This window comes from Vulpes vulpes, chromosome 16 (assembly GCF_048418805.1).
Source record: "Vulpes vulpes isolate BD-2025 chromosome 16, VulVul3, whole genome shotgun sequence".
Taxonomy (NCBI): Eukaryota; Metazoa; Chordata; class Mammalia; order Carnivora; family Canidae; genus Vulpes; species Vulpes vulpes.
Window position 1 is genome coordinate 20,912,737 of NC_132795.1, and position 283,479 is coordinate 21,196,215.

Here is a 283,479-nt window from a genome sequence, read left to right on the forward strand (position 1 = left end):
AGGTACCCCATAATAGTACATTTTAAATGACAACCTTCAATATATATCATAGTCCAGCTTTTTTTTAGTTCTTTTGCCATTGAAGATGGTTCTATGGATACTCAGTTGTCGTAATTAATAGCCTAAGTTGTGAGAGAAATGCACTGGTTACATGTTTGAAAGATGTATTAGATTGAACAATATAAACCTTGACGGCTTGGATTTTAAAGCAAAGAGGAAAAAAAAAGAAAGAAAGCAAAGAGGGATGGTGGGAAAAACAAGGCAGTTCAGGCTTTGAGGCTTACCCTGCCCCCTCAGGAATGGTGTCCTACAGTGAATATGCTAATAACATCCTGTTGGTTAAAGAAAGCCACATGGCTAGGTTAGCATCTATGTGGGAGGGCATTACAAGGTTACATGGCAAAAGGTATGGATAAAAGGCAGTGTTAGAGATCTCTATTTGGACCATCAGTGGAATCAGTCACCACCCCTCACTCCCAGCTGTCCTCCATCTACAAACCAAAGCCAAAGTGAGCCTGTTAAAACATAAATCATTCATCTTTAAAATCCAAAGGCGGGGCGCCTGGGTGGCTCAGGTGGTTAAGCATCTGCCTTCAGCTCAGGTCATGATCCCAGGGTCCTGGGATCAAGCCCCGCATCAGCTCCCTGCTCAGAGGGAAGTCTGCTTCTCCCTCTCCCCTCTGCCCTTCTCCCCAACCTTGTTCATGCTTGCTCTGTCACTCTCTCAAATAAATAAAATCTTAAAATCCAAAGGCTTTGATGTCAGTTTACTAAATAAAGTCCTTATCATCACCTTTATAATGTAACTTCTGTACCACACTCCCATCTTTCTGACCACAAAGCCAGCTACCTTTACAGTGCTCTGGCCTCACTGGCTGCCTTATTCCCCAAACCTACCAAATACAGTCCTTTGCTCCTAGATGTGCACATTTCACTCCTTCAGGTGTTTATTTCCATGAGTCCTCCCCTGACTACTTAAAATTGCCCTAGCCTCCCTTGTTAACATCCATACTCCCCTTTCTGCCTTGTTTTCCTGCAAGGGGTTTACTTTTACACTGCTGAAAGGAACCTCCGTGAGATCAGAGATGTTTTCATTTGTTCACTGTGTATCCCAAGGAGCTATAACAATGAGGTAGATTGAAGGTGCTCAAATATTTGTTGAATGATGGCTGAGGACCTTCTTTTTGGAGAATTCTTAGGAAGTTTAGAGAGAGGGTTGCATGGATGCAGATAACCCAAGGAAGATTGTGCAGGGAGAGGAAATAGTAACTGCCACTGAGGCAGAAGCATTCTTAGTGTGTTCACTGTACAGGAAGACCAGTATAGTTGAAACTGAATAGGTGTTGGAGTGTTAGGAAATGAAGTTAGAGATCAATCCAGAGGCCAGATTGTGTAGGGGTTTGTAGATCATTGTGTTTTTTGTTTCACTTATTTTTAAGACTTAAGATTTTTAAAATTTATTTATTCATGAGAGACAGAGAGAGAGAGAGGCAGAGACACAGGCAGAGGGAGAAGCAGGCTCCACTCAGGGAGCCCGATGTGGGACTCGATCCTGGGTCCCCAGGATCATGCCCTGGGCCAAAGGTGGCACCAAACCACTGAGCCACCTGGGCTGCCCTATTTTTAAGACTTTCTAAATTTTTATTTTAAGTTCTCTCTACCCAACATGGAGCTCGAATTTACAACCCTGAGTTTAAGAGTCACATGCTCTACTGACTGAACCAGCCAGCACCCCTGCTTTGTAGATTATTGTAAAGACTAGATTTTGTTCTGTATGAGATAGGAAGTCACTAGAAAGTTGTGAATGGTTGGAAGAATGGTTGCCTGCATCCCCTGGCTTCTATTCTCCCGGTGGAAGATAGAAAATTGCCTCCCTTTCAACAGTCACAGAAAAAGAATCCTGCTTGGTTTTGCTTCAAATAATCAAAAGAGGGCAGCCCCGGGTGGCTCAGCAGTTTAACGCCACCTTCAGCCCAGGGCATGATCCTGGAGACCCAGGATCAAGGCCCACGTCAGGCTCCCTGTGTGGAGCCTACTTCTCCCTCTGCCTGTATCTCTGCCTCTCTCTCTCTCTCTCTCTCTCTCTCTCTCTCTTTGCCTCTCAGGAATAAATAAATAAAATCTTAAAAAAAAAAAAAAGAATACATAATCAAAGGGGTTGGAAGAACAGGAGGACTGGGGGAATATAGATAAAAATAAGATTGGCCGTGAGTTAATAATAGTTGAACGTGGGTGATGGATCAGTGAGGATTCATGATATTTTTTTCTTGTAATGTTTTAAGTGTATATGTTCTCTTTGGTAGTGAGAAAGCAGCTGTAGGTAACATGTAAATGAATGGGTGTCACTGCATTCCAGTAAACTTTACAAAAATAGTGGGTAGCTGGATTTTCAAAAGATGTTTGATGTGCCTTGGTGTGCATTCTTTACATTTATCCAATTTACAGGTGCACTCAGCTTCTCAAATCTGAATGTTTCTATTTTTTGCCAAATTTGGGAGTTTTCGGCCATATTTCTTTGAATACTTTTTCAGCCCTACCCACTGTCTTCTTTCTTTCTGGGACTGTAGTGACATGAATACTAGATCTTTCACTACAGTTCCACAGGCCCGATTCTCTGGTCATTTTTTTTTTTTTAAGATTTTATTTATTCATGAGAGACCCAGAGAGAGAGGCAGAGACACAGGCAGAGGGAGAAACAGGCTCCATGCAGGGAGCCCGATGTGGGACTCGATCCCAGGTCTCCAGGATCACGCCCTAGGCTGAAGGCAGGCGCTAAACCACTGAGCCACCCAGGGATCCCCTGGCCATTTTTTAAAATCTATTTTCTCTGTTACTCATAGTGGATAATTTTTTATTATTTAAGAATACCAGTTTTTTTCCTCAGTTCTTTCTGCTCTTTAGCCCATCTGTTGGGGGTGGGTCCCTCAATTATGTTTTTCAGTTAGAAAATTTCCATCCGGACTTTATAGTTTTCCGTTTGTTTCAAGTGTTTTTGTAATTGTTCATTGTAGCATTTTTGTGATGAGTGCTTTAAAATTATTGGGTAATTCCAAGTTCTGTGTTATCTTGGCATCTGTTGATATTTTTAAATCCAGGTTGGTATTTTCTTGGTATGACAAGTGGTTTTTTTTTTTAATTGAAACCTGGACATTTTCTGGCATATATAAGACTGTGGGTCTTACTTTTAAATATCTTTTTTTTAATTTTTTTACTTAAATATTATATTTCACTAGTCTTCTGACATATACCCTGATGGGAAAACACAGTATTGTCTCATTACTACCAGGTTAATGGGGAGTCCAGGTTCTCCATTCAGCTTAGTTAACACTCAGGGTTAGGGAGCAGCTCCTCCTCCCTGCTGGACAGAGTTGGGAGTTCTGACCCTCTGTGAGGCCTCTGCTATCACGCTGGCTAGGAGGGGCAGGTTGCTTCATTACCTGTTACCTCATGGCCTCCACTGACACAAGGTAGAGTGGCCTTAATACATGTTCTCTCTGGACAGCATGAAAGTTCTGAGTCTCTCTCACCTGGGCTCATCAAATGCCATACCAGCAACACAAGGGAGGGGAAGTCCAGGCCCTCCAGACAGACACAGCAGGAGGTTGGAAGGAGCATTATTATCACCCAGCAGGGATGAGAGGCCCAGCTCCCTACTCAGCCTTCTATGGCCGACCTAGTCAGGGCTTGAGGAATGTTTTTTTTTTTTTTAAGATGTTATTTATTTATTCAAGAGAGACACAGAGAGAGAGGCAGAGACACAGGCAGAGGGAGAAGCAGGCTCCGTGCAGGGAGCCCGATGTGGGACTCGATCCTGGGAATCCAGGACCATGCCCTGGACTGAAGGCGCTAAACTGCGGAGCCACCCAGGCTTGAGGAATCTTGTTAGAGCCTGGTAAGGGTGGAAATCTGGGGTCCTCACTTAAGTTTTTGCTGTCAGGAATGGAAGTGGGGCCGTGTATTTTTCTGTGGTACTTGCCTAGAGTAGAGCAATCATAGTCTTTGAAAGTTTTCTGTCTTGGGGCACCTGGGTGGCTCAGTCTGTCTTAGGTTCAGTTAAGTATCTGCCTTCAACTCAGGTCATGATCCCAGGTTCCTGGTATCGGGCTCCCTACTCAGGGAAGTCTGCCCCTCCCCCTCCTCATTTTCTATCTCTCTCTCAAATAAAATTTTTTAAAAAGTTTTCTTTCTAGAATTGAACACCAATAAAAATTAATTAAAAAAAAAATAAAAAAAATAAAAGTTTTCTTTCTAGGATGCCCTTTTTGTGGTTCTTTGGCTAGAGAGAACACACTTTATTGATGATCTTTTTTTCTACACCTTTTGGTGTTTCCAGGTTGCCTACTTCTGCATCAAGTCTAGGGCAGAGGGCAGCCCGGGTGGCTCAGTGGTTTAGCGCTGCCTTCAGTCCAGGATGTGACCTTGGAGTCCCACATCGGGCTCCCTGCATGAAGCCTGCTTCTTCTCCCTCTGCCTGTGTCTCTGCCTCTCTCTGTCTCATGAATACTAAAAAAAAAAAATCTTTAAAAAAAAAAAAGTCTAGGGCAGATAAAAAATCAATCAATCCATCTATCAATCAAGCAAGCCAGGAGAAACTCACAACCATGTCATTCCTCAGATCCAGCTAAGGTCCCCAGCTCCTTTCAGTCTCTTCTTACTTTTGTCTTATTTAGAATGCTTGGGGATTTTAGTTGTACTTAGTTGAAGGAGGAGGGAAAAGTCAACCTGTCCTTCTGGAAGTGTCCCTCCTGTTCTTTTTATATTTCCCATCTTCTCCATGTTTCAATTTGGGGGTTTTCTTCTGGTCTGTTTTCCAGTTTACTAATATTCTTTAGTTTGTTCAGTCTTCTGTTAATTTCATCTATCAAAGTCTTAATTTCAGATATATTTTGGCTGTAGGAATTTTATAATAATTCTAGTTCATAGTTCCCAGTTTTCTGCTAAAGTCCTCCATTGTTATCTTGAACATATGGTCATAATTATTCGAAAATAATTTAATCATGTCTGATACGAAGATCTGGAATCTCCTGTGGATCTATTTCTCTTGTCTACTTTCCCTCTTGTCTTTCAGTCATTTTTGTCTTTTTGTTTGCCTGGCTGCTTTTATTTGAATGCCAGGCATTGTGTATGAAATTACAGAGATAATTTGGAGCCCAGGACGGTATCTTTCTCCAGGGAGGATTTACATTGACTTACTTCTGGCATGTAAATAGAGGAAAGAGAAATCATTCTAATCTAATCAAGTATTGTGCTGATTTGAAACTAGGTTTCAGGGACGCCTGGGTGGCTCAGTGGTTGAGCGTCTGTCCCTGAGTCCCGGATCAAGTCTCACATCAGGCTCCCCGAGGAGCCTGCCTCTCCCTCTGCTTATGTCTCCGCCTCTGCCTGTCTCTCTCATGAATAAAATTAAAAAAAAGAAAAGAAAAGAAAAGAAAAACAAACCAGGTTTCAGTCTTCTTAGGACTAATCTATTTCCAGGCTACTTTTACTCCTGAGGTATATATTCAGGTAGTCTCAGTCATTTTGGGTTCCCCTATAGTAAGACCCTTAGGCACGAGTTTGAGTGCAAGTAGATTACTGGGGAGGTAATCCCATAGAATACCAATTGTGGAATGGGGAAATGAGACAGGGAAGGAAACAAAACCTAACATAGGGTACATGATCAAGCAAGTTACTACTTGCAGATAGTTGGAGTTTAATACCACCGAGGAACTCTGGGAAGTACAGGTATCTTAAAGTTACTCCACCTGAGGGACCAAAGATAGATTTATACACCCAACTCCTGTTAGTCACGGACTCAGGCTGATCTGAATAAACACCAGGGGGTTGTTAATCCTTGGCACTTCTGGACTCTGCTTTTGGGCTCTGGCTCAGGCAAAAAGATGCAAGTATTGATAGGAGGAGTGGAACCTGTATATACTGTTTTGGTTAAGCCCTGAGGGGATAAGGAGGACACAACGTCTACCTACAGTTCACTCTTTGCATTGTTGAGATCCACTCAGGACCTACATTAAGTTTACTCTTTCCTGTCACTGCTTTCTCCAGGGGGTGGCTGGTCATAATTTTAAAAAAGAGAGAGGGGCCCCTGGGTGGATCAGTCAGTTAATATACTGATTCTTTTTTTTTTTTTTTTTTTTTGAGATCTTAAAGGACTTTTTTTTTTTTTAATTTTTTAAATTTATTTATGATAGTCACAGAGAGAGAGAGAGGCAGAGACACAGGCAGAGGGAGAAACAGGCTCCATGCACCGGGAGCCTGACGTGGGATTCGATCCCGGTCTCCAGGATCGCGCCCTGGTCCAAAGGCAGGCGCCAAACCGCTGCACCACCCAGGGATCCCTAATATACTGATTCTTAATTTCAGCTCAGGTCATGATCTCAGGGGCATGGGACCAGCCCCCCCCCCCACTTGGGCTCTGTGCTCAACACAGAGTCTGCTTGTCTCTCTCCCTCTGCTCCTCCCCCTGCTCTAATAAATAATTTTTTTTTTTTTTAAAAAGGGGGAAAAAGGAACTTCCAATAGAGGGTTCATTAGAGTAAGCTGTAAAGTCTGCCGTGGTATAATTGGCCTTGAGGCCAATACTGATATTTATCACCTCTCTCTTCTACCACGCATTCTAGATTTGTACTCCACTGGTCTAGAACTCTTGCTCCTGATGGGAAATCCATACCTTCATCCCTTCTGAGGCAACTGAGTCCCTGTTTACCTTGCCCTTGTAAGGCTGTGGTTGTCACAATTGCCCACTTATAATTATCGAGTCATAGATGTACCGAGAGAGCCTGCCCAGCCCCTGTGGCAGCAACTATGTCTTTCATAATAATCAGTCCAATTTCCCTGCCAGTATGCTAACATCTTTATTTGGCTGATGGTCAACTAGCATAAAGAGCCCCAAATATTCAGGCAGCAGTCATAGCAGCAAGTTTAACTCACTAATTTGTTTGCCCTTAATGCTCAGGAGTCCATCAGGCCACCTTTGTCCCTAAATCATGTTAATGGCCAGGTATACTGCTCAAAGCTCTCCCCACTGAGAGGTCTTGCCCTCACCATTATCTGTCAGAGTCACTCCTGAGCAGGACTTAACTACAAAAGCAGTCCATTTTCAGCTTTACCAACCTATTGAGCTGTCCCATCCACAACAGTCTACCCACTCGCCCCTTCCCTCCACTGCCTCAAGGCCCAAGGTATCAGATAAGGGAGAAAAGCTGGTGCAATGTAAGCACGTGGTGTGACCTACTTGTGACCTATTCCAGACATGCTTGAAATGCATCTCATCAATAGATTGTGTTGGAAGACAATGCTCCATGAATACTGGCATGTTTCTCTCTTTTTTTTTTTTTTTCAATTTATTTATTCATGAGAGACACAGAGAGGGAGGCAGAGACACAGGCAGACAGAGAAGCAGGCTCTATGCAGGGAGCACGATGTGGGACTCGATCCCCGGACTCCAGGATCATGCCCTGGGCTGAAGGCGGTACTAAACCACTGAACCACCCAGGCGTCCCATTTGCATGTTTCTACACAGTTAGGGCTTCATGCACAAAATGATTTGTCATTCTGGGTTAAAGAACGACTGAATGACAAACACATCTTGAAAATTAAAGATAAAAAAAAAAAATTAAAGATAATCTATTACTCCAGAAATTTGAAAGGTTCATTTCCCCTGGGGCCATTTGCTTATATTCTGAGGGTAAAAAGAACCTAGGGACTCTTGGGGCACCTGGCTGGCTCAGTTAGTAGAACATGAGACTCTTGATCTTGGGCTCATGAGCTCAAGCCCCACATTCACTGTAGAGCCTACTTAAAACAAACAAACAAATAACAACAAAAAAAAAAACCTAGAGACTCCCCCTCCTTCCTCCCAAAGAGATAGAGAAGGCGCAGATGTGCCAGTCACCGTGTATCAGATCTGAGTCTCACAGCTTCAACGCTCCGCTCAGAAACAAGCCTTGTGCTGCAGACACATCTGACCCTCATCCCATTTCTCCATGTGTGTGTGAGATAGCATTGTGACAGGGTGGCATGCTGCCTGGGTCATCCGGGATGGGTAGTGGCTCAGACCCTTCATGATTTGGGACTTGACAGATGGCTGCTGCCCGCCTGACCCCATGACTCTGTGTGTGTGTGTGTGTGTGTGTGTGTGTGTGTGTGTGTGTCTGGTGGGTGGGTAGGGATGTCTGAGAATACTCAGCTGAGAGTGGGCAGCTCTAGTCACAAATTCACTTGGTGTCTCATAGTCAGGTTAGCTGCATGCCAGAAGCCACTTTTCAAATGATGAATAGTCTCTGCTACAGACAGTCTAGCCTTGCTGCAGAATCTGAGAGATCTATGGTGTGACACTTCTGTGGAAGGCTTTCCCACATCCTTCTCTACATGGAAACTTCCAGTACCACACCATATGTCCTCACCCAAGAGGCAGGGCTGTTTCTACCACAGCCTGACTTGCCACATAGCTCTGTTTTGTTCTGGACCTCACTCAAAACTGAGCCTTCTCAGTTACCTAGGTAAGAGCAGTATTTTTTTTTTTTAAGATTTTATTTATTTATTCATGAGAGACACACAGAGAGAGAGAGAGACAGAGACACAGGCAAAGGGAGAAGCAGGTTCCATGCAGGGAGCCCAACGTGGAACTCGATCCCGGGTTTCCAGGATCACACACCCCGGGCTGAAGGCAGCGCTAAATCACTGAGCCACCAGGGCTGCCCAAGAGCAGTATTTCTAAGTGGGATATGTGCTATGTCCAAAAGCATAAAGAAGTCTACCCAGCACTGCTCCTCTCTTTTAGTCGTAGAAGGTACAGTGGGTCCATTACTTTGCAGAGAATGTGCTGGTAGGTCCTCTTCCTGAAAGTGTCCTAATGTGGCGGACTCAATCTTTGTACAGTTTACTTCCCACCCTCTGACTCACAGGCGTGTTTCCAGAGCATCAAGCGTACTTGCCACTTCCTCAGGTTTGATTTAAATGATGTCATTGTGGAAGTGGGCTGGTGCGATGTTCTGTGCAATGTGCAGATTCTGTGGCAGAGTAGGAGAGCTAATATGGCACTGGGACAAGACCACAGATAGGAATTGCTGCTGTTCCACATCAGTGTGACTTCCTTCCATCCTCCTCTACGTGATGAGTAAGGCTGCACCTGCCAAATCACTAGCTCCATACTGTTTCATAGGCTGTGTTGACCTAACAGATACTAAACCGGATATGTAGCAGCTAAAACTGGGGCTACCTCTTGGTTATATTTAGGGTAATCCAGTTATCCACCATGATCCATCTTATTTTTGCAGATGCCAAATGGATGAATTAAGTGGGAAATAAAACTATCCCCACATTTTTAAAGACTTTGAGGGTGTCATTCATTGATCTTTGATATTCTACTTAGGATGCAGAATTGCTTCTGATCTACTATCTTGGCTGGCGTGGGGAAGCAGTTTAAGAGGCTTCCACTTGGCCTTTCCTACTTCAGTGTCTCTCATACTGCAGCTGAGTGATCAATGTGAAGATTTCATCAACTGCTAAATGTGTCCATCCTTACTTCAAAGAATGGGGACATGACTGCAGTGTAAGACTTTGGGACCCATTGGACTCACTGTGAAATGGACTTGGGCCAGGACTCCATTCACCATCTGGACTCTATGTGCTCTAACAGGAAGGCCATGATGGGTATTTGGGTTTCCCTAGGATAAACACCAGTTCAGACCCTGTTTTATTTTGGGATGTTATAATAAAAATGCCATTGACTGGGTGGCTTAACTAATAGAAATTAATCCCTTGCAATTTTGAAGGCTGGAAAGTCCAAAATTAGGGTGCTGATCAGTTTAGTTCCTGGTAAAAGCCCTTTTCCTGGTTTGCAGACACCTTGCTGTATCCTCACTTGGCAGAGAGAAAGACTGAGAGAGAGGACGCTCTCTGATATCTTCTTATTAGGGCACTGATCCCATCATGAAGGCTCCTAATCACCTCCTACAAGGCCCTATCTCTAAAACACCACCACACTGGGAATTAGAATTTCAACATACACATTTTGAGACACAAACATTCAGTCTTATAGCAGATCCACACTCAAAAGGCCCTCAAAAATACTAGGTACATAAATAAATAAATAAATAAATAAATAAATAAATAAATAAATAAATAAATAAATAAAATTGGCACTGTATACACTCTGAGAACAACTCAAATTTGACAACTGGAGAGGCATTGTGACTTTTTACTGTGGTAGCTGACATTAGCCTCTGCTAATTTATTCTTGAACTCTTTTGGTTCTTACAGACATCAGGCAGCACTCTTAAATGCTATCTCAACACTAGGAGGGGTGACACACTTGTCACAGATCCCTGCAGGTCAGGGCTCCCCTACCCCTAACTGCCAAATTGAATTTCCTGATAAATTATGTTCACTTTGCTTCTGATGGTGAAATATTGCACCCCGACCTCTGCTCTTCTGGAATCCATTTATTCCAACTGATGCTAAAAACTCAGTTCTGTGATAATATCCCCTACTGATGATCCTGACCTGTAGAGATAGGTCATAATAAAGACCATATATGAAAAACCCACAGCTAACATCATACCCAACGGTGAAAAACAGCTTTTCCTTTAAGATCAGGTACAAGACAAGGATGTCCATTCTCACCACTTTTATTCAACATAGTACTGGAGGTCATAGCCAGAGCAATCAGACAAGAAAAAGAAATGAAAGGCATCCAAATTGGTAATGACAAAGTGAAACTCTATTTGCAGATGACATGATAATAAATGTAGAAAACCCTAAAGACTCCATCAAAAAAAAAAAAATACCAGAACTGATAAATGAATTCAGTAGTCTCAAGATACAAAATCAATATACAGAAATCTGCACTTATAATGAAGTAGCAAACACAGAAAATAAGAAAACGATCTCAGGGCACCTAGCTGGCTCAGTCAGTGGAGCATGCAACTTCTTAAAAAAAAAAAAAAAAGATTTATTTATTTTTAGAGAGAGAAAGAGGGAGCATGAGCACAGGAGGGTGGGGCAGGAGAGAGAGAGAGAGAATTTCAAGCAGACACCCATCCCTGCCACCCCGTGAGCTCAATACAACAACCCCGAGATCATAACCTGAACCAAAGCAAGTGTCAGATGCTTAACTGAGTCACCCAGGTGCCCCTGAACCCTGCTACTCTTGATTTTGGGGTCATGAATTTGAGTCCCATATTAGGTGTAGAGGTTTCTTAAAATCTTAAAAAAAAAAATCCCAATAACCAATCTCATTTACAATTATATCAAAAATAATAAAATACCTAGGCATAAACTTAAAGAAGTAAAATACCTGAAAACTATAAAATATCAATGAAATTTAAAAAATATTGATGAAAGAAGTTTAAGATGACACAAAAAAAGTGGAAAGATATTCCATGCTCATGGATTGGGAGAACAAATATTGATAAAATGTCCATACTACCCAAAGCAGTAATCAAAACAGTATAGTACTGACACAAAAATAGACACATAGATCAACAGAATAGAGAGCTCAGAAATAAACCTACAATTATATGGTCAATCAACAAAGGGGGCAAGAATATACAACAGGAGAGAGACTGTTTCTTTAGTAAAAGGTATTGGGAAAACTGGACAGCTACAGCAAAAGAATGAAACTGGATCACTTTCTTACCACCATACACAAAAATAACCTCAAAATGAATAAAGACCTAAAGACCTGAAACCATAAAATTCCTAGAATAAAACATAGCCAGTAATCTCTTTGATATCAGCCATAGGAATATTTTTCTAGGGACACCTGGGTGGATCAGTGGTTGAACCTCTGTCTGCCTTTGGCTCAGGACATGATTTTGGATTCCTGGGTTCGAGTCACCTTGTATGGAGCCCGCTTCTCCCTCTGCCTGTGTCTCTGTCTCTCTCTCTGTATCTCTCGTGAATAAATAAATAAAATCTTTTTAAAAATATTTTTCTAGATATGTGGTCTCCTTTGGCAAGGGAAATAAAAGCAAAATTAAACTACTGGGACTATACCAAAATAAAAAGCTTTTGCAAGGTGAAAGAAACCACTAACAAAACAGAAAGAGAACTGACTGAATGAGAGAAGCTATTTGCAAATGATATATCTAATAAGGGGTTGATACCCAAATTGTATAAAGAACTTCAACAACTCAACACCAAAAAACCCCCAAATAACCCAATTAAAAATGGGCAGAGGCCATGAACAGACATTCCTCCAAGAAGACATACAGATGGCCAACAGACACATGAAAAGATGCTCAACATCACTCATCATCAGGGAAATGCAAGTCAAAACCACAATGACATATTGCCTCACACCTGTCAGAATGGCTAAAAGCAAAAACACAAGAAGAAACAGGTACTGATGAGGATGTAGAGAATAAAGAATCCTTGTGCACTATTAGTGGGAATGCAAACTAGTGCAGCCACTGTGGAAAACAATATGGAGGTCCCTCAAAAAATTAAAAATAGAATTGCCATATAGTCCAGTAATTACAGTACTGGGTATTTACCCAAAGAAAACAAAACACTAATTCAAAAAGATGAATGCACCTTATTTTTATTGCAACATTATTTACAAGAGCCAAGATATGAAAACACCCCCAGTGTCTATCGATAAAGACGACATGGTGTATATATACAATGAAATATTACTCAGCTATTAAAAAGAATGAAAGCTTGACATTTGCAACAAGATGGATGGATCTAGAGGGTACTAGGGTAAGTGAAATAAGTCAAAGAAAGACAAATACCATATGATTTCACTCATGTATAATTTAAGAAACAAAGAAAAAGAAGAGACAAACAACAACCCCCCCAGATTCTTAAATATAGGGAACTGGGGGTTACCAGTGTGGGGGGAGGAAATGTGTGAAACAGGTGAAGGAGTGAAGAGGATAAAGGGTACACTTATCATGAGCACTGTGTGGATGTGTTGAATATTGTACACCTGAAATTAATATAACACTGTTGATTAACCATACTGGAATTAAATAAATACATAAATGAATGAATGAATGAAACCTTAGTCTCCAGTGAAAACTAAGTAGGTAAGCAATTGTAAACTCTCTTACACCAGAATTCCTTAGATTGGAATTTTATGAATACATTTCATAATTCCAGAAATGTGTATTTTTTCCTTCAGTAAAGCACAGAGATTTACCAACAGACCCAAGCATCCTCAGTTTCTCTGTAATAAGAAGCAAAAAGCAAATTTATGTTCAGTAATCAATGCTTCGTTAGCCTATCTTATTTGAAAAATTAGATATCTAATGAATTCAACCCAATTCATTTAACTTAGCAAAACTTCAAAGTTTCAAGTTACCAAAGATTTTGAAAGCTTTAAACCTTTTTATTTACTCGACCTACTTGTTCTTAACAGTTGTCCATGAAAACTTTGAGACAAAATTAACTATCATATTAAGTCATGTTTTTGCTGACAAATTGCAATAGAAATAACATGAGCCTATTTGACCTTTAGTAAACCTTGGTGGAATAAAAGTTTTAGGGGCTGGCTCTGCTTAGGGTTTTCAGGAAACATGGAAGCGACGGTGACAGTTGGAATTTAAGCATCTTTGTGATGGTCTCCAGATTCCCTGTGAGAGGAAAGGGGAGGATGCCGCTGGAATCATCTTCCTCTTCATTTTTAAAAAAAAAAAAATTTTTTTTTTAATCTTTATTTATGATAGTCACAGAGAGAGAGAGAGAGGCAGAGACACAGGCAGAGGGAGAAGCAGGCTCCATGCCCCGGGACCCCGACCTGGGATTTGATCCCGGGTCTCCAGGATCGCGCCCTGGGCCAAAGGCAGGCGCCAAACCGCTGCGCCACCCAGGGATCCCCATCTTCCTCTTCAATGCCACTATCCTTCCCTCCTCCTTTACCCTCAGTACCAGATAGTATTACTAACTCTTCCCCACCCCCAATGCCTTACATCACTTCCCAGGAGATGAAGTGTATTCTTCACTGGTTTGCCAGTTGGTCAGGTCCCCAGCGTGAACGTTTCCTACAGGACCTGGTAGCTAAGGCAGTGCCAGGAAAATTACAGCCACTGCTGGAAGGGCTGGAGCAGCTTAGTGTGTCTAGAGCAAACCGACCACCTTGTATCTTTGAGTGCCAGCTACGTCTTTGGGATCAGTGGTTTCGAGGTTGGGCTGAGCAGGAGCACAATGAATTTGTCAGGCAGCTGGAGGTCAGTGAGCCAGACTTCGTGGCAAAGTTTTACCAAGCAGGGGCTGCTACAGCTGGTAAAGACTGACGGACATTAAAATCAAAGAAGATAATCACAGCTGATGGAGCCACAACTTTACTGTGAGAACTTCAAATGTGTCGCTTAAAGGTCTAGGGATGGTATTCCAACCAGCTGATTGAACTTGTTGACCTGTACAGGCTTGATTATATCTTTGGAGGAGGGGAAGGGCAGAGGGAGAGAGAGAATCTTAAGCGGGATCCATGCCCCGCACCGAGCCTGATTTAAGCGGGCTTGATTTCACAATCCTGAGATCATGACCTGAGCCAAAATCAAGAGTTGGATGCTTAACCGACGGAGCCACCCACGTGCCCCAAGCCTTGGTTATTTCAATGTTAACAGCCTATCAACTGGACTGCTCACATAATTGTTTCCGTCCAAGTAAATCCAGTCTGCCTCCTAGCTTGCTCCTTTCAACATATCAGACTCTGGAGAATTCCGTGGCTTCTTTTGCAAGTATGAGAGGGAACCTACACATTATAACTCAAGCATAAAAAAAAATAACTCAAGCATATTGCTGGCCCGTGGGGGCTTTTTTTTTTTATTTTTATTTTTTTATTTATTCATGATAGTCACAGAGAGAGAGAGAGAGAGGCAGAGACATAGGCAGAGGGAGAAGCAGGCTCCCTGCAGAGAGCCCGACGTGGGATTCGATCCCGGGTCTCCAGGATCGCGCCCTGGGCCAAAGGCAGGCGCCAAACCGCTGCACCACCCAGGGATCCCCCGTGGGGGCTTCTAAGTAAAGCTTTCCTCCTCCAGAAGCAGGAGAGAAGGACAATAAAAGGTCATGTTTTTATAGTTTAACTGGATTCACATGGTTGGTTTCACTGCCCTTTCCAGATTCTGGCATAATTGTGTGACATGCCAACGATTAGCTTTCCTAGTGATGATTTTGTAAAATTATGAAAAAATCAGGAGAGGGAAACAATTAGTTACTCCTTCCACACTGATGTTTGTTTGAATCCAAATAGCAATGACTTCTAAAGTATATATGATATTCTTGGAGCTGGTAACAGATTCCTATTCTGTAAGTTTGCTCTGTGATATAAAAACAAGTGACACTCTATAGGTTAAAGGGTTTATTTTTTGTATCAAAATAAAGAATCCGGGTAGCCCCGGTGGCACAGCGGTTTGGTGCCGCCTGCAGCCTGGGGTGTGATCCTGAGGACCTGGGGTCGAGTCCCACATCGGGCTCCCTGCATGGAGCCTGCTTCTCCCTCTGCCTCTCTCTCTCTGTCTCTATGAATAAATAAATAAAACATTTTTAAAAAAATAAAGAATCCTCAGGAAAAAATAATAAAAAATAAAAGTTTTACATTTCAACGCTGACAGCTCTAAAGACGTTTCTATTTTAATTAAATCAACAAACTTAAAATTACTTTTAATACTGAAAATATTGCACCTGTGTCCACTGAAAGTCATCCTCCATCAATTTTACTTGGGGGTCCTGTGGGGAAATCTGAAGTGGGTGGTTTAAGCCCAGGGGAGCTCCTGGGCCCCTTCGTGTTGACTTGGGAGATGCTGCAGTTGAAACCTCTTAAGGAAGTGGCCCAACAGCTTGGGGTGTGTTTTGCTCCTCAACGGTGAGGGTCAGGAGCAGGAGCTGATGGCATTACAGGCACCGAGGGTGATGTGGGAGCTGGTGTTGGTACAGCAACAGGAGGAGGGAGAGGCAGGGCTGAGGGCAGCAGGGGTGCCACCAGCGAGGCCCAAGGTCAAGTCTAAGTTTGGACTAATGTTCCTTTATCTCCATTTCCTGTCTCTCCCTCTTGAAAAACAGGAGGTTCTCTCCGGTGGTTTTGCCCCCCTCTGACCCATGTATTCAAAATAGGTCCTAATGGACTTTACTTGGGGCAGGAGTATTCTCTATCTTTGTAGTCAAAAGCTCAGAAAGAACACAGAAGGCACAGCCTATAGCCAAGCCCAGTGCTTCTGCTGGTAGCATTTGTTCTTCCCCAGAAGCTGGGGGGCCTTCACTGACTGCACCAAACAGCTTCCTAGGCAAGCCAAGAGAGCCAGAGCCAAAACCAAACCTGCTGTTTGGAGCCAACCAAACTGAAGGAAGAAATCCACGAGAGCCATTCAGTGACCTTCTTTCCTCTGAGCTTATCATATACATAGACCAGGCAATAAAGATCATTTTCTTCTTAGTCATAGATTTATAATGAAAAGTAGACCTGTCAGCCAGTATTCTCCGGCGGGGTCTTTGGGAAAGGATAGAGCGAGCCTTCCCTAGCTTGTGTACACACACACTCACACACACACATCAGTGCCAACAGAGATCTTGCCCAATGAGGACCCTGACTTCTTGTTTACTCACATCCTTCCTCTTTCCAATGGTACTTTTATGGATGACAAGGGCCCTTGCCACAACTCAGGCTAGGTGTCAGAAGCATGCTATGCAGGTGCACACACAAGTTGTGTCTTTCCGTGATGTTGGCTCTACTCAGTCATAAAGCAAAGTTAATCCAATTTTATCAAGCAGGTTCAGGACTCCAAACTAAATGACATTTTACCATGTGATTAAACTCGGCTTCTTACACAGCACACAGAGCAGGACATCAAGCCACACAAGGTAACACAAGGTAACAGAAGGGTGTAAGAAGTGAACGAACCAAATGGGGAGTCAGTCTGTGGGCGCACAGCTGAGATAAGGCCTCGGTCAGGTCCAGGTCAAGGCTCAGTGCTTACTGCTTCTTATCTTCGAGCTGTGAAGGATCTCGGTTCTGTTTGGAGATCAGTAGGAGAGAGCCTTCCATGGCAGTTGCCTTTTTTAAGTGGTCAGACATAGAGTAGTCATGTCTGCAGAGTCAGATAGTTTGGTGCAAAATCCTCCCTTTTTAAAGGGCTTTAATGGTCTTGGGCCCTGCACACCTCCTCTGGTTCTGCTTGTTATCAGTTCTGGGGTGTCCACCGACACTGCAGTGCCTTTAACTACTTGTGTCATTGCTTGACACAGGCTCCTGCTTGACATGAGGGACTCTATTTTGTTCTCTACACTATGAAAACCTGAACAAATGTGTTATGAAAACCTAGAACGGGGTGCCTGGGTGGCTCAGTGGGTTAAGTGTCTGACTCTTCAGTTCGGCTCAGGTCATGATCTCAGGGTTGTGGGATTGAGCCCCATGAGGGCTTTGTGCTCAGCTCAGAGTCTGCTTGTCTCTCTCCCTCTGCTCCTCTCTTCCCCCACTCACTCTCACTCTCTCAAATAAATAAAATCTTAAGAAAAAAAAAAAAACCAACAGAATGAATGGTTAAAAAAAACTGAACAGCCAGGAACCAAGGAGGGATGAGATCTCATGTGCAATTATCAGGGGAACTTACCAAACGCCGAATCTCTAAGGTCCACTACCTTTAATTTGTTTCTCTGCTTCACCAAGTACGTTTAAGGCAGTCCGGGCCAGCTCAGGGCAAGGGAGAAAGAAAATCCTCCAAACGAAACAGGTTTTGGCTGCTTCCAGGGACTTCCTGTCCTCCTCGTGTGGGGTCTGGGGTCTGGGATCGAGTAGCCAAGAGCAGCTGACTCTGATCTACCGCGACCACTGCTCAAGAAGCAAATGATGAGCAAATGGTGAGCAAATGGTGAGCCTTGGTGCGCAGCTGAGGCCAAGTGCTCCATCCGGGGAATTCTGAGTAGCTGGACAAATTGAAAGCATCGCTCCTACATGGCTCACCAAGGTTATAACCAGGCCCACCTGTGGCACTTGACAACAAAACAAGCTTCAGTCCTTATAATTATCGTCGCCATCTAGCAAATGCCCAGGGATGTTATATAAGCCAGCACATCCCCTGCCGCCGGCATCCTCTCTCAGTTCACAAGCGAGTCCTAGACGTGGTGCTACAGCATTCCAGGGGTGGCAGCACCCCGCCCATGGTCCTTGATAACCATCCAGTTAGTGAGTGACCCAATCAAGAGTCCCATCTTGGGAACCCCCTCTTGTAGGACCATTGCAAAAGCTTTATTTTGTGGCTTCCCAGAAGCAGAAACTCTGCAAGGTGATTTCAAATGCAAGTGGTTTATTTGGGAGGTGATTCCAGGAAATACCGGTAGGAGAATAAAAAAGTGAGACGGGAAAGGGATGACAACACGGAATGTATTATGGAGGAAATTCCTATTAAGAGGAACTTAATGCCTCTGTGGAACTCTGGGCACCAGGGGAAAAGAGCCTCAGAATATGCTACTGAAGGGGCAATGTTGAGGACTGCGAGGTTGGAGAGAATAAATTCTTGGCACTCCAGCCTGCCAACACAGAGTGGGCTCTGACAGCCAAAGGAGACTTCAGACCAAGAAATGCACAGGAGATACAGTTGGAAGTTAATCTCCATTGACTGTAATGGGGAGGCTTGCAGAGGAAATGCCGGGCGTCAATGGTCTGCTGCAGGATCCCAGGTGAAAAATCTGGGGTCCTCCTTGGCAGGCTTCCAACACCCATTTTCCCCTCAGCCCCAAGCAGCTACCTAAAATTCTGCTCAGTCTTTCAGCTACTATTGGTAAATCCCCCAACACTTTGAAGGTATTGGCTTCTCTTTTCATCTCTCAAGGATATTGCCCCCTCAAGTCCTTACTGCCTCCGGAACTCCCCAGTGTTTGCAAACTTAAGCATTTTACATTTTGTTCAGATTTTCTAGTTATTGTTAGTAAGATAATTTATTTGGAATAATTTATGCCATTGCCAGAAGCAAAAATCACAACCCCAAAATATTGAAGGAGAGAAAAGAGAGCATGGGAAGGATCCCTCAGACTATGTTGAAACCGACTAACAGATAAAAACCTTAGTACTTTCTTCTCCCCACCCCCTTTTTTAAAGATTTTATTTATTTATTAGATGCAGAGAGAAGCAGAGACCCAGACAGAGGGAGAAGCAGGCTCCATGCAGGGAGCCCGACATGGGACTCGATCCTGGGTCTACAGGATCAGGCCCTGGGCTGAAGGCGGCGCTAAACCGCTGAGCCACCCCGGCTGCCCAGGGGCTGTTCTTAAAGAGGGAGGGTGAGGAGGTTATGGGACCGGTTGGAAAGTGTGCCTGAGTCTAACCCACTGGTTGGTTAGGGCCTATGGAGACTTTGAGGTAGATCACCTGAGGGGCCTGTCTGTATTGTCAGGTGGCTGCTGTGGGCCCTATCGCCTTGGGCAGGTTAAAAGCAGCCTCTACGATATGCATGTTGTCTTAAATTATTCCTGTGTCTGGTAAATTGAAGGCATCCACGTATTATGTCACTTATTCAAAACTTGTATTTTCTTTTTTTAACTGATAATTTCAACATTGATATTTAATTATGCAAAAAATAGATTGATAATTCTCATTGTAAAAGGCTCAAATAATATAAAATAACGTGGGCAGCCCGGGTGGCTCAGTGGTTTAGCGCCACCTTCAGCCCAGGGTGTGATCCTGGAGTCTCAGGATCGAGTCCCTCATCGGGCTCTCTGCGTGGAGCCTGCTTCTCGCTCTGCCTCTTTCTGTGTATCTCATGAATAAAAAATAAAATCTTTAAAAAATATATAAAATAATGTAGATCAAAATATATGGAAGCCCAGCTTTGCCCATCGTCCTCGTCCCTATCACAGAGATAACTGGTACAGAGATCCCAGTCCCTTCCAGTTCTTTCTCTTTGCATTTGTATTGGCACATAGGTACACACATTTTTTGACTTTACAAATAAGATTGTGCCTGCATTTTCAATGGACGAATACAAGTTTTCTGTAAGATAGGTGTGGCAGATTTTTTTTTTCTAAAATGTCTGCTACAGGGACGCCTGGGTGGCTCAGCGGTTGAGCGTCTGCCTTCAGCCCAGGATGTGACCCTGGAGACCCAGGATCGAGTCCCACGTCAGGCTCCCTGCATGGAGCTTGTTTCTGTCTCTGCCCCTCTCTCTCTCTCTCTCTCTCTGTGTCTCTCATAAATAAATAAAATCTTTTAAAAAAGTAAATAAAAATAAAATAAAATGTCTGCTACAATATGTCCAACTTCACATGGTCTTTGGAACTGCTAGCTGCTTCAAATAATAGACAATAGCAGAAGTCACAGTAGATCATTTCTTTTTTTCAGTAGTGACTTCAAACTGGGAATGAGGGAGATACAAATAATAATTTCCCCTTTTGCTTGCTTAGTCTTTTTTTTTTAAACAAAAGATTTCACTAATTTCACTATATCCCTCAAGGCCTTTGTGTCCTCCAAAGACCGAAGCTGTAGATGAGCATCTCCCGGGTCCTATTAATCAGGAGTCCTTTGCCTGTCCAGGGGGAAGCAAATCCTTCCAAGGCTCCCATCCCATCTCAGAGGTGGGTTCTAGCAGCCAGAGAACCCCCCACCCCATTGCCGGAGGGTGGCTGACCCTCACTCAGAGCTCCCCCTGGGCATGCCAGGGGGGCGCAGGCCGGGCAGTGGTGGGTGCAACTGGTGTGGGGGGGCCTGGCCACTGGCCTGGGGCTGCGCTGCTGGCCCATCAGGACCTTAGGGGAGGGGAAGGAGTGGGTGAGGGTCTAGCAGATGAAGAAGGCCCCCCGAAGCTTCTGGGCCTGGAAATCTGCTGGGCGCTCCTGCTTCATGTGACGCTCCCGGAAAGGTGTCACCTCTTGGCCTCAAGGACTCCTCTCCTTGGGTGAATCCTGCTGCTCCATGGTCTCTGCAGGATGGAAGTCCTCCATAATGACTGGGGTCCCTCTGGGTGGGACCTGGGCTCCCTACATCAAACTAAGTCCCCGAACTCAGGGCATGGAACACTTGATCTTTTTTTTTTTTTTTTTTAAGATTTTATTTATTTATTCATGAGAGACAGAGAGAGAGAGAGGCAGAGACAGAGGCAGAGGGAGAAGCAGGCTCCATGCAGGGAACCTGACATGGGACTCGATCCTGGGACTCCAGGATCACTCCCTGGGCCGAAGGCAGATGCTCAACTGCTGAGGCCTCCAGGTGTCCCGGAACTCTTGATGTTTGACACCAGCCTCACCCCGGTCTCCCAGTGTCTTGAGGCGGGTAGTGGTATCCAGGCTTTAGCCCACCTCTCCCTGTGAGGCATCTTTTTCTGATCCTGTAGCCCGCGTTCCACCCAGGGCCCCCGCTGCCCCAAGCACTGCCTGCTGTTACCTCCTCCCTGTCACACTAGATCAGAATAGGTTCATGCAGGTTCCTTCTGGTTTTCATGGAACACTTGCCCTCCACAGCTCCCTCCTGAGGGACTGACTACCTTTTGGAATCCAGCCCTCATGCTCTGAGAAGCCCAAGTCACTGGGAGGGGCGCATGTAAGTGCTCCAGTCAACCTCCAGTCTCTAAGTCATCCTAGATCAGCTTCCAGGTGTTTCCAGACCTCTGTCACTTGAGTTACTTCCTTCTCCCAACTGTCCGAATTTTCTTGCATTAGGCCCTAGACCTTACGGGACAGAGGCAATCAGTCTCCACTGTGCCCTACCCAAATTCCTGAACCTCAGAATCTATGAACATAATTAAAGTTATTTTATGCCACCAAATTTCGGGATGATCTGTTATATAGCAATATATAATGGAAATGAATTACTGGGATTGGAACAGCTAAATAAAAATATATGCTTATTTATGTTTTTTCTAAAGATTTTATTTATTTAGTCATGACAGACACATAGAGAGGCAGACGTAGGCAGAGGAGAAGCAGGCTCCTCACAGGGAACCTGATGTGGGACTCGATCCCAGATTCTGGGAACATGCCCTGAGACAAAGGCAGATGATCAACGGCTGAGCCACCCAGGCATCCCAAAATATAGGCTTATTTAAAATTAAATTGCCAGATTTCCTTTCACCAATAACTGACTTAAGATGAAATAGAAGAAATAGAATAGGAGTGCCTGGCTGGCCCAGTTGGTAGAGCATGCAACTCTTGATCTCAGGGTTGTGGGTTCAAGTCCCAAGTTGAGTGTAAGGATTCCTTAAAAGTAAAATTTTCTTTACATTTTTAAATAAAATAAGATCTTAAAAAGTAGAAGACTTATAACAAGAGATTGAATTAGTGATTGAAAACTTTTGCACATGGGGAGCCTGGGTGGCTCAGTGGTTGAGTGTCTGCCTTCGTCTCAGGTCATGATCCTGGCATCCTGGAATTGAGTCCTGCATGGGGCACCATGCTCAGTGGGGAGTCTGCTTCTCCCTACTCTTGCTCTCCTTCTCTCTCTCTCTCTCAAATAAATAGATAAAAACTTTTGCACAAAAGAGGGGCACCTGGTTGGCTCAGTCAGAAGGGAATGGGACTCTTGATCTCAGGGTTGTGAGTTTGACCCCATGTGGGGTATAGAGATTTACTTAAAATAAAACTTAAAAAAAAAAATCTAAAAAAAAAAAATCTTTGCACAAAGCCCAGGCATAGATGGCTTCACTGATGAATTCTACCAATGTTTAAAAAATTAACATCAATTCTTTGTAAATCTTAGCAAACAGAGAAAAGGAACACTTCCCAACTCATTCTATGAGGCCAACCTTAACCAGATACCAAAAATAGATAACGATATCACAAGAAAACTTCAGCCCAGGGCACCGGCTTGCTCAGTTGGTAGAGTATATGACTCTTGATCTCAGGGTAATAAGTTCAAGCCCCACATTGGGTATAGAGATTACTCAAAAATAATATCTTTAAAAACAAAATACTAAAGACTAATATGCTTTATGACTATAAGTGCAAAAATTCTCTATGAAATATTAGAAAACCAAATACAGAAACATACGAAAGGATTGTATTGTGACCAAATGGGATTAATCCCAAGAATGCAAAAATATGGTTCAATATATGAAAAATCAGTGTAATGCACCAAATCAATACAAAAGACAAAAAACAAATTTTTTAAAAAAGATTTTATTTATATATCCATGAGAGACAGAGATAGAGGCAGACACAGGCAAAGGGAGAAGCAGGCTCCATGCAGGGAACCTAATGCGGGGCTCGATCCCAGGACTCTGGGATCATTACCTGACCCAGAGGTAGACAGTGAGCCACCCAGGTAACCCAGAAAAGACACTTGATAATTTCAACAGATGTGGGAAAGTCTTTGACAAAGCCAACATTCTTTCATGGTAGAAACACTCAACAAGGGCACCTGTGTGGCTTGGTCAGTTAAGTGACTTCCTATGGCTCAGGTCCTGATCCCAGGGTCCTGGGATAAAGCCCCAGGTTGGGCTCCCTGCTTCGTGGGAAGCCTACTTCTCTGTCTCCCTCTGCCCCTCCTGCTGCTTGTGCTTGATCTCTGTCAAATAAATAAATAAAACCTTTAAAAAAATAAAAAATGGGGACACCTGGGTGGCTCAGTGGTTGAGCGTCTGCCTTCGGCTCAGGGTGTGAGTGATCCTGGGATCCAAGATCAAGTCCCGCATTGGGCTCCCTGCAGGGAGCCTGCTTCTTCCTCTGCCTGTGTCTCTGCCTCTCTCTCTGTCTCTTATGAATAAGTAAATGAATCTTAAAAAAAAAATTTAGAAAGAAACACCCAACAAACTTGGCATAGAAGGGCAATTTCAGTCATATAAAATAGGAAAATCCTGCCATTTGCAGCAACATGGAGGAACTTGGAGGACATTATGTTAAGCGACATAAGCCAGACACAGAAAGACACATACTATACATTGATTTATATGTGGAATCTAAAAACCAGAAAACTAGAGAGTAGAGTGATAGTTGTCAGGGAAGGAGGAATAGCAGATGGGAGAGATGGTGGTCAAAGGATAAAAACTTTCAGCCATAAGATGAATAAATTTGGGTGGGCAATCTAATATGCAGCATGAAGACTAGAGTTAATATTGAATACTTGAAATTTGCCAAGGGAATAGATATTAAGTATTCTTACTACACACGCACAGCACACACGCACACACACACACACACAGTAATTATGTGAGGTGATGGATGTGTTAATTAATCTGATTGTAGTAATCATTTAACATACATGTATATTAAATAATCACTTTGTACCCCCTTAACACATACATTTTTGTCAATTCTACCTCAATAAAGCTGAAAGAAGAGAATTACTCAATTTGATAAAGGATATCTATGAGAAACCCACAGTTAACATTGTATTTAATGGTAAACAGATTGAAAACTTTCCCCTGAAGATCAGCTACAAGAAAAGGATGTTTGATCTTGGCACTTCTATTCAATAATGCACTGGAGATTATATCCAAGGCAAATAGGCAAGAATTCTTCAGAGAGGAAAAAGTAAAATTCCCTATTTGCAAATGACATAAACTTGATATATGACAAAAACAATCCGAAGGAATCTACTGAAAAAATGTTTAGAATAAATGAGTTCAGGAAGATGAAGGATACAAGACCAATAAATATATAAAAATCACTTGTAGCTCTATGCACTAGCAGTGAATAACTTGAAAATGAAATTCAGAAAATTCCATTTACAATAGCACCAAGGAGAATGAAATATTTAAAGATAAAGTTAACCAAGAGTGCAAGGCTTGTACACTGAAAACTACTAAAACTTCGTTGAAAGAAATTTTATTTTATTTTATTTTATTTTATTTTATTTTTTATGATAGTCACACACAGAGAGAGAGGCACAGACATAGGCAGAGGTAGAAGCAGGCTCCATGCACCAGGAGCCCGATGTGGGATTCGATCCGGGGTCTCCAGGATCGCGCCCTGGGCCATAGGCAGGCGCCAAACTGCTGCGCCACCCAGGGATCCCTGAAAGAAATTTTAAAAACCCAAATAAGTGGAAAGACATTTCATACCCATGGGTTGGAAGACTTAATGTTGCTAGGATGGCAATACTCATAAATTGATCTAACAATTCTTTACTTATTTGAGAGAGGGAGAGAGAGAGGGAGCACGAGGAGGGGGATGAGCAGAGGCAGAAGCAGACTCCTCACTGAGCAGGGAGCCCGACGTGAGGCTGGATCCCAGGACCCTGGGATCATGACCCGAGCAAAAGGCAGATGCTTAACCCACTGAGCCACCCAGGCACCTCTAATCATTCTTATCAAAATCTCGGCTTCCGGGACGCCTGGGCGTGATCCCGTGGTCCAGGGATCGAGTCCAACATCAGGCTCCCTGTGAGGATCCTGCTTCTCTCTCTGCCTATGTCTCTGCCTGTGTCTCAAATAAATAAAATCTTAAAAACTCAGCTTCCTTCTTTGCAGAAATGGATATGCTAATTCTGAAATGTATATGGAAATATAAGGAACCCAAAATAGCCAAGAAAACTTTATTTTAGATTTTTATTTATTTGGGAGAGCGAGCCAGCGAGCAAGAAGGAGCACAAGTGGGGAGAGGGGCAGAGGAAGAAGCAGGCTCTCCACTGAGCAGGGAGCCCAACGTGGGGCTTTGATCCCACGACCTGAGCCAAAGGCAACCACTTAAATTGACTGAGCCACCCAGGCACCACTATTTAATATTTTTAATAAATATTTTTATTTATTCATTTATTTGAGAAAGACTGCAGGCAAGTGAGGGGAAGAGCAGAAGGACAGGGACAAGCAGACTCCATGCTGAACGTGGAACCTGACATGGGGCTTGATCTCATTACCCTGAGATCATGACCTGAGCTGAAATCAAGAATCAGTTGCTTAACCAATGAGCCACCCAGGTGACCCCAAGATAATTTTAAAAGAGAACAAAGTTGGAGGATTCACACTTCTCAGTTCCAAAAATTACCACAAAGCTACAGTGAGAATCAAAACTGTAAGGTACAATCATAAGGATAGACATATAGATCAATGGAGTTGACATGAGAATCCAGAAATTGGGCAAGTGATTTTTGAAAAAGATGCCAAAACAACTCAAAGGGGAAAGAATAATATTTTCAGGAGATGTTGCTAAGACAACTGGATTTCTATATGCAAGAGAGTGGGTTGGATCCTCACCTCGCATCACATATAAAAATTAACTAAAGCATAGGAATGTGTCTTTATGAACTTGGATTAGGTAGTGGTTACTTTGATATGACAACAGCACAAGGAATAAAAGACAAAAATAGATAAATGAGATTTCATACAGATTCAAAAGTTTTTTTGCTTCAAATGATGGCATCAAAAAAATGAAAGACAACCTGCAGACAAAATATTTGCAAACCATATAAGAAATTATGCCCTTATATGGAGAAAAAAGCTTTACAACTCATAATTAAAGGTAACCCCACTTAAAAACAGGCAACAGATTAGCATAGACATATCCCTAAGGAATGTATACAAACAGCCAAGAAGATACACAACATTATTACTCACCAGGGAAATGCAGATAAAGACCAAAATGAGATAACATTTTGGGATGGTAATAATCAAGGAGCCCAATGATAATGTGTTGAGGATGTAGAGAAATTTGCTAGTGGGAATGGAAAAATTGTGCATCCATTCTGGAAAACATCTAGGTTCTTTTCAAAATGTGGAGTTGCCATGTGGCCCAGCAATTCCATTCTAGGTATACGCTCCAGAGAAATGACATTTATCCACACAAAACGTTGTACACAAATATTCATAGCATCATTATTCAAATAGTCCAAAAAGTAGAACCATCCCAAATATCCATCAACTGAATAATGGATAAATGAAATGTGGTATATCCATACAATGGAATATTTGGCCTTTTAGGAAAAGGAATGAAATACTGATGTGTGGTACGATTAGATGAACCTTGAAACCAGTATGCTAAGTGAAAGAAACTAGATATAAAAAGCCACATATTGTATGATTTTATGTGAAATGTCCAGAATAGGCCAAATTATAGAAAGTAGGTTCATGGTTGACAAAGGCTGATGAGATGAGAAGGGGAAATGGGGAGTGACTGCAAAAATGATTATGGAGTTTCTTCTGAGGATGAGAAAATGTTCTGAAACTAAGTAGTTGTGATGGTTGCACAATTTTGTGAATAAATTAAAAAACAACGAATTGTACACTTAATACATTAGGTCTAAAAAACATCTGAATCAAATTCTTTTTCCAGCCTTTTGCACATGTTCTTTCCTCTTTCAGGAACACTCTTCTCCATACCTTTCCCTACCTCCAATAGTATGTACAAAACGTAGCCTGCAGAGTTCCAGCCCCAGCATCCCATAGAACAAGAGTGTTTGAAGCTGAGAGAGAACAGCTTAATGGCACATTACCACTTGATTTTTTTCTTCTAAGATGATTGATCTATTCAGATTTTCATCTTGTCTATTTTGAGTCTTTCTTTCGCTATTTCTTTCTATTTCTAAACAGCTATTCAGGATTACATTTGGCTGCATGTAACAGGAGACCTACCTAGAATAAAAATAAGTTATTTTATCACTTGAGAGAAGTCCTGATGTCAGTTGTCCAGGGATGGAACACCGAATAAATTCATGTCATGACCTCAATCTATTTTGTTGCTCTGTAATGCTCAGCCAAGTCATTCACTTTCATGGTCCAAAAGCCGTTTGAACCCTAGTCACCATGCCCATTGCCCAGCTACAGGAAGGAAAAAGGGAACACATGGTCTCTCCAAGGGCACTTGAAATAGCCAGTCCCGTCGTCCGGAACTTAATCATGTGGCCACACTTACAAGGGAGGCTAGGAGATATTTTTTTGAGCAGTCATGTGTCCAGCTAAAAGTCGGAGATTCTGAGAATCAGGGAATAAACATCAGGGAGCACGATTAGTCTCTGCAACATAGGTGCACAGTGCTAGGGATCTATCTATTGTATTGATTTTTAAAAAAGAGAGAGATGAGAGAGGCGAGCATGAGCACAAGTAGGGATGAGGGTAGGAGAGGCAGACTCCCTGCCAAGTAGGGAGCCCGATGTGGGACTTGATTCCGGGACACTGGGATCATGACCTGAGCCGAAAGCAGATGCTTAACCGACTGAGCCACCCAGTTGCCCTCCTGTTGTTTTTTGAATCTTAACACGGTGCCCTCACGCTTACCTGGGTCTGGTATCCACGTCGATATCCCCCAGGCTCTTTTCTGTAACTTTCTTCTGCAGATGGTGAACCTTGTTTTCTGCTGAATTTAAGGGCAGTCAACTGGCAGTGTAAGTTAAGGGGAGCAGAGAAGGTGGCTACTCCTTTTAGACTCCAATAAAGTCATGTTTTCAGCCTTGCCCCTTACCTTAAAAGAAACCAGTGCCCCCAACCTCTGAGCCTTCCTTGGCCCTGTGATACTGACCTAGGTTAGCTCTCCGCTGCACCACAGGCGCTTAGCCGAACAGAGAAAGCTAAAAATCACACCCACCTGTTGGTCACCTGCCTTCCTTCAACATATTTATCACATACCATTAATTCTTTGTGGATTTATAACTTCTGTGTTATTAGAATGGACTTTTGGAAGACCTTGACTAGGTACCTGACCACCCTCACAAAACGTGGCTTCCGTTCTTACTACTGAGCCCCGGGGATGTTAATTTTGTGTCTTTCTACAGTGCTAAAGCAAGCATGATGGCTTGGGGGACTTTTATTACCTTCTTTTAGCTTAAATCAAGCAAGAAACCTGTATTCAGGGCTTTAGCAGTTTTTCGTTCTTCCACAACACATCCTTGGCAAACAAAAACAGCCACAGTTCACAGGTAATTATTAGGACAGGTGCTGTTTTTAAGTACCTTCCTTTTATTGAGGTAGATTATTTTATTGTAAACTTCTCAATCATTCCATGAGATAGGCATCATTTAAGCATTGTAATTCTTACAGATGCAGTAAACAAGGCTCAGAGGTTGAATTACCTGCCCACACAGCTAATAGATGGTAGCTTTCCCCAGTCGCTTCAGGTAGGCATGCAGTCTATTTTGTTCAATGTTAGGGATTGCAAGCCACAGGTGAGTGTAATTGGCCTCCCATGGTGGTTCTAATGATTTACAGATTACCTAACCCTTGAAACCTGACCCTCCAATTTGCCAGTACCTACCATGTCCTTGGTTTTGCCTTCACCTCACTCTTGATTACCTACCTCCTCCTGTAAGCCTGAATTTTGGTATCCAATCCTGCCTGTCACTGTAGTGCTAAATAAAGCTCAGCAGAGTATCTGACAACATGCACTTACAATTTGTTGACTGACAGGTTCTTAACCTAATTTTGGTCACTTGTCATAGCAATCCTAACCATGGAACAGAAATACCTTGGATTTAACCTTAAATTGCTTTTAAATATCTCTAATTCACAGAACTGTCATGGTTTGCAACACTTCCTCACTTTTCATATCAATTTCAGTATCCCAAATCCACAAGTATTACCATGTTCTCATTTCTTCACTTACCTAATATTTAATGCTTGCTACCTAACAAGCACTATTCGATGCTGGGCATATAGGGGTAAGAAAAAAAGGCAGATCAAGCTAAAGAATTAATCATGCAGGTCCAATCAGGCAAAAAGGTCTTAAACTGTTTTATTTGCATTCAGACTAAGTCTAGCTGTTGAGAGATGCTGGTGGCCTGAATTAGAGTGGTGGCATTCAAGTTGGGAGTTGAAATGGACAGAACTTAATCCACAAGATGTGAGGGCTGAGGAAGTGAGCTGACACTTTCCAGGGAGGGTAGATGGCACTAGTATTTTATGAAGTGAAACTTGAACAGTTTTTGACTGGATGATTCTGAGGTATGCGACCCAAAAAAAGCAAGTGGCCTGAAGAAGAAAAAGTCTCTGGAGGAACAGGCCTTTGGATGGTATTTAAAACACCAAGGTAAAACTGAAAAGACCAGGAGCCATAACCAACTCCAGCACTTAAAGGTTATTATTGTACAACGACCAATGCAACAACAGTCATTGCTTCTCTCTTTACGTTAACAAGGAGTCTCATGAAATTTTATTCAATTTCAAGGGTACAGACAAGAAGCAGATTTCACAGTTAACACAGAAATAATGCAGCAATGTAATTATTGGTTTGGATGGCTGTACTTGAGGTGGTTCTGAGTGCCAACAACTATTTGATATATCAGCTATCCAGTTTTCTCCGTTCTTCAACTGTTTGCCAGGGCGGGTCCATTACTCCTAACTAGAATGGAAATGAGGTGTATTTACAGAGAAAATATTCTTAAGATGCCAGAGAACACAGAACATCTTTTTGAATAGAGGCTTCAGTCTATAAATGGGTCACTTATTCCCCCAATAAGTTTACCTCTAAGTCAGCCGCTAAAGCCGCTAAAGCAGTCTTCGGGGTTTCTGCTTTAAAAAATGGTCTAAAACTCTTTCTGTCCTTAGAGATTGTAAAATAGTTACACTGACTGGAAACTCTTGAAATAGAACAACTCAATTGTATTTGATAACTTTGTAACACCCCAAAGTCATTATATACATTTAATGCAGTTCCCAAGCCTGCACTAAACCACCACCAACATTGTCATAGTTTGGACAACGTACTGGTCCCTCCAGATAGTCTAGGAAATAAGACTCCAGTGTTTCTCTATGGCACTACAGTGGGCACCACAAGCGGCTGAGCTTTTCATTTAAATAAGGTTATTAAAAATACTCAGTTGACAGTGATTGAGTGCATTTGTAAAGTATCCTCAATCCTTTTTTCAATTCATTGAGGTGAGATTACACTCCCAGAATAAGAAAAAAATATTTTAAATGCATGGAAAATCAAGACTGGATTTGATATGGCTGCTCACTGCCCAGTTAAAAAGGGGGAAAAAAGTTGGTAAGGAAAGGGTAGTTGGGAAGCCTTTCTAATCCACACCAAGTGTCATACAATTATGCATGCATGATTGGGTTTAGACACAAATCCAATGCAATTCATTTTTAAACAGAAGCCAATTATAGATTCATTATTTTGAAGTCAAAAGTACTTATATCTTCTAGTCCACTTATATAAAGCCTACTGAAAATTTTAATTATATTTTAAACCTTTAGGCCTCAGTAGGCTGAATAAAAACAACTTCTATCAATACTAAAGGACGAATACTTCACATAAAAAAAAAAATCAGAGCATGGCAATTTTAACCAGAATTCTCACAGAAATGCTTAACCTATTTTACATGCTACCTGTAAATAGCATCTCAGGAAATTTTTCAAAGATTAATTCAGTAGTCCAAGTAATAAAGCACACTAAAATTTTGACCATGTATTATACTTAAAGCCAACCAATATTTCTGTCAGATCCTGAATCTCCTGTAGTTTCCTTGGTAAAATTTCAAAACCATTATCCACGTGTTATGCCTAACAACTTTAATTAAACCATCACCTAAGATTTTAATTGATTTTTATAGATTAGGATTCCAAATGATTCTATTTATGATAACATTTACAGTCAAGAATCTGTTAATACCTTTAAAGCCAACAGGAAATGATTTGTCTGTGGTCTATGGTGGGCTGGAGTGTGAAGCCCAACTGTTAAGATTGGCAGAAAAAAATACTGCCTCAGGATATGGATACACAAAAGATAATGTCGGCCGGTGAAATATCATTAGGTCCTTTAAAAAGATAATTATTAGGTCATGCATTTGCAATTGGGGTGATGTTATTGCCAAGTGGGGCCAAAAGAAAAATCACCCTTCCTCTTTTTCATATATAAAGCAGATACATCTCTTAGGCACCACCATCACTATGCTATGTCAAAATATCCTGTGGCATTTTTGGTGTTTGGAGTTTTCAATAAGAACAGAAAAAATATCTCTAGGACAATACTCCCAAAATAATTAAGATTAAAAAACCTATAATCAACTCTAAATGCACATTTAATTATGACTAAAGAGACTTATCCTTAGAAACTAACACCAAGTTAGGAAAATCAACTAGCATTTATCCAATCATAATTACAAGTACAATTTTAACATCTGGATTAAGCATTACATATGAGGCCATAGGTGGGCACTGGCAGCTGAGTTCCAAAATTACCACTGAAATTCAAAATGAAAATCTGCTGTCTTTAGGAAGCATTCCCTTTCCTTCTACTATACTGTCCCAGGTGACTTATCCATTTACTGTAATACCATAATAAGTAAATACTACTTTGTTGTTATTAAGAAAAAAAATTATGATCAAAGATCATAATGTAGTTCTGGAAGACTACACACTCTTTCACTATACACAGTATATGATAAAATAGGGTACACTTTGGACGACAGTAACATGCAATGGTTTGGCTGTGGAAGTATTAATGTAGTTTTCACTACATCAGAATTCTGTATGGGTGTTTACAGTTTGGGAATTGGAAGCATGAGAAGGACAATTATTCAACATTTACATAATAGAGACGTCTGAACACATAACATACAGCTACTCCTAAGTATTAACATGGAATATATATATAAAAATTAAAGAACACTGACCTATAACCTAAGTGTAAGGATGGACTTTATTTTTTAAAAAAAGTCTTTTGAGGACTACAAATTACAAAGTAAAAGCAGATCACTATGTAGAAACCTAGTGAATACATTTTGCCTGTGCATGAAAACTTTATCAAAATTATTCATTTAACAACTTCAACCCATTCACAATGGTATCAGTTATAATGTTCTTCTTTATAAGGTTATATATTACACGTTATTCCCTCAAGATGAACTTTTAAACACCAAATTCTTGGTGCATAAGAATGGCACCTTTGAAAGGGGCATTATTCCAAGTTAGTTTCTTTTATCAAGGAAAAAAAAAACTTTCGAAACGTTCACTTTTAACATGAAGTATCTCCACCAAAGTGGTCATATCTTCTTTTCTAATGACTACATATATATATGTGTGTGTATATATATATATAAAATACATATGTGGGTAGCAGCAAGAAAAGAAAAAAGGAAATTAAAAGGCAGCCATTAAAATAAATGGATCAATTATATAGAAGAGATATTTGGCTCATGACAATTTAAAAAGATGGCACCTAGGGTATGTTAATAATAGCCAGATGCTGGAGCTATAAGTATGTTGAGAGAATGAAGCTGATCCAGTATGATCAAGTGGGAATATATTACCATAGCACTTCATTCTTTACAACAAATACTCTTAAGCCAAGAGGAAATGTGTTACATTGAGTCTCAATTAGAACATGCTGACCACTTAAATATTTAATAACTGTGGGTTTTTAGGATAGTCATTGCCTTAATGCACATTACTTTAACTTATTTTTCAAATAGCAATCTCTATACCCATTGTGGGGCTTGAACTCATAACTCTGAAATCAAGAACTGCATGCTCCAACTGACTGAGTCAGCTGAGCGCCCCTAACTCATACTATTTTGAACCTTTCCTTTCAATCCAAGTGCATGACAAGTGTAAAATACTTTAAATGACAAGATTTCTAAGGTACATTTGAAAATGGTTGTCATGAAAAGAATATCCATCTGTTTTGCTGGGAAAGATACAAACCGAATGCAGAAGTTTCTCAAAGGGAAAAAGCTCAACTTTCTTCTTCCTACCTCTGCCACATATAATTTCCCAAAGAACTCACTTTCAAGCTTGTTCTCCATGGCTTTACTAAAGAATGAAAACCAGAGAGCAAACAATTGAGCTCAAGGACATCCAGGGTTAAAAATGCAAGAAAATATCAACATGCAAGCAATGGTGCAAATATTCAAGATTCATGTTAATGAATTCAATTACTGTATATGAGATTTTCATTGATGAGCAGGGCTTTGGGCATACCAAATTATCACACAAATCATTGCCTTTTGAGACTTTGGATACTTTTACAGTTTAATTTGCAAACAGAATTTTTGTAACAAATTATTTTTAACCAAATCATATCTTGAAAACTGTTTATATAGAAAACCCAGGGAATAAAGTGAACTGTTCATTGTGGAAGGCCTTAAATTACATTATTACAGTAGAAAATACAGGAGGTAGAAGATAACTGAAAAGACTAATGCAACATTAGATTCAAATCTATAGCTCCTGTAGCTACTTAAAACATGGTTTTAGAAACTAAACCCAACATTTCCAGTAACCATAGAAACAGTTAAAATAAAATTTGCCATGAAAGCCCTTATATCATGCTTGATATAGGGAGGTAGGAAGATGTAAGAACCAGGACACATGAGACATGACATTTTATCTACAACTCCTGTTTGCTTTACTGAGGGTGTAGTTTCAAAATTCAGTCACCTTCTTCAGCTTCAGACTCAGATTCTAGAAAAGGGGAAAAATGCAGCCAAGCATTATATATCAGAAAGCAAAAGTTTCCATTTATAACTTTGAAGCTTTTTATTACAATTAAGAAATTTTATTAATAATTCCCTACTTATGAGGGGAATATTCAAAAGCCTTCATTTGTAAATCTCAAATGTTTATTTAATTAAATGATCTCAAACTTTCCAATCCCCCTAAGAATGTTAGCATATCGGCTAAGCCATCAAAATAATATTTAAAGTCAAATTCTCCCCCCGACTTAAAGTAAATGAGTATTTGCAGGTCTACCACAAATGAACAAAAATGTGTACTCGAGGTACAAAATAGTATCTGAATGAAAAAAGGCCACATTAAAATTAGTTCTCAGACTTTACCAAACAAACTGCACCAAGGAAAAGACTTACCTTCTTCAGCATTTTTGAGCCACTCTACAAACTTTTTCATTTGCTCAAGGAAGACACTTTTCCCCTTGGCAACATGTGCATCTTTATACCACTTCAGAATGGGCTCTTCACTCAGGACTTCAGCTATAAAGAGAGCAATCATTACATCTGGAAGTTTTCAGGCAGTCAGAAACCATCTAAAGTGCAGATGCCTGCACGGCAGAAAAGAGCCCACTGAAAAGTTAAGTAAAAACTATTGTATTCAAAATGGCCCAACTGGTTTCTTCAATTTTTAAAAAAAAATAGGAAAGATAAAATTAAGAGCCTTATAATAAGAAATGTTTTATCAACTTGTTGCCCATATATGAACCTACAACTAGGAAAAACTTACTAAACCACCAGTGATTCTCTCAACTTACAGTGATTCTCTCTCAATTCACACCCTCCTCCACTGGGACATTAGACAATGTTCAGAGACATTCTTGGTTGTTACGCTGGGGAGGGATGCTACTGAATACTCTATAGTAATAGGATTGTTACCAACCAGAGTTAAATGGCCCAAAATATTAGTAGTGCCAAGACTGAGAAACCTTCTGACAAATGATCAGGGATATTTGACTGATTAAATTTTTTAGGTGTGAAAATGGTACTATGGTTTTACTAAAAACAAAAAAATAGCCCATGTACTTTACAAACCTATACTGAAAAATTAGTTAAATAAAGGTTTCTATGGGACACCTAGGTGGATCTGTGGTTGAGCATCTGCCTTTGGCTCAGGGGCCTGATCCTGGGATCTGGGATCTGGTTCTGCATCGGGCTCCCTGTGGGGAAGGCTGCTTCTCCCTCTGCCTGTGTCTGTGTCTCTGCCTCTGTGTCTCATGAACATTAAAAAAAAAAATTGGGGGGCGGGGGGGGGGGGAATGGGGATATAGGCTTTTTCCACCCAGGTGCCCTGGGGATATAGGCTTCTGTTCTAAGTTTAGAATATAGGAACTAACAAAATCATTTATGAAAACTAGGTCATGGAAATACATGTGCACACAAACTGTACTTACTGGGACCAAAGCTGGTCTGATTTACGTAGAACTGAAGAACACATTATCAACAACCATAGTAAACTAAATATTGCAAAGGACTCTCTCCCAACAAAGTTCTTATCTTTATTAACCACTTTAGACCAGTTGCTGAAAAAGGGAATAACGTTTTGAACTGATCTTCCAAGACAAGTAAAAGTCTATAGTGGATAATGGGGTAGGGTGAAGGGAAGTCAATCTGTCATGGGCCAAAGACTAGAGAGATGTGGAGTGTGTCTGAGGAAGAGAACTGGTAGAGAAGGGAAGGTGAAGTTTGAGGCTGCATCAAGGTTTTAGGTTTTAACTTATTAAAGAGGTTTAGCGATGTTATGCTATTAATGCACTAAAAAAGTACCCAATTTCATACTATGATTACAGGAAAATATTTTATGGAGCTGATATTCAGACAACTACTCATTGGAATTAAAAGGAGTATTCTAGGATCTTTTAAAAAATATTTTATTTAGCTGCAAGAGAAAAAGAGAGCTCACACGAAAGCATGGGGTAGGGGAGAGGGAGATGGAGAAGTGGACTCCCTGCTGAGCATGGAGCCCCATGGGGGGCTTAATCCCAGAACTCTGAGCTCATGACTGGAGCCAAAGTCAGACACTTAACTGACTACGCCACCCAGGCACCCCTAGAATTTTTAATCACAAAATTCGAAATTTAAATTACCTTTATAAAAAAGCACCACTATTTTCTGGAAGGCTTTCATGAAATGAATGTTGTCATAGCAATACTCCTGAATCTTCAATAACAGAGTCAGCTCAGACTGACCTTGAGTAGTAAAGGCAGCAAGTAGAGGGCTGTATTGCTTTTAAAGGGAAAGGAGAAAAAAACTTCATCATTTTTTATAATAACCCTTCATTTCAAAATTCCTAAAATATAGAAAATAACATCTTTTAAAATCACTATGAATTATGTGTAGTGGAAACTTAATAAATAAATAAATAAAGTTATTAAATAAATGAGAAGAATCTACAAAGCATCTAAGTCAAATAAATAATACGGCACCAGGGAATCCAGACAACTGTCAATACAATGTTAATAATTTAGAAGATAAAAAAGGAGTGCTCTTATTTTCCAATATTCCCTTCAAAAGCAAACACCAAATTGCAGGCTTATGCTAATTTTAAACATGTATTTGTTTTTCACCTGTGAACCAAAGAAAAGTCAGACTTTTTAAAAGATTACCCAGTTCTTAGAGGAAATTATGCTAAGAGAAATAAGTTAATCAGAGAAAGACAATCACCATATGACCTCAATCATACGTGAAGAAAGGGAAAAATAAAGAAGAAATCAGAGAGGGAGTCATCCATAAGACACTTAATCAGAGAAAACACACTGAGGATTGCTAGAGGGGAGGGGGTGGGGGGTAACTGGGTGATGGGCACTGAGGAGGGCACACAATGTAATGAGCATTGGGTGTTATTACTGACCTCTACCTCTGAAACCAGCAATATATTACATGTTAATTAACTGAATTTAAATAAATTTTAAAAAGTTGAGAACTGCCATAAATAGTTCTGTCAACTCACTAGTGGTTATTCCCAGGAACCACAGGATATGATACATCCTCTAAGTACAGCAACAGCTCACTTATCCCCACTTAAAAGCAGACTCATGTTTTGCAAAGGCATAATTCTAATACCTTCAAGTGCTTGATGGCTTGCTCTGCTACAAGCTCTTCCTTTTTGTTCCATTCCACGGTGCTCATTACACTGGACCAGACTATTCCAATGACAACGGGTTCCGGGATGTTGTTTTTTTTCATTTCTTCCTTGACATACAAAATTATCTGCAAAAAGAATCCAAATTTAGTAAAAGAAATCAATTTTGATATGTACACTCTACACACCAAACTCACACCTTTTATGAATACATAAAAACATCTTTCCACACAACTGGCATCGACCACACGTGTACCACATGTAGTCAGAGAACTTTTAAAACTGGAAAAGATGGAACTCAAGTCCAAACCTTAATTTACACATAGACAAACTGCCTAGGAAAGAAGGGAGATGGAAACAGATGATCTACCTATTGGCTTGCACCCTACAAAATCCCCAAGTATTGAAATTTCTGGGCACTAGTAAAGCACTAAATATAAAAATATGAAAAAGACTGATGAAAGGCCCCAACATAACATTCTATAGCTAGTAATTAAAAAAACACTCTGGTGAAATACTTTAAAGCCTCAAGAAAATGTTTATTTTCTTCACCAGAAAGAAACCATAAAGATGGTCTAAACAGAAGTATCTTACATCCTTAAATGGATCACCACGGGACATCTGTTCTTGAAGTTCTTTCTGGAGTTCCTTTCGAGCTCCTATGGTTTGTTGATTCCGAACATATTCTGAAAGTTCTTTCAAGCCTGCCTCAGTAAAATACTTTGTGAAGTGTTCAACGCTTTGTTTATTGGCAGGAAAAAGTTCCTGAAAGGAGAACTTAATCTGGTTAAATGGTCTTTAATCGTATCAAGAAAAACACTTCCTCTTTTCACAGACTAGAAATGAGAAAATTCCCTTATTACACTTTAAGTGTTGGCAAGAATAAAACAAGTTACAAACCATCAGTCTGTTATCCATGCTGACTTTCCGAAGACTTGCAGCTACTGCATTGATATCTTTTTCATTTATCCATGATTTAAAGAGCTTTACAGCAAAAGCTGCTGAAACCCCTGTAGAACAAAAGAGCTTACTTAACAAAAGCAGATTTCAACAACTGTATCTCTTCATTTCAACGCACGGAATTATTCATTTTATCCCTAAACTTCCTTCAGCCACTAAGCTGCTTACCATTTCACTCCAATTTTTCTATCATTGGCTAGTTATATATTTTTATAGTGATTAAACTCCTTTTGAATGTGTGAAAGTAACAGTTCTGACACTTCAGAGGGTGGCTGTGAGAAATATGGCACATTAAGTACTTAGTACTTTAAGTTTTTAAAAAGTTGGTTTTTTAAGTGTAACAAATTATTTAACTATGAAAATTACAAGAGGGACACCTTATTTTCTTTTTGGCTTAACATGTCCCCCAACTGGAATTAATCCTTCTGGGTTTCCCTGGCATTTCTCTTTTTATGTATAACCACATTTTGTTTGAACTTTGGACATTTGCTATATGCTTAATGATAGCCAAAGATATACATGAAATACCTAGTGAATTTTATTAGAATTAAGGATGGTTAAAAAAACGATGACAATTATACAAGTCAAATCTACATGAACAACATCCTTGCTTTTCTATCAGTTCATCTTTCATGCTCTTATCTATCCCCACTCTCAGCTAACCAAAGAGAATTCGTTACCAAAGATTGATTACCTTCTTTAACCAAATTCTCATTATAAAGGCTATTAAGAATGGATGCATTAAGTGTTCCATTAGCCAGAAGAACACCAGTCAACATAGCCAGCTTGTTCCTCTCCGACTCTGAAAAACCCTTTAAGAACAGCAGCAGCTATAAAAGTAAACAGTTAAAGGTTAAAAGAGTAATTCCATTTACTTACTACTTCTTTATATATTATATATAAAGAAGTAGTAAGACAAACTACAGTGGTTAAAAGTAGGGGCTCTGGGGTCTAACCATTCAAATTTTTATCTCAGTTGTAATACTGGTTGAGTGATCGTGGGCAAGTTACTTAACCTCTGTGGCTCAGTTTCTTCATAAGTAAATGTGGATAATAAAACTTGCCTCACAGAGTTAGAGTATTAAATGAGTTAATAATTACAATAGTACCTGAAACGTGATGTTACTATTAACATTACTAGATTTTTTGGTCTGCCTATATATAGAATAACTAAGACTCCAACAGCAAGTGTGCTAAATTTCTTTCACAATCAGAATAGCTCTGATTCTCTATCCCCTATCTTGAACAAACTCCATTTTGATCTTTAGCCTTTTGCCACTTGCTTGGACACAAAGCTAAGGAAAGTGTATAGCAAATTAAACTAAATGATACACCCCAAACTACATTTCAGGCCTAAAATAGCTAATCATTTCAAATCTGTGACAGGACTAAGATACAACATTCTCCTCTTTGACCCCAACCTGTGTTTCCAGAAAGCATGCTGTTCTTCATACCTTTTTTACTTCATCTTCAAAACCTTTCTCCAGGTATTTGTAGCGCCTGATTAACTTGTTAAAAACCTATGAAGAACAGTGAAGGAACTTAATGATAATTTCGTATTTATACATGTCAGATTCCTAAAAGATTTGAGTATCTCATAGAATCTTTAGAACATCGAAGAAGTAAACCTTCCACTGAAGAGAAGAGGTTACAAGAGATTGTCAACTCTCAAACTCTACAGTATGCTGATCTAACACTTAAGCCACCCCACAATAGATTTTTATTGCTAAATATTAAAGCAAGAATTACTGCTTAAACACAAGTCGTCTAACCATTTGTAGGATATTAACGGAGTAAGATCACAGAATATAGTTCTACTTTCCTAATGACACAGATAACAAATCTCTAGGCTAGATACACTTGAATTATTTGCTTTCAGTAACAGAAACTTAACTATGTATGAAACCTTCAAATGAAATTTTGATTGGAAAGCTAATCTGCCTATAAACCATTCTTCTTTAAAAAGTTATATGCAAAAAAAAAAAAAAAAAAAAAAAGTTATATGCAGGGTGCCTCAGTCATTTAAGTGTCTGACTTTGGCTCTGGTCATGATCCCAAGTCAGGGTCCTGGGATCAAGACCCCCTTGTCACTCTGTGTTCCCTCCTCTGCTTATCGTCTCTCATGTGCTCTCAAATAAATAAAATGATTCAATCTTTTCTGCTTTGTTTTCCTTAACACATTTCATTATATTGCAACAAAGAGTATCTCTAAACCTTCAGTTCAAATTCCTTCAAATCTATTTTCAACCTCTTAAAAGTAGACTATTCCCATTCAGATAGATAATAGCTAACTGCAATAAATACGTAAAATTTCATTTACCTGAGCAAATGCTTGCATGGTCTCTAGGTCTTCTTGTGCTGCGAACACACAGACATCTGTACGCATCATGTCATCTGCCAGTGTACCACCTGGGGCTAAGGTATATATTACAAAAAATTTGCAGTGACTTTCATTTGCAATTAGTAATTGTTTCAATCTCACTTTCTGGAAGGATTCCCATTATAAAATAAAATGACAAAAATTCTAAAAGATGATCTGAAAGCAGTCAGTATCTCAGTAGGAACATGGTTGATTCAATATGCATAAAAAGTGAAACAGTTTAAGGGAATCAACCTCCTTTAGCAACCCAATTAAACTTGTAGCATTAACCATCCAACAGTATCAAATTTGTCACTCAAGCAGAGATGTTCTAAGTTGGTTTTGATAATGTAACTTCCCATAGAGAAAACAACCCTTCAAGTTGCCAGAGAGACTGGACTGTAAAAGCCTACAAGATAGGAACTGTATCTTTTACATATATTTGTAAGTATTTACGGATAAAGTGATGTTTGATATACACTTTGAAATATTGGGGAAGGGGGCAAAGTCAGTTGGGACACAGCAAGAGTATGACTGTTAACAATTACTAAAGTCAGGTAATAGACCAGAAATTCATTATAGTATTCTCTCTAGGACAGCTCTGAAAATTTCTTTAGTAAAAGTGTTAAAAAGAATTGTGGCTCAGTGGTTGAGCACCTGCCTTTGGCTCAGGGTGTGATCCCAGGTTCCCGGGATGGAGTCCCACATTGGGCTCCTTATAGGAAACCTGCTTCTCCCTCTGCCTAGGTCTCTGCCACACTCTCTCTCTCATGAAGGAAGAAAGGAAGAAAGGAGGAAAGGAAGAAAGAAAGAAAATGGATATTTCTGGGCACCTGGGTGGCTTAGTTGGTTAAGCTGAGCCTTCAGCTCAGGTCATGATCCCGGGATCGAGTGGAGTCCTATGGAGTCCTACATTGGGGTTCCCTACTCAGTGGGGAGCCTGCCTCTTCCCCTCCCCCCTACTTCTGCTCTCTCTCAAATAATTAAATAAAATCTAAAAAAAGAAAATGGATATTTCTTACTACAAAATGATGATACAGTGGAAGAAATACTCATTTGACTAAGCATTAGAACATATGAACCTAAGTTTCTTGGTTCCACCAGAGTAATTATTTGACTTCATGTAAGTCACCAATGCCTCTCTAAGCCTCCACCCTACAGGCTTACAAATTGAGTTCTGACTCTATCAGCCTGTGAGGGTCAATATAGTATCACTGTGAAAACATTTTGAAATATCTTAAAGAGCTATGGAAATGAAATTACCATCATCATTTGAAGATATATAGCTAAATGGCACATTCTCTTAAGATATCCTGAGCTGCTGAGGGTGGAGGTAGGAGTAAGTTAGAGCAGTGCTGTGTGACAGAAACACGAGTCGCATGATTTAATTTCATGTCTAGTAACTTTATTAAAAGGTGTAATTTTAATATACTCTAACCCAACATATCAAAAATATTGATTTAAACATTTCAGTATTCAAAATGTTATTGAGAAGTCTTATGTTCTTTTTTATAGTAAGTCTTTAAAATCCAATGTGTATTTGATGCTTATAGAACCCTCAATTTAGATTATCCACTTTCCAAGCGATCAATAGCCACATGCGGGTAGTGGCTAATGTACTGAAGAGTGCAGGAATAGTCCTCAAGCATACAAAAAAAAAGTATTTCGTAAGACAGAAGAGGTAAGGGTTTCTCCATTAACTCAGAGTGTTCAAACACAGGGTGTGTTCAAACACAGGCTGGAAAAATTATTGATCGGGGATGCAATAAGAACACAAGAATCAGAAAAGTCATCCTGAAATGTTATGGCTTTGTAAAAGATTTCAACTATAAAGCTAGACAAGGCTTTATAATTTGCTAGATTATGAAATAGTTTGCTACGTTACTAAAATCTGGGAGGAAAAAAAATGGAAAAACTATAAGGAGGTAAAAAGCCGAAAACAAAGCCACCCCAATTTGAGAGGATTCTCCAATAGTTCATATTCTGGATTCCACATAAACTCTATACATAACACTTCCCACAAAACCCAGACACTTACCCAGCATTCCGCCGGCCACCAGAATGTCAAAGAGTGTTTCTGCATATCGGCGGTAATCAAGTTTTGCTCCAGAAGCATCAAGAAACTTTGCTACTGCTTCCAAATCAGTACCAGTTTCAGTTAAGCCTTGAATAATACAGTCTTGAAACTGAGTAGGGTCAAACCTCTCTTTTTCATCTGGCGGGGGGAGGGGGGAGAAACCCCACAACATTGAAACGGCTTACCAAAATACCAAGAAACCATCACTTTATGAAAAGTGTTAAATACTGAATAAATTAACCACGTTTAGCACAATCTTATTTATTTCGACAGATGGAAAATACAAACACAAGAAAAAAGACTAAACATACACTCTGCAAATGCAAGGCATGACAGCCTAGTCACAAGAATTGTGTGGCTTTTCTTCCACTATTTTTTCACACAAGTCTCATAAGTGGTAAGTTAAACGAGCTAGTATGTTCCTACTGCCAGGAGAATATTTCTATCCTGAATGCTCTTCTATCACCCCTGGGCTTTTCTGAAATTTAGGACATTCTCTAAATTTCAGGTGAACCTCATTATTGGGTGAAATTTTGCCCAAACACTGGAACTCTTTATTCTTTTCTTTAAATGCCCATAACACTTTCTATGTTTGTTTAAATCATTCATTTGATACTTAACAGGGCCTTAGGTGCATACCCAGCCTTTACTGGGTTGCCATCACACACTCTATGATAGGTTTGACCTCCCTCTCTAGGTTAGATGCTATCTTCTTTTTCACACAGCACTAGAGTGACCAACTCTGCCCTGTTTTAGCACTGAATAGCCTATGTCCTGGGAACTATCTTCAGTCTCAGGCAAATTCCAATTAATTGTTCATGCTACCCAGCACCCCATCATCAAGAACTAGGAGGGCATGAGTGATCTCAGTCTGGAACTGGGTAAGTGGCAGCTCTTCTTGCTAATAACAATAAAACTACTTGATACTACCACATACTCAAGAGAATACAGGCTTTCCTCCATTACTGCTGAATTGCTTTGGTTTCCAACCTCTGTTCCTCCTCTTGAGAAAATTTACCAGGTTAAATCTAAAGAAATCTGCAAAGACTAGAATCTAATCTCTCTTCAGCCTCCCCACTCTAAGAGGACAGTCTATGATCAGGGATGACAAGATTCTGTAACATGTATCTCAAACTGTGTTAGCCAGGGTAGAAAAATACAATTTAGAACCAGTAGCTGACCCAGTTTCCTCAAAATTTCCTGTAAAATAAGGTCAATAGGTTTTTGAGCAATAACATCAAAAGATTTTGGGGAAAGCATTAAGCCTAATGCAAAATATACCTGAGATCACAGCTCATTTAACTTTGTATCACTAGTATAGTGCCTTGCTACACAATTTAATATTCACCTAATCATCCACTAATAGAAGCGGTTAATAACATTCCAGTACTTTTTTTAGTCTTTGAGAAATATAGAACTTCAAAAGACATACAAAAAATGTGAACTCTGTTCCATAATTAACTTCCATGCATGAAGCCTGGTTTTTCTCTCACAAACCTTCACAAAGTTTGGGAGAAATCAGCAATCATGTCAGGAGCTCTCCTTTCATAAGTTGACTTTTTCTCCTCAAGCAAAAGTCTGCTTGGATAAAATTTAGCTAGTGAAAATTCACTCCATATTTAAAAGAAATGGACCTTATTCTCACAATAAAAAGACCATTCAGTAACCTGCATAGAGATATATATGTTGGGCAGCCCCGGTGGCTCAGCGGTTTAGCGCCACCTTCAGCCCAGGGTGGGATCCTAGGGCCCTGGGATCGAGTTCTGCGTCGGGCTCCCTGCATGGAGCCTACTTCTCCCTCTGCCTGTGTCTCTGCCTCTCGTTCCCTCTGAGTCTCTCATGAATAAATAAATAAAATCTTAAAAAAAGATACATATATGTTGATACTAAAAACTAAAAGCTTAAAAAACAGAAATATTAACGGTACATCTAAAATGGCAGTCAGGTAGAAATTCAAGTTCCTTTCTGGTATTTTCTCTTACAATTTACTATTAAGCAGCTGTGCCCCAGAGAAACCAACATGTAAAAGTTATTCCGGGAGTTTGAAGAGAGAGATTAAAACATAAATATTTACCTCTTTTTCTGGTTTTAAAACGCTGGCCTGATAGCGTTGGCTTTTGCTGCTTTTGATTATTCATAAAAGACACCCTAAGAAAAGACAAACAGAGCCTTAAAAATATCAGTGCCGGAACATTGATTTTTAAAAACAAAGCATCGAACCTTGGTCTGCTCACAGAGAGAAGTCAAACATCACACACACTTGCAGCCGGGCACTACCATGAATCACCTCGGCCTGGATGATCTGCAACCTCGAACGCTGCATTTCTCCCCTACGAGAAACCCTTTACAGAGGTGGAATGTGATTGTAACTTTTAGAGGACCTTACAGCCACGTAGTGACTGGTGGCAAACCACCCATCACAAACACAATTGTTGGCTTTCCTCCTTCCTCCTCAATAGAGTCCCCGGCAGAGTCCCCTACCTCTAAGCATCCGGGAAGGCTAAAGGAGACGACCACCACGGTCAGGAGGGATCCAACCCGTGCACGTCAGTTTTCAGACCCCGTCAAAGGCGGAGTCGGTCCCCCAGAGGCGCCCGCAGCGGCCGCCCGCGGCACTCCGGCGCGCACGGCGAGCGGACGGCAGGCCCAGCCTCCTGTGCCCGGGCCCCGCGGCCCACGTCTCCTCCCCGGGCACGTGTCTCTCCCTCCACGCCCTTCCCGCGCCGGCCAAGCGAACGCGATAATCCGCCCCCACCCCGGTCCCCCGTGGCCACCGCGGGCCGCCGTAGGGGCTGCTCCCCGCCCGCGGCCCCTTCCCCACTGACCCGGTCGCCGGCGGTGGCGGCCGCCGCAACGCGCGCACCACAGGCGCCGAGGCGCTCCGCGCCGGGGGCCCGGCCGCCCCGTACATCCGCCCGCCCTCCAGCGAAAGCAGCGGCGGCGGAGGCGGCCGCAGAGGTGGTGGCGGCGCCTCCGCCCCGCCCGCCAGGACCCCCCACGCGTACATCACCCAACAGAGGCCGCAGCGGCTTTGTTACCCAGGCCGCGCAGGGCGGCAGCCGGGGCGGGCGCGGTCGCTGGCGCCGCGGCGTACAGCCGGGCCCCCCGTTCCGCTCCGGGCCGCGACCCGTCGACCTCCCTGCTGAGGCGGCGGCGGCGGCGGCCCTCGAATCCAGGCCCCGCATCCGGCCTGGCCTCCTGCGGCGGCCTCCGCTCGCCCCCGCCCCGCCGCCCGCCCGGGGCCGCCGCCGAGGGGCCCGGCCGCGGCCAGGGACGAGCGGGCGTCGCGCCTCACCGAATTTAAGGCGAAGAGAAAAGAGCCAGAAATCCCCGATGTGGCGGCAACTGCGGCGGTGTCTCCTCTGCGACCGGAACTAACGCGAGGAGGAGGGAAGAGGTGTCACCCCCGCCCCGGCCAGCCTCCTATCGCGAGATTTCTTCCTCGGGGCGGCCACCCCCGCGTCCCTCGCGGTCGCGGCCTTGAGCCTCGGCCTCGCGCATTCCTTGGGGCTCGGGGGTGGGAACGCGGGCAAGGGGATGGAGCGGGGGTTTCGAGGCTTCTCTGCGCCTTCCTTGGGTTCCAGGCTTTCCGGGAGCTTATCCTGGACGAGCCTGTCTTTTCCGTCTCCGCCCCATGCGGCCCTCTTAGCACTTGGAGCGGCTGCGGGAGCAGATACCCCGGCGCCCCCCCCGCCGGGCCCGATGCACTTGGGCGCGTCCGCCCGGACCCCTCCCCCTCGAGTCGGAAGTGGAGCCCGGGGGCCGGGCGCGCTCGGACCCGTCCTGGGCAGTGGCGGAGCCGGGCCTGGGGCTGCTCCGCTGACCTCCGCTGACCCCCGCTGACCCCCGCTGACCTCCGCGCCCGCGGGCGTCGACGGCGTTCGCTCGGCGGTGCTGGCCGGGTGGGCCGTGCCCCGCGGTCCCAGGAGCGAGGGAGGTCCTGACGGAGGGCTTCCGAAGAAACCCTGCCCTCCTCCTGGGCCTCTGCTCCTGGCGGCGGCCTTTGTCGTTTTCTGCTGAGTGTCGTGCTCTCGGGCACCTGGAGAGCATCAGACCCCCCCCCCCCCCCCCCCCAGGACTTTTAAAAACACGGCTTCCTGGGTCAGATCACCAGCACAGAAGATGTAGATCTGTTGTGGGACTTTATTTTTATTTTATTATTATTTTTTAAGATGTTATTTATTTATTCATGACAGAGAGAGAAAGGCAGAGACACAGGCAGAGGGAGGAGCAGGCTCCCTGCAGGGAGCCCGACGCGGGACTCGACCCCAGGACCACGTCCTGAGCCAGAGGCGGACACCCAACCCTGAGCCGCCCAGGCGTCCCTGTAGTGGGACTTTAACAGCAAGTTCCATGTGATGCTGATGAAGCTGGTCTACACTTTGAGAACCACCAAGTTAGGGGCTGTATCATTAGGGAGCTGGGGGCGAGGCAGTAAGTGCCAGAAGCACTGTACAAACAGACGTACAACGTCTCCCAAGATCTAGCCTCGTGTTTTTATCTCCTGTTTGCATTAGTCATTTGCCTCGAAAACAAACACCAAAACCCCACAAACTCCCGAGTTTGTTTCTACAGGTCACCTTCCCTGGACTCTGCTTCTCTTCCTTACACGTTTTTGGCAAATTAGTTTTTTTTTTTTTTTAATACATTTATTCATGAGAGACACACAGAGAGAGAGAGGCAGAGGGAGAAGCAAGCTCCACGCAGGGAGCCCAACGTGGGACTCGATTCGGGTCTCCAGGATCAGGCCCTGGGCTGAAGGCGGGCACTAAGCTGCTGAGCCACCCCGGCTGCCCAGTAAATTAGTTTTTATTAGTTGATTTATTTTATCTGACCTGCCCCCATCCTCTCACAACTGTTTGGAAAATTACTTTCTCAAGAGTTCTTTTCTGAAATGATTGCCAAATCCAGTGATCTTTCAGTCCTCACCGTCCTATCCTCCTCTGGGCACTTAGGGCATTACCCATGTCCTTACAACTTTGTTCCGGTTGCCTCCCTGATACTCCTTTGTAATTGCTGCCACCTCTTTTTCGTGCTCAGACCTTTTTTTCTCCCATCATGCTTTCTTACATGACAGTCTCGGATATTCCTAGTGATTTAATTTTTAAAAGTGGGACAAATTCTATTGAATCATTAAATATTTGTTAAGTCTAGGCTCTAAGCCCTTCCACACTGAGGGAATAGCAGTGGGAAAGTCCTGTGGTTGGAAAACCCTGACCTGTTGGAGGATCTGAAAGAGGCTAGTGTGACAGGATCTTGGTGGGAGATGGGAGGACTGCGGGGAGCACGGAGAAGTGGCAAGAGTCAGATTTCTAAGCCTAACCCTTTTTCCCAAGTCCCCAAGCCCCACTCTTTGGTACCTCCCTAAATGCCAAATTAAACACTCTTCTTACTATTGATTACTCTTCCTCTTACCCCAAGGCTGTTTTTCTCACTTCTGAAGTTCTGTTAAGGATACAGTGTTTTACCAATAAAAATAAGAGCAACTTTCATGTGGTAGATACATGTATTCTGTATTCTTCTAAGCACTTCACCTTATTTAATCCTCAAAACTAACTTATGATCTAGGAACTATTATTTGCTCCATTTAATAGACTAAAAGGCTGAGGCATAGAGAGCTCAAGTAACTAACCCACGGTCACAGAAGTAGTAAATTGAAGAGCTTCATTTGAACTCAGGCAGTCTGGCTGCACCACTATAGCATGACTGCCTTGCCACCAAGATCTTATTTATCCATTCAACAAATAGTTATGGAACTAAAGACCACTAGAGGTACAGAGGTGACAAGTTAGACCGCTGACCTCACAAAGCTTATCATCTATATTTGTCACATTTCTCAATTCCATCACTTTTTTCCAGTATCATCTTCATCTAGACTTCTATTTCCCCTAAGTAACTGGGACTTTTGCAATGACTTCCTAACTGCTATCCCTTTCTCCACACTTCCAGAGTAACCTTCCCAAATGCAGCCTGAATCATTTTTCTTCACTGTTTAAATACCTTGGTTTGTATTCCAGATCACCCAGGGATAGTTTTGGCCAATGTTTCTCACCTTTACTTCCCGTCTCATTGGTAGTTCTTAATCTGTTATTGCCCTCCATTGTGGGGTGTATAGCAAGCAATTTTTGACTAAAAACTGTATTAAATTTAGCAAGTGATTTTCATTTTCAAAAAAGTTGTTTATTTATTTGTAGAAAGAGAGAATGGGGAAAGGGGCAGGGGGGAAGGAGAGAGAAAGTTCTCGAGCAGACTCCCTGTTGAGCATGGAACCTATGTGTGGCTTGATCCTAAGACCCTGAGATCATGACCTGAGTAGATATCAAGAGTCAAAACACCCAACCTACTGAGCCACCCAGGTGCCCCAGCAAGTGATTTTCTTTTAAAAATTAAAGCAGATTGAAGATCATCTCTTATAAGATCATTCTCACTTACTTACATTCTAATATGTGTTCCTAGAAGTGGTGGTGGTTGGGGATGGGGGTCATTGGGAATTGTATATGGCAGGCAGCCTATTTTATCTATGCTTTCAGGTGTGCCCATGGGAGTAGATACCCTGGGTTTGCAAAGGAAATGGCTATAGACCATATTAGGGCAGGGGCTTGCAAAGGAAATGGCTATAGACCATATTAGGGCAGAAAAGGTTCTCCCATCATGGGAGAAACACTTGAACTCTATGCTTTAGTCAGACTGAGATGTCCTTCTCTTATTTTTTACTGTCAAAATCCTATTTATTGTTTCAAGCCTTATCTCAAATATTACCCCTCCCTTAAGCTGTTCTTAGTCACTGAAGCCAATGTGAACACACTCCTTTTTCTGAACTTTGTATTTTCTTTCTGATATTTCATCTACTTTGTATTTACGATTGTCTTATCCTTTATCCTATACTGAAAATGTTGATGGCAAAGGCAATTTCTTACTCATTTTAGTGGTGCCTCCATGTATGGCAAGCAATATGTGTTACTAAGTATGGAATGATAAAGCTAGTACTTCCCATTGAGGAGAAAGAAGGGTGACAAGGAAGGTTGAGCTGATTTCTTATAGCAATGCTGGAATATAGACTTTAAAGGACGAATCTCGTCCCTGGCTGTTTTTGAGATTTTACTTGAATCACTTAACCTCTCTGTAAAGTGAAAGTACTGATGCTTTACATGACAGCGAAGACCCTTCCTGGGGTTCCATATCTTTTTGTAGACTTGTTATTGGTATCCTCAAACTGACTGGAGTTTCCAACAATATACTACACACCCCACCTGATAAAAGCTGTACTAGTGTTAACAGTTTAAGGAGGTTACAGTGTTAATTTTAAAGTTAAGGAGCTTAAAGTTAATGAGCTTGAGAAGAGGGATAAATCAGATTTTTGAGGAAATGCCTCATAAGACAAGCCCACCTTAAATTGCCTTATGTTTTGTTAGTGCTATACAGGACTTTGTTACTCAGACTTTCTGTGCTCAGTTAAGAATTCTGTAATGGCTAACCTTGCGAACTCCAGCATGTAAATAAAAAAGGTTTTGGTAAAATATTAACAACATTCAAGGCAGTGTCTTATGATAAAAGTATTTTCGAAATTTTTTCCATCGTTGCTAGGCCAGTTTTGGTTCCCTATTTTTTATTTATCTATCAATCTATTGATTGATTGATTGATCCAGCTGTTTCTCCATCCATCTATTTGTAAGTAGGCTCTACACCAACATGGGGCTGGAACTCATGACCTTGAGATCAAGTCACATGCTCTATTGACTGAGCCAGCCAGGTGTCCCGGAGTTTCCTGCTTTAAATGAAGATTTATTTCATGAATGAAAATATCTCAGTAATCCCTCCTGGTAGTCTTTATAACACTGTGTAGGGTTGGTATTATTTTTTTCTGAAGCATTTGATATAATTTATCTGTGAAGCCATATAGGCTTGGGTTTTCCTCTCTGGGAAGATTTTTAATTAATAATTTAGTTCCTTTACTTGTTATAGATCTTTTCAGATTTTCTATTTCCTCATGAGTCTGCTTGTGTACTTTGTGTCTCTCTAGGAATTTGTTATTTTGTCTAAATTGTCTAATTTGTTAGCATACAATTAGTTGTTCATAATATTCTGTTATAATCCTCTTGATATCTGTAAAGTTAGTTGTGATGTCTTTTGTTTCATTCTTTGTTTGAAAATTTGTGTCTTCTCTTTTCTGAGTCAGAATAGCTAATAGTTTATCAGTTTGGTTGAAGTTTTCAAAGAAACAAAATCTTTTGGTTTTATTGATTTTTCTCTTTTGATTTTGTTTTTTATTTCCTTGATTTCCACAGGAGGTGCCACCAACCTCGTGTTCTTATTTGAAGTGTAACAGTTTTTCATGAATAGACACTTGTCAAGTTGTTGTTGGTCGTTGACTATTCTACAGTCTTGAAATGGTAGTTTTGGATAATTTTACCTGGTTTTATCACTGGTTTTGGAGAGAGGATTTGCTGACATCTTCATTCTGCCATTGTTGCAAGTTCCCCATAGTACTTTTGGATCTAAATTTTTGACCTACTTTGATGAAAGATGTGCAACATGTGAATTTGATATTACTTTTAACTTTGGTGGTGGAAATAGATAAGAGTTTCTTTTTGCAGGGCAAGTAACAATAGGTCTTTATTCCAAAAATTAGGAAGATGCCGAGAGGCTGTTTCAAAAAGAACATTGCTTTCCCTAAAAATTAGTGGGAAAAGTATTTATATTCCTATGCTTTGGATAGAAGATTGTAGCATATCTTATGAACCTGGCTTAAATATTGTATCATGTATATATATGTTTACACACATATATATACATACTCATATGTACATATGAATGTATGTATGTGTGTGTAGCTAGAAGTATTTTTACAGGCTCCACAAGATTTTTACAATGAAAAAGTGTTGAGGTGCAGTGAGCTTTCAAATAATTTCATTTTAGATGAAAATGCGTCGAATAGTTGCTACGTATCTCATATATACCATTAAAAAAATTTTTTTAAAAGTAATCTCTAAACCCAAGGTGGGACTCAAACTCAGGACTCTGAAATCAAGTTGCATGTTCTACTGACTGAGCTAACAGCCAGGCATACCTCATATATACAATTGCTTTCATTTCCTGTATAGAATGATTTTATTTATTTGGCTATTAAGAATATTTACTATTAAAAAAGAATATTTATTATTAGTAATATTTGTTAAAATCAAGATTATAAAAAAGCATTGCTAATTACCTGAACATTTTAATAAAATTTGGTAAACAAGTTATTCTTTTAAGATATTTATTTCTCCTCTTGAAACAGACTCTATTATTTAGATTTTTGAGGCTTAGAGATTCAAGAAACTTGGCATTCAATCTCTCTCTCCACATAGGAATGATGATAGGTTAAGGTTAAAACTCTTTGCTCCTGTCAAATATTTATTCAGAAAATAGTTTGAGGGAACTTGCCAAGTAAGTAATATTTTGGATGACCATAATAGTTACATTCTAAGTTATTAACATTCAAGGCATTTATTTAAAGGGAAACAAACAAGGTTACCTGTGATGGCATATAGTATAACTGTTAGTTATAGGATTATTTAGGAAGGGCTGTTTATTACTTATTGATTCTTATCTCTTAATATATTAAAATTCATTTAAAGAACAAGAAAATCTTGCTGATGATCTAAATCTAAACATCTCTGTTAGAAAATAATCTCTAATGTATGTTGAACTGTTGCCTGGCATATTTAGATGGCCACCTTTCTTTGCTTTCTTTTTATAAACCCAAATTTCATTTTTTAGGGGCCTATGTATGATATAAAGTTACTAGGCTAAAATGAGAAAGCAACTAAACTGAATAGAAATTAGTTGCTGCTTTATTATTGGTGTTAGTCATAGTAGTAATAGCAGCAGCAGCCACACTACTGGTAGCAAGAACTACTACTGTTACTATTGGTATGTACTACTGTTATGATTAGTCATAGAGTGGTCATTGTAGACCTTACATTTAGAGAAGATATTATTTACAAAATATTTTCATGGGCAGCCCGGGTGGCTCAGCGGTTTAGCGCTGCCTTCAGCCCAGGACATGATCCTGGAGACCTGGGATCAAGTCCCGAGTTGGGCTCCCTGCATGGAGCCTGCTTCTCCCTCTGCCTGTGTCTCTGCCTTTCTCCTGTGTGTCTTTCGTGAATAAATAAATAAAATCTTTAAAAACTGAAACCCCCTCCCCAAAAAAACCAAAATATTTTCACATGGATTTCAGAATTCTTCACATAAACTTTGTGAGGAAGTAGGGCTGTTTTGCTTTTACAGGAAGCTAAATATAATTATTATTCTTCCAAAAAAAGCTTATGGACGACCTATGATGATCTAACGCCAACTTATCAGATGAGATACTCTTTTACTCATTGTGCATTTCTAAGCATATTTAACTTTTATCTATGCCCCAGATATAGTCAGTTTGTGTCATAGGTGTAGTTTACATTAGAAGAATCCAAATCATGAATCTGCACTTCAAAATTGGTTTCTTAAGCATTTCAAATGATTTTTTTTAAAAGATTTTTATTTAGAGTGTCGTATCTACTCATTATGAACCTAGCATGCAAGATGCTTGGCCTAGTGGAGGTCTGGTGGAAGCTGCAGATATTTACTCCAAGGGCCTGTCAGTTGCTGTATTTGACAGTATGTGACAATCTGATCAGTGCTGGAGACCACTGGAGATTATCACAGTATGACACCAGTGGACTGTCAGCATTTTAGAAAGGTCACTCTCGGTTGAAACAGCCATGGTGGGCTAAAAAGTAAAACCCTGTTGGATTTTACTTTATCTAATTCGATATACCCTCCTATAACCTGTGTTTTATATGCTTACTTTTCTTCTTCTTCCTCCTATAGATTTTTAAACTACACAGATTCTGGGAATTCCTGTTTGGGGTGGTATATCAGGATAGGGTAGGTGTGGGTATGGGAATTTTGGAAAAGCTTCTTAGCTGATTCTGACATGTCTGCCTCTGCTTCCTCCAGGTGGAGGATGGAATGGCATGGGGAGAATGTCAGGGCTAGGGAGAGAGAGAGGACAGGGGCTTTGTTTTTACTTTTTGTGTGTGTGTGTGTGGTTGGGGGGTTATATTTTTTTTTGGGGGGGGGTTATTTTTGTGTTTACATTCTATCACCTCAATTCTTATGGATTGTTGAGGAGAGATGATAGAATTTAAAATAATAAGCTTCAAACTGTGATTCATCTAGTCTTTCATTAAAAATATAAATAACCAAAAAAAAATTATATATATATATATATATATATATATATATATATATATATATATATATAAAACCATTGGTCACAATGGTGTTTGAAAGGCCTAAGGGAGGAAAAAAAATCAAGTACTTAGCATTTTCAATGTACTAGTCTCTATAAGCCTTGGAGAACATTTATATTCCAGTAGTTTCCTGAGCACAAGGTACGAAGAGAACAGGTGGGAAAAGTTCTTACTGAAATGGATACAGGTTCTATTTCTGTTTTATTTGTTAAAAGAAGGAAGAAGTTTGTTCTTAGTTATATCCATTCTTAGTTATACATTTAATGTTAATTACATTGGGTTGTTTGAAGTTAAGATGAATTTTTTTTTTTTTAATACCAGTCCACCAAGAGAGATTTATTTACTCTCTTTGAGAAAGGCTATAGACTTTTCTTAAAAAGTAAACTCTATGCCCAACAGGGGGCTTGAACTCATGACCCAAGATCAAGAGTCAAATGCTTTACTGTTTGAGCCAGCCACTGTGCCCCAAGACAAAGTTCTTCATATCCTCTTCCTGGAATGTAATTGTCTACTGGTTACAAATTATATTTATTGTAGAATATGAAGTGTATTCATTTAAATTGTAAACTAACTGTTCAACAGATTACCATTGTATAAATGTGTAGGCTCTTCTGACTTTTGAAAAATCTCAAAGTCTTATGTCTGTAGATGCACATCAGCATGTAACTTTTAAAATATTAAACCATGACTATTATAATATATAGCAAGCAAGCATCAGATGTAGTCAATGAGAGAGCCAGGATGATAAAGCAAGTTTGAAGGAAGTAATAAGAAACTGATATGGAAAAAAAGAATGTCAGTGGCAGCTAGGTGGCTCAGTGGGTTGTGTCTGCCTCCCACACAGGTCATGGTCTTAGGGTCCTGGTATAGAGCCCTGTGTCAGGTTCCCTGCTCAGCGGGGAGTCTGCTTCTCCCTTTCCCTCTGCTCTTCCTCCCTGCTCATGCTCTCTCTGTCTCTCTCTCAAATAAATAAATAAAATCTTTAAAAAGAGGGCAGCCGGAGTGGCTCAGAGGTTTAGTGCCGCCTTCAGCCCCGGGTGTGATCCTGGAGACCCGGGATCGGGTCCCACGTTGGATTCCCAGCATGGAGCCTGCTTCTCCTTCTTCTTCTTTTTTTTTTTTTTTAATTTTTATTTATTTTATGATAGGCACACAGTGAGAGAGAGAGAGAGAGAGGCAGAGACACAGGCAGAGGGAGAAGCAGGCTCCATGCACCGGGAGCCCGACGTGGGATTCGATCCCGGGTGTCCAGGATCGTGCCCTGGGCCAAAGGCAGGCGCTAAACCGCTGCGCCACCCAGGGATCCCCCCTGCTTCTCCTTCTGCCTGTGTCTCTGCCTCTCTCTCTCTCTTTCTCTCTTCTCTCTCTCTCTCTCTCTGTGCCTCTCATAAATAAATAAATAAAATCTTTAAAAAAAATCTTTAAAAAGAAAAAAAGAATGTCAGAATAAGATAGTAAGATTGCACAATTAGACTAAGCCCCCTCCCCTCCCAATCAAAAGCCAAAACCAAAACAAAACTGGTTAAAGTCTTACAGGGTGAAAAAAATAAAACCTTCAGAGTTTTTTTTTCAACTATACAGAAATCATTTGCAATTTATCAATCTTCTGCAAGTTAGTACCTGTACTAGCTTCCTATTGCTCATATAAAGAATTACCATAAACTAGAGAGCTTAAAATAACATAGTCTGGAGTTCATATGTCCAAAATGAGTTGCACTGGGTTAAAGTCAAGGTGTGAGCAGGGCCATGTTCTTTCTGGAGACTCCAGGGGACAGTCCCTTTCATTGCCTTTTCCAGCTTCTAGAGACTGCCTACTGCAAGACCTAGCTTTTCAGAATTTTTTTTTTTTTTTTTGCTTTTCAGAATTTGAACCCTAATAAGCAGTGAATATATAAAGTTACATTTCCCTAGAATAGTATTGTCCAATATAAATTTCTGAGATGATGGTATGGTCTCTTCTGTGTTGTTCAGTGTGGTACCCATAAGTCACATGTAGCTATTGATGACTTGAAAGGTGGCTAGGGCAACTAAGGAAATTAATTTTTTATTTAATTTTTTTAAAAAAAGATTTTATTTATTTATTTATTCATGTGAGACACACATATAGAGGCAGAGACACAGGCAGAGGGAGAAGCAGGCTCCATGCAGGAAGCCCAACTTGGGACTTGATCCCGGGACTCCGGGATCACGCCCTAAGCTAAAGGGTCTTGCTCAACCGCTGAGCCACCCAGGCATCCCAATTTTTTATTTAAGTAATCAAAATTTAAATTTTAGTAGGTGCATGTGGCTAGTGGCCAGCATATTGACAGGGCAGCCCTAGAGCGTCAGAATACTCTGGAATGGGTTTATTAGATAGTGTTGGAATATGACATTGAAAGGTCACACAGAATTTTTCCCCCTTATTTCAGAGTGTTGGAAAGTTTTTCTTAAAATATACAAGTAAAATAAATAGTGACTCCAACAGATTAAAATCCAATAACAATATGGAGCCTGATTTCTTTGTCAAAGAACTATAGCTTCCTTCTTTTTACTTTTCTTAGCTCTCTTGGCTCATTGGTATCTGACACAGTATAGGTCTCACAAATACTTTGAATAGAGCACCTTCATTTACTCTTCTTCCTTAATCAAACATGTGAAAGTATCAGTTTGAGACAGACCCTGTGGTAAAATACAGTTCCTGCCATCAGTCAGTGGGCCTATAGGCAGATAGATAGTGTGATAGAAGAACCAGGTACAATAGGGGTGTAAAGGAGGAAGGGTCACTTCTACCCAAAACTGTATCTGTTAGCTTCAGCTAGAAGGCTTATTGGCATAGTGGGTTGAGTAGTGTTCCCTTGAAATTCATGTTTACCTGGAACCTCAGAATGTGACTTCATTTGGAAATAGAGTCTTTGCTGATGTAATTAAGTTAGGACGAGGTCACACTGGATTCAGGTGGGCCCTAAATCCAAATACTGGTGTTTTTATAAGAGAAAAAAGAGGAGGATTTGGATCCAGACATACAGGGAAGAAGGCCATGTGATGATAGAGGCTGTGTGGAGTGATGTAGCAATAAGCCAAGAAATGCCACAGAATGCTAGAAGTCAACAGAAGAGGCAAGGAAGTGTTCCTCCCTGGTATGGCCCAGCTAACAGCGTGATTTTGGACTTCTAGCCTCCAGAACTCTGAGAGAATAAATATTTAAGCCATCCAATGTGTGGGAATTTGTTTTGGCAGCTCTAGGAAACTAAAAAACTGGGGAGAAATTGGTTAGCTGATGGAAGCAAGTCTTGAGACGCATGGGGCCGGAGGCCCCTCTGAGGACCTGGTAGCAGAGCTCGTGGACTTGCTTTCCACAGCTGGGCCTTCCAGGCACTCTAATCCTGTGGCCTTTGAACCTCACGTAACTTACTCAAGAGTCTCACTCTCAGGAGAGACTCTGACTCAGCTTATCCTGTCCTTTCCCAGCAGCCCTCCTGAAACACATGGAGAAACAGGAAACACAGGAGGGCAGGAAACTTCCCAAAGGAAAAGACGTTGAGCAGATGAAAACAACTGACTACCCACAAATGATAGGACAGCCCTTTGGGGAAGAAGAAACTGTCCTGTTGAGTGCTACTCTTTTACCCAGTGAGAGTAGGTGGTTATAGATGTTGAGAAAGATTATCCAGGCAGCTATGGGCAGAATGGTTTGGAGGAAGACCAGTTAGACAGCTGGTGATATCACTGAAATCTGAAGGGAGTGTGGGAATGTCCTGCTGTGGTGGCGATGCCAAGGAAAGAACATTCTTGTTTTGTGCTCAGTGATATCTTAGTATCAATTCATTCAAGGTTGTGTAGGGAGACTGAGAGAATGCCTTTATTTTCTGTCTCCAGCTATTTCTGCTTATTTTTTGAAAAAGATTTATTTATTAGAGAGAGAGAGAGCACATGAGCACTCAAGCAGGGAGCAGAGAGAGGGAGAAGCAGGCTCCCCACTTGATCCCAGGACCCTGAGATCATGACCTGAGCTGAAGGCAGATGCTTAACTGACTGAGCCACCCAGGCACCCCAAAACAAGTTTCTTATATTCACGTTGGATGGCACAGTTAAGAATTTCATTTTCGAGAGCCAAACCTTTTTTTTTAAAGTTACTTTCAACTTATTTTGCCCTGGCTACTCCCACTAAGTTCCCCAGCTCTTCTGTTCACGTGCGCAGAAGTCTTGCATAATGTTTTGTCCTGCCTGTGACCCTTCTGTTCTTTCTCTTTGTGCCTATGGCCTAGTGGAGTCTCCAAAGTCAGTGGACAGGCCTGTGGACAGCTGTACCCCAGTCCCTTCAGCCAGATGCGCTCACTGCCTCCAATGACCTACAGCCTCTGCCAGGTGGCACTGCCAGCTGAACCTCTGCCTCCTCTCACAGTCACCCAGGGCTCTCTGGTCAGCCCCACCTCCCTCCTTCACTTCTGGAGTCTGAGGACAGTGGCTGGATGACTTTATCATGCAGAATCTGACTAACAGAGTGTCAGTTTACATCCTGACTTCCTGGTCAAATAAGGCCCAATTCATATTCTGGTTTCTCCTCCTCTAAAGGCCTCCAAAACTCAGATTGATGCAATATGGTGGAGGGCAGCCCTGGTGGTACAGTGGCTTAGCACTGCCTGCAGCCTGGGGTGTGATCCTGGAGACCCAGGATTGAGTCCCACGTCGGGCTCCCTGCATGGAGCCTGCTTCTCTCTCTGCCTGTCTCTGCCTCTCTTTTGCTCTCTCTGAATAAGTAAATAAATAAATCTTTAAAAAAATATGGTGGATCCCACAGGTTTTATTGTTTTATTATTTTTTATTTTTATTTATTTTTTAAAAAAAGGTTTTTATTTATTTGAAAGAGAGACAGTGCGGAGTGAGAGAGAGAGCATGAGCAGAGGGAGGGGCAGGGGGAGAGGGAGAAGCATACTCCCTGCTGAGCAGGGAGCCAGATGCTGGAGTCTGGGGGGACCCGGAGTTAATGGCCTGAGCTGAAGGCAGCCGCTTAACTGACTGAGCCACCCAGGCGCCCCAGATCCCACAGGTTTTAAACTATGACATTGGGATGATTACAATTTAGAATTATTTTGTTCTGTGGTACCTCTTCAATATTGGGAAACTGAGCAGTGAAGTATTTCTGAAACTGATACTAGATTGGATATTTTTTACAGATAAAAACATTAAAGGGTTTTATGACAATACATTGAAAATGTTTTTACGTTGCCTTTTATCTCCAAATTCCAAAAGAATGTTAACCAGTTGAATAGCTGATCTACATGAGTAAAATACCACTCCTCCTTTGCTGTCAAATGCACATGCACAGACCCATAGCTAATCTACAGGAGGAACAAAACCAAACCTTGCAGAACTCTTGTGGTGTCCCTACCTGTGGCCACTGAATCAAACACACCCATGAGAAAAGTAATCACCATTTATTCGCTGAGAAGTGTCTTTCATTTGAGAATTGTAACTTGCAGTACTACGAGTTAGATTGGATGGACACAGAAAGAAAAAATTTGCTTTTAGAGCAATATTTATGTGATATCTTCAGAAACAAATCAAACTTAAACTTGGCTACTGTGGATATTGCAGTGTTTGTCTGGTGGCCTCTAGCCTAGAAAGTCTAAGTAAATAATTTGTAAATAATGATTCATCTTTAACCTAATCAGACTTGAATGTTTCTAAAATTTGTGTCACAACACAACAGTATAAGAATATTAGTTTGGATTAGCAAATCATCTTTTCACTTGTGAAAAACTGGAAACCTGGAAAAAAGAAAAGAGAATAATATTTAATATTTAATTTTAATATTTCATATTTAACAACTTTTGCATGTAAGGAAAACAATAGTTGAAAAATTGGATTGGTAAGCTTTATGGATATGAATAAATACATTTATTTTACTTTTATTATTTTTTAAGATTTTATTTATTTATTTGAGAGATCCAGTACGTGAGAGCGCAAGCAGTGGGAGGGGCAGAGGGAGAGGGAGAAGCCAGTTCCCCACTGAGCAGGGAACCCAAGGTAGGACTTGATTCCAGGACCCCAAGATCATGATCTGAGCTGAAGGTAGATATTTAACCGACTGAGCCACCCAGGTTCCTAAATATGTACAATTAGGTAGTTATTCTTCCTTGGCCTCCATATCTTCATTTATAAAATAAATATGAAGCTGGATGAGGTCAGAAATTTTCACACATTTTTAGCAGAGGTTTAAAATGTTATGGGAACACACACATACATGATTTTGTATATATATATACAAATTTAATAAGGTATAAATTTAATAAGGTATCAATTTAATAAGGTATAAAAATTTAATAAGGTATAAATTTAATAAGGTTGATGTTTGACACTTCCTTATAAAGCAAATATAGGAGAACAAGGATGCTACTTTGAAGAAAGCAGAACTCTCTGCAAGTGTAGGTAAGGGATGACAGTTAAAGACTCAATGTAATTGATATCTGAATTTTTAAAAATTGCACAGCATGGAGATCCTTCTGACACATAAATAGCTGTAAGCAGTAAAGTAGCAAAAGAGTTTTTTTGGTTTGGTTTTGATTTTGATTTTTTAAATTTCTCTTACACCCTGAGGATGGTCTTTATTTTGAAGTTTGTACAAAAACACGACAACTCAGTTCATTCACTGGTGGTCTCCAATTTGTTAAAGTTTGGCATTTAACTTATCCGAGTGTGTGTGTGTGTGTGTGTGTGTGTATGTGTGTGCGTAGCTTTCCTTTATGGAGTACTAGTGTCAGGCACAATGCCGTGCAGTTTACGGCATTAGAGTGAATTTGTCATCATATCCACATTTAATTTTAATACTTGGAAGGAGAGAGAATAATTAAAGAGGTAGGTGGTCTGCCCTCTATAATTGGGTGTATGTTTTTAAATTACCATTTTATAATAATTTAAAAAACAATTTTAAATGTTGACTATTTTGATTTTTGTTGTTATTGTGAAAGGAAAAACAAACCTCATCGATTATGTAATCTGATTTAGCAAAACTATCAATGTGAGTTCTTACATTGAAGCAGGAGAGCTAGGTTCTCTCCGGGAGTTGAAGGATGAATCTCGTGGACACAGGAGACTGAGTAAAGCGTTAGAAGTTTTTAAGCAAAGATAGAGAGAAAGTCTCAGAAGTGAGAGGGGTCCCGGCAGGGTTGCCACTGAGGGCTTGTAGGGTTGGTCTTTTACTGAGAACGTAATCAGGGAGTCTATGGCCTTGAGATTTCTTGAGCTGTCTTGAGTGAATGACATATGGTTGTTTTTGGGTCTGGTGAGTCTCTGTGATTCCTTTGTAGCTGTCAAAGGAAGATACTCCCTAACATTTGGAACCAGGGGGCCAGATTTACTTCCTTGTCTCTGTTTTTGTTGCTTTAGCTCTGTTTCCTTGGGATCTATGGGAGCCTGACTCTCGGCCTTTCCCTTATCTTTCCCTGCCTAGCCCCATGGGTCCCTAACTCAATGTGACAAAGCACAATGAAATTAAACATATATCTGTTAATATGCATAGGTTGTTCTAGACGTTTAATTGGAAAATTAGAGTTTGATGAAAAAAATTTTTTCTCTGAATTTGTGATGTAGTTCTCTTCTGCTTTCATTTTTTTTAATGTTGCCTAGTAAGTGTGCAGAAAACCAGTTTAATTTTCTAACAGTGAAAATATGTTTCTTTTTATCAGCATATATTTCCCAGGCAGTTTTGGTGGCCCTTCTCCAAAGCCTTGGATGCTCTATGTTTTGTATTACGCTGTACTACAAAACTGTAGCAGTCAAACCCAACAAATACAACTAGACATCGCTTTTAAATAGCACAATTAATTACAAATGTGGGAACAATAGATTTTAATTTGGTGTTTTACACTCAAGATATAAGTGGTTCTCAAATAAATCAGAAATAGGATCTTTAAAATATCTTAATTCAAGCTTTCTCATTTTAAATTTTATTTTAAGTTAAAGAGACAGTCTGGGGCACCTGGCTGGCTCAGTTGATGGAGCATGTGACTCTTGATCTCAGGGTTGTGAGTTTGAGTCCCATGTTGGGTATAGAGATTACTTAAAAATAAAATCTTTAAAAAAGAAAAGAGAAGAAAATGAAAAGAAAAACCTCAATGTTTTTCTGAGATAAATACCCTGACTTTCCTTGTCAGCATCCAAACCCATGCATGTTTAGTGTTAAAAAATTAAAATGTTGGATAATATTTAAAAATGAAACTGGAGGGGCTTCTGGGTGGCTCAGATGGTTAAGTGTCTGACTTTGACTCAGGTTATGATCCCAGGATTCTGAGATGGAGCCCCGCAATGGGTATTCTGCTCCACAGGGAACCTGCTTCTTCCTCTCCCCCCATTCCTTCTCTCTCTCTCTTTCTCTCTCGCTCACTCTCTCAAATAAATAAATAAATAAATAATCTTAAGAAAAATGAAACTAGATTTATACATTTGTACAATCCTAAATTTCCTTAGAACACAATTTGAAAGCTACTGGACTGGCTGATTTTTTTTTCCTGAGTAATTATCTTACAGCTTAATGATCTTACCTTTTAAGAAATGACAGCAATATTATACTATAGGGATAGACCAAGGTTTAAATGTCCTCGGGTCATCTCTTGGGATCTAAGAAAGAAAGCAAATCAAATAATGTCATAATGCCATTACAGCATCTCATCAGAAAAACTATATCGAGTCTGTAGGTTTTGAAAAATTTTCTGGCAGAGGAGGCAGGATTTTCCTGAGGAATGGGACAGTACTATTCCTCTCATGACAACTCTGAAGAGACAGTGATTCAGTGTTGTGATCTCTGCTACACTTAAATGTTGCTTAAGAGGGCACTTTGATTAGGTAGCTATCTTTTTTGCTTCCCAGATGTGAATTCCAAAGAGAATGATATATCTTATTTGAGAGAGAGAGAGAGAATGCAAAAGCAGAGGTGGGGGAGAGAGGCAGAGGGAGAAACAGACTCCCTGCTGAACAGGAATTGAAGTGGGATTTGATCCCAGGACCCTGAGATCATGACCTGAGCCCAAGGCAGATGCTTAACCAACTGCACCACCCAGGCACCCCCGAGAATGATCGATATTATGAAAATGTTGTGATAGTAGGAAGGGGAGAGTGGTTAGGCTGAGAGTTGTTTGCTTTGGAGCCTACAGACTTGGTCTCCTCTGCAGTGATCTAAGAACAGCCCCTTTACACCTTTAGCCAAATAATTTGTGTGGAACAGTGTCCTTGCTAATTAGCCCCAGGCTCATTCTATTATCCTGGACTACATGCCCTAAGAATTTGACTTGTTTATCCATCTCCCTTGTGCTCCTCAATTCCTGAGTCCTTTGCTGGGATTTCTCTCCCTTTGGTCTGGTAGAAAGCAGATATTCCCTCTCTGCTGTTGTCCTGTTTTTGCTTGAAGACTTGACTTTTAGTTACAAAAGTGTTAAAAACAAAAACAAACTTTCCATAAGTAATGGAAAGTTCTAAAGATCCCCCAAAACTTTTCTTGTAATATTTTTTTTTTTCACAGAAATACAAAAAGAAGACAAGGAACCAAAGCAAACAAAATAACCCAATTTCTAACCTGTTATCTTTACAAATCCTGTTCTGTTTGCTCTTAATCTGTATTGAAATGTAAATGGGGGGCCTTTCCGTATTCTCTACTTAACTGGGGCTCCAGGAGTTGTTCGCAATCTTATTTAGAATCAGCCAGTTGCACCTGGGCTGGGCAAGACCGGAACAAAGCGCCTCAGTCTAGTCTGAGGTGGTTTCAGGTCAGCTCCCTTGCTAAAGGGAATGGAATTTTTAGTCTTTTCCAGAACCTGCTTCCAATTCTCTTCACCAGACCTGGGCTCCCAGGGTGCCCCTCTGCCCTTGGAACACAGACTAATAGTCATTCCTGGCCTTCTTAAATCTTACCAACTCCCCACCCAGCTCTTAGAGTGAGGATATAACTTTTTTTTTTTTTTTTTTTTTTTTTTTTTTTTTTTTTTTTTTTGGTCTCAAAGGCCCCATCTCTGGGATTTGAGGTGCTCTTCATTGGCTTTTGGTGATCTTCCCTTTATCTTCTTTGCTTGGTGCCATCATTCCTTTCCTTCTCCATTCTATTCCTCCCTGTTGGTTCTCAATAATTAAGACAATATTCACTATGACTGTCAAGACCAATTCTGCTTTTCATTAACTTGCAGCTTCGAGATGTATCTGGTCCAATCTCACCAGTCTCAAGGTCTAGTGACAACAGGTAGTGGCCATGAATGCAGGATTCTTTATCATCATCATTGTACAGTAAAGGATTCAGTCAGCAGGCCTGAGTTGTCCAAACCTTGCACACTTCAAAGAAAGTTTTAGCCCCAGACCAGCTCCTGGGAGGTAACACCAAAGCCTCTGAAATCCCATAAGATAAGATGTCTTTGTTTACCTGGGGCCTGAGCCACGTGGTATCATTTGATTTCTGGAAGGTCTGGACACTGAGTAGCTAAGGTCAGATGCAGACAGCTTATGCCTACTTGACTGATCTCTAATAAAAACCCTGGATACCAAGGCTCAGGTAAGCTTTCCTGGTTGGCAATACCTTGTAGATTTTCTCAAACATCATTGCTGGGAGAATTAGGCATTATCTATGTGACTCCACTGGGAGAGGACAACTGGAAGCTTGTGCCTGGTCTGTCCTGGACCCTGCCCTATGTTCCTTTGCTCATGTTCACCTGTGTCTTTTCACTGTAATAAACCATAACCACAAGTATACCTGCTTTTCTGAGTTTTGTGAATCCATCTGACAAACCATTAAGTCTGAAGGTGGTTTGTGGACTTTTGACTCTATCATCTTTATTATCATCGCCACCATCATCCTCATTATCGGTGTGTATCGACCACTTACTATGTGTGACAACTGCGAAATGCTTTTCATGAGTTATCTTAATCCTTACAACAGCGCCATACAATAATTAGAATTATACTTTCCACATACCTCTCCCCTCATTTTATAGATAAGGAAACCCAATGATCAGAGAAGTGACATAAATCACCAAAGGTAGAGCTAGGATTCTAACCCCCCATCTTTCTGACTCCAGGGTCTGTGTCTTGACCACTAAGCTAAAATAGTACATTGTAACTCTGCTCCATTGCCAATTAAAGGCTACTTTTTTCCTGTTTCGTATTCTGCATTGCTTGCTCCCCTCTCTTCATCTGAGGAATGCCTCCGGCATCGTCCTGTTCCTTTTTAGATGCTATCCCTACCTCTCTTCTTCCCCCTGCTTCTCTCAACTAAAGGGGTTGCCTTCCAGAGACTAGGTAGGAGAGCTCTTAGATACAAAAATATACACTCAGTAACAGTGTCAGATAATCCCCCTTCAGTGGTAAGAAAGGCCGCTGAGTGAAGTGTCACCAAGCATTGCAGGGAACAGATTCAGTCCCTGCACCCTGGGACAGGCATGTTCAGCACGGAACCAGTTTCAAGCCTGTGAGAGTGCCAGAAAAGGCTCTTCCAAGACAGCGTGAGAGGCAGGGAGGGGAAGAATGTGATGAAGAATGAGAGAGCGTGTGCCTGGCTGAGTGTGCGTGCACCTGCACGCGTGTAAGTGTTTGTGTGTCTGCGCATCTCACAGGACAGAGTGGCAGACAGCATTCTGAGGAAGGCACCATGGGAGCCTCCACTCCGAGTCATCTCCTGAGTCGTGCAGATTGTGTCCGTGCTCCAGTTCTGGGAGCTCAGGGGGCCGAGGTGGGCCTGTGCTGCTTTTAAGGCCTACTTTGCCACGTATCTGTGGCTTAGCTTTCAGCAGAACAGGATGCAGAATGCGTGTTTCTACACGTTACTGGGGTAGGTTCCAACACCATAAAGAGAATGCAGTCGTACATCTCCCTCTGCTTCGAGCAATGCAAGGAGGTGCACAGGATATGCGGTTGAGAACTAGAGTTTGGGGGCAAACCCGCTGACAGTCGTGTAGGTAAACTGGGCTGCTCAGAGCACAGGAAATGTCCCTGTGTCTCTCCTTCATCTGGCAGGAAGGGCTCCTTTTACGGAATTAAACAGGTGGCACTTTAAATGCTGCCAACTCTCACTGAGTCTGGGCGTCTAGAAATGCAAAAAGAAGCAGGAAGGGAAAAAGAAAGACGGGGGCTGCAAGGTGCTAGTGATGCAGGGGGAAGAGAGTAGGTGGGAGGAGGCTGGCTGAGGGTTTGCCCAGCGGGGAAGGTGAAAGCCTTCAGCAGGTAGACCTCCGCCAACTGTACAGAACAACAGGGAAGGGCAGGCATGGGCGCTGGAACTGGGCACTGGTCTAGCAGTAAAGGACTGTCCCCCACGGAGTTGTTCTGAAGTCAGGCTTCAGCCTAACACAGGACACAACCACTTGTGATTGCAAGTATTCCTTATGAGTCAGCATCATGAAGCTTCCCTTTCAAAATGTGGTGTGAACTGAAACCTGTTTACATACTTGTTTCTAAGCCGAATGTCTGGTTTTAGCTTCCAGGAGATGGAAACTGAATCTGCTCATTGGCTTTATGTGGCCTCCCACGGTGGCAGCCCCCACATACCTCCTTCCTTCCTTCCTTCTTTCCTTCCTTCCTTCCTTCCTTCCTTCCTTCCTTCCTTCCTTCCTTTCTTTTTTAAAGATTTTATTTATCTATTCATGAGAGACACAGAGAGAGGCAGAGACCTAGGCAGAGGGAGAAGCAGGCTCCCTGCTGAGCAGGGAGCCTGATGCGGGACTCGATCCCAGGACCCTGGGATCACGACCTGAGCCAAAGGCAGACACTCAACCACTGAACCACCCAGGTGCCCCCCACACCACATTTCTGAAGTTACTTCAATAAATACTTTTTTGGGGATCCCTGGGTGGTGCAGCGGTTTGGCGCCTGCCTTTGGCCCAGGGCGCGATCCTGGAGACCCGGGATCGAATCCCACGTCGGGCTCCCGGTGCATGGAGCCTGCTTCTCCCTCTGCCTATGTCTCTGCCTCTCTCTCTTTCTGTCTGTGACTATCATAAATAAATAAAATTAAAAAAAAATAAATACTGTTTGCTGCTAGTGATAACGAGGGTTTTGATTTGTCCTACTGCCAAATTCTCCAAGGCAGGATTTTAAAAAATTTTAAGGCTGTGGAACTCTTTGTGTCTCTGAATCCTAAAGATTTTTTTTTTTATGAAATCGTTGTTGCTAAGGAAAAGTTCTTTTTTAAAAATTATTTATTTATTTATGATAGTCACACAGAGAGAGAGAGAGGCGGAGACATAGGCAGAGGGAGAAGCAGGCTCCATGCACCAGGAGCCCAACGTGGGATTCGATCCCAGGTCTCCAGGATCGCGCCCTGGGTTAAAGGCAGGCGCTAAACCGCTGCGCCACCCAGGGATCCCTGCTAAAGAAAAGTTCTAGCTTGAAAGTATTAATTAGGTATTTTCTCTATATCTTTAAGATAAATTTCCTTTTTTTTCCCTTGTGGAATTTTAAAATGACTATATAAAACACATTTTCTGAAAAACACATTTTTCTTTCTCCCATCACCAAAAAAGGAATATGTAGAGATGACGTTTCTGGCCAGGTCTGGCTGGGCCAGGCTGCTCTGCTGGGCTCAGAGCAAACTACCACCAGCAACACTGTTCTGACCAGGAGTTAACCACCTAGGAAAGGGCCCATGGATAAAAACAATCAACAACTCTGATCAAGGTAACCATAGCCATAGATGTAAACAGTCTTTGATATAGTAAATGATTGATCAAATAGAATGATATAGTAAATGTTCAAATAGAATTTTTGTTGTTGTTGTTGCTTTTTTGTTGAAACGGGAAACTAATTATCTGTGAAAATGAGGTTTATTAGTTTTAAGATTTTTTTTTTCCAGCCCTTAGCAAGTCAACTTGATTTAATGTGGAAATTCTTTTCAAGCCCATTGGGAGAGGCCTATTTTGAAGAAAGTCATTAATAGTTACGGGTATTTGGTGGAAACTTCACTTTAATATTTACAGAGTGACTTGTATTTACACAATATTTTTACATGTGTTATTTTATTTGATTCCAAATGAAAAGTAGTGAGGGTTTGGCCATCATTTCTGTTTAAAAATTGATATAGGTAAGCTGTTATTTACCTTATGGTTATAAGGAGGTTATTAAAACAGGAGGTTTTAGACTTTCCAATGCTCATGTTCTAGCACACAGATCCTTTGAACCTCTTGGCTTCTTACATGTCCGAACAAATTGTGTTTTGACAACAGAATTCAAAGGCCAAATACTAAGAGTGTTAATATCTATTTCTCAAAAAAAGTTTGGTTTTTGCATAGTAAGAGTGTTATATGCCATTGTGAATCATTACATATAGTTGACTCTTGAACAACATGGGGGCTGACTCCCCACCATGAAGTTGAAAATCCACTTAAAATTTTGACTCCCCCAAAACTTAAATACTAATAGCTTACTGTTGACTGAAATGAACTATGTCACTGATAAAATAGTTGATTAACAAATATGTGTTATATACTATATTCTGATTATAAAGTAAGAGAAGAGAAAATATTATAAAGAAAATCTTAAAGAAGGGAAAACACATTTACAGTGTGTATTGCAATAAATTTGGGTATAAGTGGACCTGTACAGATCAAGCCCCTGTTGTTCAAGGGTTGACTGAATTTTGATTAAAATACCATATTGTAGTTTGATTAAATGTAAATCTGATACAGGCTCAGATTTGTTCTAAGGTGCTTTAAAGAGACTGGTCTGTGTGAGAAGCCAGGCTATGAGAACTTTAGGAGGCCTGCTGTGTGAACAAATCATAATTTCTAAAGAACTCAAGATGTAGACTTGGATTGTTGCAAGGGAAGCTGGATTATTCAGGTTTTACCCTCCTGATCTGAAGATAAGTGGAATGGCCACTTGTATGGTATCTCTTGTGTGAGTTGGATGTTTAACTGACTGAGCCACCCAGGCACCCATTTTTATTTCTTCTATCTCTATGCCAGGAAGAACAACTGTAGCCTTTTAGTTACAAGTTTTTTCTACCACTATTACAGACTTAAAAGGTAAGGCCATTTCGAGGGCTGCTTGGTCCCATGCTACTTTCAATCTTATGAAACTGCCTCAGGACCTTTGCATTAACTATTCTTTTAAACATTTTAAAAATTAAAAAAACATTTTAAAAAAGATTTTATTTATTCATTAGAGAGAGCAAGTCTGACGGGGGGGAGCAGCAGGACCCTGGGATCATGACCAAGCAGAGGATTAACCAACTGAGCCACCAGGTCAGTTAAGCCTGTTCACAGTATTTATCACAGTGTTTATTACTGAAATTGTATTGTGTGTTTGTTTACTTGTTTACTGTCTGGTTTCTCCAGAATGTAAGCTCCATACAGGCAGTGACTGACTGGCTCACTATTTCTTTAGTTCCCCAGCACTGCCTGGAGCATGGAAAAATGAGTGAATGATGAGAGCATGATGAATGAGCAAAGCTGGGGCCAAATCTATGACCTCTTTGACTTTAAGAAAAGGTTAAGGCTAAGTTAGAAAAATTTTGTTCTACTGATGTACAGGCAAAACCCAGAGTCAGCTAAGCACTTATAATTCACACTAATTGTCTTTCTCCCCTGCTGCACTGTAAACAACTTGAGAGCAATTCTCATGAGTCTGGTTTACCAGTGTACTCCTGATACCTCAAAATATGCAAAAAGGAAAGTAGTGAATTAATTTCTTGAATTTGATTAAAAATATGAAAGGTTGGGGCACCTGGGTGGCTTAGTTGCTTAAGTGTCTGCCTTTGACTCAGGTCCTGATCCCAGCATCCTGGGATTGAGCCCCACATTGGTCTCCCTGCTCAGTGGGGAACCTGCTTCTCCCTCTCCTCTCCACTTGTGCTCTCTCAGTCACTATCTCTTTCTCTCTCAAATAAAAGAATTAAAAAAATATGAAAGGTGAGTAGGGATTAGCCTAGGAAAAGGAAGAAGATGGTTCCAAGCAGAAGGCAGAGCTTGGTGGAGGCCTCTGTCCTTGATACGAGAAGCAGAAGGCGGCAAGTGTTCAGAGAGAGGGCAGGGTAGGGTATCACGCATGGCTGCACAAGTGGGTGAGGCTGGCCACGCTGGGCTCCGCAGGTTATAGGCTCGGTGGGGCAAGTTAAAAAGTTATATCTTTATCCTAAGAGCAATGGGCACCTTGCCACCTTGAGTGCACGCTAGAGTGACATGATCATATTTGTCACACCACAAATACGTGGCTGCACTGGGGTAGAGGGAAACCAGTGAGGGGGCTGCGTGGACCCAGGCAGGAGAGATGGAAGGATAGGGTCTCTAGAAAGTGAGCCCCGCAAAGGGAGTCCCTGCTCTCTGTGTTTCATCCACTTCTGAGTTCCCGGCACCCAGAACAATGCCTGGCACCTGCTTTGTGGTACAATATGGATCACAGAGTATTGCCATGTCCTGTGACAGGAAGTGGCAGAAGAATCTGTTCTGTGTCTTTGTTAAACCAAGAGTCAGGACTTCCTCCTTTCTGCTTCCCCTGGGAGGCCCCGCTCAAGGCTGGCTGCTGGTTATCTTCTTGCTCTTGCTGTCTATAGGTCAAAACAGAGAAACTCTTGAATCTTTCCCTGAAGTCTTGTTAAGAATTTGAAGAAGCCCATACTCTCATCATGAAGTCACTCCCAGGGACGCCCAGGTGGCCCAGTGGTTGAGCATCTGTCTTTGGTCCGAGGCGTGATCCTGGAGACCCGGGATCCAGTCCCGTGTCAGGCTCCTGGCATGGAGCCTGCTCCTCCCTCTGCCTGTGTCTCTGCCCCCTCCCCCGTGTGTGTGTGTGTGTGTGTGTGTGTGTGTGTGTGTCTCGTAAATAAATAAAATCTTTAAAAAAAAAATCACTCCCAATTATACTGTTCAAATCTTTTTAGGCATTCATGTCAGGGATATCTCAATTTTGGAAAATGAGTAAGTATATAAGGTACATTGTACATATAAATAATTATGAATTAAAAGTTGATTACAAGTGTGTGTGTGTGTATATATATACACACATATATATGTATGTATATATATAAATACGAATTTTTTATGGTTATTTCTGGTTAGTGGGATTAGTTGATTTTAACATTCATCTTATTCTTTGTGACATTTTCTTACTTTTCCATAATGGACGTGAGTTTCTTTTTTCTTTCTTTCTTTCTTTCTTTCTTTCTTTCTTTCTTTCTTTCATTCATTCAAGATTTTATTTATTTATTCATGAGAGATACAGATAGAGAGAGGCAGAGACACAGGCAGAGGGAGAAGCAGGCTCCATATAGGGAGCCCGATGCGGGACTTGATCCCGGGACTCCAGGATCATGCCCTGGGCCGAAGGCAGGCGCCAAACCGCTGAGCCACCCAGGGATCCCCGATGTGTTACTTTCATGAAGATAAAAAAATAATACATGTTACTGAAATGAGGTTTATCATAACAAATCTAGATTATAACATAAGATGCTATTTTAGAAATGTGTGGTTACTCTCACATTGGCCCTGAGCACTTGATTGATGGGTATACAAATTAGTAGATGATTCATATCTGTGAAGACATATTAAATTAGTCTTATCAAGAAACTATTGGACTTATGGCCCCTTCCCACGGACAATGTACCTGGCAGGCTGAGTCCCAAATGGTAGATCAAATCCAAGTGGCTCACCTCTTACTATTGCATGTGACAGAGTGACTTTGCCAGGTAACCCAACTATTAAAAATGGCCCAAAGACTTGGAAATGAAGGAGTTCGCTTTTTGGGAGCCAGGCCATTTGTTTTTTTTTTTGTTTTTTTTTTTTATTTATGATAGACACACACAGAGAGAGAGAGAGAGAGAGGCAGAGACACAGGCAGAGGGAGAAGCAGGCTCCATGCACCGGGAGCCTGACGTGGGATTTGATCCCGGGTCTCCAGGATCGTGCCCTGGGCCAAAGGCAGGCGCCAAACCGCTGCGCCACCCAGGGATCCCAAGAGCCAGGCCATTTGAAGACCAACAAAGTCCAGTGTGGACAAGAAAGGAAGATTAGAACCTGTTGCTGTGTTTGTGGTTTTGCTGATCTGCCCCATTTTGGGAAAGGATATTTATTACTGAAAAAGACAACTGAGAATATTTTTCGAAAGGTAGGGATTGCTTACACGTTGGGGTAGAGACCATGTGAACCTGCAGTTACCGTGTGATCATTGCTCCTGGGAGGGGGTGGACATGGCCCTCTAGGCCCAGGTCAGCTCAGGGAAGGGGTCCCTGCAGTAGAAGTAGAAGTGCTGCTTCCCGGACTGTGGCCAGCTGAGCAGGACTGGCCTGAGGCAGGTGATTGTAACCCTTCTGTGGATAGTGCAGTTAGGTGAGGGACTGGATCACGTAAGGGAAGGAAATGTGTAATTATGATGCTTCCTGTTAAGCAGTATTCCCAAATCCTGGGTCCCATTATTCTTTCACTCTATGGCTGGATGTTTTTTTTTTTTTTTTTTTAATGATAGTGACAGAGAGAGAGAGAGAGAGAGAGAGAGAGAGAGAGAAAGGCAGAGACATAGGCAGAGGGAGAAGCAGGCTCCATGCACTGGGAGCCCGATGTGGGACTCAATCCCCGGTCTCCAGGATCGCACCCTGGGCCAAAGGAAGGCTCCAAACCGCTGCGCCACCCAGGGATCCCCTAGCTGGATGTTTTGAAGAGGTCAGTTAAGTATTTAAGCTTCTTGTAAAATAGTTATGAAAACACAAATTTCTTTTAAGAGGTAGAAAATAAATTCTTTTCTCTCTAAGAGGGCATATACTAAACTGAAGCCAGACAAGTCTGGGTTTGAATCTTGACTTTGGGTAAAATTTCCTCAATAGTAAAATGAAGAAAATAATACTAGTTACCTCATAGAGTTACAGTAATGACTAATGAAATAATTTGTGTAAAATATTATTCAATCATTGCTAACTAGTGTTATTATTTATGTTAGGATCCTATGAAGACATGGGCACAGGTGGGCTTGGTGACCTCACCAACGTGGTATATCTGCAATAGTCAGCAGGTTTGGATTGCTGCGTGTACGTGCATCTAGCAGATAACTCCTCTGTCTCCTGAGCTGGGAGCCTTGTCATGAAGTGGAATGAAGTGGAAAAGTGGAGCTGGTAATAAGATCCTGTTATTTCTAAAGGAAAGGTAGACTGTGTATTCTGTGTTTGTATAGGGAACGTGGAAAGTGTATTATCAAATACAGCTACATGACACATGGATTATTTTTTTGTGTTTGATTATCTTGAAGAGTAGGATAGATTAGGTAGGATAGAGGGAGGAAATATTTATAATGGTTCAATGAAATTATCCAGTTGTTTCATATTTAGCTGTTAGTGTTTGAAGCATGATAAATCATCCTACTTCAGAGTTGCCGAGACAATCAAATTAAATAACAGATGGAGAAATGCTTTTCAAAAATTTAAAATTGCTACATTTACAAAGCATATTTGTGTGATTTATTTTTATCCTCTTATAATTTGGTTAGCTTATATTTTATAATTTGACTTCATAATTTGATCAGATTATAAAGTCTACCTTAGACGTCTAAGAAATGACAGGTAGAAAAATTGCTTTTTAGGGAAATAAACAATAATTCCATACCATCTCTGTGAACCGATCTGCACAGGCCATTCGAATCCATTCTGGCGTTGCTGGGCTCTTCACTGTGAAGTCCTCAGCTATGTCCCTTTCTCTGCGTGCTGCGGCCACAGCATCAGTGATGGCGAAGAACACAGATGACCCCAAGAACATCCCAGATTCCCCCAGCCCCTGCAAGAGAGCACATTTGTTTTAGAATCCTCTACACTATTCTACGAGCTATGCTATATTTCAGGGCCCAGGTCTTTATTCACCATTTCATGCCCAAATCCTAGCACAGTGTCTTGCTCACAATAATTCTCAATAAATGTTTGTTCACTGACTTATTGACTGAATGAAGCTTGCGTACTCTGAAAAATCCCAGTACCACCTGAACTTCCCCTTGTGTGTGTGTGTGTGTGTGTGTTATCCTATTTAGAGAAGCACATGCAATGGCCAACCTCATGAGTAAAGAAAAATGCCTCATTATGACTCCAGCATCAGGGGAGGTAGGGTATTCTAGTAGAAGAGTATTGACTTGGGTACCAGACAATGGGTTGCAAGCCTATTATCTGCAAGGAATGGTCAGGTAATATAAATGAGTGATGTGGGCAGTTGGAGGACAGCAAGGAAAAGTGGAAATTATGGTGAAGTGGAGATACCCTCCACTGAAAAAGACACTGTCTAAAGCTAATCAATGCCTTCTAAGAATGTTACCAAAATGACCAGATCATCTAAGTTTTCAAGACAATTTAGATATTCTTATTTTAATGTACAATTCCCTGATTTTTAAGACTTATTTATTTATTTGAGAAAGAGAGAGAGAGAGGAGGAGCAGAGGGAGAGAGAAAATCTCAAGAAGACTCCCTGCTGAGCATGGAGTCCATCGAGGGGCTCGATCCCAGGACCCTGAGATCATGACCTGAGTTAAAATCAAGAGTTGGTTGCTTGGGGCACCTGGGTGGCTCAGTGGTTGAGTGTCTGCCTTTGGCTCAGGTTGTGATCCCAGGGTCCAGAGATTGGATCCTGCATCAGACTCCCCACAAGGAGCCTGCTTCTCCCTGCCTCTTTCTCTGTGTCTCTCATGAATAAAGGAATAAATTCTTAAAAAACAAACAAACAAACAAACAAACAAACAAACAAAAAACCCTGACTTAGGCTTAACTGACTGAGTCACCCAGGAGCCCCTACAATTCCCTGATTTTTTTTTTTAATTTTTATTTATTTATGATAGGCACACAGTGAGAGAGAGAGAGAGAGAGGCAGAGACACAGGCAGAGGGAGAAGCAGGCTCCATGCACCGGGAGCCCGACGTGGGATTCGATCCCGGGTCTCCAGGATCGCGCCCTGGGCCAAAGGCAGGCGCCAAACCGCTGCGCCACCCAGGGATCCCCAATTCCCTGATTTTTAAAAATATAGTGTAGATCCCAGAAAACACATCTGCAGCCTAGATTCAGCCAGTGGGCTCCCAATTTGCAACCCTGAGCTAGAAACATTAAGTTTGAACGCTGGCCCTTACTCTCTCTGTTTCTCTGGGTGAGGTTATCTCTCTGAGCCTCTGTTCCTTTATCAGTGAAATTCAGGCAATGATATCAACATTACAGGGTATTGTAAGTTCAGGAAGTACAAAATCACCTAGCATGGTCAGTCCCTGTTATTATTACATAGTTACACTCCATGGGGGACCTGTAAACCCATGATTTTCCTCATAGGGTCCACCTCTGAGTGGCTGGCCACAACCATAGAACTCACAGTCCTGCCTGTTCTATTGCTCTTGGTGGCTTGAAGGCTGCTCTTTGAGTGATTTCCAGCCTAATGAGAATCCAAAGGTGATGCTGATTGTTCTTCCTTTCATATTTGCACCTCCCACCCCTCCACCTCCCAGCTCCCTCACCATCTGCCCAGAGAAAGTTCGTAGGCTGAAAGTGGGTTCCAGTTTGGAAATGATAAAATTTCAGCCAATATACGTGAACTCATTTTCTTTTATATCAATTTGTCACCCCTAGTAAGAAGTCTCCTAAAAGACATGAACGAAAATTTTAACAATACATCTCAAACCTAAAGGAAGTTTCTATTCTGAGAGTGATTTTCACACAATCTGCATACAGCAATGGAAATAAATGCTGACTTTTATTTTAATTTGCAACTCCATTACTTTGGCAATTACTAGCAGTTTGTGTCTTTGCTTCCTGACACCACTGACATTTTGGGCCAGGTAATTCTTTGTTGTGGGGGCTGTCTTGTGCATTGAAGGCTATTGAGCAGCATCCTTGGCCTCTCTACCCAGAGTAAGAACATCTCCTCCCTCCACAACCCCAGTTGGGACAACCAGGTATGTCTTCAGACATTGCCAAATGTACCCTGGAGACCAGTTGAGAAACACTATTCTAGATCCATTTCTGAGTATGGATGAGGACTGTGAGCCCCCAAGAGGTCAGTGATTCATCTACAAACATAGAGAGCTGGCAAGGCTAGGCTGAGAACCCAGGTCCACTGAGGTCTCAGTCTAGGCTTCTTCCCATGTTGCCACACCTTCCTAGGATTTCAGGAGTACCATGCCTTCAATCCCATTTAATATTTTAGTCTTAAGTTTAGGTGAAAATATTATTCTATTAAATCAGAACTTTTCACAAAATTTTAGCATTTCCAGTGAAAGAGGATATTAATAAATAAAGTGGCTGAGGATGGCCATTGGGAAGAGATCACTTATCTTCCCTGAATCTCACTTTTCTCTAAGTGATTCTTCTCCAAATCCCGACAGTCTTTTGTGAGTCAGTCCTAATACAGGTTGACATTATTTTTTACTTTGTCCACCTGCTTTCATTTACCATGCAACTTGACCAATCACATTGCACAACAGTAGGTTTGAGGCCTTACTTTGGATGAATAGATGGTTAGCGGAGTTTGTGATGATGGCAACAGGGAGACATTGAACTCCTCTGGGATGTCAGTGATGGTTGGAATTTTGTACTCATCTGGGCCTCGAGAGTACAGAACGCCTTCTGGGGAATATTTCAGCTCTTCAGTGGTATACAGGCCCATTCCCTGAATAAAGGAACCTTCAACCTGAAAGGGGGAAATGTCAAGCTCTGTGATACTCTATGCTTTTTAGAAGTACTTACCTATCTTGCAATGACTTTTCAGGAAGTGGCATCCATCTCAGTGGGCCAGCACCTACCTGCCCAATATCAATGGCGGGATTTAGGCTGCAACATGCATCCATGATGATGTCCGTTCTGATTTTCTGCCAAAAAATGAAAGTGACCTCACCATAAAAACTTAAATTAAAAAGATCATCTTAAAGTTTAATGAAAAGGTCTCCAGGTATTTCAGAATGCCTGCTGGTAAATTAACATGGCACTGAACATCATCAATATTAGGGGTGGTAAGAAATCTGACAAACTCTTCAACGGGTTTGTCAGGAATGTCGATGACCCCAGAAGATCTTTTGTCATCATGGTTTTGACTTCTCCTAAGTGACTCCAAAGTCCATGGTATGTTAGTGCCTTTGAGTGTCACTTAGTAAATAATTGATCCTGGTTGTTCATCTGATTCTAAACCTGGGTTTGTTGTTCTAATAAAATTAATGATCTCATCTAGTCCTCATGATGATTTGATGTAGGTGGTATTATTGCTGTTTTACTCAGGAAGTCATATAGCTATGGCATGTATGAAATTGGAGATTGAAAGGTCTTGGAACATATTAAGGGAAAATGTTGAGACCAACTTTGACTATTCTAATTTACTTAATTTCCCAGGAAACATCACACTAATTTGGCCCTTATGTTTTGGCATGCAGATAGGTTGTTTAGGAGCCACAGAAAGCCCTAAAATGCCAGTGGTCTATCTTGGGAATATCTCTGGACTTTCTTCCTGCCCCCATGGGCTTGTTCTGACAATATCAGCATTCTCTGCTTGGGCTCACTAGCTGGGCTCCTACTTTCTATCTAGCTCTTTGGATATCGGCAGTTCTTTTTTGACTCAAATGTTGACCTCTCAGACAAGCTTCTATGGACATTGGGACCAGCCTTCATTTATTCTCAACAGATAAGGCAGCAGATTGGACACACCTCAGAGCAGGCCTTTACTTCCATCTGAAAAACTGGTATATTTTGCATTAGAGATGTTGGACAATGGGAAGAGATAGATACGCACTAATGGGATTGGCATATATTCTGGTTCAGCGACCATAAATATCCAGCAGTAACAGGCCTGTCATTTAATTTCTCTGATTTCCCTTTAATTAAAGGAAGTTTTGCCTCTTTAAGGAATAAATTATTTCAAGGGCTGAAGTGATACCAAAAATGACTGAACCTTAAACAGTAACAAGGAAGGCACAGGGACAACCAGATTTTAACTTTATCATAAATTCTGGAAGACCCCCATGAGATTTGTTTCTTCAGAGATTTATATCAAGGCCGCCAGATAGAATTGCCAGGTAAAATAAGTATGTCCCAACCCTGCATTGAGCATACTTATATCAGAAATTTATTTGTTGTTGATCTGAAATTCAAATTTAACCAGCCATCCTGTATTTTTATTTGTTAGCAACAAATCTGGCAGCACCACCTTCAGGGTGGAGGATCAGAAAATTAGTTGATTTCTAAAAACGGCTTTCCAGGGATCCCTGGGTGGCGCAGCGGTTTGGCCCCTGCCTTTGACCCAGGGCGTGATCCTGGAGACCCGGGATCAAATCCCACGTCAGGCTCCCGGTGCATGGAGCCTGCTTCTCCCTCTGCCTGTGTCTCTGCCTCTCTCTCTCTCTCTCTCTCTCTCTGTGACTATCATAAATAAAAAAAAATTAAAAAAAAAAAAAACCGGCTTTCCAGGGGTTCTTGGGTGTCTTAGTCAATTAAGCACCTGCCTTCAGCTCAGGTCATGATCCCAGGGTCCCGGAACCAAGCCCTATATCAGGCTTCCTGCTCAGTGGGGAGTGTGCTTCTCCCTTTCCTTCTGCCCATCTTCCTGCTCATGTTCTTTCTCTCTCAAATAAATAATCTTAAAAAAAAAATTTAAAAACAGCTTTCCACTGAGTTTGGAGCCTTGAATGGGTTACAGGTGTGTCAGGACACTGACACTTGGACTTCTGTGGGGTCTGGGGCAGGATTCTTAGGCTGGTCACTTGCCAACATGACTTCCTTGTTTGCAAAAGTGTGCTGTATCAATATTATCATTATCTATGTGTACCATGATGTAAAAAATATTAGGAAACATAAAATAATCATACGAACAATCTGTGATCCTATTTTTATGAGTTTACTTCTTCACAATGATCTAGAATGAAAATGGGGATATGATATATCCTAAGGAGGAACTCAAGTGGGATGTGAGGCCAACTGCTCTCCAGGCATCCCTTCATTTACTGTATTTTCTATCCTTTTTTTAATTATAAAGATTTTTTAAATTAATTAATTAATTAATTCATTCATTCATTCGAGACACAGAGAGAGAAGCAGAGACATAGGCAAGGGAGAAGCAGGCTTCGTGCAGGGAGTCTGATGTGGGACTCGATTCCAGGACTCTGGGATCACATCCTGAGCCAAAGGCAGATGCTCAACTGCTGAGCCAGCCAGTCATCCTGATTTTATTTATTTATTTGAGAGAGAGAAAGTGAGTGAGAGACAGAGCATGAGGAGGAGGGAGGAGCAGAGGGAGAAGCAGACTCTCCACTGAATGGAAGCCTGATGCTGGGCTCATGACCTGGGATTCTGGGCTCATGACCTGAGCCAAAGGCAGATGCATAACTGACTGAGTCACCCAGGTGCCCCTGTATTTTATATCTTATTTATATAGAATTTAAGTGATGGACAAATTTACTAACAATGGGGTAATCAAAGATATTTTGATAAGATTTGCAAGTCAGCATTTGCAAATTCATTCCTGTTTTACATAAATTGACTATTTCTAGTTTCAGGTAGGATGGTTCAAGATGATGTTGGAATAACCTGTGTGTGGAATTTAGATGTGTCATTGGTCCATTCTCTAAATTTCCCAACAATTTCTATATTTTGGATATAGTATATTCTTTTTTTTATAACTTATTTGATTTAAATTCAATTAGTTAGCATATAGTGTATCACTAGTTTCAGATGTAGAGTTCAGTAATCCATCAGCTGCATGTAACACCCATGGCTCGTTATATCATGTGCCTTCATTAATGCCCATCACGCAGTTACCCCATCCCTCCATCTCCAGCAACCCTCAGTTTGTTTCCTAGAGTTAAGAGTCTCTTACTGTATATACTATATTCTACTTAAGGTTTCTGTAATCTCTATTCCAAGAATAACTGGGGTATATTCATGGGCTTACCTTTTATAGTGGAAGTTGTTAACTTTTTTTTTAAGTTGTTAACTTTTGATTAAATATGACTCTCTGCCTTAAGCAGGATGCTTGATTAATTTTAGTAAACTTAAAAAATTATTTTCACAGCCATCCTCCATCTATATTGTTAAGGACAGCAGTACTCTTAGGATAACTGGCCTTAGAGAAACATCACATTGCTATGTACTCTCAATTGTTTACTCAAGACAATTTACTAAACGACTTTTTCCTTCAGATTAGATAACTTGACCTTACTTTAGGAACAGATCCTTTTATTTTTTGCAAAAACTTTGGAAGGCAATTTTATTGTCTGAAATGGAATTAAAAACAATGCATTTTAGGCTGTCATGAACTATTCTTTTTTGCTTACTTCTTTAAACATTTTTTAAACTTAAATTAATTTTTTGAGGTATAATTGACATATAACTTTAGTTTCAGGTGTATAACATAATGATTTGATATTTGTATGTATTGCAAAATGACCACCACAGTAAGTCTGGTTAACATAGTTACCTTCACCACGTGTAGTTAAAATTTTTTTTTCATCTGATGAAGCCTTTTAAGATCTACTCTTTTAGCAACTTTCAAATATGCAATAAAGTATTATTAACTATGGTCTCCAAGTTGTACCTTACATCCCCATGACTTAATTATTTTATAACTAGAAGTTTGTACCTTTTGACCTCCCTACCCCTTCATCAATGTCCTTACCACCTACCTCTGGCAACTACCAGCCACTGTTAGGAGCAATGCCTTCCTGACTACTTCTTAAGTGGAAATTCAGAATGAGGCTGGATTGTGAGACATTCCCAAGGAACTGAAAAAAATCCTATTCTTATTGTACAGGCATTACACAATGAAATTAGCCTACTTGTACAACACAATTTTGTGGTTGTTCTTTTAATTTGCCAAGAGGAAAGTTCTATTTGGCTTACCTTGTGAGCTCCCGTCAGGCAGTCAATTTCAACCTCTGAACAGGCAGCTCCATAGACGTAGTATGGAAAAGGGTCTCCTTCTCCCTTCTCCCAGTCCATGAAGGCCTTGTAGCCCCTGATGGGAGAAAACAAGCCTCTCAACTTGGGGTGGTGGTGGTGGTGCGGTTGCACACAACGTTGACTCATGTTAAAAGTTATTAAAGTTTTATGATAGTAATTAATTTTATTGATATTTATTTCAACTGCTTTTTAACCTCATTTAAACTACTGCATGTATTTCCAACCTAGCTAATTACAGCACCAGCAGATGCCTCCATTTAAAAAGGATACTCTGTGCTACAGTTAGGATGCCAAGAACAGAGAGAATCCAACTGACTATTTTGATGTGGACCTTCCAGTGCATCTCTGTATCCATCATTTAGGGTTTGAGCTTTAGCTCTGTGGATTGAGAACCTCAACTGAATTTTATCAGCATTCCCAAAGGGACCCTCTACATTGTGCTAGCCCAACTCATTGGGGAATTGATGATAATTCAGGGCTTAAAAAAAGGGGACACGTAAATTCAATGCGGCAATGTATAAGCTGAAGATATACTCAGCTCGTGGGCTGATTTGCTCTCTTCTTGGGTAACTGAACTCAGAAATTCAGAACTCAAGTACAGGGCACTGGGCTGGGCTGTTGCCTTCTTTTTTCCTTCCTTCGTCATGAGAAAATTGTGTTATTGTTCTCTCTCTCTCTCTCTCTCTCTCTCTTTCTGTATGTGTATGTTTGATTTGGTCACTTGTTTCACTAGATTATAAAACTGATGTCATACACTTCCTGAACTTGACAATCAGTTCTCCTTGTGCTTCATTCAATTAACATGAATTGACTGAGAGCCTCCCACAGACAGAAACTGCACAAATGAAGATTGGTGATGATCATCCTACTTGTTTCTTCCTGCCCAGAGAGGAGATTCAAAACAGAAAGGTTTTAGGGTAATGGGAGGGAGATTTGTAAAGCTGAGTTGGAAGTTATTTCTAATAATGATATTTTTTTTTACTACTCAACAATGAATAGTAAATGATGATGAGGTGTTCTAAGTCATATTAAAATTTTTCTTTTTACTCAATAAGGGTATCTTTATTATTTAATATTTCTTTGGACATAGTTCAAAGGCTTACATAAAATCATATAATTTTAGGCTTAGAAGGGACCTCATTGATCACATAATAAAAACTTGTTTTACAAATAAGGGACCTAAACCCCAGAGCAATTGGGTCACCTCATATTTTCTCAGCTAAGCCCAGACATGATTGTAATTTTTTAAAGAAGATTTTATTTATTCCTTCATGATAGACACACAGAGAGAGGCAGAGACATAGGCAGAGGGAGAGCAGGCTCCCTGTGGGGAGCCCGATGTGGGACTTGATCCCAGGACCCCGGGATCACAACCTGAGCCAAAGGCAGATGCTCAACCACTGAGCCACCCAGGTCTTCCCATGATTGTAATTTTTACCTGAAGTATCCAGTGGCCGAAAGACTGATTCTTTGTTCAAAAGCAGCTTCTATCTGCAGAATGGGCATATTTAGTCAGAGTAAAATAGATACATCACCTGAGAGGTGAAAATGAAAATATTCCCTGTATCAAAATTGACATTTGATAATTGTTGCTGATGCTTTGTTACCAATAATAGAACTCATTGTCATATTGTTTTCCTCAGTTGGTTACACTAACAATTCCCTTCTGATTGGGTTGAGATGTCTGAATTAAACAAATAAATAGACTCCTACTGCACATCCGTGATGTAGGGGCTTAGTTCACAAGGTATGGGCTTTGTTTCTAAATGTTAGAACTCTTGATAAGTGTACGTGTATGAGATAACTGTTCTAATGAGATAAGATAAAGGACGTTGTGAAGTTGGATTAGATGAGTCATTTCCTTTGAGACATATTTAATAGCAATTAGGCCTTTTAGTTTTCCTCTTCCCCATTTATTTTATTTTATTTTATTTTATTTTATTTATTTATTTTATTTTATTATTTTTTTTTCCTCTTCCCCGTTTAAAACATGGTGTGTGTGTGTGTGTGTGTGTGTGTGTGTGTGTGTGTGTGGCTTAGGAAGGCCAAGTCTTTCCCTCTTCTTATTTAAGCAGAGTGGGTAAGGTCTTCTGGGTGTTCTTCACACACTTCCGTTCTTCCTCTCAGTGATGCTATTCCTTGTGCGCTCTCTCATACGTACCTGGTATACAGTGTGGGGGCAGCTGCCTCAACCTCTTGTGATCCTGCCCTTTTGCAGAAATCCGCTCTTAGAAAAACTGCCTGTGTATGGGTGTGGCTGTATGCTGCCATGATGATGTCAGCACTGCTTTGGATTCTTTTCTCATTTGTAGTCACAAACAGAGGGCAACACTTACCCAGTCTTCCCAAGTACCTTCTGGATTTTTCTTGATGATGGGTTCAAGGCGTTTCAGTAGGATCTGACAAGCATTCTTGAAGGGGTAAAGAAGTGAAGCCTCATTAGAGAAGAGACTGGTAGTTAGGATTTTTATGGAAGGAGAGTAACTGATAACTGATTAGGTCAGTGAATGTTTATGGACTGCTTGATATTAATATGCTGGGAACACAGAGACAATAACAGCACAGCCCCTGACCTTGAGGAGAGTATCAGTTACTGCAGGGTTGTGTTTTTTTTTTTTTTTTTTTAAACCTCCCTGGTTCACTTCCTATGAAAATACGGGCTCAACGGAATTTCTACTTTCAGGTCCCCTTTCTATTTGTGCTCTTAATTCCTTCTCTTTTTCTACATTTTTGACTTGCACATTATTTTGTATTTTCCAGCCATTAACATAAAAGGAACAAAACATCTTATTTTCATTCCAATTTGTGCTTTCCAATCTGCAACAATAACATGCCAATATCTCTGTGGGTCTGAAATATTAGTCAATTCTCTGTCCATCTTCCCATCAGTTTATCCATCTACCATCAAACTACTGTAATGAAGGCCTTAGTTTTGGATATGAAGTGAGAAAATAACTAAGTCTGTCTTTATAATAACCTAGATCTGCAAAGTTTCTGATCCTTAACACAGAAACATAAAACTCTAGAAGATGGGTTAATGCTTAGTTAGGGTTGACAATTCCCATTAACACTGAGCTATTCCTATCTTCGTTTCGATCCTACCCCAAACTGGGTCTCATGAATTTGAAGTGTCCTACGTATTTGTTCTGAGTGAAAGAGCCTCTGGTTTTTAGCCTCTAACAATTGTCTCCATGAAAATCAGATGGATTTGAAAGTGGCTGCTTTTGGTAGCATAAGTGTAGTGTTCTGAGAATATGTCTCTCCACAATATCCCAATGGGAAAAAGTGGACAGTATATAACAGAAACATTACATTGCTTCAAAAGTACATGTGATCAGATATTTGAATTAAGGGATATTAAAGACACAGGCTATTCTGAAGAAGTGAAAATTAAGCAATTAAAAAAATAGTTTGAAAATAAGTACAAAGGGTAAGCATAAGTGCTGTGGTAAAATTCCACTGATGTAGACACTTTAATTGAACCATATCTACTTGGCTGGGGTTCTGCTTGCTTACCTGCTTGCAAGAACTTGCTTGTGTCAGAGGAAACTTGCCCAGCTCTGCATTACTTGGTACCCAGATTTCTTCTTTCTGTGTCTCCGAGGGACAGAGACTGCTTGCTCATCAAACCTTATTCTCCCCTTGTTCCATGGTAGCCAGGCATATGGCATCCTCCTCCACATTTCCCCAACCTCCTCTGCAGGTAGACATGACCTGAGACTAGTTCTGCTAGTGGATGATTAGTGGAAGTCACTTGGATCACTTCCAGGTATGACCTCCAGGCATGTTCCTTGCTGATGATCCTCAGAGCAACCATGAAAGTCACATGTTGAAGGTGGAGGAACTGCCATTAATCCCAGGGTGCCCTGATGACCAAATGATCCCTCTGAACTGTTACGTTTTACAAAAGGGACTTTTGTTGTGTTTGAGCCACTGTATTATGTGTCTATGTGTCACTTCAGTTTAGCTTACTCAAACTAGCACCCTCTCCTGACAGTTTGGCTATCCTATCCTATGTTTAGTGCCACAGATGACTGCCCTGAAGCCAACTGCTTGTGTTTGTATCCAGCTAAGAAAACCAGCAATATGGAAAAAGTGCTGAAGGGAAAGACAGACAGGAGGAAGCACCTGTACGGCTCTGCCATTGACATCAGAACCAATGGAAGCTGCTGTAGCAATTGTATTAGGCACCGTGGCTGTACTTGTTTCACAGATGTGCATAGAAGACATGGGTATTTTTAATTCACGGCTGGCCACCTATGAGAAAAATAAATATTTTCAAGCCCAGCAAAAAAAAATTAAAGTGTTTAGGATGTTAAGGACTTCCTTTTTTTCTGAGTTTTATTTGGTAGCAGTGACAGGAAGAGAGAGATTGGAATGATTGGTTCAGAGGTTGGTCCTGAATCTGTTGGTATAAGCATCAGATGAATTTCAAGTGACCCTGAGGGCCTATTTTCTCTCTTGCCCTCATTCCCACCTTATCTTTCCATTCTTCCCGTTGTCTTCTATTTGTTCCCTCTCTCTTTTTTAAAATTTTGTTTTTATTTGTTCCCTCTTGTTTATACTCCTCTTGCATTTGCTCTTCACTGTTCTCTGTTCTGTTCTTTTTCTTGTAGTTTCTCTAGCAGACACATGTGAAAAGAAAGATCTTTAATCATAAAGAACACAAAAGAGAGAAGAAAGAGAGTGAAGGAAGGAAGGAAGAGAAGAAGCATTATTTTGGTTTCTGTTGTCTTTTAGTTTTGGCAAAAACAGTTTCTCCAGATGTCTGCAGTTATGTACCTGTTCCTGAGTGCTGATCTACAGACTAATGCTGTTGTAAGACTAAGTTTCTCCAGAAAGAGGCAAAATGAAAAAAAAAAAAAAAAAAGGACAGTTTTATTCTTGATGATGAAGAGCCAAAGGGAGTTTATTGGGTTCCCTATTTGGGAAGGACAGATGGAGCCAGTGTCACATATATCTGTATCTAAGTCTTGCTGGTTTCTTTATTTCTTTCTTTTCTTTTTCTTTCTTTCTTTCTTTTTTTTTTTTTTAAAGACTCTGGTTTCTTCAGAGTCCTCTGGCTGCCTCTCACATTTGTTTTTCTTTCTACAATGGCTATATTATTTCCAAGAATAGGCATGCTTTCTTGATGGCACAGGAAAATTGCCTCTGACAACCCCTAGTTTACAGCATAGGAGCTAAACAACCATAAGGGAATGATAGTTCTTTTCTGCCAGCATCTACACATCAGTCCCAGGAAAGGCTCTTGGTCACATGCCTTCCCCCTGGACCCATCCCTGCAGCCAGTGAGTTCAGGAGCCATGACTAGCTGGATCTGGCACCTGTGCCTGTATCTGTGGCAGGAGCTGGGGAAAGGAGGGAAATGAGGCTAAAAGGTACCAGACTTGAGAAGTCCTCTAGGACTCTAGGGAACATAGAACATGTATTCTAAAGGAGCTAATGGGCTGGAGAGTAAGAAGCTGCAGATGTGTCCTATAATAATTAATAAATTTATCATAGTTATTCAATTTAAAGGATTATTCTTTTTTCTCTTGAGCTCATATCTTCCTACTTTGTGTTATGTATGTGTGTGTTAAAATATACCTGAAAAATTATAGCATGATGGCACTTGATGACATACTTGTCCTTACTTGTCCAAATTGTATATAGCAATCTACTGTTGTTGCCCAAACTTTAAAAATCGTTCATACTGGTCTCAAAGTAGAAAACCTGAGAAACTCCTACTCTAGGTAAAGCCTGTGTGGGGCACCTATGCAGCACTCCAGGGGCTCATTAGTGGTGTTTTCATCAGCAACCACCTCCACCCATACAGCCTGGCCACACTCTAGGACTATCTATACATGCATGGGACTTCTGCTACTTTAGACATTCTATTTGATCTAAAAGAAGTTTTTCAACTAAATAGCCAAGAGCTTAGGGCTTGGATACAAGGAACTATCATCCACCCTAAGATTAGTCCAAATGTCAGTCATGTCCACAATGCACAGAGAGATTAATGACTTAATTTTGCGTGGCTTACCTGTAGCATTTTGGTGTGAATACCTTGTCCTAGTTCATTGCCTCCATGTGTGACCAATACAGAGCCATCTGTGTAGATATGAACGAGGGCAGCTGCCTAGTAAAACAACCCAGAAGGCACAGTTCAGTTTAGTGAGGTTCAATATAAACAAATAAGATAGTGAAACCCCGGTCTCACGGAGTGAGGAGGGTCAGAGGGGCAGTCTTTTCTGGTGGAATTCTGAAGCTTAGTTCCGTGCAAAAGTCACCTGTAAAGAACATTCCTATTCCAAGGAACCTGGAAAGAGAGAGAGAGAGTGCGAGCAAGCGTGAGTGTGTGTGTGTGTGTGTGTGGGGGGGGGTAGTGGGAGGGGAGAAGCAGGGGGAAAAATTTTAAGCAGACTCCACATTGAGCGCAGAGCTTGACGTGGGGCTGACTTGGGGCTTAGTCTCATGAGCCTGAGATCAGGACCTGAGACAAAACCAAGAGTCAGACATTTAACTGACTGAGCCCCCAGGTGTCCCAGGAACCTGATTTTAATAGGAGCCTCTTTGGATACTCAGGAGTTATGAGTATTGGTTCCAACTATTTGAAAGTCACTCCCCTGCTTAAAGGCTCTGACTGACCACTCAGGTAACATATAAACATTTCTTAAATCCTTGACACATGTTATGTGCCAACCTGTGCTCAGCTCTGGATGGATATACACAGGTGAACAAGATGTGGTTCTTCCTCAACAAAACAGTAGCACACACTGTAAGGGGGGGACAGGTTGGAAAGCAAGTCATTATAATGCAGAATGATCTGTGAGACAATGGGCATGGCATAAGGGGCCCTAGGGTCCTGGGAGGACAGACCCAGCTGCTTTTGAGAGGCTTGGGGAAGGGTTCCCCAAAGGGACAATTGAATGAAATCATGAAAGGGAGGAAGGGTCACCACTGGGCAAGGTGGGCAAAATTCCCCATTGTCTGTCTGTATGGGAAAGCCTAGCTTCTCATTACAATATGAGGCCTTTTAGGATTTGGTCTAGTAGATTTTCCCAGTTCATCACTGTCTTTTCCTGCTTTGTGTGATTGCTGCTCCTTCCTGCCCTGGGCTCATGCTTACGCGGTTCTCACTTCCTGGTCTGCTCCCCAGGCTTCAGACCCACATCTGTGGTCTCTGTTCTGTTAAAGCTTCCTCAAATACTTCTCATTCCCATCTGGGAAGGATAAGTTACCTGCTTCTCGGTGAACTAGGCTGAGTAGTGTCCCCTGCAAATTCCTGTCTACCTGGAACCTCAGAATACAACCTTATTTGGAAATTGAGTCTTTGCAGACATAATTAATAAAGATGGGGTCATAGTGGATTATGGTGTGCTCTAAATTCAATGACTGGTGTCCTTATACAAGGCCATGTGAAGACACAGAGCAAAGAAGGTCGTGTGAAGATGGAGGCAGAGACTGGAGTGGCGTGGCCACAAGCCAAGGAACACTAGGAGACACCAGAAGCTGGAAGAGGCAAGGAAGGGTTCTCTGGAGATTTCTGAGGAGCATTGCCCTGCTCACACCCTGTTTTTGAACTCCAAGCCTCCAGAACTGGGAGAGCATAAATTGGGAGAACTGGTTGCTGTAAGACACCCAGTCTGTGGTACCTTCTTATGGCAGCCACAGAAAATGAATACAGGGGGTGACCAGCTCTTCTGTGAGAGTCTCATGGAGAGATTCATTCAGTTTTGTGTCCTGTAGAGAAGTCAGAGCAAGTCTGACTCACAGAGACACTAAATAAGTATTTGTTGAACTGGACAAATGGAAATGTGGTAGTTTTCATTCCAAGAGGGGGAGGAGGAGAAGGAGGAGGAATTAGGACTTCAGTTTATTCTGTCTGGAGATGCCTGGAGGCTCAGAGTGGCTTGGAGGAGCTTTGGGGCAGCCAGGCTTCAGATGCTAGTGACAATATTTATCATCATGGGCCTTTTGACTCCCTCTGACAATGCTACCCATGCCTAGTTTGAAGAGTAGGTATTCCAGCTTTGTGAGTCATCAGCTGCCCTGAAATTACACATTTCAACTCCTAGCCTGGTGATTCTTGGGTGCATCAATTTGGAACTCTGTGAAGAAGCTGGAGACCTTCCAAATAGAGCTTTAAAGTCATTGCTTGATTTAAGGATTTGTGTGTGTTTGTGTGTGTGTGTGTGTGTGTGTGCGCGCATGTCGAGGTGAGAAGTTGGCTCCCATGGATGATGGCAGAGAGTAGACTGTGGTTTAGGTGAGGGGCAGCCATCACATGAGGGGAAGTGTTGTACAATAAAAAATAAATCTATGGTCTTTGTCCCTGATTTTTGGCACAGTGGTCCTAAAACCCTGGGAATTTACTGTCTTTTGTCTGCTGTTCAGATAATTCTTGGGAGGAGCTTAGACAGCTCCTGGGGACTGGGGATTGTTGCCAGAAAAAACGAACCACGTGGTTAGAGGGTTCCAGCTTTCAGCCCCACCCTCTGACTTTCAGGGAGGGGAGAGGGACTAGAGATTGAGTTCAACCACCAATGGCCAATGACTTAATCAACTGTGCCTATGTAATGAAACCTTCATAAAACTCGGAAACAACAGGGTTCAGGTAGCTTCTGGGTTGGCAAGCTAGAGGGGAAGGGCATGACAGCCCCACACTCCCTCTCACATACCTTGCCCATCTCTTCCATGTGGATGTTCATGGGTAGTATCCTTTATAACAAACTAGTACCAACAGTAAGTAAAGTGCTTTCCTGGGCTCTGTGAGTCATTTTAGCAAATTATTACACCTAAGGGAGGTGGATAGTCAAAACCCCTGAATTTGTAGTTGCCTGGGCAGAAGTGTGAATAGTTTGGGCACCTCACTTTTGCTGGTATCTGAAATGGAGGCAGTCTTGTGAGACTAGCCCTTGATCTGTGGGATCTGTGCTAACTTGGGGTTAACTTTAACACTAACTTTAGTGTCAGAATTGAACTGAATTGCTGCAGGCTTAGTTGGTGTTGGAGGATCGGTGCAGAAAAAACACATTTTGTGTCAGAGAAAAAAAACCACACAGGTGGATATCTAGAATCATTTATGCTCTAGCTGCTGAGTTAGTTCAGGCTCGTAGGTATAACGGTTAACCTTTCCGCACCTCTGTATTGAATGGGCATGCTGGATCTGAATAGGAGTGTGACTCAGGCGGCCAGGGAGTCTTATCCTGCCTGTAGGAGTAGCCACAGCCCTGAGAGGTGTGTCTGAGATCTCTGGGGGAGAGAGATCTAACTATATAGTGCTCCAGGAACCCTGCCAAGTGCTTTACGTTTGTTTCTTAGCTTGTTGAATCCTCATCAATCCTAGGAGAAAGGGTTATTACTCTTATTTTATTATTGAGGAAGCCGAGACTCAGAGAGGTTAAATGACTTGCTTAATATTACACAGTGAGTAAGTGGCAGGGCTAAGGAATTTCTCAAGTCTACCTGACTCTAGTTGCTTAGGGTTTTGGGGCATCTGCTTTATTCCCTAAGAAAGATTTCCTTGGACAGGGCAGCTTTTGTGATGTGTGTATGTGTGTGTGTCTATTGGCTGCTTGTAGTTGGGTATAAGTGGAAAAATGCTTTCAATGGTATATATACAAGGGAGATCTAATATATACAAGATTTTTCCGGTTGTGGAGCCTCTGCTTCTGGTGGACAATAATGGGGAGGCAATAACATTTCCCAGGTTTCTAAACAGCATTCCTATATATGACCTGTTGGGATTGCTAGGAACACTTGTCTGTACCAGTCTTATGTTATTTAATGGACTCATCTATTTGCTATTTTTCCTGCCCCCTTCTGGATGGGGCCTCTTCCTTTGGCAGATCTACCCGGAAGGATTTTTGGACCATGTGCCTCCATTTTCCCTTTAGAATTGACACAGATGCCTGGGAGAGGTGGCTGGAAACAGCCAGCTTGTCAGGACAACATGCTAGACTTTCAGGCACCGAAGAGAGCTGAGGTGTCTGGGGCACAGACCAGGTGAGGCCCATTTCCTGCCCAAGCCATAACCTCTGGGCTCAGAGAGCTCAGCACCACAGGCCTTGTGGGCTCTTGTTCCCTTTGGGATAGGGATGGTTCGGGGTGGGGTAGGGTAGTGGTCGTGGTCACGCTGCTGTGACCTGGCAGTTATGCTGGCAGCCTGCCTGCTGATGCCATTTTCTGCCACTGAGACATGTTTTCTACTGCGCTGTGTTGAACGTGCTTACAGATGTGGTTACTCTGCTCAGGAGAGTTCTTTACATTTCTCCCAGGTGCTGGGGGAGGAAGGGGCTCGGTACCTGGAAAATGTGACACTCTCCCAGAGTCAACAGGAGCTGATATGGCTAGAAGTGCATCTGACTTGAGGGTTATTTACCACATAGGAAAGCCTTACCTGATGATAGCTTGTTGCAGCAAAGCCAACTGAAAACTTCATGGGGACGATTGCAATGCCTCTCTTCTTCCAATAATTCTTCTTGTTAAACTCTTCCACTTGCATTCTTCTGCTGTGAAAGGAAGACTTGTCCAGACACTCATTCCAACATCTTATCAGGGTCTCAGGGCTGAACGCTTGTTTGTAGATGGTCTTATCAACTGTTTTGTACATGTTTTTCTCCCTAATCTGAAATGGGTGAGCAGTTGAGTTGATGGTTACAGTAAGACAGAAACTGACTGTAAAAAAGAGACTTGAAAAGCTTCCCCATTAAAACACAAACTTTGGTGGGGAGAAGACAGGGTGTTTCTTCTTTCTTTGAACAGCATGTGCTTTTGCAAAAATAAGGGAGTTAGGGGTGCCTGGGTGGCTTAGTTGGTTAAGTATTTGCCTCCGGCTTGGGTGATGATCTCAGGGTCCTGGGACTGAGCTCCCTGGTGGCTCCCTGTTGCTCAGGGAGTCTGTTTCTCCCTCTTTCTCTGCCCCTCACCTCCTTTCCATTCCCGACTTGTGCTCTCTCTCAAATAGATAAAATCTTTAAAAAAAAAATAATGGGAGTTATTTCCTATCTCTTCTTCAATGTACTAATAGGGTTTTTCCCTCTTGAAAGTAGAGGGTAATGGTAGTAACTGGTCCCTGGAGGGCAGTAGGCTGTAGGGGTGAGGGAAGCAGATACTCCTTTTTTCCTACAAGATTCAGAGGATAAAAAAAGAGTTGGTATATTGTATATAAAAGCAAGGATTTAGGGCAGCCCTGATGGCCCAGAGGTTTGGCGCTGCCTTCAGCCTGGGGTATGATCCTGGAGACTCGGGATCGAGTCTCACGTCAGGCTCCCTGCATGGAGCCTGCTTCTTTCTCCCTCTGCCTGTGTCTCTGCCTCTCTTTCTCTCTCTGTGGCTGTCATGAATACATAAATAAAATCTTAAAAAAAAAAAAGCAAGGATTTACTGTCCTAACTGAAGATTGGTTCTGCCAAAGAGGAATAGTATTGCTGCCATATCTCAGCTACTGAGACGTGCCCAGGAAGTCTTCATTCTCCCCATTTCACTCTAGTAACAATAAAAGAATTATTATTCTCAGAAGTAACATTGGAATAATACTATCCAGTTTATGAAAACAAATGTTTCAACAAGTGCTAACTCATTTGATTCTTGCAGGAACTCTGTGTAGTGAGTCACATCGTCCTTGTTTTACAGATAAGGAAACTGAACCACAAAAAGATTGCCTCTCCTTGTTGGAGCCATTCCATTTGCCTAGATTACCTTCCCATTATCTGTGCCCATTATTCTTCAAGGCCTATCTTTAAGTGTTATCTTCTCCAGAAAGTTCTTCCTGACTCTCCTCCCCACAAGTCAAAGTGATGTGTTTCTCCTTTGTACACACAGAACACTTTATGTGACTTCTCTTAGGATAATTATTATCTTCATTGTACAATATGTAGGTGTTTTCTTGTGCATAGGAAGTACCCTGACAATCACAAACCTGGTGGTCCTTTCTGTTGAACTTAGGGGCAAAGGGGTTCAAAGGGCAATATACTGTGTGCTCTCTAGAGCAGAGGGACTATTCAGAGGAAACAGGGAAGAGAAGTGTAAAAAGTAGGGTAGGGTCTAATTGAAATGTGTGAAGGCTAGAAAGGTGTTATTAATAATTATCTCAATTGCCAGTGTCTGTCTGCCTCTCTCTGGCTTAGCATCCTGTATATGCTGTGCACCTTCTAGGATACTGTACAAAATAATATTCTTGGAGGGTATTCTTTTGGCAGTGTATCTCTCAAAAGTTTTCAAGTGTACTGGCAATTTCACTTCTATAAATTTATTGTACAGAGATAGACAATAAGGCAAAAATACATCTATATTTTGGTATTTCTGTACCAAGATGTTTCTTGCAACATCATTTTAATAGCCAAAACTGTGTAACAACATAAATGTGTATCAATAGTAGAGTGGCTAAACAAATTACAGTAAGTCCATATTACATAATACTATTCAGTTATGAAAAAGAATGAAGTGGGTCATTCTACTGACACAGGAAGATGGCCACGGCCTACTGTCAAGTAGAAAAAGTAAAGTGAAGAATAATATGCTTATCATGGTCCCATTTTGGTAAATAATTCTCTCTCTCTCTCTCTCTCTCTCTCTCTCTCTCTCTATATATATATATATATATATATATATATATAATACATCCATGTTTACGTATGTGTGTATGAATACAGAAGGCTGGAACAATAAACATAGAACCATTCACAGTAGCTACTCTTGACCAATAGGGATGATGGGATGGAAAAGGGGATGTTCACTTTTTACTTTACTTACCTCAATGTGGTTAGAATTTTAAAAAGAGTATTTTTGTACAAGTTAGAAAAAAGAAAGAAAGGAACAGAAAGTTGTTTGCATAAGGAAGTAGGAAGATAGTGAAAAGTCATTTCTTTTGGGTAGCACTTAATTTATCTTGAAATCTGATTTAGGGCTGATTTGAGTGGTTCTTCTAGGATCTTTCCTTGGGTAGCTAGTTCCCTACCTCATCTGCTTCTTTAACAACGTTGGTTATGACCTTGATTACAACCTTACCTTTTCTGGCAGAAGGCCACACTTGGCTGCCACAGCTGTGATGCAAGATTCTGTTATCAGGGTTCCTTGTGGGAAGCCAAATCCTCGAAAGGCCGTATTAGATGGTAAATTTGTCATGCATGCACGACCCCGGAACCTGAGGTTACGGATTTTATATGCATTTTCCAGCTTCAATATAAGAAATTCTGTTACCTAAAGGGAAAGGAGGTATTAAAATATATTGGACAATATGTTTTTTTTTCCCTGTAAAAGTCAAGTACAGAGTCTTCTTGTGGAACTTGAGTAAGTACTTGAAGAAATATATTCCATAAAGACTCATCTGGAAATTCTTCTTTCTATTCACCATTAAGGATGTTGCTGGTTTCTGATGCACATACCTGCTCAGATTCATCCAGCATGCATCCTCCATTAATGAAGCACTCAATGTCTAGAGCTTTGATTCGCCCGTTGTTCATGAATCCCACCTGTCACCAAATGAAGGACATTTTATGATCTGTTTAAAATTTATATGCCCGGCAGCCCTGGTGGCCTAGCGGTTTAGCGCCGCCTTCTGCCTGGGGTGTGATCCTGGAGACCTGGGATCGAGTCCCATGTCAGGCTCCCTGCATGGAGCCTGCTTCTCCCTCTGTCTGCCTGTCTCTCTCTCTCCGTCATGAATAAATAAATAAAATTAAAAAAAAATTATATGCCAAGTTTAAGTCACAGCCCATCTCTACGATTCGGTGGGACTGAAGACAGACTCTGCTCTTGTTTGTGTGGTGCTTTGCCACACCTGGCTGTCCCCTTGTATCTCAGTGCTCTGCTGACAAAGACCCCCTCTGACCTGAATTTTGCTGAGTCCTTCCTTTCAAAGTGTCATTTTCTGATCTCAGTCAGTATGGAATTCCAAAGTCCTTCCTTGCCTCCTGGTATATGATTGCTACCCTCTTCTTCCTAATTTCTGGAAGAGTTTCCTTCATTTTTTTTTAAAGATTTTATTTATTTATGGGAGACAGAGAGAGAGAGAGAGAGAGCATGCATGAGTAGGGAGAGGGGCAGAGGAAGATGGAGAAGCAGACTCCTGCTGAGTGAGGAGTCTGACAGGGGCTCATCCTGGGGGCTCAATCCCGGGACCCTGAGATCATGACCTGAACCAAAGTCAGATGCTTAATTGACTCAACCACCCAGGTACCCCAAATCTCCTTCACTTTTTACTAGTTTTCCTTATAATTTAGTCTGTAGCTTCTCTTTCTTATGGAAGTCTCTGGAATTCCAGAGTGCATGGGAATGAATCACAGTGGATCTCGTTATGGGAAAGCCTTGGAAGCTGAGGCTGGAGAATGGACATGAGAACTGCTGTTCTTATTTTAGAGAGCTGAGGCTTTGTGATTAAGGATGGAATAAAGGTGAGCTAGTGCTGCTGTTCTTATTGGGACTCAAAGAAGCACCTTGTGTTTTTCTGAAGTTGCCACTCCTTTGTGGCTCATCTAGACCTGTTGGTCTGCACAGCTCAGATTGAAAATTTTCCACTTCCTGTTGTAGTCCTACCAGAAAAGGATCGGCCCTGGTCTCTTTGTTCCCAACAAATGGGCACAACTATATGACTATTATCATCTATGGACATGTTGGATAACAAAGCAGAGCACTTAGCACATGTAGAAAACCCCACAAACTCAGAATTTATGGTAATTTTGACAAATGCAGGGTGCAAGCTTACCTGTGACTTTTCATGAAGAATTGCTAAGCAAAACCGTATAACAAATAAGGTAGCAGAGAGAATTCTTTTTTTTAAAAAAAACTTATTTATTCATGAGAGACACACACACACACACAGAGGCAGAGACACAGGCAGAGGGAGAAGCAGGCTCCATGCAGGGAGCCCGACATGGGACTCAATCCCAGGTCTCCAGGATCACACCCTGGGCTGATGGTGGCAATAAACTGCTAAGCACCGGGGCTGCCCAATGTTAACAGTATTTTTAATGGTATTTATGCCATGGTTGCATAAAATGCAATGAGCATGGTTTAAAACAATTTAAAATCATTTGGGGATCCCTGGGTGGCGCAGCGGTTTGGCGCCTGCCTTTGGCCCAGGGTGCGATCCTGGAGACCCGGGATCGAATCCCACGTTGGGCTCCCGGTGCATGGAGCCTGCTTCTCCCTCTGCCTGTGTCTCTGCCTCTCTCTCTCTCTCTCTGTGTGACTATCATAAATAAATAAAAATAAAAAAATAAAACAATTTAAAATTATTTCATTAGTGAGTTCTTATCTTCCTATTTGCAAAGATCTTTTGGGACACTTTCATAAGAACTAGGTGGGAACACTTGTAAAAATGATTTTGTAGTTAAAATGGTAAAATTGTGTCTAAACATTTCTACTGCAAAATATTTTTATAGTCAAGAAGTTTTGGTATAACAAGTGCTTGTAGCTTTTTTTATCTTTGAGGAACTGCTAGTGAAAATCTTATTCCTTCAATAATGTTTTTATAATTTAAAATTGTATTTTTATCATTCGATTTCTTTATAATCTACACTAGATTTACTAAAAGTTCCTTATAAAATTTGAGTATTTAAATGCACAACTTTTCATTTAATATTTTAGATAAGATAATTGTTTTTAGAATTTAGCAAAATCAAAATAATAGAAAATGTTAAAACCACTCAGATAAAATGAGGTAGTTTAGTAATTTCATCTTTAATACTCACTTTATATTTTCCAAATAATGGGTGCCTTCCCCCAGTTATTAACATATCATCTTCACGATCAAGAACAAGACGAATGGGACGACCAGTTCTAAAGAAAATAAATCTTACATTCTCCGCCCATTCCACCCATCCATTCCCCTATTCATCCCTCTGTATCCACTCACCCATTTATTCATCCTCTCATTTAACTATCTACCCACCCATCCATCTACCTTTCTACCCATCCATCCTCCATTCATTCTCCCACCCATTTATCCAACCATTCATTTAACTATCCATCCATCCCATATATATTCCTTGAGAACATACAATGAGGTAGGCACTGATCTGAATTAATATGTGACCAAATTACTACTGTCTCTTAGCCTATAACTTAGTGGTTGGAGATCTAGCTAAAGTGATTAATGCCACATGGCAGTTAACTTGTATTCTAATGGCTTCAGATTTGATGCTCACCCAGATCTAGTCATTTTGCATATCCCTACCACATGTGACAAAAGAGAAAGCGTACAAATAGATAAATGCAAACTTAACACAACTGCAAAAACAAGGCCAAGGACTTGTCCTTAGTCTGATGGTTTAGTGTCTTCATTTCTACCCATGAATGCTATCATATTGGCCCCATTGGGCCCTTGGATAGTCAGAGATTTAGCTTTTCTGTATCTCTAGGGTGGAGGTTCCATACTCTTTGGAGTACAAAAGAATCATCTGGTTTTTAGGTAAAAATGCAGATTCCTGAGACTTAGCACTAGGAGTTTCATTCAGTACGTTAGGGAGGTGCCCCAGAATTGTCATTATTCTCAGTGATTCTTATGCAAGTATTTTCAGGTACATGTTGAAAACTACAATTCTGGCACAAAACTTGTTTTGTTTTGTTTTGTTTTAATGGTGAAGACTACCTGGAGCATGAGTTAAATATAAAGTTTCTGGGTCCACCCCCTGGTGATTCTGATTTGGTGGGTCTGGGATGGGGAGGCAGGAATTTCTATGAGCCTGCAATAGTCTTATTTTCAACAGTTTGGGAACCCTGCTCTGGGGATTAGATTACTTAATGCATGCCAGATGTGTGCTAAGGTAGGGTTGTAGCCTAAGGCATTTGGTTCCCACACTTAGAACACTGGGATAGTTTTAAATGTACTGACCTGGATGGATTGGTACGGGGCAGCCTAGGCATTGGGATTTAAATACTCTCCAGATGATTCTAACTGTGCAGCAATGCTTGGGAGGTCTTAAAGGCACAAAGCCTGGTGGGAGAATGATGAACTGATCCCTTGCTGGTACTTGGTGGGTGTAAATAGAGAGGTTCATAATGGAGAGAACTGGAGATAGGTTTCAGATCTTGTGATTTCCCACCTCTCATTGCAGAACAAGACATACATCTGAGTGTTTTGGGACCTAGCTTTGAATTACACAGACTCTCTCAAAGGAAGGAGGATCTTTGAACTTTGCAGGCTGATTGGGGCTCTGACAGTATTTGTTACCACTGAGAAACAGCCATAGAAAATGAACAAGGAACAGAAAAGCCAGCAACTTGAACAGCAAGAACAGCAAAGGAGCAAGCCTTGCGGTTGAGGTTAGTCTGGGAACTTTTTTTGAGGATGTCATCTGTCATTAAGCAAACATTGAATAGCCAGCCCTTCCCAGGTGCAGAGGGGCAGAGGGTGGGAGCCTTTCTTTCCTTAATCCCCCCTGTCTGCAGTTAGAGTAGTAAGGAAATGTGGGGGAGGAGCCACTCCTTTGGCTTCCACTTGGGCAGGGTACTTGTTCCACTCCTAAATGGGTCACCTTCCCTGAAGCTCAAGGACAGGGCAGCCTCAGCCTTGGAGCTATTTAACTAATGACATCACTTTTCCTTTTTATAGCAAATGAGCCTATGTGAAGTCCTATGTACATTTGACTTTTCCAATAACTCTAGGAGGGTGGGTATTATATCTATAATTATAAAGAAAAAGAGACAGGAGCCTGAATTGCCCAAGGACACCCAGATGCTTATGACAGCACCCAAGTGACTCTCGGTCTGCTGATTTACCCTTAGCTCTGTACATTTTACACCCTCTTGTATCCCCAAGTGCACTTACTTGATAGCGCCCACAGCTGCAATAGCTCCAAATACAGCTGGTCTTCCTACTTTCCCTCCAAAACCTCCACCTACCCGTTTGACGTGACAGGTGATCCTGTTGATGGGGATGCTTAAAGTAGAGGACACTGTTTTCTGTAAAAGTTGGATAATGGAAAAGTTTTACAAGAAATGGCAAAGAAGCCTTTTGTTTTCTGAAATACCACAGCAATATTCATCCACACCTGCTGTCAGGAAAAACAAAAAACAAAAAACAAAAAACAAAAAAAAAACCCCAAAAAACCGAGTCTAAATCGGCCTTGCGGAGCTCTATTCAGTTCATAAACATCGTTAATCTTACAGAACAGCCATTCCAGCAGAAAAATGGTATTTTCCAGAAGGGAAACTTTCTGAATCCTGGATTCCTGTCAGAAGCTGGAATCATAGCAAACGCCTAGACCTCAAGTCCCAACAAGGTGAAAATCAGCAAACTCCTGACAAGTTGCTAAAGAAGATGTTTGCAGCTAAAACCTAGAGCACTTCCTGACTGGGAAATGAAAGTGTGCTATAAAGTGATATGTTTACTCCAAAGGTTATCTGTAATGGTTACTTTAGAGAAAAATCAAGTTACAGATATAATTTAGTGTTGTTATCCAATTGTAGAACTCGTTTGAGCATGTTGCAAATGAATGTACTCTTTAAATCTGAAGTCACGGTGACTGTTCTTTTTTTTTAAAATTAAATTTATTTTATCTAATTTTAATTCCAGTGTAGTTAACATACAGTGTTCTGTTAGTTTCAGGTGTACAATATAGTGATTCAACAATTCGATACATTACTCGGGGCTCATCATTAGTGCCTCTTAATCCCCTTCACCTCGACTGTTCTTTTATTTACCTGATAAGACCAGAAAAAATAAAAGGGTTCTGTTTTCTTAGTTGCTCCACTGATGGCCAGTACCTGGACATCACGTTTCTACAGGTAAAATGGCTGCCAACTGTGAAGCTCTGGGGACTGAAGGCCATCGATGGGATCAGGAGGTTGGGAAGGCCAGGGCGATCCTGGACCTCACCTGTACGTGAGTTGGATCCTGTGTTGACACATAAATGTCCAGTTCTTTGTCCTCCGCCTTCGGAATAACAAGCACTCTTTGTGTTTCCATGTAAAAATGTTCCTGTCCTCCAACATGGACCTCTCCTGTTAAGTGCAAGGTAGGGAAATTCTTGAAAGTGTGTGCTAGTTGGAAACTACCATGTTGGGGAATTCACAAATAAGATGTGGACTGACCAGTCTGGATTTGTTCTGACCAAAGAACTGATGGATCAGGCATTTGTCCTGTGGCAACCGAGGGCAGTCTGTTTCTGAGGCTATAGTTTTAGATAACAAGTTGAAAATGTCTGGGTCTATTCCCCTGTCCTTGACTAATCATAAAGTGCTAGGGATTTTTCTTCTATATATTCTGTTGCTCCCTATCCCCTAATCTCTAAAGGCAATACACACACACACTTGCAATTTGAGAGGAAGAGATAAAAGAGAAATTTGGCAAAAGAGCTGAACCTTTAAGGATGCCCTTTCTGAGAGGAAATCACATGCTCTCAATGTCTGCTTTGGAATAGAATTGTGCAAAGATTCTATTAAATATGCTTACCTTCAACAATTTGATCAACTTTTTCAAATGCCTCCTCAATATTTCCTTGTTCAAGTTTTTTTTCAGGACATAGGAATGAGTTGTGCTTTATGGCATCCTAAATGATAGGGAAAAAACACCACACAAACCACTTTTTAAAAATTTTTTCTTCCAATGGTATTTTTTTTTTTTTCTTAATCAAAGGCCAGTAAACTCCCTAGAATAGCCATGAAGGGAGTCATCAAGCCGGGGAGTACTAGAGTAGTGGGCTCGTGGCAGAGATGTCAGAAAGATGTCTTCTAGACTGCAGGGAAAACCAACAGGAAGCCTTAGAGAAATGTCAAGAATAGAGATCTGAGGATGCTATGATGGCTCAGGATGATAGACACTCTTTTCTCATTTTCAGTGTGGATGTCCAGGGAACAGGAGATGGATCTAACTGCAATATGGGTAAGGTTCTAGACCCTCCCTCTTTAACCTTTCCCTGAAGAAAAATATTCATGTCAAACTTAGGTAGCTCATGCACAAGAACCTCTAACTCAGGGGTTAAAGCATTGAGGCCATGTTGAGGGAAGAGGCTTAAGTCCTAACACATCTCTGGGCAAGAAAGCCCGATAGATGTTGTGGGAAGTTTATTCATTTCTTTGGGTACTTCACACATCTTTTAAGGACCTTTCTAGTCCTTACTTCCATGTTTTCTTTCTGTCAATAGCATGAACTGACTACACATGAAGACTGGAATCCATCCCACTTTGAGGCTCTGTGGATTCACCTATTGACAACTGATCCTCACTTAGCCTTAAGGCCCAAGGTGATTTTCCATACTTCAGGACGGCACCTGTGTCCTGCATTCTTGCTCCCCAATAGCCTTAGAGTTCATCATCTATCTTGCTAATTATGATAATGATAATGAGAGCAGCCAATATTTACTGAGTACTTGCTTGGTATCAAGCAACTGCACAATACACAGTGTATTTATGTACATTCTCACATTAATTCCATCGTGATCTCCATTTTCCAGACAAAGAGGCTGGGCTTAGAGAGGTCAAATACCTTTCTTAAAAGTCATGCTGCCAATAAGTGATGGAGGCAGCATTCAAGTCCAGGCTTGGTTTTTCAGAAGCCTTTTGTCTAGTAAAATATACTTGATTTCTTAAAGCAGCAGAAAATGTATGATATAATTGAATTTTTCATTTCCTGCTACACTAAGATCTTAATGAGTCACCTGAGTTCGTGTGGAAGTATGTTTACTGCCATACTGGAAGTGCATCATAAGATCACATCATCTTATTGTAATATATGCTATATTTAATGAGGATTAAGTATGTGCCAGGCACTGTGCTAAGTGCTTTACATGTATTAACTCATTTAGTCTTATAACAATTTGATGAGGTAAGTATTATTATTATCTCCGTCTTACACCTTAATTCACCTAAGGTGATGCAGTTAGTCTGCATGTGTGCAGCCAGGGTTCAAACCTAGCAGTTTCATTCTAGAACTACTCTGCACTGCTTCTCATATATATGGTCATTTACATGAATGAATGGATGGGTGAGTGAATAAGAATTGATGTGTATGACTATTTTGTTACCTACTTTTGTTCACAAAAGAAATTTTTAGCTGACTCTGGGCAATCCTATTCTGAGAGAACTCTAGATCTCTAACCATTCTGAGTCCCAAGATATTTCATGGTTTTTCTTCTGGGTGCCATTTCACTCTTGAGGAAATGGGATTAGAATCGAGATTTCAAAAACTGACATTTGAATCCTAGTATAACCCAGGGACAGAGATTGAGCCAAGAAAAAGGGCCTGGACTTCTTGCAGACTTGGCAAAATGGGAATTTGGAACAGACCTGATTTGGTTTAGAAAGATCAAGAAACATGGCCTTTTTAACACTTGGAATATTGAGCAAGTTGTACCTTTTAGGCACATTTAAAAAATGTCAAATGGTTCACTGGGGCCTTTGAAAAAGTTCTGTTTTCTGTCACATGTGTACAAATAAGAAAGCTTTTCTCAACTCAATTACTATGAACTTGCCCTTCATTGACTTAGAACCTGCAAATCTCAGTCTATATCTGAATTTTCTATTCTAACTTCATTCTTTCTGCTTTGGAAATAGCATTAGCATTCCATCAGCTAGACTCAAAAATAAGAGTGGAAGTTTCTGTGGAATTCCATCATGAAAGACTCTGTGTTTGGACCCCACCTTGAAAACATGATTGTTCTCAATATCCATTCTCATCGTCTTCCCTGATTTTTAGTGGCTATGTAGTCACCTGGCATAAAGTCTACATTTCGCAGCACCCCTTGCATGTAGGTATGGCGTGTGAATAGGTATTAACCAATGAGAGATGGGAAGTGTCCTTAAAGGGACAGGATATGCCCTTCTTCATTTTCTCATTCTCTCTGTTGTCTGGCATGTGGACTTAATGGCCAAAGTTTTAGCAGCCATTGTGGACCAAAGTGTGACCTGGATGATAGAAACCATGCATGATGGAACATCTAGATCCCTGACACCTAGAATCCCACATAAGCTCTGGACTGACCACTTCTAGATTTTTTGAATGTGAGAGAGAAAGAAATTTTAATTCTTGGTGTGTCCCCTCCCCCCTCACCATTTCTTAGAGCCAAAACTAATTTCAATTCGTACAAGTAATACCTTCCAGAGAAAGCTGATTTTCCCACAACAAGCCAGTGACAAGGAAAAGTTAGAATTAGCCTTGCATTAAGAAGTTCACAAAGGTGCTTTTGATTCTATAACCTTACAGGAAAGAAGCCAGCCAGTCCTGCTTACATTGATGGTGAAGATTACTGGCTCTATATCTTCATAGGTGATCTTTATCTTTTCAATTGCACTCTTTGCCTGTACATTTGTCTCTGCAACCACAGCACAGATAATGTGGCCCACGCAAAGCACCTGTGGAAAGTACATGCATAGGTAGGAAAATATCGGTAGCAATAGTCTTACCAGCAACAGACCAGTGTCTTAGTTTCTATTGTGATAATAACCACACTGTGATAATAATCACATTAGGCTTGGGTAAAAAAACCTTTTTAATTGCAAAAATAATTTAAATAATTAGATGATTCCATTGGCCATTTTACTCAATGAATGTAAGCCCCAGAGTGGACGTCAAATTGTCTGGGATCTCTGTCAAATTTGGTTCACATAGGTCATCTTCATGGTATCACTTATCATTTTAGAGTTTAAAGATGAGGAAAGTGCTTTTTTGTACAATGTGATTCCTGTTATGAATTGCACCGTGTCCCCTCCTTCTTCCTAAACTGATATATTGAAGCCCTAATCTCCAGTGTGATTGTATTTGGAGCCAGGGCCTTAAAGGGGTAATTAAGATTAAATGAGGTCATCAAGGGTGGAGCTCTAATCCAATATGACTGATGTTCTTATAAGGGGAGGAAGTGATACCAGGGAGGCTCATCCACAGACAAAAGGCCATGTGAGGACGCAGTGAGAAGATGGCCACCTGCAAGCCAGGAAGAGAGGCCTCAGGAGAAACCAAACCTGCTAATACCTTGATCTTGGGTGATCCGCCACCAGAACTGTGAAAAAATAAATTCCTGTTTTTTTTTAAAGTGACCCAGTCTGTGGTATTTTGTTATGGCAGCCTGAGCAGATAATATAGCTCTTTAAGTAACAGCTGATCTCTTCATTTGGAGTTCAACCAAAAGAACAGTGATTCCTTTCATGGCTGGAGGAGAAACAGTCTGTGTGACTCACTGAGACGTGACAATACTAGCTAACACTTACTGAGAGCCTTCACTTTAGGTGCCAAGCACTATTGTAAGCATTTTACATGCACTAACACTATGGGGTTGGGGCTATGGTGATTCCCATTTTACAGATAATGATACCCAAAGGCACACAGCTAGTGAGTGATGGAACTGGAACATGAGCCAAGGTAGCTTGGCTCCAAAAGCAAGATTTCAATGAATGACTGTAGAATTGAATTAAAAGGTCCCAGATGGCAAGAGCAACTTTATAAAAAATGGAGTGTGTAAGAGTTAGGAGGGTGTTGGGGGTCTGTATGTGGGGTTGGTCCAGGAAGGGACAGAGTTCAGTATAAGTAACAGGGAGTGGCTGTATTTTTTTTTTTTTACTCTCCTATTTAGGTCTTTCTAGGGTATTCTATCCTTGTAGGTCAGGATCCTACATTTATTCTTCAGACGAGGGTAAATTGACTCAAGAGCACACAGTGGGAAAACTAGGACTTGTTCTTCTGTAATAAATGTCCTGTAATTTCTAAGCCTGTCTGAATAACGATGTTAGGTATAGAGAGAAGCTAGAAGAATTAGCGCTTCTATCCCCCAGTGGGCCGGGTGGAGGGGGGTGGTTGAAAACTGGCTCCAGGTGGTACCTTGGTAATTATCTGCACTAAGTCACTCAGAAGGCATGCTCTGTACCTCATCTACAGCCATCAACTTGTCATCCTCAGCCCCATTGGTGCCTGGAATGTCCTCAGCTGTTATCACATCAACCACCCCAGGTAGTTCAAGGGCCTCAGATGAATCAATTGATCTGAAAAAAGAGAAATATTTATATTCAAAATATAAATTTTGAGGGCCCCAGACCCAAGGAAAGGATAGAACACTGTTGAAAATCAAAATATATAGCAACTGGTCCAGTTTAGGGCCTGACCAATAAGAGTTGACCTGCCCCAGGGTCCAGGAGGCTCCCCGCTGGGTCAGAGTAACACTTTGGCTCTTGGAGGGGCTTTGGGGGAGGGGCCTGTGTAGCTGTGGCAAGTCTTAGGAAGCTTAGGACAGTGGGCATTTACCGTTTAGAAATGCAGTATTTCAGGGTTTTATCACCAGCTGAGTATCGCCATACTCAGTTACTCCTGGGCACCATGCCTCAGGCTCCAGCAGAGAGCTGAGGTACTGTGAGGTTAGAATGGAAGGACCCCATAACTACTATTTTTGTTCTCTCTTTCTTAATGGTCATTTCCGGATACTCTCCCTTGCTCCTCCTGGGGATGGTGACCTTTTCTTTATTCTTTTAATTTTAGGTTCTTTGTGTTTAGGACATGGCGGAAGAGGCACATTCTTTGGAAGGAACCAGCAGGTGTGCTTTTAAAAGTTTTTTTGGAAAGCTTTCTATTTACTTACATGATTTTTGCATGGGCTCTGGTACTAGTCACCAAAACCATGAAAAGTTCTCTATCCACCGTCGGAATGTCATCACAAAATATGGCTTCACCTGTAGCATGTTTAAGACCTGATAGGTGCATGATGGGGCGTCCAACTGGGTCTTGGAGGGATTGGTGAGAATCCACACTCTGCAGAGGGAGATAGAAGTTGCCCTGGAAAACTTGAATCTCCAGAAGTGGCCTGGCCAATTACTAACACTCTTGATTCAGGATTAAGAAATCAGTCACCCACAGGCAACAAACACTGGAGTGGGTCAGATGATAAATGTGACAATTTAATGATGTAACTAGACTGGGGAATTGTCCTGGCAGTTATGTGGCCATGCTGACCTTTTGGCAGAATTGTGGAGTAGGTGAAGGGGCCGCCTCCCCAGCTTCTCCTTTTGGCAGCTTTTCCCAAGTCATGCCCATGTACTGCTTTTTTTCTGGAATTCAGTGGGTCTCTCTGCCCTGCTGTCTTAACTTTCCCATGACCAAACCGTTCACCAGTAAAGTGATCACAATGATGGAGCTTAAAGTGATATAAATCCTGATGGTGGGGAACCCAAATCTAAGCCAAAAGCTTGAATGTCAACTTGAACAGGGCCTGGAGCTGCAGAGAGGGGAGGAGAGCAAATGGCAGTGGAGTCCACTCAGATCCAGACCAAGGTGCCTTGGCTGCCCCTGTGAGTGGCCCCAGAACATCACTGGGTGGATAAGGAGAGGGAGACAGTGTTTACTCTGGAAGTCATGTGTGTGTGTGTGTGTGTGTGTGTGTGTGTGTGTAGATGGGGTGGGGGAGGGGCTGTATGCCAACAGATAATAACAGATACTTTCTAAATTGTCCTCCAGGAAGTGTGGGTTCAGGTACGGGCAGGGCTCTTGTTTTGCTGACTGGAGATCAGATTTTGCAGTCAGGGCTGAAGGCTGAACCTTGCTACTTCTTGTTCAGTCCTTCCCACACACCTGACTTAGGTGCTCTTCAAACAAAAGCCCAAAGAACATCAGTTTGGGGAGACTATCATCAATTATGAGTCACATGGTCAAACCATTCCAGGCTGGTTTGGCCTCGAATGTGTGTAGTGGTAGCTTAGGCCTGATCTTAGATCCAGAGTCTTCTTGGCTAGGCCTAAACAAAGGGCAACGTACCAGCCAAAGCTAGAAAGTCAGAACTACAGATCACAACTCTGAAATGCTTGCTTTGTTCACATAGCTATAGCTTATCTTTTAGTTTCTAGGTTTCCATTAAATTACCCTCACTGACCTGGTACCTTTGGACTCCCTGGGGTCCTGTGACGGGGAAATCTTCTAGAGCACTTAGGAATCCGTCTGGAATTTCAGGATAATGATGGCTGTCCTGAGAGACAATTCAAAACAATAAAGTTGAACTGATTAGTCTATGGTTAAACTGGGTTTTAATTTGTGTGAAATGACTTGGCTAAAGTACCCAAGAAACTGCAGGGCCAGGGTAGCCTCGAGGACCAAAGTCCACATCACCTCCCAGGATCTCCCTTGATGAAGCTATCCTGCCCTCTTTTCCTTTCCCCTGAAGGAGGGACGGCACTGACTGCTTTGAATCTGATTCTCAAGTCACCCCAAGGAGAGAGAGGCCTGCCAGTGAGCTGGGTAAAGGCAGAAAAGACAAGAAAATTGGGGGCTGGATAAGCCATCCCAGAATGAGCTAGAGTTCACTGTACACAAAAGAAACCATGTCCTGATTGTTTTTCTCAGCAACTGAGCAATTCAGCAGTAAAACTGGGAGGGCTGGGGATCCCTGGGTGGTGCAGCAGTTTAGCGCCTGCCTTTGGCCCAGGGCGCGATCCTGGAGACCTGGGATCGAATCCCACGTCGGGCTCCCAGTGCATGGAGCCTGCTTCTCCCTCTGCCTATGTCTCTGCCTCTCTCTCTCTTTCTCTCTGTGTGCCTATCATAAATAAAAAAATTAAAAAAAAAAAAAAAACTAGGAGGGCTCTCTGGGTGTCTGAACACACCAAGTGTTTGGATTCAGAAATTAAATGGCAGTGATGATTCCCTTGGTGGATGTGGTTGGTGAGGGCCTACCTCTGAGTAAATGAAAATTGGACAGTTTGGGTGACATGAAGAGTGTTGGAGTAGGATGTGGTTGGAAAGGGGGGGACAAGGTAGGGAGAGAGCTATATTCATGGTCAGGGAAGGAAACAGAGGGAGGGAAAGAGAATGTTTTGCTTTGCTTAATCTATTCCAGAAGTTTGCAATCAGAAAGTCTAGAACCACTTCAATATTTGCATACAAATAAATTTTAGTATTTTTTTGAAAAATAAAATTTTGTGTTTTATGTTGAATATAAAATTTCAGAACAGGCCAACCTAATAATCCATAGTGCCATGAAGCAGATCGGTGGGTGCCTGGGGGTAGGGATGGGAGGATTTACTGCAAAGGGGCCAAAAGGTACTTTTTGGAGTGTTGAAAATGCTCTATACCTGGTTTGAAGGTGGCTACATGGTTTGCACATTTGTTAAAACTCATTGAGTTTATTTTTTTTATTTTTATTTTTATTTTTTTACTCATTGAGTTTAAATAAGTGCATTTTATTATATGTAATTATACTTCAGTCTAAAGTTGATTTTATTTATTTATTTATTTATTTATTTATTTATTTATTTATTTTTAAGTTGATTTTAAAAGAAAAAGAGACTGCACACTGGAGGCAGGGCGCACTATGATGCTGCATTGCTCAGGGCACACGGTGGATATCTGTAAAAGGAAGACAGCCTGGCATCCTGAGCCTCATGGAGCAGCCCCTCAGGGCTGGATACCTGAAGGCAGAATGGCTGGGAATGGACGAGGTCTGGCTCAGAACAGGTGACAGATGATGGCACAGGCTGCCCACAAGATGGTTCTCAAATGTAGTAGGAAAAGCTGGGAGTTTTTGGCTGCAAGGAGCACATAAGTACCAGACCACTTACAGGCATAAACTTTGCCAGCTTCTTCAGTTCCTGTAGAACTTCTAGGTAGAATTTGAAGAAGAAACTGACCACCAGAGTCCTCTTGAATTCCACTTTCCCCCCTGGGGCCCAGCCTGGGAGGGAGACTTCTTCCAGAAGCAGCCTGCAAGTTTCCTCCAGCATCAGCTCATCCCAGGGCCTGGTAGGGTTGAAAGGCAGGGACGGGACGAGTTCAAGGGCAGTTTCAATCGCCCAGTAGGTGCTAGATATTGGATAGTGACAATTTAGAGAACCCAGGGTCTCCTTTTATGAGTTGGAGGGGAACTTAGAAATCACCTAACCAAGTCCTTCAGGAAAACCCAGGCCTGCGAGACTGCACCGAGTGGCCTGAGGGTCATGGCAGGGTGAGGATGGGACCGTTTCATTGCAACGTGAACCAAGGATGTTCAAGAGCCAGACCGTGCTGGAACTGGGCACTTAACAAATAGACAAATTGGGGACAATTCCTTTATGAACTGGACAGGCCTTTATTGAGGAAGAGCTAGAGTGTAGTCAGGCAGCAGCAGCAATAGGTGCCCTTGGACACTGCCTGGTGTGGGTACTGGAATGCTGATGTGCGTACGAGAACCAGGGCTGGATGCAATCCTGGGCCAGTAGCCCTCACTCCTAATTAAATCAAAGTCCAGTGAGGTTTGATATTGGGAAAATTACAGAAATAACAGGCAGTGGTTCTACAAATAGGAGTTTCCATCTTCCCAAGGTGTTAACAACATTTGCCAGAGCCAAATGTCCACCTTTTTTTTTTCTGACAACAAGCTTCACTTTGGGGTGCAGGGCGGCTCGTTGCTTACCTCCCTATGAGCCGCTGGCAGGATTTCTGTGCACTGACCGTGACAGCCCCAACCCCTCCATAGGAGATGCTCAGGTCCTCAATGGTGCCTGTGCCTTCCTTGAGGAGGACTCGCATGCCAGCGTTCACATCGGCCAAGGCATTCTGCTGGCACTGAGCCTGTCGGAAGGCTGACACAAATTCCCACTGTGGAGACAGGAACCATGTGTGTTGTTCGACATTTCAAAACAAAGAACACGGTTTCTGCTTCTTGGTGCCACTAACTAATCACTGAGACTCAATCTAAGGGGACACAAGAGGCACTTGGCACAATTAGAGGATAAGTCGGCAGCCTTCCATTTGAAGTGAGAATGGGGTTCCCCCAAAGGCCCATCCCCAACACCCAATACCCTCAAGGACCAGGGATCACTGTGCATTCTTCCTGAGGCCAAGATGCCTGGCTCGTGTCCAGCAGCTCTCTCTGCTAGTCTTCAGATGCCTCTGTCTTCGGGAGGATGGAGGAGCCCTGCCAGCACAGGTGCTTTTAAATGCGATTTGCTTAAAGTGTGAAAGAGACCCCCCACCTTTCCCAGTTTGTAGAAACGACTACGTTTCCACTATGCAAAGGTCATAAGGGAGTTGAATAGAACTTTCTGACAGTGGACTAGGAAATCTTATATCAAGAACAAGAGTCAGGAGGGTGATGGCTGCCCCACTGGGCCCTTGGGCATGGTGACTGTCAGTGTTTTGACATTATTTTGACATGGGGTTGATGGCAATGACCTGTGACTCAAGTGTGTTTTCATCTGTGCAGCCACCGAGGGCACCATGCTTGAGTCAGCCTGGTTTTCTGTCTTGGGTCTTTACACAGATGCACATTTGACTAGAACACATTTCAAAGTTTCCATTCCAAAGGAAAAATAAATGAAGGTCATACATGGCTGGAAACATGACTTAATTTAAGACTTCCTGCATAACCAAGCTAACTCTTGGCTTTTGATCAGTGTGCGGGCGTGTGTGTGTGTGTGTGTGTGTGTTTATTAAATTGCCTCTCTCTGAGAAGACTGTCCTCCTGGATTCAGGTACAGTTTTGGGGAGAGACACAGAACACTGAGTGAGGACAGAGGACCCACTCCATAGCCAGCTGGGTGGCCACATCACCCCCAGATACCCTGCGTTAGCAAACCTCCGGAGGCCCCATGTTCCCATGAGCTGTTGGAGTTAGCTAGAGTGGGAAGTGGGGAGGCCCTGCCCCAGCTTCCACCTCTTTGTGGGTCAGGCAGAGAAACTCAGCCCGGGGCTGGAGAGCTTTAATTTCCGCCTCCCGGGTCGGCCTGTAGACCCGGAGGCGGAGGCGAGGAAGCACCACGGCTGCCCTCAGCAGGCCCCACCCCGCAGCTGAAACAACAGCCCCGGGCCGCGTCCACACCCGGAGCTGCTGGCTCGAGGCTGTCTGCGGGCTTTGGTGCTGGGCCAGCCCACGGTGGACGGGAAACAGGTTTTTAGGGCAGAGTTATTTTCCTTCCATCTGTTTTCAGATTTCTAAAGATGACTGCATTCAGTCGTGAAAAGGGAAAAACAACTCTCAGAAGCAGCCAGCAGAATTCTTACCGCGTGAGAGTGGGGGATGTACACAGACTCCAAGATCTCCTCTGGCTTAAGGTCTGCGCTTGCCAACCCGGCAAGAAAACGTTCGTTCAGAGGCATCTGCCGCGCACCTTCTGGTGAAGAAAGTGACATTTCTGCCCGGTGCAATGGGGAGTTGCTCTGCAGAGCTTCAGCAAGGAAGGGGGAGAGGCCGCCTCGGGCTCCGTGTGCGCCCTCGGGGCACCGGGTCCTCTGCAAGCGCTGGGCCTCCCAGCCTCCCTGCCTCCGGGCCTCCACCAGCTGGGCCTCTGCCTCCTCCAGGTCCGGCAGGCAGAGGCTGGTCAACGAACCCCACCTAGTCAATGCTCTGACCACAGTGTGGGGAGCTTCAGGGTTTGCTGCCACCAGTGGCCGAGCTCAAGTCACGGCGTTTACTTTGCCTTCTCGCTGCTGCCTTTGGCTTCTAAGCTGGAGACCCACACCTTTCAAACCAAGTGAGCAGCTCACGAAACCTCCCTTGAGCTCAGTTGTTACAAGTTAGTGGTGAGGACTGGCCCCCGCTGCTGGAAAGTGTGCTCTGTGGCCCCTCAGCAGGGGTGATGGGACCCAACCATAGTCTGATGGGTTCTGTCCCCGACAAAGGCGGCCAGATGCTGACTGGATGGTAGGGGTGGTCGCGGAGGAGGCAGGAGCCCCAGAGGAGCCCCCGCTGCCCTTTGCTGACCCGCCCTGCTGCTGCCACCTTGCTGGAGCGGGGCTGCGCTCAGGCTGCAGGTGGCTTTGGTCAAGCGGGGGAAGCAGAGACCTTAGGCCAAAGGTAACGACCAACACCCGAGTAGAACCACACTATTACTAGTACTACTAGTACTACTAGTACTGGTATAGTAGAAGGCTCTGCATGGGGCCCAGAGTCTCGGCTTCTTCTTTCCTGGTCTTTGGGGGTCAGGCCGGGGTTGTCTTGGCCCACAGGCAGGGAGGACTCAGGAAAATGGCTGACAGGGCCAGGCTGGGTGAGGCCTTTCCCTTCCTCCCTCCTGGGTGGGCCCCATACTAAGCTGAATAGGGGCAGGAGAGCTTTTCCTCTGCACAAAGCCTCTCCCAACACTTCCTACCAGCTAGGGATGGGATCATATTATGGCCAACAAACCCCTTGGGAGGGTTACGTTGCCTGTGATATAATTCCTGGTTGGACACATCCCCAAAGTTCACGTGGGGAGCAGATTGGTTGCTTTCCTGCACCCTAGTCCTTGGGTCCAGTCAGCCCATAGGAGGGGCAAACGGCAGCTGGCCAAGTGAGATGGATGGAAGGGGCAGTATCTGATGGGCCGTGGGTGAGGACTGGGGAGGCGTGATGGCAGGGAGACGTAGAGGCCCTGGAGAGACGGCTTGTTGCAGACAATGGTTCCCCCCCCCCGCCCGTGTCTGTCTCTATGAGTGACCTTGGCCAGGAGGTTGGATGTACTAGACGTGCTGTGTGCAGCACGTGTGTGTGTGTCCAGCACAGCCTGGCACAGTTAGTGCCCAGCAAAGGGGCGTGTCGGCATCCTTGGAGCAGTGGAGGCACAGGAGGTTTCCAGGGAGACGAGGGTGGTTCTGCATGGAGCGGCCCCCAGGGAATGATATTTTCAGCCAGTGTGTAAAATTAATCATTGCCTCCCCCCCCCCCCCCCCCCCCCCCGCGCCCAGAGGGCCCACAGTGTCTGCAGTGTGTCTTCCCGAGACTTGTGGCCTCATGCACCACAGCTTAGAAGGGTGGGCATGGAGAGGAGGAGGGAGCAGTTCTCAGGCAGCAGAGGGCCTCCAGCTCAGTCTCTGAACACCACCCCTGGCTGTCCCACAGCTACGGTAGGGTGAGGGGTGTGGTGCCAGAAGGAAGCACTAGCCACTCCCTGCCTCAGTGTGTCTTCCTCTAGGATCTTGAGTGGTGTGTCCGCCCACCCCCCCCTCCTCCCCGTGATGGATTAAGAGCTAGAGACCAGGGCTTTCACTTACAACAATTCCCTAAAAGAAAGACGGAAAATCTTAGGTGCAGTTCAGAATGTTCTGGGGTAGCTTACCTACTGATACCAGATTGAGGGTAGTGTTGCCCACAGCCAAAATTGGATTCAGATCCGAATAGCAGTGCCGGCTTATAATATGTCCCCCTAAGGACTAAAGAGAGAGAGTTATAGCCTTGGTCATTTTATCCCCACCCTATGCCCAACACCCTATATGCACTTGCTTAAGGTCCTCTTGCAGTGAAAGTGTCACAAGGAGTCTTGGTCTTCCTGGCAGAGGGACAGGAAGTTACTCACTTCTCTCAACAACCCAATGAAATTGATGCCATTATCCCCATTTTTCAGATGAGGACACTGGGACACAGAGAAATTATGAGTCTTGACCACGGTATCCTAGTGAGGAAGGGGCAGGACTGGGACTCAAGCCCAAGTAGGGGGCTCCATGGCCCATTCTGAACCAGCGCCAACTCAGGCTTGGCCACGGCACAGGGGGCTGTGGTGTCAGCTCCAGAGGTGCTGTCCTGTGCCCAGCACTGCCTCCAAGATGGCCAGAACCCATGTGGCTGTGCTGGGGCTCTGGGGACCACACTGCTGAGAGCCGGTTGCCCTCTTGCTCTTCTTGGATCTTGTTGAGCCACTAGCATCTCAGAACATGGGAGGGAAATGACTGGCTGTTCAACTTCATACTCTCCACCCCACATAGCGATGGAGCCTCCAGGGACCACCCTGGCTTGCCACGGTCTGGGCTGGGACGTGGATGAGGACGTTCCCAGTCCTCCCAGTCCTCTGCGAACAGCTCTAGTTTCCGCTGAGCTGACTTTGCCTCCCTGGACTCTCCCCTATCATACATCTAATCACATCTGCCCTCATGAATCTATAAGCATTTGAAGGCAGCTCTCATGATCCCTCTGATGTTCCATCCCCCACCATACCTCTCACCCTCCTGCCACCATCTCCTTGCCAGGCTGCAAGGTGTTAGAGTTCTTGGCAGGAGGAGAGACTATTTTGGAATCACTTGAAGAGCTTTTTCGAAGGAAATATGTCCTCCCTTAATTCCCCATATCCCAAGGATTTCTGACACTCCATTAGGGGTCCGTAGCAGAGGGAGCAAGTATATTTTGAAAACCTAACTGTGCCTCTTCTGCTTTTTTTCTGAGGTCAGAAACAGCCAGACTTTAAACTGTGACTCTCAGATCAGAGCTGCGGTCTGAACAGTATGGAGTAGAGAAGACTACCCTCCTTGTTTTAGGTACTAAACTTCTGTTAATGGCTTCTAAAACTAGATTAGGTTCTTTGATGGTCTTATCATGAAAGTAGGAAAGCTATGACCTCCCTTCCCCACCTGCATTACTACTTGGCTATTAGATTGAGCTTGACTCAGAGTCTTTTAAAATATATTTTTAATAATGCTTATTAAGTATTAAATATTTATTTATCGTGCCTGTTGTTTCAATCTGCTGAGACCTTTTTGCATACTGATTCTGCTGATGCTTATTTCAGCACTGCAGTGAGATTAAGAAATAGGTGCAGCGTGTCGCGTGATTGGCCCACAGAATCTGCACCAGGAGGAGACCCCGGAACGTACTGCCATATTCCGGATCTGCTGGCCCGCCAGACTCTTCAGCTGCTTCAGCAGGGCTCGGTATGTCTGAGTTTTTTCCTCTGGAAGCTCAGAAACTCGCTCAGCCAAAATGTCTTTCACTTGGGCCAGACTGCAGCCAGCACCTATTATCAGTCCTAGGAGGCAAATTGTTTTTTATAGGTGACATGAGAGGAGCAACTGAGTTATAATCATGGTGCTGGGGCCTTAGTATTCCACTGGTGCATTTGCTCTCTACATTGGTTGCACGGGGAACCGCTGGGAACGTAAAACAGCACAGATCCCTCACTCCCAGATCAATGAAGTCAGAATTTTTGGACATGTGGCTTTTTCAAGGACTCCTCAGGTAGTTCTCTTGTGTAGCCAAGAGGAACCCCTGGGATGGTCTGTACTCTTCTGTAGACAAATGCAATGAAATAGAGGCTAGAAAGAGGGACTCACAGTGACAACTAGTAGGTAGCAGACCCTGTTAGAACCTTTCTCTACCCTCTCCTGACTGAACACAGTGAAATTATGCGAAACTGTTTCGTGATTAAGGGGAATAAATTTGATGGCATTAAAAAATGACAAAGGACTTTCAATTGCCTAGAGCATTGTCTGTAATGCTTTAATTTAAATTTAATGCTTTAAATTTTTTTTTTTTTTTTAGATTTTATTCATGTATTTATTTGACAGAGAGAGCATAAGCAGTGGGGAGTGGCAGAGGGAGAGGGAGAAGCAGACTCTCTTCTGATTAGGGAGTGTGACACAGGGCTTAATTCCAGGACCCTGGGATCATGACCTGAGCCGAAGGCAGATGCCTAACTGTCTGAGCCACCCAGGTGCCCCTCAAAAATGCTATGACTGGTGATTTGCACCTCTACAGGTAGTGTTGATACTCAAAATCCTTGACAACCAGTTCCAAGAGGATGCCAGCCAATCAGAATGAAAACAGCTCCTGGATGCAGGGAGCTTCCCTGGGTATTATATTAGGTGTTATTGGGTGTGGGAACACTGGGGTGGCCAGGGCAGTGGGAATGATGGGAGAGCACCCAGGAGGATTGGGGCAATGTTATTTGCTACTCGACAAGGAAGTAATTAAAAATTTACAGGTGTTGCAGGCATACTTGTGAGTATTGGCAGGGTATTAGTACCAGCTTTGGGGTTTCCCTACAGTAGGGATGAAAGGGTTTAGATCAATCTTTGAAAGTGAAGAAGTCACCCAAACCGTCAGGAGATCACTTAGTTGGCCTTTAAAATTAATCCTTGGGGGGCAGCCCCAGTGGTCCAGTGGTTTATTTATTTTTTTTTTATTTTTTTATTTTTTTTAAATTTTTATTTATTTATGATAGTCATACAGAGAGAGAGAGAGAGAGAGAGGCAGAGACACAGGCAGAGGGAGAAGCAGGCTCCATGCACCGGGAGCCTGATGTGGGATTCGATCCCGGTCTCCAGGATCGCGCCCTGGGCCAAAGGCAGGCGCCAAACCGCTGCGCCACCCAGGGATCCCAGGCCCAGTGGTTTAGTGCAGACTTCAGCCCGGGGTGTGATCCTGGAGACCCCGGATCGAGTCCCATGTCAGGCTCCCTGCATGGAGCCTGCTTCTCCCTCTGCCTGTGTCTCTGCCTCTCTCTTTCTCTCTGTGTCTGTCGTGAATAAATAAATAAAATCTTAAAAAAAAATAAAATAAAATTAATCCTTGACTTCCCTGGGTTTGTAGAACGAATAGCTCACACATAGAGTCTGATTTGACATCACTTTGAGGGCTGAGTTCTAACTTCAGTTAGTCTGTTTTCATCAGGTTTTGGGCCAGGCTTTGATTTTCCTCTTGTGGATTAATCTTTGAGAATATTTTACCCTCCCACCTAGCTTTATCTTTTATCAATATTAAAAATGTACTTGGTAAAATACTTCCCCCACCCCTGCCAACATATCCTCATACACATAACATACCTGCAGCTTCAATAATCACAGCTAACCTAACTGATTAGGGAAACCACTATCTGTTCCTTATTATCCTTATACTAAGCAAATCTTGTCTAAAGGTAACTCAACTTCTCCTCCTTCCTGGAATGTCTCAGTCTAGAGTCCTCACCCTATTACTGCCCAGGGTTTCATAAAAGGCACTCCATAACATGGGAGCACATCCCAGGCCCATCAGTGATGGTTCATTTCTTCCTATCCAGGGTCCATTGCAGCTTGGTTTTTAACTTCTGCAAAAATACTGGCCATGCTTTTGCTTTCAGGAGCACTGGGAAGTCCAAGCTTGCTTCCTGTCATGCAATCCCTCCTGCCCTATAGTCCCAGAGCCTTATTCATGGGGAAGAAGTCAGAAACAAAAAAGATGTTGTTGTTATTCTTTTAAGGTCAGAAGCATCATATAGACCAGCATGACCATCTCTTATCTGACACAGGTAAACAGGGCAGTTCAGCCCCAGAGGAAAATAAAATGCTTGCTGTCTGCTCTGCTCTATTTCTGCATTGCTCACATTACCCCCTGACTTTGTGCCAGGCTTGACACAGCTATACCGAGAAAATTCTATTTACTATATTCCTATTCCTATTTCATTCCATCTTTGGTCACAAAACCTCGCTTGTCTTCCAATAGAATTAGAAAGAGCTTCAACTTTACTTAATTTTCAGAATGTGGGTTTTAACTTCATGCTTTTCAGAGTTCATGGGTCTACGGGATAAAGATGTAGGGACTTTCTGGAGCACTTACTATACTAAAGATTTTTGAGGGGGAAAACGTACACTGATATGGATCAGCATGCCAAATTTAAACAAACATAAGCCTTCACAGAAATTTATTCAGGGAGGGGTCCTGGGAAGGGGGAACACACATCTGGCTCCAATGTACTCCTCCCTCAACAGTCTCATCTGTTTTGGCAGTCTTCTGGGCCTTGGGAAAAGTTTGAGAACCTTGGGAAATGTTCTTGGGGGAACATTCTGCCACTAGAGGGAACTCACACTTTAATTTTAAGAGGGCCTGAGGCTGGCATATGGATTCTTCAGATTTCAGAATCTGGCTATGCTTTGTTTGCATATCCAAACTGAGCAGTCCATTCCAACAACTGCAGGCCACAGGGTGGGCCTGGGGGAAGGCTCATCAAGTAAGGAAAAGAGTTCTGAGTTGGAAATGGGAGATGTGTGGCTTGGTGACCTGGCCACCAGCCAGTTTGGGGACCTTGGGCAAGTCTACTCTTCTTTTGCTTCTTGGCTTCCTCATGAGGAATTCCTAAAATGAGGGATTGGGGTTACACTGGGGACTCTGAACTGTGCTCTGAAGCATCCTCTCAAGCACAGACATAAGGGGGCTCAGTGACAGGGTGATGGTGAAAAATCTCCCCTCTCCTCCAAATAGAACAACATATTTTCATTTACTTATTCTGTTTAAGATTTGTTTTGAGGACACGGTTGTGCTAGAAAAGTCTGAAAACTGTGGGCTAACTGATATCTGGGGTGAAGATTTGGGAAGGGTTTTCCTGCCTTAACCTCTTGCTTATACTGGTTATCTCTGCTCCCAATCCACCCATTCTACTACTCTCTCTTCTCTCCCTTCTGTTATCGCCAAGATTTTGAGGGAATCTAAGCATATTCCCCTCATTTTCTGAGTGACATTCAGGTGTGCTGTCTGGATTGTCCTGAGGCTGAAGCTGTGAAGCCGCAGTGCTGGGAAAACCAGGAAGGGTCCCTTCCCTGGCAAATGGGTAGGGTAATGCCAGGGACAGGCATGCTTGCTGGTCTGCAGCACAGTCTAAGTTTGGCTGATGATGGTTAGAAGCCAGGAAGGTAGGACTCCTGGATGACAGTGATACAGCCAAGGCAGGTCCCCTCCCCTGGCTATCACTGATGCCCACGAGCGCACAATGGCCCACAAGTTAGTCTTGACTCAGCTCTCAGTTCAGTCCACCATCTTGTTGCCCAAGATGACTTAAGAAAGTCATCATTACCACTGCATCCCAAATTCAAGTTCCTAATCCACTCATTCACTCATTTTTTTCACCATTAATTCATTAGTCAGTCATTGAACTGAGCACTTCCATGCATGTATTTATTTGCAGGTACTTACATGCCTGGAGCTCTGGGGGATGAGGAAAGGAATAAAATAAGGTTCCTTTTATCAAAAGGTTTACTCTGCATCTTGAAGGCAAATCTCACATGTTTTCTTCCTACTTTGTGAGTTCCACCTTGCATGATCAGTAGTATTTGCTTGTAGGAGGCCCTTAAGGACGTTGTCAGGGACGGAGGGTGCTCACCTGGGCAAGTCTTTGTCTCATTTTACCTCTTGCCGTTATCCACATGAAATAAGTAGCATTCAAGTGTCAGATAGTTCTCCTACTTTCTCCTTCCAAAATCCTCCCTCCTGGGGATTGATTTTTCAACTGATGGTTAGCACTAGTTCTCTTGCTATCTTCCTATCAAAATTTCACTGTAAATTTATTGTCTTTAGATCACTATGGCATTTTATAGGCAAGAATCCTGCAGGTGACTACAAGGTCTTGAATGATATAATCTGAATACCTCATATTCTATGCAAAAATTTTGATGGTAAGGTTTTGTAGTAGGGATATTATATCACATCAGAAAAATGATGAAGAATTAGAAATAGGCCAGACAAGACAAACATATAAGTAGGTTCCAAGCTCCTTGGGAAGTGTAAGCTTAGTGCAGGGATTAGTTCACTAATGTTTTACGAAGAATACCAGGAACTCACCCTCACTTGTTTTAGATACCACACTGAGCTCAGAAATCCTAGCAGGAGAGAGGATAATTGGGTGAAAATGTCCTTGAGATTTCATTGCAGGTCCTGAAAAGTAAATATATATATTTTAGAGAGATTTAGGAAAGATAAATGCCCTCTTTTTGGTGTTGAAAGTTTCTCATAAAAATATTCAGATACTAATTTAAAAAAATGAATAATAATATAGATGTATATAGATGTAAAGGCAGTGGCTATATACCCTTCAAAGTAAATTTATAAGGATGCTCTCCCAGTATATGTATTTACTTATTTATACATTCACTATATGTGAATAGAAATAGAAAACAGAATGGATGGGAGATTATCAGAAAGCTCTGATACATTGGCACCAGGAGACATACATAAGAATAGTCATAATAAGAAACATATAACCCGGGACGCCTGGGTGGCTCAGCGGTTGAGCGTCTGCCTTTGGCTCAGGGCCTGATCCCAGTCTGGGGATTGAGTCCTGCGTCCGGCTCCATGTAAGGAGACTGCTTCTCCCTCTGCCTGTGTCTCTGATTCTCTCTCTGTGTCTCATGAATAAATAAATAAAATCTTAAAAAACAAAAACAAACAACCATATAACCTACCAAAAATGAAGTAGGAAGAAAAAGAAAATTTGAAAACACTAATTACTAGCAATTTGAATCAGTAATAAAAAAAACTCCCAACAAACTAAAGTCTAGGACCAGAGAGCTTCACAGGTGAAATCTACCAAACACCTAAAGAAGAGTTAATACCTATTTTTATCAAATGATTCCAAAAAATAAAAGAGGAAATCTGTGAGGCCAGTATCACTCTGATACCAAAACCAAATAGAGGCATGACTTAAAAAGAGAACTACAGGCCAATATCGCTGATGAACATAGACGCAAAAATCCTCAATGAAATACTAGCAAACAGAATCCAACAATACATTAAAAAAATCATTCACCATGATCAAGTGGGATTCATTCCTGGGAAATGAACGGCAAAGGTGGTTCAATATTCACAAATCAATCAACGTGATGCATCACATCAATAAGAGAAAGGATAAAAACCATATGATCATTTCAATAGATGCAGAAAAGGCATTTACAAAGTACAACATCCATTCATAATAAAAACCCTTGACAAAGGTTTGGAGGGAATATATCTCAACATCATAAAATCCTTTTATGAAAACCCCATGACTAACATCATACTGAAGGGGGAAAAACAGTGCTTTTCCCCTAAAGTCAGTCCACTCAGTGGACTTTTATTCATCACAGTACTGGAAGTCCTAGCCATAGCAGCTAGACAACAAAAAGATATAAAGGGCACCCAATTGGTAAGAAAGAAGTAAAACTTTCACTATTTGCAGATGACATGATACTATTTATAGAAAACTGTAAAGACGCCACCAAAAATGACAACAACATAGTACTGATAAGTGAATTCAGTAAAGTTGCAGGATATAAAATCAATTGTATAGAAATCCATTGCATTCTTATACACTAAAAAAGAAGTAGCAGAAAGTGAAATTAGGAAAACAATCCCATTTACAATGACACCAAAAATAACAAAATACCTAGGAATAAACTTAACCAAAGAGATTAAAGACCTGTACTCTGAAAACTATAAAACATTGATGAAAGAAATTTAAGATGACACAAAGAAATGACATTCCATGCTCATGGGTTGGGAGAACAAATATTGTTAAATGTCTATGCTACCCAAAGCTAACTACAGATTTAATGCAATCTCTATCAAAATACCAACAGCATTTTTCACAGAACTAGAACAAATAATCCTAAAGTTTGTATGGAACCATGAAAGAGCCTGAATAACCAAAGCAATCTTGAAAGAGAAAAGCAAAATTGCAGGTATCACAATTCAAAACTTCAAATCACATTACAAAGCTACAGTAATCAAAACAGTATGGTGAGGGGGGCCTGGGTGACTGAGTTGATTAAGTGTCTGCCTTCAGCTCAGGTTGTGATCTCAGGGTCTTGGGATAGAGCCCTGCATTGGGCTTCCCTGCTCAGTGGGGAGTATGCTTCTACCTCTCTCTTTGCCCCTCCTCCCTGCTCATGCTCTCTTTTAAACAAACAAACAAACAAACAAACAAATAATCAATCTTTAAAAAAAGTATGGTACTGGCATAAAAATAGGCACATAATCAATGAAATAGAATAGAAAACTCAGAATTATACCACAATTATTTGGTCAATTAACCTTTGACAGAGGAGGCAAACATATACAATGGGAGAAAGACAGTTTCTTCAACAAATGGTACTGGGAAAACTGAACAGCTACTTGCAAAAGAATGAAACTGGACCCCTTTCTTACACCATACACAAAAATAAACTCAAAATGGATTAAAAATCTAACTGTAAGATCTGAAACCACAAAAATCCTAGTAGAGAACATAGGCAGTAATCTCTCTGACATTATCCGTAGTAACATTTTTCTAGATATGAATTCCAAAGCAAGAGAAATAAAAGTAAAAACAAACTACTGGGACTCTATCAAAATAAAGTTTCTCCACAGCAAAGGAAACAATCAACAAAACTAAAAGGCAACCTACCGAATGGGAGAAGATATCTGTAAATGACATATCCAATAAAAGGTTAGTATCCCAAATGTGTAAAGAACTTATATAACCAAATAATCCAATTAAAAATGGGCAGAAGACATGAACAGATATTTCTCCAAAGAAGACATACAGATGGCTAACAGACACATGAAAAGATGATCAGCATCACTCATCATCAGGGAAATGCAAATCAAAACTACAGTACGACATCGCCTCACACCTGTCTGAATGGCTAAAATAAAAAACACAAGAAACAAGAAGAAAAAAGGAATACTCATGCACTATTAGTGGGAATGCAAACTGCTGCAACCACTGTGAAAAACAGTATGGAGTTTCTTCAAAAAGTTAAAAGTAGAACTATCCTTTGATACAATAATTGCATTACTGGGTATTTATCCCCAAAATACAAAGACACTAATTCAAAGGGATGCATGCACCCCTATGTTTATTGCAACATTTTTTTACAAAAGGCAAATTATGGAAACAGCGGAAGTGTCCATCAATAGATGAATGAATGAAGAAGATGTGGCATATATATAATGGAATATTACTCAGCCATAAAAAAGAATGAAATCTTGCCATTTGCAATGACATGGATGGAGTTAGAGGGCAAAATGCTGAGTGAAATAAGTCAGTCAGAGAAAGACAAATAACATATAATTTCACTAATATGCAGAATTTAAGAAACAAAACAAATGAGTAAAGGCAAAAAAAAGGAAGAGGGACAAACTGAGAAATGATTTTTAACTACAGAGAACAAACTGATAGTTACTACAGGGGAGGTGGGTGGGTGAATGGGTGAAATAGGTGATGGGGATTAAAGCTTTATTTTTTTTAAGATTTCATTTGTTTATTCATGAGAGACACAGAGACACAGGCAGAGGGAGAAGCAGGCTCCATGCAGGGAGTCAGATGCGGGACTCGATTCCCGGACTCCAGGATCATGCCTGGGCCGAAGGCAGGCACTAAACCGCTGAGCCACCCAGGGATTCCCGGTGATGGGGATTAAAGACTACACTTACCATGATGAGCACTGAGCAATATATAGAATTATTGAATCACCATATTGTACACCTGGAACTAATATAACACTGTATGTTGACTATAGTGGAATTTAAATAAAAAACTTAATAATAAAAAAGAATAATCATAATAGCCAAAACTTGGAAAACACTCTATGTCCTTCAACAGTGGAATGGATGAACAAATTGTACAGTCATACAATGAAATCCAGCAGTCACCTGCAACACTGAGTGTATTTCAGGTCAAGAACATTGAACATACAAAACGAACAAAGAAGAATAATACTGTGCCAGTCTATTTATATGAAGTTCAAAAATATGCTAAAGTAAATGACATATTGCCCAAACACTCAAATACATGTGGTAAAATTGTAAAAACAAGAAAGTGACTGACCATCGCCACATTCAGACTAATGAGTGCTTCTGAGAGGAAGGGAAGGGAAGGGGATGTGGTTTGGGAGGGCTCATGGGGCTTTCAAAGTTTTTGGTAAAGTTCTCATTCTTAAACTGGGCATAGGTGATAACTGGGTGTGCACTATTAATGTGACCATACGTATTTTACAAACCTCTATTATATCTACTCACTATTTAACAAAAACAAAATTAAAAAGGACAAGATAAATTAAATGATAAAAAAAGACCCTCTAATATTTTCCCCCCACATCTCAGGGGATCATGCTGCATACTCCCAGGGTATAGGCATCACTCATCATTATTATAATACATAATATATATTATTATATTATATATTTTATTATTCTAATATATAATATATACTATTCTATTATTCTAATATATAATATATACAATATGTAGATATTATTTATATATTAAATTATAGAAATAATTAGATAATTATATGATATGTAATAGTATATTTTGTAATATGTTTGTAATAGTATATTTTGATAATTATATGATATGTAATAGTATATTTTGTAGGTATATTTTGTAATATAAATATACTATACTATATACTAATATAATATATATTTTATAATATACTATTATTATATATATTTTGTAGTATACTATTATAATATTTTTATAATAAAGGATGAGGCTTTGTCCTTAAAAAGTAGTTTTCGTAGGCTGAGGGCAAACTAGAGGACAGGAAGTTCAGCTCGGCATTAACAGTGGCGTGGGAAACATTATAATCACTCACCCAGTGAGGTGTTGCCCAAGATGAGAGGGGCTTCAGGATGTTTTGCTTTCAGCTCCAGGAGATCCTTGAGGGTGCCAGGGGAGATCCAGGTAACCCTCTCTCCATGAAAGGTCAGAGTTTGTTTTTCTGGCTTCTCTGCCATTCTCTAAGTGCAAAGGACAAGTATGTATGCACAAGTGCACACCTGTCTTCCAGGATCCCAGACGGAGGTATGGTCCTCTAGAGAGATTTCAGGAGTACATGGGGTCCACTTGACTGAAAAGATACTCACTACACCCATTGACTAAAGCCTGTATTTCCGTAATTAGATATTAACTTCTTTAACTTAAGATTTATTAGTATATGTAGCTCTTTGCAAGCAAGTGATGATATAGGCTGGCACCTGTCTCAGTATAGACTAACTGAACACAATTCAGTATCATGGCCTTAAAAATCATAATTATACTAATACTCCTAAATTACTATCATCAGTCTGGACTTTTCCTCTGAAATCCAAATTCATAGCTCTGAATGAGAACTTGATGTCTCTTCTTAGATGTCTAATAGGCATCTCAGGTTTAACATATCTCAAACTGAGCTCCTCATAGCCCATCCTTTTCAAAGCCCCCAAAAAGGATCCCCCATCAAAAAAATATCCTGCTCTTCTTGAGGTCTTTCCCCTCTCTGTAAATGGCCACTCCTCTTTTCAGCTGTCTGAAGCCCCAGAGTCAACCTTGATCTCTCTCTCTCTGTCCCACGCCCCACATCACATCCAGCAGCAAATCTTGTTGGCTCTCCTTCCAAATATATCCAGAATCCACTCTCTTACTTACTTACGTGCTGGCAGCCTGGTCCAGTACCACCCTCTCTCAGGACAGTGTTAGCACTGACTAGGCTCGCCTTTCCGTCCTGTGCCCCTTGGCAGGCTAGTCCCATCCCAAAAGCCAGAACGATCCCATATCCCATCACAGAATTAATAGGAGCCTGCCCCTCCCCTGTCCAACCTCCCTAATCATTTCTCATTTCTCGCAGGGTGAAAGTCAGAAGCCTGAGTCCTTATGGTCTGTTCCCCAGTGGCTTTCCAACCTCGTTCCCTTGCTCCAGCGGGGCTGGACCCTGCTCTGCCCCTGGGTCAGGGCAGGCATTCTCCTCTTCTTAGCACCTTTGCTCTTGGTGTGTGCACTGCCTGGAATGCTTTTCCCCATACCTTCGAGGCTGCTCCCTCACTTCTGCTAGAACTTCTATCAAATGTTGCTTTCTCAGGGAACTCTTCCCTGGCCAGTATTCTAGCTCCCTTCTCTGTTTTATTATTATTTTTCTTCTTACCACTTCTCACTGGTTAATACACTGTATCTCTGATCTGTTATCTTGGTTATTATCTATCATTTCTACCAGGTTAAACTCCTCGAGGGTAGGTTTTTGTATTAGTTTTAAGCATTGCTGTATATTTAGTCCTAGAACAGTACCTGGCACGTTGCTGGATGATTGATATTTGTTGAATGAGTGAACAAACACATAAGAACCCCCTTTAGAAATAGATGTTTTAAAGGATGGAACCACTGGAAGTCAGAGAGGAGAGAGATGCTGAGAGAGGGAAGAGGGAGGCTCAGGGAGGGCCCTGGAGGTGCTCCTTGGGGTCAATGTACCAGAGTGGCTGGAAGACCAAGTTAGAAGCTGAGCAAAGTTGGATGGCTCGGACAGTCAACAGGGACACACTACAGATGACAACGATGAGACTAATGACCAAATCATCCAACAAATAGCCTTAGCTGAAGCTTCAGGGAGTGTGTCCAGGGCATCAGGCAGGGAGGGCTTGGTGAGCTGGGTGAGGACAGGCTTCTTGATGTGATTAAATATTTCCACAGTTTGACAACTTCACAGGAAGGAAAGGGTGGTTCTATAAAGCTGACTTTATAACCAGTGACATTTACATAAACGCATAAAGCACTCAACTCATCTTACCAAGAGTTCCGGGGGAAATATGAGCTCCTGGGTAGGGTCCAGGGGTTGGAACTCGTCTTCCGCAAATAACTCTGTGCAAATCTTTATAAAGGGCAGAAGATGGCCTTGTCAGCCCAGCTGAACTGGAAACAGCATTTTATTCTTTACCTTAATTAGGAAAAATGAGCATAGTAATAACTCTCCTACTCTCCTAACGCGAGAGTAATGGGAAATGGTTCAAATGTAATCAAAGTGTTAAATAAGAATTTTGTTGTAAGAGAAATACTGATTTGCTACTGATATAATACTAAAGAAAAGAGTGTTCTCTGAAATAGTTCAGAGTCCTATGTCACACTACGGCAGTATATGAGAAACGAACAAGGGTCATTAAGTTTGGGGACTTGTCTCCCCTGTCCCCCAGCCACTGTCCTCTCACCTGTCAAGTCAGGGTTCAAAATGCTAACGGCTCTGAGAAATCCTTAAGTTTAATAAAAATGACTAGATATACATGCCTATGCTTAAACACCCCCCCCCCACACACACACTAATTTTAATAACAATAGCTAACATTTATGGAAAGTTGCATTCCAAGGGCTTTTACATGTATTAATAATATGCTTAGTCCTCACAACAGTTATATAAGGAAAGTAAATTATCATCTTCATTTTTACCAATTAGGAATCAAACGCACAATGAAAGGTTACCCAAACTCTAATCTTGTCTAAAAGAGACCTGTTTTAGCTTTGGAAACACTTATTCCCAAAAAACATTCCTGAAGAGGTAAGGCAAACTGGGAGAACCATGGGAAGCAGAGCTAGAGGTCTGTGTAGTGGAGGAGAGCATGGGTAGACACTGGGGGCAAATCTGGGTTCATTTTCAGCTTTGCCATGACTTGGATCCCTGACCCTCCCAGTGGAAAGGTACTTAACCTCTCTAAAGATTAAATGGAAATAATGCATATTTTGAAAGGTAATCATGACAATTAGGTGAAATAGACCTGACATTTGTCCAACACTTCCTCTCTTTTTCTATTTGTCTGGGGTCTTCCCAGGTTCCAGAATGGAAACTTGCAACTCTTCCTTATAAAGTTTCTTAGTAAGACTCCAGATTGAGGAATTATAGGCCAATATCTGAACGATCAGTTTTTGCATTAGCTACAATTAGAAAAGTAGGCAGTACCCGGGGGCAATTATGTGGTGTATCTCTAAAACCTAGAAATAAGATTGTGTTTGAGAATGAAAATGTAAAACAAGCATAATGAATCAGATCTGAGGAATTAAAAGTTCATCCAATCAAGTGTTAGGCCAGGACTTAATAATAGAAGATCTTAACAGAGCTTTAAGAGAAGGGAGAGTCATGGGGCAGACACCCGCCATCCAGAGGTCTACCCTGGTGGAAGAGAGGGGTTTTCTATATTACCCTTAAAATTACCCAATTGCTCTGCATCCATGCTCACTGAGCAACCTCATTATAATGTGGCTTCCTATGTGTGTTCTCCTATAGGGAAAGAACATGCAGCTCAGTGACCATAAGATCCACTTTAAAATTGTGTTCTGTAAATAAATATTAGGGCACATTCCAATTTAAATATCATGTTTTTTCAAGTTTGGTTAAAGTGAATCACATGATCTCCAGAGCCCAGTCATTGCCCAGATTGACTCCCTGAGGCTGCAAAATTGAGAACCAGACTTTAGAATGTATGGACTCCTCTGAGGTGCACTGATCCTCTGTGAGGTAGTTGTGGGGTGGGGGTGCAGCCAACCTTCTTTGGCAATAACGCTCTCTATTTCACTGCACACTTTCTTCAGACCAAAATGAGGTCACAGTGGGAGGCCATGAATGGGAACAAGGTAGGTGTGTGGGATAGAAATAATTACAGCAGGGGGATGATGGGCTCAGTTTCATCTAAGGACAGCTCTGTTCTCAGATTTCCTTGTCTATAGGAAGTAGACTATTTTATCCTTATTCCAACTTCTCTAAGTAATTCCTTTAAGAACTTGGCAGTGAGTCTTTTTGAGAAACTAGAATCTCTCAGAGAGCAAAGCTAGAGACTACAATGTTTCAGGCTAGTTTTCCCAGCTGTGATGATCATGCCCTTGCCATGTACCTTTGGACAGGCTTCCTTCCTGAGGTTGCAGCGCCCTCTCTCTGCAAAGGTGGGGGGGACACAGTGATAAAGGACAACTCTGGGTGGGTAGGTGGGGTAGGCACAAAACCCCTTTCTCAGCCAAGGATGGGACTCCTCATAGCTGGGGCAGGTCTTTTTCTCTTGTCTGAGTGGTTTTATGTTTTTTTTTTTTTTATCCTTCCAGAGACTTGAAAGAGAAAATCAGAGCCTGGCTTTGAATCACCCCATTACTGAGTTCCAAATGAAAAGTGCTTTATTCATGCATGTGCTTTGGAGTTTTGGAAGTAATGCAGAGTATGACTATCAACATTTACAAGCAAAGTCTTAACACTGAGCCAGCATTAAGCAATACTCTCAGGGAGAGGACAAAACAAAGAGGGACTCACGTCACTTTCCCTGCCAACTGAGGAAGAATCATTTCCTCCTGGATCCAAGCAGCATTTTCCTGTTCCTCTCTGTTGACAGCCATTTGACTCCTAGGACAGTGAAATAAATGCCTTGAGATGAAAAACTTTTTAATAAAAAAGAGAAAAACTTTTTATTAGGTATATGGGTGTGTGCCTCGAAAGGCTCGGCAATATAAGTGAGACTCCAGGCTTTTGGTAGTTATTTTTGGTGGTTTTTGCTGGAACATGGCTAATCACAAGATCTTTCTTCTTTTGCTTTATTTCAAAAATAAAATGATAATATAGACCATATGAAATGTATAAAATTTGTAATATATACAAAAAATATAATATACAGCATAATAATAATGCATATAATAATAAAGAATATAGAGAAGCATAGAAGACACTATTATTACCCTATTCCATCAATAATATGTTATATATTATATATTTGTACTATATTTATGGTACAATATACTTTTTATTTTGCCTTTTTGTTCATTTATTTGCTTATTGTTTTGTTCATTTATATGTTTATTCACTTATGTTGCAAATCTTCTTCTGTATCATTAAAATGTCTTTAAAATTTAATTTTGCCAATCATATATTAGTCAATCTTCTGGTTTGTCTATAATATATTCATAACATTTGCTATTATTATACACAGGTTTTTTCTCTACATTGTATAATTATAAGTAACATAATGGACATTTCTGTTCATTACATGGAAAGCTTTGTGTATACCTTTTTTTTTAGGTGAATTCCTAGTGGTAGAATTAATTGATATAATGCCTTTTAGGGCAATGATGATTTATTCATTCTCTAGTATTTGTAAGATTCAACAACATGGAATATTATCATTTATATAAAGATCTTTAAAACAAAAGAAAAAAAATAAAGGCAGAAAAAAAAGAAACTATTTTGGAACCAAGTCTTCTAGACATATGTGATCTGTATGGGATTAGCTGGGAATGAATGGGCAATTGATGAATTTTACAGCAGGTTTCCATTTACTAGTTCCTTCAATTCCCATTTCCTCCAAACTTACCTCTAGTATTTTCTTCCTTAAAAAGTTTCTCCGCAGTGTCTAGTAAAATACTTTCAGACACCCCAGTTCTCTGCCCGAATGCTTCAGGGTACCATCTTCCTAACTCTGTCCAAGAGGCAAAACCACCTGGGTCCAGTGACGAGAGCTTCCTCTCTTACTCAGAGCTCTGAGAACATTCACAATGGGCCATGAGCTAACTATGACAGAGGTAGCCAGTTTTTTCTTGACCTAGTAGATATAAGCCTCACATATTCCTGCCAGGGCACAGTTTCTTTCACCCATTAAAGCCCCTGGGGCCAGCTGGCTACAGGGTAGGTCTCCAACCACATTTTTTGCCTTTATCCCCAGAGTCTGTGTCCAGAAAGGTGCATAACATCCATATTCCAGAGGGAGAGAGGTTTCTTTTAACTTCCTTTATTCATATTTGACAAGTGCTTCACTTACACTGGCAATTTAATGGGTTTACAAGCTATTGATTTTATTTCTCAGCTCATCAACTTTGGCTCCCCCATGTGGCAGTAGAAGTCTGGGACACGCCTGGCTCTGGAGAGAGGGATACACCTACTGACCTACGTCCAGGCCCACCTCTTATACTATTCGTGGAACTAGAGCAAGAGTATAAATGGACGCCCCGGCCTTGGCCTGCTGCCCTCCTCTTCCTACCCGGGCTCTGTTCTGTATCGAGGAGCCTCAAACATGTGGGTGTGCATCCCAGTCAGAATGCCTCAGCTGTATCCACTTTCTCCAGAAACAGCCAGTTTGTTGGCTACCATTTAACCTAGGGGTACACCCACTGGCTATCATTATGATCTTCCCTAGGAAGATGGGCTCAGGAAGACATTGGTATCAGGCCTGGGAATGGGGTCAAGACCATATCGGGAGCATGGTCTAGAAAAGGGTGAAAGGTCTAGCTGAACAACTCACCTTGGCTCCATGGTCTCCCAAGAATGGCTAGGGGAGGACCAACAAAGTGCCCTCCAAAATATGGAGTCCCCCTTGCTTGGGCATAAAGGCAGTACTGCCCACATCCATCCCGCCTCAACAGCATGGTCAGTAAACAGTAGCAACTAGGTGTCAGCCAGGACTCTGCTGCATGCTTTGCCCATGATTTCTCATTTGATCTTCACAGCAGCCCAGTGAAGTACCCAGTGTTATGGAGGAAACTCCCTGTGTTCTTGTACTTAGGGTGAATTGTGGATTCCACTTTGTATATTTGGCTTCTTTACCTGCTTACACTTTGCCAGCCAGTCTGAATTCTTGGAACTAATCTTGCCTCTCCAAAGTAAATTCCATACCTCTGCTCATCTCCTTGGATTTGCTGGAGCCCTCCTACTTGTTCTGTTCTGATGCTTCGCTTAATGAGTCATGGAAGATATCTGGATGTCTGGTTAGATCACCCAACTTCCCTTTGTGATGGGATGTGGAACATCAGAGGTGGTGTAACTTTCGCCCTAGCCTCAACAAATAGCTAAGATTTTCATGAGTTAGTTGGAACTAACACACTTGGTCTCCCTTGTAGTCTTATTCGATGATCTAAACAATTCAACCCCCTGTATTCCCAGCCTTGACCAGCTGCCACTGTCACTCTTTTTTTTTTTTAATTTTTTATTTATTTATGATAGTCACACACACACACAGAGAGAGAGAGAGGCAGAGACACAGGCAGAGGGAGAAGCAGGCTCCATGCACCGGGAGCCCGACGTGGGATTCGATCCCGGGTCTCCAGGATCGCGCCCTGGGCCAAAGGCAGGCGCCAAACCGCTGCGCCACCCAGGGATCCCCCCTGTCACTGTCATTCTTGCTCTGTACGGTATCCTCAGTCACCTACTCACCACACAGAAGGTCCTTCCACTTGCAAGAATTGGCCGATACCCAGTGCAGCGGCAAAGATTACCTTACAAAGAAGAAGCACGCTTATCAGTAGGCTTTATTTTTACTGGTTTCTTTTGAAAGTTAAAACAGATCTAGGTTGAGTTTTCTTTTTTTGAGAATGTTTAAATATCTTCCAGATTGTTCAATGCTTTTTTCCTCTTCTTAGAATATGAACCTTTCTACCATATCAATTCCAGTTTTATTCTCTGTCCTAAAGAAGAGGATCATCTATCTGGTGAGCTCATTTGAATTCATTCTATTAGTTTATTCGTTCATTCAACATGTATTTATATAAGATACAGGGAATCTTAAAACAAGAAAATATAGGCCATTTCCAAGGCACTCTATCATTTTCTGTAATGGGGCCAAGAGAATAAAGGAAGCAACTGCCAGCAACTGGCAGATTATGAGGGTGTATCTGTGCTCACTCTTCAGGTCTCAATCTAAGAATTTGTGTTTTTAATAGATGACTTGTTTAGAGATTGTTGAGCTTGAAAATGGTATTTATTGATCCTGCAAAAATGGATATGAGTAGGCAATCCTCTTTAGTAACGTAAACCCACTGGAAAATTTAAAGCATCCTTTCAAAATGTGAAGGGTTGTGAGTTGAATTGTTTCTTCCAAAAAAAGATATGTTGCAGTTCTAACACCTGGAACCCATGAATGTGATCTTATTTGGAAATAGGTCTTCTGTAGATATACTCAAGTTAAATTGGGGTCATATTGGATTCAGGCCCATCCTAATCCATCCTAAGGAAAATTTGGACAAAGGTACAAAAGGGAGAAGGCCATGAGAAGACTGAGGCAGAGACTGTAGTGACGCATCTGTAGGCCAAAGAATGCCAGGATGCCTATCAACCACCAGAAACAAAGAAGAGGCAAGGAAAAACCATCCTGCTGACACCTTGGTTTCAGACTTGTAGCCTCTGGAACTGTGAAAGAATAAATTCCTGTTGTTTTAGCTCATGTAGCTGGTGGCACTTTGTTATGACAGCTTTAGTGAAGGCAGCCAAATAGGTCACTGCGTAGAGAAGTGAGAGGTCAAGATGGGTGTGTGGTCCACACATAATGTGTTCCATGCACGCCTCTCCAGCCAGCACTCTGGCATTCTTCTCCGCTCCTAGGTGAGCTGTGGCTACCTCAGAAACATCCCAGTGGGTTTGGGATGGCCTCAGGAGTGAGGTGGAGCAGTGTGAAGCATGATTCCCACCTAGCCTCAGGCAGGTGGTGGTGTTTTCTCGTGTAAGACCTACCTCCCAGGGCTTCTGTGAGCTGCTCCTCTGAGGGCTGTGGATGGTTCCTAAGCAGTGTGTACATGGACATCACCATCCCGGGGGTGCAGAACCCACACTGGGTGCCATGGCTCTTGGCGATCCTCTCCTGGAAGGACATGTGCAAGATCACAGGTGTTTCTGCTGTCACTACCCCTCACCAAAGTCTACATTCAGCCCCACCCTTATCATGGTGGAACCCAGTCCCTGAGCAGTGCACCCCTCCCCTTGTTCAGTGATGGCCAGCATCCCCTTTCCTATGCTGCTCTGGAGGAGGTGACTCAGAAGCCATATTCTATCATCACATTCAGCTTTCAAGCTCAGATCCTTCTAACTGGGAATTAGCGGCGCGCAGTTTCTATTCTCAGAGTAAGAATTCTCCAGAAATCAGTAATTATAAGGAAAGTATGTGTAAGTTTCAAAAACTATTTTCCTGAGCATCTCCATATCTTGATTCTGACCATGGGGCCACCTCTTTTTGATTAATTTGGAGACTACTTACTGTTGACCTCACTTTACTTTCTTCTTCAAATTCTTTTGTGTTAGTTCAAAAGGAGTTCTACTTTCAAAGATCCAAGATTTTGATCTGTGTCCTAGATCCCTGCTATTTAAAGTGTAGTCCATGGACCAGCAGTGTTGGTTCCACCTGGGAGCTTGCAGGAAGTGCAAAATCTCAGGCCTCTGGTCCAAACGTCCTGACTCAGGATCTTTATTTTTAACAAGTTCCCAGATGATTCTTAGCACATTAAAGTTTGGGAATCCTTGTTCTAGATTTCAGTGTAATCCTCTCTGATCTCCCCAGACACTCTAGTAAGTTCTGCTGGGTCCTTTGCCTTCACTGACCTTTCCTGGAGTTAATTCTCACTTGTGAAGTGCAGAGACCCTCGGGGCTCCTCCTGCTGGAAGCACTTGCAGTGTTGGTGGATCTGGACCTATGATTCTTCAGTTCTCTATCTCCCTTCTTTGTGACAATGACAGAGGAGTCAGTGTGTTTTCTGTCAATGCCTGTCACAGTTCTCTTAAAAACAGTCTCTCTGTTCCAGCTTCAAATTAAGATGTGGGGAAATGATTGTCCTTGTGCTCTGGTACAGTCAGTCTCAGTTTTAATTTTACTCCCAAGATATCCTATGCCATAGGGAATGATCCTGAGCTTTATCTTGTTTGCCTCTGACATTTTATTCTATGAATAATATCCTTTGTACAATATTTATTCCAGCCTGTAGTCACATAGGCATTAGTGAATGTTTGATAATCCCGCTTATCATTCTAATGGAAAAAGTAAGAAAGAAGATGATCATCTAATAAAATGTGAGTGCATTTTCATCTTTCTTTCAATCCCTTAAATATTATTATCTTGATCAGTATGCATCCAAAGCTTCTACTTGCCTGGTCACAACCCAGAAGCTCCAGGTAACACAGTAACACAGTGTTGGTTAAAAAGAAAGAGTTAAGAAGTGAGAAAATTACACTGTGCTCTTACCTGCACAGGGTGAAGCCTGGTGTTGATGCTTCCAACACCTTCCACGGTGGTGACAGCATTCCCGTACAGAGAGCAGATTGGCACCAGGCATGCAGTAATGGAGAAGTGTCTTCATACAAGGAACACAATGAAAAACAAGGAGAGTAACACAGTCCTGCCCCTTGAAAAACCAGTGAACCAAGGAGGGCAGCAGAAACCATTCCCCTCCCTCAAGCCTATCATTCAGCCTGAGGGATGGGGAACTGGAGGGGTGACAGGGAGGAAGAATTTAGAGTTCTCTCTGCTGATTCTGTACTATCTGTAAGAATTGAGGACCCTTAGAGGGAACTTGGGCATTCTGAGCTTCAGAAAAATGTTCTAAGCCTATACAGACCCACTTGGGTCTGGACTCAATGGGAATGGACTCATGTCACTAGGAGTATGATTCGACTTCAACTAGTATTCATTAGGATATTGACCCCATAACAGGTAAAAAGCACACTTACATCTTTTATGCCTACATTTGAGAATTTTTTGCTTGTTAATTTTAAACTCTTTAGATGAGGGGTGCTTGGGTGGTTCAGTCAGTTGAGCTTCCAACTCTTGATTTCGGCTCAGATCATGATCTCAGGGTCTTGGAATTGAGCCCGGCATGGAGCTCCACACTTGGCAGGGAGTCTGCTTGGGATTCTCTCTCACTCTGAAACTGCCTCCTCACTCATTCTCTCCCCTCTCTCTCTCTCTCTCAAATAAATAGATAAATAAAATCTTAAAAACAAAACAAAACAAAACCTCTCTGGATAAGATCATTCAACAGAATGGCATGGAATGGCATGTGTTCTGAGACCATTTCTTGATTTCTTGGGCCAGTGGATTTGGGAGCAGCCCAAGTCCTGAAACTGGCCCTTAATTAAGGATGCAATCATGGCCCAGGTCCCTGCTTTGCAGGGTTGGTCCAATCCAGTGGTAGAAAAGGCATTATCTTCAGACCCAGAAAATGTGGGTTCAAGGCCTTGTTCTACAACCTTGTATGACCTTGAACAAGTAATTTCATCTTCTTAAAAAATTTTTTATTTATTCATGGGAGACACACACACACACAGAGGCAGAAAAACAGGCAGAGGGAGAAGCAGGCTCCATGCAGGGAGCCCAATGTGGGACTCAATCCCAGGTCTCCAGGATCACACCCTGAGCTGAAGGTGGCACTAAACTGTTGAGCCACCAGGCTGCCCATAATTTTGTCTCTTTAAGCTTCAGTTTCCTCATCTATAAAATTAATGGTTTACCTAAATTGGGGTTTCTTAAACTGAGATGCATAGATAGGCCTCAGGAAGTCTGTAATCACCCTGAAACTATGTGCAAACATAATTAGTTTATATACTTTCTTTTTTTTTTAAATTTTATTTATTCATGAGTGACAGAGAGAGAGAGAGAGAGAGACAGAGACATAGGCAGAGAGAGAAGCAGATTCCATGCAGGGAGCCCGATGTGGAACTTGATCCTGGGACTCCAGGATCAGGCCCTGGCCGAAGGCAGACACTCAACCACTGAGCCACCCAGGCGTCCCTAGTTTATATACTTTCTGAGTAGAGGGCTCATAGCTTTTACCAGATTTTCAGGGGTTGAAGATCTAGAGAGGGTTAGAATCACAAGATCTTAGAGACTTTTTGCTCTGATATGAGGATACAAGCCTGGCAAAGAAACAAAGACCCCCTCTGGCTGCTGGGCTTCTGGGTAGGATACCTTATCTTCGCCAACACTGGGTCATACTTAGACACCATCACAGTACAGGCACCACAGCCTCCTCTTCCACAGGCATACTTGGTTCCTGTGAGGCGTACTAGAGGGGGGTGGTTAAGGAAAAGATGGCATGGCACACATGTTACCCCCATTATAGCTGCCTCCCTAGGGTGTCAAAGTAAGGAAGGTCTTCTTCTGGGGGTAAAGGATAGGTCCGGGAAGTCATTTGTCCGCCAGGTCTCAGTAAAGGCCACTTTAGATCTTATTAGTTGTGTCGGACTGAACATATTAACCTTTCTCTGCCTGTTTTCTCACTTGCAAAGAGGGAAAAGTAATATCTACTTTATCTTCACAGGTTTATCATAAGCATCTTATAGGATGATGGCTGTAAAAACACTTTGAAAAGGCCTATTTCATTATAGGTATTCTGGGTTCCAATCATGTAATTAGAAGAGAAGATCTTATTTTTAGCAGTTCAATGTATTGCTAGTTTTGTCCACTTGTATTGCATTTGAAAACAAGTGAGTGAGCCTTTGGAGAAAACTCCCAGCCTTACTTTCAGATTCCACCTAAAGTGTCCCTCTGCTGTCGCTTGGTCTGAGTCCAAGCCCAAATCCAGGCTCAGACTCTTTCCTGTCTCTTTCGTCCTCCTCCCCAATTGTGGTCCATTTCCACCTAGTTTAGTTTATGAGATTGGATGTAATTCATTAGACTGGCTAAGAAAATTTCAGAATCACTGACTTTTTTTTTAAGCCATAGGGCTTATTCATCTAAATTAAGTTATAGCATCAGAGAGGGTACGTAAATGAGTGGAGTGGGCTGGGTATAACTGGAGATCTTGTGCCTCATTCTAAATAGGGCACTAGGGACAGTCCCATCTCTACTCAGGAAGATGGCTGTCATGCAGCAATGACTATTTTCTCATTTTTCGTGAGAACTTGAAAAATCTTGATTTTCTAAAATTTGAGATTTCCTAATTTTTAAACATTGATAACTAAAAACCATGTGGACTTTTAAACAAAACTTGTCCATGGGTTGACTCCATCAATTTATTATTTCAGCCATTTCTTTATTTACCTTTGGCTTCTCTGAGAGATGCATTAGACTTACCATTTAAAATGTTTGCCATTATGAAGATATACAATTCAGAATATAAAATGGTAGGTAGGTATGGTCATAAGACGATGGATGTAGGGAAAGGCAATCTTTTCCGATGACACATGATCTTTCTGAATCTTGAGAATTTGGTTTCCCTCCATGGCAGGCTACACGCAACACAAACCTCTATTATATAACTACCCTCCTGGGGATTTGGAGAGCCCTTAAAAGAATAATTAGCACTGAAGTAAAGAGCTTAGTTTCTATTTCATTGCTATTAAATCAAGATATAAGAAGCTCTGGGGAAACTTCATCCTCTCCAAATAGCCCAATTAACTTAATATCCTTAACTACTGCCAAAAGCAAAGAGAGTAAGGGCCAGTGGAGCTGGCTGGGGATGGAGAGGTGAGATTAGTTTTCATCATCATTACAGGCTTAAGTTTTAAGGCAAACATAGACACTGCCCAGATTTTGATCAAAAGGATCCAGTTCTTTCGTAGGAAGGTCAGCAGAGTGACTTCTGGGTCCACGTTCCTCTCTATCACCTGTGTTGAGAACAGAAAAGATATTATTATGGGGATCGAATGGGTGACCCAGTGTAATGTCTGCTGTGGCCTGCTTGATTTAGAGACTTGGGTATAATACTTTCATTTGCCTGTTTAGTTTTTGCTCTGAAGTCAAACAAGTTTCACATATTTGTAAAGAGCTGGAGGCTTACCAAATAAGGGAGACAACAATGCTTTGGTAGGTGACTAGAGTGGGGAGCCACCGCTGGGTAAGCCACCACTGGGAGTTACATTCTTCATGTTTGCTCCATTCTCTATGTTTGTGGAATCTTCCAACTCAGTCTTTTGTATTCATGGAATATTTGAAACTGGGGAGAGACTTGGATGCTGTGTGTGTGTGTGTGTGTGTGTACAATGAAAGGTCCTGGAGGGAAGAAGTCTGAATGGGAAGGGTTTCTATTCTGGCACTTCTGAGACAACTCCTGGGGATCCCTGATAACACGAGGTATCTCAAGAGTTGGTGGCAGAAATGAGAGGTGGGGAGAGTTGCTGTCATCCTGAGGGGGTCTTCCGCCAGTCCCCTCATGGCACAGAGGCTAATGGTGAACCTTTGTTGTCCTAGCTCAGGACCCAGGGTGCCTCTGGTGGTACCCTAGAATTTCTCCCCCAACTCCTTGAAAAGTGGGGGATTGTCACTCAGAAACCTGGGGGGATCTTCTTTGGTGCTTCTATCCCATTTGCTTATTTGGGGATATTTCCTCTGACTTTGTCTTAGAGTGTCCTGCAAACACCTCCAGCCATTCTGTGGCAACCAGAGGAAAGGAGGACACAGTGGGCTATTCATGTTAGGGTCTTCCTTTCTCCTCAGAATAAAAACATGAATTTGTGTAGACCCCCCCAAAATAATTCCAGACTCATGGCTCAGAAGGGATTTGCAACAGAAAATAGACAAAGGAGCCTCCAAAGCCTAGGCCAGTGGAGCAAGTGAGTTAGGACTCAGGTCATGAATGGTTAGAAAAAATGTATGGTAGCTGCTGGCTGTGGAGACTGGTACAGGAAAGAGAGTTACAAGGGATATGGTGAGAACTTAGAGGCTCTATGTTCTGTCTTCTTTCTTAGGGTGGGAGGAGAGACATGGCCAAATCCCAGTTAGGTTTGTGGGATTGGAGGGCTGAGGGGCCTTGGAGGTGGTGGCAAGAGCCAGAGAAGTCACACACGTTGGGGATTACAGAATGAGAGATAGAGGCTCGTGAGCAGAGCAGGCCTGGCAAAGGACACCGAGGCTCAACCAGTGGCCTGTGTTGGGCAGATGGTGAGCACTGAAAAGGGGCTGCTAGGGAAGAGCTCCCTTTTTTTGTTGTGTAGGTTCCTCTAGAACTTAGTTGCAACCTGGGAAAGAGGGGATTGAAACTTGACTGTAATTACATTTCAACCAATTGTGATAAATGGAGTCTTGACAGAAAAATTAAATTGATAAATTTTAAAATGGTGCTCTATTTCTTGTCCTCCTGAGTTTGAGGTTCAAGACATGTTACTAGATACAGTGCTTCTAGGATATCAGGCCCAGTGCTAAGTGCTTTATAAGGACCTAAAGGGTCCTTTTAATCTTTTTAGGAAGTAGATTCTAGAGATGGGTACTCTGAGGCTCACAAAGGTGAAGTAACTTGTATTAAGTCATATAGAAAGTGGCAGAGCTGGATTGGAACCAGACTGCCTGATGCCAAGGCATGTGTGATTAACCCCAATGCTTTGCCACCTCCCCATATCCTCAGAAGCTGAGCCTTGGCTGAGTGGGTAAGAGCCCAAAATAGTATGGGTTCCTAGTCCCTGGCTTCTTGTCCCTGACTGGACAAGAACTGCCCCCAAGCTAATAGTTTCCTGCTCTCTGCAAGCCACGGTATTATCACCCGACACTTACCTTTCTCCCATTCACAAAGAAAACCAAGTCATCGGATTTCGATGGGCAAGGCATTGTACCCATAAGTTCAGTTTTGCCTTACAACTCTAGGTGCAGATGTTCTTTGGCACCAGTCAGAGAAATGAAAATGTAGTGCCAAGCAATTGAAATCCTTCCCCGTGCAGAAGCAGGCAGCCTAGAGCCCCAGAGAAGAGGGCAATGGGTGGAGACTTCCTTGCTTTGTGGCCTTTTAAGTCTAGGGCACCTGTGTGGCCCGGCCTCTTACTCTGTTTCCCACCAATCCTGGCTTCAAAGCTTGCTCCGTGAACTGCCCACTCTTCCTGTCTTCTTGTGAGTTGGAGGGCTTTAGTGTGAAAACCATAAACAACCACCTAAACTTAAACCCACTCTTCATACTGTCTCAGCCCCAGGAATATATTCTGAATGGATTTCATTCTTCTCAAAGAGAGCTAGAAGTGGGCTTTCTGAGACCTCCCACTTTTCTCAACTTTTTTCTTACTCTAGAAATGTCCTCATAGGGAATCCTGTGGATAAGTGTACTACTCTGTGCCCTAAAGTGGAGGTGTGGGGTGCCACATCCACCCAGCCCCTCTCTGCCACCACTACTTCCTTTTCACCCACAGAGTTGCTCCATTGGAAAAGAGTGATATAGTTAAGGCAGCCACTTTGCAGGTAAATGATATGTGAGATCAGTAGCTCAGGGTCACACAGAAAGTTAAGTGGCAAAGCAAGAACCCAAACCAAGATCTCTTGGCTTAAAACACTAAGTGTAAAGACAGATTCTTTAATAAAAGGAAAAATATAATTTTTGATTTTTCTGAACCTTTCCAGTTAGATATTAGGAGGTAAAATCAAGCAGTTCTTATTTTTTGGCTAAAGTAATGCCCAGGCCTCACCTATGAGTGAAGCAGGTAACCACTCAAGTGGACTGGTTTCCAGAGCCGAGGCAAGACCCCTCTGCTCCCTGACGCGTCCTTCACAAGTGCATGGAGCCTTGGCATACCGCTGTTAGGGTCAACCCTTTGCCTTAAGATGACCTCACTTTGCGACAGGGCCTCAAGCCAGAGACGGCAAGGACCTAGCATCCTCCTGACCAGGTTAACTGGGGATGATGGGCTTTCCTTCGTGGTCCACATGGGGCTTCAGAATCCGCCCACCACAGAGCTAGTCCAGAAACACTCCTAATCAAATGGAGTTGGTGGCTTCCAACTTTCTTTACTATTCTAATGCTGAACTTCCAGGCATACCTGTCTTCCTACACCTGTGGAGATGAGTGTCTACACATGTGTGTGGATGTGCATGCAGGTGTTCTACATGTGTTAAAAAGTTGCTGAATAAACCCACAACTGGGTCCTGAGAAGAGATGTTGGAGATCATGCTTGTTTCTTAAATTCCACATATGAGTGAAACCATATGATAATTATCTTTCTCTGACTAACTTATTTTGCTTAGCATAATACATTCTAGTTCCAGCCACACCATTGCAAATGACAAGATTTCAGTTTTTGATGGCTGAGTAATATTCCATTGTGTATACATATACTGCATCTTCTTTATCCATTCATCTGTCAGTAGACATCTTTGTTCTTTCCACAGTTTGGCTATTGTGGACATTGCTGCTGTAAACATTGGGGTGCAGGCACCCCTTCATGTCATTACATTTGAATCTTTGGGGTAAATACCTAGTAGTGCAATTGCTGGGTTCTAGGGTGTTTCTATTTGTAACTTCTTGAGGAACTTCCATGCTGTTTTCCCGAGTGGCTGCACCAGCTTGCATTCCCACCAACATTGTAAGAGGGTTCCCCTTTCTCCGCATCCTTATCAACATCTGTCATTTCCTGACTTGTTAATGTTAGCCATTCTGACTGGTGCAAGGTGATATCTCATCGTGGCTTTGATGTGTATTTCCCTAATGCTGAGTGATGTTGAGCATTTTTTCATGTGTCTGTTGGCCATTTGTATGTCTTCTTTGCAGAAATATCTGTTCATGTCTTCTGCCCATTTCTTGATTGGATTATTTGTTCTTTGGGTGTTGAGCTTTATAAATTCTTTATAGATCTTGGATACTAACCCTTTATCTGATAAAACATTGCAACTATCTTCTCCCATTCTGTAGGTTGTGTTTTGGTTTTGTTGACTGTTTTCTTTGCTGTGCAAAAGCTTTTTATCTTGATAAAGTCCCAATAATTCACTTTTGCCTTTGTTTCCCTTGCCTTTGGAAATGTGTCTAGCAAGAAGCTGCTGTGGATCAAAGAGTTTGCTGCTATGTTCTCTTCTAGGATTCTGATGAATTCCCATCTCACGTTTAGGTCTCCCATTCATTTTGAATTTATTTTTGTGTATGGTGTAATAAAATGGTCCAATTTCATTCTTCTGCACATGGCTGTCCAATTTTTCCAAAACCATTTGTTGAAGAGACTCTTTTTTCCCATTGGATATTCTTTCCTGCTTTGTTGAAGATGAGTTGACCATAGAGTTGAGCATCCATTTCTGGGTTCTTTATTCTGTTCCATGATCTATGTGTCTGTTTTTTGTCAGTACCATGCTGTCCTGATGATTACCGCTTTGTAACAGAGCTTGAAGTCCGGAATTGTGATGCCACCAGTTTTGGTTTTCTTTTTCAACATTCCTTTGACTATTTGAGGTCTTTTCTGGTTCCATACATATTGTAGGATTATTTGTTCCAACTCTGTGAAATAAGTTGATGGTATGTTGATAGGGATTGCATTAAATGTATAGATTGCTCTAGATAGCATAGTTTAACGATATTTATTCTTCCAATCCATGAGCATGGAATGTTTTACCATTTCTTTGTGTCTTCCTCAATTTCTTTCATGAGTGTTCCATAGTTTTCAGAGTACAAATCCTTTATCTCTTTAGTTAGGTTTATTCCTAGGTATCTTATGCTTTTTGGTGCGATTGTAAATGAGATCCATTCCTTTATTTCTCTTTCTTCTGTCTCATTGTTAGTGTATAGAAATGGAACTGATTTCTGTGCATTGATTTTATATCCTGCTACTTTGCTGAACTTTTGTATGAGTTCTAGTAATTTTGGGGTGGAGTCTTTTGGGTTTTTCACATTGAGTATTATGTCATCTGTGAAGAGTGAAAGTTTGACTTCTTTGCCTATTCAGATGCCTTTTATTTCTTTTTGTTGTCTGCTGAGGCTACAACTTCTAGTACTATGTTGAACAATGGTGACTAGAATGGACATCCCTGTTGTGTTCCTGACCTTAGGAGTAAAGTTGTCAGTGTTTCCCTGTTGAGAATGACATTCTCCGTGGGTTTATCATATATGGTTTTTATGATATTGAGATATGTTCCCTCTATCCCTACACTGTGGGGAGTTTTAATTATGAAAGCATGCTGTACTTTGTCAAAGGCTTTTTCTGCATCTTTTTGAGAGGATCATATGGTTCTTGTCCTTTCTTTTATTAATGTATTGCTTCACATTGATTGATTTGCAGATGTTGAACCACTCTTGCAGCCCAGGAATAAATCCCACTTCATTGTGGTGAATAATCCTTTTTAAGAAAATTTTTTTATGTATGTATGTATGTATGTATGTATGTATGTATGTATTTATTTATTTATTTATTGGAGACACACAGAGAGAGAAGCAGAGACACAGGCAGAGGGAGAAGCAGGTTCCATGCAGACAACCCGATGTGGAACTCGATCCCGGGACCCCAGGATCATGACCTGAGCTGAAGGCAGATGCCCAATGGCTGAGCCACCCACGCATCCCGGTGAATAATCCTTTTAATGTACTGTTGGATCCTCTTGACTAGTATCTTGGTGAGAATTTTTGCATCCATGTTCATTGGGAATATTAGTCTGTAATTCTCCATTTTGGTGGAATCTGTATCTGGTTTTGGGATCACGGTAATGCTGGCCTCATAGAAAGAGTTTGGAAGTTTTCCTTCCATTTTTATTTTTTGAAGCAGCTTCAGATGATTAGATATTAATTATTCTTTAAATGTTTGTTAGAATTCCCCTGGGAAGCCATGCAGCCATGGACTCTTGCTTTTTGGGAGATTTTTGATTACTGCTTCAATTTCCTTGCTAGTTATGGTCTATTCGGGTTTTCTATTTCTTCCTGTTTCAATTTTGGTAGTTTATATGTTTATAGGATTGCATCCATTTCTTCCAGATTGCCTAATTTGCTGGCATATTGTTGCTTTTAATATGTTCTTGTAACTGTTGGTATTTCCTTGGTGTTGGTTGTGATTTCTCCTCTTCTATTCATGATTTTATTAATTTGAGTCTTTTTTCTTCTTGATAAGCCTGGCAAGGGGTTTATCGACTTATTAATTCTTTCAAAGAACCAGATCCTAGTTTTGTTGGTCTATTCTACTGTTCTTTTGGTTTCTATTTCATTGATTTGGCTCTAATCTTTATAATTTCTCTTCTCCTGCTGGGTTCAGGCTTTATTTGCTGTTCTTTCTCCAGCTCCTTTAGGTGTAAGGTTATGTTGTGTATTTGAGACTTTTCTCGTTTCTTGAGAAAGGCTTGTATTGCTATTTACTTCCCTCTTAGGACAGCCTTTGCTGTATCCCAAAGGTTTTGAGCAGTTGTGTTTTCATTTTCACTCTCTTCTTTCAGGCAACTCCAAAAGCACCTGCAAATTCAACCCATTGCTTCTTTACTTGTCATTTAATAAACCAGGAACCTGGCTTATTAAATAAGACTAGCCTCTTATTTGCCACGAATAGTTGGTTGTCTATTTGATGTTTGTATCTCATTTTCCCAATTGAGTAGCAAGCTCTTGGAGGTTAGAATAGGTGGTTGTATCCCCTACATACTGCTCAACACGAATGACAACTTGTTAACTGAGGGGGTGAATATATGGCTGATTGGTTACCTGAGATACTTTTAAGTGAAAGAGGCATTAATGATTCATTCATTCATTCACTCAGTAGGTACTGACATACCATTAAATATTTACCATTGTGAGAAGCATGGAGCAGGGAAATAAGCTTTGTTTTGGGGAGGAGGATCAGTGAAGGCCTAAGGAAGGGACATCTAGTCCTGACAGATGAATGGGAGTTGATTCCCTGAGAACTGGGAATGGAGGTGAGGCAGAGGCCCCTTTTATGGCTGCTTCCATTTAGCGGAAAACTAACACAGGGTTAATTGTTTTCCAGGGTCTACCGTCTATTCACCACCTCACTCTGCCCCTAAGAGAGGGAAGTCGTGAACACCAAGAGCTCACAGATCCCATTGACAGGAGCATGCACACCAGCATTGAAAAGCTTGGATCATGGAGTTTCAAAATACCTAGAGGAATAAATCCTTTAGTATCAACATAAAATACAAGCCTTTAATGCAGAAGAAGGGTTTTAGGGTACTAAAGTGTGATTATGGTATTAGATTTGGAAGATACAAAATTAGTTTGGGTTACGGAACCAAATACATCAATTGCTGGGAAACTGAAATCTGACCTTGAATGGCTTTGGGGAAGTGTTTTTCAAACTTGTCTCAGGCAGGGAAACTTTTGTTTGAATGAAATCTTAGAGTGTCAACAAATTAAACAAAAAGGTTACCGCTTAGCCCAGAGGGCTGGGGGTAAGGCCTGGAGACCTCTGGTTTTCTCGCCTTCAGAAAGCCCCAGGGCTCTGGGGAGCTCGGTGTGAAAATGACTCAGCAGCAGAGGGAACAAAAGGTTGCCTACAGTGGAAGATAGCATGCAATCTCTGCTGCAGTTTTCTGACTCTCAGATCTTAGTCAAGACAAAGGGAAAAAAAAAAGCCACCACTGCTTTTTTCTTTTTTTCCTTTAATGAAAAGGGAAGGCTAAATTTCTTCCCTTTTAAACGGGTTATTCTGGTAAGCGAGAGAAACTTGACATATATTGACCCATGAGGTTTTATGTCTGTTATAAGAAAGGTCTTAAAGTCACATCAAAAAGTCCCTCTTACCCAGTGGAAGAATAATATTGGATGAGACACTGCCTTCCCCAACAATCCAAACAAACCTATTTCTGGAAGAAATCTGCAACAAATTCTGCTCATGGATGGAAATGGAAAAGTACTGGCCATGACTTCAGTGTTCCCAGGTTGCTGCCTTCTGTGGTGAGCTCTTCAAACCCCAAAGGCAGAACACAGCCAAGCAGACCCATAATAGGGCACTTTTAGGACCCTTGGGTTGGTCATTAAACACCTATGTTCCAGACCCTCTATTCTCAACTGTTTTGACTATGCCATTCTCCTCCCAGGTCCTATCTCTAGATGGAGGCACCTGCAGATTCTGGGACTGGTGGGCACCTGCTTCCTGGTATCAAAGTTCTGGCTGCCCCAGTGGACCCTAGAGGGCAGGAGCCTAGCAGCGGAAGGTTTCTGAGAGGAAAGAAGGGCAATGAGGACTCTGTAAGTGGAGAAAAACATCTTCTCTCCTGGATAAAGACCACCCATCTGAGGAGAAGGATCAAACAATAACGTAATTTAGATGAGAGAGAAAGGGGGAGGAAGTCGAAGTGGATAGGGTAGGCTATTAGGGAAAGTGTAACATAAATGCTAAAGAGTTGTGTAGTACAGGAAATTCAATTCATAGTCTAGAACTAAAACTGACCACAGCCTCAACCAATTCAGGGGTGGGTTTGCTGGGGAGAGGGGAAAGAAAAAGCTATGAAAGTATTATTTCACTGGGCAAAGGGTGGAAACACGGGGACAGAGACCAGGAGGCCAGGAGAGTAACTTTTCATGGTGGAAATAGTTGGTATCGTGTTTTCAAATAGTGGTAGAGAAATATGTGTTTGTTTCTTAAAATAAGTGGAAATGTATCACTAGTGGTATAGTAAACTTCAAAATTAAGAGAAGAAATGGAATTACTCATCCCTCAACAAACCAGCAAAAATAACGAAAAGAATAAAATGGAAATCATAGCTTAAGATACTTTATGTTAAGTATTTGATACATGATACTGTTCAAAAAAGAAAATTCAGCTGAGTAAATGTAAGGATCTGATTGGCTTTATGCAATAATGCATGAATTGGGCAGCATCCCATCTGGCAGATGGAAGGCAGGTTCGTCAGGGTTGGCCTCAGGGGCAGAGAGCTTCCTTCCTCAAGGCCTGCCCTTCCTGGGGGTGAGGGGTGGGGCATCTGACTGACTGAGCACACAGGCCTTTCCCTTTCAACAAAGGGGGATGAGTCGTGGGGGCAGTGCTTGCTCCAAAGCTCCACACCGATTTCTGATGCCCCCAGGGTCTTGCTTGATTTCTTCCTCTGCTCTATTCTGCTTCTCCAACCTTCCTGTCTCTCATATTGATCCCTGAAAAACATCCTGCTCCCCATACTCTGTCTCTGCATCTGATTCCAGAAAACTCAGCCTGTGATTCCACGTATTCTTATAGTGTGAAGAATTTGGCCAGTTTCCATAATTGAAAGCATCAATAGCGCAGACGATTTAAAGACTTTTCCTTTTGTGATGTAAGAGCCTATGCAGGAGATAGTGCCAGGTAGCCTCAGTCACCGCACAGCTAAAGCATCTTGCCAAAAGCATACACCATCTTGGCATCCCTTCCCAATCATAAGGTGTATCAAAATACTCTGTAAAATAATAAGTTCCACAGATCAAAGGAAGCTGGATACAAAAGTGATTAAAGAGAAGTGCTTTAAAACATTTTCATTGGTTTTTCCATGTTTCTGGTTTATCCTTTTGAATTTTGTACTTTTTCATGAAAGGTATAAATTGGAACAAAAATCCAGGTAAACAGAACAAGAAATAAAGAACTTCGTGGACTATCAAGGATCCCCATGTTGCAATCTGGAACTTTGCATAATTATTCAACATATAGTTCCAAGCATTGTTAAATGGTTCTTGTAGGGGGTTCTCAGGTAAAAGAGAATCTACATACTCTACAGCCAAGGATGCTGAACTAAAGATGCTGATGCTTTAATTTGTTGCCATTTTTCAAATCTCTGCAGAAAGCCTTAGAATTCTGGCCTAACGACAGGAATTGAGGCTACCTGGCACTATTTCCTGCATAGGCTCTTACATCAGAAAAGAATATATAAATATATTCATAAAGTTCATCATGAGTTTCAGGCTCCATTTGGAATGGAAGCTGAATATGCACATCCTTTGGAAACTCTGATTCTTGGAACTGGATTTTTCCTTGGATTCATGCTTTTATATGATCATGTCATTCTCCTTTGGGCATGGGTGACTATTCATTTGATAGAAACTATTGATGTCCATAGTGGCTATGACATTCCCCTGAACCCTTTATTTTTTATTTATTTATTTTTTTCAGATTTTTTTTTAATTGAAGTTCAATTTTTCAACATATAGCATATCACCTAGTGCTCATCCCATCAAGTGCCCCCCTCAGTGCCCATCACCCAGTCACCCCAACCCTCCACCCACCTCCCTTTCCACTATCCCCCTGAACCCTTTAAATCTGATCCCTTTCTATGCTGGTTCTCAGCATCATGATTTCCACCACATGAACTTCATCAGAAACTATGCTTCCACATTTACATGGTGGGATAGAATTTTTGGAACAGACTCTCAGTTTATTGCTTATAATGAAAAGATGAAGAAGATTGAGAAAAAGATGCAATAAATATCTCATCTCCACCATCCGGAAAGCACACACCTTCCCTGAATTGAAGCAAGTAGCTCACATTGCTTCTGCAGAGCAGAAATAAGTGTCTTAGCTGCTCAGTGATACAAAGAACATTAACAACGTTTAATTATCTTCCTAGTGGGAACTTTTTCTACTTTACATAAAAGTTCTGTATGTGTAGAAATAAGTAAATATATAATGAAGTGTGATTTCGTGAGGAGGTTGTAAAGGCCGTGTCGCTAACCTTACCGAAAGGTTTTAGGTAATAGAAGAAGAATCAGTCTGTCTTTCCCCCGTAACACCAGAGGCCTGAAGCTAAGCTTGGTCTTTAAAATCCTGTAAATATATAGTGGCCATTTCAGTATCTCTTATCAGGGTGTTGGCCTCATATTGAACTTTAAAAATTTTCTGGAATTTGCCTAAACATCCAAGTATCATGGGTCGTACCATATGGGTCGACAGGGAGATTGAGGTGGCCAAGTCAGGAGAAGCCCGCCCCAAGAACTTCCACTCTGGTCCTGAGCTGACTGATTCTCCTTCTTTGAGAAGCCCTTTTGGATGGCAATGTTCTACTGGTATCTATAAATTAAGGTGTTTTCGAATTGTAAATGGAATATTTTAGTCCAGAGGTTTTTGGGTTACTTGATTTTTTTTAAAAGAGTTTTATTTCTGCTATTTACCCTTTTATTTTTGTATATCAAGTTTTCATTATACTTAAAACTATATCTTGAAATGTTGTGAAGTGACTTGCTGTATTTTCACTTTGAACTATTGAAATAAATGTGATTTTTTTTGGTCTGATTATCTGGTTTCTGATTTTGGACATCAGTAGTGCTTTTTTTTAATATCTTATTCTTATAAGGAAAAGTACAGAAGTCATTAAATTTTGTTTTGGTTTTTAGAAGTCATTAAATTATTAAGTTTTGTAATAAAAGGAATAATTCTGCTTTAAAAAAACAACAACAACAAAATTTCCTTGGGCAGTCCGGGTAGCTCAGTGGTTTAGTGCCACCTTCAGCCCAGGGCGTGATCCTGGAGACCGGGGATCTAGTCCCATGTTGGGCTCCCTGCATGGAGCCTGCTCCTCTGCCTGTGTCTCTGCCTCTCTCTCTCCTCTCTGTGTAATCTCATGAGTAAATAAATAAAATCTAAAAATAAAATAAAAAGACTTTTCCTTAAAAGAAACAACGTAGATAATCCAGCCCTCCAATCCCAGCCCCCTTTTCGATCAATCCCATCTCTAAAACCTGAGTGCATGTGAGTGTCTACAGGTCAAGACAATGAACAGAAATCAAATCTCTTCCTGCTACTACTCACTCAGCTCCATCTGCTCAGCATTTTGGTAAGATGGTACAACACTGGTCTGTCATAAACTTTTGGTCTAGGAGAAGTAAGATGTCTTTGGCCCCGCGGGTCGAAAGGAGCAAGGAGGTGCACAGCTAGTGCAGGCCTGCCACATGTTATTCCTCTTCTGACAAACTTTTACTGAACCCACAATGAAATAGTAGTCATGGTAGGTTTCCAAGTTACTAGCAACTGCAGTTTTGCCCAAAGTTAATACTGATCACGTACTTTCATCATTGAAAGGGCTCTCGACCATTTATGGACCATTGGTTCAAGAGGTCCTATCTGGGAGCCTCGGTGGCTCAGTCAGTTAAGGGTCTGCCTTTGGTTCAGGTCATGATCCCAGGGTCTGGGGATTTTTTTTTTATTAATTTTTTTAAATTTTTATTTATTTATGATAGGCACACAGTGAGATCCCGGGTCTCCAGGATCGCGCCCTGGGCCAAAGGCAGGCGCCAAACCGCTGCACCACCCAGGGATCTCCCAGGGTCCGGGGATTGAGCCCCGAGTCCAACTCCCTGCTCAGTGGGGAGAATGCTTCTCCCTCTACCCCCACCTCGTGCTCTCTCTCTCAAATAAATAAAGTCTTTAAAAAAAGACCCTATCTTACTTACCCTTCTGTGCAACTGTCAATGTGGTAGCACTTTAAAATTAGACGGTCAACAATTAAATTGTAAGATACTTATCTAAATTAGTAATATGCATTAAGCTTTAACGTAATGATATTAAAAACTGTCAAATTTTAAGGACATTAGAATATTAATCCTGTTTGAAAACTGCTATCCTATAAAATGTACTATTTTTGTAAATACTTTATCCCAAATCCCATTCTTCACATTAATTAAGTACTGCTGAAATGATCAGACTTATTTTGTAAAAATTCAATTTCTGAGTTTTCGTAGCCTTTGCCCACACAGTCTACAAAATACAACACTTTTTAAATTAATTTGTGTCTGTGATAAATGTGTCTTCCCATTTTACTGCTAGAGAAATATACCAGTAATCCTATTTTTGCTGTTCTGTCTGGCACAATGAATTTGTGTGGGTTGCATTCTAGGCAAACTAGATTATTGGGTGAATTTAAACAGACATTTAAAAAATATATATGTACACACACACACACACATTTCTTTTAGAATAAGAGAAACTGATTGGCAAGGATTTTGTTTGGAAAGAAGCCTTCCCTTTCTACTGGCAGCCTTCTCTTATTCCAGTCTGGTCTCATGAACACATGAACAGTAATACATGCTCATTCTTCCACCACAAAATTACTATTAATAATCACAGAGCTTTAGTATCTAGCACACAGATCCTGATATGTGATTTACTTTGTTTATTTTGTTTCAAATCTCCCAGGGACTGACATTTTCTCTGGCATAACCCTGCATTTCCTTAGGAAAATGCAATGTAAAATAGCTAAGAAATAAACAAAACGAAACAAAATCCTTGGATTTTTGTGCTCCTCTGAAATGACAAATGGAAACTGTGCTGATTTCATCCTTTAGACACTAAGCCAAATCAAGGGACTGCAGAAGGATTTGAGAGATCACTGTTTTACTCAGTGAAGTTTCCCAGGAGAGGAAGACACTGTGCCATGGCAGATTAGGACCAGCTGGAGGCTTTGGCTGGTTCACATCTCTACGCCTCATCTAAACAGGCCACATGTGTGTGGCAGGAACGTGAGGATTGTGATGGGTTTGTAGTGCTGGAGATCACAAGAGCTAATTATGGACATTTCTTCCAACCCCAAGTTCAGAGACCTCATTGTTAGTGGCTTAGAGTTGGCCAAGTATTTGACACAGAAATTGTCAAATACTATAAATCATGGATTTTTTTTCAGGTGAGCTGGTTATCACCATCACACCATTGGCTTTGGGAATCTAATCCTGAGAGTTTTGGGGGTGGATGATTTTAGAGGTGAACAGATTTCTTGAAGAACAAAGCATGAGCTGTTTTCTTGAGTTGTTCCATGGTAATGAAAACTCTACCATGTTTTAAATTCATGATGTTGTAGATCTTCAGAATAATGCAAATGAAAAGAAGAATTTTTGATTCTAAGCTTCATTAAATCTTTTGGTGAAATTTGCATCCTAAAACAATATCACGCAGCAACCTAAACCACAGAGAATAACTAAAAAATACTAAAAGCATCATTGACAATTGCGAGCCAACCTGTATTTTGCTCTGGTCTGAAAATTTCAAGATCAATCATGTATTCTTTCATTTTCTAAGAGAAACATAGGATCAAGACACACGGATAGACCAAGGTGTAAATGTTGAAGGATCATCTCTAGGAATCTGAAAAAGATCAAAAGAGGAAAAATAATTATTAATAAAATGTTGTATGAAAAATTTGTAATTCAGAAGAAAAATTTTTTTTAAAAAGAACAAGTCAATGTCCATTTTATTCTTATCAAAATTATATAGGTTCCCTATTACTTTCAAACCTTGAGCCATAAATCTCTTTATCCTCATAAACTTCTAATGTTTGGGATAAGATACATCTTATTCAGAAGCCCTGTACTTTCAAAGGCATAAAGTACAATCTAATTTTATACTAGCCCCTCAGGGCTGCAGTAAGCAGTTCAATATAGGAATAGTCTCTGATGATAGTTCTAGATATATTTTCAGCAGCTGGAAAATGAAACTGTGTTCTATTAATGGGTCATTATAAAGCATATCAAAGAGTGCCCAGCGACTTTGATATTTTAATTTAAATTATTTTTATTAGTTTGCTTAACAAATACTTTCTGAATTATTGGCCAGATCAGATATCTATTTAATCTAATTTGGATATTAAGGTGATTAAAATACCACATTAACTACATTTTGACAGAATGTTTCAAGAAGTTAGCTACCATGTTGATTCGCTGCTAGCACTGGCTCAACTGAGTCTGCTTTTCTTTGCAGTCTGAAACAAGCCATCATTTGAAGAGGTTCACTCACTTTGCAGTTGCTTTGAAGTATATAGGCAGAGTGAGAATTTTCATTGGAAAAGATGAACCTGCCCTGTGATTTTGTCATGATTACCAAATCCATACTAAGAACATGAAAATCCATTAAGCGGTGGTTATAGCTGGGACATCCCTCCACTACTCTTACCATGTCAGTAAACTGATCCACACAAGTCATCCTAATCCACTCAGGAGTTGCTGGGCTATTCAGGGAGAAGGTCTTGGTCAGCCCCCTTTCTTTACGGGCAGCAGTCACTGCATCATGTATGGCGAACAACACAGAGGATCCCAAGAACATTCCAGATTCACCCAATCCCTGAGAGAAAGACAAAAGGCTGTCAGAAATGCATGGTTTTCTTAGGACTGATTTGCATACACACAATACACACAAGAGGTGTGTTCACTCACCTCTTCTGGCTTTACAATCCTTAGAGTGGAATGTGTCCGAATTGCCTGAACTGAAATCCCGCCATGATTTGTGTGTGGGGTCCTCCTCAAAGTAGCTCATGAAAATGCCCCAGAACATCAGGATAGCAGGGCAGCTAAAACCTCCTGATCCTCTGCCCAGGTAAAGTCCTAAATACCAAAGCCCTTGGTGCCCTCTAGAATATTCCACATTAGGCTCCAGACCATTTTTGTTTGACTCAAAACCCAAACCAAACAACCACAATCTTTGTAGCTGACCCTGAAAGACAGTGAGGCGGTTGACTTAAACAGTCGGCAGGTGTGCTAATTTCCCTGGTGTGTCGGATGTTTCTGAATTATCAGTGTAGTGGCATTACAATTTGAATGATTCACCAATGCTTCTTTGTACTGATTTTTCTTCTTTCTTCATTCAAAGTAATCTGGTCTGTGATCTGTGCCCAAGACCTTAGAGAGATTGGCCCTTATCTCTGAGCAAATAAAGCCTATCCCAGGCTTTGGTTTTTACTCTAAAGCAAATGTAGAGGGAGAGGTAAAGATGGTAGAAAGAGGGTTTCCTCTGAAGTGAGGCGGAGGGAAGCAGAAAAGTCTTGGGTCCTGTTTGGAGCAAACTGGCAGGGAGGTGGCTAGACCTAACAGGCAGGATTGCATTCTGTGTCAGATGGTCTTTAGAGATGTTTCTGGTGCAGAAGTAGAAATAGAGCTCTTCAGACAGGAAATCTTGCCTTCCTCCCAATCTTGACCTACTTTCAAGGAGAGGCAATTTCCTGAAAAACCTAAGGTTAGCCTGCCATCTGTCTGGCTAGATGTGGGCTCAGAAAACAACTTAAGTTGGGGAAGTTGTATTTTCTTAAGCACTCGTGTTCAAGAACCCTCATCGTAGGTCTTTATGGGCCAGTTAGAGCCATATGCTCCAGGGGATGTGTGGTCAATACCTCTCATATCTGAGAAGCTATTAAACAGCTCAGAGCAAATAGTGAGAAAGTTGTTTGAAGGCCTATTCTGAAGGTGTGGAGAGAGACAAACAAGAAAGAATTGGGCCTGGAGGACATGAGAGAAGGGTACAGAAAAGAAAGTTCTAGGCCGGTGAAACTTGCCTACAATTTCAGTTTTCTCTCATGGTGGCACTTAGCCTATTGACCCAAGATATTTAACTCTTCCTTGACTTTTTTTTTTTTAAGATTTTATTTATTTATTCATAAGAGACACAGACACAGGCCAAGGGAGAAGCAGGCTCCATGCAAGGAACCCGAAGTGGGACTCAATCCTGGGTCTCCAGGATCATACCCTGGGCTGAAGGTGGTGCTAAACCACCAGGGCTACCCTTCCTTGACCTTTCTTGTTTGATTTATTTCATGATCTCTCTCATGAGTAGAGTCTACTCAGTCTTCTGAAGTCAGTGAACACTACTCCTCCATGGATTTGCTTTTCTTTTCCCATCTCCTGTTAAGATTTTAAATTCAAAGAAGAAGGCAAATTCAGGGGACTATTTCATTATTTCCTGAAAGAGTAGGTTGTTATAGACTGAACTGTGCTTTCTCAAAATTCTTATGTTGAAGTCCTAGCTTGCTACCTCAGATTGTGACCATATTTGGAGATAAGGTCTTTAAAGAGATGAAGTTAAAAGGAGGTCTGTAGGGTCACTGGGCCCTAATCCAATATGACTGGTATCTTTATAAGAAAAGGAAATTATGACACACAGGAGACATGTGCACACAGAAGGGATGGATCTGGGAGGACACAGTGAGAAGGTGGCCACCTGCAAGCCAAAGAGAGGCCTTGGAAGAAATCAAACCATGATCTCAGACTTCTAGCCTCCAGAACCATGAGAAAATATATCTCTGTTGTTTAGGCCACCTAGTCTGGTATTTTATGATGGTAACCCTACAAACTAATACAGAGGTCTTGCATTCTTACCTTGGATGAGTAGATGGCTATGGGATTTCGGGAATGCACCAAAGTGACACGGATCTCTTCTGGTATCTCAGTGACGGTAGGGATTTTGTAGTCATCTGGACTTCGAGAATAAAGCACGCCTTCTGGGGAATATTTCAGTTCCTCTATGGTATAGAATCCCATGCCTTGGATGAATGCTCCTTCTATCTATAGGAAAAAATTTCACAATTTGTAAGTATATGATATTGATGGACTAAATATTCCAATATGACTGAAAATGGAGCTCTGGACCATAGTGAGTCATTCCTGACAGCCTGGGGTGGACTTTACAAAGAGTCCTTCGGGGTCTGGTGTTTGCCATCCTGCCTGGCCTCATCCCTACTTCTCCTTGCCAAGTGTCCCACCCCCCCCCCCCCCCCCCCGGGTCCCTGACACTCAACAAGTTCTGGGTAATTCTCAAGCCTAGCAGATTTCATTCAGACCTCCATGTCTTTGTAATGCAGTTTCTCCTGACTCTCTTCACTGCTCAGCTCATCCCCCTGGAGAACTCCTACTCATCCTCCAAGTCCTTGCCTATTTGGAGCCTTGTGGATCCTCCTACCACCTCCTGGGTGGATTTAGAAACTACTTTCTCTAGGTTCACTGCATCTTGAACACATTCCCCCATCATGATGCCTCTCAGAGGGTATTTTCCTTGTTTACCTCTTCCACCTTTCTCTCACATTGATAAACATTTTGAGGTCTTGGACTTCTTGTATTCTGTTATTAGTAGCAGGTCTGGTACATAGGTTCTTTTTTTTTTTTTTTAAGATTTTATTTATTTATTCATGAGAGACACAGAGAGAAAGAAAGAGGCAGAGACACAGGCAGAGGGAGAAGCAGGTTCTATGCAGGGATCCTGACATAGGACTCGATCCCGATTCTCCAGGATCAGGCCCTGGGCTGAAGGCAGCACTAAACCACTAAGCCACCTGGATTGCCCTACATAGGCTCTTAATAAATATCTGTTGACTTAGATGCAAAAGAAGCTAACATTAAAGGAATATGAACTAGAATAGATGAAACACTGTAAGTTGTTATAGTTTGCATTTTATTGAAATGTAAAATTAAGGAATAAGATACACAAATCTAAATGCTATATTTGGATATTTCCAAATGCTTATCCCTAAAGGAAAAGATCTAAGCCCAAGAGATCCAGTCTAACATACTTCTGGTTTTCTTTCCTTTTCCAGGGAGACAAGTGTAGAGTTTTCCTGATCATGACATCTCCCTTTATGCCTCTGCTTAAACAGTAAAGGGGCAGAAGGAGCTGGGAGGTGGGGGCAAGAAGGAGAATGGGAGGCGAGGACTGGGTGAGCCTCTAGGTGGTTCTCAAACTTTATGGGTTTCAGACGAATGTCAGGTGCAGGCTAAATGTTCCGGTTCTGACTCAGCAAAGATGGAACAAGTCTAAGCTTGGGCTTCATTCTTGGGCACAGGAATCTATGTTTTCAATAAACACAAGTATTTCAGTCCCATAGTCTGAAGACCACATTTTGAAAAGCACAGCGGGATCAACAAAATTGTGCCTTATAAAGCCCAAAGGTCAATCCAGGTAAACTAGTCTTTTAGGGCTTAGGATGCTGGGACGCTGTGGGCAGATGAAAGCACCACGTATCTATCAGGGGTGATGCCAAACTGCTCACCTGCTCCAGCATGCTACTCAGGTGTGCACTGTGGACCAGCTGCCTTGCCTCACCTGGGGGCTGCACGGTAGGATTGGGGTGGGCTGATGTGGCTAGCCCATTGGCTCCCCCTTCAATAACAAGGCTAGAAAAAAGCAAAGCTACACCAGCAGCTGGAAAGGTTTTACCTGGAGGTTTAAGAGGATTTTGGGTGCATTAATTTCATTATTTGTGAGATCAAAATCAGAGTTAAATTCAGCAGGAGGCAAAAAATTGTGTTTAAGTTTTTCTAATTCCCTAAATTGCAGTCTGTTTAAATTTAATACTAATACAACTTTATTATGTTTCTATAGTGTTTCCTAATTATGAACATATTAATATTTATGAAGAAAAATTGAAGGCATGGAGAATTATAAGCAGGATAAGTCACACATATTTCTGCCATACAAAGGCAATGAACATTAACTTTTTCTTGAGTTTTCTTCTAATGTTTTATCTATTTGTGTGTGTGTGTTAAAATATATAATATGTATTACAGAGTACTTGCACCAGGTATAAACAATGTTTCTGAATGGAACTGACCAAAAGTTCCTGTGGTCATAGGGTGGTCCTGGTATCACGTACCTGTCCAATGTCCAGGGCTGGGTTTATGCTGAAAGCAGCATCCATGTAGATGTCAGTCCGAAGAAGCTGTTCCAAGAGAGAATATAGAGTGGAAAATATTATTTATTTAAAATAGATCTTTATTAAAATTATATATCTGTCCCTGGTTCTTCCACCTGGAGGATCAAGTTGATTATTATGTACAGCACAGAAAACATGTCAATGTTTTTGTTTACACCATGTAGATGGTGAACACAAATATTACTCTTTACCTTATGAGCCCCAGTCAGACAGTCGACTTCAACCTCAGAACAGGATGCTCCATAAACAAAATATGGATAGGGTTCACCTTTCTCCTTCTCCCAGTCCATATTTGTCAGGTAGCCTCTGAGAAGAGAAATCAGCAGTGAACAGCAAAGGCCCTTTCCCCACTAGGGGTCTCATCGCCTGCTGTACTGTGGGGCCTGGAGGTGAACAGAGCACCCACCCCATGGCTGAAGGCCTCCCTCCTCTTCTTCAGCAAGGGGTGGGGGGCATGTGATCAGAGTTGTTAAGAGTCCCACCACAGACACGGGGAGAAGGCCCACTGGTTTCTGACCCCTACACTCTAGCAGGCAGTTACTGGAACAGGTCAGAGTGTGTGTAATAGCTATGGTGTCCCTCCTGGTCTGTTGGCCATAAACAGCTGTGGCCCCCAAGGAGTCCCTAGGTCTCCCAGGCCTGACCCATGGCTGAGGGCTAGTAGTGGGGGCAGAGCAGCGCTCCCATGCTCTCCAGGCATCTGTCCACATTGATGAGTGCACACCATCTCTGCCCAGGTGTAAGCTAAACCAAAGTAAATACGTCATTTACTTGAAATATCCAGTAGTTGAGAGACTGATGCATTGTTCGAAGGCTTTTGCAATCTGGAAGAGATGATTGGTTACAAAGAAATATAAATTTAGGGAAAGTAATGAGAAATGCTAATACCTTCCTCCTCTTGTATGGAGCAAGCTTTCCACTCGCTTTCACCTCGGTCAAGACTTATGCCTTGTACAAGCCACAGGTCATGCTTTTTAAGAAAGATGTGTAGGGGCAGCTGCTAGCTATACTCTGAGGCCCTCTATTTTTTGGGTTTGCACAGTGTAAAGTTTATTACTTTTGAATCCTTTTTGGCTTTTTAAATTGAGGGGGCTAGACCATATTCATATACTTTTGTATGTAAGTATCTACACAGATATGTATATATATATATACACACATACCTTTACATGTGTATGTGTATATCTATATCTATGTATATAGTTTTACTCTGCTTTTCACCCAAATAATTTGACTGGCTGTCTGAGGATATTATGGCAGCTTCCCTACTGGAGCAACCTAGGTAGGGCTAGGAATAATAATACTAACGTTATTGTTATTAAATAATTTGTTATTAAAATATTTATTTTTTAATGAATAATTATAAATGATATTTAAAACTTAAAAATAGAATAATTTTATAATTAATAGTAATTATTATTGTTATTAAAAATGGAGTAATCCTTTGATAGTAGGATAGCTATTATCTCTTTTGCTCTGGTGAGAAAACCAAGGTCCTGAGGCACTGAGGGTGAACGTTGTCTCCCAGAGCTAGTAGTGGACAGAGCAGGGACAGCCACCCTGAGGTGTGTCTTACTGTAGAGCCCATGCTGTTATCATGCTCTGTGAGAAATCAGGCTCTGAAATAAAGTTGCTTCAATGAATCCAGACAGAGCTTTTGTTCTTTTGGAAAAGTAGAAGCAAATGTTAAATGCTTTGTTTCTTGAATGGGCACCAGCAATCAGCCCATGCACTTAGGGCCGTCACCCATCTGGATGTGTGTGTGTCTTTCCCTGGCAGGGGTAATAAAAAGAACACTCACCCAGTCCTCCCATTTTCCTTTAGGGTTTTTCCTGATGACTGGCTGAAGACGGGCCATGAGAATTCGGCAGGCATTCTAAAAATAAATATTTGAAATGACATCGGAAAGAAGAGGCACAGGAAATAACAAAATGTTAAATATTTACATCAATTCAAGTGGAATCTGTCAGTTTTGTGAACCTGCTGGCTAGTTCTCTAGACAGGGTTTCTTAAAGTTGAGTAATGTAGGGAACCCCGTGGAAGGAAGCAAATATTCTTGTGGGTACTGTGGTGTTGACATTCATTATCTTTATTACAATGTTGTTTTAATATATGCTAACATAAAACTAGGCTGAGTCTCCTAGAGTTAAAGCTCTTTTGTACCTCCAAAGCAGAAATAAAATGACGAGGCATACAGACCAATCTATATACCGATAAAAATCAAAATAACAACATTAATTTAGTTGGTTGATGACGCTGTTTCTATGAAGGTAGATTCTTGCTTGGAATGTGGACATCGTGGCTGCGCCCACACACACGGTGGGGGTCACGGTGCCTGCTGTGTGCTGGGTGATGGGTCAGTTTTCTCTCCATTCTTCTCATGTAAATTGCCACCAGATTTTCATCTGTACTTTATACCTCGCTATCATCAGCTCTTCACTGGGCAAGAAAAAACATCGTTTACCCATGAAGTCCATCTCCTCCCTTCTCTTGTTGCCTGGACACAAAGTATACTTCTTGGTCCCAAATGTGGGCAAAGGGGAAATACGCTACTTATAAGGTAGTCACTCTGATGACGTGAAATGTGCTTTAAAATTTTTTTAAAACATTATGGGTGAGATGAAAAAAAGAAGGACTGAGGTGAAATCTTGAACCCTTGAAATGACACCTGCTGACCCCTGGTATCAGTGGGCCCCAATGTGGCTTCCGCCCTCAATTCAAACATGAATCTGTTGCTGTCTGCTCTCACTTATTCATCTCAGCCTCAGATCACTTCTCATGTTCCCTCTTAGTTTCTGTTCCTTCTTTTCTGTCATCCCTTCTTGGGGAAATGGTTTTTGCCTTCTCATGTGTTAGGGAGATCCTTGTTTTCTTTCTTTCTTTTTTTTAAAAATTACTTATTGATTTTAGAGAAAGACAGAGAACGAGCAGGGGGAGGGGGAGAGGGAGAGAGAGAATCCTCAAGCAGACTCCATACTGAGTGTGGAGCCGGACACGGGGCTCCATCCCAGGACTCTGAGATCATGACCTGAGAAAAGTCAAGAGTTGGCTGTTGATCCTTGTTTTCATAAATCTCTTTGCTGGTCCATTCAGCTTCCAGTCACTCACCTTATTACAAATGGGAGCCTTCTGAAAGAGGGCCACATCCAAGGCAAACCTAAGTCACACAGTTCCTACCTGCCCAGATATGGGTGTTCTCCTGTGTCCTAACCTCATACTCCTGCACATAGCTTTATCCTCAGAAGTCTGACAGGCTCCTGAGATAAGTTTTCCCTTTAAGAGAGTGAGATATTGCAGAGAACAATTTCATTCTTTTGTGACCTCCTGAACTCCTTTCTCACCTCATATCCCCTGGTTGGATCACCTCCCTCTACTGAAGCTCTAAATGCCACATACAAAATTATCCAGCTTTTTTTTTTTTTGCATTGAAGAAAATTTCAAAATATATAAAAGTGGGAGAATAATGCACTAGCCCCCCTTAACCAGCCTCAACAGTAAACAACTATACCCCAAACTCACCCCTCTGCTATCTTTCTTACCTCTTCTACCTTGTTCTCTTTTGATTTCTCTGCTCCAGTCTCCCTGGCCTGCTACAGCTTCTCAAGAACAGTAAGCTAGCTTGCTCTGCTTCTAAATCCCCATATGGCTTCTTTTCTTGCTGTGTTTAGGACCAGGCTCAAGGATTGATTTATTTATTGATTGATTGTTTGAATGTAAGCTCTATGAGGTCAGGCTCTTTGGACTTTGTCCTGTTTCACTTGCTGCTACACCCTTAGTGCTTAGAACAGGACCTAGCACATGGTAGGCCCTCAGTAAATGTTTGTTAAATCAATGTGGGATCAATAAAATAAGTGTGAAAAAGACATGAACAGAAATTTCACAGAGGAAGACATAGCCATGGCCGACAAGCACATGAGGAAATGCTCCGTATCACTGGCCATCAGGGAAATACAAATCAAAACCACAATGAGATCCCACCTCACACCAGTGAGAATGGGGAAAAGTAACAAGGCAGGAAACAACAAATGTCGGAGAGGATGTGGAGAAAGGGGAACCCTCTTGCGCTGTTGGTAGGAATGTGAACTGGTGCAGCCACTCTGGAAAACTGTGTGGAGGTTCCTCAAAGAGTTAAAAATAGAGCTGCCCTATGACCCAGCAATTGCACTGCTGGGGATTTACCCCAAAGATACAGATGCAGTGAAACACTGGGACACCTGCACCCCGATGTTTATGGTGGCAATGTCCACAATAGCCACTGTGGAAGGAGCCTCAGTGTCCACTGGAAGATGAATGGATAAAGAAGCTGTGGTCTATGTATACAATGGAATATTCCTCAGCCATTAGAAACAATGAATACCTACCATTTTCTTCAACGTGGATGGAACTGGAGGGTATTATGCTGAGTGAAGTAAGTCAATCGGAGAAGGACAAACATTATATAGTCTCATTCATTTGGGGAATATAAAAAATAGTGAAAGGGAATAAAGGGGAAAGGAGAGAAAATGAGTGGGAAATATCAGTGAGGGGGACAGAACATGAGAGACTCCTAACTCTGGGAAACAAACAAGGGGTAGTGGAAAGGGAGGTGGGCAGGGGGTGGGGGTGACTGCGTGATGGGCACTGAGGGGGGCACTTGACAGGATGAGCACTGGGTGATATGCTATATGTTGGCAAATTGAGCTCCAATAAAAAAAAAGTGTGAAGTCACACAAATTTATGACTTTTATTATGATGATTCTTCATTATAAAATATCAAAATATTTCTAAAAACATTGTGTATGTGTGTGTATACACACACACACACACACACACACACATACACTGGTGTCTCTGCTTTATCAATGCCCAAGACTATGCCTTAGTCATGCACTAGGTGTCTCTGTGCCACCTGTGCTTGCAAGGCAACCAGAATCTGGTTAAAAGGTGAAAAATGGACTCAGTCACCTACTTGTTTTAACCAAATTAGAATTTCCCAGACTGTTTTTCTTGGGTGCTGATTCCATAGATTTTAAGAGGGGTTTTATTAATGAAAATTTTTTCATAATTAAGCAAGCTTGGGAATAACAGTGAAACAAAGTTAAAGAGGTTTCTTTACTGCTGGACTTGTCAGAGCTTTTATGATGCTAATATGCATCATAAGCCTCTATGAATGGGATGTAGCCTGCAACATTTTCCAAACTTGTTGACTACAGAATCCTTTTTTCCCCACTGAGAACATCATGGGACCACTGATCCAAGGAACATACTTTGGGAATCCATGGTTCACATGATATATGGGTATATTCAAAGGTTGAAATTTTCTCTTTTCATCTAGGTGTTTGTCTCTGTGGGTGACTAACGGTCAATTAGTGGTTTTCTGGAGGTTGTAGGGGTGGAGGGGGTGGTGGTGGCAGCTTTGTTGCATGATCTCTGCGAGTCACATGATTCTATGAGATGGGTGGTATTTGGGTGAAGTTTTGCAGAAGAGGAAACTGATCCTTAGAGAGGTTAAAAGACAGGTCAAGCCCTTCCTGGATTGAGAATATCCTGTTAGTGCTGCGATTACTCTGCATTTCTCTGGTGTGCTGGGGTGAGAGTGAGAAGAGATTCTCAACTCTAACACAAGGTGGGGCGGGGGGGGGGGGGGTTTGCTGAAGGTGTAGGTTTCACATGCAACAGAAAATTAATGATGAAAAACAGCTCAGGGCAGCAGAAAGAGCACCAGCTGGGATCCTCAGAGAGCTGGACTTGGAGTCTTGGCTTGGCAGGTAATTAGCTGAATGATCTGCAACCAGCCACTTGACTTCTCCTAGACTCAGTTTCATTTTCCATAAAATGAAAATAAAATAAAATAAAACCTTCCATAAAAGAAGGTGTGGGACAAGGTGTCCTCCAGCATTGTCACTGAGTGAGAACTGAAAGAAAATTCACCTGTACAGCCTTCCCGTTGATGTCTGCTCCCATTGACGCCGCCGTGAAGGAAGCGTTGGGCACCGTGACGGTGCTTGTCTCAGACAGGTGTATGTACGACTGGGGGATGTTCAGTTCTCGACTAGCCACCTGCCATAAGCAGAAGAGAAATACTATTTATTTCATTGACTTTAAGCACACCTCCCCACATACCCCCCCCCCCCCCAATTAAAAACCTTTTGATTCTTTTTTTTTGAACTGAGTATAAAACTTGACTGTCTTACTGGGACAAACATTTAAGACAGCATCTTGGGTTTTATATGCAGATTATTAGTTTGAAGCAACCAAAGAATCTTCTTTTTTTTTTTTTTTTTTTTAAACCAGTTTCATAAGAACCATGTGGCAGTATGGTCACTCTGGGACATCTAGTTTAGTATGACACATGCAGGCAGGGCTGAGGTCCTGGGACAAACATTTAAGACAGCATCTTGGGTTTTATATGCAGATTATTAGTTTGAAGCAACCAAAGAATCTTCTTGTGTTTTTTTTTTTTTTTTAAACCAGTTTCATAAGAACCATGAGGCAGTATGGTCACTCTGGGACATCTAGTTTAGTATGACACATGCAGGCAGGGCTGAGGTCCTGGTCTTAATGTTTTACCTTCATTTTCTTGTGATTTACAGACAATTTGGCAGATTATGATTCTTTGGTGGAACATTCTGCAGCCATAAAGATTTTGTTTGTAAAGAAGCAAGATATGTTCAGAGAAGGCCCTGCAGATTTTTGTAATTTCCTAATTCCAAGCACTCTATTGAATAATATTATTTTCTCAAAGAAAGTACCTTCTCCGTATTTCTCATTGGGAGAGAAGCTTTGTCTTCCTCTGCCCTCTCTCATGAATACCTGCTTCCATATTTTTGATTCAGGTGTCATTTTCATCAAATTCTTATTTGATATTAAAAGAAGAAGGAAAATTTCTTATGGCAAATAATCCTTTGTTCTTTAAAAAGTATTAGAAATACTTCTTCGAATGAGTACACAGAATGGCCAGTCATGTGGAGTTCCTAAGTGGATTGTGAATTCTGTGAACATAATTTCTCATCTTATTAAACACATCCATTTCTAATCGGAGATCTGAATTAACATAGGATTGCTTTGAGCAGGTGCCACAAAGTTGAAAAGTATTTTATCTGTGAAAGCTGGAATCCCATTTTTCAGACGACCTGGTTCTTTTTTTCAGGAAGAATATTATCACCTATTTTCTCAATTCTAACACCCACGTCCTTCACCCCCCTACAGTCTGCACTCCTGAAATCAAGATGAGTCTTACAGTTGATCCGTGCACTTAGCATGATGACATGTCTCCTGCTCAATGGGAAAAAGCTGCTAAGCTGATTGTAAGGTGCTATACTTTGCTACAGCGGAGATGACAGGCACTTAACTCACCTGAATCATTTTGGTGTGAAGGCCTTGTCCCATTTCACAGCCTCCATGAGTCACCAGGACAGAGCCATCGAGGTAGATGTGGACTAGAGCGGCCGCCTGGGGGAAATAATTACACCGGTTTGGAAACTGATGAGGCCAAATGTTGCTGAGAGTTTAGCCGAGGTTGCTAGATGAACATTTTGCTCTATTGAGCCAATCTCTCTCACTGTTTATACTAAAAAAAAAAAAAAAAAAAAAAAAAAAAAAAGCCAGTACAGGTAGCAACAGACAACCCCTGTTAAATAAACCCCAGGCTTGAAAACCATCATTGTCGATGTATGAATGTGGCTCATCTCCCCTCCTACCAGTCTCCGGCCCACTGGGGGCCTTGTGTGATTGCTTTGAGGCCACTCCAAAGCCCCAGCTTGTATAATAGTTTATTATTCGTCTCTCCCAGGACATGAAAATTAATTTTACAGCAAATAGAACCTGTATGGGTAAATTTCCAGGCACAAACTGCCTTGGATGCCAGAGATGCTGGAAGAAACTTAAGATGTTTTCATGGTTTCCAAATGCTGCTGACCTTCAGGATCTCAGTATGGGAAGAAGTATGGGTCTCATTTTGGAAATTCCAACTCAGGAGAAGGTTGGGGGTGGAGCCTAAGCATTCAGTTTTTTAAGCTCCCAGGTGATTTTGATGATTGGCCATGTTTGGGATCCACAGATTTAGTCCAAAGTCTTCACTTTGCAGAGGGGGGAATAGGAGCCCAGGGAGGAGGAGAGTCGCCAAAGCCAGGTGCCTAGTTTGGGATAGAGCCTGGACCAGAACCCACAACTCCTCACTTGAGCCCCGTGTCCTCCACACCCGTGCCAGGCTGCTTCCCTTGGACCAATTGCCGTTCTATTCTTTGGGGCCAGCTGTTTCAGGGAGAGGATCCGCAGCCGGTGCAAATGGCTCCAGGGACCAGGCCATAGGAGAGAGGAGGCTGGGCTACGTTATGTGAACCAGTTGCTGGAATTTTTCTTGACAGCACTTCCTCTCTCACGCTGGTGCCTGGGCCCCCTGGGGGCCTCTACCCCTGTGTTGATGCCTGTGCCCCTGCTACCAACCACTGAAAAATCAACTCAGCTTGCCATGCCATCTCCTGAGTCTCAGAATGTGTTCTCAGGCCTGTCAAGTTCTCTGCAAGAACTTTTTGTGTTTTCACCTTATGATAATCTTTTATTTTTTTAAAGATTTTATTTATTTATTCATGAGGGACACAGAGAGGCAGAGACATAGGCAGAGGGAGAAGCAGGCTCCCCACGGGGAGCCTGATGCAGGACTCGATCCCAGGACCCCGGGATCACGCCCTGAGTCGAAGGCAGACAGTCAATCACTGAGCCACCCAGGGGCCTCACCCTGTGATAATGTAATGAGACTAATGGATAACCACGTAACAGTGAGTATTGTCATGTGCTTTCAGAGCCTGTTAGATTTTATGTTGATGATTGTACAACCACCAAGGAGGACTACTTTAATTAATGGGGCATATTAGACACAAGAGATGGGACAGTGAGTCATCACAACCTAGGTAGATGTTTAGGATAAAGATTTCAAAATGTCTTAAGCAGCAGCAGCAGCCAAAACTACATTCATCTTGTGAGCGAGGATTTAGTTTTAAAGAAGCAATATATGGGCAGCCCGGGTGGCTCAGCGGTTTAGCGCCTGCCTTCGGCCCAGGGCGTGATCCTGGAGTCACAGGATCGAGACCCATGTTGGGCTCCCTGCATGGAGCCTGCCTGTCTCTCTGCCTCTCTCTCTCTTTCTCTCTGTGTCTCTTATGAATAAATAAATAAAATCTTAAAAAAAAATAAAGGACCAATGTCATCTACTACATTAAGTTAATGTTACTATTTTCTTACTGGCATTTATAATACTATTTTTATTTGATTTCCAATTTTGTTTGTATTTGATATAGGCATAGGAACTATAAGAAGCTTATTCCTTGTTTTGAGGTTATTCACAGTTAAATGACATCAAAATAAAGAATTTAAGTGATCACTGAGTCCACAAATTTTGTTTTTCCTTTATAGGGGGTCTGCAGGTTATTCTAGCTTGAGAAGCCCCCTCCCCGCCAGGGAAACACAACACCTGCCCCAAGCAGTGCAGCGCTTCTGGCCTTCCCTTCTCTCCCTCTCATTCCGCCTTCGGCCTTGTTAGTGGACTCCAGGGAAGGGGGTGTATGGAAGATAATTTGGTGAGAGACATTCATACCACGAAGGGGGCCTCTATTCCTTTCTTGGCATGGGTTCGTTAAGGGGACATTTCAGAGGTTGATGGGGATAGAAGCAAAAAAATAAGAATCAGAAGCAGAGCCCCATGAAACCCTGGTAAAGGTGAAACCGAAAAGAAGGCACAGCAGCCACCGAGCTTTCACATAGTAACTCCGAGGTCCTGCGTGCATGGGGGAACTGTCTGTTCTCAGGTGTTTTTGAAAGTTCTGTCTTCAAACGACCCCACTGCTGCCACTAAGAATTCAGGAAAGAGAAAGAGATCCCCTTATTTCTCCCAATTCTCTGATGGATTTGAAGTTAGACCCCATACCTCAATGCTCATGCCTGGGGCCCTGCCCAAGGTCAGACCCCTGGAGCTGCTGGACTTTGTCTGTCGACTGCTTTCTGAGCCCCTGGTTCCAGATCTGCTCTGAGACCTGGGGTCCCCAGCACTTGCCTAAACCTGCTTTGTTTCCTGCTATAGGAATATGTCTGGGTTTCTTCTTTCTCCCCACAGCAGGCCATCCCTGGTTGCACATGATTGCCGTTTTCAGACAGCCGGTTGTGTGGGAAAGGGCTTCTGGCGAGAAGACAGACACCTCTCTCAACCTCACCTGATTGTAGTAGGCCACGGGGAACCCAATAGTAAATTTCATGGGGACCACGGCAAGGCCCCTCTTCTTCCAGTAGTTCTTTTTGTTAAATTCCTCCGCAGCCAGTTTCCTAGCATAGAATGAAGATTTTTCCAGACATTCTTTCCAGCATTTTCGCAAGGGCTCCGGATTAAATGTCTGCTTGTAGGCTGTTTTGCTGATTCTCTTATACATGTTTATTTCTTTAACCTGAAAGACAATAATATGGATTTTAGGGATACATACTTATTCCATTAGTGGAGCATAGGTTTTTGTCATACACCTGATATGAAGAAAGTCCTTCTAAAGAGGAAACTATTTAAGTGGCTGTAAACATGCAAGTGCAGGCAGCCCGGGTGGCTCAGCAGTTGAGCGCCGCCTTCAGCCCAGGGCGTGATCCTGGAGACCCGGGATCGAGTCCTACGTCGGGTTCCCTGCGTGGAGCCTGCTTCTCCCTCTGCTTGTGCCTCTGCCTCTCTCTGTGTGTCTCTCATGAATAAATAAATTAAATCTTTAAAAAAAAAAATGCAAGTGCAAGTGTACATATATAAACATCACAATAACAACAATAATCATAATAATAGAAACTACTGGTGAATACTTCATATGCTCCAAGCTGTAGTTGAATGTGTATTATCTCAGTTAACTTCACCAGAACCCTGAAAAATAGCAGGTACCATCTTTTTTTTTTTTTTAAAGAGTTATTTATTTATTCATGAGAGACAGAGAGAGAGAGTGAGGCAGAGACATAGGCAGAGGGAGAAGCAGGCTCCATGCAGGGAGCCTGATGCAGGACTTGATTCTGGATCCCGTGAGCCAGAGGCAGACACTCACTCAACTGCTGAGTCACCCAAGTGTCCCTAACAGGTACCATCTATTATGAGCCTTGTCACAAGTTTTGTTAATGGTGATACAAAATTCTCCCCACTCAAAATTGTTTTACTCCTACACAATGTTTCCTTATTCTTAACTATTCAAATTAGCCCCTCAAAATCTTGAACTGTGGAAGAATGTTTGCACAAATGGCAATCATTCCACTCTCTGTGTTCATGTCCTTAGGTGGTTTCACCCTGACTCTGGGATTGGCCATATGACCTGCTATGGCTCATGGGACAATACATATTAATAATGGCAGACACTTGAAAAAGGCTTGCCACATTCCCGCCACTCTTAGGAACTCTGTGACCACCACCCTGAGAGCTAATCTGGGCTAGTCTACTGCAGGACGAGACTCTGCAGTGGAAATGACCCTTCCCAGCTGAGATGTCCCCTAGACCAATCACACATAAATGTGTGACCATAAATTCTTAGACCATAAATTCCAGTTGAACTGGCTCAGACCAGAAGAGCTACCCAGCTGACCCTCAGACCTAGAAGAAATACTTCCTGTTATTTTAGTCCATTAAATTTTGTGCTTGACTTATTATGTATCAAAAGCTAACTGATACACAGATGGTGTACTTTATTTCTTTGAATCTAATTAGAAGCTGATAAAATGCTCTATGTAGGTACTCAAGATATATTTGAAACAACGATGTCAAAATTTTGTTAGGGGGTTTTGACTTCTTACCTCTTCAGGGGGTAAATTACACTGAGATGCCACAGCAGTTATGTAAGCTTCCACTACCACTGTAGCCTGAGGGAAGCCAAATCCGCGGAAGGCCGTGTTGGATGGCAAATTTGTTTTGCAAGCTCTACCCCGGCACCGGAAATTAGGAATATGATATGCATTTTCAGATTTCAACACGATGAAATCTATCACCTGAATTAAAGCAAAACAAAACAAAACTTCACATCTATCAAATATTCAAAATCACTTAACCAAATTTTATCTCTAAGTAGAACCCTTCACAGAATTTATCTACTTTGCGTGACAAATATTCATGCAAAGATAGTGTGGCAATACAGCTCAACTGGTAGCCTACGGGAAAGGCATATTTCTTACCGACTCAGACTCATCAGGAGTACATCCACTATTGATATAATATTCAACATCAGCAGCTTTGATCACACCATTGTTCATGAATCCAATCTGCAAAGTGATATAAGTAAAACAACCTCAATACAACCATGTTAGTATACACACACATGTGATCACAGTTGTCATCAAACCATGTTTGATGTGACAGTCTCCAGAGGGACACTGAGGCTGATGCCCAAGTTGACGAGGATCTCAACAGTAAGTTCTGATCAGTTATAGGCAGCATCCAAATATTCCTTTCAAATGGTATGGAATTTAGTAATTGTTCTCACTGTTGGTTGGGTATCAATGAACAATGTTTTAGGCAGTTTCCTAAAATTTTTTTATCTCACTCACTTTGTATTTTCCAAGGAGTGGGTGGCGGCCACCAGTTATCAGCATGTCATCACCACGCTCCAGAATAAACCGGATTGGGCGGCCAGTCCTATAGGAAATGACTCTGTTAATATGTTGGATGCTTCATAAATTGTAGAAACAAAGAGATGGGGAGGGGGGGCTTGAGATAATCAGGCTTAGAGGTTGGCAATGGGGATAGTCACATGCTTTAAACATTTCAGAAGTCTATGGGGACAGGACACCTGGGTGGCTCAGTTGTGTCTGCCTTCAGTTCAGGTCGTGATCCTGGGGTCCTGGGATCGAATCCCACAATCAGGCTTCCTGCGTGGAGCCTGCTTCTCCCTCTGCCTATGTCTCTTCCTCTCTCCCTGTGTCTCTCATGAATAGATAAATAAAATCTTTAAAAAAAAAAGAAGTTTGTGGGAACACTAAAATTAAAAAAAGCACAATTACTATTATTATCCTGGTTTAGTCATATCTGAGATTTATATATCAAAATGCTATATTATTTGGTTATAAGTTACTTTCCTTTAATTTTTTTATATAGCCCTAAGGGATTATATGATTATTTTGCAACTATGTGTATAAGTAGGTTATACTATTATGAACTTTACTTTGGGATATTAAAAGGGGCATTAAAATAATTGCCATGGGGGATGTAGAGGCTGGAAAGGTTGAGAACCAATGCTCTGCTGAGCCTGATCAGCCTCCTTTGCATTCAGGCTCCCTGTTCATAAAATGCCCATTGAGGGCTCCTCTGACTTCTGAAGGGATGTTCCTAGTACCTGTACACCTGTACTTATCAGACAGCCTTTTCTATTGTTGGAAAGTGCCAATGAGTTGAGGTATTCACTTTCTCTTTGCAGCGGTAGCCCAGGATAAGTTAAGTTTGTCTTGAATATTTAGTGAGTAAGGTTCACAAAAGTCATGGCTATTCCTGTGTCTGGTTATTCCATGTGGATGATGCAGAGGCTGAGTGAACATTCCCAAGAGCAGGAGACTCTATTTCATGACAAAACATGTCCCTTGTAAGGTTACGCTTTTGACCCTCCCTCCGCTCAGGCGATCTCAGCTTGATTTATTTTGACAATTTAAAACATAAACATTTTAAAGAGTTAAAGTCAATGAAAAAGTAATACATGGCTACATCTGAGTCAAAACATATAGTGATTACATCTATTATGTAATACTCTCATGAGACAGGTGGATATTATTATCACCAGTTTATCCGTGAGGAAACTGAGGTGGCCTGTCAAGGTGACCTTGTGAGTGAGTGGTAGTTTAAGAGCAGATCCTATGGCTCAGGTCCAGTGTTCCTTTGCCTACATGCCAACCACACCCTTTGGAGATGAAAGGCTAGGACTAGTGGGACCAAAGCGGGGCTGCAGGACTAGGACACGGTGGTAATCTACATTGCCAGGACAGCTGACATTAACAGCTGCTACAGTGACTCTTACTTCTTGGCGGCCACGGCACCGACAGCTCCTAGCACAGCGGGCTTGGTTACTTTTCCCCCAAACCCTCCTCCAGTTCTTTTCATGTGGCAGGCGATTCGACTCCTTGGGATGTTTAATGTTGCAGCCACAAATTCCTGCAAGAGATAAGTCCCCGAAGCCATATAAGTGCAATTTAATAGTTTACTTCCTCAGCTATGTACTTCCCCTCCGCCTCGCTGAAGAAACCGAATTCAACAAATACTTAGAACATTTACAGAGTTGTACACCCATCACCATAATCTATTTTAGAACATTTTAAGCATCCCCACAGAAACTCTGGATCTACTGAGCAGTCACTCCTTATCTCCCTCCAGCCCCCAACACTAGGTAACTATTGATCTACTTTTTGTCTCCATAGATTTACCTGTTTGGAACATTTCATATAAACGTAATCATATAATACGTGGTCTTTTGCAACTGGCTCTGTCACTTGGCATAATGTTTGCAAGGTTGTTGAACGCATGTTGTCCATGGAACAGTACTCCATTCCTTTTTTTATAACTGAATAATATTCCCTTGTACAGAGATACCATATTTTGTTTACCCGTTCATCAATCGATGGGCATTTGGATTGTTTCCACTTCTGGCTATTTTAAACAGTGTTGCTATGAACACTCAAGTATAAATTCTCCTGTGGGCAGATGACTTCAATTCTCTCAGCTAGATACCTAGACATGGAACTGTTGGGTTATTATGTAGTCACTATATTTAACACCCTTAGAAACTGCTATGCTATTTTCCAGGCTGTGGAAAAATGGATGTGCCATTTGTGCCCACCAGCAATATATGAAGGTTTCAATTTCTCTATATCCTCATCAACGCTTGTTACTGTCTTTTGATTACAGCCATTCTAGTGGGTGTGGAGCGCTATCTCATTGTGGTCTTGATGTGCATTTCCCTAGTAACAATGCCGTGAGCACCATTTCATGTGCTTATTAGTCATTCATAGACCTTCTTTATCTATTCAAATCCTTTGTTGAGCCTGCTTTTGATCCTGCCCCAGGTTCTGGGCTGTGGCCTGTGAGCACCCTGTACACTAGCTACCCCAGAAATGCCTCATGAAATTAACTAGTGGTACCTTAGAAGGTGTGGGTGGTAGAGAGCGGTGGTGACCTGGGACATACACCTTATCCACTTGGAGCCCAGAACTACATACTCTCTATCAAAAGAGATCTCAGAGGTGATCTTTATCACCTTCCTCAATTTATAGAAAAAGATACTGGTGCCTGGCAACTTGTGAGAGATCACATAGCTTTTTAGGGGCAAAACCGTAACTCCTCACTCCTCTGCTGTCCATTTCAAAACTTGCAACCATGGAGGCCACAGTCACATCCCAGCTCAACATCAGTCCCCTCAGGTTTTCATTTTGCCTGGAACAGCAGCTTCCTCCTCCCTCTGAGCCTATACACCCCTTCACAACCCCAAGGTACCAACTCACTCTGCTCTACCAGGAAGACCTCAGCTTTTCCCCTCAGTAATGCTTGTCATTACTCCTCCTCCCAGTAGAGCAGGTTAAGTATCCCCCTGTGCCAGTCACTATTCTAGAACCAACATCTCCACATCTCAGAAGAGGGGAATGTCTGAGGATTTCCTTTACTTGCATGAGTGAAGCAATGCCTTATATCTCAACCACTGGAATAGGACTGGAAATCACCTGCTACAGCATTGGAAATGCAATTGCTTTACAGGTGCATCACCAATACATGCAAACATTAAGACAGAGAAGCAACACGAATGAGGCTTTGGCCTCCCTGAGATTAGGTTTTACACTATCAATTGTTATAACGGTAAAGTAAATCTCGTCCTATATTTTGGAACTTAGCAAAATTTTCATCTCTCTGAAAAGTCTGCCCTTTTAGGGAAATATTTGCCCTGTTTTCTTTATTCTGGACTGTAGCTTATGTCAAGTATACAGAGAATTTCACTCATAGGAGTGGAAGGAATCCAAGGTCCCCTAGAGCAGAGTGCCTGATTGTAGTGCCTCATAGCACGCCATCATCTGGAGTCTCAATTTTCAAAAATATCCGGTTACCTGCACATGGCTTGGAAACTGTGTCCCAACGTACAATACCATTTCTTTATCTTCTTCTTTTGGGATAGCCAGGATAGTTTGTGTTTCCATGTAAAAATGTTCCTGCCCTTCTACGTGAGCCTCACCTGAAAGGCATACATACAGGACAATGCTTATTTGAAAATCTCAAATTGAGGAGACTCACTGGTATTTGGTTTATGAGGAGAGAATTGCTTTAGCTTATGGAGAGCTGGGCTTCATATCATTTGATTAAACCATTTTTTTTTCTAATTAAAACGTGTTGTACACCACCAGCTGTATGACACTGGGTCATTCACTTCCTCTGTTGGCTTCAGTTTCCTTATCTCTCAAGTGGGGTGGTGAGTTCTATGATGTGCTGGACTTGAGGATACAGACTAACCTGGCCATACATCCAGGTGCTATCATTTCTTTGGTGAATTTGGCGAAGTTATTAAACCCTCATTTCCTCCTCTGTAAAAGGGGGGAGGGAGATAATGACAATATGTCCCTCAATCTGGTGACATTAGGATTGTTGAGTCATAGAAGGTAAGCAGTTTGTAAAAGGACACAAGGTTTAAAATGGCCGATCTGAAGTTGTTTCTTTCCCTAAAACCAGCTTGCTTCTGATGGTTTAGCTGAGATTTTTGGCTTGCTCAGTACACCCTTATCATTTTGTAGGTTATACCAGAAGAGGCATTTGGCCCTAGTTTCAATATTTGGAAGGCATTTTTACTTTAAAATGAAATAAAATACTGAAGCATTTAAAACTAGGCAATGTATGTCAACTATAATTCAATTAAGGGGATCCCTGGGTGGCTCAGCGGTTTAGTGCCTGCCTCTGGCCCAGGGCATGATCCTGGAGTCCCAGGATCGATTCCCATGTCGGGCTCCCAGCATGGAGCCTGCTTCTCCCTCTGCCTGTGTCTCTGCCTCTCTCTCTCTCTCTCTCTCTCTCTCTCTCTCTCTCTCTCTATGTCTATCATAAATAAATAAATAAATAAATCTGAAAAAAACCAAAACTATAATTCAATTAAGAATAACAACCACAAGAATTAGCCAAAAGATTCCTGTGCTGCTAAAATAAGTGAGGAGTTATTTTTGCCAGGAGTCAAAAGAGTTCTTGGGACAACAAAATGTGAGTCATGAAAAAAGGTCCAAAAAAAAAAAAAAAAAAGAAAAAGAAAAAGAAAAAAGAAAAGGAAAAAAAAAAAAAAGAAACAGTCTTCCAGATTTTAGTAAACGATTAAAAGCCTTACCAAACTCTCTATTCCAACTATTTAGGAGAGGGTGATAGATTCTGTGAAAATTACTAATTTCTCTTACCCTAGACTGGACGTAATTTTCTTAGTAAAGAGCTGTACTTCTCAATCCTGGGTATACCTTAAGATCATCTGGGAGCTTTTAGATAAATACTGATGCTTTCATCCTGTACTCCAAAGTTCTGATTTCACTGGTCTAGGATGGGATCTTGGTATTTGTATTTAAAAAAAAAATCATACTAACTAGGTTTTTGCCAGTTCAGTAAGTCAAAGCAGACAAACAAACAAATAAACCAACAAATAAATTATAGTATCAAGATTGGAAAAGATAAATAAATATATATGTCATATATATGTATATAAAAATATATGTCATATATAATTGTATATACAGAAAATGCAAGACTTTTAAAATAGTAAGTGAATTGAGTAAAGTTCTTAGGTAAAGATCAACATATAAAAGCTAATTGTGTTTTGTTTTTATATACTAGACACAAACTAGTAGAAAATGAAATAAAAATATCATTTAAAACAGCATCATAAAACACCAAATACTAGGCATAAATATTAAGAAGAATGTGCAAGATCTCCATAGTGGAAACTACAGTTATCGAGAGAAATTAGAGTAAACCTAAATAAAAGGCATGTTCTATCCTATTCATGGATTAGAACTTAACACTGTTAAGATTTTGAGTCTCTAACTTGATAATGTTTTAATGCAATTCCAGTCAAAATCCCAGCAAGATATTTTTAGTGAAAATTGATAAGCTGATGATAAATGCATATGGAAATGCAAAGAGCTTATAATAGCTATGGTCGTATTGAGAAAGAATTAACAAAATGACATTACACTCTGAGATTTCAAAACTTACAATAGAGTTATAGCAAGTAAGACAGTGTGGTCTATTACAAAGATAAAAATAAACAGATGAGTGGAATCTAATAAAGAGTTCAGAAATAGAACAACACATATGTAGACACCTGGAAAGCCACAAAAGCTGCATTGCAATTCAAGAAAGGAATAGATAAGTTTTTAACAGATGGTGCCAGGTAAACTGGATATCCATTTGAAAAAAACTGAACCTTGACCCTGTGTCATGCCAGACAGAAAAATTAACTTGAGATGGATCATAGGCTTCAATGTCAAGGCTAAAAAATGTTATCAGCTTCTAGGAGTAAACATAGAAAAATAGTTTCATGAACTTTGGATAGGCAAGGATTTCTTCATGGGCTCAAGAACACTGGGCACCATAAAGAAAAGACTAAGAAATCATTCTTTATTAAAATCAAGAACTTTTGTTCATGAACAAGAGTAATGAGGACAGTGAGCACACAGTCCACAGACTGGAAGAAGATATGTGCAATACTTATAACTAGCAAAGAGCTTACACCAAAAACAAAGAAACCTTCTATAGATTTGTAAGTAAATCAAGTAATTATTATATTATTAATTATATTAAAATTAATTATAGCAATATAATGTAACTATAATATCAGTTATAATTATTACTTTTAATTAGTTTAAAAAACAGGCAAAAAACTTGAACATATATCTCACAAAAGAGGATCTAAAAATGGCCAATACACATCTGAAAAGGGTTCAATATCATTAGTCATCAAAGAAATTCAATGGAGGCCATGATAAGACACTACTCCACCAGATTAGATAAAATTAAGAAGACTGACAATAACCGAATAATGGAACTCTCATAATTGCTAATGGGAATATACCTGGAACACAACTTTTTTTTTAATGTTTGGCATTAACTTCTAAAAGTAAATACGTAAAAACACTGTTATTTAGCAATGCTACTTCTGTGTATATTTCATTGGAAATGAGTGCTTATGTTCACCAAAAGATATGTATGATATTATAGAAACTTTATTCATAATATCGCCAAGTTGAAAATAGCTAAATAGTCCATCAATAGTAGAATGGATAAATTGTGGAATACAATGGAATACTCCTAAACAATGAAAAAGAAGTACTGATCTATGCACAATGTGGATGAATCTTCCACACAGACTGTGGAATAAAAGAAGTAGACACAAAGAAAGTTATACTGTAAGATTTCATTTGTATGAAGTTCAAAAGACATAAAATTTTCTGTAGTGATAAAGACTTTTGGGAGGGTTACTGATTGAGAGGGGGCCAGAGGAAGCTTTCTGGGGTGTTGGAAGTGTTCTATATATATTTTTAGAGATTTTATTTTCAAATCTTAAAATTTAAAATTTTTAATCTCTACACTCAGTGTGGAGCTTAAACTTAAAACCACCAGACCAAGAATTGAATGTTCTACCAACTGAGCCAGCCAGGAGCTTGAAAAGTGTTCTGTATTTTGATGTGGGTAATGTTTACATAGATTTATATGTATATGTAAAATTTCATCAAACTGCAAACTTATTATTTGTGCATTTTAAATTTTGATTTAAAAATCACACGGGGTTGAGAGCTCTGCATTGGAGCTTCACTATTTCTCAAACTAGATGATAGAAGTTAGAGTCAACTTTAGAGGAGTTATTTTTCTGGCCCAAGACCACTTACCTTCAATGATTTGATCAACATATTTAAAGGCTTGCTCTACATTTCCTTGCTCGATTTTTTTTTCAGTGGTAAAAAATGAATTGTGCTCTAGGGCTTGCTGCAGGGGGAAAACACATAAACCAAAACAATATTTAGATTTTTTTTCACATCCTAATAAGCCATTCATCCCCCATCAAACTGATATGCACCTGCTCTATCAGATATTCACACACCACAACAGACAATCCCAGCAGTGTGGAGAGTCAGCAGAAACTGGGTTACAATGGACAACAGGCATGGGTAACTCAGTTTTGTTCAGGGCTCTGAGGAAGCTGAGGGAGAGACAAGCATATATGAAACAAAGTCCCATCCTCTAGAATGCTGAGTGATGACCTGACGCAGTTGGGTATTAAGGTGCCAACTTTGTGGTGTGGGAGGTGGGGGCAGATAAGAGAATATTTTCTACTTCCTTTACCAAGGAGAAGGCTGATGGAATTGGAGATGCTCAGAAATGGCCTTCTGTAGGTGACCTAAATTAGGTGCTGAATTGTGCATAATTAGGACAGTTAGAGAAGAGAGGGAAAATGTTTGAAGTCAAGGATACCTCAGAAAGCAATAGTTTGAGGTTGAAAACAAGCTGACAGGCCAAAAAGAGAACAAGGCTAGGATGGCTGGGGAGCAGGTTTTCTATCAAAAAGCAGCTGGATGAACTTCAAAGGTGAACTGAGTTTGGACTATGAAAGATCATGAATTCTATGCTACAAACCTTATTGAGGAGGACATGATTGTATAAGAAAAGTGACCTGATGAACACTGAGGCTTAGAAAAGTTAACAGATTGAAATGGAGTACAAGAACCTCTTCAAGTGGTTACTCTAGTAAATCTGACAATAAATGGTGAGATCTGGGCTAAAGGGTGGAATGGGACTGAAATTGAGAATGGAAAGAAGGGGGCAGACTTAGAGGCATTTAAAAGATAACTGGGAAAGACTTGAACTTGGCAAATCTTGGGAAGAACAGAGGAGAATCAGAGGATATCGAAGACTACATTCTACGTGGCTAGGTTTCATAGTGCTCATGTACCCACCTATTCATCTCTTCCCTCCACTACACACATTTATTAGGACAGACCACAGGCTTAGCACTTTGCTAACACTGGGGCTACAAAGCACCAAGCAACACATTCTTGCCTTCATTAATAACAACAACTAAAACAAAAATAATAGCAAATTTTTACTGCATGCATTTCACATCTCCCCAGGTGCTGCCGTAAGCATTTCACTTGGGTTTTCTCATCTAAACTCACATGACCTTTTCTGTAGGTGATTTTATAGTTCCTATTTTACAGTTGAGAAAGTAAGTGGAATTTAAGTGACTTGCTAAAACTTTCATTGCTATTAAGAGGCCTTTAAAAGATGGAGTCAGGGATCCCTGGGTGGCGCAGCGGTTTAGCGCCTGCCTTTGGCCCAGGGGCGATCCTGGAGACCCGGGATCGAATCCCACGTCGGGCTCCCGGTGCATGGAGCCTGCTTCTCCCTCTGCCTATGTCTCTGCCTCTCTCTCTCTCTCTCTCTCTCTCTCTCTCTGTGACTATCATAAATAAATAAAAATTAAAAAAAAAAAAAGACGGAGTCAGAATACAAATCCAGGATTTCTGTTTCCAGAGAAAACAGAGGAAGTGGGAGTTATGTTAATAAATCAGTGAACGTCACAACTGTTTTTAGTTTCACAGTGCTGTGGATTTTCCCACTGACTAGTTTTACATGGGTCATAAGGACATTCCTCTGGTGTTACTTATCTGTATTCTGAGGACATGGCTTGGCAAAAAGCAATGGGAGGAGAAGTGGTCACAGGAAGGAAAGGGAAATCCAGGCAGGCAAATTCTCAGTATTATGCCTCGAGGTGCAGGTTGCTGGAGCCTTCCCTGGGAATCTATAGATAACACTGAACAAAGTATAGATGGAGCCCAAAGTATACTATTTTGTGCCTTTATCAGTTGACTTATGCCAGAAGTATATTGCCCTAGTCATTCTAGAAGACACAAAGTGGCCTGACTACCTCTATTGTGATAATCCTTGGTTCTATGTCTTCATAAGTGATCTTCACTTTTTTAGCCGCCTCTCGTGCATGAGCATAAGTGTCAGCAGCCACAGTGCAGATAATCTGACCCACGCAAATCACCTGCAGAAAAGCCACACGTGGAGATTAGCTAAGACACAGAATCATTAAAAAGAAATAACTGTCCCCACATTCTTACATTTACCCATTTGGGTCTCTGGACCAAAAGAAAGATTAGTTTCTACCTATGAGAATAATTTAAAACATTGGCTTGAGTGGGATTTAGAGGGTACAAAAACTGGGTATAGAACTTAATTACCTGGCTTCTGATTGTTTTCAGGTACCTTCCTCACCATTCCCATACCATACACTTTAATCCAGTCATCCTGAAATTCTGTTGGTTCTTTTAATGTCCTAGGCTCTATATTGCTTCTACAGTTTTCACAATTATTTTAGAAGCCTTCTTTGAGAGAGGGCTTTAGGACTTATGATGAGAATCTCAAAAGGGTCCACAATTCAAAAGAGAATTTGAGAATCACTGATGTGGAGTCCCTGGTTCCCTGTAAGTTTTTGTGATGTGAACATGAATCCATGGATGAGTCAAAACCAATAGTCATTTTGGTGTCTCCAGTGGAGCATTTGAATAATAATAGGCCCCATATAAATCACACACCTCATTCTGCGCATAGAGAATCTCTCCACGATGGTTATTACTTCCTGGCACATCCTCTGCTGTTATCACATCAACAACACCTGGAAGGGCCAGGGCTTCTGAAGCATCAAAGGATCTAGGAGAGAAAATTTGAAAATGCACATCAAAGTCGCAGGAGTGAGTTCAGAGTACAATATAAATGATTCCTCATACACAGGGAAAAATTACAATGGACCTCATAACTAAATCATGGGACAGAACTCTATGTTGAAAAGTGCCAACGTTTATTTATTTATTTATTTTTTAGTGCCAACATTTATTTAGCAGGTGTTTGGGCTCTTGGCATTAGATGCTTTCAAAAATATGCTTAAAAAAGGACTGCTTTTCATCCAGAAGAGGAAATGAATATTCTTAGTTGACTTAAATATATAAGTTCTCAATTTCATTTATTTATTTATTTAGTTAGTTCTCAATTTTAATGTGAAATTGTGAATGCATTCCAGTAATACATGGAAACATCTTTTATTTCCTTACATGATCTTTGCATGAGCTTTGGTGCTGGTGACTACAGCCAGGAAGAGTTCTCGGGCAATTGGGGGCATGTCATCACTAAATACAGCTTCCCCTGTGGCATGTTTGATGGCTGACTGGTGCATGACTGGGTGGCCGATGGGGTCTTGTGGGGGTTGGTAGGGATCCACACACTGTCAATGAATAAAGTAAATTATTTTACTTCCAGACATTCTCATTTGGCCTGATGTATCTGTTTTATAAGTCAAGAAAAATTATAGGCAATTGGTATGCATATCTGTGAGTCAACGTTAATAAACGTCTATTGAATATCATGGGAAGAGATATATTCTGATTATAATCTACTCCCTCACCTCCCCAAAAGGAAGGCGTTTTTCTCCTTCTTAAAGATTGTATAAGCTTGTATCAGAATAGACACAAACACACATTAAAATGACAAAATCAACTTCCTATAGCAATGAAGAACAGTTTATATAACTATTATGGTGCAAAGAAAATACACAAGTTCCTGGGAGATTTAGGGTGACTGTATTAAAGCAGGGAAGGCTTCCTAGAAGCAGTGAATGTAGAGTCCGGTTTTGAAGAAAGGACAAGCATTTACCACGAAAAGGAGAATATTTTAAACAACAAAACTGAAATAGTGGAGGAGGGACATTAATAATCTAATTCCTTGTGAAAACTTGAGTAAAACCATAGAAGCTAAACCAAGCAAATCGTGTGTGAGTGACAATAAGTAATGTTGGCGGGCTTTGGTAGACATTACCCGTACAAATAATAAAAAATATAGCTATTGAAAAGAAGGAGATATATGCATAATGCATGCATCTGAATGCATAGACAGATTAGAAAATAAAAAACTCTGTCCACTGACCTGGAACATCTGAATTCCTTGGGGTGTTTTTATGGGGAAATCTTCTAGAGCACTCATGAACTTTTCTGGGATATCAGGAAACTTCTGGGGATCCTGAAAATAAGATTATTTCACATATAACTTTACAATCTGAGTCACTAGCTTGGAAAAACACATGTAGAAATAGGTTATCCAATTTATTCTCCCAGATATTAGTCACCAGATCTGCTGGGAGAGAGTCCGGAGCGTCCAGCTCCCTAGGCTAGCAGCAGCATGGCTATATCTACTTATGCACACAGGAAAGTGTATGCTATTTCCAGGAAGTGGAGACTTCCTTTATGACCAGCTCTCCCCCCAAATGGATGGAAATATGTGCGCTTCCAAATGGTGGCTGTGCTTTCAGGTCTGGGCCAATCTTCTGGGCATATATCTCAAAGAAGCAGCTGAGGGAGCGGATGAAGATTAATCCACAAGGATGTTCAGCTATGGATCTAGAATTACCCAAATATCCAATAAGAGGGAACTGACTGCCGTGAATTATAATTAAGTGAAAAAAAAGGATTACAAAAATTTATGTACAGTATGAACACTTTTTCCTGTAAAAAAAAGAAGAGAGAAATATATATGTATGTATTGCAAATGTTAACAGTCTTTATGGTAGGATTATTGGCTTATAGTTGATTTTTAAAATTTTTTGCTTCTCTGTTTTTGCATTTTCTACAAAGATAGAATATGTAATATGTAAGAGAACATATGGTAATATATAAAAAATATAACAATAATACAGTATATGTAATAACATATTAGATATATGTTGATCATATACATATATACTGAACATATTATGTAATAAATAAGAGTATGCAATAATTTATATTAGAATATTATGATAATGCTAATAATAAATAATGTTAACAAAAATGGTAAAAAGGACTGGCTGAATTAATAGAATAAAGCTTTCAGCCATAAAAGAAACGTGTGTATAGTCATTTATCTGGCATTTTTGGGTCAGTTCATGACTTATTACGGGGACAGTCACAGTCATGGACCACACTCTGAGAAATACTGCGGTGAAGGTCATTTTAAACTAGGCTAGGTAAGAAAAAAATAATTAAAAAACCAGAGCCATCAAAATATCCAAAAGTAAGGAACAGATCAAATAATGGCTCATCTATCCATAGACACATCATGCAACCATTATGTGATTATGTCATGAAGAATATTTGATGACACTGAATGCTGTTTGTCACTAAGTGAAATAAGCAAGCTATACTAAACAGTTCTATAGATGTATACATGTGACACATATATGCACACATCCATAAAGAAGAGTTTAGAAGGATACACTCTAAAATATTAGTAATGGTTATCTACGGGTGGTGGAATTACAAACGATTTTCTTTTCCTTTTTGGCTTATCCACATTTTCTGAATGTTAAAGAAGGTATTGTTTTAACAAGGTATTTTCTTTATAATAGGACAAGATGCTATAATTTACTTACTGAAAGCTTTTCACTACTGAAGATCAACTCGATATTGTATATTAGTATTTTCACACAACCTATAGGGCAAATGTAATAGCAAGATTGTCCCCTTCTCAGCCCAGGAGAGAAGGAGAGGGGAGAGAGAAGAAGAAGGACAAAGGAGGCTGGGAGGCTGCACTCTGTGGGCTCCATCCCCTCTGCCCTCATCATCTGATAACCTTGATGCAGTAGGGAAGGGAAGGGGGAGTCCTTCACGTACAGACTCACGCTCAGAATGTCAAGGCTCAGAGACCGGAGAAGTCATTTACCATTTTATTCAGTCCTCGCCTCACTTTGAGGTAGAATTTGAAGAGTAAGCTGATGATGAGGGTTCGCCTGTACTCTACCACGCCGCCCCCAGCGGTTGGCGGAATGTCAATCTCATCCAGGACCAATCGGCAGGCATCGCTCAGCATTTGGTCATCCCATTGCCTTGTAGAGAAGAATGTAAACAGGTCACAGAAGAGCTGAAGACTGGCTAACCTGACCGAGCAAGGGAAGATGGAGGAAATCTGCGTTCCTCTTTGGAGTCTGGACAAAATACCCTCACACATGTCACTACTTTCTTTAGAATCTGCTGCAGTGGCTTCCAAATTTTCCTTACTGTCCTCCTTTATTATTATATAACTTCAAGGCCTGGGAATGTTGACTCCCCTCAAAGAGCTTGGGTAACAAAGTACTAAAATCAGAGCTTCCCAAGGAATCTCTGTCTTGTTCCCTGCTGTATCCGCAGCAAACAGGCCAAGCCTGGCACGCACATGCGCAGGTAATGACCGGAAAATGACCCAATTACTGATGATAGTTGTAACACTGTCACAAAGGAAAGTTTATACATAAATGCTTTGAAAGCATCAACACATTTTAGTATCTGAGAAAAAAAAGCCACATTTAGTTGTGCTGCCCTGTTGACAATGAATATTATGGTAGATAAAAAATTATTATGAAAGCACTAGTTGGAAGAATTTTTAAAACTTAATTTCCAAACATTAGAAACAATGAGAGTGATAGGATGAAGACCATTTAACCTTTTGAATATTTCATCTTCTTTCTGTGGTGGAGGGAGGACATTTTCAGATGTCTTACGGCCCAATATTAGAAACATTTACTTATGTTGCAGGTATATAAAAAGAAAATTTGAAGATAATATCTACTTAGATTAATTTGTACATTCATCTTATTATAGAAACTATAATAAAAGAATTGAAGAAGAATTGAAGAAGATTGGCTTTTGTTCCTACTTTTTTTTTTAAGATTTTATTTATTTATTCATGAAAGACACAGAGAGAGGCATAGACATAGGCAGAGGGAGAAGCAGGCTCCTTACAGGGAGCCTGATGTGGGACTCGATCCCAGGACCCCGGGATCATGTCCTGAGCCAAAGGCAGATGCTCAACCACTGAGCCACCCATGCACCTGAAGAAGGTTGGCTTTTGAGTGACTTTTATTTTCTTTATATTCTTCCACAGTGTTTAAATTTCCTATATGATTATGTAATATGTATGTAATCAGAGAAAAATTCTCCAAGTGCTATTTTCATTAAAATATTAAAATACAAAGTCCTGTGTTTCATATCCAGACGTGCTGTCACATACCTTCCAATGAGCTGCTGGCACGTTTGGCTTGCAGAGACAACAGTGGAGCCAACACTTCCGTAGAACATTTGAAGGTTCTTGATTGTGTCTGTACCATCTTCAAACTTCACACTCATGCCAGCATTGACAATGGCAAAGGCATTCTCCTGACGTTGGGCCAGCCGGAGTCCTGACACAAAGTGCCACTGGAAACAGAGAAACACCCAGAATATTTAGTGTTCTTCTCCACTCTCTGCCATATGACAACAATGCTGATGATTAGTTATAATGAAGAGTAAATGATGCTGTTGACTACCATGTTGGCTGTATGTGAGTGCCGGCCCATGGGGCCTTACAGGTATTAATATTTGATCCTTGGAGCAACTGTACTCATTTCTAATTTACTGATGAGGAAACGGAGAGGTTACATAACTTCTACAAGGTCCTACAGTAAGTGGTAGAATTGAAGTTGAAATCTAGGCAGTGGGGCTCCAGAGTCTATGCTCATCTACTTTCAACTCCGAGTTACCACGTGTGGCCTCAGGGAAATTATTTAAACTGTTTGGGTCTTAATTTTCTTTAAAATGAGAAGTTGCATATGATCAGATGGTGCCTTTGGGGCTGCTGAGAGCAGTAAGGGAAAATCATGAGGTGTGCTGCCTCTTCTGATGAACTACCACACCTCCACTTTTAACTGTTTCAGTTTGGCATTCTCTGTAAAATTCAGGTGTGTGTAGAGTTTTACTCTTTTTTTTTTTTTTTAATTTTATTTATGATAGTCAGTCACAGAGAGAGACAGAGAGGCAGAGACACAGGCGGAGGAAGAAGCAGGCTCCATGCACCGGGAGCCCGACGTGGGATTCGATCCCGGGTCTCCAGGATCGCGCCCTGGGCCAAAGGCAGGCACCAAACCGCTGCGCCACCCAGGGATCCCTAGAGTTTTACTCTTAAAAAAAAAAAAAAAAGAAAGAAAAGAAAAAAGCTTGGAAACCACTGGATCACATGGTCTTTAAAGTGTTTTCCATGGTCACCTGGGTGGCTCAGTGACTGAGTGTCTGCCTTTGGCTCAGGTCGTGATCCTGGGGTCCTGGGATCAAGACCCGCATTGGGCTCTCTGCGGTGAGCCTGCTTCTCCCTCTGCCTGTGTCTCTCATGAATAAATAAATAAAATATTTTTTAAAAAAGTGCCTCCCAGATTTCAATCTCTCATTCTAGGCTTAATCTCATTACTAGTGTGAAATATTAGAGCCACAAAGTAGGAAAGCTTCTTTGTGTGGCCCCATCTTGGTAGGGGTGCCACCATGGACCCTGTCAAAGATAAAATATATTTTATTTTGAAAGCAAAAGTTATAGAGAGATGCTTGAGACACATTTGATCATATTTATTCCACTATACTGATGGGTGGGGACTTCCCTCCCTATTCCAGCTGCCACCACCTTCGTGCTCACCCACCTGAATTACTGCATTACTGCATTAGCCCCTCAACTGGCCATTCAGACTTCAGGTTATCTTCTAATCAGCTTTTCCTCAATTTTTCTTATTAGATTGGTATTCCTAAAATACCACTTTTCATTAAGATTTTATTTGCTCTAATAAAGGCCCTCAAAGATGGCTATCTGCTAGGACATGGACAAATTCCTTGATGGAACAATAGAGCTGCTTGGTGATGGAGCCCCAGCCTCCCTCCCAGCCACATCTCACGGTGTTGCTCCAGCCACCCTGCCACTCCACCAGGCCTCTATCCCCAAGTTGTTCTCCCACCTGGAATGAGCACCCACTTCTCTCTACTGATCTTTCCTCTCTTCCAGATGGCTTCCCTCCTTTTTGAGCAACACCCAGGGAGGACTCTCCCTGTCACTGGAACTACCCTGTCTCTTTGTGCACACATTCCCTGTCTGAGATGGTCAGCAATTTCCTATTTCAAGCCCTTCCTCTTAGATTTAGAGACCTTTGAGGACAGGACCCCGTGTCTTATGAAATAAGTGTAGTGTTTCCTGGATTTAGCATTGTGCTTGGCATGTAGAGTGGTAGATAGTTAATAAACAAATAATTTTATTTAAAGTGGTTAATAAATGTTGGTTGATTTGGAAGTATCTTTATGATAATGAACTTTCAGTTTACTAGAAACTCGCTATAGATGAAACTGATTATAATTTTCACAATCTTGGCTAAGATGAATATTTATCTGAAGTAAAAAATTCAACTCACACAAAGGGCTCTCTGTTTGCAGTGTGATAGGGCCCACAGAAATGTTACTTTTTCTTTAAAAACTAAAAAAAAAAATTCAGTATAGTTAACTGAAATGTGTTAACATAGTTAACACACAATGTTACATTAGTTTCAGGTGTATGACATAATGGTTCAACATCTCTATACCTTATGCTTTGCTCACCCAGTGTAGCCACCATCTATCACTCTACAACACTACTAGAATATCAAGAAATGTTTTCCTTTTAATTTCTTTTAAAAACAAAAGAAAAAAATGAATACAATAATAATGAATACATAACACTGAGTGAGACTTGACTTTTTATACTGAAAAAGTCATTTTTTAAAATTTTATTTTTTATGGAGAAAGGGATCCACAAAGGTAAAAGTGCCTAGAGTCCATGAAAGTCACCATGTTGCTCTGATATAAAAGCAAATCAAATGGTCCTATGAGAATTTGCCCCTTCCTGTGAGCATACCCAAAGTCTACCTTCAGGGCAAGCTGGGCTCCCTGCCATTGTGCAGTGCATCAGGGAGCCTTTACCTGAGTAGAGTAGGGAATATAAACGGATAACACAATCTCTTCCGATTTAAGGCTGGCTTCAGGGGATCTCTCAAGGAAATGGCTGTTCAAAGGAATCTGCCGTTTTCCTTCTGTTAAAGGAAATGACCTGATTAGAATGAATTTATTAAACTAGAGAATATGCAGCAAGGGATAGATGTGATGCATCTGGTGGAAAGAGACTGCAAGCTGAAGCCAAAAGATGTGGTTCCTAGTTGCAGCTTCTAGGCTGGGTCATCTTAGGCAAGTCACAGAATCTTTGAGGCTCCCTGTTTCTCATTTGCAAAATGACAGGGTTAGACTAGATAATCTGAAAAGTCTTTTCTGGTAGTGCCTGGGTGGCTTGTTGGTTAAGTGCCTGCTTTTGGCTCAGGTCATGATTTTGGGAACCTGGGGTCGAACCCCACATGAGGCTTCCTGCCCAGTCAGCTTCTTCATCTCCCTGTGCAACTAACCACACTCGTGCCTGCTCTCTCTCTCTCTCTCTCAAATAAATAAATAAAATCTTTAAAAAAAAAAGTCTTTTCTGGTTCTTAGCATTCATTATACACGATTCCCCAGTTTTGGCCTTGAGGAACTTTAAATGTATTTGGAAACAACCTATTACAATGTGTTTCACAAATGAGAAAACTAAGGTCTGGAGGTCCAGAGAGGTTAAATGATCTGTTCAAAGTGCTAGAGGTGGGACAAGTGGCAGAGGTGAAATGCCTTATATATAGGGGTTTTTTTCTTTTTTTAAAAAAATATTTTATTTATTTATTCATGAGAATACACAGAGAGGAGAGAGAGAGAGAGAGAGAGAGAGAGGTAGAGACACAGGCAGAGGGAGAAGCAGGCTCCATTCAGGGAGACCGATGCAAGACTCGATCCTGGGCCTTCAGGATCACACCCTGGGCTGAAGGGTGCGCTAAATCGCTGAGCCACCTGGCCTGCCCAATAGAGTTTTTTTTCTTAAAGAGTTTATAATATTCTTTTATTTGATCCACTGTATATTTTAAAAATGTGATTTCTTTTCTTTTCTTTTCTTTTTTTTTTTGAGAGAATGAGCATGTATGTGAGCTGGCAGAGGGGGAGACAGAATCCCAAGCTGGCTCCCTACTCAGCGTAGAAACCAAGGTGGGACTCAATCCCATGACCCTGAGATCATGACCTGAGCTGAAATCAAGACTTGGACGTTCAGCTGACTGAGCTACCCAGGTGCCCCTAAAAATGTGATTTTAATCAAAGAGAGAGTATCTTACATCAATAGCTCTATGATGCATTTATTGTTATTCACTAAGTTTAAATAATTTTCCTTTGGCAAAGCTTAAGCTGACTTTGAATAAAGAGAGAAATAATGAGTAATATGTTCTTCAAATTTGATTTTGTTTAGAATGAAAAGTCCTAGGAGCACTTGGTTGGCTCAGTCAGTAGAACATGTGACTCTTGATCTTGGGATTGTGAGTTTGAGCCCCACACTGGGTATAGAGACTACTTAAAAATAAAATCTTAAAATCTTATTTTTTTTAAATTTTTATTTATTTATTATAGTCACAGAGAGAGAGAGAGGCAGAGGGAGAGAAGCAGGCTCCATGCACCGGGAGCCCAACGTGGGATTCGATCCCGGGTCTCCAGGATCACGCCCTGGGGCAAAGGCAGGCGCCAAACCGCTGCGCCACCCAGGGATCCCAAAATCTTAAAATCTTAAATGAAAAGTCCTATAAGAAAAATTCCATCTTTACAAAACATTGAAATGAAGTGTGCTATAAAGCTTTAAAACTGCAGATATACATTTCATTTTTAAAAATGCTTTGATACTACAATTTGGACTGTACACAAATGTGGCCAAATAGTTAAGAAAAATTGTCAGGTTCAGCAACTTATCTGATCTACAAGATATAGAACATCTGAGAACAGGATAATTGATCTCCATTTCATCTTTACATTTGAGGTACTGTAGATATAGCCTATATATTTGGTGAGTCTAAGTTAGACATAGTTGGGTTCCTAGTTCATGGTTTATGAAAGGAGCTATATAACTGACAGTAATAATTTAAAAATAGAATGCCCAAAGCTTATCTCTTACCTTTAGATAGCAGATTGATAGTAGCATTTCCTGCTGCTAAAATGGGATTTAGGTCAGAAAAATTAGGTCTGCTCACCACATGTCCTCCTAAAGTCTAAATAAAAAGAGATAGCATTTTAGCATTTTTTTAAAGCTAGTTATTTGACAAATAAAGAGTTACATGTATAGTGATTTGTGTAAGTTTTAATCTAATTTCTTAATTCTCTTCTTTGCTTCATAGAATGATCTGGTATTGTTTTAGGGCAGCTAAATAGTCAAGGCTACATATTGTGCAAGATTCCTATCCCTGACTCCGGCTCACACTTATCCTGAGAAAATGTTCCTTTCCCATGTGTAATGAAGAAGAAAATTTCTTTGAGAGCTGATGCTAGTATGAGTGTCCAATAATATGGGGGGAAAGTGGGGACTAGATAGACTCTGAGTAAACTCTGAAGAACTGGGATATGTAGCATTCCCATTCAAGATGCTTGCTGTACTGCTGTGCAATAGAGTTTTTCTTTGGTACTCCAAATTATCAATAAAATTGCTTCAGACATAGCCTTGAATGGGAAACTTTGAGAGGATGGTGGGCAAGGGGTAATGTTGAGAGGAATAACTTGGTCCAGAAAAAGAGACAGAAGACGTAGAAGGTAAAAACATATAGTGAATTTTGGGAATGACAGAAATAGGGGCAGAGACAATCAGGAGAAATGACCTCCCTCAAAGTCCCACTGAACTCTCCATCACGTGTGGAATGGGCAGCGGTCCACACTAATTACTCTTAAATCTTTTATAATAAGGATACCTCAATAAGCTAGACAACTGGGGGACATCCATGAATAGACATGTGGATGCACACATTAAGAAAGTGAGCATAGTGCAGAGAAACAGCCATAATAGAGTATTTTTAAAACATAGGCTCTTGTTTACTATACCATGGATAAGACATATTTCATACGCTGATAGAGCTGGAGAGTCCATTTGGTTGAACTTTAACTCTTAGAATGAGGAAATAGTGGCCTACCGAGGTCAAGTGGTTTCTCCAGGATCATACTGCTCATGGGTGACAGGCTGGGTTTAGAATTTGGGCATCTTCAGACTCCAGTACCATAATCTTGTGATATAATATGCCATCTCTCACTTTGGATGCACACATACATGCAGTGCGATAACTCTTACTTTGGGTACATTCACACACTCACACTTACATTGTAGAGATTTGTTCAACATTGCCTGGGGATTCCTCTTCAGAATGTTTTGTGAAACTGAACAGACTGTATCGCTGTCTATAACAGGGTGCATACTAGGGTGCATACCGCCATATTCCTTATCTGGGCTCCGGCAAGTGTCCTCAGATGCTTCAGGAGAGCACTGTAAGTCTTAGTCTTCTCCTTTGGTTGCTCCAAAACAGTAAGATGTAAGGCATCATTCAACTGGGCCAGGCTGTATCCCGCACCTATTGTCACCCCTGAAAATAAGATAGTAGAATATAAACTGAAAGTGAACTATAACAAGATGCATGGGCTGCACAGAAATAATCTTTCAAGTGTATCTTCTCTTTTTATATAAACTTAGAAAAACAAATATAAAGGTATTTCTGGCAATTAGTTTTATTCCCAAATATCAAGTACCAAAATCTTTTTCTCAGTCATGTATATAGTCATATATGCCATACATTTTAGGACATACCAACCACAGATATCTGAAAATTATTACTTTGTTAATTCCCAATTAAATGTTTTCCTGAATAAAAAAAAAGTGTTTTCCTGAATAAATTGATCAAATATAAAAATTTCAGTAAAGATTCTTTAAGATTTTTGTGTTTTTATTTTTTTTAAAGATTTTATTTATTCATTTTAGAGAGGAGGGGGAGAGCAGGGGGAAGAGCAGAAGGAAAGTGAGAGGGAGATAATCTCCAGCAGACTGTGCTGAGCACAGAGTCCCACGTGGGGCTCAATCCTATAACCCCAAGATTGTGACCTGAACCAAAACCAAGAGTCGATGCTCAACCAACTGAGCCACCCAAGGGCCCTAATTCTATATGACATCTAAAAGATCATTAAGTCTAAAGTGGGAAGTGACCTACACATTTGTATTGCCCATTTGTCCTTCTTCTACAGCCATATCTTCATATTGTTCCCTTAACGGAAGAACAAGAATAGACACTTGTCTATACTTGGGTCAGTTTTTCTTACAATTGTTTTTTTCAGGGAATGCTTTGAATAGTGATGTCATCTAGTTCATGCATTCTCAAGAAGAGTAGTACCAGCCCAAAGGGGATGAAAAAAAATCTTACTCTTTTGATGTATAAAGCACTGATATACATACTGTACATAAACAGATATATTAAGATTTATTAAAATTTCATGGAGGAATGATTAGGGGGAAAATGTCACTCCCTAGTAAGGTAATAATGAAAAGGTTGAAAACACTGACTTAGTGTTATAGGCTCTCCATCCTCCCCAGTCTCTTCACTCCCACCCCACCCTAACCCAGTATCTCCACACCTTACCTCCAACCCTCTCCTTTACCAGCCTGGCCTCTCCTTGCTTCATTTATTACTATGAGTCCACTGATATGAACATTCCAACAGGTAAAAAAAAAAAAAAAAAAGGAATGGGCAGATTGACTTAAAATTAGCAGATCAGAGGAGAAGCAGATAATTTCTCATTTGATTTCTGTTTAGTCATTGGGGAGAGCCTTATTTTAAAGTAGAATTTTTACCTCCTATACCCTGTTATCCATTCAAATGCTAAGTTTGGATATGTTTCTCAGATAGCCTTATTCGGTGCATCATGTGGAAGAACTTGACTAGAAGTAAGAAACCCTGGAATCCAGTCCTGACTTGATCATGTGTTAGCTGTGTGAAGTTGGGGAGGCTATTTAAGTCCTTTGATTCTTTATCTTCTTTAGGAGAATGGAGATACCAAGGCTACCACCTGCTATCTCTGCCTTCCAGGACTATCATGAGGATCAAAAGAAACATGAGATGTGAAATCATTTGGTAAATTGTGGGAAGACTATAAAAATAAGATAGTTATAATTAATTTGTCAAATTTTGTGTCTCAGAATTTTTTTTTGAATGTAGGTGAGTAAAGGCTGAGCCTTGAGCAAATTTATGAATCAGGGAGTAATATCTGGCAAGAAACTTTCCTATAGGCCAGCCAATGTCTTAAATCTCCGTATTTAGTCAATTTCTCCATATTTGAACAACCGACAATGGCTTCTTTCCACCATTATGGCTTTTATGACCATGTAGGACTCAGTGGCATAACTGAATAATTGAATTTGATAAAGCTCATAGAGGACACACAGTAGGTGCTCAATAAATATTTCTGAATGAACAAATGAGGTCAGATATTCTTTGAAGTGCTCAAATAAGCCTAGTGTGTGTAATTATTCATAGCTTACCAACAGCCAATGAAAAAGAAGTTTCATACCATCATCTGTGCTGTCCACAAAATACAGTTCTGGAAGCCCAAGTGGAGATATGAAAACTGGATGGAATTCATCTCTGAATTTAATGCTGGGTCCTTAAGGAGAAAAACATTTAAAGCAATTAGAAAAGGAAGTCAATGGGTGATAACAAATGTTGCTTACTGATAATCCAGAGTGAATACTGTGACACAAACAACACACTTGCAAATGAAAACAATGAAGCATTCTAAAGGATCATAGGTATCTACTAATTAAAATGAATTGCATTTATGAAGCATTTAAAAAGAGAGACAAATGTGTAGGTTACTTAATCTAGACTAAGGAACATACTTAAAAACCACTCACCCACAGTAGTGTTTCCCATTATGAGGGGGGCTTCAGGGAAATTGGCTTTCAGTTCCAGAAGGTCGTTGAGGGTCACAGGGGCAATCCAGGTAGTCCTCTCCCCTTGGAAGGTCAGTCTTCTCTTGTTTGGATCTTCTGCCATTCTCTGCAGAGAAACAAAACCAACAGCCTTTGGAGGAAGGTTGCTGAGCTACATGCCATGAGTATATCCACTGCTCCGGTTGTCCAAGTGGCCCGATGGATCATTTTAATTTTCTGGGATTTACCTTGGGAAAAGGTGGCCTATTTGAAACTACTTAGATTGATAAGATTCACATGGGAATCATTTTTTTTTAATTTATTTATTTATGATAGTCACAGAGAGAGAGAGAGAGAGGCAGAGACACAGGCAGAGGGAGAAGCAGGCTCCATGCATCAGGAGCCCGACGTGGGATTCGATCCCGGGTCTCCAGGATCGCGCCCTGGGCCAAAGGCAGGTGCTAAACCGCTGCGCCACCCAGGGATCCCACATGGGAATCATTGAGTAAACATCATAATAGGTATCTGTCCATCAACAACTGCATGTAGAGTAGAGCAAACTCCATCTATATTTGTGAAGTGAGTGTCTGAAGAGGACGCATCATGGTATAGTGAAAGTGTCTTAGTCTGCAGGCTTCTTGTTCTAGTTCTGCCCTAACAGTGACTCAAACGGGCCTCATCTTTGGGAATTAGGTGTTTTGGTATGACAAAAATTGCTTATGGCAAAATTATCCTTGAAAAACCTCTTAAATCATTTACCAGGCATAGTGTAAATCATTTTTTTAAACGACTCTCTCTTTACACATACATACATATATATGTCATGTGTATGTGTATACTCTTTAAATAGTGAGTCCAAGTTCCCACAGGCGGAGGGGTGTGTGGGGACTGTGACCTTCTAGTGAGCCAGTAGAATCATATCCCCCATCTCATGTTCTTTTCTGAGCATAGAGTCATGGAATAGAATGATGAGCATACACACCATTTATATTCTTCTCTCTCTATTTCTCCCCGCTGAGTTGAGATCACAGAGGCTAATATAAGAATAGTGTAATTCCATTATAATAAGTATCATTTTACAAAATATCTTTAATATATCTCACAGTGTACGTGTGTGACCCTGAGTAAGTTACCTATACTCTCTGAGCTCAGGATCTTCAACTGAAGAGGTGAACCAAAGCATATCTGAGGTCCTGGCAGTACCACTCTTCTAAGCTATCTGCTTGAAGTTACTTATAGTGGAACCGAACAAATTCATAACAATGGGTTATTGCATTGGACACACTTCCAACTTTTAATATCTAAAATTCATAATTTCATAGCATACTGCAAAAAGGCTTGCACCATGTCATGTTATGAGACAACAAAAGTAAAGCATCTTACTATTAGTTCAGGAGGGAATATAGGTTCCTGGGATGGATCCAAGGGCTGGAATTCATCTTCATTATACAGTTTGGTACATATCTCAACAAAACAAAACAAAAAATACAAATGGAACTTCAGCGTTACTGAAAAACATACAAGAATTTCTAAATGTGAGACTTCAGAGTCAGGGCCATACTTCTGACACCCCGGACACAAAATGCAGGTGCCAGAGCCACAGAATACCCCTGAATAGAATTTTGCCCACCCTTAGAGGACTGTAATGGTTTCCTGGGCAGATTTACTGGACTCTGGGCTTCCTCCTTTGGCATCAGGAATTAGGTTTTAAGCTTCTGTCCTGGGTCTCAGGAATTATTAACAGATATTTATTTGCCATGAGCATGAAGATGCTTACATCTCTACTACTTGTGGGGAGGGGTGGTGGTAAACCAGATTAAGGCACAGAAAGTTGTAATGCTTCTGAAGGGAAATGCTTTGTGGTGATTGGTCTCATGAAAGTCACTAGCCTGCTAATTTTTGAAGTGTTTTAAGACTCTTTACTCCCTGAATTATCTTCCTTTTACTTTACTCACTGAAAAGAACAGGAAATGAGTGCACTTGGATTTATGTGGGTATTTTTCAGGCAATCCTAACTGAAGTGGAACACCAGATACTTACTTTTTCCTGTCTATTTACAAAAGACCTCTCTTCTTGATCCATGCAACATTTTCCTGAACTTTTCATTCCACAAACAGTTGATTCCTTTGAAGGTAATACAAGAATTTAAAACAAATTAGTTGGTTAATTCTTAAAACATCAACTCTAGTATTTGCAGTCCCCAGGCCCTACAGAAGCTATGGAAGAAGTAACAGAGCATGTCCTTGTCTTCAAGGGCTCTGTAATGGGGTGGAGTGGAGAACTAGCTCTTCCATCACTGAACAATTAGGGAAAATTACAGGGAGCCTGTAACCATGCTATGATAGTCTTATTAATGTATCACTCAAATCTCAGGGGATCGTGAAGGAGATCAGACGAGGACGGGCTCAGATAGCCAAGGCTTCCACTACAGTGAGGTAAATGGAGTAGTTAACAAGGTGATAATTTAAAAAACAAATAAACAAACAAAAAAAGGCTTTTCTTTACTCATAAGAGTGATATACCATGTATCTTTAATGAAGTCCTAGGAAGGCAAAATGCCTTTCAGACTTTCTTTCTTTCTTTCTTTCTTTCTTTCTTTCTTTCTTTCTTTCTTTCTTTCTTTCTTCTTTCTTTCTTTCTTTCTTTCTTTCTTTCTTTCTTTCTTTCTTTTCTCCTTCCTTTCTCTCCTTCCTTCCTTCCTTCTTTCTTCTTCTTTCTCCTCCCTCCCTTTCTTTCTTTCTTTCTTTATTTCTTCTTTCTTTCTTTCTTTCTTTCTTTCTTTCTTTCTTTCTTTCTTTCTTTCTTTCTTCTTCTTTCTCTTTCTTTTAGATTTTATTTATTTATTCCTGAGAGACACACAGAGAGAGGCAGAGACATAGGCAGAGGGAGAAGCAGGCTCCCTGTGGGGCCCGATGTGGGACTCAATCCCAGGACCTTGGAATCACAACCCAAGCCAAATGCAGACGCTCAACCACTGATCCACCCAGGTGCTTCCACTTAAGACTTTCTATACACAAAAATAAACTGAAAACCTGAGTTTTATTTGGGTGTTATTGGAGCTATTCTGAATTTTTTGGATGATTCAAGTCCCAAACCATTTTTAAGTCCCAAACCCATTCATAATGGGTTACCGTATACTTTACTTCTTAGGAAAGTGCTTACCTTAATTTTCAGGACACTTCATGCAGACCCAAAGTAATGTTTTTGGCTTGAATTCACTGGTCAGTTACTGCAACTCTAGCTAATTATTTTCATTCTTGTTTATCCTTTTCACGTGTAGGCACAACCCAAGGCTTTGGTGTGCTTTGGAGACCTATGGTTTGACTTTGTACATGGAGTTAAGGAGACCTGGGTTCCAGTTCTTGCTTTAACACATAGTAACTGGGTTCAGTGTTTTAAATTAGGAAAATAAAACCCCTCCCAACCAGGTCTGTTTGATGTAAGTATGCAAAAGATATGCACAGTATATGATACATAGGAAGTGCTGCAGAAGTGGTGGCTGGTATTTTTACCTGTAAGGAATTTTCTACAGACTTAAGAATGGATTTGGATTTTGAGAGAAGGAGGTGCACAATAAAGGAACAGATGGTAAATGGCTGAATGTGGGAACTCACGGGAGTGAGATAAAGATACCTATCTTTGTATAATATTAGATTTGGTCACCAGGAAAGTAATCACATAATACTAGGTTGAATCATGAATCATATGAAGTTGCTGTTTTTGTGAGTTACAATGGTGGAAGACTGATTCATATGGTTCAACATGAAGGGTATCTTACCCAGGATTTCAAAATAGCTGTAGTTTGTAAAGCTTTTAGATTCTTCATTATTGGCCTAAAAGTAGATTTTTTTTTTCAAGAGATTTTTTTGGTATTTGGAATTAACTTATATACTTTGAGTTGTTTTTGGTCAACCAAAATTATATAAAATTAATTTTTACCATAAAATATGGGTGCTAGAAACCCATGATAACTAAAACGTGATATTTCACGTTCTGAAACTTGATATATCTCAAAACTACAGCCTCCCCCACCCCGTGCCATACACTAAATCATTCTTTTCCAATTTCTTTCATCCTGTCTGGTTCCTTAATCTCTTAACTTTGAGGATGACTTGGATTTCTTCCTGATTGTATCCTTTACTGTCTGGAGGTTATGATTCTGGCAATCCCCTTGCTGAAAGTTACGTTTCATATCTGCCACACTGGTTTAGGTCCTCACTCCCTCATTCATGGGAGACTGCACTAGCCCAAGCCCTCATCCCTTTTTAGGCTTATCCTTCTTAGCAGATGCCAAGAATTTTCCCTTTGAAATACCGTTTCCATGTTACTCCCAGCTTGAGAATAGACAATGACCATACATTGGTTATCAACTTTCAGTCTAAATTCCTTAGCCCAGAATAATATCTTTTTACTCCCTGCATTAGGCCACATCAGTTTCCTAGTGAACAGTGGACATCCTTCATTTTCCCACTTCCATGCATTTTCTTACCTGGAATTTTCTACTGGCTTCTCTTCAGCCATTCATTTCTATCACTTCTTTTAAGACCTAGCTCAAAATTCCCCTTCTCCAATGTTTCCTTTGTGCCTCCCTTCCTGCTCTTTAATTCTCTTTAATCTACCATGTTCTTTTAAAACTGATACATATGGCATAGAGAATACACTGAACTTTAAATATCTTGCTTTTCAATAATGCTTTTATTATTTCTTAGTCTATATATTTTTCTTTAAAAAGTCTATAGTCTTAGTCTATTAGTCTAAAATAATAGAGACTATTTCTTAGTAGAGTTTGCATTTCTTGAAGTCATGTTACCATATACTTTACTTCTTAGGAAAGTGCTTAATTTAGGGCTATAAATAAGACACATGCTAAAGGTTTATTTAAAAAATACCAACAGTGGCATTCAACAACTTTCAATGGTTAGAAAGGTCAACATGGGGGCACTTGGGTGGCTCAGTTTTTAAGCCTCTGCTTTTGGCTCAGGTCATGATCCTGGGGTCCTCGGATCAAGCCCCACATCAGGTTCCCTGCTCTGCAGGGAGACTGCTTCTCCCTCTCCCTTTAATGTGTGCTCTCTCTCTCTCAAATAAATAAATGAAATCTTTAAGAAAAAAAGGTCAACATGAGGGTATTTTAGAAATAAATGAATGCAATAGATGATTTTATGCAAATGTATATTAAGGTATTAAGTCAACTGAAAAATTTTTTTTATTTTAACTTACCCTACAGAAAGTTTTTCCACTTTCTACAATTGTTCGGTATCCAGTACAGCGGCACAAATTACCTGATTAAGAAGAGACAAATTTTGGGGCGCCTGGGTGGCTTAGTCGGTTAAGTATCTGTGTTTGGTTCAAGTCATGATCCTCAGGTCCTGGGATGGGCCCCACATCTTCGTTGTTGACATCATCCTAGTGTTCCCTGCTCAGTGGGGAGTCTGCCTCTCCCTCCCCCTTTGCTCCTCCCCCAGGGTTGTACGTCCTCTCTCTCAAATAAATAAATAAATAAATAATATTTTTTAAAAGAGGTCAACTTTTAAGGAATGATAATGAAATATATTGCTTATTTGTGCTTCATTTTTTTCAGTGAAATAGCTCTATTAGTAATTAGATTCTTTTTTTTTTTTCTCTTGGGAACAGATATTCTTACAAAAAAAAAAATCTTGTGATTAGATTTTCTTCCTGAAATATCATAAAGGTCTCCATAATTTTTTCAATTAACTCTTCCTGCCTTATTTCCTAGGCCTGTCCTAACTCATGTAACCCTGCCCCTCCCATAACATCTCATATGTGTCTATTTGCTAAGCTTTTCTTACATGGTCTTTTCTCTCTCCCATGTTTTCTTAAGGAGAGTATATCCATTTGTCAAGGCCCTTTTAATTTAAAAGGCCCATCCCCCTTTTCCATGGGGTCTACTCTGACACCCCAGCCAGAGCTGTACCACTCACTGTCTGGATCCATCTGCTGATAGGCCTATCATCAACTATGTTGGAGTAGAGTCATTTATGTACTTGCTTCATCTCCCTCAGTGGATCTTAAGTTCCTAGAGAAGGCGATGAGTGTCTTGGATGTTCATGAACCCTTCCAGGACAGAACAATAGGCGTTCAATAAGTACCTGGCATTCTTTTAATCAGTCAATATTTCCTTTTTTTTTAAAAAAAGGATTTTATTAATTTATTCATAGGAGACACAGAGAGAGGGAGGCAGAGACACAGGCAGAGGGAGATGCAGGCTCCATGCAGGGAGCCTGATGTGGGACTTGATCCCGGGTCTCCAGGACCACGCCCTGGGCTGAAGGCGGCTCTAAATTGCTGAGCTACCTGGGCTGCCCTTAATCAGTCAATATTTCCAAAGCATGGTGGAAAAGGTGAGGAAAAGTCTGTCTTTTTACAAAGTATATTCAAATTTTGCAGCCAGTATAAATGATATTTATGAGGAGGTTTTAATAACATAGAAAAACTCTTATGTTATACTGTTAAAATTGTATAAACAATATAAGTTCATATATAGTAGCCACAAGTATTTAAAATAAGAAAACAAAAACTATGCATAGAAAAGACTGAAAGGAAACAGAAGTATCTGATTGTGATTGTTTCCTGAGGGTAGAAATATGAATGAGTTTTTCCCTTTTAATTTTTTTTGCATTTTTCATAATAGGAATATGTTATTTTTATAGTAAAAATAAATTTAAAATTATTATGTTTAAATGCAGTTTAACAATTTCAGAAGCAAAATAAATGTGTGGATTGGGTAGATTTAAACATCCAGAAGTGTAAAAGCTTGATGCCAGTGAGTCATGCGGAAACTTGGTTAATAGGTATACTCCTTTGTTTTTGTTTTTAGAACAAGAATAGTTTAGAAAGAAACTACATGCTCAAGAATGGATTCAGATTCCATAATCTATCTTTCCTTTTGCTAAGAAGAAAGAATATAGAAGTGTGTGAATTAAGTCTCACTTTGGAGTCGAGGAAAGGAGCTGAAAGGTCTAAAACATAACTACATGGCATGATATATAAGTATTTAAGAGGCAATGGACACCTTTTCTCTGATAAACTATAAGCAAACATTATAGGCTAGAGAGAGCTAGTATCAGAGTTTTTTGTTTTGTTTTCTTGGCTACACAACCGAGTGGCAAGTCTACAAGCCCTATGAAAGTCTCACCACAAGAATGCTAATAGTGCCCACTGTAGAAATTCTTCTGATTCTAAGGGAAAAAATAGATGAAATTAAAAAAATTCTTTTCCCTTAGTCTTGAAGAGAAAGACAAGATTAAATGAAGTGGTGATATATATCAGTTGACCATTTTAGAAGGTATGTGCCATAGCATTACTTTAAATTTTATTTTATGTTATTGTTTCCCTTAAAAATACAAACATGAAGGTCATCAGTGTGACTAGCATTTATAATTCTAGAAAGAATTCAAGCAAATGGATTGTGAACCAAAATATGTTCTCCAAATTATCCACATCCTGCATAAGGTTATCTACTTCATCAATTTAGCCAAACTTTTAGCACCATCCCCTTATGGTAGTTATGTGAATCATAGGCACAGAATCTGGGAGGAAATAACCCATCTAAGACTGTGCATATGAAAAAAAAACCCCAAACAACAAGTAAGGCAAATCATAGGATCTCTGCTTTTTTAAGCTCTCAATTCCTCATCAGTATGGCTTATTTCATTGAATAAAGATTATCCATTTGGCCTGGGTTAAAATGATAATTGAAATCATAGGCCAAAATTTTAGAAGTACTTTATATGAAACTGAAAAATTTTAAGTGAAGAATTTGTTGAGAAACAAGGGAAAATATTAGAGAATTTTTATATACCACTTACCATAAAATTTAAGTTGCATTTTTTACTTTGTTTTAGTCTACATCTTTTCATCATAATACTGAATTTCTGTCTAAGACTATCTGCTGAAAGGGACAAAGAGCTTTCTTGTAATATTTAAAGTTTACTTTCACAGCTTTCTTCTAAGAACTAGGGGACAATTACCTTGAAAGTGGGTGTGTTTGTTACAAAAAACTTCATTTGTTAACATGCTTTTTTTTTTTTAGAAAATTGTGTTTATTCATATAAATTTGATAGTTATTTCATTTTAGGAGACTGAGTTGCTCACTATAAGTTACTTGTGATAACTAGCTGCTGCCTTTGAATCCTAATCCAATCAGAACATAAAAAGTAAAGTATCTGAAAGTCTATCCAATCTATAAAAGTAAGTGTAGTAGATAGAGTTAGTGAATGACTCTAACAGACTAATTTAAGAATAAACAACAAAATCTCATTCTTCCACACTAACCAAATTTCTACATTTGGAAAAGATAATATTGTAAGTCTTAGAAAGAGCCTATTTGAATGTCTTTGTAGAGCGACCCTGGGATCCATTAAGGAAGAAAGCTTTGTGATGAAACCAATATTGTCCCAGTTCTTGGCACCACTGCTTACAAAAGGAAGACAATACTTCCTGGAAAGTATTAAAGGTACTAAAGAAGTCTTCATGTTAGCCAAGTGCCTGGAACCTCAAAGTGTGCCATATTGTCTCTCCGTGGGCTGGGATTTCCTGTCCTAGTTACTCAGGCACTTCCCACCCTGGGCCCTGCCTACAGAAGACCAAGAAGGCTCACCTCCAAGGGCTTTGGTTATCTGCTCCGGGGTTGGGTCTGGGTGGTTTCTCAGCAGTGTGTAGATGGACATCACCATCCCTGGGCTACAGAAGCCACACTGTGTGCCATGACACTTGGCCAGTCTTTCCTGGGAGGAAATAATACATTATTTATGCTTCAAACCTCTTGTTTCCCTGCCTTGGACACCAGAAAGGACTGCAGCTTATTTATTTAGCTTTCCAGAAATGAGTGCAGGGTAAAAGATGTCATGCTAGAAGAAAAATATTTCTATTTCTTGAAAATATTTCTATTTTTAAAAGTTGTTTTTTTCTTCCCTCAAGAAAAGCCTAGTGGCAGGAATTAATTAAGTGACTGCAATCTCTAGAGTCTGATTTCTTTATCTGTGAAATAGGAAATGTAGCTTAGAGAATAAGTAAAATGCCTTGGAGCCCCGCTCCTGTGAGTTTCAGTCCTTACTATACCCTAGTAACTGTGTGACTGTGGTGGTTTACTTGACTTTTCTTCATCTTTAAAATTAGAATAATAACAGTATCTACTCTACAGGATGGTTATGAAAATAAATGATTGAATATATGCAAATCATTTAGCAGTCTCTGGCAAGTCATTTTCATCCCTATCTATATTATAGAATTTCTGATGCACTAAATGACAAAAATCTATATAAATGATTAGAAAATTATAAAGTGTAACTTATTAGCATGTACCATTCATGTACTTAATTTATGCACATTCAATTTTTATGCATTTAAACACAACAACAAAACAATAAAAAACAGGTGGGAAACATGACTCTGGGGGTCTCTCTTGTGTTTCTTTTCCATGTGTCTCTCAGAGGTTACTCAACTGCTTGGCTTGAGTGTGCTTCAAATGTTTTTAAATAAACATTTTTCAAATAGCATAACCCCTAAGATGAAAGCCAAATACTTGATCTGTAGCTCAAATGAAAGGACAGATAATGTTCTAATGTTAGAGGGAAATATGGCTATATTGGATTTATTGCTAGATGGCAAGTTGCTTCAGATGTGGTGTATAAACGTGGCTGTAAATGTGATGGTACATGTTTAGCAACCGAATCTCTGGGGAAAAAGTGCTAATTTGTAGCTTCTATCAATTTTAGAAGTATAAAGTGTCCTTCTTTTAATTTAGGGTAAGGGTGTGTCTGTGAAGTTAAGATATATTAAAACTGTCCAAAATCCATAAAGAACTTATCAAACTCAACACCCAAAGAACAAATAATCCAATCAAGAAATGGGCAGAAGACATGAACAGACATGTCAAAGAAGACATACAAATGGCCAACAGACACATGAAAAAATGCCCCACATTACTCAGCACCAGGGAAATACACATCAAAACCACAATGAGATACCACCTCACACCAGTCAGAATGGCTAAAATGAACAAGTCAGAAAATGACAGATGTTGGTGAGGATGCGGAGAAAAGGGAACCCTCTTACACTGCTAGTGGGAATGCAAGCTGGTGCAGCCACTTTAGAAAACAGTATGGATGTTCCTCAAAAAGTTGAAAATAGAGCTACCTTATGACCCAAAAATTGCACTACTGTGTATTTACTCCAAAGATACAAATGTAGTGATCTGAAGGGCACCTGCACCCCAATGTTTATAGCAGCAATGTTCACAATAGCCAGACAATGGGAAGAGCTCAGATGTTCATTGACAGATGAAAGGATACAGAAGATGTGGCGTATATATACAATGGAATACTACTCAGCCATCAAAAATGAAATCTTGCCATTTGCAATGATGTGGTTGTAACTAGAGGATATTATGCTCAGTGAAATAAGTCAATCAGAGAAAGACATTATCATATGATCTCACTCATGTGGAATTTAAGAAAACAGAAGATCATACGGGAAGAGAGGAAAAAATAAAACAAAATGAAATCAGAGAGAGACAAACCATAAGAGACTGTTAATCATAGGAAACAAACTGAGTGTCACTAGAGGGGAGCGGGATGGGGGATGGAGTAACTGGGTGCTAAACATTAAGGAGAGAATGTGATGTGATGAGCACTGGGTATTACGTAGGACTGATGAATCACTGACCTCTATCTCTGAAACCAATAATACATTATTTGTTAATTACTTGAATTTAAAATTTAAAAAAAGATATATTAAAACCAATGAAGGAATCTTGGTTTATACATCAGTCTCTATAAAGAACTTCAGCTATGAAGCACTGAATATGGCAAAATGAAAATTTAGAAGCACAAAGGATTTCAAAGCTGGTGACCTAATTGGAGTACAATAGACTATGTGGGGGTGCCTATACAAACACCTGTTCCAGTCCATTACATTCTTACCTGCACGGGATGAATCCTGGTGTTGATGCTTCCTACACCTTCCACTGTTGTGACAGCAGCTCCATACAGAGAGCAGATGGGCACCAAGCATGCTGTCACTGGATAGTGGCTGTGATGGATATTTGTAAAGAGAATACACTGGAATCATAGGGAAGTGAGAAATATCATTTAGGGAGTCCAGGAAAGTCACAGACTATATTTCCCTGAAAATATAGAGAATGCTAGATAAAAGACCATGGAATTCTAAAAGTTACTAGGAAAGAAATTACATATGGCTGGCATCAAATGGTAGAGAGAAATGGAGAAAAAGAATAATGAAGAGTTTTGTCTAAGACCTCCAAAAGACTCTCATTCTTTATTATTTGTCATTCTAGGGAAAGGAAACTTTTTACTCTTCAGACAACATACTAATTTATATAAACTCCACCATGGGGTAGTTTAGCCCATTTGATTTTCAACCATGTGCAGCTTTTAAATACAGACACTCGGCTTGCATGCTAGTCCAATTAAATTAGAGTCTGTGGGGGCAGGCTCACTTCATTGCTTTTTGAAGCTCCTCAGCCAGTTCTAATGTATGGTCATGTGTGGAAGCCACCCATTTATGCCCTTGTCTTGACCATCTTTCCCATAGTAGAGTCTGTATTAATAACAAAGTGGACGTGGTTAGCACCAGATTCTCATCTCATTGGTTGGCAATGGGGTCCAGACCTCATTAGTCCAATTTAGCTCTTTATTCCCGTCCGACTAAGTCCTATTCTCTTTCAGGCATGGGAAATTATCCTTCTCCCAGGAAATTTTTCCTTTATTCTCCTACCCCAGAAGACAGTAAGCATGTTGTTCTTCTGAAAAGACAGGGGCCCTTGGGAGGCTCAGTCAGTAAGCGTTGGACTCCCGATTTTGGCTCAGGTCATTATCGGAGAGGGGTGAGATGGAGTCTTGTGTCTGGCTCTGCACTCAGCGTGGAATCTGCTTGACATTCTCTGTCTGCCCCTCCCCTGCCTGCACCCTTGCTTTCTCTAAAAATATATAAGTAAATCTTAAAAAAAAAAAAAAGAGTGCTGCTCTTGGCTCCACCAGCCCTTTGAATGGTCAAAGGTGTTTGGAAACCACCCAGCTGCCTGATGGGAGACCCTAAGAGAGTGCTTGGTGTATAGAGAAAGAATGTACAACAGATAAATTTTTGTTTTTTTTGTATCCTCTAAGTACCCCCCCCCCCACTACATTTATTTCCTCTTAATCTCAACCCACTCTCTTTTTTCTATTCCAGTGTTCATTGCTTTCCTCAGTCTTACCTTTCTACCTCATCTGGAAAATAGAAGCTTGAGCCCCTTCTACTCCCAGCCCACTGCTTCTCACCCAGTGTTGCAGTCACTCCCCTGTGTTCTAGGCCAGGAGGGCAGGAATCCTTTCTCTTACTCCCCTGGGCTCTGACTCCTATTTATTCTTCTCTCCTCATGGACCTGCTCCATACTGATAGTCCTCCTAACCACTTCCTTTCTATAGTCTTATTCCCCTAAATTCCCTTGAATTTAAAAGTAAATTCAAGTCCCTGCATGGAGCCTGCTTCTCCCTCTCCCTCTGCCTATGTCTCTGCCTCTCTCTTTCTCTGTGTCTCTCATGAATACATAAATAAAATCTTAAAAAAAAATAAAAGTAAGTTCAAGTGTTTGCTGCTGCTACACAAAACAAAACAAAACAAAACAAAACAAAACAAAACAAAACAAACAAAACAAAACCTGGTGTCTCTCTCCAGCTGCTGGCCCATCTTTTTTTTCCCCTTCTTGGTCAAGTTTCTTCAAAAGCTGTCCACAACTATCTGGCCCTTCAGCCATTCCTGTGCCACCTGTACCTCATCCTCCAGCATTGGAGGATGCTGACCTCCAAGAGCAATCTGACTTGCTCCAGGAGCAATCTAATGGCATTGGGTTACTCCCTGGTGTTTCATACTATTGACCACTTCTACTTTCTTGGAACAGTCTCCTCTCGTTGTTGCTCCTTCAACTCTGATTACACCCTCTTCCTCTCCTTTGTGAGGTGTCTTTCTTTGTACATTTCCCCGTCTGTTGTTCTACAATGTCCTGCACTCATAAGCGCTTCTGTACTGTGCTACATTCCAGATGGCCCAGGGCTGAAAACCTGCCTTCATCACCAACGAGCCCACAGGATCTTATTTAACTTTCTTTGCCTTGGTTTCCTCTTTTCTCAATGTGAGTGGTAGTAATGCCTATCTCAAAGTTGCTTTGGGGATTAAACATGATACTATATGTAAGCTACTTTGAATACTGCCTGGCATATAGTAAGCATTCAAAAAAATGTTAGCTATTTTTATTATCACTCTTTATATTGAGAGCTGCCAGTGAGTTATAGCTCCAGATGAGACCTCTTCTCTGAGTGATAGGACTGTCTATCTAGATGCCTGTGCACAGTCCCTCTTGGGTGTTCCGTAATTACTCCAGTGTGATGTGTCCAAAGCTAAACTTAACTGTTTTCCCTTCCTCTGCCTCTCCTCTCCCAAGTTCCCTAATTTGTGGACAGTAACACCCAGTGACGTAAGACAAGAACTTGGAATCATGCCAGACAACTCCCTTGTCATCACTTTGAATCATAGTGAGCAAATTTGCATTTTAGGCCAAGGTGATTAGAGACCTTCCAGGCAAATCATTCTTCTTAGTCAAATTCCTATGTCAAAGATCTAACTCTTCTACCAGGAAAATGTATCATACTTTGTGTCTAAGCCATTCTTGCCTGATTCTCCACTCTGAAATCTCTTGCTTGAAAGCAAAGAAGTATTTGTATAGCAAATATGGCCCTGAGAGACTGGCACACAGAACACATATACTCCGATGGAATTGAACTCCATGGGAAAGATCTGGAGCTCAGGAAGTTGCAGGGTGAGCAGGCCTGGAGGTAGTGTGACTGTGATAACCACCTGGAAAGAACAGAGGGGAGTGCCTGTGGACAGGAAAAGCAGGAGGCTAGGTGTCCTTCCCAGATGTGCCTAAGGCAGGGCTTGGCCCAACACAAAGGATACTGGATCTTCTTGGTCTTGGGGTTGTATCTTGATACCATAACAGTACAGGCGCCGCAGCCTCCTCCCCCACAGCTGTATTTGGTGCCTGTGAGACAGACTGGAAGGAGGGGAGTCAAGGGAAAAGACAGGCACGGGCCACTTGCCTTGTTCTTCCTCAGATACTGATAACAAGTAATAGGCTTTCTTGAGTCTTACTGAGGTTTCTTGTTTAGAGAGTTGTTCCATTTTTTTGCATATAAATGAGCTCACTGATGAAAGGTGAGAAATCCTTACAGACTCACACTGCCTTATCTGAAACCCTAGAGGCTGGATGCATTTCTGATGTAAAAATTTCCTTATTTTACAAAGGTAATAAGATCGCATTCCCACGTGGGGCTAGGGCAGCACCTGGTAATCAAACACATTAGTATATCTGCATGAACCACAGGGATATTCCCACTAAGTGGGAAACAGAAAGACTACCAAGGGCTTTGTGGTGATCAGGGTTTCCATCCAAATGAGGTATGAAAGGGCTTTTGAATTTAGAGTTGTAGACAATGGGTCACTGTGGGGTTGGTGGGAAGCAGTGCATGGGCAACAACTTAGAAAACTGTCTCTGGGAGGTTTAATTTGCCCTGTTCAGCAATATATGCATTTACCTTTTTATTGGATTAGAGGATATTAATTTAATAACCACAGCTCCTGAACTGGTAATGTCAACAGGTACCCTGTACCCTTTCCCTTTAAGATGTTTGCATGTTTTCATAAAGAGAGAATAAATAATATAAGTAAATCTCCTGTTTCAGGTTCTATAAGAATCTACTGGAATTTTGGGGACCTTTTCTGGGTAAAGTTTAAAAAGGATTTCATGGGTCGAAGTCATAATTGGCTTGGGCAGAGGTTAATCTAATTTCACCTTGGAAATTGCTGTCCACAAAGAGATATATCTGGTCAAGATATCCCTGAGGTAAAAGCTGAGAGATTCTCTGCAGAGGTCCAGAGAGGCTGCACATCTCCCTCCTCTGTTCTTTTGTCCCCAGTCTGTGCCAGCTCTTCCTGCTCAAGCAAGTCAAGCCTTCCACCTCTAGGCAGGGGCTCACCGTCAAGTAGGTAATAACGTGCCATTGAACAGAGCAGAAAAGGAAAAGAAACTCTTTCTTTGTGCCTTTGGAGTCCAAGAAATTTCCAAGTAAAGGAATCTAGTTGCTGTCTGACTCAATGACGGAAACTACTTTTCAGTTTTCACTGTGTCAGACCTTAAAATAGCTCTGTGACACAGACTTTCACATTCCCTTGAGTGAAAAGTGAAAAACGGATTCAACTAGTTGTTTTCTTCTCTAGTCACCAAACAACTAGTTTGATGGTTCCATTCTCCTCCTCCACCAGAAGCACCTGACTCAAACAGTTACTTACATCTTCTGTTGACTCATCCTGAATCTCATCGTTATGTAGGTTGCCAGATAAAATGTAGGATGTCCAGTTAAATCTGAATCTCAGATAAGAAACAGATGATATTGTGGTTTAAGTATGTCCCATGCATCAAATTAAAATTTAACTGGGTATATTATATTTCTATATGCTAAAGCTGGCAACCTAACATAGGTCAAATACAAACAATAATATATCAGAAGTTTAGTTTTGGGGCCTTTAAGCAAAGAGTTTTCTCAGTATCTTCAAGATACACAGCTCTACTGCATACCCAGAAGAAGTTACCCTGATACTAGATACTAGCAGCCAATGTGTACAGTTGACTCTGAAATTTCCACGGGGATCCCGTCTTTCATTAGTGAGCTATAGTCTCCCATACCAGGCAAGGCATGTGACATTGGGGTCAAACTTGGTTCTTTGCCTCAAGGATCTCACTTCTCTCTCTTGCCACATCTTCCCACTACCACACACAACTCTTTATATCCACCAGAATAATCTTTTAGTTCTTCAAAAGTGCTACATTCTCTTGTTCCTGAGTCTACCCCATGCTGTTGACTAGAATAGCTTCACCACCAAGCCTTCTGTTTGCCCACCAAATGCCTACTAAATCCTCATTTCTTCCACCCCTCCCCAGGCCTGCTGTGAGTGTCTTGCCTGTGACCCCACAACATCACACTCATCACACTTGCTCTTTGCTTTTCCACTGGCTGTGTCCCTCTCTAGACCTAGGGCAGAGGTTGTTGTGTCTTCTAGCTTACACCTGAACACCTGGTGCTTGGTAAAATTTATTAGCTGAATAGAGAATTGTTTTGAGAACTACAAGAAGTACGGGCATGTGAACAATGTGGGAAAACCAGGACAAAAGTTTAGGGAACCTCTGAGATATTCCATTTCCCCAGTTTTATCCCAGGACCAGGATTTCACAGAGATTAAGCAACTCTAAAATGACACACCCTCCTTGTTCCAAGTACGCTGTAGGCCATTCTCACTTTGTGGTGTATGGTTCCCCGAGTCAGAGCTTAAAACCAGGCTGGGACGTTTCCTTTGGAGAAAGTGATTTACAGGATCATTCCATTGCACATCTAATGGGGCAGCAGGGATGGGTGAGGTGACTCAGTGGAGGCAGTGACCTTGGGCAAGGAAGGAATAGAATGAGGAAGGGAGATGGGAATACTACTACAAACAAATTTTGTTCTTTGTGTGACTGTTCCATCTTGGGATGGACGCCTAAGCCAGACTCCAAGTCAGTAGAGGATTGAGGTCTTGTGGGAATCTAAAGTTTGTATAATATTGGGGACCCATCTTAAGGGAAAAAAGACAAGACTATGAATATAAATTAGGTACAAGACTTTGGAAAGGGCCATATGAATCCTGTGAAAACTGAAATAGGCTAGTGATGGTGTCTATGTGTGTGGATGCTGACTCTGGTAGAAAACCTGTGGTCACCCACAGATATCCATGAAAATTACCTACTTGAGAAACAAGTAAAAAATAAAGCCCTGACTCCATCCCAGAACTGTTGCATCTGTAATCAGAGATTGGGGCCTAGAAGTCTCAGGTGCATCTTATTTCTTCAGAATGACTTATTTATGATATTAGGCACCAGAAAGGAATGGACAGAGGAATCAGTGAGAAGATGGGGCAATGGGAGGCTGGGGTGATTCTGCCTAGGGCTGGCCCTGGCCATGCCTGCTTGGGAGTCCATGGGTTCTCAGCTTGCTCCTAATACATGTGAATCTGTTCATTTTAGGATGTCTAGAGAAAGCATGGTGAAGTGCAATGGATTTAGCAGTGATATCAAAGGGAGGAGGTAGGGTGTGCTGACTAAGAGTGAGATTGTGAGGCTGATAGACAGGAAGTAGCAGAACCAATGAGGGAGGCCTTCTTCTGTTTTTGATTTTGTTTTTTGTTTTTTTTTCAGCTAGAAACCCAGGTACTGGAATAGTGAGTGAAACAGGATTTTAGGGGATGATAGTAGCTAGAGTCGTGAAATGTGGGGTTAGGAAACCAGATTGTAAGGGGTTATGTAGTGAGAGACAGAGTCTAGAGAGAAAACGAGGCATCAGGTGCACATAAGTTTGGTAAGGAAATAGCAGGGAGAAACGAAGTCATATTTTTAGATGGGTATGTTGAGGTCAAAAGACAGAAGTGGGGAAAGGAACTGAAGATCCTGAGGGGAGAGGATAACATTATCTAGTATACTGTGAATGCCCAGAGCCTGACATAGTGCCTGGCTCTCAGCAGATGTTCAAAAAAGCGTATATAGTTTAACTTATTATTTTTGAGATATTTAGAGTTTCATAGGAAGAGGCAAAAAAAAAATACTGACAGTGACAATACCTGTCACCTTGCTGCCCACAAAGATGACATCCCACGTAGCTATAGTACAACATCAAAAGCAGGAAGTTGACATGGGTATCAGGTATCATGCTGACCACCAGACTAGAGAGCTTCTTCAGATTTCAGCATTTACACATACACGTGTACCATGTATGCACAGTTCTATGCAATCTTATCTCATAGAACTGTGTCACCCCTACCACAATCATGTGTGCTTCCCCTGTATAGTTACCCCCAAGCCCAAGAAATTCTTTCCTGAATATTTATTGCAGGTCTGTTGAAAGTATTGCAGGAGTAGGAAGTGAAAAAAATGTCCAGATCAGGGGTGGAGACCTGAGAATGCACTAGCTCTATGTTAGAATTTTGAAATATATTTATAGAACCCTGTTTTCTCCAATAAGAATTATGAAAAGATTTAAGTGACAAGTCAGGGAAGTCCTCACGGGAAACTACTATCAGTGACATGTACCCCTGAGCAGGTGGCTGGGTGTTTTTACTTTAACACTCCTGAATATAAAACCATCATCAGGGGACCATGGGACTCAAAAGGCCACAAAGTTATTTCTGAAGTTAGCACACTCATGCTTCTTTTGGCTGATTTTTGGATGATTCTTTTGGTTTTGCTCGGGTGAAAAATATGACAAATTAAGCATGAATCTCTCACTTTTGGATGCATTTTGTCAACTCCAACTAGACTCTACAAGTCAAACACAAGGGTATCTACCTTGAGCAAATACAGGGTGACCTTCTTTAGAAGTCTTAGCATGATCACTTTTTACCATCCAGTCCAGACTGATTACAGTAAAATATAAGGATATGGACTTTCCTCAGGTAGTACAGTAGGTTTACTTCAGGATCAGCATTCTTCTCTGTGACCTACATTGTGAAATGAGAAAAGGCATTTTAGGAGGGTAATACCAACATGTATGGCAATTCTATATTGTTTTGGGGGCATGTTTTTGACAGATGGTAGCTTCACAGGGAAAAAATAACAACGGAAACCTAACACTTGGAGCCAATTTTAAAGAAATTACGGAGCATTATTTCAATGTCTCTGAATTTTCCAATATATATGACAATTATAAATTCTGGATTGCTTTTCCTTATAGTTACCCAGAAAGGGCCTATATGGGAAAACAGATATATAGATTCCAAAACTGACTCCGATAAACGTGACCATAGGAAGTCCTAGAAGAGGTTAGCCAGAGATTTCTTTCCTTTTTTTTTTTTTTTAAGATTCTATTTATTTACTTATGAGAGACACAGACAGAGAGAGAGGTAGAGACATATGCAGAGGGAGAAACAGGCTTCACGCAAGGAGCCTGATGTGGGACTCAATCCCGGGACTCCAGGATCACGGCCTCAGCCAAAGGCAGACGCCCAACCTCTGAGCCACCCAGGCATCCCACCAGAGATTTCTTAACGGAGTCATGGGAGGAATATGTTATAAAGGGAGCCCCTCCTGTTCCCATACCCTGCTCCCAGCCCCCTAGTGAAGTGGAGGTGCCACTATGCAGAGGAAGAGCAGAAGGGAGCACGAATCTAGCTCTGCCTCTCATGGTGCACTCCTGGCTCTTACTGCCAATAGACTGAGGCGGGCACATGAGATGGAAATGGTCTGCTCTCCTTGGCCCAGACAGTTCTTCTCCTAGGGAGTCAGGCAAGCTTAGAATGGGAGAGAAACTTGCAAGGAAGCGCAGCGATGAACCCAGATGCAAAGGACATTGTTCCACTAAAAGTGTTTTTACTTTTATCATCCCAGAAAAAGGCAACAAATCACATTATTCATATGCTGCCTCCTACTTCCCAAACTCCTTTACTCAGCCAGAGATGAGCTCATCACCCCTCCACTTGGAATCTTAATGTGAGGAGGAGGCTTAGTGGCATCTCAGAAACAAGGCGTTATAGTTAGATTTGCTTTAACACTCTAATTGTGTGGCCTTGGAAATTATTTCCAAAGGTGGGAACAAGATAGCGGGTAGGGAGTGACAGTGTGCAAGCCAGGACTACTGTAACTTCCTCCTGCTTCCCCTATAACGGGGGGAACATGGCCTGATGACACTACTCTATGCTATAAAGACATTGATATACCTGAGACAACATTCCAGGTAAATAGCGAAACTTCCCAACCACTTTAGCTGCCTGATGAGTACAACACTGATTTAATGCTGTCTCCTTCAATCACATGACATGGCCTCAGTTTCCAAAGGAAGAAAAAGAAGGGCAAGATTAGACTTTGGGGAATTAGTTAAAGGTTGCCAACTGCAATTCTGACGTATCAAATATACAGGACTCCCAGTCATTAAAAAAAAATTTCAGTAATCATACAAGAAATACTGGTCCTACCAAGAGCTGCACTCACAAAACTGTATGGGCACATCCTTTTTCCTCCAGTAATTTATAGACACTTAGGAAATAAGTATCTTTTTAGTAAGTATATAAAAAGAGGAGAAACCTCACCAATAACTAGAGAGATGCAAGCAAAACCCCCGAAGATACCACACCCATTAAATTAGCAAAACTTAGGCAGTCTGATTAGAATAAGTTTGGCACATTAAAAATTGGCAAATTATCTACTGGCACCCGTCATGCAATGAATTATGGAAAAAGTAATTTGTGCAGGATTCTGGAAAGCTACCTGGCAGGACCTATGACACTGGCATCGTACAATATCACTTAAGAGATTCTCTTGCCAGTGTTGGTGAGGAGACACATCATAGGATGTTCACTGCAGCGTCTCTTAGGGGTAGTGGGGAATTGGAAGCATCCTATGTGTCTATCGTAGGGTCCTGGATAAATAGAATGAAGGATGTGTGCACCCGGGAGAATTACTAGGCAGAAGTAACAGGTTTTCAAAGAACAACTTGGCTAAATCTCAAGAACAGTGGTGAGTCACAAAAGGGAATGTGTAAGTCACAATCGCACTTGTTAAGAACACACCCCCACACACATACACTCATGCACGACACTGTGCAGGCCAAATACTATATATTTCAAAGATATATCTATATTTCTAAATAGCCATATGGAAAATAGACGGGAAGGATATATAATTAAAATGCACAAGAGTGGATGCTCATGGGGGAAGGAGATAAAGAGAAGATAGGATATAAAAAGAACAAAAATGAAATAACATAAAGCAAAAGAGGAGACTTGTCCAGACTGTGATGATGGTGTGCCACTGCCAGATGAGTGTGCTTTGCACAACTCTGTGCCCCTGGGTCTAAAGAAAGGAAAAACCACTACAAAAATAACAACAAAACCAGTTCCTTCAAAGAGGTATATAACTTCCCCTTCTTTGGCCATCTGCAACTTGTCTTAGAAATTTGTAAGACAGTGAAGGGTAAAAACAATAAAATATCAGCTGTGATTTCAAAAGATTGGAGACCTGGAGAGGGAATAATCATTCTAATGTGATATTAAGGGAGAAATGATTTTATTCGCCAACAAGGGAAAAGCAGCAAAGCCCATTTTTCTCATATTCAGAAAAGTTCTTAGCTTTTGAATGACTACAAATTGTTACTCAGCAATTATTTCTTTGATGTTCCAGTTGGCTTCAGGTCATTCAAGATCCGGGCCTACTGGTAAATATTATTGCTAAACCCAGACTTCTTCTTTGTTCTTTCTTCACCCCCTCTTAAGCTGTTGTTTAGTTCATAGCCTTCCTAAAAATGATGTTTTCCTGCTGTCTGACAGGCAAAAATCCCAAGAAATTTTGCCTTGATTAAAGTTGTGTTTCTTCCTTTAGGGAAGAATATCAGTAATCTAAAACAACTGAAGCTTAAGAAGCAAAAGCATTAACACCAAATTACAGTCCAAAGCAATTTTTCATTTTAATACTTTACTAGTTTTTTTCTCTAATTGTCCCAAAGCACCTCAAACTTTTCATTTATTCATCTTGCACATTAAAGTACAAGGTTGAGAACAACTGGCATAGGCTAAGCATTAGAGTTGCCACATCTCTTTGGAAGTGGAGAAGGTAGCTTACTTATTACTCCATATTTTAGACAGAGATGCTAACCTCTGGGTTAATTGCTCAATGTGAGGAGATTAAGGCAAAACAAAATCAAAATCATTCTTTGCTACTATTCTCCTCAATGTCATATATGCCTTCTATTAAAATAGCATTGGTGAACTCAAGTACAGCTAATATCCAAAAAAAGGGAAGGATGACAATTTTTCATACCTGTGCCAGACTTTGGTCATAATATAACAAAGAAAATGGGAGTTCCTTACTGATTCCAAAAGAGAAGCAAAGAGCAAGCAAAGGCCCCCATGCCTTAATACTTCGCACCAAACCTTGAACTAATGATCAATATTCAAGTTCATACTACTATATATGACTTAGAGGAGTGAGGATAAAGACATAGCAAGTGGCATTGCAGTGAAAAAAAAAAGTTAGCTTGGCTTTTGTCCCTGGTATGCCCAAAATCACAGTAATCATCTCATAAACTTACCTTTCTTCCATTCACAAAAAAAATCAGTTCATCAGAATTGGGAACAGAAGCCATCATACCAGGAAAAAAAAAAGTCTCCACCAGAATAGAGGTTTGTTTTTTCTAAAGAGTAGCTATGTCAGAGCAAACACCTGGATAACTATCAGCCTTGTTAGCAGCAGGCTGACCTGGGGTGATTTATAGCCACTCTGCCACATGAGGAGCACCAACCATGGCTCTCTGCTTGCCCTGCCCACAGAGACTTGGAATGGTTCTTGGCAGAGCCCTGTCTCCTCCTTTCTTACAAATCAAGCCAGTGTCTTTGTCCCTTTTGGAGTCTGACTGGTTTCCCCAGGGAAATGTATTTTAAGCTTGTGACTAATAGTAAAAACTGTGTTTTAAACAGGCTGTTATCTGGCCAAACCATTAATCAATACAGTGCTATCAAAACTCATAAAACTTTCCTTGATTTTTCCTGTGTAATGGGAGGATTTCATCACACGTGTAACTAAAGACTTCTTAAAATGTGTTTTTAAAGACTCAATTATAACAATCTGCAAGTATATTCTCTTTCTTTAATCTTTTTTTTTTTTTTGGTACTCACCTTGTTTCTTCAAATTTCATCAATTTAATGACATCAAACTACCTAAAACCATAAACATGTACAGAGGCTTGCCATGCACCAGTCTGTTCTCAGAACTCCTTTAATCCTTCAACAGCTTTAGAGACCAAGGAATGGAAGCACAGATATTAAACAACTTGCCCAGTGTCACACAGGCAAGGGATGACGGAGTTGCTCCAGATTCTCTAGAGCTCTCTAGATTCCATGCTCAAGATGGAATCTTGGTAGAAAATGAGGCTGGAGGAGTAGGCACTCCAGAGTATGTAGGGAGGTCTTGCAGGTATATTAAGGGTTATGCTGAGTCTTCTCAATAAGATGGAAGACATTGGAGGGTTTGGACGAGGGTGACAGAAACCAGTTTAAGTTTTAAACAGACTGCTTTGGCTGTTTTGCAGAGAACGAAAGGTGGGAGCCAGAGTGGGAGAAGAGAGAGGATTATAAGTCAGACAGTGGCGCAGTGAAGAGCTGATGAGGCTAGGACAAGAGTGACAGTGGAGACATGGGTAAGAAGGGGTCAGATTTGCTGACAGACTGGATGTGAGGTGTTGGGGTGGGGAGCAGAGTCAAGGTGGTCTCCACAGCTTTCGGGTTGACTTGTGTCTCCTCACCAACACTGGCAAGGTGGGTGGGGCTATCCATCATAAGTTCTATTTGGACATGTTAAGTTTGGAAAGCCTAAAAAACATGCAAATGGAAATGGTTAAGTGGGTTGTTGGATATTCAAAACTGCCTTCTTCACTTTTTATCTTGAGGAGAAGGAAGACTCAAGGTTTGGGCAGAGATTCACTTCAGAGACTCCAATCCAGTCTTCCTTCAAGATCCAAGCTCTGTCCTCACCAACAGAGCAGTGTGGCTACACGCTCCCCTGCCTGCCTCCACAGTTCCCATTCTCATCCTCTCTGAGTGCTCCCTACCCAAACAGGGGTTCGAAGGATCAATGAGAGTTTATCAGAAGAACAAAGAAAGGACATGTCTAGCCTAGGGAACCATTTGTGTAAAGTCAAGGAAGTCTGATACTGCATATTGTTTCAGCGATTTACAAGTAGTTTTATTCTTATACATGAATTGCATGGGTATGAATGACAGGAATAGGAGTATCAAATATCATTCATTCAAAAATATCTGTGTGCCTGACAAGACCACTCTTCTCATGGAGGGGAAGGGTGTGTGTGTTCTGTGGGAATCTTAAAGTATTAGATAAAATGACATGTGTTTCTAATGCGGTGGACAATAAACTAGGGACACAAGGTAAATTCAGGAGATGATGGGCAATGTGACGAACAGGCTAAGGTGATACAAAGTGACTTAGGAGACTAGTTTAGGGTAGTCAGTGCTGGAGTACATTTGACCTGAGTCCTACAGGCAGGCCCACGGAGAGACTGCATGGGAAAAGGGGCTCAAGTGGCCCGGAGAAAGAACTGAGGTTGGCATGTTAGAAGGCCAGTGTGGTGGAGTATGGATGGTAGGACAATGGGGGAATGAAGGGAGGTCAGAGAAATGGTAGGGGCTAGGACAAGGGAGTCTGCAGGTTTCTAGGTGGGAAGGGACGCCGCCAGAGAGCTTTGAGCCAAGATGTAATATGATGTGATTTGTATTACATCATTCTACTCTACAGAGAATGAGTTATTGCTGGTAACAGGGTAGCATGGAGACCAGCTCTGAAGCCATTTCCCTGTTTCCCATTAGAAGTTGATGGGTTTATGGTGGTGGCAGCAGAGGCAGAGAGAACGGGACAAATTGATATGAATTTTGGAGGTAGAACCAACAGGGCGTCTTCAGTTTGAGTTGCTTAATTGGACTTCCAAGTGCACATGTCAATTGGATATAGGAATCCAGAGGTCAGAGAAGTCCAGACTGAAGAAGCAAATTAAGAGTCATCAGCTCATAGATGATGTAAGCATATACTCCGTGGGAACTGTAAAGTATCAGGAAAAAAGTCACATTTCTTGTGGCAAGATACTTTGAAATATTGGCTGATATGCTTCCTCCTGGCCATTGGCCATTCCTTTCCCCATTCTTCAGGTCTAAGTAAGGACATTTCACATTCCTGGTCTTCAGAGTGGGTCCTTATGGCAGGCATGAAAAGAAAAAAAAAAATCTAGCGTAGGCTCAAACCAGCCCTTGAAACTCTTGGCAGAGACACCAGGAACAAAGGCAGGTGATGCTGTGGCCAGGGATGCCAGGGGCAAGTGTCCTCTTCCCATGCCACTGGCCTCAATCTACTATAGGAACTCTGTACTAAGGGGTTCCTCTAAGTGAGTGGGACTGAATTTCTGCGGCCAGGTGGAATGGAGCTTGAGATAAAATTTAAGTCTGTATCGATACATCTGTATCTATCTCCATCTCTTTATTGTGAAATGCTTCCCTATTTTAGCACATTTAATCTGCATGATAATGTTTGAAGTAGGAATAAAACTCTCCATTTTAAATGAGGCCTCTGAAGCACCAGGGGGAAGATACAGTCGCACGTTTTGTACATCTGGGTCTGTGCCCTGTCAATTCTATCCATCTATAATTTCACACACTTGTTTCCTCAACTCCCTGGTGAGATAGAGAGTAATTCTGTTTCCCTGGAATGTTAGATATTTTACCCTGAGTAATAAGGTTTCCACTGCAGAACATTGCAGCTTTTAAATGTCAGTGCAATTTCCTTTGGCTTTTATCCATCAATTTTTTCAAAAACTGTAAGGCCTGACTCTGGGTGCCTTCCAGCCACCAGTTGGCTTGTCTCAGTTTTATCACTGATGGGACACACTTGGTAGGAAGACCCAGTATGACCCTACTGAGGTGTATTGGCAATTCCAGGCTATATTAACTCCCCCCCCCCCCAAAGCAGGTGGAGCTGCAGCATCTCCCTGGTGAATAGAAATGTGTATATCTGGAATACGAGCTGTTAGAGATTGAACAGCACAGAGATCCTTCTAGAGACCTAGGGTTCTTTAAGCTTGTAACAACATAGCGGTAGTCACTCGTACTACGTGAAAATGGACAAGTAGGCTTGGATTGCTTGCTTAGAGACATAAAACTATGGACCGCTCATTGTCTGGGTGGGAAGTCTCCTCCTCCCTGGAGACCGAGGCCGTGTTCAGAGCTCAGCTGCTTTGCAGACCTGGAGACCTCATCCTGGAATTGCCTTCTCCAGTCGGAAAGTACCAGTAACAAATCAAACACAGACAGAAATACGGCTCTTAGGGACTAAATGGTCTCAACAGAGAGGGCAGGGCAGACCATTGCCCTCCTCCCAAATACCCACAGATTTTGTCTATAATTTACAATCTGTACTCCATTTGGATTTTGAATTCTGGGTTATCTATGAAACGGAGCCCTCAGTTCCGTCACCAAGCAGCTAGCCCGGAGTTCCACAGCATTCTTGGGCCATGCAGTGATCTACTCCAGGAACTAAGACTTTCCCATGGAGGGCTGGGTAACGTTGCCCTTGCCTTCTTCCTGTAAAACGTGGCCTTCTGCAGCAGTTGTCCCTGGACGTGAGAGAGCCAGAGAGCAGGCTTCTGCGGGCACTTCAGCGTAGGCCCATGCTCACCTGCATCTCTGCAGACAGCTGGTCTCCACAAAGGGCATTTCTGTTGGTACGTTCCACACTGATGTAAGAAAATGGGACATTTTTCAAGGCTTTTAGCTTTTGCGGTTGTGGCAGGGCAGAGACTGACGAGATAGGTGTGTCTTCACTCCTTCCTTCTAGCTGCTTCTCCAGGGAGGGGCATTTTTCCTCCCTGCTGCTCTGGTGGTTTGTTTTGGAAGAACAATCTGAGAAACAGTGTGAAGGAAACAAAAGGAAGATTCAGAGTTGGGGAAGGCGGACAAGCCCCACCAGGGAGAGAATTTGATGGGTTTTGGAGAAAGACCAGTTGCGGGGCTTGAGAGAATTAGGAAGAAATAGGCTTTCTAGAAGTGTTGTGAGGAGTTACAGATTTCAATGAACATTCTTCAAGAGACACGAAGATTGGAACACATATTAACATTACTTTTGGTTACCAGACTGTATTTCTTAGTGCTGCTTGGTGCACAGATAGTGGGCACAAGAAATCTGTCAGTATGAAAATCCAGCCATCCAGAACTGGAACATTTATTTGGATCCTAGTGCACTTTGTTGGAGGGACAAGCAGGCAGGTTCCATGGGGTGGACCCAATGAGGGTAACACTACCTGTTATTGGCACTTTCCAGCTCAAGTCCCCCTCTTCTCTCTCAGGACCCACCCACCTGCAATTTCTGGGTTCTGACCTCTGGTAGGCTGATTACCCCAGTTTAGGGGTCCATGAAAATGTTTTCCTTTTAAAATCAGAAGAGAAAAATGAATATAAATGAGGCTGGATTTTATTTTTGTACCAATGCAGTTGTAAAACACAATTTTTGCTATTTAAGGGAGGAAGGATCCCACAAAGGCAAAAAGCTCCCAAACAGGTTCCATCCTGCACCACCTCCTCCAATCGCAGGGCTTACTAAGATCCATCGGGGCAGGTTGAATTCAGGGCTGAAATATTTGCAACACTTTGTCCACAGACCTAAACCAAATTCTCCAACTTTGCTTTTGATAGAAGGCTGTACGGTAATTTGATCTTCACCTAACTGCTCTATCTATGCATGGTTCAATCGTCCCGCACCCAGGGGACGTCTTTAAACTCTGGCACGCGGGCACAATCATGTCCCTGCCCACATTCCCAGTTGCTTACTTCAGTGGGTCAAACCCATTCTTTTCACAAACTTCTATATGACTAAATGTTACTCCTGACTCCTTTTCATTCAACTAAATTTAATCCAAATGAAAGCTTTGCCGCTTGAGCAGCTCTACCTCATATGGACTCCTAGAATTTGTGAGCCACTCTGCAGCATACCTGGAGAGATGTGGGCCTTTTAGGACTCCACACAGCAAAGGGTCCTCCGTTATCTGGTTGTGCTCACCAGAGCCTTGACTCTAGTGGCCAGGCCAAAAGCCTTCCAAATGGACTTCCTTTTCCCTTCTAGTCCCTCAAACTTGTTTTCCACAGTGCAACTGGAATGATCCATTAAAAACACAAATATGAATATGTCAACGTCAATTGTGTGTGCCTAGTCTTTCAGTGACTTGCCCTATATTTGGAAAAAAACAAAGATGCTAACATGGCCCACATGGTCTGAGGGTCTGGCCCTGCCCCACGCAGACTCTCCATCCCACTGAGGATATTCCTAGCACAGGCACCCCAGTTCTTGGGCCACACGCCTCATTTTCCCTCCCAGAACCCTTAAGCATGTTATTTCCTGGCACCATCTGCTGCAGTTCTCTCCCAGTAATGCCTTCTTATCATTCAGGGCATGGCCCTACTGTTGCTCTCTCAGGAAGTTGTCTGCCCCACCCCCCCACCCCGATACTTTGTATTTCTTTGGAGCACTTACCAAAACTTGCAATGACATTTGTGTGATTGCTTGTTTAATGCCAGTCTCTCCTATTGGATCATAAACCCCATGTGGCCAGGGTCTGTATTTGTCTTGTTAACCATATGTCTCCAATGTCTGGCACTTACAAAGATTTTTTTCTCTCTTTTTTTTTTTTAAAGAATGACTAAATACATACTATCATGAGATCTTTATAGTAAAGATTTTAAGGTGTGTCTGCTATTGGTTTCTTGTTCTTCCTCACTAAAGAACTGATGATAAGTCTAGGCAGTGTTGCTGAGAATAATATGTATTCCTTCTGGATCCTCCTCTGGGTGGTCTATGTTGTTCTTGTCCTTCTATGAGTCCCATTCTATTTCAGGACTCTTAGTGCTCATCGCAGACAGTTCTTCAGCTTTCTGCTTTTGCACCTGCTTAAAGAAAAGTCATGAAGTATGAAATCCTCATCTGTGATTTCTATTGAAGTCCTGGCATCTCTCCAATTTGCTTTGCAGCTTTCTGGATGTCTGTTTGACTTTCTAATGAGAAGGACTTCATGCCGCTGTGGTTTTGTTTAACTTGAGTGTCCTGTATCTGTGTTCTCTTTGGTAGCTTCATTCTCTCTGCAGGACCGGCATGGTCTCCATGACTGCGCAGAGGTGAGGGCATCTGCATTCTGGAATAACAATAAGAGTTCATTTTTACTGAGTGCTTAATATGTGCTGGGCACTGTTCTAAGTATTGGGCCATTTAATCCTCAAACCAAATTAATGAGGCAAGGACTTTTATAATGTCCATTTATACAGAAAAACCAAGGCACAAGAGTTTAACTAACTTGCCCAAGTTAGTTAATCTAACTAATAAATAGTACAGCTAGGATTCAACCTAGGCAGCCTGGCTCCAGAGTCCTGGCTGGTCACTACTAAGACCAGGGACTTCCTAGGGACTTGTGAATGCTATGGTATTTCTGGGTGGCTTCATTAATCAAACCTTTCAATGAGAGAAATCATTAGGGAGTGGCTCAGGGAACCCATCTCTTGTCCTGCTCCCCTGGTGACTGTGGTACTGTAGAGAGGCAGTGGGTGTATGGAATTCTCAACTGGCTGGGAAGTTGCTACTGCCTTGGCCAGTTGCTCTTTCTCAAATGGAAGAACCTGCTTTCTGCTCAGCAAAAAGAACTGGCATACAGATATGGGCTGAAAATAAGACAGATGTTTAGAATTTGATGCTGATCTTTTGTGTTTTTCATATGGCACAGTCCTGGCCATAATAGGAACTCAAAAAAGACTGAATGAAGAAAATAACACAAGTGGGATGGGTTCCTCAGTTTGGGTTCCTGGCTCATTTTCTGTGTTGAAGTCCATTCTGCCAATTTAATAGAAGATACAGAAATAATTAAATTCACTCAAGAAGCTAAAAGATTAAGGGATGATGCAGAAAGGTTACTGTTTTAAGTCTTAATGTTTAAGCCATCGAGCATATCAAGTGGTATCCAGACGTTTTTTGCTGGGCTTCCATGTACCATCACAACCGAGGAACAGCTGGATTTTCTCAGAGGATTGTCTTTCCTGTGCATTTCTTCCCATATACTTCCTCCTTTTATCTTTCTGGTCTAACACCATTGTGCATCATGTGCCCCATACAACAATACAAACCTACTACCATGCCAGTAACTCTCAAATTCAGTCCTCTGCTCTGCCTTGGGCCCTTTTAATTCCTTTTCTTATTTATGTGCCTTGTTTTATTTTTCTCTTCTCACTAATGCTCATGCTTTTGTCCTCCCCATCACCCAGTCTGTTCCTTATTTAATTTTCTACTCATTTTCCGTTTAAACAATCATTTGTGATCACAATGCTATCAAACTGAAAATTAAAGATTAAAAAAAAAAGATATCTAACCACAGATAAAATTTAAATTTTAAATACCTGGGTTCAAGGAAGGAATAAAAACAGAAAATACAGACTTAATAAACAGCAATGCAAAAGTTATGTATCAATATCTATGAGATATAACTAAACTACATTCAGGGAGAAATTTAACTTCAAATGTTTTTATTTTTTTATTTATTTAAAAAAATTTTTTTTATGATAGTCACACACAGAGAGAGAGAGAGAGAGAGAGAGAGGCAGAGACACAGGCAGAGGGAGAAGCAGGCTCCATGCACTGGGAGCCCAACGTGGGATTCGATCCCGGGTCTCCAGGATCGCGCCTGGGCCAAAGGCAGGCGCCAAACCGCTGCACCACCCAGGGATCCCCAAATGTTTTTATTTTTAAACTAATTAAAAATGAACTCAAAAAAGAGTAGAAGAGAAAAATAAACCAAGAGGAAGTAGATATAGGTATATAACAATGACAAAAACTGAAAAAAATATTTAGAAAACAAGAAGAGTAGAATTGATAAATAAAACCAAAACCTTTTTTTTTGAAAATCTAATAATTTAAATATCTTATAAATGTCCTTTAAAATGAGAAAATTCAAATAAACAAAATTAGGAATAAGAACTAGAATATAACCATTATGTTCAACTTTATGCCTATAGATTTGCATTGCTTATACTACTATAAATTTAGGACAAATGCACTTCAATGAAAAAAATAGCTGGCCATGATATGGCGGTACCATGGAAAACAATTTAGCCATTAAAAATAATGAAGATTTCTATATACAGGATTTAAGGGCTTTGTAAACTGGAAAAAGGCATGAAAATACTGGTAATTATTATATTTGTTGCTGTTTTCCTTGTTAGATTTCCAACAAAAACTAGTGGCAACCTGCATCATATGTAAACTGTCTCCCTAAGTTCAAATTCCTACTTTACCTTGCTATCCTTTTCACCCTTCACATAACCTACGTACGAACTGCCCTAGTGCTGGAGATGATGGATGTAGAAGAGCACCCCAAAAGAAAAGGGTGTACAGGAATGAGTGGGAATTCAAAAAGGACTTAATGAGTTGAGTGGGTGTATGGCAATGCCATTTGCAAAATCAGCTTGTTTGTGTATATAACAATTGGAGGAGAAGAAGTCTGATGTTCTGTACTGTTTGGTATTTGAACATTTATGTTAGAATACTCCCGACTGGAGATTTTTTGAATATGCTTTGGATCCTAAAAATATTATGTGGTAAAGGAAAAAATTTGATAGTCTAAAGATAAATTGATTTACTTGTGTTTAGCTCTTCTCATCTATTCTTATAAGCCTTTTGAACTTAACCTATACGTATCCTGGCTGTGATTATTTGGCCATTCTCACCTTAACATAGTACATCTATTTTAGTAGTAAATACAACCAATCTTCATTTTAAGCACACATGTTAGGGAAAAAGATTCAATGAACAGAATAAGGCTAAACATTACTGCACTGAAGTTTATGATGACAAATATTTCCATAGGTTTTATTTAATTATTTCCACAGTTCCTTCACATTCCTCTCCAAAAATCATCTTAGGAAGTAACTGTTTTACCCAACATTTTATTGACTGAATTAATGATTCTTTAATAAATGACAGTTCTAGAACGTCAAGTGAATTGTCAACCTGTGCATTAAAATAAACAAGACCTTGTTTTTTTAGTCACCATGGGTTATCACTTATGCTCTAGTATTTAATAGACTAATGATAAAAGCTCAATAAAAACTATTTTAGCCGTAGCATCTTAAATAAGAAACTCCACAAGTGGTAAGGAAACAACAAAACCCTTTCTGTTCTCCCATTTTTCTAAGAATAGAAATGTTATGGTGTAAACTCTCATTTTCTTTATAACATCAGCATGCAAATACTATGCACAATTGGAAAAAAAATTGTACTAAACACCATGCTTTGTTGAAGCTCTAGGAACATAAATGCTAACACATAATAACTATATGAAGATTACATTTTTAAAAATATGTAAATGTGAAAAACTGTGTAAATATGAAAAACAAATATTTATGAGTGGCCCTAATTTTCCATATATTTGAGATAAAGATGTTTATACTAATTACCTTCCCAGTGTTTAAAATCATTCATAAAATCAACTTTTGTTCTCAAGCCCCAAATATTAGGTAATAAGCATTTAGAATCAATTCATGGAATCTAAAAGAAAAATTTAGAAGACAAGGAATATGATTTAAAAGCAGCAAAAACTTTTAAAACAATCCACTATATAATTAATTACCAGGAAAATTTCTCTTTTTAAACATTTATCTATTTCTCAAAAAATATTTAACTTGTTTAAGTTTATTTTCTCTCTTACTTAACAGGTATTCATTATTTTAGTGGATAAATTAGGATTCCTAATTCTTTGACATACTATACAGCAGAGATTAAATGTAAACTATACTTACTCTAGCTAAAAATAGTTTTTCAATATAGCAGTAAAGTTAGGGAATCAATATGCTCAAATCACGACAAATATACTTATTTAAAATCTTTTGTTTGATTTTTTATTTTAGATCTTTTGACATTAGTATCAATTTATATGAGGTTCTTTTTTAAAAAAAACTATTTTATTTATTTATTCATAAGAGACAGAGAGAGAGAGAGAGAGAGAGAGAGAGAGGCAGAGACACAGGCAGAGGGAGAAGCAGGCTCCATGCAGGGAGCCTGACATGGGACTCAATCCCGGGTCTCCAGGATCAGGCCCTGGGCTGAAGGCGGCGCTAAACCTCTGAACCACCAGGGCTGCCCTATATGAGGTTCTTATTAACAGGAGGAAACCGCAATCACTTCAGAAGCAAAATTTGAGTTTAAATTCTTAAATTCTTTAAGTTTAAAAAATTATTGACTTTTATCAAAATTTAAACAAAAAACATAATTATGAAGGACAGAGAACACTCTTCAGGTGCAACAGATTTGCCCATACTGATTATTAAAAATGTGTAGAGTCTATTTTAAAACTAGTATATAAAACAAAGGAAAAGCCTCATCAAAACTTGTGATTTTTATTTTCTCATGTGCTTGTTTGAAAATTATGTAATAACTTAATATAATTAATATAATATTAATGAATATAATATTCAGTTATTTGGGGGTGCCTGGATGGCTCAAATCAGTTAAGTGTCTGACTCTTGGTTTTGGCTCAGGTCATGATCAGGTTCATAAGATCCACCCCAAGTTGGGCTCTGGGCTCAGCCAGGAGTTTTGTCTTCCTCTACCTCTGCCCCTCTCCCCACTCGAGTGTGTGCTCTCCATCTCTCTCTCTCTCTCTCTTTCTCTCTCTCTCTCTCTCTCTCTCTCATAAATGAATCTTTAAAAATAAATAAAATTCAGTTATTTTTTTCCTATAAGGAGTAAAAGCAAAGTCAATTAGCATAAAGTTATCTTAAGTTTTTAAAAAAGCTCATCTTTTTGGCTTCCAAAAAACCAAAAACAAATACAGCCTTTAAAAACAAGTAGTCACTGGCGGGATATGGAAACTGAAGGAGGATTCAGTATGGAATAGATGAGAAGAGCTAAACACAAGTAAATCAATTTATCTTTAGACTATCAAATTTTTCCTTTACCAATCTTTTATTAAAATAAGGGAAGACTTACAGATGGGTAACTAGAATTTACTAATATTTCATAGGGTCAAAATTTATCTAAAAGTTAATATGTAGTATTCCACAGAATTTCCTGAAATTTTTCAGTGCTTGTCTGTCCATTATAAACCCAAAGCACAAGATAATGCCTTCATAGAATAGTTTTTAAAAAGACATTTTCTCGACTTTAAATCTTTGCTTTATCGGCAAAAGCAGCGTGACAAAGAAAAGCCATTCAGTGAGGGTCTTTTTCACTGTCATCTAAGCTTAGACCGGTGGCGTCATTAAATTTAAAACAGGCATAACTGGGCAGCCAGGGTGGCTCAGCGGTTTAGCGCTGCCTTCAGTCCAGGGTGGGATCCTGGAGACCCAGGATCGAGTCCCGCATGGAGCCTGCTTCTCCCTCTGCCTGTGTCTCTGCCTCTCTCTGTGTATCTCTCATGAATAAAAACAAAAAACAAAAAACCAGGCATAACAAGTTTGCAAAGTTCCAGCTGAGGAGCCTCTCAGCTTTCCACATCCTGTAGATGATAATCATTGGTGGTTTCTCTCCGGTGGTCTATACAGAAAGTTTTTAGGAGACACACAAAGATCAGAATTTTGCTGTCCAAGTTCAATACCTGCTGGCCTGGAAAGAGGGCGAATGTGATGGGAATACTGGCTCTCCAGAGCGGTACTCACGCAGATCTGCCCGGTGGGTCAGGGTCTTGAACTACAAAAACAGAGCTGACAACTGAAGGGACAAATCGGCTCAACCGGTGCGCACCAACTGTACTCACCCTCCTGGGCAGCTCCACAGCACTCCAGGCTATTCCTTCTGGGTCTTTCTTCACTGATTTCCTCGTCCAGCCCACGACCTTGTTCTGCCCAGGGCATAGCAAACCAACACCCTGGAAACGAGGACAGCCCTTCTGCAATAGTGAAATGCGCGGCCCAGTATTCTCAGGGAGGCCAGGCCACTGGGGGTAACATCCTCAAACGCACGCCTGTGTCCTTGTTCAGTCGCAAGGGGAGACACACACCTTTCCTACACTTAGGAAACCAGGGGCCGTTCCAATTAAATTCTCTTACCTGCACCGAGCAGGCACTAGAGGAAGAAGGAAGAAAGCCATTTCTTGAAAGCAGGAGGTACATCCATTACATTCGCATCGTTGAGGCACAAACGAATTTCTCTGTTTTGGAAACTTTGACAAATGGGTTCAAGGAGCGTCAAGGCGTCTGGAGTGGTTGCAGGAACTTTACGCACCGGGATTCCTTTGGGGCCTGGCGCGAACCGTTCTCCGTTTCTTTCTTTTTCTTTTTTTTAATTTTTATTTATTTATGATAGTCACAGAGAGAGAGAGAGAGGCAGAGACACAGGCAGAGGGAGAAGCAGGCTCCATGCACCGGGAGCCCGATGTGGGATTCGATCCCGAGTCTCCAGGATCGCGCCCTGGGCCAAAGGCAGGCGCCAAACCGCTGCGCCACCCAGGGATGCCCCCCGTTCTCCGTTTCTGTTCCGACCCCGCGCTTTCCAGGAGACACGGAACCTTCTGCAGGGAACAGCCCCAAAGGCCTGAACATCGTGAGCTCAAGGGCTCTGCTCCAGCCGGGCGCCACCCTTCGGCCCTGCGGCGGCCCCGGGGCGCGGGGCGAGGGGCTCGTCACAGGGACGTGCTGACGGCGGCACTGACCGGGTGGCCGCGGGCCTGCGTGGTCGCCCACTCCGGTCCCTGGTGCCCAGGGGTGGGGACCCACGTGGCGACGAGGCGGCCTACAGGGCCAACGGCGGGGGGACGGTGGGGGGGTGCGAGCCTAACCTCCGGGTCTGGGTCTCAGCAGGTGCATGTGGGCGCCACGGGGCCTGCGTGGTCGCCTGCTCGGGTCCCTGGCAGGCAGACGACCTGGACCCGTGGGGCCAACGGCGGGGGGCGGGGAGCGGGGAGTGGTGCGAGCCCACCGGCCCGGTCCCGCGCACGTGGCGCAGCAGGTGCATGTGGGTACCACGAGCCCTGTATGGTCACTTGCCCCGGTCCCTGGCGCCTAGGGGTCCCGGACCCGCGAGGCCACGAGGCGGCCTGTGGGGCCAACAGCGGGGGAAGCAGTGCGAGCCTAACCTCCGGGTCCGGCGCGCACGTGGCGCAGCAGGTGCATGTGGCCGCCGTGGGGCCTGCACGTGCGGGCACCGCCCTGCCCCGCCCCACCCCGCGCCGGCGCAGTCGTGGCCTCGGGGCTCCCCTCCCCTCTCTCCCTCCTCTCCCCTCCCCTCCCCCCTCCCGTCCCCCGCGGCAGGGGGTGCGTGGCGGGCCCCTTCCCTCTGCCGCCGCCCCGGGGGGGGGGGGGGGGTGCAGCACCCGGACGTTCCAGGGCGGGTGGCGGGCTGCGGGCTTTGGGCACCGGGTGCACCTGGTCCGAAAGGCCGCTCGCCACTGCGGTCGCCCTGCGGGTGTGCTGAGAGCCGGGGACCCCCGGAGCCGCGGAGAGGTGCACCCCTGGGTGGGGGGCGTTAACAGGGCCTCCCGCGGCCTGCAGCGACCTCACCCATGGGGGGTTAGGATCCCGTGGTCTGGGCCCGTAGAGGCAGGGGTGTGCGCGGGGGGGGGGGGGGGGGGCGGGGGCGGGGGCGTGGAGTAAGGGCCGGCGCGTGGGATGCACAGAGCCCGGCGCCCCACGGCTACCGCGGGGACTCGCTCCTGCCTCTCCTCCTTCCTGTTGGTTTTCTCTCTTTCCCTCTCTCTCCTCCCCTTCTACACCTTCCTTTTTCTTCCCTCTCTGGAGTCTCACACTTTGGTGAGTTTGATCCAGTCTCATGGCTCGGATTCCTAATTGCGTGCATGACTCATAAATCTGCCTGCAGCCCAGACCTCTTGCCAATCCTGAATTAACTGCCTGCCTGACAGGTAAATCCTTTGGCTGACAACCAGGCTATAAATCTAAAATCGAATTCACGTTTCCTTTGAAAAGTACCTCCTCCTCCCGTGTTGCCTGTTTCCTCCTCCTCCTCCTCCTCCTCCTCCTCCTCTTCCTCTTCCTCTCTTTCCTTGTCTCCCTTCCCCCTCCTCCTTCTCCTCTTCCTTTTCTTCTTCTTCTTCCTCCTGTATAATCTTTGGCTTTTTCTGCCTTGTCCACCCCATCAGAGGGCAGAGGCCCTTGCTTGAATTTCATTCTATTCCTGCCAGCGCGGTTGGTGATCAAGCTTTCGTTACCTCTTGGCTATTACAACTTTCTCTTTCTCCCTTCTAGATTCTTTGGCTGGTCAAATAATTAAGTTTAAACGAGACGGATCAACAGGAGAAAAAAAAGCAAATTTTAATTTCCAATGTACAAGGAGCTCATCGAAATATGAGACTCAGACTAAGTGACCAAATCAGTGACCTCATCTTTTAGATGAGGAGATTTGTGAAGAGTTGATAAGACAAAGATGTTTGGGCTGGGGTGGCAAATTAATGAAGCAGTAACAAGGTTTGTTTATACTTCCCCGCCCTGAATTTTCCATTTCTGGTGATAAGGATGCCTTCTATTCTCAAGCTGCAGAGAGTGTACCCATCACATGAAAAATTTATTTCCTGCTTTTGGGGGTACAGAGGAGGGTCAGAGTGGTACATGTTGGGGCAGCCTGCTGTGGACCTCATCTGTAGCTTTCCAGCTGTTCTCTCCCATGTCAATTCATGCTACTCCTTCCACTGGATTAAATCTTCCTCATTATGTCATTTCCTTGATAAAACCTTTCAAAAGTCTTCACTGTTGACAGAATAAAAACCTGAACCGTTAATTTATATTTAAGACTATGATGTGATCCAAGCCCGTTTTCCAGTTTTCCTTCCAGATTTCTCCCATTCATAGTCTACCTCCAGCCAAACCAAATTATCTATGTCCTGATAAATATCTGGATCTTTTCTGACCTCCATCCTTAGCTTCTGCATTTTCCTCCACCTGGAATACCTTTTCTTTCCTGCCCCTTTGTCTAGATCTAACTCATTAACTTGGGATGTCATCTGCTTCTCACCTTCCACAGGACTCTTATTTGGGCTGCATCTGGCACAACACTTTCTACCTTGCATTTCTTTCATTAGAAGACCATGTATAATTAAATGATAAGCCCCATGCGGTGAGATCTTGGGTTTATTTTCATCATTCCTTAAATGCCTGGCCACGACTTTTAATTGCTCCCTAAAATTCTGTTGAATAACTACATTATTCGTTTAGATTATGCATCTCAGGCTGCTCTCTACTCTCTTCTTTTGCCTTAGACCCTGAAGAAGAATGAGTCTAGCAGTTCAAACCAATAAAACAATTAATTGGTTGCTGCATACCTTATGCATCCAGAACTGTACTGTTTTTTCACATGCATCTTAAAATGTCTTGTTTAATCAGGTCAGGTTTGAACATGTCTTGGCAGCTACAGGAGGTTTCTGCTGATACTAAGTTGGAATATTAGGTTAGTATTCATAGCATCCTGCCAAACCTTAAATAGCTAGCTTCTTCTGTCCTTGTGACTTGGTCAAACATCCCTTGCTCACTTCTCCATGATGGTGGTGTGGGCTAGAAAAATCAGAAAACATAAGGAAGCATAAAGGACTGGCTGGGGAGTAACCATTGTCGTAATGACCATGATAACCATCATTAGCACTTATTGAGTTGTTAACACATGCCCCAGCCCTGTAGTAAACACTTTTACAGTTACGCTCATTTGATAAAGGGACTCTAATACATACCCTATTTTCTCTGACAGTTGCAGAAGTTGAGGCACAGACAGGTCGAAAACTTGCCCAAGGTCCCACTTAATGGCTGGTTTAAGTGGCAGGGCTGGGATTAGAACCATGTCACCTGGTTTTACAGCCACCATGTCACTCAAACCTTTTCCAGTCAGCATCTTATGAGTATGGAAGCTTAGTGATGGAGGCAAAAGAAAAAAGACATACTGCATGTTCTGGAGCTTGCAGACTGGCTGGGGATAAAGAGAATTAGAAGCACTCAGAGTGAGAAAACATCTCTCTCAGCCCTTGGCACTCCCTCAGTGTGTGGTCCCTGGCACTGGAGAGCTTGTCTGGCAATTGCCTGGGTCCCTGTCTGTTTCTCCTTTCCTGCGTGATAAGCAGATGACAGAAACCTGATTGGGTGACAGATACAGGGTTAATCAGATTACAACAAGCCCATAGAGCCCTGAGGCTTAGAAACTGCAGTGGTTTCAACTCTCTGAAGAAAGTCCATGGTATTTTGATAGGGATTGCATTAAACGTGTAAATTGCCCTGAGTAACATTGACATTTTCACAATATCAATTCTGCCAATCCATGAGCATGGAATATTTTTCCATCTTTGTGTCTTCCTCAATTTCTTTCAGAAGTGTTCTGTAGTTTTTAGGGTATAGATCCTTTATCTCTTTGGTTAGGTTTATTCCTAGGTATCTTATGCTTTTGGGTGTAATTGTAAATGGGATTGACTCCTTAATCTCTCTTTCTTCAGTCTCATTGTTAGTGTATAGAAATGCCACTGACATCTGGGCATTGATTTTGTATCCTGCCACACTGCCAAATTGCTGTATGAGTTCTAGCAATCTTGGGGGGGAGTCTTTTGGGTTTTCTATGCAGAGTATCATGTCATTAGCGAAGAGGGAGAGTTTGACTTCTTTTTTTGCCGATTTGAATGCCTTTTATTTCTTTTTGTTGTCTGATTGCTGAGGCTAGGACTTCTAGTACTATGTTGAATAGCAGTGGTGAGAGTGGACATCCCTGTCTTGTTCCTGATCTTAGGGGAAAGGCTCCCAGTGCTTCTCCATTGAGAATGATATTTGCTGTGGGTTCGTAGATGGCTTTTAAGATGATGAGGAATGTTCCCTCTATCCCTACATTTTGAAGAGTTCTGATCAGGAATGGATGCTGTATTTTGTCAAATGCTTTCTCTGCATCTATTGAGAGGATCATATGGTTCTTGTTTTTTCTCTTGCTGATATGATGAATCACATTGATTGTTTTATGAGTATTGAACCAGCCTTGCATCCCGGGGATAAATCCTACTTGGTCATGGTGAATAATCTTCTTAATGTATTGTTGTATCCTATTGGCTAGTATCTTGTTGAGAATTTTTGCATCCATGTTCATCAGGGATATTGGTCTATAATTCTCCTTTTTGGTGGAGTCTTTGTCTGATTTTGGAATTAAGGTGATGCTGGCCTCATAGAACGAGTTTGGAAGTATTCCATCTCTTTCTATCTTTCCAAACAGCTTTAGTAGAATAGGTACGGTTTCTTCTTTAAACGTTTGATAGAATTCCCTTATTTTAAGATTTGTGTGGAATCAGAAAATACCCCAAATAGCCAGGGGAATATTAAAAAAGAAAACCATAGCTGGGGGCATCACAATGCCAGATTTCAGGCTGTACTACAAAGCTGTGGTCATCAAGACAGTGTGGTGCTGGCACAAAAACAGACACATAGATCATGGAACAGAATAGAGAATCCAGAAGTGGGCCCTCAACTTTATGGTCAACTAATATTCGACAAAGGAGGAAAGACTATCCACTGGAAGAAAGACAGTCTCTTCAATAAATGGTGCTGGGAAAATTGGACATCCACATGCAGGAGAATGAAACTAGACCACTCTCTTACACCAGACACAAAGATAAACTCAAAATGGATGAAAGATCTAAATGTGAGACAAGATTCCATCAAAATCCTAGAGGAGAACACAGGCAACACCCTTTTTGAACTTGGCCACAGTAACTTCTTGCAAGATATATCCATGAAGGCAAGGGAAACAAAAGCAAAAATGAACTATTGGGACTTCATCAAGATAAGAAGCTTCTGCACAGCAAAAGAAACAGTCAACACAACTCAAAGACAACTTACAGAATGGGAGAAGATATTTGCAAATGACGAATCAGATAAAGGGCTAGTTTCCAAAATCTATAAAGAACTTATTAAACTCAACAGCAAAGAAACAAACAATCCAATCATGAAATGGGCAAAAGACATGAACAGAAATCTCATGGAGGAAGACCTAGACATGGCCAACAAGCACATGAGGAAATGCTCCGCATCACTGGCCATCAGGGAAATACAAATCAAAACCACAATGAGATCCCACCTCACACCAGTGAGAATGGGGAAAATTAACAAGCCAGGAAACCACGAATGTTGGAGAGGATGTGGAGGAAGGGGAACCCTCTTGCACTGTTGTTTGGAATGTGAACTGGTGCAGCCACTCTGGAAAACTGTGTGGAGGTTCCTCAAAGAGTTAAAAATAGATCTGCCCTACGACCCAGCAATTGCACTGTTGGGGATTTACCCCAAAGATATAGATGCAATGAAATGCCGGGACACCTGCACCCCAATGTTTATAGCAGCAATGTCCACAATAGCCAAACTGTGGAAGGAGCCTCGGTGTCCATCGAGAGATGAATGGATAAAGAAGCTGTGGTCTATGTATACAATGGAATATTCCTCAGCCATTAGAAACAATGAATACCTACCATTTTCTTCAATGTGGATGGAACTGGAGGGTATTATGCTGAGTAAAATAAGTCAATTGGAGAAGGACAAACATTGTATGGTCTCATTCATTTGGGGAATATAAAGGATAGTGAAAGGGAATAAAGGGGAAAGGAGAAAAGATGAGTGGGAAATATCAGAAAGGGAGACAGAACATGAAAGACTCCCAACTCTGGGAAACGAACTAGGGGTGGTGGAAGGGGAGGTGGGTGGGGGGTGGGGGTGACTGGGTGGCAGGCACTGAGGGGGGCACTTGATGGGATGAGCACTGGGTGTTATTCTATATGTTGGCAAATTGAACACCAATAAAAAATAAATTTATAAAAAAAACATATAAGAAAAAAAAGAAATTGCGGTGGTGGCAATGCTCTCGGGTCCCCTCCCTCTTTGGGAGTTTGGTATTCTTAATAAACTTTACTTTACTATTGCTCAATAAACTTTGCTTTGCTGTACACCACTGTTTGTCTGGTCCACCTCTTCATTCTTGGAAGTGGTGTGACCAAGAGCCGCAGTCACCTAAGGAAAAGAAATCCTGCAACAATTGGGAAGGTTCAGGGAGGAAGGGCATCTGGAGTGATGAAGGAGGTTTAGAGGTTGTCATAGACTGAATGTTTGTGTCTTCCCCAAATTTAAGTGTTGAGATCCTAACTCTCAAGATGACAGTATTAGAAGGTAGGGCCCCTGATGGGGGGTGCAGCCCACATCAATGGGATTTGTGTATGGCGGGGATTGTGTTCTTGTTTTTTTAAATAAGAGATCCCAGAGAGCTTCCTCGCCCCTTCTACCTACCATGTGAGGACATGGTGTGACTATGGCCATCCATGAGCCAAGAGGCAGCCTTCTCCTGACAGCAAATCGGTGGGGACGATGACCCTGGGCTTCTCAGCCTCTAGAACTGTGACGAATAAATGTCTGTTGCTTAAGTGTGCCCAGTCTCTGGTGCTTGGTTATAGCAGCCCCAACTGCCCGAGACAGAGGTCCTTTCCTTTGCTGTTTTTTCCTCCTCTTCCATCTCTGCCCCTCCTATTCCCTGTCCTCTCCCTCATTCTCCTCCTCTTGATTTCTTGGTATGCACCTTTAAGCTCTGGGTCTTACAAACGTTTGTTTTTAAAGCAGTCAGAGTGCTGATCTCCTGGCCAGGCCCCCAACCCCCACTAAATCTCTACCTGCCAGTACTCCTAAGTCTTGTCTTTTTCCCTCATGTAGTAGGGATCGTCCAGAGCAGGGCTGTCCAATTGACATGGAAGGCAAGCCCAGATGGAGGCCACACGTATAACTAAAAATCTTCTAGTTAGCCACCTTAGAAAAAACAAAGCAGGTGAAATTAATTTTAATTATGTTTTACTTAACCTAATGTGGTCAATATTATCATTTCAACAGCTAATCAATATAAAATTATTAATGATGCATTTTATATTTGTTTTTGATAATGTCTTCAAAATGCACTGCGTATTTTGAACTTAGAGCACATCTCAGTCTGGACTGGCCTCGTTTCAAGGGCTCAGTAGCGACATATGGCTCAGATCATGTATGGTATTGGACAGTGGGGGTCTTGAGCCACCAGTGAGGCTTCCCACCCTTTTTCAGGGTTGCCACTCTGTGACGGTGAGTCTGTTGTACCACACACCTGGGATAAGTGAGGAGGTTGTGCACAGCTCAAGAGATCATTAGTTCACCCACCTGCAACCCATTCGAGGCCTGGGTGGGTGGCACCATTTCTCCATCCTTTCAAATCTATATTGTCTTTGGATAAACACAGAAAGCTTTTTAGCTTCCTATTTGAAAATTCACATGGATGATTTCATTTTCTGAATGAAAGCATTCTATTGGACTTGTGAATTTGCTTTTAACTGACATATGTTCCCTGCCCCTACACCCGTTAGGCATCTCTGAAGGTACAGAGAATTAACAAGACTAGGAGGGACCCCACACCAGCTCTGCAAACGATCCACCCAGGCCATGTGAATCGGCTCTTGTGGGACAATTCATCATCAAAGTTGGGACCAGGCCCCTCTCCCTGTGAGCTGTAGTCCCAGTGTCTATCACGGTGGAGGACACAGAAAACCCCAGATACACTCCTGACTCCCCTAGGCCGTGGGGGTAGAGAAGACAAAAAAGGGAGGATTTTTACTTTTTTAGATTTTATTTATTTATTCATGAGAGACACACAGAGAGAGGCAGGGACATAGGAAGAGGGAAGAGGAGCAGGCTCCCTGCAGAGAGCCTGATGCGGGACTGATCCAGGCATCCCGGGATCACGCCCTGAGCCCAAGGCAGACGCCCAACCACTGAGCCACTCAGGTGTCCCAAAAGGGAGGATTTTTAATAAACATCCTCTGAGACACTCGGCCTGTGGGGGTTGGGCACATTGACCTGATTTAGAAAAGCATCTGAAGGGGTCCCCCTCCCTTCCATCCTGGAGCATCCCTGGCTGACCAGTGGGAAGGCCCGGAGTGGATCTCCATCTCCCTCACTGCTGAGCCCCGTTCAGCGAATGTCTGTTGAATGCATTAAATATGTGTCAGTCCTGGCTGACGGTCTCGGGCCTCTTCTAAATCACTGCCTTCCTGGGCTCATTTTTAAGATGATGGCGTTTCTCCAGGGCAGCTTTGAGTTCTGCAGAGCTTGACTCCCTGGGGGAGGGTAGGCCCCGGACAGCAATTCAGAAGTTGGCCCAGCTTGCCAAGTGGCAGGTGACTACCAGGCCCAGAGTGCAAATGCCCCAGGGGATAGCATGGGTGCGGCTGGCGAAGCTGGCCAGAGTTTCAGGGATTATCCACAGCAGGAAGAGAGCTTTTAAACATCTTGCTTTTTGATTACACTTCTGGTCAGGCCGGTGCCAGAGGTTTATCCTCTGTACTCTAAATTCAGGAAGTAATAGACTTTAAAAAGCTTTCCTCAAAATATAAACTTAGAGTACTTAGAGTCAAAGCTTTTTCAAGGTACACATGCCCCTTCGTGGAGAGTCAGGGTCCCCTTGGTGGGTGGGGCCTGCCATTAAGAGTCTCTGGATTACATGTCCCCTGGGGCCTATTCTCTCTCTCTTTTTTTAAACTAACATACAGTATTAACACCCAGTGCTCATCCTGTCAAGTGCCCCCCTCAGTGCCCATCACCCAGTCACCCCAACCGCCCCGCCCCCGCCCGCCTCCCCTTCCACTACTCTTTGTTCGTTTCCCAGAGTTAGGTGTCTCTCCTGCTTTGTCACCCTCTCTAATTTTTCCCACTTATTTTCTCTCCTTTCCCGTATAATCCCTTTCATTATTTTTTATATTCCCCGTATAAGTGAAACCATGATTGTCCTTCTCTGATTGACTTATTTCACTCAGCATAATACCCTCCAGTTCCATCCATGTCGGAGCAAATGGTGGGTATTTGTCGTTTCTAATGGCTGAGGAATATTCCATTGTGTACATAGACCACAGCTTCTTTATCCATTCATCTTTCGATGGACACCGAGGCTCCTTCCACAGTTTGGCTATTGTGGACATTGCTGCTAGAAACATCGGAGTGCAGGTGTCCCGGTGTTTCATTGCATCTGTATCTTTGGGGTAAATCCCCAGCGGTGCAATTGCTGGGTCGTAGGGCAGGTCTATTTTTAACTCTTTGAGGAACCTCCACACAGTTTTCTAGAGGGGCTGCACCAGTTCACATTCCCACCAACAGTGCAAGAGGGTTCCCCTTTCTCCACATCCTCTCCAACATTTGTTGCTTCCTGTCTTGTTTCCCCATTCTCACTGGTGTGAGGTGGGATCTCATTGTGGTTTTGATTTGTATTTCCCTGATGGCCAGGGATGCGGAGCATTTCCTCATGTGCTTGTTGGCCATGTCTAGGTCCTCCTCCATGAGATTTCTGTTCATGTCTTTTGCCCATTTCATGATTGGGTTGTTTCTTTGTTGTCGAGTTTAATAAGTTCTTTATAGGTCTTGGATACTAGCCCTTTATCTGATTCGTCATTTGCAAATATCTTCTCCCATTCTGTAGGTTGTCTTTGAGTTGTGTTGACTGTTTCTTTTGCTGTGCAGAAGCTTTTGATCTGATGAAGTCCCAATAGTTCATTTTTGCATTTGTTCCCCTTGCCTCCATAGATGTATCTTGCAAGAAGTTGCTGGGGCCAAGTTCAAAAAGGGTGTTGCCTGTGTTCTCCTCTAGGATTTTGATGGATTCTTGTCTCACATTTAGATCTTTCATCCATTTTGAGTTTATCTTTGTGTATAGTGCAAGAGAGTGGTCCAGTTTCATTCTTCTGCACGTGGCTGTCCAATTTTCCCAGCACCATTTATTGAAGAGACTGTCCTTTTTCCAGTGCATAATCTTTCCTGCTTTGTCAAATATTAGTTGACCATAGAGTTGAGGGCCCATTTCTGGGTTCTCTCTTCTGTTCCATTGATCTATGTGTCTGTTTTTGTGCCAGTACCACACTGTCTTGATGACCACAGCTTTGTAGTACAACCTGAACTCTGGCATTGTGATGCCCCTGGTTCTGGTTTTCTTTTTCAATATTCCCCTGGCTATTCGGGGTCTTTTCTGATTCCACACAAATCTTAAGATTATTTGTTCCAACTCTCTGAAGAAAGTCCATGGTATTTTGATAGGGATTGCACTGAACGTGTACATTGCCCTGGGTAGCATAGACATTTTCACAATATTAATTCTTCCAATACATGAGCATGGAATATTCTTCCATCTCTTTGTGTCTTCCTCAATATCTTTCAGAAGTGTTCTGTAGTTTTTAGGCTATAGATCCTTTACCTCTTTGGTTAGGTTTATTCCTAGGTATCTTCCGCTTATGGGTGCAATTGTAAATGGCCGATTCTAATTCTGATGGTGTATATATCTATGTCCTTTCAATTGCCAATTGCCACTCATGCCCCACCCTGCCCTCCTGTTCCTGTTAAGGGGTGCTCCTCTCTGATATCTTTTTCTTACAGTTGTAGGCTTCTCCTCTCTGCCTACCCCCTACTGTGGTGACTAAGGCATTCCCACTGCCCAAGTCCCACTCTCTCCTCAATCCTGAATTCTGTTTCCTCATCCCCAGTGTAAGCCTCCCAGAGCCTGGTCCCTGCTCAGCTGTGTCAGGGACACCCATTTGCCCTGTCCTCTATTGAGAGCACTCACTGTCTCCCATCCTGCCTGGCTGTACAGGTTGACTCCAGAACAAGAGCTTCCAGGCAATGGGGTGAAACTCAGGCCCCACTTTACTCCCCAGGCCTTGCCTGTGAGGGGCACACCACCTGCGGGAAGGGAGCCGTTTACTACTGTACTCAAAGATGATCTGTGGGCTAGAGCGGCCCTGCCCCGACAGTGTAGATCCAGGAGGGAGAGATACAGGGAGGAAGTGAGGAAGCACAGAGGTGTGCTTAGAATCGGGGCAGGGCAACAGGGGAGAAAGAAAGAACAATTGCGGCACCTACATAAGGTGAGGGGACAGGGCTGGCTTCCTGAAGAAGTGATATTTACGCTGACATCTAAGAGGCAAGAAAGCCCTGGTGGGAGTGGGGGTGAGGGTGTGTGTGTGTGAGGTGTCTTCGGGAGGGGAAATCCCAGCAGGATGGCAGTACAGTGGTTGCATTTGTGCATCAGCTATGCCAGGCTACGGTTCCCGGTAGCTGGGTCAAACGCTCGTCTCAGGATTTTGTAGATGTGATTATATCTGCAATCAGTTGACTTTAAGTAAAGGAGGTTTACCTTTGACAATGCGGGCAAGCCACATCATTTGAAGGCCCTAAGGGCAAAAACTGAGCTTTCCCAGGGAAAAACTGTACCATAGAAATCCCTACCTGAGTTTCCAGCCTGCTGGCCTGCCCTACAGATTTTGGACTTGTCAGGTCCCACCATTACATGAGCTAATTCTTTAAAATAAATATCTTTCCATGTGTGTGTATATATCTTTCTGTGTGTGTCTATGTGTACACATGGATATATGCACGTGTATGTGTATATGTATGTTTATACAGAGATGGTGTGTATGTATACGTGTGAATACATCTATACATACCCCACACAGAATATAAAAAATAGTGAAAGGGAATAAAGGGGAAAGGAGAAAAAATAAGTGGGAAATATCAAAAAGGGAGACAGAACATGAAAGACTCCTAACTCTGGGAAACAAACTAGGGGTGGTGGAAGGGGAGCCGGGTGGGGGGTGGGGGTGACTGGGTGGCTGGCACTCAGTGGGCACTTGACCGGATGAGCACTGGGTGTTATTCTGTATGTTGACAAATTGAACACCAATAAAAATAAATTTATTAAAAAAATAAAAAAATATATACCCCACACATAGATACATATGTATACATCCATGTATACATCCTGTTGGTTCTGGTTTTCTGGAGAATCTTATGCAGGTCGTGTGTGCAAAGGCCTTGAGGATGGTAGAGTATGGGTCCGTTCAAGGATCTGAAGAAGGCCGGGTTGGCCTAAGCATGGTAATCATGGCACAAGGAGCCTTGGGAAAGGTTGGCAGGGCAGATCATGGAAACCACATTCAGAATGATTTGTTTTTTTTATCAATGCAAGGGAAGCCATCAAAGGGTTTTTGCTGTGAATTACATAACCTTCTCCTTACTCATGTACTCTGTAGCTAATATGTTGCCTAACAGATGAGGGACGCCGCTGTAACTCACTTAATACACCTCAGAAATCCCTCAAGCAATGAGTGTGACTAACCCTGGGAATTAGCAGGCAGGTGGGGGAATTATTTTGGCTCAGGAAAGCCTTCAAGGGCTTTCAAATGACATTAACGGGTGGCTCATTAATCCACCTGCCCTGGTTCAGTCAGGTCCTACAGCAATGACCATGGGGCAGGCCTGTTCTCAGCAGCAGTCAGGTCTCTGCAGCAGGAGGTGTACAGTTCACCACCACCTCCCACAACCCACGCACTCACAGAGCAAGCCAGAGTGCTGCAGGCAGACAGGAGGGGTCCTATGGTTGTGATTCTTAACACCTGCCTTCTGCATGATGCCACTAGCGCCTTCCCACATACACTCTGCTGAGTCCTGTCAACAACTCTGGGAAATGGGGTCCCTGCACTCCAAGTATCCGTCTAGTGTCAGGAGGCCACATGTGGTGGAGGTCCTCAGGGTCCAGGCTCGGGCCCAGCAGGCCCATGCTCTAACTGCATATGAGAGCAAGCACATGCAAGCCCACTGGGCAGAGTTTCCAGGGCTGGGAGGCTTCCCAAGGTGAAGAGACTTGGGGTGGAATGGGGCTCTGGGCACAAATGCCTCATAGGGCAAAAGGGAAGGAAAGGATCATGACACATTGATAGATCCAGCTTCCCCCCCGTCCTCTGTCCTATGGCCTAGATGGGTGTGGGGTCGGGTTAATAGACAGAAAAGGAAATTAGGAGACAGTGTTGTGTCCTGTGCTGAATCAAGAGGCTTCTTGTTATCTAACCATGTCTTGGTTGAAAAATGCACACGACAGAAAAGTAAACCAGAGAAAGAGATTTGTGATGCATCATTATGACCTTTTCCCCATGTGGCTTTCAAAAGATCACAATCGGGATCCCTGGGTGGTGCAGCGGTTTGGCGCCTGCCTTTGGCCCAGGGCGCGATCCTGAAGACCCGGGATCGAATCCCACATCGGGCTCCCGGTGCATGGAGCCTGCTTCTCCCTCTGCCTATGTCTCTGCCTCTCTCTCTCTGTGTGTGTGACTTTCATAAAAAAAAAAAAAAAAAAAAAAGATCACAATCATTGGAAAGGAGGTTCTTCTACCACTAATACCTTTATTTCTAGGATCTGGAATAGGTACCTAGCTGTCCTTCATGAAAGCTCTTGGAGGAAGTAGAGTGCAAGGATCATGGTCACCTTCACAGGCCTGAATAGAGCCAGTGGCAGTCCAGCCTTGTCACATGTTTTTGGAATTTCGTAGGGTTTTATCTAGTCTAGAATGCCTGTGATCTATTCTACATAGAGCTATGCATTTCCGGAAACAATGATTTTGATGATATGAAATATATTCTGCCAAAATGTATCATGACATTAAAATTTTTATTTTGATGATGTCTGTTTAAGAGAACAAAAATTTTAAGTGACAATACAAGACCCAAATTTCTGAATAGCCTGTCCTTTTATGAGACTATTCACATGAAAAGATTACTTCTGAAACTTGTTCTGAAATGGATTTAAGTTCATGATACTTGTTAGGGCTGAAGGGAAAGGATATGTGTCACGCTATGTTGTGTATGAGATAAACTTACTGGAATTGCGCTTGACCTGGATACAGGATGTGGACACTTTAGGGCAGTGTTTCCTCAAACTTTTTTGGCCATAATTCAATGTAAGATACGCATTTCACATTTTACCAGTACACTCACTTATGCAACATGTGCACATGTACAGACACACACACACACCAACATTTAAGAAACAAATCGCTTCCTTGTTATGTGTATAAGATTTTGATTTTTTTATACTAGTGTGGTATATTCTACTAGTATAAAATAAGTTAAATTAAAATGGTGGTTGTATCTAGTCTATTAAGCCTATGATCCTTTAATAGGGAGTGAACTGTAGGTTAAAACTACTCAGGAGCTTACCTGAGAAATTTTATCCCAGGGAAAGGAGAAGGCAAAGGAAAGAAATAATTTCAGTATAGTGAACTCTACACTTTTTGTGGGTAAAAACAGGCTGATGAAGTAGATTTGGGCATCAGTCATAGATCTGAGTTGATTAGAGACAGGAAAAAAAATCAATCTATCGAACAGAGTGTCATTCTTTAAAACTTAAAGAACAGATGGAAAAATCAAATGGAAGTTTAGATTCTCTGGGGACTGGAAGCTCCTAAGATCCACTCATATTAAAATGGGACCCAGGTTTCAATCCCCTTATGTGACATTTAGATGGCTTCATGAAATTTTCAGCTGCTTTTTTTTTTTAAAGATTTTATTTATTTATTCATGAGAGACACACACAGACACACACACACACACACAGAGAGAGAGAGAGAGAGAGAGAGGCAGAGACACAGGCAGAGGGAGAAGCAGCCTCCATGCAGGGAGCCGGACGTGGGACTCGATCCCAGGACTCCAGGATCATGCCCTGGGCTGAAGGTGGTGCTAAACCGTTGAGCCATCCGGGCTGTCCTTCATTGCTATTAATAGAAAAAATGAATACCACAAAAGTTCCTGAGAAATTGAAGTACAATTGGCTTGACAGGCAAGAGTGGAGTGGGGAGACCTAGGAAGTTGTTTGAGGCGACACATCAAATTATCCACCCACAGAGAGGGTTGATGATGTTATGGGCTAAGTTCCATTTATACTGACATCTGTGAGCTTGGCTTCAGGTAGGGGGTTTGTTGACTGGAGGGGTGGTACAGGGGATCCCTTTGTGCATCATATGGGGTTGGGTGGTAAGGCTACAGAACCAGCTGTCTGCTTTAGCATCCTGACCTTGACTAGCACGGATGCCCTGGCTTTGCTCCCTTTGGGGTATAGATTTCATTTTTGGAAGGTTGGGGTTGCCCTCTCACTAATGAGCCTGGCGTCAGGAAAGAAGGCCCTCAGGAAAAGTTACAGTGCTGTGAACCTAGCCTACTTCTTGGTTGAGGGATGGTAGTAATGATGGTGTAGAAAGATCCCCCTGTCTGACTGGGTGAGTAGGTATTATAGGATAGAGTCTCTCTCATGTCTGAAGGGGTAGAAGACATTCATTTTACACTTTCTCCTGGTCTTCAGGATTAATAAGGTTAAGGGAATCCACGGACCATCATCTGCTAGGTTCCCCTGTCCTTTCAGAGAAGAAGAGCAGCTTCCACTGCTGGTTTGCTATATAGACATTCCAAAATCCCGAGAACAGCTCAGGATACAATCCGGACAAGCTGACTGTGAAATTGCATCACGTGATCTAAGAGTGAGATGGGATCTTTTGACTCTGAGATCCTCATGGGGGCATTGTGTAATTAACTGGGGAAAGCCAGCCCAAGAAACCTGCAGTTAAGATGGCTATAAGTTCAGAAACAGGGGATGTTGTATAGGCTAAGGGAAATCCAGAGTTCTCCTTGTCCCCATTCCCCTCTAAAAGGAAGGAGAGTGTTGCTACCAAAATAGGTCAAGGGCTTTTTGGTTATTGCTTTTATTGTGAGGACACTTCAATGAGGAGAGCTTCCCTAGTGACAAGTTCAACTCTGAGATGTTTTCTTGCCCCCATCAAAGGGAGGCTGGAGAGGGGAGAGGCAGCGCTGGGTCTCCTCTCCTGGGAGGAGGCTGTTAGGCACATCCTCTCTCTCTCCTTCTTTGACTCCTGACTCTTCCGCCTCCCAGGCTAATGAAAAAAAGCTTGGCAGCACTTCCCATAAGAGAGCTGTTCAAACTCGGGAATGCCCAGGGTAGGAATTAAGCTCTGCTTTAGGAAAAACTCTCCTTCCTACCTCCAGTTTATGCAAAGGAATTTCCAAGTGTAGTCCCCCGTAATGCCCAACATTCTACAGCAGGGCTTGAAGCTGAAGCTCCAGGATAAAATGAAACTTAATTGTTGATCAATCTCTGGGACTTTGAAGGCAGAAGTCAATTGTTGTTTGATTTGTCTTTTAATAGATCAGGGCAAGTTGAATATATTTGTAAGAAGAAGTTAATGAACTGGAAGAAAGATTTGAAGATAGGGATTATTGATGGAATGAACTCTCAAAGGAGGAAGGAGGGTACAGGATCGCCAAGTCTGTTAGAGGGTCTGTCTTGGAAGGAAGAAGGGATTCTGCTGAGGTAGAAGGTTGAAGGAGGAGCAAGAAGTGGCAATGCAGAATAATTGAGAGTTGAGGGAGGGAAGGAAGGAAAGTAAGAATGTAAGACTGGGCTGGGATTCCCTGTAGAAGAGGGGCTGAGGTGGGGCTTAGGAGGCCACCTAGGAGGCGAGGGAGGAGGCTGTAAGCCAGATAGAATGTGAGCCCGCTTTGCCCAGTTCAACCCAAAGAGCTCTGCTTTTATTTTCTTGATGTTAAGGTTTCATTTAAGATTTGCTGAATACATAACAAGGCCATAAAAACCAGTCCAGAGCAGCAAGCACAAGAAGTATCCCTAGGCCGAGCACAGAGCAAGGCCGTGTGGTGTGAAGGGATTTGAGTTCTGGAGTCAGACATACCTGGGATGGAAGGGCTCTGCTTCTTCTCATCATACAAGTGACTTATACTCTCCATACCTCAGGGATATCATCTGTGACCTCAGTGCTCTTGGGGAAAAGCATTGGGAAAAATTTTCTAGATTGGAGCAGAAAGCTCCCCTCAAAAAGGATTTGAGACTTAAGAGAAGGTTGGGTGGGAATCAGTAAAATCCTCACCTGCACAGCTTTTCCACTGGCATCTGCACTAGTAGAGGCTGTCATTGGAATTGTGCTGGGCACTGTCATGGTATTCATCTCGCCAAGGGGCATGGAAGGTATTGGTATCGTTAATTCATGGCTCGCCACCTGCATAGGACAACAGACAGAATATACTGGTCCAAAGTGACCAGGGGGAGATGAAGCCCCCTTCCCAAGTCCCAGCTGGCTTATTTCTCGGTAATCCAGAATGAGCTCCTAGGGACACCTAGGGACGATTCTGGTTGTTGCATCACAAAACCCAAAAGCAGCATAACACAGTGTCTGGGAATATTTTATAAAGTCTAACTTTGGCTGATGGCAACACTGAAACTACTTCTGTCACCTGTATCATTTTGGTTTTAACACCTTGTCCCAATTGAACTCTACCAGGAGCAACCACAGACCCATCTGTGTAGACGTGAACCAGAGTAGCTGCCTGGAAATAAAAATGAGAAATCTGTTCTTCCTGCCACCTGTATAGGAATCTTTGACAGTACCTAACAAGTACAGTTACCCAAAGTCCCTGAAATAAAGCCACAGTGTCGTGCTATTAGGGACAGTACCAATGGTTTCATTCAAAGGTGTGTACCACCTATGAATAGCAAAGGTGCCATTCTATGAAAACTGGGAAGGAAAAGCCTAAATGTGTACTGTATTGTTCAACTTTGGTCAAGAGCTGTCTCCCAGTCCTCTGGCCAGTTTCCACAGCACTAACTAGTCACAGTTTGAATGCCTGCTGGGCATTGTTCCCCTCTCTGTGTCTCTTTTAGTATGCGGCTGCTTTCAAGAAGGAGAGATCTTCACCCTGCTTCACCTACTCTGTGAAGCGGTAACAGATGGACCCACACTGTTAACCAGTAGAATTTAGACCTCATTGTCCTTTGTCGAATTGTAGACTTTCTGCCTTTAGTTGTCATTTAGGGAGTGACATTTTGTCCTATTGAATTCATTCTCCTTATTCCTCTGAGCAAATTATTCTCAACTATCTTTGGGGAGTAAAAAGCATGCAGAGAAGTAAGGAATAAGAGACAGTAGTAACATACAGAGACAAAAATGGTCCACTATTTCATCATTCACACACACCCTGTTATTATAAGAAAAATCAAAGAGTGCTAATATAAATCCACAATCCCTTAACTTAATTTTTCTGAATTCTAAAAAGCCCTGAAAACAAACTTGGTGGACAAATCTGACTCAATCTCATTTAATGATAAGATTCATAGTTCTTCAAAAAATTCCACTTAGTGTGAATAATCATACATTTCACTGTAGAAATATTAACATGTTTAAATAGAATATGTTGCTCTAGACTCCACTGAAGATTTTATGTAATATTATAATACAGATATGACATTTTAAAATCAGAAAAATTTAAAATTCCAAGCTCAAGGATTCCACAGAAGGGATTATGAACACATACGTGTACCTAGAAAAATCCAACAAGAAAGCATGAGATGAAGAATGAAAGCTCCCCCAGCCACTCACCAGTCCTGTTTCTCTTTCTAAAGGTAACTGCTGAATTACCAGTTCCTTGTAATTCCTTCTAGAATTTATTTTTACGAATATGGTATAAATATTTCAAAGTAATTTTTGAAAGGTATATTATAAACACAATTCTTGCATGATTTTTCATATCAATATATGTAAGTCTACTTCATTTGTTTTAATATCTTCCCAGTAGTTCATTATATAGATGCACCATAATTTATTTAAGAAGTCCCAAATAAGGCATACTTTGTATAGGTTTGTTTTTTTAACTCTTATATCAATATCTCCCCACAGTGAATGCCTTTGTGTATATACCTTGGCAAAAAGGTTTTTGTGACTATGTCCATTGGTTAAATTCCTAAGTGATAGTGGACTCCCAGTTTCTTTTTGGGGTGATAAAAATGTTCTAAAATTAGATGTGGTATTGGTTACACAACTCTATGAATATACTACAAACCACTGAATTGTATGCTTTAAATGGGTGAACTTTATGGTATGTTGTATCTCAATGAAGCTGTTAACTCTTAGCAATGAAAGCAATAGGTTTGAGGATATGTGTAGTGAAATGTTTGTATTATTTTTGTCATGAGGATAGTGCACATTCACCATATCCTCACCAGCGCTACTCTGCTTTTTTGCTTGGGTGTTTATGTTATGGTAATTATTGCTTATAGGAATGCCCTTGAGCCTGGGGCCTGAAAGGCTTTCCTGAACAGTCCAGCCACAAAAGGGATCTCACTTTTCACGGTAGCATTTTGAGTCTGCTCTGCTCCGTTGAGCCTGGTGGGTGTGACCTGGGCCAAGGGCTTTCCCTTGGGGTTTTTCATGGAAGGAATGGTGTCACTCCACCAATGGGATGAGGCTGGTGCAGCCTGTATGTGGGCATATTTCTTAACTGGGGGAGTTACTGCCCTTGGTCATGAGGGTATATGGCTCTACCCTTCAGCAGCCAGCTGCCCTAGGACTGCAATGATTCCTTTTGTGTTAATCTCATCAGTTTGGGTAAGATTTATACTTCCTTTATATTTCCCACACTATCTAACACACTTCATAACTTAAGAATGCTTTCACAGGTATTAGTTAATCCACCTGATAACCCTCTGCAATTGACTATAGCATTCCCATTTTGCAGGTGAGGAAACAAATAAGAACTGGAGACCTGTCAGGGTCACACAGCCATTAGACACACAGAACCAGGGCTCAAACTCCGATCTCCCAGTAGCAAACCCCCTGTTTCTGGGCCACTGCCTTGTACGTCATCAGTCTTGCAGCAGGTGCCAGGTAAAGGTGTGCAGAGTTGAGTGGCTCTGGGTTTTATTTTTCTTGATTGAGAGAAGACGACAGATGACTTGAGAGGGAATGTGTATTACATGGATGCCATGGAGGCAGAGAGGCTTTACCACCCCCACCCCACCCCCACCTCATGACAGTTCCCTTCCAACCACTACTCTTCCACTTAGCTTGATACTAAGTTTCTTTTAATTTACCCAATCACTAGGTGAAGAAGAATGGTAGGACATAGTGGATGAGGGAATATACTCACATAAAGGCGTTAAGATATTGTATGCCACAACTCCATTTATGTAGATGAACGTTTACTTATGATTATATAAACATGGAGAAAGAAATGGAAGGATATGTATATATACCAGACTATTAACACTGGTTACCTGTGGGTGTGGGTGTGTGTATGTGGTGGGGAGGGGGGGTGCAGGGAGGTGGTATTCTCTTATCCCACCAAAACAAAGAAAAACAAAAGGAAAAACCTTTTAAAATGTGCTTACGACTACATACAGTATACACAAAGTGAACCCTGTGAAGTTATACAGGCATGTACATATGCATTGAGAAGTATAGAAAAGGATATTAATATATCAGTGAACATTTTTATTTACATAATCATTTTTAAATTTACTTTATATTACTTACATAATCACAAAAAGCATATTATTTACATAAAAGCAGTAAAGTTATTTTCATTCAGAAAAAATTGACTACTAAAAAATATATTTCAACAGCTTTTTCTTGAAAGAAAGTACACTAAGCAGGCATCTATGGTCAGGTATAAGGATGCTTGGCATCCCCTTGTCCAAGCAGGTATTCAGTGGGGCTCTGAATTTTGTCATAGATTCCTAAACACAGAATTTAGGCACCATTCTAGAAACATTATAATACAGATTTTACCAGGTGAGTGCAATTCATTCATCTATAATCTCAGATTAGTATATCTCAAGAGCAGAAGGGAGAATGTCTTGAGCAAGTAGAATCTTGTCAGGTAAATAATTCTGGGAGATAGCTGTGACAGGAGGGCAGATCATAGGCAACTTTGGGCATGTTAATAAATATCCACATACGTTAATTTGGGGTGGAGGGAGACTAAGCTAGTCATTGTCTTCTCTGAATTTAATGGTTGGCTACAGTCACAATTTTGGGTGTGGTTAATTAAACCCCTCAAAGAAATCTCTGTTTACAAAGTAAGGATTATGTTTTCAAATAATCTAGTGGTAAGTGAAACTGCTGAAGTAGACACATGACTCCATTTGGGGCAACTTAACACACTGGAGATGCTCTGTTTCCCAGGGCCACCTATGGGAAGGTGGTTGCTAGAAGCAGGAGAAGTATCTTGTAGAGTTTCATCTTTTTGGCAAGGAATCCATGAATATTCCCTGTAGAAGGGAATTTTTCCGCTTTCCCCCCAATAATCTAGTGCAATCCCACAAAACTCAGTTAAAATAAATTGTTATAAAATCCCACTCATTGGGACACCTGGGTGGCTCAATGGTTGAGCATCTGCCTTCGGCTCAGGGTGTGATCCCAGGATCTGGGATCAAGTCCCCCATCAGGCTCCCTGCAGGGAGCCTGCTTCTCCCTCTGCCTGTGTCTCTGCCTCTCCGTGTCTCTCGTGAATAAATAAAATCTTTAAAAGAAAATCCCACTCATTAATATTGCCTTTCAGGAATCTGTGTTTGCTTGATTTCAATGGCACAAACCGCAAGCAGAAATGTCAGTATCTCTTCCGTAGTTTTCCAATGATTCTATCATGCCTTTGTAGGGAAGACCATAACATGGATCTTATTTTTCTAGAATTAGTAAAGCAATTTCAAAGACATTAGAAAGGAGGACCCAATACCTCCCAAAAGTTGTTTCGCCTCATTCATGTAACAATCCATTCACCTATCCATCAACCATCCATTTATCCATCCAACCATCCATCCGTCCGCCCATCCACTCATCCAGATATTTATGCCTTATGCTAGGCAGAGAATAATGAGATGAATAACACAAGGACTTAGCTTATGGCCTATAATGAGAAGCCCTAAAGGGAAATCGACAATTTTACCATCGTATGACTGCAATCCGTTAAGAACCAAGAGTAGGTGGTGCAGAGCTGGTTTTGCAGGGTATATGAGCCTTCAGAAATCATACTTAAGCTTTACACAAAAACATGACATCAGTTGTTAAGTGGTACTGTGGCTTAGGGTAGTTCTCAAAATTATCTGTACATTAGAACTTCAGTGTTTTTAGTATCTATTTTCCTTGCAGACCTTCTTTGTTGTCAGCAATCGATCATTCACCAATAACATGTAGCTGATATAGCAAGTAGAAACAAATCTGCCAAATCAGTCCCAAAACCTTGGAAGTTGATAGATAATTTTCCAAAAATTAGTATCAATAGATCTTTTATCATAATCCCTTAGAAAATTTTCAGACTTAAAAGCATTTCTGAAAATAACATGATAATAAGATGTCTTTGGATATTTAACTGAGCATTTCACAGGAATAATGGCAATTCCTCTCTTCCTAATGGAGTTAATACTATGCTGGTTAAGTCCTTCTACAGCTTTTTTTCCTACTATAGTATGAAGAGTTTTCATACATTTCTGCCAATATCCAATCATATTCTTTGGATCAAATTTTTGCTTGCAAGTTGTCCTACCAATCGTTTTGTACATATTTAACTCTCTTACCTGGAGGGTGAAGATGCCAAGCTTCACAAGACCCACAGAGATGAGCCTGTGGAATATTGTGGAACCAACCTGAAAGAATACACTAAAGAAAAATTAAGCATTTAAGATTCAACAGTTTTGAGAATTGAGAAGATTGTGCTTCTGTTGTTCAAAGACTTTTTCTGATGACCAGTTCCTATCTGTTACCTTCTGAGGTGGCAGGTGGCATCTGGCTGTCATAGCTGTGATGCAAGTCCCTGTTACAAATAATCCTTGGGGGAAACTCAACCCCCTAGAAGGCTCTATTGGACAGCAAGTTGGTTTTGCAGGTTTGGCCTTGAGCCCACAGCTTAAGAATTTTATAAGCATTTTGCTTGAGTAAAGTGTATTCTATTACAGGAAGAATGTTCCAAGTACAAAGGGGATTAAAGTGATGAAATCTGGATTGATGCCACCTTAAATAGGCAATAATCAGGTTCAGGCCAGAGGAATATTAGCCCTTCTGAAATGTATTTCTCTACTTGATTCTCAGAGGCAACCAGAGAGAATAATCTCACAGGCTCCACAGGCTTAAGTGACCAGCTACTTAATTTTAAATGATAAGCATTCCACTTATGTATATATGCTCATACTTATATGAATAGGTATTTCTGCAATTTAAACTAATTTATATTCTGTGTTTGGTAGAAATGGAAACAACTTCATGTTTGTTTTTAAAAAATTTTTCTGACATCTCAAAATGTTATGAGTGTTACAGATACTCAGAGTTTTTTCCTTTAGGTGAGAGACTTCTTTAATATTTTCTTAGATCTTCTCCATTTTTCTTCTGTGTACTTAAAACATGAAGCCTCAAGTAAAGCCCAAAGTTATGAATAATGACCCAACCAACGTATTTCGGGACTGATGGCCTAGAGAGACTCTTGCAAATCAGCGAGTCCAATGCCAGGTGGAGAGAAGAAGGGAAAGAACAGTTCTGCCAAATGGACGCATTCGTTCCCAGCCTTTTGTGGAGTTAGGATCTCAGGACAGCATCTCTTCCTCCAAAGTGCTCATGCACATTTGCTTTTTAAATTAGACTATATTTATTTTGAGAAGGAACAAAAAACCTGCATGTCATAAAACCATAGGTGGGTGAGCCATGAAAATTCCATTTGGGAGTCGAATGTGGGTTTCTATTTAAGGATTCGTTAGGAAGCAAAGGTAACAAGTGGGGCTTCCTTCTGATGAAATGAGCAGACTGAGAAAAGATGAGTTCTGAAGCTTCTAGAATAGGCAGAAATATGGGGCAAAGTGGAAAAAAGCCAAAGAGGCCAGTGATGTCTTCATACCTATTGTCAAGGGATTAGATAGTGAGTGAAAGAGGCCATGGGAGGGACTCTGTGATTGGAGCATGAAACACTTCAGGGCAGCTGGGCCTGGACGAAGGCCAAGGATGGGCCCAAGCTCTGGGGTGGAGAGGAGATGCTGGGAAGTGTGTAGGTAGATTGTTCCCTTGCCATAAGCAGAGGAGGGATTTGCCTGGGACAGGCTCAAGCCTCTGCCCTACTTTCAGACACCAATAATGTCCTTCCCTGATCCTACTGGCCTTGCCTAGGGTGAAGGAGGTAGGGGGAGGAGGAGAAAGGATGACTGAGCTCTGTAGAAGTATATTTTTGGGGGAAATTGGAGCCATTCATCAAAGGGACATACCATGTCCAGAGTGTAGCAAAGGGGAATGAACACTGGGTATTCTGATCAATAAAGCACCTTAAAGCAGCAGACAGGCCCTGCTGGTTCCTGCTGCCTCAAAGACAGAGGCAGTGGAGACCTGGAAGCTATTTGAGTCCACTTTGTCTCCAGTTTATATTCCATGCAAAGTGGGTGTGGGTCACTCTACACACACATCTTCTAAAGCAATACTCTAAGAAACTTTCCTTTAAATATTTATTTATTTATTTATTTTTGAGGAGAGAGAGAGAGAGAGAGAGAGAGAGCTCACACATAGAGGCAGAGGCAGGGGGACACAGGGTGAGGGAGAGAGAATCTCAAGATTTTATGGAGCCCAAGAGGGGACTCCATCTTACAACCCTGAGATCACGACCTAAGCCGAAACCAAGAGTCAGATGCTTAGCGGACTGTGCCACCCAGGCGCCCCAGGCTCACTTTTAATCTACTACCACAAATAATGGAACCTGGGTCATTTTTGTAAGTCACTTACCAGTTCTGAACCACCTGGTATGCAGCCCCTGTCGAGGTAGTGTGTTCAGTGCCCCATGATTTCCCCACTGTTCAAGAAGCCAATCTGAAAGGTAAGCAACGTTAGATCTTGCCAGCAGGTGAGGCCTAAGCACTGCATCCTGGACATAGGCAGAGGCCAGCGGGGTCTCCCCTGTTCCAGGCAAGAGTGTCCTGGGGAGTCCGACTGCCTGGGCTCAAACTCCGGTTCCACCATTTACTAGCTGGGTGACCTTGAAGCTCACTCAACATTTCTGTGCTTCTGACCACATGGAACAATGGGGACAGAACTGTTACTAATCCACTGGTTCTCAAAATTTAACATGTATCCAGATTACCTAGAGGGCTGGTTAAAACAAATCACTGGGCCCTGGCTCAGAATTTCTCATTGAGTGAGAATGTGCATTTCTAACAAATTCCCAGGGGATGCTGATGGTCCAGGGACTGCACTTTGAGGACCAGTGATCCAATGCGTAAGACTGTTGTTAGCATCTAAGAGAATTCACAGTCACACGTTGCAAGCAATTAAATAAATGTTAGCTATTTAATATTATCCAATTAATGTTAACTATTTATTATTATTGTTGTAGTGGTTATCAGTGAGGGAGCATAGTGTACATGAGAACTTAATGCCTTCCCATTAATGGGAAACAGATATTTCCGGACTGTGAGGCCTTCTGACCGCTGCAGTGTACAAGTGCACTCAGACCTTCTAGACTCAGGGCATCAGGACCTGGACTCCTCCCTGGCTGTAAATTATGAAGTTCTTATTTAGCTCCCTCCATGTGCACATCCAGTCTCTCCAGGGGGACAGGTGCTGTGTGGTAGACTCCTTTTTGTCTTTGTAACTCTTAGTATAATGCCTGTGTCTGGAAAGGGCTCAGGAAATCCCAGTCTTTGGAGTTGGAAGGAACTTTGGAGGTCATCTCCAAACTCTCTCAGTGCAGGGCTTCCTTCTGGAGCCTGTACCTGGGTCCTAAACAACCCAAGAAATTCAGGCTCAGGAGGTCCAGATGAGGCTCAGGAGTCTCCATTTTCATAAGCATCTCCCGGGCTTTGATGCAGGTGTTTCTCTGACCATCTCTACAGAAACAACATCTTGTTCAGTGTGTGGCAAACTGGCGAGCATGACTCCATAGTAAGTCATGAAATCAATTCATTCAATTGGGACCAGCATATTTAAAAGAATAAGTAGAACAGAAGAGGAAAAAAGAGGAAGAGAGAAGATGAAATATCAGACTGTATCACATACAGCAATGGTAAGTATTGTCCTGGGTAACTTCGTTTCAGTATGTGTGTGTGTGTGTGTGTGTGTGTGTGTGTGTGTGTGTGTATTGGGTCCCATCATAAAATATACTTTACCAACATGGTGAAACATGGTGAAAGCTGCCCTAGAGCATCCCTTCCTGTTGACCAGTAGGAACGGCATCAGGGAGGCAGTTGTTCTAATGTCGGCCAGCTCTCACACAGTATGGAAGTCTGCCTTTGTCTTGTACCCAACATTCCCTGGTTGCATCTTCCATTAGATCAGTGAATGGCTCTGCTCCTTTCTTCCACAGCTCTTTAGAACTTTGAGAAGGGCCAACACCCCGGATGGGTGCAGAGTGAACCAATTCTATAGGGAATCCGGGCTCACACAGGGAGATTTCCTAGGGAAGGTAACATATTGGCAGGGATTGCTTCTGATCCGTGGTGGTATGGGAAACCACCTGTGCCCATAAGTTAGGCTTGATAAAGCCCTAAGTGAGAACCAAAGACCCTCTCTTCCAGGCTGAAATCTTCTGGGGTTTAGTGCTGCAGCTTTGCAATGATTATTTTAGATTCTTAGTGGTATTTGCTGCTTCCTTATAGATTCAAAGCTATATTCCACAGTGCTTTATGTTGCCAGAAGAATATCCTTTAGAGAAGTGGGAGCATTTGTATAACTAGGTTACAAATGCATTGGACGAATCAGGCTTGGATAAGTTTCACCCCAAATCCTAGTATATCTGTATTCCTGAGGCCCCCAGAAACTGGAGATCTGTACATGCCGTAGCTTCTGCTCACATCTCCATCTTCTTTTAGCTTTTATCTCATCCCCTGCCTTAACGTTGCCTTTTCTTTTATGTGCAGTGACTCAACTGTCCTATAGAGCAGCAGTAGTGAGGCTTGATAAAAAGGTGCACCAATCACATTGTCTGGGAATCCTGGTAGGCACAGGGCTCTACAGAAATTTGGAACTTCAGGTTGGTGAATCACTGAATTTGTGTTAAACATGACTTTCCACTCGCGTTAATATATACCAAGAGGTGGATGGCATCCTCCAGTTACTAATATGCCATCCTTATACTCTAGAATAAAATGGGTAAGTCCTAGAGAGGAAAACAACAGAATCATAACTTTATATGATTTGAGATTTCCAGTTCAGTTTTGTGGGATGTTCCAGAAATCACCAATATTCTCTTGAGTATACAAGTTAAGAGATAAAGAGTAGAATTACTCCCAGGAAAGAATAAGAAGCTATGAATTTCTTGCTTTTCACAATAAATGAGGCAGCTAGAAAGCTATCTTTTTTTCTGTTGATCTTTCTTAGGAGTAATGATAGACCACTTTTTCTCATTGTTTTTTATGCATATTCTCAGTTTTTAAGATTGGTCATCAACAGCTGTGCATTGGATTATCTCTTAATAAGTTATGATTTTTCAAAATTCCTTTCTGATACCTGTTGGCCATATTCTTCACTTTACATTAATGACATTAATGACATTAATGATTAACTTCTTGGCAAAATTTAGTTTTTAAGTCCAATTTCTCATATTCCTTCATCCAGGCACTAATCCATCTTAAAATCCTTCAAATCCATTTATTTCTTCTCTCACAGCATTTTCAGGATCCAGCTTTCCTCCTTCAACAGCCATTCTTTTGTCTGAGGCTTAATTTCCTTACATCCCGACTATAGCAGTTGTTCAAATTCCAGAGTCCAGATCATTCCATCTTCAATCTACCCCTTAAAAGTAGCAGAAGCCACCTTCTAAGGAAATATCACACTGATTATGACTCCCATAACATCAACCTAGTGGTTTCCCTTCAATATACTGAACCTCACTGTTTTCTTATTCCAATATTTCACTTAATATTACTTCCTTTATGAAGCTCTTCAGCCCCTAATTTTAAGATTTTATTTATTTATTCATGGGAGACACACAGAGAGAGGTAGAGACACAGGCAGAGGGAGAAGCAGGCTCCCCATGCAGAGCCTGATGTGGGACTCGATCTCAGGGCCTCAGGATCACAACCTGAGCCAAAGGCAGATGCTCAACCACTGAGCCACCCAGGCATCCCTTAAGCTCCTATTTTAGTTGAAGTACTAAAGCAGAACATATGCCTCATGCCTTTTAAACTATATTCTTTTCTGGAAAATGGCTGAGCAGCAGCCCATGTGCCATAAAGAGAAATCTGAGTGTGTAGCTGACCCAGGGGCAGGGCTGGAGTGGGAGCAAGTGGCCAGCTGGAAGCTGGAAATGGCCCCACTGTGGCAGGTGAGAAGTAGGGACAGTAAGTCCACAGCAGCAGGATGGGAGGAACTTTAAAGAGTCTCCTTTTCTTTCTATGATGTCTATGTTTCTGCTTAGCACAGGATCTGTGATTAACTCAAACGTCAGTCAGAAAATGATTCCTGGGCAGCCCGGGTGGCTCAGCGGTTTAGCGCAGCCTTCAGCCCAGGGAGTGACCCCAGAGACCCGGGATCAAGTCCCGCATCAGGCTCCCTGCATGGAGCCTTCTTCTCCCTCTGCCTGTGTCTCTGCCTCTCTCTCTCTCTCTCTCTCTCTCTCTCTGACTATCATAAATAAATAAAAAATTAAAAAAAAAAAAAGAAAATGATTCCTGCTGCTTTGTTGGTCCTCTGGTATAGAATGCTCAGTTGGGTGACCCTTGGAATAGAGGTAGAAAGACATGGAGATTCCTCTGGATTTGAGGCCATAGGACGAGTAGGAGGCATTCTTTGCAGTAAGTGATGATGGGAGCAGCCCCCAGGGAAACACAATGATAAATGGACTTGGTGTCTGTAGGAACTGAGAATGATCTATAGAGTGCAAGAGGGCCCTGAGTCAGACATCCACTGAGCTGCAGGAGATAATAAAGATACTAGAAACATAGGCGTGGTATAGAATTGGGGCAGAGAAAGAAGATAAGGACAGTCTAGTTACAACTGGCCAAAGACTCACCAGTTCTTGGATGAGGTATGAATTTTTAATTAATTCATAAAGGGCCATTCCATATACTTTTTGTTCGATTTTCTTTAATGACATCTCAGTTACATAAAATTTTAAATAATTCTAAAGGTTCAGGGATACATAACTAATTCTTGGTACATAAGGAAAAAATGCCCTCCATAGATTATTATAGGGATCTGGATTGAATGGCATTCCAAGAATCTTATGTCTGGAGTTTGCAAGCCCAGTAAGTAGGCCCCCATAAAGCAATGCGTTAAGAAAAAAATTACCTGATAATTTTGATCTAATTGGTTTTGGAAAGGGGAGATAAGTATCGGCATTCAAAAATCTCTCCAGGTGATTGTAATGTGTACCAAGGATTAAGACTACTGCTCAAAAGAGTGGTCTTGCTGGGTCATTTCTGCTTATGGGGGCTGTGAGTCCCAGGAGTGCCCGGAAATACCATGGCTGGAGGTAATGAGGATAAAGACCACAAGTCCTGGCTTATAGCTCATATCCCAAGAGGCCACACCTAGATAATCATGGCAGGTAGGTTGGTAGGCAATGGTATGTCATACTCTCAGGTTTACAAGGGCACTGGGGGAAAACAAATTACTAACTATATTTGTGAAAACTCTCTGCGTCCCCTAAAGAAATCCTTATAAAGTCTGGAATTAAGCTAAATATCTTGTTAGTAAAATCTCAATAATTAAAGCATATATACAATCACTAATATTTCTTTTCTTTTCTTTTTAAGTAGTCTCCATGCCCAGCATGGAGTTAAGAGTTGGACATGCAGCCGACTGAGCCACCCAGGTGCTCCCAGCCATTAATATTTATGAGGATGTTGTATATAATAAAAAATTAAGCAAATGGCAATGGGGAAAATCCTCTAAAATTGAATATATAAGCAGAAACAAATGAACCTAGCTGTATATAAAATTGATATTTCCCAAAACCATTAATCCAAGTAAACTTTGAACGTGATACTTGGGCTACACACTCTCAGTAGGAAAGACTGTTAGAATAAATAGAAAACTGTGTTTAGTAAGTTTGTGAATGGCAGTGTTGAGGGTAGTGATTCTGGAACCATTTTGAATATACTGCATGACTAGCAAATGAATAAGTATATGTATATTGTTGGGAACTAGACTTTTCACTGCAGGTGAGGGGAAATCCAAATATGGAGTTGGGGAAAGTGAGGAAGAACCTTGTGGTGTCAGATCAGAATTAGAGGTATCGGTATGGCCTCATTTCTTTAAAAAATATATATATTTCCTAGCTCTGTCCACTGAAAAAGCCTAAAAGCAAAGATTGCCCAGTAGCATCAGACCTAGTGTCTAAATATTATTTTCCACTGGAAGGAACCAAGGCTCACTGGGGAGGGTGGGTGGGAGAAGGCCAGTTCCAGATCTGGGATAAGGAAAGGACAAAGTAAGCCTGAAACATCTCGTTGAGCCAGAAAGTATTCACAGGCTGAAGAATCTATGTCAAAATGATACAGAAACTACCTCAAAGGGGCTCCTATAGGCCACATTTAGGATGATTTGAGCATCAAAAATAATGGCCAGTATGGATTTTGACACATTAATTAAAAAAAAAAAAGAATCTATGAGTCTATATTGATACAAAAAAAATTAAAGCCCTTTACAGAAAAATGCCAAGTAATCAATGTAAGTGCATAAGAGAGTTAGAAGAAATCACCAGGCAATTGTCAGTGACATTAAAACTAATGAGTGAGGGCTGCCTGGGTGGCTCAGTTGGTTGAGCCTCTGATTCTTGACTTTGGCCCAGGTCGTGATTTCATGGTCTCAGGATGGAGCCCATGTCAGGCCCCTGCTGAGTCTGCTTGTCTTCTCTCTCCCTCTGCCTCTCTCTCTCTCTCTCTCTGACATTAATAAAGTATTAAAGAGTGAAAGACTCCTGGGGAACAGAATTTCAGTCATTCAAATGAGCACTTCACAGATAGCTTATTCACCTCACAAGGGAAAGCCTCCCTTGCATACAATGAACCTAGAGGTACCGCTATAACCAGATCATCAAACTGAGCATCACTGATAATGGGCCACACGAATGTCATGTGCCTCTGGATGTGATGCCCTCAAAAGACATCCCTGCCAGAAATGGTTAGTTATCCTGAGTCTACTCAGGAGGGAACAACCATCGAACGCAAACTAAGGAATACTCTCCTGAACAAGTCTCCTGGCTCTTTAAAAATATTCATGCCATGAAAAAAACAGGCTAAGAGACTGTTTTAGATTAAAGGAGATAAAAGAGACAGGCAGTGCACAATCCCGGATTCAGTCCTGGACCAGAAAAAACAAATAAACCTCAAGACATTTTCAAACCAATTAGAGAAATCTGAAAAAGACTCATATATTATTTTTTAAAAGATTTTATTTATTTATTCATGAGATACACACACACACACACACACACACACACACACACACAGAGGAGCAGAGGGAGAAGCAGGCTCCCTGCAAGGAGCCTGATATGGGACTCGATCCTGGATCCCAGGTTCACACCCTGAGCTGAAGGCAGATGCTCAACCGCTGAGCCACTCAGCGTCCCTCATATGTTACTATATCAGAAATATTATTCTGTCAATGTTAAGTTTCCCAAGAAAGTTGGGCTGTGATTATGAAGGAGAATACTGTAAGAATATGTGTGTACATATATTTTTTAACATATTTGATTTCTTTATTATGTTTTGCTATTTTTAAATCTTTTATTCTGAAAACTTCAACGACTCAGAAGAATGAGCATTGATAGAGGAAGGTATAGGGGGAACAGAGAGAGAGCGAGAAGGGCACAAATGAGGTAAAATATTAATAATGGTGAATCCAGGCTAAGGGTGTACAGGTGTTCATTTTTCTAAATGATTGAAAATTTTCAAAATAAATTCAAATAGTAAAACTTAAGATTGAATAGTTAAAAAAACATGTAAGAGGTAACTGGGAGGATTTTCTACAGGAAGTGAGGGTGAGGGAGAGATTAAAAAATTCTACTTGGTTCTCTGCCTTATGCGAGTAGGTAAATGATAAGGTCATTATTCAAGGTCAAAAATAAAGTAAGAATTTGGCTTAAAGAAGAAGATGGTTAGTTGAGTTTTGATCTTGTTGATTTTGAAGTGATCATGGCTCAACCAAATGAAATATCATAAATATGAAAGTGAGATCTTTAAGGGAAAGATCAGAGCTAGGAGATGTATCTTGGATAATTATCAGTCTGGAGAGGGTAAAGATGAGAGGCAGTGAGCACCAGTGAGACCTTGAAAAACAAGAGTGAGTGGGGTGCCTGGATGGCTCAGTGGGGTTAAATCCCTGCCGTGGCCTCAGGTCATGATCCCAGAGTCCTAGGATTGAGCCCCACATTGGGCTCCCTGCTCAGTGGGGAGTGTGCTTCTCCCTCTGACCCTCCCCCATCCCATGCTCTCCCTCTTACTCTCTCTCTCTCTCAAATAAATAAAATCTTAAAAAACAAAACAAAAAAAAGATTAAGAAGAGTGAGGAATGGACTATGGGGATCCAATGGAACTCTCACATTTAATGCAGCTCTTAATCTAAGCTTCAAGGAGTCTGGGAGACCCCCAGTGTTCACCAATACCCAATTCTCTTCCTTTCTGAGCATCTAACTGCAATTCTCAGCTTCTCCGGCTTCTAAGTGACATGGTATGACCGAGTTCCGGCCAGTGGAGTGGGAGGCAGGATCATATGCATCTTTCATCTGCCTTCCTAGTACCTCACTGGCTACAGCTACACTTCTCAGACCACGCACCCTGGTCTGGCACAGTTCAGAAAATATCACCACCAGATCACGGAGTCCCATCAGCTGCATATTTAACTTACACATGAACTTCAACATTCCCTGAAATTGGGACTCCTCGATTTCCTTTTATTCCCCCCCCCCCCAACTGTTATCTGTCTCTTTTTTATTCTTTTGGTAATCTCTTCCAGAGTTAACTACTTCCGTTTGTAGGTGATGAAATGTGTAAGAAATTCACTTCAAATGTTAGCCCAGCTCTGAGCCTGGTCTGTCCCTTTACTTGAACTCAGAATTAAGGTTTTGGTTCTTGTTTTTTATGTTCTAAGTCCCAGAAGTAGAAGTTCTCTGCAGGCAGTCTTACGCTTTCTAGCAGTAGTCTACAACCAGGCTCCAGCTTCTTCAGGACACTACTACACAGGGTGGATTTAAAAATGTGTTAAACTAAGAGGAATTCTCTCAAATGAGTTTATATGCCTTTTATTTTAGGCAATCTACATGACATGTTTTTTTCTCAGTGCGTCTGCTCCAAATAGAGCAAGGTCAAAGTAAATGAAGACCTCAAGATGACATCAGTTCCATTTGTCTAAGTCCTGGAGTTGCGTGGATGAAGAGCAGCAGCCAGTTAGGACAACAGGTGATATATTTAAAGTAATAGCCAAGTTCGTTAACATTTTTTCCATTTCTAAACCATTCTTAAAGAAAATCATATATGAGGTCACACCATCCTCACGGTAGTCCCAGAGTACAACTGTGCCATCTGGACTCATGTTTTCACCAATAAAGAACGGGTAGGTTTTGAAATTAGCAAGGATGTGCTTAATTTGTCCTGCAGCCCCTGTCATAAAGGGCTTTACTCTTTCTGGCCTCTGTCTTCAAGTTTGCCTTTGACTGATTTCATGTAATTTTTGACGAACTTCTTGTAGGCTTCCTTTGTGAAGCTGGCTTCCTGCAAGTGATGGCTCAGACAACACCTACACCTCTGGGCCTGCAGCAGAGGCATTTCCACCAATGAGCGAGTCATCAATGTTACCCTCTGTCCTACTGACCATCTTCCCTTCCACCTCCAGCCACAGCCTGTCTGGGATCTCCCAGATCTGGTGGATGTCAGAGAACATCTCATCATGGCTGATGAGGTCCCGTAGATGATCATGATGATGGCTGGAGAGAGACGACAGTGGCGCTAGCTTAGCAGGAGCCAGGAGCTCTAAGCAAGTAGCCAGAGGGGCACTCAGGGTGGAGAATGGACAGAAAAGCCATTTTTAAAATTTTTAAATTTTATTTATTTGAGGGAGAGAGAGAGAGAGAGAAGGCATTTGAGGTGGGCAGGGGTGGGAAGGACAGTGGGAGAGGGAGAGAGAGAGAATCTCCAGTAGACTCCCCGCTGAGGGCAGAGCCCCACTCGGGGCTCCATCTCATGACCCTGAGATCATGACCTGAGCCAAAATTAAGAGTTGGCCTCTTAACTAACTGAGCCACCCAGGGGCCCCTGGATTCCCTTTAATTCTCACAGCAACAAACAGGCTTGTTCTAGAGGCTTGTATAAGATTAGTCTAATCCCTCCAGGCAAGCAAGTCCTTTTTAGAGTTCTCCACTACTCCCAGGCAAGGATTTGACACGTGTGCCAAAGGAGAATGATTTCAATACCTGGACATCTCCATAGCAACCTAACCTTTGTTTTTTATTTTAGTCAAGTTGTTCTCAAACTTCAATCTGCATAAACGTAGGCATACATAATATGTATGAAGCCTTATGTTCTCTGTGTTATGGACAATTTAAGGGATTTTTCAATGTTTTAAAAAAATTGTTTTTCAAAAGTAGAAAACACATCCAAATGACTTAAAAAGGAAAAAAATAAAAATGTATTTGATGAAGAATCTGGCTCCTCTCCCTGTCTCACTGTCTAGTTTCTACCTATTCCTATCAAAGCTGATGGCCATTGTTAGGTTGTGTGTCCTTCTAGAATTCCTACATGCAAATATAAGCAAAATGAATATTTTTATGACCCTCCTTTGTACATTCTCCTGTACTTCTCTTTCACTTATCAGTATAACTTGGAGACCTTTCTATATCTGCATATAGAGAATGTCTTCATTCCTTTTTAAAATATATACAGCCAAATAAAATTCCATTGTGTGGATGGGCATGAATTATTTCTAATATTTTACTATTGCAAATGATGCCGCAATAAATAACTGAAAACATATTATTTTGAATGTGTTCAAGCTGTGGGATACGTTTCCACAGTGGGTTGCTGGGTCAAGGTGCACAAGCATTTGGAATTTTAATACACGTTGCTAAATTTCCTTTCATAGGATTGTTCCACACTACATTTCTGTCAGCAACGTAAGAGGCTACCTGTTTTTCCCCACAGCTTGCAACTGAACTTGTTGTCAAATTTTTATATTTTTGCCAGTCTGATAGGTTAAAAGTGGCATTTGTTTCATTGTAGCTTTTAATTTGAATTTCTCCTATTAATAATACCTAACCTCTCTTCATATGTAAAAGGTCATTTATATATATTTTCTTCCTGTGATCTGACTGCTTGCGTCCTTTATCCACTTTTTTATTGGCTTTTCCTTCATGATTTCTGGGAGATCTTTAAATGCTTATGCAATTAGCTTGTCTGTGTTGTGGTTTGCAAAACATTTTTCCAATTGGTGCTTGTCTTTGAACTTTGTTATATTTTTCCTTATGCAGAACGATGTTATTGAATGCAACTGAATTACTAATCTTTTCTTTTATGGAATTTAGAGTCTGAGTCATAGTAATCATATAAAGGAATTCTTCCGTGATTTCTTCTTTTACTCTTTGGATTTCATTTCTGACATTTAAATGTTAATCTTTTTTATCTTGGTTTATCTTGGTGTAGTGGTGCAGTGTGTTACAGTTAATTTTCAGTCTTGATTTTCACTTGGAAGCTGGCCCAAGGTGACATGTGACTCTACTGTACTCATTTGTGCACAAATCTTCAGTTTCTGCCCTTAAGTAAAGCATCTAGTAGGCTACCAACCCTGGCCAACATAATGCAAATAATCCTGATGACTACTATGTCCCTCTTCACTGACTGTATCAGGAATGCACAAAGGGAATCAGTGCAGCTTTACCTTAGAACCTGGCAAAAAGTGCAGAAAAGCCCAGGAAAAAAAAAGGTGTGTGGGGGGGACAGTTCACACATTCCAATGATGAGTAAGCTGGCTCTACGTGGAGCAAGAGAAAACTTAAAGGAGGTAAAGACTAGGGTGGGTGAAATACGGGGCAGGAGCTAAGAAAAACAAAGTTCACATTTAAAGATGTTAAAGGGCAAGGATTTGAACTTTCTAAGGTTTGAATGTCAAATCTGGAGTTTGGGGCTTTCTGTAACAGTTTCCCTTTAGGACAAGCAGATGCATTTCAGGAATACTTAAGGGCAGTAGGCACATTTATGGATCTTTTGTGGGCCGAGAGGACACATTTCCAGGTAGCAGTAAGAGAAAGAAAGGCAGACTGAAACTTTTAGGAGAAAGTATGTTTCTGGTCTGTGTTCTATCTCTGCAGCAGCTGGGAAAGCCACACAAGATAAAGGGGTTTCACAAGTACTGTGGTAACAATATGCTTTGGAATTTTCCGTAAAGAATCATCATTGCTGAATGACCAGAGACTGACTGAATGCCCTTGATCACACTCCACATCGTGGTGTACAATCTTCGCTTTGTTTGTGAATCAACCAAGCATATGAATCAGCTTCCTTAATACAGACAACCTGATCCCATAAATCACCTGCAGAAAAAAAACAGACCAAGTAACATGCCAGAAGGGGACAAAAACACATGCTAGCGAGGTCCCCTCGGCCAAGAACAACATGCCCTGATGTGACATGTGTGGGGTTACTTGCAGGATAGAGCCTGGGGCTGGGTTTGAATATTGGCTCTGCTGCCCTATGTGGTCGCAGACAATTTACTACAACTCTCTGAGGCTCAGTGTCATCATCTTAAAATGGAGACATCTGTGTCACCTTAACAGGGTTCTTAGCTGCCTTAAATTTGTTCTGAAATGGGCTGAGATTACAATAAGTAATCTAAGGTTGTTAGGACTCCATGTGTATAAAGGCACCCGGAAAACAGACCGGGAAGAGCAGGAAGAGCAAACAGGGAAGAGCAGTTGCCACTATTACTAATGGGCTGTGCAAATCTCCGACACCATCACCATCCTACCTCGTCCTGTGTGTACAGTCTTTCTTCTTTGCTGCCACTGTCCCTGGGAACATGCTGAGCCATTACCTTGTGGACCACGCCAGGCAATGCCAAGGCCAGAGACATCGATGGGACCAAGAAGGAAACAGAATCCCAATGGTGCCAAGTGTTACATGGGATGGTGTGGCCGTCTTCCGTTTGAATAGAAGCCCGATGACCCACCAGGACTCCTAGGAGCGCCACCAGGCAAGTCCATAATGGGAGGTGGAAACCACTGGTTTCCATCGGATGCATCGGATGACAGGAAAAGGCATCCTCAGGAGAATGTTATTTTCACCTTCCGCTGGGGGTGTATCCTTTAGTTTCCTAAACCAAGGCTCAGCTGGTGCCACTTTTAGGAACTCAGGCTCCTAAGAAGATGGACATTCAGAAAAACAGTAGGGAGAATTAAAGCTCTTTAAGATCTCACAACCTAAAGGACTGGTTTTCACCCTTTACATTCTCAGATAATAACAGTTGGCTCTTCAGATACCAGCTTTCTACCCTGGCAGGGATTTGCTTTTTTTATCCACTCCCAAACCCACAGTTTTCTTTCTTCTTTTAAAATTTTCTTTTATCAAGTTAACTGTTGGGGTTGCTTTTTTGCAAAATACTTCAGTGTACTGAATGGAGTAGATTGCTGATAGATAACTATGCCTTTAAGTGCCTCATAGGTATTACTGGCCTTCCAACTCTGTCCTTATTTATTTGTGATTTTAGCATGTGGCCTGGTGCTGGTTACCACAGCCAGGAAAAGTTCTCCTGCCAAGGCAGGCATGTCATTACAAAATACGGCCTTTCATGTGCCATGTTAACACCTGAATGATGCATGACGAGGCATCCAACTGGGTCTTGGGAATGCTGCTGGCAATCTACACACTTTGCTTAAAAAACAAAGCAGATTGGAAGGGCGCGTGGGGGGCTCAGTTGGTTAAAAGATGACTCTTGATTTCAGCTCAGGTTATGATCTCAAGGTTGTTGAGATCAAGCCCTGAGTAGGGCTCATCGCTGGGTGTGGAGCCTGCTTAAAATCTTCTCTCTCCCTTTCCCTCTGCCCCTCCCCCCCTCCACTCTCTCCTCTCACTATCTCAAAATAAATAAATAAAAGTAAATTTTTAAAAAAAGCAAATAGGGGCACCTAGGTGACTCAGTCAGTTAAGCATCCCACTCTTGATCTTGGCTCAGGTCTTGATCTCAAGTTCAAGCTCAGCATTGGGCTCCATGCTGGGTGTGGAGCCTACCTTAAAAAAAAGAAAAAAAAAAAAAGGAAATTGACCCAGTAGGAGTGTTTATGAGATAGAAACATCTGCTAAGAAATGCAAAGCGGGACTTTTCAAGTGAGTTTATTTAGTTTAAACTGATTTTTCTTCTTCTTCATTGTCAATCTGTGTGAAGCTAAAGAGGGTAGGTGTGAGGAAGAGGGGGCTGGGAAGGGACTGGACCATGAGTGAAGGCTGATTTTGTGACAGCCGGCATACAGGAAACTTCTCTTTTCGGAGAAAACATGTTTTATAAAATAGATGTTAGTGACAGACCACTTGAGGCTGGTGGGAAGTCCATGTGCTCTTGTTTTTTTTTTTTTTTTTTAAGGTTTTTAAAATTTATTTATTAATGAGAGACAGAGAGAGAGAGAGAGAGAGAGAGAGAGGCAGAGACACAGAGGGAGAAGCAGGCTCCATGCAGGGAGCCCAATGTGGGGCTCGATCCCCGGTCTCCAGGATCACGCCCTGGGCCGAAGGTGGGGCTAAACGCGCTAAATGGCTGAGCCACCGGGCTGTCCCCCAAGTGCTTTTGTTAATGTCAACTTGAAACTCTGGGAACTATGCAGCCAGCCTGGTTGATGGGTCTCCTCAGGTAGGGAGGCAGTGCTGAGCAAATGAAGGGCAGATGGAAACTGGGAGATGACATAGGAAAAGATGTTAGGGTTCGAAGCCCACAGCCGAAAAAGAATTCTTGAGACATCATTGGTGCAAAAAGGTGGTTTTGTTAAAGCACAGGAGCAGGACCCCCAGGCAGGAAGAGCTGCACTGGCCTCATGAGGAGTGGAGATTATATGCTTTCAAGTCAGGAGGGGGTTAGTGAGAGCCTAAGTCTCTAAGGAATTTTGGAAGCAAGATTTCCAGGATCTTGGGGGGCTAGCTATTGCTGGGAAAAAGTCATTTATTACCATCTAATAAAACCTTAGTCACAAGATCCTTCAGATGTGTATCAGTGGGTCTATGCTTGAGGGATGATCGCCAACATGTATCTTGGCGGGGGGTGGGGGGGTGGTTAGTGATAAAGGAAATTTCTAAAGGAATTTTTATATGTTAAAGTAGACTTACAGCATCCTGAGAGTTGGGTTAAGATTGCCTCTTGCCCTTAGCCAACTGTCAACATCAGGCAGTTGAGTCCCTAAAGGAGCATCACTCTGCCTGACTTGTCAATGGGCTGTAGGTAGTAAGGAAAATAATCTTTCTTCTGCTCTGTTTCCCACATCATTAGACATGACTTCTAGTCTCAGTTCTGTCATAGATAATTTTGGGCAATGGTTTTTGTTTGTTTCAAGCTCTTTGGGGTTCAGTTTTTGAATCAACAAAATGCAGGTGTAAGATTAGATCCAGGCTTTTCAGCTAAAAAAAAAAAATCTATTTTGAATTCATAAAGAGAAGAAAATTTTCTATTGGCCTGGGCCTCTGAATTTGGAAGTGAGGATAAAGTCCCATTCAGGTATATTGGACAACATATAAAAGAAGATCCTAAAGGAGTGTCCTTAAATTTTGTGATTCCACATAACTAGAAAATGATACACTACAAAAAATCAACTGCACACACACACACAAAGGGCAGTAATGGAGGAATTGAGGAACAGAAAACATGTAAGACACACAGAAAGTAAATGGCAGAAGTAACTCCTTCATCAGCAATCACAGCTCTCCTATGAAAGGCAGACACGAATACTCCTGTCCCTTGCAGATGTCTTCCAGTGATCCTGCGGATGGGTGCCAGGCAGTCTGCCAAATAATGGGTTCGTTTCTGCCATCTGGTAAACCTGAATGGATCCACGACAAACCCAGCTACAGCAAGTCAGCTGATGTCAGTGGGAGACTCAGACAGGCTCTTTGATCTGGGGAACAAATCTGACCACTGCTCTATCCTCTCCCCCCTGTTCCTGGGTGGGCAGCAGTGGGTTAGCCTGGGGTTCTGAGGGTCATGTGCATGAGACTGTCACACGCGCACACTCACAGTCCTGCTTCCAGCCACATGGTCAGCTGTGATAGCCTTTCCCCTACGTTGCCCTCGGGCTTCCAGCTGACCTTTGTTGTATTCATGTCCTTCAAACCTATCTTTAGTGATCATTTTTATAAGATTTCATTGGCATCAAAACATCACAGAGCTATAAATGGCCAATAAAACATCTGGAAAAGGCATAACTGCATCAATAAAGTAATGCTAATCAAAATAAGATATCATTTTTCTCTAAATTCTTAAAGTTAAAAAAAAAATCTTAAAGTTTAGAAGTACATAATAGCCAGTGGTGGTCAGGGTGTGATGAAGTGAGTGTAATCATACCCAGTTGCTGAGAGTAAATTAATCTTTCTAAAGGCCACAAGTTGCCTAAAAAGTGGACAGAAACTCCACTTCCAAGAATCAATTGGAAATGCGTATGAAGATTTATGTACTACAACATTAGCTAAAATATTATCTATTCCCAATAATGGGGTATTGGTTAAATAAATTATAGCACATTAATTTGAATAAAGAAAAACCACTACAAAATTTCAGTTTTGAAAAATATTTAGTGACATGGAGAAGTTTTTATGATATAAGTATTAAGTGAAAGAAGAAACATAATTATATACACCATCTCATCCTCACTTTGTAAAAATAAGTATTTTATTTATTCATATATTTATATGCACCCTAAAAACTCTTAAGAATGGAAGGAAATTTATTAAAATAATAATAGCATATTAAGGAAAACAATCCAGATTTAAATTTTCTCCTTGGAAAAAAAACCATATGACTATATATCCTTTCTATGTCACAGAGAAACAGTCCAGCGGACCCGCTCAATGATTATCTGATTCTCTGTTGGGATGTTCCTCTAAGTTATTATTTACTCGAGTAGAAACTAGACGCTGTGAATATACAAGATAACATTGGATTTTTTTTTCCCCAGTAGCAAATCAAATCAGTTCTGCTCTCAGAGGTGACAGTTGTATTTTCAATAAGGTGTCAACTAGTTTTGCACCTAAACTAACAAATTTTGTGTTACTGTTCTTTCAGCATCTGTACCCTCAGCCTCTCAGATTCACTCTCATTCAGTTTATCATCTCTAATGAATTAAGAGAAGTCTTTGACATGTGCTTACTTTAGATTCATAGGAGAATCAAGTTTTTAATATTTTAAAAGTAATTTGACAATGGCTGTCCATGGGTGGTTTCAGGAGATTTAGATTTTCTCATTTACACTGTTTTTATATATGTTAATCTCTTAAAGGACACACTTTACTTTTACATTAAGAAAGTGCAAATATATATGTGTGTACGTGTACACACGCATTCTATATTGACTTCTCAGTCCGTACTTTCCCTGGCCCTATACCCAAGGAAAGATCTACCTCCCCAGGACTTCTGTAAGTAGCTTTGCAGCTGGCAGGTGAGCTCTGACTCCAGGGGACATATAAGAAAAGGTGTTCCCTGAGAACTAACCTGTATTGCTGGAGAAGCACATGCTAAAGTTGATGAAATCCATTTCCATAGTGAGCTGAGCTTTAATGGGAGCAGAAGACGAGTGCCTGAGTAAGCTCTGGCCCTTTCCTCATGGAAACAGGGGTCTGAGTCCCCAGTGAGGGACTGAGAAGCACAGGAAGGTCTCAAATGCGAGGCCCAGGGGAGGGCGGGGAGGACCCCTGGGGGAAAGGGGTTGAGGCCTGGGAGAGAGCCCGGATGCAGCCACTGGAGGGGGAGCCTACCCTGACACCCCCTTCCCTGCCCACCCCTGCACCAGGAGGGGGGTAGGGAGGGGCACTGGTTCAGCCTAGTCTTTTGTTCTCCCATTCGGATTTTCTCTTTCATCTTCCCCTCCCAGCTCCTCCTCCTTTCCAACCCAGAAGCCACGTAGCCAAGAAGGATTTATGGTTTGCTTAGAAATGCAAATGAACTTGACGGGATGAGCACTGGGTGTTATTCTTTCTGTATGTTGGCAAATTGAATACCAATAAAAAATAAATTTATTATTAAAAGAATAAAAAAAGAAATGCAAATGAGAATTTATGGCCTACTTTCATTGTTCTACTTGGCTTGACTTATTGACTGTTGGAAAGGACTCAGCAGAGAATCCAGATTTGAGTGCCAGTGATTTAAATGCCAGCTTCCTCTTTATATATGTATATTTTTTTATTGGAGTTCGATTTGCCAACATACAGTATAACACCCAGTGCTCATCCCGTAAGTGCCCCCCTCAGTGCCCATCACCCAGTCACCACCCCCCCTCCCCGTCCACCTCCTCTTCCACTATCCCTGGTTCGTTTCCCAGAGTTAGGAGTCTCTCATGTTCTGTCATCCTCACTGATATTTCCCACTCATTTTCTCTCCTTTCCCCTTTATTCCCTTCCACTATTTTTTATATCCCCCATATGAGTGAGACCATTTAATGTTTGTCCTTCTCTGACGGGCTTACTTCACTCAGCATCATACCCTCCAGTTCCATCCACATGGAAGCACATGGTGGGTATTTGTTGTTTCTAGTAGCTGAGGAATATTCCATGAATATAATGCCAGCTTCCTGAAAAGACAGCTGCAGCTCTTGGTAATAACCTAGGGACAGAGGTGCTGTGGTCCGTGGGCTCTGGTGGGTGGGACAGCAAGATTCCAGCCATGCAGGTTGTGCATATTTAATTACAATGACTTGGAGAGAAGGCCCCAGAGATAGCACCTCGCCGCCCACCGCTAGCAGATGGCAGGAACTCCTCCCAAATCTGCCTTCTTGCTACACTTTGTCACCTCTGAGACCACTCAGAGAAAAAGCCACGTTCCTAAACTGGAAACAGAGAATTTGTGCCGCCAGAAGTGGTCTCTGTTGCCCCCTGTTGGTGGGCTCCTGCCAACCTTAAACATTTTATTAAAAAAATTTAAGAATATGCTACTTAATTTCAGTGTTTTTATCATACAAAAGTTTGGGTCCTGGTCCCGCCGCCCTTTCACCATGAACTTCATTGAAATAAATTAAATTAATTTTAAATTAGATTTAAAATTTAGATTTAAATTTAATTTTAAATTAAATTTCTTTGTATTTCAGTCCCTCATCTGTACAATTACATAATTATTCTCTTTCAATGACGTAATTTGTGATTTCAACGATCCTAGGTTTGCAGAGTGTTTGAAGAAAATAGTGCAATCTCTTGAGGTTCTTTAATGAAGCAGATTAATATTTAAGCTGTTATTATTGCTTGCACCTAGGCATGTATAAAGTATTTGCTGAAAATTCTATTTTTATTGTGATAAATTTAATTCAAGTTAAAAATAATTAAACAGGTAAAAATGGACATCCTAAACTTCATAATCTTGTACCTTTTTAGAGACAGGAATGAAAACAGAAATTAGGACTTGTCCTGGCTTAAGGCTTGCATTTGTTGCTCCATTAAGAAAATGATAATTTGGGGCAGCTCTCAGCCCAGGGCATGATGCTGGAGACCCTGGATCGAGTCCCGCATCAGGTTCCCTGCATGGAGCCTGCATGCAGGCTCTCCCTCTGCCTGTGTCTCTGCCTCTCTCTTTCTCTGTCTCTCATGAATAAATAAAATCTTTTTTTAAAAAAGAAAGAAAATGATAATTTAAAAGAATTTGCTGGTGTTCCTTCCGTTGGGTGGGGGCAGGAGGGAAAGCATTTCATTTAAAGGAACCATATACTATTGAAGTGATTTGTGCTTTATTAAATCCAGTAGTATTCTTATTATAAAAGTGCATGCTAAAGTTAAAATGGAATTGAAAAATAGCCGCACCTAATATATCATGACTCTCCCCTGATGTGGCCGTATCCAGATGTGTCCGGGGACCCTGCCTTGGGAAAACAGTCTTCTGCCTAACAGAGCAGAATTTCCAGCTTATGGGGGTGCTCTGCCCAAGTTACAAGGTGTGATCTACCAGTCACAATGGTCTGGAGCAGTGGGTAAATGCGACACTAAGGCCAGATGGGAGTGTTGTGGGAAGAGCCTCAGGGTGAGTTCAAAGAGCTGAAGCACCTCGAGAGGGACAGAGGTGAGCATGGGTATATTACTCAGGCGAGCAGTGACATCACCAAATGAAGTACAAATGACAATAGTAACATTAGGACCTGAAAGATGGCCAGAAAGTCATGTGATTATTTTCAACCCAAACCCTGAAATATAGACATGCCAATAAATGGTATTCCCTTTGAAGTCGTCTCCTTAAGAGAGATCACACATTTATTTCAGTAGTGCTGGCCTCCTCAGGACCGTGGCTCTTGATAGCATGAGAGATGTCTTGTAATCCTCACGAAACTTCTTTTGGGGATTTCACTATGGCCAAAAAAGTTTTTCCGTAAAAGGTTCCAAAAATGTAAACTTAAAAACCAACAAAAAAGTAAATGTTCTCTTAGAACCTGAACATGTAAGTCCAGGACAGAAAGTCAAAAAGATATCGAAATAAATCTGCCCTTAAAATAAAACTCTACGCTCCATTATATCATAGTCTTTCTACATAACACTAATCATAAACGTATTTCAACTGCAAATGTTTTATCTCCTGATAATGAATAGAGAAGAAGGACAAGTTGGGGTGCTTCACTGGTACTTCCCGATTATGTATGGGGTTTCATTTCTACCCACCATCCTCATAACGCGTGTGCTTTCAGTTCTGTCCACAGCCAGAGAAAAGCAAGTTCTGTACCATAAATGAGGGTTCATATTATCCCACAGTTCTGTGTTCAATGTATTTATAATACTGACATCAGCACTTAAAAGGGGATTTGGCAGTTCCCCTTTTAAACCACATCGAAGATGCAGTTACCTATACCCCAAATGGGTTGGAGTCACAAGTTCAAAGTCTGCTGGTAACATGGCTTCCCAAGGACCAAAAGAAAGATGGATCAGCAAGCTTGGGGCTTTTACTGTGAATGCTGAATTAAGTAGAGAATGCATTTCTTTTCACTCTGAATAATTAGAATAAAAAATGCCAGTAGAAGAGAAGTCCTTGCAAGTCCTAAAAAGGTTTTACAGGAATCATGAATTCCTTTATTTATTTATACAACAGAAGCAATGAAGACAAATAGTGAAAGTCATTTCAATGCTACCCACTTCTAATTTTTGAGTGGGAGAGATTCAAATTTATAATTAAAAAAAAAAGGTTTTATTTATTTATTCATCAGAGACACAGAGAGAGAGAGGCAGAGAGAGAAGCAGGTTCCATGCAGGGAGCCTGATGCGGGACTTGATCCCAGGACTCCAGGATCACGCCCTGGGCCCTGAGCTCAAGGCAGACGCTCAACTGCTGAGCCACCCGGGTATCCCCAAATTTATAATTTTATGTTTGAAGAATTCACTCTGAAATGATGCATGTGTAACTTGCATAAATAGATAAAATATGGTTAAGCAGAGTAAGTTGGCAGTGAGTGGGTGGGGATAGGTGGGTAGTGAGGCAGGGGGTGCTATAGAGTGAATAGCACTCCCCAATTTATGTGTTGAAATACTATCTCCCAAAGATGACGGTATTAGGAAGTGGGCTTTTGGAGGTAATGAGGCCATAAGGACGGGGCCCTTATGAACAGGATAAGTAATTTCTGAAAGAGGTGGCTATCCAGAGAAAGCCCTAGTCCCTTCCACCATGTGAGGACACAGTGAGAGGGCACCGGCCATGAACCAGGAGGAGGGCCTTCCCCAGAATGTGACATACCAGTACCATGATCTTGCACTTCCAGCCTCTAGAACTGTGAGAAATAAATTTCTGTTGTTGATAAGCTCCAGCCTCTGGTGTTTTGTTATAACGACCTGAACTTACTGAGATAAGGTAGGGGTGGAGAAGCAGGGAGGGGGTGAGGTGTTGGGTAGGGGAGGAGGATGTGACTGGTCCAGGGGACCAGACAGCAGCCCTGGGGCAGTGACATCCCCAGGACAGACAGGAAAGATTTCTATCCTCCCACCCCGGCACTGGCACATCCTTCCCAAGGCTGTGGGAAAGATGCAGGTGGCGCAGAGCGGGCGGGTCACGGTGGGGGCACAGTCCGGGCCTTCCATCCGGGGAAGCTGCGCCCTGGGAAGGCCGTGGATGGATTCACTCTGAACAGCGAATTGCAGATACAAGGGCTGAGATTACCCTCCCGCGTTAAGGCCCCTTGCAGGGAGAACCCCAGTGGCTAGACTGCCGACGTCACCGTCACCAGGTGCAGGAGGCCCCAGCAGAACACAGGGCTCTGCTCTCACACAAGGACTTAGACACAACACAACAATTCTTTCATACAGAGAGACCTGGAGTTAACGAGGATTAACTCGCTGGGTGTTCGAGTTTAGTTATCTGACTGTGTTTTATGTTATAGTTGCTACTTCACAGTTATTGTTAGAGATCGGAGTCGTTACAACCTAGAATTACCCTATAAGGTCGAGTGAGTCCTGTTGAACTCCTTTGCACTTGTTTACCAGGCCAGTTACTCTCAATGAAACTATTAGTTGTCTTTATGAGGCAACAGGTTGAAGAGCCCCATTGGGAGTCATTAAACATAGACCTTTCTGGACAGGATAGATCCCTACAGAAAACCACAGACCAGATTGGGTCATTGGTGGGGGGACCAGTGAGGCAGGACCTACCCCAGCCAGAACCTGGTCATTTAAGTGACTTATGCCACAAAGATCTGAAATTAAGGAATTCATCTGGCTCAGCCATGTGAAAAACACAGACGGGCATAGCAGGAAATAGCAAAAATATTAAATGAGAGGATACCCTCACTTAGGTACCACACCCGGGTAGTGGATAAAGAGAACGCACTGCCATGTTCCTGATCTAGGTCCTCAGATGACTCATGTTTGTGCCTTGGAGACTGGGAGCTATGAAGGCTTCCCCCACAATGCCCTGCACCTGGCCAGGCTCGGGCCAGCAGCTGGGGGGCAGCCCGAAAGGGAGCTACGTTCGTTAATTCTGTAAGCCTGGAAAAGCATAAGGCCAGTACGGAAGGAAGGCTTTGGTAGGCATATAATGCCTCCCCTTTCTCTTTCATAAATGTTCCATATTTCTGACCATTAAAGTAACACATATGTGTAGTAGAGCATCTTGTAAATACAGAAAATAGGAAAAAGAGTAGAAAGCACTTAGAATCCCTAAAATACTAAGGCAAACATTGGAACTGTTCCTTGCTCCTGGGAAGAAGACAGTGCCCCCTCCCCAGTGAGGTCAGTCTCCTGCCTTCTTCTCTCCCTTTCCAGCAACAGTGATCTTTTCTGTCTCTGGCCCTTGGCACATGCTGCGTCCACCCTCTTTACTAGGTTGTTCCCACTTACCCTTTGGCCACCATTAGGAGAAGTCTTCCCTAAGCACCCCCACCTCGTTTATTTGGGTGATTATTTGATGCCCATCTTCACTGTCAGACTGTGGGCTTTCATGAGGGCAGGGTCCATGCCTTCCCCCCTACACCCTGGCTTTCTTTACCAAACCGTTGCATCCCCAGCACCTACCACCGTACTTGTTTCCTTGTTTAACTTCACTAAACCCTCCCCACTTTTAAGGTTGGATTTGAATTCCACAGCTCTTTTACCATGCCTTCATTGATTCTCTCCTTTCTCTCATTTCCTACTAAATTTGTATGATTAGCCCTTCATCATCTGTAATTGGATCATGATCCTAAGTGACACTATAAGTAACTGCAGACCTGCCTGCTTGCCTTCCTCCTTCCTTTCATTCACTAAACAAATATTTCTGTGTACCTGCTGTGTGTGAGGCACTGTTCTAGGGGCTGAGAGCGCGATGTCTCTTCTATCATGAAGTCAACATTCCGGTAGGGGAAGACAATCATAACCAGATCAACGAATAAATAAGTTATGCAGTTTCAGGTGTCACAAGTGTTTTAAAGAACCGAAGCGGAGTAATAGGGTAGGTATGAGAACAGGGGCCTGTAAATACTTCCTAGTAATTAGATTAATGGTGGCTACAAAATGTCATCATGCCAGAAGTCAGTGCTTAGGGAAAAATCTAAGTTAATGAATCTCTACCTCATAAATTACTTTTCTCCACCTTTCCATTACAACCTATATCAGAGTCACGAGTTTAAAAGAAGGAAACTTCTTTATAATTCTTAATTGTTTTTGTTCCTAAGAACATAATGTCATAACGTGCAATGCACAAATGTTCTAGATGGTTTTATTGACATATGTTAATCCACTCAGCAGAGGGAGCTCATGCTTTAATTTTGGGGCATTGAACAGAAAGCAAGGCTCTTGTAAAAAGAACCTGAAATAAATTTTGCAGCTCTCATTTAAAATAAGGTTTCCTTTTAGTACTTGGAGCAAAGATTGTATGATTAAGGATAATTTAATTTTCATTTGTATAAATAGATGGGACTGAGGAGTTCATTTTGGGGCAGATTTTTTTCCAATAAAGTTCAGTTTTGCTTACCAACTAGGCTGAGAACAAGTATCCCAGTGCAGAAGCCTAAGGATTCATCCAGAAAAACGATAACTGTTCATATGTCCACATTTCAATGGCCTTTTTAATTGCACTGTGAGAGGGGCGCCTGGGTGGCTCAGTGGTTGAGCGGCTGCCTCTGGCTCAGGGCGTGATCCCGGGGTCCTGGGATGAAGTCCCGCATCGAGCTCCTTGCAGGGAGCCTGCTTCTCCCTCTGCTTTTGTCTCTGCCTCTCTCTGTGCCTCTCATGAATAAACAAAAATAAAATCTTAAAAAAAAATTGTACTGTGAACTCAGGGCATAAACTTATTTGACTTGTTTTAACATGACTATGATCTGACATTGAACACTTGCCCTTTGAGATTATGAAATAGATATTTATTTAGACTTCAAAGGATGTTTACTATACATGATCCGAGTTCAAAGGCAAAGTAAATATTGAGAAAATAAATTCATCTCTCATATTAAAAGCCAGAACCATGAAGAGATTCTGTAGTATTGAAGTCATAGGTGAATCAGTAACACTAACAGATGGGTGTGTGTGTGTGTGTGTGTGTGTGTGTGTGTAAACTACAATTTTCAGTGATCCAAAAGACTGTAATAATTACAGAAAATGGCATATTAGGTACAGATTTCCTTAGCATCACCCATGCTCTTACTGCACATACCTATTTTAGTACATTTCTATAAGATAGAAAGCAAAAATTTTTTTAAAACTTTATTTTCTTCTCATTGTCTAAGTCAAATGGATTTGCTAATAGAAAATACAGAAGTAGGGGATCCCTGGGTGGCACAGCGGTTTGGCGCCTGCCTTTGGCCCAGGGCACGATCCTGGAGACCCGGGATCAAGTCCCATGTCGGGCTCCCGGTGCATGGAGCCTGCTTCTCCCTCTGCCTGTGTCTCTGCCTCTCTCTCTCTCTGTGTGGCTATCATAAATAAATAAAAATTAAAAAAAAAAAAAAAAAGAAAATACAGAAGTATTAATAAGGGGATAAGTACACAAAGTATTTATTTTACTTAGTGCTTATAACTTTATATCTAGCTTTACAGTTAGTGTATACAGCATTTGAAATAGTTTTTTTTGTCTTTTCCTTCCTTAGAAATCCCCAAATACTCCTTAATTAAAATTAAAAATTGCTATAACTGGGTTAATGCAAAGACAGTACAATTTGGAAAGCATCCCTTAGATTGTGGGGAGAGAATCCTCTGATGATAAAGGAAAATACAAAGGTCAAGTACCACACTTAATATATCACTCTATAGTTATCTTTAAAATATCTATCTTTCCCATAATACTAGTAGTTCCTACGGAAGAAATCATATCTTTCTCAGTAGGCTTGATTTATTGGCATATAGCCCGGTGCCTGGCACAGGGTAAATGCTTAGCAACTATGACATTAATAAACAAATGAGTGTTTAAAAATGATTTTTTTTCCACCTGTACTCTGCACAGAGTAATACTGATCTAGAGAATTGTGTCCTAAGTTGTGAAAAAAAAAAATACATGCTTCTCCTTGTTGGATACCTTTGGGACAGGCACTTAAATTGGTTCTGCTGAGTAGGAGGAGGGACACTGAAGAAACACCTGGTGACCAGGAGGCCTGCGAAGATGCTGTGGGCAATGTGACAGACAGCGTGGTAGCTGATCGCATCTGCTGCTGGAGGGAAAACCAGGGTAAGGACTCCTGAATAACGGAGGTGGTTAGAGACAGCTGACAGAGTTTCTAGATAAATCAACAGACATTTGTGGAGCTCCAGCTATGAGCAGAAAATGGATTCTCAAGAGAGGATGTGCAATCTTTACTAGAATTTCCTGAATTTAGAAGATCCTCTTTTCAAAAGATCAGACATGGTTCAGCATTACAGGACCAGATATGGTTTCCTCCGTCTGCATGATCCTGTGATTTGGTTGATGTCAGAGAGCCTTAGCTTTCTTTAGCAGGACCAACTGCAAGATAAGGACTTTGTGATAATCAACAGAATGTACCTTCTTTTACGTTAGTCACTGTAAGGAATCCCAAAATCCTTGCAAGAGAGATAATAATTGGATGGAAAACTTTAAATTTCGCATCAGGCCCTAAAAAGGTAGAATTATTATGAGTGGAAAAGAAGCCAACTAGATTTTGTGTTGTAAATGACACTATAACCTAGAAGTGATTAATACAGGTTTAATAAGCAAAGTGATATAAAATTATGACAAATAAGCCTTTCTTTCCTCCCCAAACTTCCCCATATTTGAGTGGAATTTGACCTAAGGAGTAAACCCATCTGTAGGTTTCTTCACTCCAGAACCTGAGAGAAACATCTGTTTAACTATTTACTGATACTTTGAAGAATAGAAATTGTAACCTCAGAAAAAATCCAATTGCATTCTTGAGTAGGAACGAGAGGCCAATTGCTCCTGAAGAGCCAGAGATATTAGTTATCTAACAAGCTGGCTATTAGTTGGGCAAAATGGTAGGTTTGGCTCATCAGGTATGTATTATACTTTGTGACCAGATGCTACAACTCACATCTTCTTTCACTAAATTTGGTTTTCAACATAGGAAGTAGGAACTATGGCTTCTTTGTTGCCCACCAAGAAAGGTGTTCCCCATCACACGAAGAGCTTTGGGGGTACCTCATTGGTATTTCTATAGTGATCTGGGCAGTCTTCTCCCCATGGACAGTCAGAAATTTCTTTTTGAGATCTTCTGCCCTCCATTACAATAGGTAAGTGCAGACTTTTATTTTTTTTTAATTTATTTATTTATTCATGAGTGAGAGAAAGAGAGAGAGAGAGAGGCAGAGACACAGGCAGAGGGAGAAGCAGGCTCCATGCAGGGAGCCTGATGTGGGACTCGATCCCAGGACTCCAGGATCACGCCCTGGGCCAAAGGCAGGGCTAAACCGCTGAGCCACCCGGGTTGCCCTAAGGGCAGATTTAATGCTGATCTCAAAGACAGACACAGACTTCATTATAGCTCACAAACCAAACAAGAATGAACAGAACCTACCATGGATAACAAAAGGAAGACAGATACTTATAGAATAGTAGCCTAATCAATGCATAATTAAATTCATTGCTTTGCATATTTTTCCATCTCTTGTAGCTTAAAAAGAACTAAATGAATTTTAATTAAATCTTAACTTATAAACAGAATCTTATGTGCCAGAGATGAGATTTCTAATGTCAAATTCTCAACCGAAGAAATAATTGTTGGCTAAGTTACAGATGATGATGGAACATTAACAATGAACTGTATGTGCACTGGAGTGTGTATGCTGTTTTATCAGGCAAGCTTGAAGAATGGAAAAGCCCAGCATGCCAGTAAACAGAGACCGGGTTCTAAGTCCAGCCTGGTTGCTAACTAGCCGGGTGAATTTAGGAAAACCCCAGAATCTCTCTAGGCCTGGCTTTGCTTTATTTACACAATCTGACTAGAAGCTCTTTTGGCTTCCAAAGTCTGTTTGTTGAACAGCAGAAGTACGGCAAAAGCATAGAATGTTAGACTTTTTAAAGCCAATGAGGAAAGTTTCTGGTTTCCAATGCAAAATTGAGGGGTTTCACAGCTATAGTTGAAAATTGAGACCTTCTTCAATTAGCACAAGTAGTAAATGGACAGAATTTCTTTAAGGTTTTCCTCCCAACCATTTCTCTAAAGCCATGGTACCACAAGTGATAGCTGATAGTAAGATGGAATAAACAATTAGAAAATAACTATTTATGAGGATAATTTGCAAATAGTTGACCATGTTTAATTGCATGACTTTTTTCTTTTCTTCCCCTCTCTCTTCTTTTCTTTTTAATGGGCTTCTGTGCTCACTGGTTTGATCCAGCACAGGGATCATATAATACATATTTTCTAGGTCTAAAACTTCCTATTCCACCCAGTCTAACTAAATTTGCCACTATTTTATGGTGCTCAGCAAAGAATATGGTATTCAATGAAAAGCCCCTGACTTCCCATTGCTCCTTTACACGAGTGTTAGAACCACTGGTCTAGTTTTATAGAAGAAAGTAATAGTGAGGCCCAAAGATGGGAAGTGACCTGGTCAAGGTGACACAGATGGTTAATGTGACCAGAATCATGAACCCAAGGGCATCAGGCTCCCTGCCCAGTCTTTGAAATTGAAATGGTTCCATGCATCTGGAAGAAGCATGGCTTAAACCATTTCTGCTGGTTAATAATTAATAAGGGAATCATTTCTCAAGGGAACTGAATTGTTTAATTTTTAAAAAATTAAATTTGATAATATCCTTACAAAAATATTTTACATAAAACTATTTTGTTCATTGTGGGAGCCATCAATAAGGCAGATCTTTTGGTGAGATTTCCATGTTTTCATAAGTCATTTCACACCCAATAATTTCAACGAAAATCATGGTACAAGCTGTTTAACTGACTAAAGGGATGGAAATGGGAATAATAATTAAAGGTGGACTGGCTAAATGAGTTCTTTATCATGAGGATTCTATAATTGTTGCCTTCAATTATGTGTTCTGTTGGAAAGGATGACAGAGATGGAAGTCCTTGGGAATGTATTAAAAGCTCTGGTTAATGAAATAATTCATATGCTCCTCTCAATAGGTCAGGGCAGTGGTTCTTAGAGTCCAAGGATCCCTGAGAGTCCCTGAAACCCTTTCAGGGGTCTCAAGGTCAAAACTATTTTGTAATCAAAATGTTCTCATTCTCTCATGAGTGTACAGTGGCGCTTCCCAAAGGTTGGACCTTGTGTGGTATCATGACTGGCTGAATATAAACACAGATATGTAAATCCAACTGTCTTCTTTTAAGCCAGCATTAAAGAGATATGCAAAAATTGTGAAACAAAGCCACTCTTCTCAATGATTTTTTTTTTGGGAAAAATATAGTTGTTCTTCATGAATAGCATGTTATATATGCTAATGCGCAATGAATTTCAAATAAATAGATGTTTAAAATATCTCCCAGTTAAAAAAAATAAAATAAAATATCTCCCAGTTTTAATTACAAATACTACAAATGTCAATAGATATAACCCACAAAAACAAAAGCTCTTTGGGGTCTTCAATAATTTTTAAAGGTATAGGTGGCCATGATCAAAAACTTGAGAGTCACTGTGCCCAGCAATGGTGAAACAAAGGTGAGCACCACCCTTCCCTCCCAGAGCTCACTCGAGCTCACAACCTTGTGAGTAAATAGGCAATTGGGCAGAAAATACCCTATGGGAAAAGGTAGAGTTCTAGGGGGCACAATGGGCCTCCCCCACAACACACTCCTTTCTGCTTTTGTGACAGTTGATGGCGCCACCTCTGCCACTGTTTTCTGGTCTCATCCTATTTGATCTCTCAACAGTACTTGTTGCGTTTGACCACTCTCTCCTCAAAACATCTTTTTCTAGTGCCTCTGGAATTCCTGCCTTCTAATTTGTATGCCCTCTTTGGCCTCTCCTTCTCCCTCTTGAGTCCACTCATCCTTGCAGCTATTCATTAGCTGTTGGAAACCCCTAAGGACTTAGATCCAGGGCCTCTCCTCCGCCATGTACCATTCCCCTGGCTTTGAGCCCAAATGGCCAAATGGAAATGTAAACAATCCCAACCTCTCCTCCAAGTTTCCAACTTCCTACTTGGCATTTCTCTTTGGACTTTCTAAAAAGGATGTGAAAATACAAATTCTGATCTGTCCCCTCAAAGGAGCTTCTGCTCCATATCCCTAACTTAGCATCTCATTGTGCAGACCGAAAGCCTAGGAATCACTCCTGACCCTTTCCGCTCCTCTCTTACCCACTTATATCCAACCCATCCACCAATATCCCTCTTGATTTTCCTTCTTAACCATATCTCCCAATTGTCCTCTCTCTCCATTTTCACCACCAGCACCCTGATCTGAGATACCGCTGTCCCTCTCCTGGGCTGTGGTGATACCCACTTGTCACCCTACATTTACTTATAATCCAATTTTCTCCATACAACAGCCAGAGTGATCTTTCAAAACTGTAAATATCCTTTATCAAAATCCTGTGAGGGCTCTCCATTATATGTACAAAAACTTCATAGTCTTTAGGCCTGTATTATAGACCTGTCAGGGTCAGGCCTCCTCTTCCCTTCCCAGCTTTAACCTATAGGGTAGGGGTGAGGTTAGAGTGGACCTTCCAACATGCCATGCCCTAGTCATTTGGAATTTCTAGTTTTCCCTGAAAGTTACAAGTTCTTCAAAGCCACAAGCCAACCTGCGTGATTTTTACTTTACCTAGTGTTATTCTGTATGTTGGCAAATTGAACACCAATAAAAAATAAATTTATTATTAAAAAAATAGAATTCCCTTTCTATGTCCCATTCATTCTACCTTCCCACCTCCTGATGGCTTATATTTACAATTCAAGCTTTAGCTCAAGTTTGGCTCATTGGAGAAGTCTCTCTCTTCTCTTCCTATCCCACCTCTTGCTCTCTGCTCACTCCCGACTCTGATTCTTAGGTCATATGAACCTTCTACATGCTCTATTGTGAATTGTTACTGGCACATCTGTCTGACTCCATTTGACTGTGAGCTCCTGAGGGACAGGGAATGTGTCATTTCTGTATCCCAGATGCCTAGCTCAGTGTTGACATGTGGGAGGTTCTCAACAGAAGTTTGTGAAACAATTACATGTAGGTCCATGGAAGCCTGGAGGAACAAGTAAAAAAAAATACAAGAGGGGCACTTGGCTGGCTCAGTTGGTAGAGCATGTGACTCTTGATCTTGGGGTCATGAGTTTGAGCCCCATGTTTACGTGTAGATTACTTAAAAATAAAATCTTAAAAAAAATAAAAAGAGGTAGTTAGATGCTTTAAAAACTCTGCCAAACTCTCAGATCCCTCTCAGAGAGATCTGGAGGTGGAAACTACCCTCATCTGCCGATGGTTTGTACCCTGGATTTTTCTGGGATTTTTAATAAAGATGCTTGTGTACGAGAATGGACTGTGACTTTCCTGCTTTGATCACAGAGGGAGAATTTTACTAGGTGAGAGGGCAGGGACAAGGAGGGTCCACCCAGTGATAGGTCCTGGGAGAAAAAAATGCCTTTCACACATTCCTGACTGTGATAGTAGTGCAAAGGTGACCATGGGGACAAACTGATACTAAGCCAATGAACATTTTGAGTAAGTACAATTTGTTATGACAGATATTAAATCCCTTTTTTATCCTGGCTTTATTTTTAATGGATGAAAACCAAAGAAACAAATAATAAGGATGAGTGTGTTTTGCCTTGAAGATGTTTCACATTTTCCTTTTGACATTCAGGTTAAGATACCTGAGTAAAAAATGCTGGAAAGTATCAACTGAGGATGAGCTGATGGGACTGTTTATTCCCTCACTGTTGGCATAAAAAGAGAAATAAATCAGGAGAAAAAGAACATACCATTAGTTCAGGTGGAAATATATGTTCCTGGG

At 41.6% G+C, this 283,479-nt stretch overlaps 4 protein-coding genes, 1 long non-coding RNA gene and 2 pseudogenes across 5 annotated transcripts; 2 read left to right on the forward strand and 5 right to left on the reverse strand.

The window, feature by feature from the left end:
* The first annotated feature begins 13,523 nt into the window (after window positions 1-13,523).
* LOC112922799 (uncharacterized protein C14orf119 homolog) lies at window positions 13,524-14,390 on the forward strand. The gene is made up of 2 exons (XM_026002455.2): window positions 13,524-13,541; window positions 13,818-14,390. Exons 1-2 carry the CDS (start codon window positions 13,524-13,526, stop codon window positions 14,238-14,240), a joined length of 441 nt encoding a protein of 146 aa, XP_025858240.2. The 3' UTR covers window positions 14,241-14,390.
* A 15,524-nt stretch (window positions 14,391-29,914) lies between these two features.
* BZW1 (basic leucine zipper and W2 domains 1) lies at window positions 29,915-46,438 on the reverse strand. Its single transcript, XM_026002587.2, has 12 exons — window positions 46,014-46,438; window positions 44,793-44,866; window positions 42,680-42,856; window positions 40,603-40,697; window positions 39,737-39,802; window positions 38,977-39,112; window positions 38,223-38,332; window positions 37,917-38,087; window positions 37,304-37,450; window positions 36,328-36,466; window positions 34,601-34,723; window positions 29,915-34,196 (listed from the first exon to the last, which is right to left on the reverse strand). Exons 2-12 carry the CDS (start codon window positions 44,854-44,856, stop codon window positions 34,165-34,167), a joined length of 1,260 nt encoding a protein of 419 aa, XP_025858372.1. The 5' UTR covers window positions 44,857-44,866; window positions 46,014-46,438; the 3' UTR covers window positions 29,915-34,164.
* A 3,835-nt stretch (window positions 46,439-50,273) lies between these two features.
* Window positions 50,274-73,689, forward strand: LOC140595862 (uncharacterized). The gene is made up of 6 exons (XR_011997794.1): window positions 50,274-50,386; window positions 67,470-67,623; window positions 68,910-68,969; window positions 69,110-69,188; window positions 72,871-73,042; window positions 73,555-73,689. It is a non-coding gene; the product is annotated as an uncharacterized lncRNA (long non-coding RNA).
* On the reverse strand, window positions 59,397-139,199 carry LOC112922800 (aldehyde oxidase 2). Its single transcript, XM_072741323.1, has 36 exons — window positions 139,083-139,199; window positions 137,146-137,203; window positions 135,564-135,660; window positions 133,842-133,950; window positions 132,344-132,470; window positions 131,051-131,112; window positions 128,168-128,257; window positions 125,675-125,755; window positions 123,734-123,878; window positions 118,960-119,052; window positions 114,249-114,400; window positions 112,724-112,817; window positions 110,691-110,800; window positions 109,102-109,286; window positions 108,272-108,449; window positions 106,591-106,683; window positions 105,307-105,476; window positions 104,602-104,716; window positions 102,974-103,096; window positions 100,200-100,296; window positions 99,624-99,748; window positions 98,574-98,707; window positions 96,496-96,583; window positions 94,189-94,275; window positions 93,812-94,003; window positions 91,203-91,430; window positions 86,844-86,939; window positions 84,950-85,078; window positions 83,158-83,232; window positions 82,260-82,312; window positions 80,762-80,876; window positions 76,684-76,749; window positions 76,383-76,571; window positions 73,530-73,697; window positions 62,517-62,592; window positions 59,397-59,744 (listed from the first exon to the last, which is right to left on the reverse strand). The coding sequence occupies exons 1-35, from the start codon at window positions 139,143-139,145 to the stop codon at window positions 62,539-62,541; spliced, it is 4,041 nt and encodes a 1,346-aa protein (XP_072597424.1). The 5' UTR covers window positions 139,146-139,199; the 3' UTR covers window positions 59,397-59,744; window positions 62,517-62,538.
* A 7,288-nt stretch (window positions 139,200-146,487) lies between these two features.
* Window positions 146,488-146,991, reverse strand: LOC112922801 (methylsterol monooxygenase 1 pseudogene; annotated as a pseudogene).
* Window positions 146,992-150,314: 3,323 nt separating this feature from the next.
* Window positions 150,315-214,478, reverse strand: LOC112922830 (aldehyde oxidase 4-like). Its single transcript, XM_072742728.1, has 36 exons — window positions 214,425-214,478; window positions 210,790-210,843; window positions 208,063-208,066; window positions 206,221-206,317; window positions 203,190-203,298; window positions 200,867-200,993; window positions 197,467-197,528; window positions 194,287-194,370; window positions 193,630-193,710; window positions 192,229-192,373; window positions 191,886-191,978; window positions 189,762-189,913; window positions 188,467-188,560; window positions 186,384-186,493; window positions 183,652-183,836; window positions 182,329-182,491; window positions 180,559-180,651; window positions 179,691-179,860; window positions 179,178-179,292; window positions 178,505-178,627; window positions 176,469-176,565; window positions 172,665-172,789; window positions 170,594-170,727; window positions 169,137-169,224; window positions 168,765-168,851; window positions 168,383-168,581; window positions 166,802-167,022; window positions 163,953-164,048; window positions 162,528-162,656; window positions 158,419-158,493; window positions 157,389-157,441; window positions 156,809-156,923; window positions 156,558-156,623; window positions 154,291-154,476; window positions 152,099-152,266; window positions 150,315-151,294 (listed from the first exon to the last, which is right to left on the reverse strand). The coding sequence occupies exons 1-36, from the start codon at window positions 214,476-214,478 to the stop codon at window positions 151,241-151,243; spliced, it is 4,008 nt and encodes a 1,335-aa protein (XP_072598829.1). The 3' UTR covers window positions 150,315-151,240.
* A 46,356-nt stretch (window positions 214,479-260,834) lies between these two features.
* Window positions 260,835-261,398, reverse strand: LOC112922802 (translationally-controlled tumor protein-like; annotated as a pseudogene).
* Between the last annotated feature and the right edge of the window lie 22,081 nt (window positions 261,399-283,479).

Coding starts and splice junctions, on each gene's coding strand:
- BZW1 (XM_026002587.2), bottom strand. CDS start 44,856: ATGAATAATCAAAAGCAGCAAAAGCCAACGCTATCAGGCCAGCGTTTT. Junction 42,857..44,792: donor TTTTAAAACCAGAAAAAGAG/GTAAATATTTAT, acceptor TCCCCCCGCCAG/ATGAAAAAGAGAGGTTTGAC. Junction 34,724..36,327: donor AGTGGTGCTTTTTTATAAAG/GTAATTTAAATT, acceptor CTCTCTTTATAG/CTGAAGTCCTGAGTGAAGAG.
- LOC112922800 (XM_072741323.1), bottom strand. CDS start 139,145: ATGGGTACAATGCCTTGCCCATCGAAATCCGATGACTTGGTTTTCTTT. Junction 114,401..118,959: donor GGTATCTAAAACAAGTGAGG/GTGAGTTCCTGG, acceptor TTTGCCTCCTAG/GACTGATAATAGGTGCTGGC. Junction 103,097..104,601: donor AGTTGATGGCTGTAGATGAG/GTACAGAGCATG, acceptor TACTTTCCACAG/GTGCTTTGCGTGGGCCACAT.
- LOC112922830 (XM_072742728.1), bottom strand. CDS start 214,478: ATGGCTTCTGTTCCCAATTCTGATGAACTGATTTTTTTTGTGAATGGA. Junction 192,374..193,629: donor TATTCCCTCCTGAACTAATA/GTAAGATGCTTT, acceptor GTTTCTCTGCAG/AGAATGGCAGAAGATCCAAA. Junction 191,979..192,228: donor AATGGGAAACACTACTGTGG/GTGAGTGGTTTT, acceptor TTTCTCCTTAAG/GACCCAGCATTAAATTCAGA.